A 256,821-nucleotide genomic window follows, 5' to 3' on the forward strand; every position below is an offset into this window, starting at 1 on the left:
CACCGCAACCCCCCACTGGCACTGCATCCCCCGCTGGCACTGCATCCCCCGCTGGCACTGCATCCCCCACTGGCACTGCATCCCCCCACTGGCACTGCATCCCCCACTGGCACTGCATCCACCATTGGCATCTCATCCCCCGCTGGCACCGCCGCGGCTCGGACCTTGCCCCCAGGGCCTCCGTGAGTGAGCAGAGAGCAGCCCCTGTGGCACAGCCCACGGTCTGCCAGGCTGGGAGCAGCTCAGGGACACCGGGACAGCTCCTGGGCTGGCTGGGACCGGTGTCTCTGGTTCGGGGTCTCTTGGGCACCGTGCCCCGTGGGGTGAGGGGATGTGCTGCAGGGAATGGCTGCTGGGTCTGTGACCCCTCGGGGCAGCTTCCCCCGCTTCCAGCCGGGGCCGGGCCCAGCAGAGGGCTGGGATCACTCCTGCCAAGAGACCCTGGAGTTTGCAGAGGGTCCCCCTCACTTGCAGGGGGTCCCCTTTGCTCACAGGGAGTCGCCTCCACCTCTCCCACACGACCAGGGAAGGAACAAGTGGCAGCAGCGTGGCAGTGTCCCCAGGGAAGCCCCTCAGGGAGCTAAACGGTGTCTGGGGGCTTTCGGTGAGCGGAGACCCCCCCAAATACCCCACGTGTCACCATTCCGCGGGTGCACAGGGAGCGGGTGGGAGGAGGACGTGACCGGAGCCCAAACCAACCTGGAATTTCTCAATCCCGCACTCTGGGCTTGGCCCCGGCGTGTCCGTACAGGGATCGCTGCCGGGGCACCCCCGCGGCCCCGCCGGGAGCCACCGCCCCGCGGCCCGGGGGGTTCTGGGGAGCCGAGCCGCCTCAAAGCTCCGGGAAAAGCAGCCCCCATCCCCGGCCGGCCTGCCCGGCTCTCTCACGTCTCCCAAATCCCTCACATATGGTTTCTATATCACTTGGCTCCGCCGGCGCTTGCTCGGCTGTAAGCGAGCTTACTTTCCCTTGTCTTTCCATGCAGCTCTTGGCAAGGGATGCTCGTCCTGCTCCCCGGCCCCGGTCCTCCCCCGCGCTGCCCGTTCGGACACGTCTCTCCCGGCCCCGGGGAGGGTGTGGGGAGGCCGGGGCCGGCTCCTGCCTCCGCTCTGCCCTCAAATTGCAGCCTGGCCGTGCCAGCCGCAGGTCGCTGCCAGGGGAGGTGCCGGCCCCGGCTTGTTTGCTCTTCCCTCGGCGCTGCCGCAGGTCTGCTCTCCACCCCGGAGCTTCCCCCGATGGGATTCACCCGCCGGTCAGTGCCGGGGACAGCCCCAAGACGCGGCTCCTTCGCCCCGAAGCGCTCCACACCGCGCTGCAGCGAGCTTTGGGCTCGGGGCCGCGGAAAGGGACGGGATCCAGTCTGCTCCTCTGATCCCGTGGCTGCTCCTCTCACCCCGTGCCGGCTTTCTGGACCTCTCAGGGTTATCCTAATTGTCCCGCCTTGCCTTCATAATTAGTGGCTCTTCTGGGATCCATTTGCTAAACTGCTCGGAGCGCGACCTTGGCTCCGCTCGCCCTCATCCCCTGAGCTGCTCCTTCCCCAGCACTGCCCTTCCCAAGGGACGGCGAGCCCAGGGGGTTCCAGGCACCCTCTGCTCTCCCCAGGTACCCCCAAAACCGCTGAGGAACCCCCACCCCAGTGCGGCCACCTCCGGAGCCGCGGCCTGACCTCAGCCTGCCGCCGGAGCCGCCGCGTCCCCGGGGCCCGGGGCCGGCCAAGCGCCGGGAGCCGCGCGTGTCCCGCGGCCCCGAGCCACGGAGGGAGGAGGAAGGGCTGTGAGCAGGGCTATGTCCTCCAGCCCCGTGCTGCTGAAGCATCCCCTGGTGTTGGAGGGGGCTCCCGGCAGACGGCCGGCCCCGCTCCTGCGGGCGCTGCGCGCAGCCGGAGCTTCCCGGCCCATATGGCTCCGCTCCGCCCTGGCAGATCAGATGGCTCACAGGTCGCTGCTTGGAGCATCCTGGGGCTGTCGGAGCTCGCCCCGGGCTGGGGGGCAAGAGCCGGGCAGGAAGGGGGTCCTCAAGCCAGCAAAAGTCGGGGGCGGGGGGGGGAAAGGCAGTTTTGCAACACAAATAATAATAGAAAGCCTAAAAAGTGATGGATGGGTTTTATGCGATCCAGATGTGAGAGCGGGGCTGGCTCCAGCTGCTGGGGAGTGGGGGGAGCCCGGCCAGCACCACGCTCAGCTGAAGGAGAGAGGAGGAGGAGGAGGGGGAGGAACGGTTTGCCTTCGTCTTCGGGGCTTGCCAGGTGTGGAGGGGCCGGGGACAGGCACCCGAAGGGATTTGGGATCCACAAAGGAGGGTTCACACCTCCTCTTCCCCTCCCAGCCGCCTTCCTGGGTGACATCGCCCTGGACGAGGAGGACCTGCAGCTCTTCCAGGTGGACCGGGTGGTGGACCTGGCCCGTCACACCATCACCCGCCTGCCCTCCAACTCCTCAGGTACCCCGTGCCCCCGGCGCCCCCTGCCCGCCTCCATCCCCGGGGGCCGCCCCTGCTGATCCCCCCTCCCCGCAGGCAGCAACGCCACCAGCGCCCGTTCGGGGCACCCTCGGCGCCGCCGGGGCCGGCAGCGGGCACGGAGCCGCCGCGCCGCCACGTCCCGGCCGGAGCGGGTGTGGCCGGACGGGGTCATCCCCTACGTCATCAGCGGCAACTTCAGCGGTGAGTGACAGCCGCCCGAGGGGTGTCCGGCCCCGCCGTGCCTCAGTTTCCCCGCCGGGCTGACCCCCCCGCCGCCCCTCCGCAGGCAGCCAGCGAGCCATCTTCCGGCAGGCCATGCGCCACTGGGAGAAGCACACTTGTGTCACCTTCCTGGAGCGCAACGACGAGGACAGCTACATCGTGTTCACCTACCGCCCCTGCGGGTACGTCCAGGGCTGCTCCGGGACCTGGCCCGGCGGCCTGGGGCTTGGCTTTGGGGGGATCCATCTGCTTGGGGTCCAGGAGGAGCCGGAGCTCGGCGCTCGCCGCCGGGGGATGAGGTCGGTGGCGCGGCACCAGCCCGGGCTTGCAGCGGGGCCGGCGCCAAAGGAAACAGGGGTTTGGACGAGCTCAGCATCTTCACACGTCGGGGCACGGCCCTGGCCAAGCAGATGGTGGTTAGGAGGAGGATTTCCCCTGGAACGGGAGCCCCTGCGTGGGCGCAGACCCTGAGCCCGGGTCCGGGGCGCGGGGCTGGAGCAGCTCGGCTGCGGGGCAGGGGCAAGGGTGTCTCCAGGGAGCTGGGTGGGCACCCCTGGGAGCAGGACCGCGGGATGTGGCGCTGGCGCAGCTGTGCCGTGCCGTGCTGGGCCGTCCCACGCCGGCAGCTGAGCTCTCCCGGTTTCCAGGCAGAGCTGAGGCTCGACTTGCTCACATGGGCAGGATGCCTGAGGTTCTGTATCAGGGATGATTCCCGCATGCTCAGCATTTCTGGTACCTGATGCTCCCGGCTGGGGAACAGCGGGATGTCCACACCAGAGAGGCAGGAATCACCCGGTTCCTCCCCTGCAGGTGCTGCTCCTACGTGGGCCGCCGAGGAGGGGGACCCCAGGCCATCTCCATCGGCAAAAACTGCGACAAGTTCGGCATCGTGGTGCACGAGCTGGGCCACGTCATCGGCTTCTGGCACGAGCACACGCGCCCCGACCGGGATGACCACGTCTCCATCATCCGGGAGAACATCCAGCCAGGTGGGGATGAGCTTCCCTCCTCCTCCTCCTCCTCTTCTTCTTCATCCCTGCAGCGGGGTGCTGCCGAAGTTGGGGTCCCCCCGGCAGTGCCCCCACCCTGTCCTCCTCAGGGCAGGAATACAACTTCCTCAAGATGGAGCCTGAGGAGGTGGAGTCGCTGGGAGAGACCTACGACTTCGACAGCATCATGCACTACGCCAGGAACACCTTCTCCAGGTACGGCCCGAGGTGTCCCCCGGTGTCACCTCACATCCAGGGGACAATGGCACGGTGTCCCCAACCCCTGGGGATGGTTACCAGCCGTGGACAGAGCTCATTCCCTCCAATAAATATTTCCATCGGCATTCTGGGTGGTGTGAAACCCCTCGGGTCCCTTCCCGGAGCAGGGAATTGCTGTCCCCGCGGTCACCTCCACTGGGGACACGTCCCCGCTGACTCACCGGCCCGCAGGCTTTAATTAGCCAGGCTGCTTTAATTAGCCAGGCTGTTTTTAGCATCCTTCCCCGGTGGTGAGGCCGCAGGGCCGGCCGTTCCCACCCGGCTCATCCCTTTCCTGCCCCAGGGGCATCTTCCTGGACACCATCCTGCCCAAGTACGACGTGAACGGCGTGCGGCCCGCCATCGGCCAGAGGACACGGCTCAGCAAAGGGGACATTGCCCAGGCCCGCAAGCTCTACCGCTGCCCAGGTGAGTGCCACCGCCCCGAGGGCACTGAGAGCCCGGGGGAGCACCCCCGGGTTGTATTTCCTGGGAAACGCTCGGCGTCACCCCAAATCTCGGCAAAAGCGGCGCCATCCTGGATGGATTCCCTGCTTGCAGCAGTTTGGGGTCCTCGCTGCCGTGGGATTCCCTAAAGAGCACTCAAGGTGCCTTCCTCCAGCCACTCCGGGGGCTGCGAGCACAATCTGCCAGTGTGAGGGTGTCCTCAGCTGCCCTCTCTTCCCACTCCTGCAAGAAAAGAGCATCTCCCACCCAGAGCGCTGTCCCAAAAAATCCTCTCTAGAGCATCTTGTTGGAGCAGCCCTCAAAAGAGCATCCTCCAAAAGCATCCCCAAAAAATAACCTCCCAAAGAAATGCCCCGAAGAGCATCAGCCACGAAAATCCCCCAAGAGCATCCCCCAAAGAGCACTCCCTGCCAGAGCATTCCCCGAAGAGCATCCTCCAAGAGCATCTCCCAAAAAACACCTCCCAAAGAAATCCCCTGAAGAGCATCTCCCAAAGAGCATCCCCCAAAAAACATCCCCCGAAGAGCATCTTCCAAGAGCATCTCCCAAAAAACATCCCCCAAAAAACATCCTCCAAGAGCATCTCCCAAAAAACATCCCCCAAAAAACATCCCCCAAAAAGCATCCTCCAAGAACATCTCCCGAAAACATCTCCCAAAGAAATGCCCCGAAGAGCATCCTCCAAGGAGCATCCTCCAAAAACATCTCCTGAAAACATCTCCCAAAGAAATGCCCCGAAGAGCATCCTCCAAGGAGCATCCTCTAAAGAGCATCTCCCAAAAAAAATCCCCTAAAAAATCCTTCAAAGAGCATCTCCCCCCAGAGCCTCCTGCAAAAAAAAAAAATCCAACAAAAATCCTCCTGTCCCAAAAAATCCTACAAAGAGCATCTCCCCAGAGAATTCCTACAAAAGAATCCTTCAAGGCAAGAGCGTCCCCCCAGGGGATCTTCCGAGAGCATCCCCCTGAAAAATCCTCCAAAGACCATTCTCCAAGAGCAGAACATCTCCTGAGAGCATCCTCTGACCCCACGAGCCCCCTCGGGGCCTCCCGCATCCCAGCCCTGCACCCAGAGGGGTTTGGACGAGGTGGGAGGGACACCCCGATCCCGCCAGAGCGCACAGATCCCGCCGGGGCTGGAGCAGATCATCCCCAGAGCTCTGCTGTCACCTCGAAGGGCTCTGGGGCTGTGACCGTGCGCGGTGGCATTGTCCCAGGCGCGGGGACAGGGTGGCTGGCACGAGTCCCCCGGCAGCGGGCACGCGCTCCGGGGCTGTGCTGGCAACATCTGCAAGGAGTTTGGCTCCCGCACGCTCCCGCTTAATTCCAGCCGCTAATTAGCAGCCTGCAAGAGGGAAGCCTTTGTGAGGGGCCCCACGGCCCCGCCGCCTTCAGGGGAGCAGGAAAAGTGATTAGTTTGGAGCAAGGAAAAGCAAAAAAAAAAAAGAGGAGGAGCCCCCCCGAAAAATGTGGATCGCGAGTGTCCCCTGCTTTTGTTTCCACTGCAAAGCGAGGAGGGGAAAAAGGCAGCGAGCCCGGGTTTCGAGCGGCCCTTTCGCACCGTTCCGCCTTTCATCTCGTGCCCCCCGCTCCGAGCGGGAGCGTGGGGAGGGGGCGGCCGCCTTGGCCCCCCGGCAGCCGCGGCGGAGCGCCGTGTGCCGCCTCATGTGGCTTCCAGATGGCAGCGCTGGGCCGGCTCCAGCCGCGGCCGCGGAACCCTGCCCGGAGCGCGGGCGGCGAGCCGGGCCCCGCGGCGTGGCACGGCACGGGGGGGCCGGCAGCGCTCCTGCCCCCCGGCCGCGGCCTTGGAGGGGTGCCACGGAGCCGGGAGCCGCTCCAGGGAGGGTTGGGGGTGGCGGTGATGCGGTTTTTTTGGGTCCTCGGGGCTGGGAATTCGGGTGGGAGAAGGGCGCTGGGGCTGGGGGTGAAGGCGGTGATGCCCTTCCTGCTGCTGGGGGGTTCTTTGAGGGGGCTGAACCCCGCTTTTCTCCCTCTGCAGCCTGTGGGGAGACGCTCCAGGACAGCCAGGGCAACTTCTCCTCCCCGGAATTCCCCAATGGATACTCTGCCCACATGCACTGCGTCTGGAGGATCTCGGTCACCCCCGGAGAGAAGGTACTGACGGCTCCCGCCCTCTCCCAGCCCTCCTGTCCCTCCTCCCAGCCTTGTTTTGGGGTGTCCCGAGTCCCAGCATCCCCCTGTGGGGTGGGCAGAGCGGGTCCGGGTTCCCCCAGGTTCCCCTGGCTCCCGGCAGATGGGGTGTGGGGGGAGCTCACCCCACGCTCCTCCTGCTCCTTCCCACCCTCAGATCATCCTGAATTTCACCACCCTGGACCTGTACCGAAGCCGGCTGTGCTGGTACGACTACGTGGAGGTGAGAGACGGGTTCTGGAGAAAGGCCACGCTGCGAGGTAACAACCCGGGGCCTCCTGCCCGCTCCTCCTGCCCGCCGGGACCGCTCCGGGCCGGCAGCGGGGCCAGGGGACTCCCTCTGCCCCTCTCCCTGCCGGCCTGCTGTTCCCAAGTCCTGGGGGGGGGGAATTACCCCCAGAGGGGTCACTGAGGTGAACGCAGCTCCCAGTTCAGCCCACGCCCGTGAGACCAGTCTGGATGATCCAGCTGGCTGGCACATCTGTCACCAGGGAGTGCCGGTGTCCCAGTGCCACCCCGAGGAGCTGGATGTTCCCCAGGGAGATTCCAGTCCCTGTGATGTTCCCCAGGGAGATTCCACTGTCCCGGTCCCATCCCTGTGATGTTCCGTGAGAGATGCCAGTGTCCTCATCCCACCCCTGTGGTGTTCCCCCCTGTGTGATGTTCCCCAGGGAGATTCCAGGATCCCGATCCCATCCCTGTGATGTTCCCCAGGGAGATTCCAGGATCCCGATCCCATGTTCCCCAGGGAGATTCCAGGATGTGATGTTCCCCAGGGAGATTCCAGGATCCCGGTCCCATCCCATCCCCAGGGAGATTCCAGGGATGAGGTTCCCCAGGGAGATTCCAGGATCCCGATCCCATCCCTGTGAGGTTCCCCAGGGAGGTTCCAGGATCTCAGTCCCATCCCTGTGATGTTCCCCAGGGAGATTCCAGGATCCTGGTCCCATCCCTGGGATGTTCCCCAGGGAGATTCCAGGATCCCGGTCCCATCCCTGGGATGTTCCCCAGGGAGATTCCAGGATCCCATCCCATCCCTGTGAGGTTCCCCAAGTGTCCCAGTCCCACCTCGAGGAGCTGGATGCTCCCCAGGGAGATTCCAGGATCCCAGCCCCATCCCATGAACTGGATGCTCCTCAGGGAGGTTCCAGGATCCCAGCCCCATCCCATGAACTGGGTGTTCCCCAAATCCCAGGATTCCCAAGTGCCCTGGAGTCAGCAGCTGAAGTGAAACAGCCAGAGGGGCCTGGGGGAGGAGTGGAGGGAGAAGCAGCCTTTGGCTTTGGGCTGGAAAGGGGCAGCAGGAGGAGGTGGAGGTGAGGAAGAGGAAGAGGAGAGATGGTGAGGAAGAAGAGGAGGTGGCGGTGATGAAGTGAAGGTGATGAGGAGGAAGAGGAAGTCATGGTGAGGTAGACAAGGTGGCAGAAAGGAAGAGGTGATGATGAGAAAGAGAAGGAGAGGGCAAGGAAGAGAAGATGGCAGTGAGGAAGAGAAGAGATGGCGCAGTGAGGAAGAGGAGGTGGCGGTGAGGAAGAGGAGATGATGGTGAAGAAAAGGAGGTGGCGGTGAGGAAGAGGAGATGATGGTGAGGAAGAGGAGGTGGTGGTGAGGAACAGGAGATGGAAGTGAGGAAGAGGAGATGGCAGTGAGGAAGAAGAGATGGCAGTGAGGAAGAGGAGATAGGGGTGAGGAAGAGGAGGTGGCGGTGAGGAAGAGGAGATGATGGTGAGGAAGAGGAGGTGGCGGTGAGGAATGGTGAGAAGATGGCAGTGAGGAGGAGGAAGTGGCGGTGAGGAAGAGGAGATAGGGGTGAGGAAGAGGAGGTGGCAGTGAGGAAGAGGAGATGATGGTGAGGAAGAGGAGATGGCGGTGAGGAAGAGGAGATGATGGTGAGGAGGTGGCAGTGAGGAAGGGGAGATGATGGTGAGGAGGGATGGCGGTGAGGAAGAGGAGATAGGGGTGAGGAAGAGGAGGTGGCGGTGAGGAAGAGGAGGGTTCCAGCACGGCAGCCCAGCACGCCTTCCTCCCCAGGCAGGTTCTGCGGGAACAAGCTGCCCGAGCCCATCATCTCCACCGACAGCCGCCTCTGGGTGGAGTTCCGGAGCAGCAGCAACTGGGTGGGCAAAGGTTTCTTCGCCGTCTACGAAGGTAGGGGGGAGCAGGGGGGCCCAGGGGGCGGCGTGGGGCCCGGGGGGGCTCAGGCTGCTGCTCCTCCCTTCCAGCCATCTGCGGGGGGGACGTGAAGAAGGACAACGGCCACATCCAGTCCCCCAACTACCCCGATGACTACCGGCCCAGCAAGGTGTGCGTCTGGAAAATCACCGTGTCCGAGGGCTACCACGTGGGACTGACCTTCCAGTCCTTCGAGGTGGGTCAGCCTCCCTCCGTGAAATCGGGGTCTCCTGGAGCCAGGTCTCAGCTCTTGGGGATCTATTCCACCCCCAGGATAGCTCAGCTGCCTCAGAAGGCAGCAAATCAGCAGGATGGCTGCTGTGGGAGCGCTGGGAACAAAAAGGTTTGAATAAAAGGCAAAATAACAAAACTCTTCACAGAGAAAAACCGATTTAGGTGCAAGAGGTTCCTGCCCCTGGTGAAACTCCTCACAAAGCCATTGGTTCCTTTGTTCTCTTCTTTTTCCAGTGAATTGCTCAGGTGGGACTTTTTGGCTCCGTCCCAATTGTCTGTCCTAAAGTTTGAGGTGAAGCCCCCCAGGCCCTGTGAGGGGTCTTTTCAGCTGATTGAGGAGAGAAACTTCTGGGCTCTTTTCCTTAAGGGGACACGGGACAGCTCTGTCACTCCATCAACAGGGGGCACATTCCTGTATCCCGAGGCTGGGGAGGGGTCATCTCCTCATCCCAGTGCTCCCTCAGGATGGGCTTGGGGCTGCTGGGTCCATCAGCAATGCCTCCGTGCCTCAGTTTCCCCTCAGGACAGGGATGGGAAGGGTTTGGGGGTGCTGGGACAAAACCACCCCTGTCCTGTGGCAGCAGCTCTCTGACCAGGGTGAGAAACACGACTTTCCCAGGCATCGTTCTGGGAGAAGGCTGTGAGGGGATCAGGGAAAAGAATGAGGAACAGTTCTGATCTGAACTTGCTGCACCTGCCATTGTGAACTTGTGGAACGTGCTGTGGAGATTTATTTACCAAATTAATTAACCAATAGTGGTGGTGTTTTAATTAAAGGACCAATCAGGTCAATCTGTAGCGAACTAAGATATAGAAGAGCAGTGGGTTTGTTAATGAGGATGATTGATCGGCCCTCTGCGAATGCACGGAGTCTGTGTAACTACTGCCCTGCCAGGGGCTGGCTCACGGTGACACCTCACTGGGACACCTCACTGGGACACCTCACTGGGACACCTTTCTGTGACATCTGACTGTGACACCTCACTGGGACACCTCACTGTGACACCTCATTGGGACATCTTTCTGTGACATCTCACTGTGACACCTCACTGTGACACCTCGCTGGGACATCTTTCTTACTGTGACACCTCACTGTGACACTTCATTGTGACACCTCACTGTGACATCTTTCTGTGACATCTTCTTGTGGCATTTTACTGTGACATCTTCCTTACTGTGACATCTTTCAGAGACATCATACTGTGACATCTTCCTGGCCCTCTTACTGTGACATCTTTCTTACTGTCACATCATATCGTGACATCATACTGTGACATCTTCCTGGCCATCTTACTGTGACACCTTTCTCACTGTGACATCTTTCTTACTGTGACACCTTACTGTGACATCTTTCTCACTGTGACATCTTTCTTTCTGTGACATCATACTGTGACATCTTCCTGGCCAGCTTACTGTGACACCTTTCTCACTGTGACACCTTTCTCACTGTGACACCTTACTGTGACATCTTTCTTACTGTGACACCTCACTGTGACACCTCATTGTGACATCTTTCTTACTGGGACACCTCACTGTGACATCTTTCCTACTGTGACATCTTACTGTGACATCATACTGTGACATCATATCGTGACATCTTACTGTGACATCTTCCTGGTCATCTTACTGTGACACCTTTCTTACTATGACATCTTTCTCACTGTGACATCTTTCTTACTGTGACACCTTACTGTGACATCTTACTGTGACATCATACTGTGACACCTTACTTGTGGACATCTTTCTGTGACATCTTACTGTGACATCTTTTACTGTGACATCTTTCTTACTGTGACATCATACTGTGACATCTTACTGTGACATCATATCGTGACATCATACTGTGACATCTTCCTGGCCATCTTACTGTGACATCTTTCTTACTATGACACCTTTCTGTGACACCTTACTGTGACATCTTACTGTGACACCTTACTGTGACATTTTACTGTGACATCTTACTGTGACACCTTTCTTACTGTGACATCATACTTTGACATCTTTCTGTGACATCTTTCTCACTGTGACATCTTTCTTTCTGTGACACCTTACTGTGACATCTTACTGTGACATCATACTGTGACACCTTACTGTGACATCTTTCTGTGACACCTTACTGTGACACCTTTCTCACTGTGACATCTTTCTTTCTGTGACACCTTACTGTGACATCTTCCTGGCCATCTACTGTGACATCTTTCTCACTGTGACACCTTTCTTTCTGTGACACCTTACTGTGACACCTTACTGTGACACCTCACTGTGACACCTCACTGTGACATTTTACTGTGACATCTTACTGTGACACCTTACTGTGGCATCTTACTGTGACATCTTCTTACTGTGACACCTTTCTCACTGTGACATCTTTCTGTGACACCATACTGTGACACCTTTCTTAATGTGACACCTTTCTACTGTGACACCTTTCTGTGACACCATACTGTGACACCTTTCTCACTGTGACACCTTTCTCGCTGTGACCCCTTCCTGGCCATCTGAGCGTGCCCCTGTCCCCCCCCCCCAGATCGAGCGTCACGACAGCTGCGCCTACGACTACCTGGAGATCCGGGACGGGAGCAGCGACTCGAGCAGCCTCATCGGCCGCTACTGCGGCTACGACAAGCCCGACGACATCAAGAGCACCTCCAACAAGCTCTGGATGAAGTTTGTCTCCGACGGCTCCATCAACAAGGCCGGCTTCGCCGTCAACTTCTTCAAAGGTTTGGGGGGTGCTCCGGGGGGCGCTGGGGGGGCTCGCAGCCCCCCGGCCGCTGACGCCCCGTGCCCTGCCCAGAGATGGACGAGTGCTCCCGGCCCAACAACGGCGGCTGCGAGCAGCGCTGCGTCAACACCCTGGGCAGCTACAAGTGCGCCTGCGACCCCGGCTACGAGCTGGCCTCCGACAAGCGCCGCTGCGAGGGTGAGTGTCCCCCGAGACCCCCCAAAACCCCCCCCGTGCCCCTCGCCGCGCCCCCAGCCCCGTGGGGGTGACGGGCGCTGGGTGGTCCCGCCCTGCAGCCGCCTGCGGAGGTTTCCTCACCAAGCTCAACGGCTCCATCACCAGCCCGGGGTGGCCCAAGGAGTATCCCCCCAACAAGAACTGCATCTGGCAGCTGGTGGCCCCCACCCAGTACCGCATCTCCCTCCAGTTCGACTTCTTCGAGACCGAGGGCAACGATGTGAGTGGGGGGAGCGGCCCCTCTCTGCGCCACGTGCCGCCCCTCGCCCACGCCGGGGGTGCAGCCCCCGGTCCCGAAACCCTCCAGCCACGGGCAGCCTGGCTGGCAGCGCATTTTGGGAGGTTTTCTCCTCTTTTCGGGGACAATTGGCTCCTATTTCAGAGCTGGGGGTGCTCTCGGGGGCTGCTGGTGGCCCCCAGGGTGGCACCACCGTGTCCCCAGCCCCGTGTCACCCCCCAGGTGTGCAAATATGACTTCGTGGAGGTGCGCAGCGGGCTCACGGCCGACTCCAAGCTGCACGGGAAGTTCTGCGGCGCCGAGAAGCCCGAGGTCATCACCTCCCAGTACAACAACATGAGGATCGAGTTCAAGTCTGACAACACCGTCTCCAAAAAGGGCTTCAAAGCCCATTTCTTCTCAGGTAGAGCTGCCTGGCCCCAGCACGGGCACCCCCTGCCCTCCCTCACCCAGCCGGCCCCCCCGCGCCCCCAAACCGCCGCTAACGCTTCCCTCGCCACGCCGGGGGTGCAGCCCCCGGTCCTGAAACCCTCCAGCCACAGGCAGCCGGGCTGGCAGCACATTTTGGGAGGTTTTCTCCTCTTTTGGGGGACAATTGGCTCCTACTTCAGAGCTGGGGATGCTCTCGGGGGCTCCCCAAAGAGCCGGGGGATGCTGGGGTCCAGCTGGGGACAGGGATGTGCTCGGCCCCGGGTGCTGCACCCCTCGGGTGGCATTACCAGGGTGGGGGGATGGTGGCACCCCGCTCTGCTGCTGCTGCTCCCCGCTCTGCTGCACGGCGCCGGCTCCCTCCGCTTCCCGGGCAGGGCGCTCCGCATCCCGGCGTCAGCATCCGGCCCCGGCTGAGCTCCCCGGAGCGACCCCTCCTCCCAAAAACCATCACCTGCCCCTCCCTGTCTGCCCCACGGGCCGCTCTCCTCTCCCGGGCCGCCCCGCCAGGAGACGGTGTCACCTTCGGAGGGGTTTTGTGGGCAGGGATGGGGACACGAAACGCTGGATGCAGCCGGGGCTGCCACGGGACCCTCGGGCACCAGACGGTCCCCTGGGTGTGGCACGGTGCCTCGGACACCATCCCAGCTGTGAGGGACCCGCGGCACCCACCGTGAGCCTCCCGCCGGCCGTTTTTGAGGGGCAGCGCGGCCGCCCGGCCCCGGAGCCGCCGGGGCTTTCCCGGAGCGGCAGAGCCCCGCGGGCCGGGGATGGAGTGTCTTTGCTTTATCTGTTTAATTAAAACCAAGGCGAGTAGGGCGGCCCAGGGGGCCCAGCCGTCGGGAGCCGGCACCCTCCACAAAGCGATTCCTCGGGGAAGCCCGGCGGCCGAGCGGGACCACGGGGCAGCCGGGTGAGTCTCCCCCCGGAGCACTTCGGGCTCCTTCCCTGTCCCCTTCTCCCTCTTTTTCCTCACCCCGCGGGATGTGCGGTGACCATAGACCTCCAAACCTCTCCTCCGCCTTCCCCCGCTCAGGTCTCGGGCTTTCCCGGCAGCAGGACCACCCTGGAGGACTCGGCCACGGCGGGGTCCCTCCTCTGGTCCCTCCGGGGTTGCTCCCTGGGCAAAACCTCTCCCGTGCGGCCCCTTTTTGGCCGCGGAGGGTCCCCGTGCTCCGGACGAGCCCCGTCCCTCGGTGCCGCGGGCAGCCTGGCCGTCTGGGCGCCCGTTTTTCCCCGCTGAAGACGTGACCCCTTCCTCCTCCTCCTCCTCCTCCTCCTCCTCTCCTCCTCCTCCTCCTCCTCCTCGCGGCCCGGGGCTCCGTCGGCTCGCGCGTAAGGATGCGCATTCCGCCCGGGAATCCGCCACGGTGTCGGCATCCAGGTACGTCCCCCCGGCTCTCGGCCGAGCCCCGCCGGCGCTGGGGGGTCCGCAGCGGGGGGAGAGGCGCTGCCGGGGGCTGCGGGGCGGTGAGCAGCCCGGAGCCGTCGGATGCCCGCGGGGGAGAACGGTGAGCGCACGGCGATGCCGGGTGGCGGCGAGCAAGCTGGTTGGAATAAAGGATTGCTAAAGACGCCGAGCCGGTGGGCTTCTTTCCGCTGCCAACTCTCTCCTGCTCTTGTCTCGCCCGCCCAGGCTCCCTCCGTCCCGCCAGCTCCCCCTCCAGCGGTGCTGGAGCTGCTCTGAGCCCAGAAGCCCCTTCCCAAGCCCTAAGGGGCCTTTCGGCCTCGCTTCCTCCTCCCTCACACCGAGGAGACGCCAGGTTACAGCCTCCGCTTGAGAGGCGGCCGCGGGGCCGGGGGGCCGGGGCAGGACCCCCCTCGCCGCTGGCTCCAGGAGGGATCCCGGCTCCTCCCCGGCACCGCTGTGAGCTCGGAGGGGACGCTGGGGGCTCTGGTGCCCGCTTGCTGCTGGCTTCCCTCCCCAAAACACCGCCCCGCGGGCAGGGGGAGCGAGGGGGGGCGATGGGACCTGGAGAGGTCTTTGGGGGGGTCGGGGAGGGGCCGGCGAGCCCCGACACCGGCGGTAGGGAGCTCGGGCAGTGGTGGGAGGGAAGCCCGGCCAGCTCGGCGCGATCCCAAACCCTCCACTGCCATTCCTAGACCCGACAGCCCTGGGAACCCACCCAAAGCCCAGCCTCATCCTCCCGGAGCCAGCCTCGTGCCCCCTCCTCCTCCTCCTCCTCCTCCTTCTCCTCCTCCTCCTCTTCCTCCCCGCAGAGCCGCTCGCCCCGGCCGCAGAGGGGCTCCCGGGGGTCCCCTCGCTGCTGCTTGCCCCCGGCTGCCGCTCCGCATGCCCCCGCCGCCCCCGCCGCCCCCGCCCCCCCATCGCTCCCCCCCTTGTCTCCCTCTCTCTTTGCAGAGAAGAAGCAGCAGCTGCAGCCCCCGAAATCTCGCCCGCCCGGCCTGAAGTTCCGCATGCAGAAGCGGCCGCGGGGCCCCTCCTGAGCCTCTCCATCCTCTCCGTCTTTCTCAGGAACGCCGCGGCCCCGGAGCCGTGCGGGAGCACGGTGGGACCGAGCCGAGCCGTGCTGCCGGCCCCGGCAGCAGTCTTTTGCTTGACAGAACTGGTTGTTGACCTTATTTTTATTTTTTTTTAACTTTTTTAAACTTTTTTTTTTTTTTTTTTTTTTTTTGTTCTAAGCCCCCCACCCTCTTGGTTTTGTCATTGTCCAGCTGACCTTGTTTGTTTTATTTTTTTCCCCCCCCTCCCCAATTTTTACCGTGTCTGTGACATTTCCTATCGATGAGTAAAGAGGGACTCCCGCGTCCTGGTCTTTCTTGTGCATCTTTGGTTGTCACTGTGTGTTTTTCTGCCTCCCCCGTCCGTCCCGGCAGCAGGTAATGGTGGCACCCATGGGTGAGCCCACGGCAGAGGAGGAGCCGTGCCCCGGGGGCCGGAGCTGGAAGCGGGATGCTGGAGCTGCTTGCTGCTGCCCGGGGGCGCTTGCTTGGCTGGAGGGCAGCGGGGCCGGGGGGCCGGGGGGCCGTGCTGGGATGGAATTGCACCGTTCCAGGCTTTCCCGTCCCGCTCAGGGATCGCTCTGCTCTCTCCCAGACAAGGACGAGTGCTCCAAGAACAACGGGGGCTGCCAGCACGAGTGCCTCAACTCCTTCGGCAGCTACGAGTGCCAGTGCCGCAGCGGCTTCGTGCTGCACGACAACAAGCACGACTGCAAGGAAGGTGGGTCCAGCCCGCCCCCCATTCCCTTGGGAATCCCCCAGCCACGCCTAGGTGACCCTCCTCGCTGTCCCGGCAGCCGGCTGTGACCACAAGGTGACATCTGTCTCGGGGACCATCACCAGCCCCAACTGGCCCGATAAATACCCCAGCAAGAAGGAGTGCACCTGGGCCATCAGCACCACGCCGGGGCACCGCATCAAGCTGGTAGGGCTTGGGGGGTGGGGGGCGCTGGGGTCCCCTCTGCAGAGCTTCGACCTCACCCAGAACCTCCACAGAGCTTCTCGGAGCTGGACGTGGAGGCGCAGCAGGAATGTACCTACGACCACCTGGAGATCTTCGACGGGAAGGACGCCAAGGCCCCGGCGCTCGGCCGCTTCTGCGGGGCCAAGGAGCCCGAGCCCATCGTCTCCTCGGGCAACAAGATGTTCCTCAAGTTTGTGTCTGACAACTCCATCCAGAAGAAGGGATTCGAGGCCACCCACACCACAGGTACCTCGGTGGGGCTGGGAAACGGGGTTATGGGGTGGGGGCACAGCCCGGGTGCCCCTAAAGCCCGGCGTCTCCCGCAGTGTGCGGGGGCCAGGTGCGCGCCGAGGTGAAGACCAAGGACTTGTATTCCCACGCACAATTTGGGGACAACAACTACCCGGGGGGCTCGGACTGCGAGTGGGTGATCATGGCCGAGGAGGGCTTCGGCGTGGAGCTCATCTTCCAGACCTTCGAGATCGAGGAGGAGGCCGACTGCGGATACGACTACATGGAGCTCTTCGACGGCTACGACGGGACGGCCCCGCGCCTCGGCCGCTTCTGCGGGTCCGGGGTGAGCCCGGCACGGAGGGGACGTGGGATGGGTTGGGGTGGGGGGCGAGGAGCGAGGGTTCAGGGTGATGGATGAGGCCGAGCCAGAGCAGCGCAGAGAAATCCAAATCGGAATTTGGTCTGGTGTGATGATTCCCACCCTCCGCAGTGCAGATATTCCCACCCGCAATGGGCGCTCACCCCGGGGGCGCTCGTGGATCTGAGCACCCCCTCCCTCACCCCCGCAGCCCCCCGAGGAGGTCTACTCGGCCGGAGACTCGGTGATGATCCGCTTCCACTCCGACGACACCATCAACAAGAAGGGTTTCCACCTTCGCTACACCAGCACCAAGTTCCAGGACACGCTGCACACGAGGAAATGAGGGCCGGGGGTCCCGGCCCCGCCGCGGGCAGGGGAGGAGGAGGAGGAAGAGAAAGAGGAGGAGGAAGAGGGCAGGGAGGACGGCGGGGAGCGCTGCCCCGCACAGACTGCACGGAGGAGGAGCACACAGCCAACCTCAGCACTCAAGACACGCTCGCACGGGGCCCCGGGGCTCGGGCGCCCACGGCACGGGGGGCACAGGGGGGGTCCCCGCCGGCAGCCGCCCACCCCGGTGCTGGGGGGGCCGAGCAGGACCCGCTGCCCTCCCCTGCCCCGGCCAAAGCTCTGAATGTACAAACCAGTAACCGGGAAGAGCCCAACACACACAAGGTGCTGTCTCTCTCTTGTACCCATGAAATAAATACCCTTGTACTTGGAGCGGGGGCAGCCCCGGCCTCTTTGCTTCCAGCCCAGCAGAACAGCACCCAAAACGGGGCTGGACTGGGGGGGAAAGCAGCCAGGACCCCAATCCTAAGGGAGGAGCCCCATCCTTGGGGTTCTGATGGAGCAGAGCCAAGAATTCCAAGGAAGGAGCAGCCAGACCTCGTCCTGGCCACAGCGGGTCCTGCGGAGGGTGGTGGGCTCGGAGCCCTGTGCCCCCCAGGGCTCTGCAGGGGGGTTCTCTCCCCCACACCTCTGCTTCGAGGTGTCTGAGGCAGGAGAGCACCCGCTGCGGGCTGCGTGGGTGGGTGGGTGCCACGTGCTGCGCCCACCGCCTGCTCCAGCAGCGCGTGCCCGCGCTGGCAGATGGCGGGTGGGCTGTGCCACGGCCCCCGCGCCCACCGCGGGCCTCGACCCCTCCTGCAGCCCCTGCTCGCTGCTGCTGCCGCGGGGAGGCTTCTCCTCCCTCCGCGTGCCAGGGCCGGGATGCTCCGTGGGGGCTGTGCCCAGACAGAAGCGGGACGAGCTCCGGGGGTTTCATCCTGGGGGGTTTTCGGTCTCTGTGGCGAAAAGGGGCTGCAGAGCTCGGGGGACTTCTCAGTGACAGGATGATAAACAAAACGTGAGCTCCACGTGAGGAAGAGCTTCTTTCCACGGAGGGTGGCAGAGCACTGGGACAGCCCCAGGGAAGGGTGGAGTCCCCCTCTCTGGCGACATTCCAAACCCGCTTGGACGTGCTCCTAAGTTCCTAAGTCACCTGATCCAGGTGACCCTGCCTGGGCAGGTGGGATGGACCTGGCGATCTGCAGGAAGCCCCTTCCAACCTGAACTTTTCTCAGAGCTGGCCAGGGCCACCTTGTCCCCTCCCAGTCCCATTCCCCCTTCCCCGGATCGGTGCGGAAGGGGGGGGGGGGGGGGTCTGAGCCACTTCTTGGGGTCCCGTGGGGGACAGAGGCGCGTGACACGGCCGGTGGCGACCGCACAGAGTTTATTGAAACACCTCCAGCACAGCACAGGGATGCTCGGGGAGGGGGAGCCGGTGTTGTACAGCGTGCAGGGGGGACACAGAGACGGGGGGCGGGCACCCCGGGGGGGCCGCACGCAAGCGCCATGCTGCCGACGGCTCATGCGGGGGGCGGCGGGTTGGGGGACACGGGGAGGGGGGTTCAGCTCCGTTCTCCCCTTCCCCGGCTCCTCCGGCTGCCTCCGGGGCCGCGGGGCCGGGGTCTCGGGCGGTGCGGGACGGCAGAGCAGAGGGGGTCAGGACACGGGGGCACGCCCAGGGTCCCCCACGCCACTGCAGCCCCGCGCCGGCGGGGGCGAGGGTCCCAGTCTGAGCACCCCCCGTCCCCCGGAGCAGTTCGAAACCGGGGGGTGCTTCCAATATCTCCCTGAACCCCCCGGGGTGGCCGGGGAGCCCCAGTCCCGGCTGGCAGGGCCGGGGCTCCCTGGGCGCTGCGTGAACCTGGGGCGGGGGGACGCGGGCGGAGGGGAAGGGGGTCCCGCAGCGGCTGCGCGGAGCGGGGCAGAGCGCGGGGCTCACGCCGGCGAGGGCGCTGCCGCTCGGCCAGTCCAGGAGATGAAGGCTTCCTCCCTCGGGGCGCGCAGCGGCGCGGGCTCTGCCTCCTTGCCGAACCGGCGTCCCGCCGGCTCCTTCCTCGGGGCACCGCCCGGACCCCCCGAGCCCACCCGTGTCCTCCACCCACCGGCGTCCGTGGGAGAAGCCCCCGCGGCCAGCAGCGCCCGTCGCCCTGCCCGGCCCTGCCCGCCTCGGCCCCTTAGCGCCCCACGCTGATGTTGCACGTCTTGCAGCTGGGGTCCTTTTTGGCGTTGGCGGTGGAGAGGCTCATGAGCTGGTGGCCGCTGATCTCCCCCAGCACGCCGAGGCTCAGGTCCACCGGCTCCGTGTAAATGACCTCCAGGATGCTGTCCTGGGCGTGGCGGTACACCAGCTCGCCCTCCTCCACGCAGCACGTCAGGAACTTGTTGGAGGAAATGTCCAGCTGGGGAAGGCGCTCCCGGCAGAAGAGATCCCCGGAGGAGCCCTTGGGCGCCAGGACCAGCACGACGTAGTGGTAGGCGGTGTACATGCAGTAGAAGTCCGCGAAGTAGAGGTTGGTGTTGGGGTTGAAGAGGCGCTGCGCCGGGATTTGGAAGCGGTACCGGCCGTAGGGCGAGTCCTGCGGGGGCTGCCCGGTGTTGAACTCGGTGTTGCAGCTGAAGAAGATGCCGTGCAGCATCCCGCTGGTGGGCGAGCCGTGGCTCCCGCTGTTGTCCTTCAGCGACGGCTTCATCACGTTCCCGCAGTGCATCCTGCCACGAGGCGGAGGAGGAGGAGGAGGGACACACAGACAGGCACAGGCAGGGTCAGGGAATGCGCTCTGGGAGCGGGGAGCGTGGGGAACGGGGCTGGGGGTACCTGACGTGCTGGAAATACTCCTTGTGCTGGTTGCGGTAGAAGACGGAGAAGCGCAGCATGCGGCCGGCGATCAGCTCCGCTTTCTCCTGCAGCTGGGCTAGGTGCTCCTTGGCGTAGTCTGGGGACAGGCACGGGGACATCAGGGCGTCTCCATCCCCCTCCAGCAGCCCATCCCTGCCCGCAGCTCCCCGCACCTCCTGCCTCCCACTCATCAGCTGCCGCTCCAACCGGCCCGGCTTGTGCCAGCTCCCGGCATCGCCCCCGTCCTCCTCCGGGTTCCCAGCTCCCAGCATTTCCCCCATCCTCTCTCGCTGCTCGTGGCTGCCGACATCACCCCCGATTTCCCCCTGCTCCCAGCACTGACCCCTGCTCGCTCCCAGCTCCTGGGATCGCCCCTGCTCTCCCTCCCCGCTCCCAGCACTGACCCCTGCTTGCTCCCAGCTCCTGGGATCGCCCCTGCTCTCCCTCCCCGCTCCCAGCTCCAGGCATCATCCCCGTCCTCCCTCTCAGCTCTAGGCATTGCCCTCTTCCCCCTTCCATCTCCCAGCTTCCCTCCTCCCTCCTGGTTCCCAGCCCTGGCCTTTGCCCGTGTCCTCCTCATCCTCCCGGTTCCCAGCATGGCCTCCATCCTCCTCCCGGCTCCCGGCGCAGTCCCCAGCCCCGGCCCGGCTCCTGACTCCAGGAGCATCAATCGCGTCCTCCCTCCTGGCTCCCAGCATCGCCCCCATCCTCCCTCCGGGCTCCCGGGCGCATGGTCCCTGCCGGCCCCGGGCCGCGGCGGTCCCGCTCACCCCCGGTGCAGAACTCCACGGTCTCGCTCCAGCCGGACACCAGGTACTCGCCGTCGCTCTGCTTGACCGCGGTCTGCACGGCCACGCTGTACTCGGTGCGGGGGCTCAGGAACCAGTGGCCCCGCACCGTCATGGGCAGCGGCACCGCCTTGGCCACCAGCTTGGTGGGGACATCCTGCGCCGAGCGGGGAGGGTCAGGCGGGACAGCGTCCTCCCGCACCCCGCCCCGCGCCGCGGGGATGCTGCCGGGTACCGCGCACCCCAAAATATCCACGGGGACCCCCCCAAAACACCGCGGTGACACGTCTCGGGCCGCCCCCCCACCCCGCTCTGTCCCCACAGCGCTCCCCCGCCCCTGTCCCCAAACACGTCCCTGCTGCCATGGGGACACAGGGTCCCCGGGGCGGGGGTGGTCGCGGGGTCCCCCCGCTCCCGGTGGCATCTCGCGGTGTCAAGAGGCCACGGAGCAGCTCCGCAGTGCAGAGCCGTTTCTGTGGCAACGGCGGATGCTGAAGTCGGGAGATAGAAGGGGAAAAAATATCCCACCCCCCACCCCCCCACCCCTTATTATTGGGGAGGAGAGAAAAAAAATAATATTAAACATTAAATAGCATCACCGTGGCAACGGCGCTGCTAAAAACGGCCCGAATTAGTGACTCGCAGCACGGGGAGGGGGAGCAGGAGCAGCTCGGCTCCCCCGCGGGGGCTCAGCGGGGTCCGTCACCCACGATCCCCGTCCCAGTCCCCTCCGCCAGCGCGTCCCGTGAGGGGAATGACCCAAATTCAGCGCTAGAGAGGGCTAAGAACCGGTTCCTCCCTGCCAACCCCGTCTCCTCTCCCCGGGCAGGGGGTCCCGCGTCCTCCCCCGGCTCACCCGGTGCTTGAACTTGTTGGAATTCTTGTTCTCCTTCTTGTTGAGGTCGATGAAGTAGTGGGTGACCCTCTCCAGGTCCCCCTTCTCCATAGCCCAGGAGATGCGGAAGGAGTCGCAGGTGATGTTGTTGATCTCGATGTTTTTGGGGGTGGAGAGCAGCTCCATGGCCGGAGGGGCTGAGCTCCTGCGGGCACAGCGCGGGCTTTGGGGGGTGCCGAGCCCCCTCTCGCTGCCCACGCCGGCGCTGCCAAGGCCGCCCGCGGCGGAGCAGATGGCAGCGGGGTGGAAAAGCGGCCGGGAGCCAGGAATAGGCAGCGCAGGCAGCAGCAGGCAGCGGGACGCCGGGAACAAGCCCGGTCGGGTGCGGGGGCCCCGGCCGCTCCCCCGGGTGCCGCGGGGCCCCGGCGCGACGCCAGCGGGCGTTTCGGGGTTTGCTCAACACCGGGTGGGGAAAGAAAAACAAGGGGAGAGCCGAGGGAGTTGCTGGGAGAGGGGAGGGTTGGACGCGGGCACTGGAAAAGCTGGATCCGCCTTTGCCCCGGCCCGTGCCTCAGTTTCCCTGCGCCCCCAGGAAGGCGCGCTGGGGGTGGGCGATGCCCGCGGAGGGGGGACGCGGAGTCACGTCCCCGGCACGGGAACGGGGGGCTGGGGGTGAGGCGCCCCCCGCCCTTCAGGCCGGCTTGGTGCGGGGGCAGCCGTGGCACCGCGGGGCTGCCAGCGTGCCACCGCCCCCCCCGTGTGCCCGCGGCCACCCACGCCGGGCTCAGCCGCGCGTGTCCCCGTCACTCGGCACCCACGGCCACCCACGGCCACCCACGGCCACGTGTGCCCCCCATCTGCGCAGACCCCCTGCGCCCCAAAGCCGCTGCCACCCCCCGCCAAAGCCCTTGGGCACGGCGGAAGGTCACCGCTCTGGGGACAAGGTGCCACCTCGCTGCCCCGTGCCCGTGCCCGGCGGTGGCGCAGGAATTCTGCGCCGGGATTGTGCCAGCCGGATCGTGTCACCGTGTCCCCAGCGCCTCGTGTCCCCTAAGAGCCCTCAGCGCCGCCGTGCCCGCCGCGTCCCCTGCCCTCCGAGCATCCCCCGGCCGTGCCACCGGCGCGTCGCCCCAGCTCCGCCGGGGTTCGGCGGCCGCTCCGGGGTCGCCGTGCCGGTGAGGCCCTTACCTGGCCGTGCCGGGGGGCTGCCGGGAGGCGCGGGGATGCCGGTGGAGCGGCAGGGCAGGACAGAGAGCCCCGGGGGGGCTGATCCAAGCGGGAAGGACGGAGGATGCCGGAGGGATCGAGGTGGTACCCGGCGATGCCGCGTCGCTGCCTGCGGCTGATGCGACTGGGATCCTCCCAGCCAGCTCGGAAATAGCAAACACCCTCCAGAGGAGGGAGAGGAGAGGAAAAAAAAAAAAAAAAAAAAGGGAAAAATAGATATCCAGGGAGCTGGGAGAGAAGGGGGAGGAAGGAAAAACCTCCCGGTTCTGCCAATGGCATGGAGGGATGCGTGCGGCGTCAGGTGATGGAGGCAGAGTGGGATGTGGGTGCAGATTGGGGGTGGGTGGTGGGCAGGTTCTGCCTGTTCCCCCCATTTTTGGGGCTGGGGGGGGCTGTCCCGGTTGTGCCGCTTGCGGGACAATGGGGACACCCCCTCCCGGCCCCAAAAATGGGATGGAGGAGGTGCGTGGGAATGCTGGTACCCACACAGGACCCCCGCGGGAATGGGGGTGCAGAGCCCAAGGGGGGCAGACGGACGGACGGACTTTTTATTTTGCACGTAATAAACACCCTTCTTGGAGGGACAAGGCTTTATTCGGGTGGGCGGGTGGGAGAGCACCCCAAAAACCTCATTGCTCCCCACATTTCTGCGAGAGAATGCCCACGCATGAACCCCCTCTGAGGGGGTGCCGGCTGGCTGTGGGGCTGCAGAGCACCCTGAGGGGGTGCTCGCACTGCAGGAATCCCGTGAGGGCGTTAAATGAAGGCCTGAGTGACCCCCCAAAAATGTCCCCCCCAGCTCTGCCCACGGTGCCCGGTCCGGAGAGCCGGGCACTGCCCGTCACAAAGATGGCGCCACCGCCCTCACGCAGGGTTGGGCAATGCCAACCACAAAGATGGCGGCTCGTTGCCAAGCCCGCCGTGCCCTCAGCAAAGATGGCGGCGGCAGCGTCGCCTCAGGAAGGGCGCGCCGTGCGTGACGCGTGCGCAGTGGGGGCGGCGAGCCCGTGGCTGCCCGGGCAGGGTGAGGGGCGGCGTGGCGGGGAGGGGGATTCGGGGGGATTCGGGGGGTCCGGGGGGTCCGGGGGGCCCCGAGGGGAGCGGGGAGGGGGGTGAGAGCCCTGGGGAGCGGGGGGCCCTGTTTGGGGGTGTATGAGGGGGTGGGAATGCTGGGGAGAGGGGTGAGGGGGGGTAAAGGGGGGCAAGGAGGGGCTGAGATCGCTGGGGAGGGGGCGCAGGGGGGCCCGGGGGGGTGAGGCCCGTGAGGAGGGGGCTGCGAGGGGTCAGGGGGGTCTGAACCCCTGGGGAGTGGGGACGAGGGGGTGCTGGGGAGAAAGGGGGGGACTGAGAGCCTTTGGGAGGGGGGAGCGGGGCGGTGGTGGGGGCTGAGAGCCCTGGGGAGGGGCACAGGGGGTCCTGTTTGGGGTGCATGGGGGCTGGGAGCCCTGGGGAGGGGCGTAGGGGGTCCTGTTTGGGGTGTATGGGGGGCTGAGAGCCCTGGGGAGGGGCACAGGGGGTCCTGTTTGGGGTGTATGGGGGGCTGGGAGCCCTGGGGAGGGGCACAGGGGGTCCTGTTTGGGGTGTATGGGGGGCTGAGAGCCCTGGGGAGGGGCACAGGGGGTCCTGTTTGGGGTGTAGGGGGGGCTGAGAGCCCTGGGGAGGGGCACAGGGGGTCCTGTTTGGGGTGTAGGGGGGGGCTGAGAGCCCTGGGGAGGGGCACAGGGGGTCCTGTTTGGGGTGTTTGGGGGGCTGGGAGCCCTGGGGAGGGGCACAGGGGGTCCTCTTTGGGGTGCATGGGGGGGCTGGGAAGCTGGGAAGAGGGGGTTCAAGGGGGTTCTGTTTGGGGTGCAGGGGGAACACGACGCCCCTGGGTCATGGGGATCTTGTTTGGGGGTGCAGGGGTTCATTATTGAGGGGGGGGTGTAGGTTTGAGCCCTGTTTGGGGGTGCAGGGGTTCGTTATTGGGGGGTGCAGTCCTGAGCCCTGTTTGGGGGTTCATTATTGGGGGGTGCAGTTCCCAGCCCTGTTTGGGGGTTCGTTATTGGGGGCTGCAGCTCCCAGCCCTGTTTGGGGGTGCAGGGGTTCATTATTGGGGGGTGCAGTTCTGATCCCTGTTTGGGGGTGCAGGGGTTCATTATTGGGGGGTGCAGTTCTGATCCCTGTTTGGGGGTGCAGGGGTTCGTTATTGGGGGGTGCAGTCCTGAGCCCTGTTTGGGGGTGCAGGGGTTCGTTATTGGGGGGTGCAGTCCTGAGCCCTGTTTGGGGGTGCAGGGGTTCATTATTGGGGGGTGCAGTCCTGAGCTCTGTTTGGGGGTTCATTATTGGGGGGTGCAGTTCCCAGCGCTGTTTGGGGGTGCAGGGGTTCATTATTGGGGGGTGCAGTTCTGATCTCTGTTTGGGGGTGCAGGGGTTCATTGTTGGGGGGTTGCAGTTCTGAGCTGTGTTTGGGGGTTCATTATTGGGGGGTGCAGTCCTCTGTTTGGGGGTGCAGGGGTTCGTTATTGGGGGGTGCAGTTCTGATCTCTGTTTGGGGGTGCAGGGGTTCATTATTGGGGGGTGCAGTTCCCAGCCCTGTTTGGGGGTTCGTTATTGGGGGGTGCAGCTCCCAGCCCTGTTTGGGGGTGCAGGGGTTCGTTATTGGGGGGTGCAGTCCTGAGCCCTGTTTGGGGGTGCAGGGGTACATTGTTGGGGGGTGCAGTTCCCAGCCCTGTTTGGGGGTGCAGGGGTTCATTATTGGGGGGTGCAGTTCCCAGCCCTGTTTGGGGGTGCAGGGGTACATTGTTGGGGGGTGCAGTTCTGATCTCTGTATGGGGGTTCGTTATTGGGGGGTGCAGTTCTGATCTCTGTTTGGGGGTTCGTTATTGGGGGGTGCAGTTCTGATCTCTGTTTGGGGGTTCGTTATTGGGGGGTGCAGTTCTGATCTCTGTTTGGGGGTGCGGGCCCCCCGCGCCCCCTGAGCGTGCCCCTCCCCGCAGGATGGCCGAGGGGGGCTCTGGCAGCTCCGGCTCCCCGGGCAGCCTGCGGCCGGGGGGGCTCCCGGGGCCCCGGGGGGTGCTGGGCCGGCGCCCCCCCGCGCCCCCCCTGAGCCCGGGCCGCCTGCCCTCCATCCGCTCCCGAGACCTCACCCTGGGGGGCGTCAAAAAGGTGAGACCCCCCCTTCCCCTCAGTGGGGTCACCCGATATCCAACCGGGGGACCCCCGTGGCTGGGGGGGTGAGGAGGATTTCATTGATATTAGAAGGCGGATTAAATATTGTAGTATGTTATATTATATTATGTTACATTATATATAACATATATGTCATAATATATATTATATGTCATAATATAGATAAATGTAATATATCATATCATATTATGTTATATCATATTATATAATGTTATATATTCTCTTTTACTAGATTCTGTCGTATAATATGATATGTAATATGTATTATAATATATATTATAATTCAAATAAATATAACATGTATTATATTATGTTATATAATATAATATAATATAATAATATAATATAATATAGTATAGTATAAAATAATATAATGTAACATAATATTATGTTATATTATGTTATGGTATAGCATATTATGTTATATAATATAATACTATATAATATAATATAATGTAATAGTATATAATATAATATAATATAATATAATATAATATAATATAATATTATATTATATTATATTATATTATATTATATTATATTATATTATATATTATAGTACATTATAGTACATTACATTATACTATATTATATTATATTATATTATATTTATTATATATTATATTATATTAATATATATTGTATATTACATCATATTATATTATATATATTATATTATATTATGCCATATTATGTCGTATTATATCATATTATGTATAATATGTATATTATATTATATTATATTATATTATATTATATTATATTATATTATATTATATTATATTATATTATATTATATTTCACTCCATTTCTCTCCCCTACACTCTGTATTACGCCCAGGCCGTGTGTGTCTGTGTGTGTGTGTGTGTCTGTGTGTGTCTGTGTCTGTGTGTCTGTGTGTGTGTCTGTGTCTGTCTGTGTCTGTGTGTCTGTGTGTGTGTCTGTGTCTGTCTGTGTCTGTGTGTCTGTGTGTGTCTGTGTGTGTGTCTGTCTGTGTGTGTGTCTGTGTGTGTGTGTGTCTGTGTGTGTCTGTGTCTGTGTGTCTGTGTGTGTGTCTGTGTCTGTCTGTGTCTGTGTGTGTGTCTGTGTGTCTGTGTGTGTCTGTGTGTGTGTCTGTGTGTCTGTCTGTGTGTGTGTGTGTCTGTGTGTGTCTGTGTGTGTCTGTGTCTGTGTGTCTGTGTGTGTGTGTGTGTCTGTGTGTCTGTGTGTGTGTGTGTGTGTGTCTGTGTGTGTGTGTCTGTGTCTGTGTGTCTGTGTGTGTGTGTGTGTCTGTGTGTCTGTGTGTGTCTGTGTGTGTGTCTGTGTGTCTGTCTGTGTGTGTGTGTGTCTGTGTGTCTGTGTGTGTCTGTGTGTGTGTCTGTGTGTCTGTCTGTGTGTGTGTGTGTCTGTGTGTGTCTGTGTGTGTGTGTGTGTGTCTGTGTGTCTGTGTGTGTCTGTGTGTGTGTCTGTGTGTGTGTGTGTGTCTGTGTGTGTGTGTGTGTCTGTGTGTCTGTGTGTGTCTGTGTGTGTGTCTGTGTGTCTGTCTGTGTGTGTGTGTGTCTGTGTGTGTGTGTGTGTCTGTGTGTCTCTGTGTGTCTGTGTGTGTGTCTGTGTGTGTGTGTGTGTCTGTGTCTGTGTGTCTGTGTGTGTGTGTGTGTCTGTGTGTGTCTCTGTGTGTGTCTCTGTGTGTGTGTGTCTGTGTGTCTGTGTGTCTGTCTGTGTCTCTGTCTGTGTGTGTGTCCCTGCCCGCCCTGCCGCTGTCCCTGGCTGTCGCTGCAGTCCCCAGTCACGCGCTCAGGCCTGGCCCCGGTGGTTTAGGGGCGCTCCCCGTGCTCGGGTGAACGGTTTCACTCCGTGTTTCCCCTGAGCACAAACGGGAACACCCAGCGGGATGAGAACTGCTCTCCCTTTCCCTGGGCTCAGAGGATGTGGCAGCCAGCAGTGTTCCGGGAAGGATTGTGCCCGGCTGGTCCCCGCCAGGGGAAGCGGGGTGACACCGGGCCCCAGAGAGGCTTTGGGGTGCGGCCGAGAGCCCGGGGGGGCGGGGATGATTTCTCCTCTCTGTTCTGCCCGCAGAAAACCTTCACCCCCAACATCATCAGCAGGAAGATCAAGGAGGAGTGAGTGGGGACTGGCACGGGGGGGCTGGGCTGAAACGGGGGGCACGGGGGGGTTTGGGGTCTGGAGCCTCTGTGCGGGGGAGGGACTGCGGGAGGGGATCCCGGTGATCCGTGGAAACAGCCCAGACACCCATGGGAATTCCCAGATATCCGTGGAAATACCCCAGATATCCGTGGGAATATCCCAGATATCCGTGGGAATAGCCCAAATATCCATGGGAATTCTCAGATATCCATGGGAATAGCCCAAATATCCATGGGAATTCTCAGATATCCGTGGAAATACCCCAGATATCCATGGGAATATCCCAAATATCCGTGGTAATATCCCAAATATCCATGGAAACAGCCCAAACACCCATGGGAATCCTCAGACATCCATGGAAATACCCCAGATATCCATGGGTATATCCCAAATATCCATGGGAATAGCCCAAATATCCATGGGAATTCTCAGATATCCATGGGAATAGCCCAAATATCCATGGAAATAGCCCCGATATCCATGGGAATAGCCCAAATATCCATGGGAATAGCCCAAATATCCATGGGAATTCTCAGATATCCATGGAAATATCCCAAATATCCATGGAAATAGCCCAAATAGCCATGGGAATTCTCAGATATCCATGGAAATAGCCCAAATATTCATATAAATATCTCGGATATCCGTGGAAATGTCCCAGTTATCCATGGGAATGTCTGAAATATCCATGGAAATATCCCAAATATCCATGGAAATGTCTGAAATATCCATGGAAATTCTCAGATATCCATATAAATATCCCAAATATCCACACCAATATCCCAAATACCCACACCAACATCTTCGGGTGGTGTGCACAGGTCCCTTCCCCAAGCCCCAAGCAGGGGCAGGGCTGGGGCCGGGGCATTGCCAGGGGCAGGGGCAGGGCTGGGGGGGATGTGGGGTGATGTGGGGTGATGCGGAGGGGGTGTGAGGGTGATGTGGGGTGGTGTGGGGTGATGTGGGGTGGTGTAGGGTGGTGGAGGGTGGTGTGGGGTGATGTGGGGGTTGATATGGGGTGGTGTGGGGTGTTCTGGGGTGATGTTGGGGTGATGTGGGGTGGTGTGGGGTGATGTTGGGGTGATGTGGGGTGGTGTGGGGTGTTCTGGGGTGATGTTGGGGGGTGGTGTGGGGTGATGTGGGGGTTGATATGGGGTGGTGTGGGGTGGTGTGGGGATGATGTGGGGTGATTTGGAGGGGGTGTGAGGGTGTTGTGGGGTGGTGTGGGGTGATGCACAGGGGGTGTGAGGGTGCTGTGCCCGCTCTGCCCCAGGCCCCGCGAGGACGTGGCGGTGAAGAAGGAGAAGAAGGAGCGGGAGCGGCAGCGGGACGGGCACGGCCGGGGCCGGAACCGGCCCGAGGTCATCCAGTCCCACTCCATCTTCGAGCAGGGCCCCGCTGAAATGATGAAGAAGAAAGGTGAGGGGAGCTCCTCTCTGGGTGGTTTGGGGTGTCCCGCCTCGGGGTGACCCTGGGCTGCTCCCGTGTCCCCAGCAGGCTCCTGGGACAGGAGCGTGGACGTGTCCGACTTCGGCCCTTCCCACATCATCAACATCAAGAAGGAGAAGAGGGAGACGGACGAGGAGACCAAGCAGATCCTGAGGATGCTGCAGAAGGACGATGTCAGTGGGCATGGAAGGGGTGGCTTTGGTGCCACCGGGGGGTGCTGAGTGTCCCTTTTGTCACCCGGGCAGTGCTGCGTGTCCCCTGTGCCACCATGGCAGGGCTGAGTGTGCCCTGTGCCACCGGGCAGTGCTGAGTGTCCCCTGTGCCACCATGGCAGTGCTGCATGTCCCCTGTGCCACCATGGCAGGGCTGAGTGTCCCTCTTATCACCCAGGCAGTGCTGAGTGTCCCTTGTGTCTCTGCAGTGGTGCTGAGTGTCCCTTATGTCACCCGAGCAGTGCTGAGTGTCCCCTGTGCCACTGGGGCAGTGCTGAGTGTCCCCTGTGCCTCCAGGGCAGTGCTGAGTGTCCCCTGTGCCACTGGGGGGTGCTGAGTGTCCCCTGTGCCCCCAGGGCAGTGCTGAGTGTCCCCTGTGCCCCCAGGGCAGTGCTGAATGTTCCCAGTGCCCTAGGGCAGTGCTGAGTGTCCCCTGTGCCCCCAGGGCAGTGCTGAATGTCCCCAGTGCCCCGGGTGGTGCTGAGTGTCCCCTGTGCCCCCAGGGCAGTGCTGAGTGTCACCTGTGCCCTAGGGCAGTGCTGAGTGTCCCCTGTGCCCCCAGGGCAGTGCTGAATGTCCCCAGTGCCCCGGGTGGTGCTGAGTGTCCCCTGTGCCCCCAGGGTGAGGCTGAGTGTCCCCTGCCTGTCCCCGCAGTTCCTGGATGACCCGGGGCTGAAGAACGACATCCGGAACAAGCCGGTGCAGCTGCCCCTGGCGCACTCGGGGTGGCTCTTCAAGGAGGAGGCGGCGGAGCAGGAGGACGCGCAGCCATGGCTCCCCGCATCCAAGGAGGAGAAGATGGAGCTGGACCCGCCAGCGGTGAAAGGTGGGCTGGGCTGGGGACACAGCAGGGACAAGCTGGGGGTGTCCCCCTCTGCCCCGTGCCCACGCACCCCCTCTGCAGTGAAGGAAGAGCCGTGCGAGGAGGATCCCAAGCCGGCCCAGCCCAAGGGCCCCCCCGGCTTCCCGCGGGACGTGTCGGCGGCAGAGCTGCTGCAGAGGCTGAGCCTGGCTCAGGAGGAGGAGCTGCTGTTCCTGCAGCTCCCGGACACCCTGCCCGGGCAGCCCCCCAGCCACGACTCCAAACCCAGCAAGGCCGAGCTGCACAGCGAGGACGGGCAGGTGCTGCTGGTGAAGCAGGAGAAGAGCCAGGTAGGGCCACGGTGGGGGTGCCCCCTCGTCCCCTCCCCTTCTGTGGTGTCTCCCCCAAGCCCATGAGGGTGTTCCCCCATCCCATGGTGTCCTTTCCACCCCATCCTGTGGTGTCCCTCCATTCCATGGTGTCACTGTCCCTCCATCCCATGGCAGCCTTTCCAGCCCATCCTGTGGTGTCCCTCCATTCCATGGTGTCACTGTCCCTCCATCCCATGGCAGCCTTTCCAGCCCATCCTGTGGTGTCCTTCCCATCACATCCCACGATGTCCCTCCATCCCATGGTGTCCTTTCCAATCCATCCCATGATGTCCCTCCATCCCATGGTGTCACTGTCCCCACATCCCATGGTGGCCTTTCCCCCACATCCCATGGTGTCTCCCCCTCATCCCGTGGTGTCATATTCCCCAGTCCCATGGTGACCTCCCTGCTATCCCATGATGTCCCCCCCATTCCATGGTGTCCTCCCCCTATCTCGTGGTGGTTTTTCTCCTCCAATCCTGTGCTGTCCCCTCATCCCATGGTGCTGTCCCCCACAATCCTGTAGGGTGATCCCAGTCCCATGGAGTGATCCAGTCCCAGGGCTGATCCCAATCCCAGGGCTGATCCCAGTCTCAGGAGGCTGATCCCGGTCCCAGGGGGCTGATCCCAGTCCCAGGGCTGATCCCAATCCCAGGGCTGATCCCAGTCCCAGGGGGCTGATCCCGGTCCCAGGGGGCTGATCCCAATCCCAGGGGGCTGATCCCGGTCCCAGGGGGCTGATCCCGGTCCCAGGGCTGATCTCGGTCCCAGGGGGCTGATCCCAGTCCCAGGGCTGATCCCAATCCCAGGGGGCTGATCCCGGTCCCAGGGGCTGATCCCAATCCCAGGGCTGATCCCGGTCCCAGGGCTGATCCCAGTCCCAGGGCTGATCCCGGTCCCAGGGGGCTGATCCCGGTCCCAGGGGTCTGATCCCAGTCCCAGGGCTGATCCCGGTCCCAGGGCTGATCCCAGTCCCAGGGCTGATCCCGGTCCCAGGGCTGATCCCGGTCCCAGGGGGCTGATCCCGGTCCCAGGGCTGATCTCGGTCCCAGGGGGCTGATCCCAGTCCCAGGGGGCTGATCCCGGTCCCAGGGGGCTGATCCCAGTCCCAGGGGGCTGATCCCGGTCCCAGGGGGCTGATCCCAATCCCAGGGCTGATCCCGGTCCCAGGGCCTGATCCTGGTCCCAGGGGCTGATCCCGGTCCCAGGGGGCTGATCCCGGTCCCAGGGCCTGATCCCAGTCCCAGGGGCTGATCCCGGTCCCAGGGGGCTGATCCCGGTCCCCAGGGCTGATCCCAATCCCAGGGCTGATCCCAGTCTCAGGAGGCTGATCCCGGTCCCAGGGGATTGATTCCAGTCCCAGGGCTGATCCCGGTCCCAGGGCTGATCCCGGTCCCAGGGCTGATCCCGGTCCCAGGGCTGATCCCGGACCCAGGGGCTGATCCCGTTCCCAGGGGGCTGATCCCGTTCCCAGGGGGCTGATCCCAGTCCCAGGGGGCTGATCCCGTTCCCAGGGGGCTGATCCCGTTCCCAGGGGGCTGATCCCGTTCCCAGGGGGCTGATCCCGGTCCCAGGGCTGATCCCAGTCGCAGGGCTGATCCCAGTCGCAGGGCTGATCCCGTTCCCAGGGGGCTGATCCCGGTCCCAGGGCTGATCCCGGTCCCAGGGCTGATCCCAATCCCAGGGGCTGATCCCGGTCCCAGGGCTGATCCCGGTCCCAGGGCTGATCCCGGTCCCAGGGGCTGATCCCGGTCCCAGGGCTGATCCCGGTCCCAGGGCTGATCCCAATCCCAGGGGCTGATCCCGGTCCCAGGGCTGATCCCGTTCCCAGGGGGCTGATCCCGGTCCCCAGGGCTGATCCCGGTCCCAGGGCTGATCCCGGTCCCAGGGCTGATCCCGGTCCCAGGGGCTGATCCCGGTCCCAGGGCTGATCCCGGTCCCAGGGGGCTGATCCCGGTCCCAGGGCTGATCCCGGTCCCAGGGGCTGATCCCGGTCCCAGGGCTGATCCCAATCCCAGGGCTGATCTCGGTCCCAGGGGGCTGATCCCAGTCCCGGGGCTGATCCCAATCCCAGGGGGCTGATCCCAATCCCAGGGGGCTGATATCCCGGTCCCAGGGGCTGATCCCGGTCCCAGGGCTGATCCCAGTCCCAGGGCTGATCCCGTTCCCAGGGGGCTGATCCCGGTCCCAGGGGGCTGATCCCGGTCCCAGGGCTGATCCCAGTCCCAGGGCTGATCCCGGTCCCAGGGGATTGATTCCAGTCCCAGGGCTGATCCTGGTCCCAGGGCTGATCCCGGTCCCAGGGCTGATCCCAGTCCCAGGGCTGATCCCAGTCGCAGGGCTGATCCCGGTCCCAGGGGGCTGATCCCGGTCCCAGGGCTGATCCCGGTCCCAGGGCTGATCCTAGTCCCAGGGCTGATCCCGGTCCCGCTGTGCCGTGGCAGGAGGCGAAGCAGGCAGAGAACATCTGCACCCTGGCCGACCTCCCCGAGGGCCAGGTGGGGAAGCTGCTCATCCGGAAGTCAGGAAAAGTGCAGCTGGTGCTGGGCAAGGTCACCCTGGACGTGACCATGGGCACGCCCTGCTCCTTCCTGCAGGTATGGAAGGGCCGCTGGCACCCGATTTGGGGCGTTTCACCCCAAAATAACCCCCCAGGGGGCCGTGGTGGCTCTTGGTGACCGTGGGGAAGGGTCCTGCTGGTCCCCTCTGGGAGCAGTGGCATCTCGCAGGGGTTCCTGTGGCGCAGGGCTGCTCAGGGCTGTTTCTGCCCCGGGAACAGGAGCTGGTGTCCGTCGGCATCGGGGACAACCGCACGGGGGAGATGATCGTGCTGGGCCACGTGCGCCACAAGCTCGTCTGCTCCCCGGATTTCGAGGCTCTCCTGGAGCACAGGCACCGGTAGCCCGGGGGCTCGCGGCCCCCCAGCCTCGGGACGGACCCTCAGCCCCTCCAGATGTGCCTTTGGGACGTGGGGAGGGGGCTCGGGCAGCGATCCCGATCCCGTGCTGTGATCCCGGTCCCGAGGGATCCCGAGGGATCCAGAGCCGGCTCCCAGCTCCTGCCAGCCCCGCAGGTGTCCGGCCGTGTCCCCACACCAGCGGCTGCCCCCAGTGCCAAACGGGGATCTCGGGGTGTGTGGGGGGCTGGGGTGCGTCCCCCAGCTCTGTGGACACGCTGGTGGGAGCAGGACACGTGTCCTGGGGGAAAAAACCTGGAATAAAGCCTCTTTTCCCCCGTGTCAGTCTGGCTCTGCCACCTCTGCTGGGCCCTGCAAGGCCTTGGGGTCCCTGGGCGTGGCTGCAGCGCGTGGGGGGCACTGGGTGAGCCCCACCCTGTCCTGGGGGGTGACAGGGCTGTCATCGTGGAGCCAAAGCTCCCTGGATGCCACCAGCCCCGGGGCAGGGAGCGGGGATGGGGGGCACTGACCCCCTGGGCAGGGAGCGGGGATGGGGGCACTGATCACCTGGGCAGCGATGGGGGGCACTGACCCCCTGGGCAGGGAGCGGGGATGGGGGCACTGACCCCCTGGGCACAGCTGGGCCTGCACTTGCCCCTCTCACGTTGATCTCCCACCTCATCCCATCCTAAACCCCCCCCCGTGACCTTACCCTCCCAATTCCATATGAACCCCCACTCCTGCCCCATCACACCCCATCCTCCCCACCCCATATTACCCCTGCTTCCCATCCCATCCCATCCCATCCCATCCCACCCCCACCTTCCCGTCCCATTTTACCCCTCCAATTCCATCTCCTCCCCCCTCCTGCCCCGCTCCATCCTTCCCATCCCACCCCATCCCATTTTACCCCCCTGAATTCCATTTTAACCCTTTCCCACCCATCCCATATCACCCCGTTCCCACCCCATTCCATTTTACCCCTGAATCCCACCTTAACCCTCTCAATCCCATATTATCCCCCCAATCCCATTTTGGTCCCCAATCCCATATTATCCCCTCAATCCCATTTTGCCCCCAATCCCATATTATCCCCCCGTCCTATTTTGCCCCCTAATCCCATATTATCCCCCGGTCCCATTTTGCCCCCCAATCCCATATTATCCCCTCAATCCCATTTTGCCCCCAATCCCATATTATCCCCCCAATCCCATATTATCCCCCAATCCCATTTTGCCCCCCAATCCCATATTATCCCCCCAATCCCATTTTGGCCCCCAATCCCATATTATCCCCCGTCCCATTTTGCCCCCAATCCCATATTATCCCCCCAATCCCCTTTTGCCCCCAATCCCATATTATCCCCCGAATCCCATATTATCCCCCCAATCCCATTTTGCCCCCCAATCCCATATTATCCCCCCAATCCCATATTATCCCCCAGTCCCATTTTGCCCCCCCAATCCCATATTATCCCCCGGTCCCATTTTGCCCCCCAATCCCATATTATCCCCCCACCCCACCCCTCTCTCCCCATCTCGCCTTCCTTTCCTCCCGTCATGCCCACGCCCTATTTTGCATAACCACGCCCCCTTCCCACCCCCGCCCTTTCCTCGCGCGCCGCCCTCAGCCCGGGCGCGCCGCCGCGTGGGCGTGTCCTGGGCGCCGCCCAATCAGCGCCGCGTCCGCGCGTGGGCGGGGCCGCGCGTGCGCTCGGGGCGGCGGCGGCGGCGTGGCCGCGGCTCCGGGCGCGCCTCGACGGGGCGGCCATGGACGCGCCGCGGCCCTTCCGCCCGCCCAGGCCCGGGCCCGGGCCCGCCGCCGCCGTGCCCGTGGCGCGGGGGCTCCGCGGCCTCGCCGCCTTCTCCCCTCGCGTGCGCTCGCCCGGCCCCGCCCAGCCCCGAGCCGCGTCCTCGCCGTTGCCCGCGCTGTTCCGCGGGCTGGGCCTGGATGAGCGGCCTCTGGAGAGGCCCCTCGGTAGGTGCCGCTGGGGAGGGGGTGCGGGGGCCCGGGCGAGCCCCGCTCCGCCGCTCACGGTGGCCCCGCTCCCGCAGGCCGGGGCGGCGCTGGCGATGCGAAGGCTGCGGCTCCGCCCGGGCCCGTGCGGCTGCAGAAGGAGGAGGAGAAGGACAAGGGGGCAGCGCTGGCGGCGCTCCCCACGCGTGGGCAGTGAGTCCCCCACACCCCTGAACCCCCCAACCCTCAGTGCCCACCCTCCTCTGGGTCCTCCTGTCGCCCTCCATCTTTCCTGTCCCTCCCGTCCCCTTCTCTGTGCTGCCCCCGTTCCTTCTCCCCCTCCATCTCCTCTGTCTCCCCATGTCCGCCCTATTCCCTTATTCCCTCCGTCTTCCCCATCTCCCGTGTCCCTGCGATCCCTTTATCCCAAGGCTCGGCTGTTTCGGGCCCCCAGGCTGCTGTGGGGCAGGAGGGGTAGGGGCATCGCTGGGGGTTGGCAGCCAGGCCACCCCAGCGTGTCCCCGGCGTGTGCCAGGGCTCAGCGCAGCCCCCCCGGGTTCGCAGGATCCTGTGGAAAGGCAGAGGGGACGCGCTGCCCCCCCAGCCCGGACGAGCCATCGCCGCCGTGCCTGCGCCGTGCCCGCCCGGCCCCCAGCCCTGCCCTTCGCCCGTGCCCAGCCCGGAGACCCCCCCAGCTGCTGCCAGGCCGTAAGTGGCGTCCCCAGCGCCGCGTTCTGGGGTGCAGGTGCTGCCGGGTCGCTGCTGACCCCCTGTCCCTCGCAGGGCCCCGGGGACGAAGGCGGTGGCCAAGGGAGGCACCGTCCCCATGGGGCTGAACTTTGTCAAGATCCACTGCCAGAACGAAGCTGTCTACCAGTACCACGTGACCTTCAGGTGATAATGGGGGGCCGGGGTCCCCCACAGCCCCTCGAGGGTCTCCCACAGCCCCTCGGGGTTGGGGCGTCCCCAGGCAGAGCCCTCTGTGTCCCTCCCGCTGTCGGGCTGCCGTGAGGTGGAGCGGCCCTGGCACAACAAAGAGCTCTGGGTTTTCGCCTTCAGGGGGGATTTTGGGGGGGCTGAGGGAGGTCGGGGGGGGCAGAGGAGGGAAAAAAGGCCCTGTGTGTGCCCAGCCCTGAGGTGGAGTGCAAGGCTGCCCGCTTTGCCATGCTGAAGGAGCAGCGCGCCGTCACCGGGGACGTGATGGCCTTCGACGGCTCCATCCTCTTCCTGCCCATCCAGATCCCCAAGGTAAGGGGTAGGGGGGTCTGCCCCAGTTTGGGGGTATGGGGGTGCCCCCGTTTTGGGTGGGAGAACCCCCTCTGGCCCTGCCAAAGGTCAGCCTGAAGGCTCAGAGGAACAGCGACGGGGAGGAGATCTTCGTCAACATCCAGATGACCAAAATCCTGGAGCCCAGCTCGGATCTCTGCATCCCCTTTTACAACGTGGTGTTCCGCAGGTGAGGGACCGGAGAGACCCCCCCGAGCTCCAGGGAGGAGGGCCCTTTCCTGCTCCTTCCTGCCAGTCCTCATCCAGCCCTGCTTTTCCTTCCTTAGGGTGATGAGGATCCTGAACATGAGCCTGGTTGGGAGACATTTCTTTGAGCCTGCCCAGGCCACCACCCTGCAGAAATACAGGTGGGTGCTGGCACCTTCCTTCCCACGGGATCGTCCCCGTTTCCCTGGAAACCGGGACATGTTCCCAGGTCAGCCTGACTTTGGAGCGGCTGTTCCGAGAAAGTTGGGAGCTGGGAAATGAATGCCTGAGTTTTGGGGGGTTCCTTGGCCGCTCTGGGCTAACCCAGGCCTCTTTCCCTCTGGGCACAGCCTCCACATCTGGCCGGGATACGCCGTCAGCATCCGGAGGAAGGACGGGGGGCTCTTCCTCATGGTGGACGCCATCCACAAGATCATCCGCAGCGAGTCCGTGCTCGGCGTGATGTGAGCGCAGCAGCAGAGCCCCGGGCTCTGGGGCCGGGGGTGCTGCGGGAGGGGCTTTGTTTTCGGGGTAGCAGGGGGGGAGCATCCCGTGCCTCTCCTCTTCTCCCAGGCAGACCATCCACTCGCAGAGCCAGAGGACGTTCCAGGACGAGTGCACCAAGCAGCTGGTGGGGAGCGTGGTCATGACACGCTACAACAACCGCACCTACCGCGTGGACGACATCGACTGGGACAAGACCCCCAAGGACACCTTCACCCTGGCCAGCGGGCAGGAGATCACCTTCGTGGAGTACTACAGGTGAGGAGCAGCCGCTGGATCGTCCCCTGGGAACGGGTGGGGCGCTGAGCCGAGGTGGGCGAGTGGGAGCGGGGAGGTTCAGCTGCAGGGTGACCTCGGCCATCCTGGTTTTTGGGCAGTGATGAGTGACCGGGATGACCCCTGACCACCACGGGTGTCCAGCCCATCCTGGTCCACCAGTCCTGCTGTCCTGACCCTTGGTCATCAAACCGCGGGTCACTCCGGCCATCTCAGCCACCTCCATCAGTCCTTGGTCACGGGGGTTTGGGGCTGGGTGCTCTGCAAGATCCGTTCCAAAGCGAAATTCCAGGGTTGTGTGATGATGCTGTTTTTCCAGCAAGACCCACGGGATCACCATCAGGGAACTGGACCAGCCCCTGCTCGTCCACAAGCCCAAGGAGAAGCAGACACCAGAGGGGAGGGTGAGCCGGGCACAGAGATCCACGGGCTGCTCTGGCCTCCTCTAGGCCCTGGGGAGAGCAGGAATTCCCAGCCCCTGGAATGCTGATGGTTCCCGTCCTTCCCTGCAGCGCCAGCTGAAGATGGTGCTGCTCGTGCCAGAGCTCACCTTCCTCACCGGCCTCTCCGACCTCCGCAAGAACAGTCGGATGCTGAAGGTCAGAGCCTCTCACGCCCTGCTCCCAGCCTGGCCCGGGGTTTGGGGGAGCCCTCCCTCACCGCCGGCTGTTCCTGGTGCAGGAGGTGATGTGGGAGATGATCCAGAGCCCCCAGCAGCACTACCAGCGCCTCACCGGCCTCCTGCGCCGCATCCGCGACACCCCGGACGCCTCGCGGGAGCTGGAGCGCTGGGGGCTGGTCCTGGACACGGACATCTACAGGGTAAGGGCTGCGGGGCTCCCGGCTCCCCCTGCCAGCCGGGCAGCGGGGGCAGCTCTGGAGATTGCCGCTCTGCCCAGACCCAGGGTCACATCCTGCCCGTGGAGCGCATCAACCTCCGGCACCGCTCCTTCCTTCCCGCCGAGGAGCTGGGCTGGCACCGCGAGGTGACCAAGGAGGTGCCCATCGCCGTGGTGAGCAGCAGCCTGCCCTGCTGGGGACAGCTGGGCTGGGTTTTCCTGAGCGCTGGCACTCTGGCCGAGCCCCTTCCAGCACAAACCCTTCCCTTGTTTGTGTTGGAGTTGCGCTCCAGCCCGTTTTTCCCAAGGAGTCGGAGGTACGTGGTTGTGGTGGCTGCTTTCCCACCTCGTCCCAGGGTGGAGGGAGCCTTTCACATGCAGGAATTGGCTGGAATTCAGTCCAAATTTCTCTTGGGCCACTTTCCCTCTCCCAAATTCCCCTCTGTGCTCCAGGTTCCTCTTGGGCCACTTTCCCTCTCCCAAATTCCCCTCTGTGCTCCAGGTTCCTCTTGGGCCACTTTCCCTCTCCCAAATTCCCCTCTGTGCTCCAGGTTCCTCTTGGGCCAAATTCCCTCTCCCAAATTCCCCTCTGTGCTCCAGGTTCCTCTTGGGCCGAATTCCCTCTCCCAAATTCCCTCTCCCAAGCTCCCTGCTGTGCTCCAGGTTCCTCTTGGGCCAAATTCCCTCTCCTAAATTCCCTCTCCCAAGCTCCCCGCTGTGCTCCAGGTTCCTCTAGGCCCAGTATTCCTCTCCCAAATTCCCCTCTGTGCTCCAGGTTGCTCTTGGGCCGAATCCCCTCTCCCAAATTCCCTCTCCCAAATTCCCCTCTGTGCTCCAGGTTCCTCTTGGGCCGAATTCCCTCTCCCAAATCCCCTCTCCCAAGCTCCCCTCTGTGCTCCAGGTTTCTTTTGGGCCAAATCCCCTCTCCCAAGCTCCCTGCTGTGCTCCAGGTTTCTCTTGGGCCAAATTCCCTCTCCCAAATTCCCCTCTCCCAAATTCCCCTCTCCCAAATTCCCCTCTGTGTTCCAGGTTCCTCTTGGGCCGAATTCCCTCTCCCAAATCCCCTCTCCCAAGCTCCCTGCTGTGCTCCAGGTTCCTCTAGGCCCACTTTCCCTCTCCCAAATTCCCCTCTGTGCTCCAGGTTCCTCTAGGCCCAGTTTCCCTCTCCCAGATTCCCCTCTGTGCTCGGTGGGTTTCTCCTCTCCCCGACAGGAGCGTGCAGCGTGGATTGCATTGCAGAACCACCCCCAAACCAGGCCTGTGCTGGCTTTTCTCCCAGATCTCCGTCAATTCCTGGCTCCTGATCTATCCCAAGCGGCTGCAGCACCTGGCCAAGGACCTGCTGGCAGCCATGAGGAGCAGCTGTGGGGCCATGGGGATGCAGGTGGGACAGCCCACGGTGCAGGAGCTGCGGGATGACCGCATCGAGACCTACGTCAGGGCTATCCAGGGCTCCTTGGGCAGCCAGGTGAGGAGCGGGGACATCCCTGGGGATCTGGATCTTTGGGAGGTAGGATGGAGCCTGGACCGTCCAGAGCTCCTTGGGCAGCCAGGTGAGGAGCAGGGACATCCCTGGGGATCTTTGGGGGATGGGAGCCCAGACCATCCAGAGCTCCTTGGGCAGCCAGGTGAGGAGCGGGGACACCCTTGGGGGATCTTTGGGAGGTGGGATGGAGCCCAGACCATCCAGAGCTCCTTGGGAAGCCAGGTGAGGAGCAGGGACATCCCTGGGGATCTTTGGGAGGGTGGGATGGAGCCCAGACCATGCAGAGCTCCTTGGGCAGCCAGGTGAGGAGCAGGGACATCCCTGGGGATCTGGATCTTTGGGAGGTGGGATGGATCCCAGACCATCCAGAGCTCCTTGGGCAGCCAGGTGAGGAGCAGGGACACCCTTGGGGGATCTTTGGGAAGCACTGGAGGGGCTCAGCCTGCAGAAGAAGAGGCTCAGGGGGACTTTATTTTTTCCCCAAAAACCCATGACAGGAGCGTGAAGTCGGGTGGGGTTGGGAACAAAGGGCAGGACGAGAGGGAACAGCCCCAGGCTGTGCCAGGGGAGGCTCAGGCTGGACATCAGCTGGAATTTTTTCATGGAAGGGGTGGTTAAACACAGGAAAGGGGTTAAATTCCCCTTCATGGAAGGGGTGTTAAACACAGGAAAGGGGTTAAATTCCCCTTCATGGAAGGGGTGTTAAACACAGGAAAGGGGTTAAATTCCCCTTCATGGAAGGGGTGTTAAGCACAGGAATGGCTGCCTGGGGAGGCGGTGGAGTCCCCCTCCCTGGAGGTGTGGATGTGGCACTTGGGGACGTGGGTTACTGGTGGCCTTGGGTTTGGGTCAGTGATCCAGGAGGGCTTTTCCGACCTGAACAATTCCGCGATTGCCCTCAGGACAAGGTGCAGCTGCTCCTGTGCATCATCCCTGGCGGCCGGGACGACGTCTACGGGGCCATCAAGAAGCTTTGCTGTGTGCAGAGCCCGGTGCCCTCCCAGGTGGGCCGGGCCCCCCATCCCGGGGAATCCCTGGCTGTCTCCAGCCTCACCTCTCCCTGAGTTTTCCCTCTCCACAGGTCATCAATGCCCAGTCCCTCATGGGCCATCCTGGCAAGATCAGGAGCGTGGTGCAGAAAGTTCTGCTGCAGATCAACTGCAAGCTGGGCGGGCAGCTCTGGGGGGTTGATATCCCACTGGTAAGGCAGGAACACCCTGGGATGAGCCTGGAAGCTCTGGGGGGGTTGGATTGTTGTTGGATTATTTGGATTATTGTTGGATTATTGTGGGCACGGGCTGGATGAACCTGCTGGAGAATCAGGGTTGGCTTCTCTTGGGTGCTCATGAGTCCCTTGGAGCTGGAGGGATCCAAGCTTGGAGGTGCCTGATTTATCCCTAAATCCCACCTGGCTGGTTTTCCCTCTTCTAGAAGCAGCTGAGGGTTGTTGGCATGGCCGTTATCCCTAAATCCCACCTGCCTTTTGTTGGCATGGACATTGCCCCTGAATCCCACCTGCCCCTCTACTCTCCATGATCCCTAAATCCCACCTGCCTTGCCCCTTTTCCAGACGGAGCTGAGTGTTGTGAGCATGGACATTCTCCCTAAATCCCACCTCCTTTCCCCTTGCCATAAACAGCTCAGAGTTTTGGGCAGGGCCATTATCCCTGAATGCCACCGGCCTTTCCCCACTCCATTGTCCCTAAATCCCACCTCTGTTCCCCCTTCCAGAAGCAGCTGATGGTCGTGGGCATGGCCATTATCCCTAATTCCCATCGTTTCCCCCTCCAGAAGCAGCTGAGGGTTGTGGGCATGGCCATTATCCCTGAATCCCACCTGCCTTTCCCTGCTTCACTGTCCCTAAATCATATCTTTTTCCCCCTCCAGAAGCAGTTCACAGTCGTGGGCATGGCCATTTTCCCTAAATCCCATCTTTTCCCCCCTCCAGAAGCAGCTGAGGGTTGTGAGCATGGCCATTTTCCCTAAATCCCACCTGCCTTTCCCTGCTTCATTGTCCCTAAATCCCATCTTTTCCCCCCTCCAGAAGCAGTTCACAGTTATGGGCATGGCCATTGTCCCTAATTCCCATGGTTTCCCCCTCCAGAAGCAGCTGAGGGTTGTGGGCATGGCCGTTGTCCCTAATTCCCATGGTTTCCCCCTCCAGAAGCAGCTGATGGTCGTGGCCACGGACATTTTCCCTAATTCCCATCGTTTCCCCCCCTCCAGAAGCAGCTGATGGTCGTGGGCATGGCCGTTGTCCCTAATTCCCATGGTTTCCCCCTCCAGAAGCAGTTGAGGGTCGTGGCCATGGCCATTTTCCCTAATTCCCATGGTTTCCCCCTCCAGAAGCAGCTGATGGTCGTGGGCATGGACATTTTCCCTAATTCCCATGGTTTCCCCCTCCAGAAGCAGCTGATGGTCGTGGGCATGGACATCCACCACAGCAAGAGCCAGGGCATGCGCTCCGTCATCGGCTTCGTGGCCAGCATGAACCAGTACGTGGCTCCCTGGGAAAGGGGGAAGTTTTCCTGCTCTGCGCCGGCACTTTTGGGGTGTCCCAGCCCAAAACCCCTTTCCCTGGCCGGGAAGGGGTGAGGCTGCTGCGCTCAGCCAGGGAAGGGGCTGGAATTGGGGTTGCACGAGAGCTCGGTGCACTTTGCCCGGTGCTGGGGGCTCCTCCGGGCTGCTCAATCCCCTTCCATCCCCAGCATCCTCACCAAGTGGTACTCCAGGGTGGTTTTCCAGATGCCCCACCAGGAGATCGCCGACAGCCTCCGCCTCTGCCTCTCCCAGGCCCTCAAGCGCTTCTACGAGGTGAGGCCGCCCAAACCCACCCTGCTGGGGCTCCACATTCCCCCCAAAACCTCCCGAACGCCCGGCCTGGGTGCGTGCAGGGGAGCAAACCTCCCTGGCAGCCTTTGGACTGGATGTGGAGCCGGGACAGCTCATCCTTATCTGGGGCCGTGCTCGGGATCGGTTTGCTCAGAGGGAAGTGCCACGTTACAGCTCCCCGAGGGCTGTCCCTTGTCCCCAGCGTGAGAAAAGCAGCCTGTGACAGGGCAGGGGCCAGGAAAATCCCTGCTCTTGGGATTTTCCCAGAGGAGCCTCATCCCTAGAGGTGTCCAAGGCCTCCTTGGAGCAACCTGGGATGGTGGAAGGGCACCCCGTGGCAGGGGTGGGGTGGGATGGGCTTTAAGGCCCCTTCCAGCCCAAACCATTCCAGGATTCTTGGATTTTGTATCCCCATCCCTCTGTGGATGCTGCAGGAACAGCCCCGGGCACTGGGAATTTGCTGGGCAGGAGGGCCTGGAGGGACAGGACCCAGGGAACGGCTCCCCCCAGGCAGAGGGCAGGGATGGGTGGGAGATGGGGAAGGGATTCCTGCCTGGGATGGAATTCCCAGAGCAGCTGCGGCTGCCCCTGGATCCCTGGCAGTGCCCACGGCCAGGCTGGAGCCCCCTGGGACAGGGGAAGGTGTCCTGCCCGTGGCAGGGGGCGGAATGAGATGATTTTAAGGCTCCCTCTCCCCCACATCAGTCGGGAATGCTGTGATGAATTCAAACCCAGCCTGAGCTGCGTTTCTGTGGGTGTTAATCTCTGTGGGTTAAATTCCCAGCTCCGTCCCAACACCCAGCCTTCTCCTGGCCAGGGAACCTTGCCTCGCCTCCCTCAGCTAGCCCCGTGCCTGCAGGGAGGTAAAAAGGAGCCGATTTTGCCCATTTTCCCCCCAGCTGAACCACTCCCTGCCCATGAAGATCGTGGTGTACCGCGACGGGGTGTCCGACCCCCAGCTGGACACGGTGCTCAAGTACGAGGTGCCCCAGCTCCAGAAGAGCTTCCACACCTTCCAGAACTACCAGCCCAGCCTCGTGGTCGTGGTGGTGCAGAAGCAGCTGAGCACAAACTTCTACTGCGTGACGGGAGAGGAGTTTGTGTCCCCTCCCCTGGGCACCGTCATCGACCACGGCGTCACCAGCTCGGGCCGGTGAGAGGCACAGCTGGGGCTGGGGGAGCTGGCTCGGGGTAAAAAACACCCTGGGGAGGGATAAAAAACAACCCCGGGGGAAAAAGTGAACCTGGGTGTAAAAAAAAAAGGAGATGAAGATGCCCCAGGGTGGAAAAAAATCCACCCTCGGTGTGAAAAAATGGCTGTAAAAGCACCCCAAGGTGCAAAAAAATGGCTGTAAAAATAGCCCAGGGTGCAAAAAGAACCTCAGAGTGCAAAACAATTCCCAGGGTGGCAAAGAAATCGTAAAAATAGCCCAGGGTGTTGGAAAAATCCAGCCCAAGGTGTAAAAAACGGTGTGTGAAAGCCCCCCCAGTTTGCAAGAAAATGGTTGGAAAAAAACCATAAGGTATTTTATCATTTTTTGTTTTTACAAAATAAGGCACTCTGGGGTATAAAAACATCTTGAGTGCAAAAAAATTGTTATAAATGGGGTTTTTTTTGTTTGTTTGTTTGTTTTTTTTGCACCCCAGTGTACAAAAAAAATACCCAAGTGAAAGAAAATGGTGGCAAAAACTCCCCAGGGTGCAAAAAAATCCCTTGTGGTTCAAAGCCACCATTCTGAGGTGTAAAAAGCAGCTCAGTCGGGGCACCCTGAGGTGCAGAAATGCTGATTTTGGGTGGAATAAGAGGAGAATTGGGGTTGTTTTGCCCTTGCAGGCAGGATTTCTTCCTGCTGGCCCATCACTCCCGGCAGGGCTGCAGCGTCCCCACGCGCTACATCTGCATGTGGAACACGGCCAACCTCAGCTCCGAGCACCTCCAGAGGTAAGGGGCACCCCAAAATCCTCCCTGGGCAGTGGGGGAGACCCTCAGAATCATCCGGGAGAAAGGGCAGGAATCCTGGAGTTCCTGAGATCCTGCAGCACCCCAAATTCCTCTCCGGGGAGTGGGGGAGACCCTCAAAATCCTCCAGGGGAAATGCAGGAATCCCTGAGATCCTGCAGCACCCCAAAATCCTCTCCGGAGAGTGGGGGAGACCCTCAAAATCATCCTGGGGAAATGCAGGAATCCCTGAGATCCTGCAGCACCCCAAAATCCTCTCCGGAGAGTGGGGGAGACCCTCAAAATCATCCTGGGGAAATGCAGGAATCCCGGAGTTCCTGAGATCCTGCAGCACCCCAAAATCCTGCAGAGGGAAGGGGAGGGACCCTCAAAAGATCCAGGAGAAAGGGCAGGAGTCCCAGAGACCCCCAGTATCCTGCAGCCCCCAAAATCATCCAGGGGAAAGGGCAGGAGTCGTGGAGTTCCTGAGATCCTGCAGCACCCCAAAATCCTGCAGAGGGAAGGGGAGAGACCCTCAAAATCCTCCAGGGGAAATGCGGGAATCCTGGAGTTCCTGAGATTCTGCAGCCCCCCAAAATCCTCTCTGGGCAATGGGGGAGACCCTTAAAAGCATCCGGGAGAAAGGGCAGGAGTCCCAGAGTTCCTGAGATCCTGCAGCACCCCAAAATCCTGCAGAGGGAAGGGGAGGGACCCTCAAAATATCCAGGAGAAAGGGCAGGAGTCCCAGAGCCCCCCAGTATCCTGCAGCCCCCAAAATCCTCCAGGGGAAAGGGCAGGAGTCGTGGAGTTACTGAGATCCTGCAGCCCCCCAAAATATTCCAGAGGGAAGGGGAAGGACCCTCAAAATCATCCAGGGGGAGATGCAGGAGTCAGGGAGTTCTTGAGATCCTGCAGCGCCCCAAAATCCTCTCCGGAGAGTGGGGGAGACCCTTAAAATCATCCTGGGGAAAGGGCAGGAGTCCCAGAGTTCCTGAGATCCTGCAGCCCCCCAAAATCCTGCAGAGGGAAGGGGAGGGACCCTCAAAATATCCAGGAGAAAGGGCAGGAGTCCCAGAGCCCCCCAGTATCCTGCAGCCCCCAAAATCATCCAGGGGAAAGGGCAGGAGTCGTGGAGTTACTGAGATCCTGCAGCCCCCCAAAGTATTCCAGAGGGAAGGGGAGAGACCCTCAAAATATCCAGGGGAAAGGGCAGGAGTTCTACAGCCCCCCAAAATCCCACAGTCCCCCAAAATCATCCAGGGAAAAGTGCAGGAGTCCCAGAGTTCCTGAGATCCTGCAGCCCCCCAAAATCCTGCAGAGGGAAGGGAGGGATTTCTGCAGCTGCCCGAGATTCCAGAGCCCCCCAATTCCCTGGGCAGGGTTCTTGCAGCCCCCCCAAATCCTCCCTTGGGAGTGGGAGAGACCCTGCAAATCCCATTTCTCCCCATCCCAAGGACAGGGACAGCTGGGAGCGGGTTCCAGGAGGGATCTGAACCTGAATCCATCTGCATTCCCAGGAATCCCAAATCCCATTTCTCCCAAGGACAGGGACAGCTGGGAGCGGGTTCCAGGAGGGATCCATCCCCTTTTCCAAGAATCCCAAATCCCATTTCTCCCTGTTCCAGGAGGGATCTGAGCCTGAATCCATCCCCTTTTCCAGGAATCCCAAATCCCATTTCTCCCCATGTCCCAAGGACAGCTGGGAGCAGGTTCCAGGATGGATCTGGACCTGGCTCCATCCATTTTCCCAGGAATCCCAAATCCCCTTTCTCCCTGTTCCAGGAGGGATCTGGACCTGGCTCCATCCCCTTTTCCAGGAATCCCAAATCCCATTTCTCCCTGTTCCAGGATGGATCTGAGCCTGAATCCATCCCTTTTCCCAGGAATCCCAAATCCCATTTCTCCCTGTTCCAGGAGGGATCTGAACTTGGAATCCCAAATCCCCTTTCTCCCTGTTCCAGGAGGGATCTGCGCCTGGCTCCATCCCCTTTTCCAGGAATCCCAAATCCTGTTTCTCCCTCTTCCAAGAGGGATCTGAGCCTGGCTCCATCCATTTTCCCAGGAATCCCAAATCCCCTTTCTCCCTGTTCCAGGAGGGATCTGGACCTGGCTCCATCCCCTTTTCCAGGAATCCCAAATCCCATTTCTCCCTGTTCCAGGAGGGATCTGAACTTGGAATCCCAAATCCCCTTTCTCCCTCTTCCAAGAGGGATCTGAGCCTGGCTCCATCCCCTTTTCCAGGAATCCCAAATCCCATTTCTCCCTGTTCCGGGAGGGATCTGCGCCTGGCTCCATTCCCAGGAATCCCAAATCCCAATTCCCCCCCTGTCCCCAGGTTGACCTTCAAGCTGTGTCACCTGTACTGGAACTGGCCGGGCACGGTCCGTGTCCCTGCCCCCTGCAAGTACGCCCACAAGCTGGCATTCCTGGTGGGCCAGGTCCTGCACCACGAGCCCAGCGCCCACCTCTGCGAGCAGCTCTTCTTCCTTTAACCTGCCAGGACCCAGATTGCGCCGGGAAAGCCGGGATTGCGCCGGGAATTCTGCTGCCCGCCCGCTGCTGTTGGCCCCGCTGCCGAGGGGGATCTTCCCCCGTTCCGGTGTTGGTTTTAATTTATTCTTCCTCTGTTGCTTCAGGGGGTGCTGGGCTGGCAGCAGCAGCGGCCCTGTGGGGTTTCCATTTGGGAATTCTCCCCGTGGGGATGAACCCAAAGGAATACCCTGCTGCTTCCCAGCCCTCCCAGTAAAGGGCCTTGAGCTGATGAGCCCCAGAAGTGCTGCTGCTCCCCCAGCTCACCCCTGTGCAGGTGCAGGGTGTAAACCCAAAGATTTCGGGGTTTTTCCTCCCCGGGTTTCTTGCATTTCCATGCAGGTTTAAAGTGTTTTTGTTTATTTTTCCTGGGCTTTTCCGAGCTGCTGTTGAACAAAGCAGCTCCAGTTTGGCCGGTTCTCCCGTCCTTGAGGAGCCACTGGTTTTCCAAGGAGAATTCCGGGGATTCGGGTCGTTACCCCAGGGAAAGGTTGCAGTTTTCACCTATTTTAGGTGCTTTTCTTGCCTTACCCAAGTTGGAGCCCCCTCGTTTTTCTCTTCCCTCTAACCAGTTTTTTGGTTCTTCCCAATAAAATCGTTGCTGGCAGCTGCTCCCTCGTGGGTTTTGGGGGGGGCTGGTGGCCCTCATTCCTGGGGGATCCCAGGATGGAGCAGGGACGCTCGGGGGGGTCACGGCGGCGGTGCCACCGGGGCTGTCACCTTGTGCCCCGGGTTAATCATTTATCCCTGTTTATTTGCCAATCCCGGCGGACTTTGGCAGCGTGGCCCAGCCTGGGGTGGGATTTAGGAGCAAATCTTGGCCCTGGGGGTGCCGGGCTGGGGTTTTGGGGGTCCCCCAGCTCTGCCTGACCCCGTCCAGCAGCAGTTTCTATCCCAGCTCTGCCTTTTCCTTGGCACGGGGACAGGACAGGATGGCTCCGGCTGCCAGGATTTGTCCCCCCTGGGCTTGTCCTGGGGGTCCCGGGGGTCCCCCAGCCCCAGCCCGGGGCGTGTTTGGTGCTGTCACCCCGTGGGAAGGGGTTCAGGGGTGGGCAGTGGTCGCAGGGGGTGTTTGGAGGGGCCTTGGGGTGCCCTGTGCCCCTAAAGGGTGCTTGGGGAGGTGCCCCGGGGGGGTTGGGGGATCTGTGGGGTCCCTTGGAGGGGTCCTCGGGCTCTTGGTGCCCCAGGGTGGCTGTTCAGTGGGGTCCATGGGCTCCCAATATCCACGGGGGGGTTTTGGGGGGTCCCAGTGCTCCTGGGGTGTGTTTTGGGGTCCTGGTGCCCCAGGGTGGCTGTTCAGTGGGTTCCCCACGGGGGGAGGGGGGGATTTTGGGGGGTCCCAGTGCTCCTGGGGTGTGTTTGGGGGTGCTGGTGCCCCAGGGTGGGTGTTCAGTGGGTTCCATGGGCTCCCAATACCCATGGGGGGATTTTGGGGGGGTCCTAGTGCTCCTGGGATGTGTTTTGGGGTTCTGGTACCCCAGGGTGGGTGTTCAGTGGGGTCCATGGGGTGCCAATACCCACGGTGGAGGGGTTTTGGGGGGTCCCAGTGCTCCTGGGGTGTGTTTGGGGGTCCTGGTGCCCCAGGGTGGGTGTTTGGGGTGATCCCAGGGGATGTTTTGGGGTGATCTGGGGGGTCCCAGGTGGGATTTTTGGGGGGTCTCGGTGCTCCTGGGGTGTCTGGGGCTCTTTGGGGGTCCCAGTGCCCCGCAGAGGGGGGTTGGAGCAGCTTGGGCATCGCGGGTGGGACTTTTTAGGGGGTCCCAGAGGAGGCTCTGGGGTTCGCGATTTTTTAGGGGGTCCCAGTTGGGATTTTCGGATTTTTGGGGAATCCTGGATGGGGTTTTGGGGGTTCCCAGATGGGATTTTTGGGGTTCCCGGGTGGGATTTTTTAAGGAGTCGTGGATGGGGTTTTGGAGTTCCTGAGTGGGAATTTTTTAGGGGTCCTGGGTGGGATTTTTAGGGGGTTTGGGGTGAAAATTTTGGGGGTCCTGGGTAGGATTTTTTAGGGGGTCGTGGGTGAGATTTTTGGGAATTCCCGGGTGAGATTTTTGGGGTTCTGGGTGGGATTTTTGGGGTTGTGGGTGAGAATATTGGGGGCCCTGGGTAAGATTTTTTAGGAGGTCCTGGGTGAGATTTCTGGGAGTTCCCAGGTGGAATTTTTGGGGTCCCGGGTGGCATTTTTGTGAGTTCCCGGGTAAGATTTTTGGGGTCCCGGGTGGGATTTTTGGGATCCCAGGTGAAGTTTTTGGGGTCCCGGGTGGGATTTTTGGGAGTTCCCAGGTGGATTTTTGGGGTCCCAGGTGAGATTTTTGGGGTCCTGGATGGGATTTTGGGGGGTCCCGGGTGGGATTTTTGGGGTCCGGGATGGGATTTTTGGGAGTTCCCAGGTGGGATGTTTGGGGGGTCCTGGGTGAGATTTTTGGGGTCCCGGGTGCGATTTTTGGGGGGTCCCAGGTGGATTGTTGGGGGGTCCCGGGTGGGATTTTTGGGGGGGTCCCGGGTGGATTTTTGGGGGTCCTGGATGGGATTTTTTTGGGGTCCCGGGTGGATTTTTGGGGGGTCCCGGGTGGATTTTTGGGGTCCCGGATGGGATTCTTGGGGTCCCGGATGCGATTTTTTTGGGGTCCCGGGTGGATTTTTGGGGGTCCCGACGCTGCGCCGCTGAGGGGGCGGGGCCTGAGGCGGAGGGGGCGTGGCGGGGCGGAGGCAGCCAATGGGAGCGCTCCCCGTGCCGGCGGCCGCGCGTGCGCCCTGCGCGGCCCCGAGCGGCGGCGGCGGGAGCGGGAGCGGAGGTAGGACCGGGATGGACCGGGATGGACCGGGACGGACCGGGACGGACCGGGACGGGCACGGCAGCCCTGCCATGCGACGGGGAACCGGCTGCGGGGACGGGCCCCGCGGGGAGGGAGGCAGCGGAGCGCGGGGAGCGGGCTGGGGCCGGCCCCGAGCCCCGGATGGGGATGGGGGATGCAGGGAGGGATGAAGGATGCACGGAGCGGCTGTTTAGGGTTTGGGGCCGCTCCTGGGGCCGGGGAGCAGCCATGGGAGCTCGGTTTGGGACAGCCCGTGGGGGCTGGGGCAGGGGAGGGTGCAGGTGGAGGTGGGGTCGGAGGTGTAGGACCCTGTTATGGGGTGCAGGACTCAGTTTTGGGGTGCTGGGGGCCCAGTGATGGGGTCTGGCACCACCACGGGAAGCTCTGGGACCGGGCAGCGCCGGTGGGATGGAGAGAGGGGTGCGATGGGGCAGGGACCGGGCGGCAGCAGCAGCTCCGGCCCGGGGGGCACGGGGCAGGACTGGGGGGTCCCTGTGGGGTGCGATGCCCGGGGGATTCCCGGTTCCGCTGCCCTCTGCCCGCCCCGGGCTGGGATCACGGGGTTGGAAAGGACCGGGCTCCGTGCGGAGGCTCCAGGGGAGCCCAGGGTGTCGGTGACCCGGGAACGGCTCCGCTGCCAGCCCCGGGACAGCCGCAGGGCACGGAAAACCGGCGGCTCCGGGGAGCCCTGCTTGCCGCAGGACACGTGGAGCGCCGCTCGCTCCGCCAGGCCCCGCTGGCTCCGAGCGCCCCCAGCAGCGGGATGGCTCCGGGGCTGGAATTCGGGGTCCCGCCGGCCCTGGCCCTCCCGGTCTGCGGCAATCCCTGCGCGGGATTTCGGGAAGCTGACGTCGCCGGGGTCATGCTCGGCTGTGCCAGCGGTTCTCATTCCCCCGTCACCTTCCCGCTCCGAGCGGCGGGGTGATGTGCGGATCGCGGCCGGGACCGGCGATCTCCGGGAAGCGGAGCCCAGGGAGATGGGCAGGGTTTGCCCGGCCTCGGGAGCTGCGTGCTGCTGTCGTGGCATCGCTCCCGGGCACATCCCTCCCGGGCAGCCGTCCCTTCGCGTGGCAGCGCTTTGTCCCCGTGCCCCAGCCCGATAAAGTAGGTCAGGCGCTGGCTCCGGGCTCCGGGAGCGCATCCCGGTGGGAGGACGCCCTTGAAGGTAGCGGGCAGGAGGCCGGGGGGCTCCGGGAGGGTCGCGGCTGGCGGTGGGGATGGCGAGGCTCGGTGTTCTGTGCTTCGTCCCGGGATGCTGGGCTGGGTGTGCTCGGCGCCCTCCTGCCCCGCCCCGGGGTTCCAGCAGGTCGGAGCCCCCCGGGATGAGCCTCTTTGGGACCTTCTCTTCCGCAGGGGCGGCTCCTCCGCCTCGCTTTGCCCTAAAACGGAGCGAGCCCGTGCTGCCCGGCTCTGCCCTTCCTGCCTGCCTTCGGCGGCGGGGGGAAAGCCGAGGTCCGGTTTTCCAGCCCGGGTGTATCCGGCTCAGCCCGGCTTTGGGAGAAACCCCCGGGAGGGCTTTTGGCAGCGGGAGAGCTGCGTGCCTTGGCACGGGCCGGGCCGTCGGTGTGCCGGGAGCAGCAGGGCTCCCGGTGGCACCGGGGATTTGGGGAGCGCCCGGCTGGAAAGGGCAGCCAGCGGGACGTGCGGCCAGCCGGGACAAACCTTCGGCACGCTGGGCAGCGTGCCAGCGCCTGCGGGAGTCACCGGCAGCCTGGATGTCCCCCGGAGCCCAGGGGGACCCACCTGGAAGGGTGGGTTGGGATAGGGAGGCAGAGGAAGGGTCTGGGCTCGCTGGGGGATGCTGAAGAGGCAGAGGTGCCTCGGGTCCCCGCACCCAACAGGGTGTTCCCAGCAGCAGCGCTGCTCGGGATGGGCTCCCTCCCTCGTTTTGGGAGGAGAGGGGTTAAGTCAAAGCATCCGAGCTAAGCCCTGGCAGGAGAAGGCTAAAAGCTCCCGGAGAACAAAGCTCACAAAGTGGTGGTAAGCTGGTAAAACCTGTGGGAATGCGGGAGCCTTCGGGGCAGTGGGGTCCTGCATGGGGAGCGGGGTCCTGCGGGTTCCCTGCAGCCCCTTGGCGTGGAAATCCTGGCCCCGGGTTATTTTTGGAACAATTGCTTGGCCGGGCTACAAAAATGTCCTGGTTTTTGGAAGAGACTGGAGCCTGTGAGCCGTCAGCTCAGGCCAGGCGCTGTGGGGTGTCCAGGGCTGGGTTGGGAGCACCAGGATTCCCTCCAGGGGGATCAGGAGGTGCATCTGGAGCCCCACGCTGGGATTGGGATGGCTGCTGCATGGATGAAGGCAGCAGACTTTTATTTTCTCCTTGCCAATCCCAAATTTGCCGTCCACCTTTCAGGGAAGCTTTCCCAGGGAGGCAGCCTGAGCTCCAGGCTCCCGGGAGCCTCCCAGGGTGGACGTGCAGGTCGTGCCTGGCGTCCCCTCCTCTCCCTGCGCCCCTTCCTTTGCACCCCGGGGCTGTGCCACCCCTCTTTTATCAATTCCCGGCACATATGAAAGGGACAGAGAGGGCAAGGATTGATTCTGGGCAAACACTATAAAGGCACCTACAGTTGGAGCGGGGAAGCACTCGGTTCATGGTAATTATCCTGGTTAAATTATAACCTAATGAACAGGCCACCTCTGTCCCCGGGGCTGCCGTGTTCCTCCGAGCGCCGGCGCTGCGCTGCTCGTGTCCCAGCCCTGGTGGCACCGAGGGGACCCACGCATGGCCAGGGCTGCAGCGTGACTCCTCACCCCCCGCAGAGCTGATTTGGGGCTGGCACAGCTGGGTGTTGGCGCAGCCCGTGCCTGCTTCCCGACCATCCTGCTCTTCCCAGGGTCCCCGAGGTGCTGCAGAGCTGGAGAACCCCCAGGAGCCGTGTCCTGGCAGCCCCCCACGGTGAGCGAGGGGCTCGGGGTGGCTCAGGGTGGAGGAGGAGGGGGTGGCTTTGCATGGAAAGATTGTGGAAAAATGCCGAGTCCTCCTCAGGCTCCGCAGCGCTGTTCCCCCTTTCCCTGAGGATAACTCCATCGCTGGGGCGGAGGAGCCGTGGTTGGAGCGCCGGGAACGCCAAAGCCAACAGCAGTGTGGTTTCTCTCCCAGCATCCCAGAGGCACCATGATCCCCAGCGTGGGCCCCCGGCGCTGCTGCCTGCTCCTGCTGCTCTGCCTCCTCCCCTGCCCGCAGGTCCGGGCGGGCAGGGACGGCCCCGGCGTCTCGGCAGCCTCCTTCCTGCAGGATCTGCTCCAGCGCTACGGGGAGAGCCAGACCCTGAGCCTGAAGCAGCTCAAGGCCCTGCTGAACCGCCTGGATGTGGGAGTGGGACACGCCAATGTCTCCCAAACACCTCAGCAGCGCCTGAACCTCTCCCGCGTAAGGAGGGGACCCCCAAAGCCTCCCTGTGGGCCCCCAAAACTTCCGTGCAGATTCCCGAAACCTCCCTGCGGAGCTCAAGGCACATTTCTGTCCCTTCCCTCCCCCAGTGCTTCAGCTCTGTGGAGCTTTTCGCCATCCACAACCTGAGCGAGGGCTCCCCTGTGGGGCACAGCGAGTTCAAGGAGTTCTGCCCCACCATCCTGCAGCAGCTGGAGTCGGGGGCGTGCGCCTCCGAAAACCTGGAGAACGAGGAGAATGAGCAGACGGAGGAGAGCAGGCCCAGCTCAGCTGAAGGTAATCGGGGTGCTGGGGGGGGCTACAGGCACTGCCTGGGGCTGGCACGGAGCTTGGGGACATGAGGAACAGCCAGTTCCCACTCCTGGGAGCTCCCTGCCTCCAGCAGCTGGCAGCCCTGACCGAGTTTTCCTCGCTGTGGATGGTGCCGTGGTGTGGTTTTGCCGGGATAACCTCTGAGCCTCCGGGACAGCTGGATGAGGAGGGGACTCTGCTGTGGGTTCCCCTGGGTGGGAGGGGGTGACCTGGAGGGACCCGCGGGCCTCCGGCCACCGCGGATGCTCAGCCAGCTCCCGGCCATCCCGGTCCCAGCGATGCCCAAATCTTGGATCAGCGGCCCCGAGCACAGCTCGGCTTCTCCCACGCTGGGGCTGGCTCGGGAAAACCTTTTCCAAGGAACCCCGTGGCTTCGTTCCCACCTTCCCTGCACCGAACACGACGGTTTTGTCACAGCTGGAGCGTCCGGAGCGCGGGGAGCAGCCCCGGAGCCTTTCCCACCCGCCCGGGTCCGGGCTCTCCGAGAGCCTCGGTAATGTCTGGCCCTCGTTTCTTCTCGTTCCGCAGTGTGGGGCTTTGGTTTTCTCAGTGTGTCCATGATTAACGTGGCCTCCCTGCTCGGAGTCCTCATCGTCCCGTGTTCCCAGAAGGCCTTTTTCAGCCGGGTGCTGCTGTTTTTCATCGCGCTCTCCATCGGCACGCTGCTCTCTAACGCGCTCTTCCAGCTCATCCCAGAGGTGCGGTAGAACGTCCCTGCCTCTCTCCCGTCTCCGGGGCAGCTCCGTGGGCGCCCTCTCTGCCTCCACCCCGCCGAATCGATCCGACCCCTCGTCACCCGAGGCTCAGGGCTTGGCTCAAGGGGCTGCGCAGGGCTTTTCTCACCCCTCTGAGCACCAGGAAACCCTCAGTGTCCTCCATGCCTGCCACGTCTGAGGAGTGGGAATGTGCTGGGAGAAGCTGTTTGCTCCTGCTCTGGGTGTCCAGGAGTTCGTCTTTGGGAGGGATGTGCTCAGCCACATTCGTGGCAGCAGTACTGGCACGAGCCAGAGGGAAAAAAATGTGAAATATGCATGAAAATATGATCACATATCCATATAAAAGCACGGAGAACAGCCCGGAGAAGCGCTGGCTTCCTCTGGAATTGGCCAACTTTTACAAGTTGCCTTTAATTGCTTTTTTTTTCCCCCTTACCTGATTTCCAGCCCGATGTTCCCACAAGGGTTCTGGCTTCCATGAGGTATCCTGGTGCTCTGATGGGACCGACAGAAATATCGCAAATTAATTGTGTTGTAATTGCGCAGTTCTGGAGCTGAATAAATCCACCCGGATTGGAAACCTTTGGAACGAGGTCCAGGTGCCTCCTCAGAGGATGAGCCGGATTTGGCACATCCAACCTTAAAAATTCCACTGGGTTTTTCCCCCTGGCGTTGCCTGTTTGCTGCCGGGCAGCGAATACCTCATCCGTGCTGGCAGTGGGATGTTTTTCCAAGCTTTTCAGCTCCAGAACTGCAACTTTTATTTGCTGGACATAGAAACCAAGCGCCTCTAATTCCTGATCTGCCAGGAATTGAAATGCCAGAGCTACGCTCCAGCCCTGCCGGCACCCGGAGCGCCCCGGCAGGGAGCAGCTGCAGTTCAGGGCTGGAGCGTACGAGGTGCTCGGGGGACCCGGGCGCTCTGTGGCTTGGGAACGGCCCGTGGAGCAGAGCTGGGGGCTGGCTGGGACGTGGCCTGGCTGCCAAAACCCAGCTGAGATTCCCAAAGCCGCTGAGCGCCGGGTTCGCCCTTTGGAGGTGGCGTCAGATGAACAACAATCACTAATGGATGTCCTCTTCTCTCCCTCCCTCCTCTCTCTGTCCTGTCGGTGTGGATTCCTCCCCTGCCCGTCCCCACGTTGATCTCGTCCCTTCCCGTCTCCCGTGTCCCGGGGTGGGTTTGGCTCTGCCAGTCTGGGGTTACGGTTTCCTCTGCGTCTCCGTCATCTCCCTGTGCTCGCTGGTGGGAGCCAGCGTGGTGCCCTTCATGAAGAAGACCTTTTACAAGCGGCTGCTCCTCTACTTCATAGCTCTGGCGATTGGAACTCTCTACTCCAACGCCCTCTTCCAGCTCATTCCCGAGGTAGGGAGAGGACTGGCGGGTCTGTGCTTCTCTCTCTCTCTCTCTCTGGGGCTGTTTCTCTCTCTCTGGGCGCTCGCTGGCTGGAGAAGGGGAAGGCGGCATCGGAGGGGAGCCCCGAGCGAGGTATGGAGCCCCTCGGAGCTGGAGTTTGGAAGGGAACGGCTCCAGGGAGATCCCCGGTCTGCTTCAAGCAGAGAATCGTTGGTTTATTGCCTTTTCTGGCCGGTTCTAGCCCTGGAGGTAGGTCCCCAAGCGGTTTTGGTCTCCCTGCCCCAGGGCAGGTGCTGGATCCGATGCCTCGGGGCACAGCCGGCTTGGAGGAGGGCGTGAGGGAGATTAAAGTGCACAAAGGCGTTTCCTGAGCTTGTCCCCAGAGCAGCTGCTCCTCAGAGAGAGCTCAGAGCTGTGTCACCCCTCCAGTGTCACCCCAGGGGCAAAGGCAGATGAAGGACACTGCCGGGGCCTGCTCCTCATCCTCTCCTGGGTCCCCTCCTGCCTGCAGGCGTTTGGATTCAACCCTCAGGAGGATTATTACGTTTCCAAGTCCGCTGTGGTGTTCGGGGGCTTCTACCTCTTCTTCTTCACAGAGAAGATCCTGAAGATGCTCCTGAAGCAGAAGGACCAGGTGAGGTGGAGCAGGGGATGGTGGGGTGGGAAACAGCAGGAATTTTGGGATGGAAGGGATGGGAAACAGCAGGAATTTTGGGATGGTGGGGTGGGAAACAGCAGGGATATTGGGATGGTGGGGTGGGAAACAGCAGGAATTTTGGGATGGAAGGGATGGGAAACAGCAGGAATTTTGGGATGGAAGGGATGGGAAACAGCAGGGATATTGGGATGGTGGGGTGGGAAACAGCAGGGATATTGGGATGGTGGGGTGGGAAACAGCAGGGATATTGGGATGGTGGGGTGGGAAACCACAGGGATAACAGGATGGCTGGGTTGGAAAGAGCAGGGATAATGGGATGGGGGAGTGGAAAACAGCAGGAATTTCAGGGAGGCTGGGATGGGAAACAGCAGGGATATTGGGATGGTGGGGTGGGAAACAGCAGGATATTCAGGGGCAGGAAAGAGCAGGAATATCAGCATGGCAGGGTGGGAAAGAGCAGGAATATCAGGATGGCTGACAGCCCTGAATCCCCTGATCCCACAGCACCACCACGGGCACAGCCACTACGGCCCCGAGGCTCTGCCCTCCAAGAAGGACCGGGAGGAGGGGGTCACGGAGAAGCTGCAGAACGGGGACCTGGACCACATGATCCCACACATCACCAGCGAGCTGGAGTGCAAGCCCCCCTCTGGGGATGAGAAGGCCGTGGTGGGCTCCCTCTCTGTCCAGGTGAGCGCCTCATCCCGTGGCATTGTGACAAAATCCCACCTGTCAGTTAAAACCAGTTCTGCAGCCAAATTCTCCGTGTGTGGTGGGACCAAACAGCTCCGCCGTGCCGGTTTAATGATTAGTGGGGTGGTTTTCCCATCTGGAGGAGGGATCACTGACCCCTTTTGGGTGCTGACTCCATTTTGCAGGACCTGCAGGCCTCCCAGAGCGCGTGCTACTGGCTGAAGGAGGTGAGGTACTCGGACATTGGGACGCTGGCCTGGATGATCACGCTCAGCGATGGCCTCCACAACTTCATCGACGGCCTGGCCATCGGGGCCTCCTTCACCGTGTCGGTTTTCCAAGGGATCAGCACCTCCGTGGCCATCCTGTGCGAGGAGTTCCCCCACGAGCTGGGTATGTGACTCCTTGGGGCTGCCCCTGCTCCTGCTCGCTCTGGAGTGCGTCCTTTGTCCACCCAGAAAGGCAGATTTGGGGTGGAATGAACAGTGATGCTGCCGAGAGGGGGGAGAGGGAGGGCTGTAAACTGCTCTGAGTAATCGCCGCTCTAAAAATAACGAGGTAATATGATGTCTGAGATTTAAATTTAGATGGAGGCATCTGAAGACCAAAAAAAAACCCCTCAACACCTCGTTGGTTTGGGAGGGGGGGAGGCGGGTTTGGGTGGGAATGTCTGGATTTGGAGCGGTCAGTGGAGGGGAGGCGGGTTTGGGTGGGAATGTCTGGATTTGGAGCAGTCAGTGGAGGGTGGGAATGTCTGGATTTGGAGTGGTCAGTTGTGGGGAGGTGGGTTTGGGTGTGAGTGTGTGGGTTTAGGGACAGTGCTGTGGTCAGTGAGTGGGAGGCAAGTTTGGGTGTGAATGTCCAAATTGAGGGGTAGATGAGGAGGGAGGTGGGTTTGGCTGTGAATGTCTGAGTTCAGGAGCAGTGTAGAGATCAGTGAAGGAGGGGCAGGTTTGGGTGTGAATTTAGGAGCAGTGGAATGGTCAGTGAAGGAGAGGCAGGTTTGGGTGTGAATTTAGGAGCAGCGGAATGGTCAGTGAAGGAGAGGCAGGTTTGGGTGTGAATTTAGGAATTGTGGAATGGTCAGTGAAGGACAGGCAGGTTTGGGTGTGAATTTAGGAGTAATGGAATGGTCAGTGAAGGACAGGGAGGTTTGGGTGTCAGTTTAGGAGTAGTGGAATGGTCAGTGAGGGAGAGGCAGGTTTGGGTGTGAATTTAGGGGCAGTGTGATGGTCAGTGCCCAGTGCCAGCAGCCACAGGGAGCCCACACTTGAGCTGGCACGTGCTGTGATGTTTGGGTGTTCTGTGCACTCCAGGGGTTGGACTCTGATCCTTTGTGTCCCTTCCAACTCGGGATATTCCGCGATTCCATGAGTTCAAGTCGGTGCTGTCCCAGTGCTGCTGACAGCCCTTCCCTCCTCATCCTCCCGTCTTCCTCTCCCTCAGGGGACTTTGTGATCCTGCTGAATGCTGGGATGACCATTCGCCAGGCGCTCTTCTTCAACTTCATCTCTGCCTGCTGCTGCTACGTGGGCCTGGCCTTTGGCATCGTGGCTGGCAGCCACTTCTCTGCCAACTGGATCTTTGCTCTGGCTGGAGGGATGTTCCTGTACATAGCGCTGGCTGACATGGTAAATCCTGAGCCCCAAATCCTGAGCCCTGAGCCCTGGGATTTTTTCCTAGGAAAAGCTCTGCTTGCCCTCAGCCCGCAGGCACGGCGGGGTTTGCTCCGTCCTCTTGGCACATGCAGATGTCTCTGCTTTGCTTTGCCTGGCTGAAATCCCCGGGATGGGAGGCTGGTGGGCGTTTGCTGAGGAAGGACGGGGCTGTCACTGAGCCCTGCCATCCCAATGCTTCCCCCTGCAGTTTCCTGAGATGAACGAGGTGAGCCGGGAGGATGAGCAGAACGGCAGCGCCCTGATCACCTTCGCCATCCAGAACGCGGGGCTGCTCACGGGCTTCACCATCATGGTGCTGCTCACCATGTACTCGGGGCAGATCCAGATAGGGTAGGACCAGCCCGAGCTGCAGCCCTGATCCAATTTTTCCATGGTTTTATTTTGGGGGGGGAAGGGTTTTTTCTTTTTTTTTTTTTCTTTCCTTTTCCTGCTGCAAACGTACGACGGTACCTGTGCGGGCACTGACGTCACACTACAGGAGAGACACTGCTTTGAAAGCTATTCCATGGATCTTTTTCTGGTTTAAGGCTGAGGGGAGTGGAATTCCCCTTCCCATAGGACTGACCTGACTTTGTCCAGTGTCATATCCCTTCTCTCCTCGCCTCTCCCAGAAAGGATGGAACGGGGAGACGGGAGCTGCTCCAGCTGTGCTGCTCCTCTCGTTGTGCTTGGAGCATTCCCATGGGACATGAGGCTGTCCTGACCCCTCTGGGCTGTGTGATGGGGACAGACAGGGACAGACCCTTCTCAGAGCGTTCCCCACAGCCAGCCCTCAGAGCTGTGCTCTCTGAGGATGAGGAGGTTCATGATGTCACCATCATCCAACTGCTTTTGCTGGGTTTCAGCCCGGACAATGCCCTGCCAAGAGCGGGGTGAAGAGGGCAGGGGTTTTAAAGCACATTTTGGGTGTCAGTGCTCAGAGCAGAGCACACCAGCCTGGGTTGGAGTGACACTTGGGCTGCTGGGAGAAGCCTGCCAGGATGCCCTGACCCTCCCTTCAGTCCATGCTGCTGGAACGAGGGACAAACCCCAGCTCCTCCTCTGTGAGGGCTGCTCAGAAGGGGATGAGAGCAGAGCCCTGCCCGGCCACAGGCTCCACCCAGGGATTTCTCCTCCGGCTGTGTCTGAGCTCACGGTGACACCCAGGAACAGCCACCAGTTTTTAAACAGTGCTAAGGTTCAGGGTGGGGTGGGGGGTGTTTGTAAAAGCAAAACTCAGACTGTGAACCTCTTTAGGTTGCGTGTTCCCAGCCTTAGGGAGTAGCCAGAGAAGGGTGTTCCAGGCACTTCCCAGCTCTGCCTCCGGGCTGGCGTTCCCCAGATTCACTAGGTGAATTACTTATTATCATATTGATAAGGTTGTCCACCCCACCTGTGTTGCCTGAGGTTCCCTCACACCTCTTTTGCCCCCAGACCCCTTGTCCTGTACCTGGTGTAAGCTTGTGGCCGTGTGGATTCAGGGGAATCCCTCGTGGTTTGGCGCTGGATTGGGATGGAGGAGAGGTGCAGGTGCTCTGGAAGTGTTTGTGAAGTGTCTTCCTTCACTGCCCACCTGTGCAGGTGTGTGGGGTGTGACAGGGTGGTGGCACTGTGCTGGAGCAGAGGCTCCCACACCTTCCCTTCGCCCTCTGAGGAAAGCAAACCTGAGGCTGTGCCAGGTGTTATTCCTGCCCATCTCAGACAGAGGGCCCTGGCACAGGCTCAGCACCCCTGGCAGCGTTGTACCCTGGCTGGGTCTCTGTAATCCCTGAATTCCCGTAGTTCCCAGCTGGGTGATGTTCTTCCTAAGCTCCCAACAGCTGTCACCGAGCCCGTGCCCTCTGGCACTGCCAGGATCCTCATGGATCATCACCTGCACTCTCGGTGGCTTTTCTAGTCTGGGCATTTGTCCCCTCAGCACCCCCGGCTCTTGGCTTTGTCCTGCACCCCAAAACCTAAATATCAATTCCGGAGGGAGCCTTTTTGGGATCACCCTTCACCCGAAGGTGCCGCGCTGTCCTCGGGTGACTCCCTCAAGGAGAGACGGGCTCCGCTTTGTCCCGTGTGGTGTCCCTTGTGGGTTGTCACCGAAAGTCACTTTTCCCACTGGAACCGAGCAGCGTGGCCTGGCTGGGGCAGTCATTCATCTCCTGGCAGGCGCTCCCTGTGCTGCAGGTTCCAGGACCAAAGGGGCATTGGAAACACTTTTTCCTTGCTTGAGAGAGCCGCAGCCCCAGCTGACTGACCCGATGTGGAAAATCTGAGTCCTTCCACTGGCACAGCTGCCCTCTCCTCCCTCTCAAGGAGCACTTGGAAAACACCTGTGGCTGGCAGGGCACCGGAGCTGCATCCCGGCTGGAAAAGCCTCCGTGGGGGAGGACAGGGGGCAATGGGGGGTTTGTCCCCTCTGGACTGTGCCTGGGAGGTCCCCAGGAGGTGGGAGGTGGCAGAGAGCAGGGCTCGGCGTCCTCAGAGCCGGCAGCATTCACTGTGAGGATCGCAACTCCGCCGTCTTCTCCTTCCGAGTTTATCCCTGAGAAGTCTGCAACCCGGGGATTTGGGATTGGGGGTGAGAATCGAGGCTGCCCTGCCACCAAGGAGAGCTGCTGTTCCCCCTGGGCAGGCTGGCACCTGCCAGTGGGAAAGGGGTGGCAACCCACCCAAACCGAGCCCCTCGGGGATTGTCATCCGTGTCTCCTTCCCCTCAAGTTCCATCTCAGTATTTCAATTAAAACTCAGGTGTTGTAGGAGAGAAACAAAGAGCGTTAACTTAAATGTCACGTGAATTGTACAGATATTTGTAAAATTCCATAAATAAACTATATTCTGTAATGACGGAGGGTCCCAGGCGTGCTCGGCAGTGAAATCTCCCTGCTGCGGGGGGATGGAGGGGTGGGATTGCTGCTGGCTCAGGATTTTTCCGAGGGGAAGGGCTGGAGCCGGGCTGGGTGATGCAATCCCGGTTTCCAGCTGGATTTCCCTGGCTGTGCAGTGCGGCGCGGCTGACGGAAGGTGGCACTGACAACCCCCAGCCTGCCCGCATGGCACGGCCTTTGCGGCTCCAAAAACCCTTCCTTAATTATTTATATATATTTTTTTTAATTATTATTTTTCTGAAATATATTTCCAAGCCCTGGTTTTCCTGGGAGGTATGGGATGCTGGATTTGTCCCCAGCTCACACTAGCCAGGCTCCTGGCAGTGCTTGTGTCCTTGTTTTCCTACCCTCCATTAGGGGGAAAAAAAATGAAAAAAGCAAACTTTTCTACTTCCCTTTTTTGCCTTTTTCTACACACCCCCCCCCCTCAATCTGCCAGCTCTGAGCAGCAAACTCAATTTTTAGAAAGCCTGTTGTAGCTAAAGAAACCAAATCTTGATATTCTGAGGTGTTTTATTTAAAAAAAAAATGTTTTATTAAGCAAGGAAGGTCACAGTGAGCATCGGACTTGCTCCTGCTCATCAGCACTTCCAGGGGTTCTTGGCTGGGCTCTTTTCTGCTGCAAAATCCTTGTGCTTTGCTGAATGCCTGGAAGCTGAGTTACCTCAGAAGATGCTGCTGGAGGAGGTCATGGAATTCCTGGAATGGTTTGGGTTGGTTAAAGCCCGTCCAGTGCCACCCCCTGCCCTGGCAGGGACACCTTTTACTGTCCAGAGTTGCTCCAACCTGGCCTTGGGCACCGCCAGGGATCCAGGGGCAGCCACAGCTTCCCTGGGAATTCCATCCCAGCCAGGAATTCCTTCCCAATATCCCATCTAAACATGTCCCCCTTCATCTTCAAGTGGTAGGCACAGACCATTGTCTGTTTTGCCTTTCCCTCAGAAATTTTCTGTCTAAGGAATGAATATCAGCTCTGGAGGCAGTCTGGCAGAGCTGGAGCTGCTCACCTGGAGAAGGGAAGGCTCCAGGGAGAGCTCAGAGCCTCTTGCAGGGCCTGGAGGGGCTCCAGGAGAGCTGGAGAGGGGCTGGGGACAAGGGATGGAGGGACAGGACACAGGGAATGGCTCCCAGTGCCAGAGGACAGGGATGGGTGGGATTTTGGGAAGGAAACTCCTTTCTTAAGGACTTTCAGGCACCTTTCTCCATGTCCAGTCTGGTTTTTGGGTTTTTTTTCCCCAAATGGAAGACATTGAAAAAGTGTGTGGGAATTTTAAAACCCCGGTGTGACGCTCCCTGCAGTGTCAGTGTCCGCTTCGTGTGGGAACCTCCCGGATGCGTTTCAGCAGGAAACTTGGGACAAGGGACGGACTCCCACTGCCAGAGGGCAGGGATGGATGGGATACTGGGGAGGAATTCCTGGCTGGGAGGGTGGCGAGGGGCTGGAATGGAATTCCCAGAGAAGCTTGGTCTGCCCCTGGATCCCTGAAGCGCCCGAGGCCAGCTTGGAGCACGCTGGGACAGTGGAAGGTGTCCCTGCCCACAGCAGGGGTGGCACTGGCTGGTCCTTACAGTCCCTCCCACGGCGGTGCGGGAGGACAGCGGGGGAATCCCGCACCAGCGGGGCTGTGCCCGGGGGCTGTGCCCGAGGCCGCCCAGGCAGCCCCGGCGCCATGCCCGCGCTCCCCCCTCAGCGCCGCCGCCATGTTGCCCCCCCGTTGCTTAGCAACGCCCCCTTCCCCTCCAAGATGGCGGGCGGGGCGGGGCGGGCGTGGCGCAGGCGCGGGCGGGGGGGGGGCAGAGGGCGGAGGGCGGTGTGGCGGCGGCGGCGGGGGCGGGACGGGGGGAGCGCAGCGCCGCGGAGCCGCCGCCGGGGCAGCCCAGCGGGTCCGCCGCGAGCACCCGCGCGGCCCCCGCTCCGGGGGAGGGGAGCGGAGCGGGGCACGGCGGGGAGCGGTGCCGGTGCCGCCGCCGCCGCCGCCACCATGTCCGGGCGCGGCCACAACAAGCTGCCGACCACCGAGCGCATCGTCAAGGGTGAGGGGGCGGCGAGGGCGCCCCCTGCCTGCGCGGGGGGCGCGGGGGGGGGCTCGGCGGAGGGGGGCCACGAGAAATGGGGGGCGAGCGAGGTTTGGGGGGGTGCCCAAGCTGGGGGAGCCCCGAGAAAGAGAAGGGGAATGTGCCCGCTTTGTGGGGGGGCGCCTGGTTTGGGGGAGGCCGGAGGAAAGGGGGGGGGGGGTGAAGCGTTATTTTAGGGGGGCATCCCAGGCCGGGGGAGCCCCCAGAAAGGAGGGGGGAGCGTGGTTAAAGGGGGGCGTCTCCAAAGTGGGGGAGCCCGAAGAAAGGGAGAGAGGTTCATCTGGGGGGGTCCCCAGGTTGGAGGAGCTCGGAGAAAGGAGAGGGAGGGATGTGGGAGGAGGGGGAGCCTGGTTTAGGGGGATATTCCCGAGAAATATGGGGGTGTGCCTGGATTGGGGGGGTCCCCAGGTTAGCGGGGGCCCCCCCGGCTGGGGAAACCCGGAGAAAGGGAGGGGGATGCCTGCTTTGGGTGAGGGGAACCTGGAGGGGGAGCCTGCTTTGAGGGGGGTCCCCAGGGTGGGGGAGAGCCAAGAAAGGGCGGGGGCAGCGTGATTTTGGGGGGGTGTTCCGGCGGGGCACCCCCGGCAAAGGAGGGCCCTGGGGGCAGGGATGCCTGGAGCAGTGAGGAGGGGGTGTTCTGGTGGGTGACCCCCGTTAGGGAGGACTCTGGTTTGGGGAGGGTCATCCCCTGAGTGCGAGGAGATTGGGGGGCACCCCCAGGCTGGGAGGAGGCTGGAAAATCAGGGGGAGAGCGTGGTTTGGGGGGTCATCCCCAAGAGAGAGCAGAGGGGGAGGCCTGGAGCAGCTGGAGGGGGGGTCCAGTGGGACAGCCCCCATAAGGGACAGCCCTAATGGGGGGGTCGGGCTGGGGGGCACCCTCGGTTCAGTCAGAAACCTCTGCAGAGGAGCTGAGGGGCCTTTGGCTCGGGGGGCATCTCTGCTTGGTGGGGGGCATCTGTGCTGAGGGGTGAGGGGGGCATTTTCAGCCCCCCTGGTCCAAGAGGATGCAGCCCCCTCCCTCCGTGCTGTGGGATGGGGGCCGTGGGCACAGCGGTGCTGCTGGCTGGGGGTGACAAGGAGGGGTGACAGCAGGGGACATCCCTTTTGGGGGGGGGGGGGGGAGGAATCCCCATCCTGGCCTGGGCCTCATCACACCCCCAAGATCCTCACCCCCAGATCGGGGCGCTGAACCCCTGCTTTGGGTGGAACTGGGGTTCCCCTGGGGATTTGGGGGAAGGGGGGGATGAGAGCCCTCCCTGCCCTCGTGCAGCCAGGCCCCCGTGTCTTTCCTCCCCCAAATCCCTGCTCCGTGTCTGGATGCCCTGCGGCGGGTGCCAGCTGGCCCCCTCTGCGTCCCCGTTATAGTAGGTACTATTTTGGAAAGAGCAGAAGACACCGAAGCAGTTAATGAGGAGAGAAATACGTTAGCGGAGAAACTCCTGGATCGGGAGGAGGAGGAGGAGGAGGAGGCTGGGGGGATGCACATTTCGCTGCCCTAATTGATCCGGTGCCATCCTCGTCCCCATGCACCAGGAACATCCACTGGGTGCCTCAACTTTCGCCGGGAGGCTCCAAGTTACACAATCACCCCGTTATTAAACCTCCTCCCGCCATGGCTTCCATCATTCCGGGCCGCTGGAAAGCAGCGATTTCCCGGGAATGGTTGTAATCCACGGCCATGGAGGTGTACCCACCACGCTGCCATCTCTCCCCTCCCCTCTGGATGTGTCCAAGCGATTTTTTTCTATTTATTTCTTTATTTATATATTTTTTTTTTTCCTTTTTAGCCTTTAGCCTGTCATGTGGCCGATCACATGTTTGATGTTAATAACCTCAAACCCAGGGAAAGGGGATCCGGGTGGCAGCCGGAGCGTGGAGGCCCCTCGGGCTCGGGGAAGCTCCGCGGTGGGAGGGTTTTTTTTTTTATGGGAATAATCCCAAAGTGCTCACAGATTTGGGGGGATCCGGGGTGTTCCCGGGGCCGTGCGTGTGGCGTGGTGATTTGTAGGTCTCCAGGCAGCCCGAGCGGCCGGTGCTGTCTGTAAATCTCCTGCTAAATCCCAGGCAGCTGCCTGTGTTTAGGTTGGCCTTGTTCGGGAAAGGTAATGGCAATGCAGCCATTATGATTCAGCTGAGTCGGCCGGATCCAGGCGCTCTCCCTGTTCCTGGGGCTTCCAGATCCCGGGAATCCCTCTCAGGGATCCGGCAGGTCCCTCTCGGGGGTTTGGCAACCCCACAAAAATCCTAATTGCTGTCATCACTCCCTGTCCGGCTGGGCTGGAGGCTCAGGGCCTGCTCACTCCAAAATCGCCCCCAAATCCTCCCAGAGGTTGCTTCTTGTTGCCCCAGGTGCGCTCAGTGCCTGTGGAAATTTGGGGAGAAACCTCTCCTTCTCAGGCCGGGGTTATTGTTTAAAGGTGCTGACATTGTTCGTGGTTATTAATAATTAAAAGGTGAAGATAAAAGCTCATTTTGTTCCGTGGAAAATGCCTGCAATTAAGTAGGATGTGGAATTTTAACTATGTTTAACCTATATATTTACATCTCCTGGGCCCTGCAGAAGGCCTCAGCTGTAATTACGTTTAGTCAGAGGAAATACAGTTTTGGGCTCAAACTTGTACTGGGGGAGCTTCGTTATTAAAATCACAAATTTTGGGGTGTGTCAGGAATGGATTTTTATTAAAATCTTGAATTTTGGGGTAGGCCATGAATTGCTTTTTATAAAATCTCCCATTTTTGGGTGCATCAGGAAGGTTTTTTCATTAAAATCTTGGCTTTTGGGGTAGGTCAGGAACGGCTTCTTTTTAAATCTCTCATTTGGGGATTTGTCAGGAGTTCCTTTTTATTAATATCTCAAATTTTGAGGCAAGAATTGCTCTTTGTAGCACAGTTTTAGCAGGGAGCTGATGGTGATGGAGACTATTAATGTCCAAATTTTGGTCTCCAAAGAGCACTTGGGAAGGTTCTGCTGGAAATCTGAGGGATTAGGGAGTCTGGTTGTCTGCATGAGCCCAAAACTGGGCTTGAATTACCTGGTGGATCCATGGGATTGATGGATCCACATCCTACAAAATGCACATTTTTCAGGCAGGTGGGGATGGCGCTGCTGCAGTGGATGGATCCTGGAGCTCGGGGTGTTTAAAAGAAACCTGCAGAGCTTTTTTGGTCATGTTTAGTTGGATTTTGTGCTCATTTTTTGGTTGAATTTTGTGCTCCTGCTCCGTTGTTCCTGCCAGAAGGTGTAAAATGCTCTGGGAGGCAGAGCTGTGTCCAGTTGCATCCATGACAAATCCTTTAGGAAGCTGGGATGTTGGTATTTAGGCACCAGAGCAAATAACGCGCTGGGATTTTTCTCCATCTGTGTGCTGTTGTTATTTTGTGTGTCACGGACACAAGGTTGGGAAGCTGCTGGGCCGGAGCAGCCGGGATCCTGTGCCCCGTTTTCAGAGCTGATGTTGGAAGTCAGAGGCATCCCTAATTCCCACCCTGCCCCAGAGTGCCTGGCTGGGATTCCTGGAGTGGCTTCCCGTGTCAGAGAGGGGGTGAATCCCAGGAGTTGTGGTGTAAAGCTGGGGCTGGTGCTGTAGCCAGAGGTGTCCTGGAAACGGGTGGCTTTTCCCAATTTGTGCTTTGCTGTCCTTTCTGAAGGACTTTCAGTCTGGTTTTTTTTTCCCAAATGGAAGACTTTGAAAGTGTGTGTGGGAATTTTAAACCCCTGACATTTCAGTGTCCGCTCTGTGTGGGAACCTCCCAGATGTGTTTCATTCAGCAGGGAGAGGGACTTGGGACAAGGAGTGGATAAATGGGATCTTGAGAAGGAATTCCTGCCTGGGAGGTGGCGAGGGGCTGGGATGGAATTCCCAGAGGAGCTGGGGCTGCCCCTGGATCCCTGGCAGTGGCCAAGGCCAGGCTGGAGCCCCCTGGGGCAGTGGGAGGTGTGGAATGCTGGTGGGGTAGGGGATGGAATGAGGCGATTTCAAGGCCCCTGTTCCATAATCCACGATTCCGTGCTGTCAGTGATCTATTTCACACCCAGCCAGGGCTTTTTGGGAACATCCCATAGCCTCAGTGGCACCTCCATCCTCAGCCCAGGTGGAATCACCCCCGAGGAGCCTCTCCCTCCTCTCCCTGTGCCTCTGGAGCTGCAGGAGGCACGGAGGGAATCCCATGGGATTTGTCCCACGAGGCTCCCACAGCCTCTGGGGAGCCCAAACCCAGCCTCAGCTCAATCCCTGCCTCCTCGGAGAGTTCAGAGGCTCTTCCAGTTCATCTCGCTGCCTGAAGATGCTTTTTGGGGGATGAGAAATGTGCAGCTTTCTTCCCACCTTGTTTTTAATATCATCTACAACTCTGGGAGCTCGTGTGTTGGATATTCTCCAGGTTGGGAGGTGGTGGGAATTTTCATCACGGAGCAAGCGCCGATACGAAAGCCAAAGTAGCTTTTTAATTGAGGAAAATCTTAAATTTAAAGGAGATTGTGGGGTTTTAAACTCACTGGTTGGTTTGGCTTGTTTAGTGTTGATGTCTTGTGGGAATTAAGGGATGTCTAGGGGGAAAAGGAGCTCTGAAAATGGCTAAAAATGGAATAAAGGCCAAGGTCCATGTGCTCGGACCTTGGGATGCCAAGGGAAAAGTGCGAATGCCACCAGGGTCAAGACGTGGAGGGGGATCCCTAAAAAGCAAGTTGTGTCATAATACAGCAACTTGGCTGGACAGAGCTCAAGGAGGTGTGGGGTGAGGCAGTCCTTAAAGCAGGAACCCCGTGGGATCCCATGGAATTACTGGGGAATGTGGTATTTTGGGGGGGTTTCCAGAAAAAAAACCCCAAAACTTCTCCAAATAATTCCAGTATTCTTATTATTGTTAGGTATAAACAGGAAAGATGCTTCATTATCCATAAATGGGATGTGCTGGGAAAAGGGGCTGGTTTGTAGCTGTGCCAAGCTTGGGGCTGATTTTGCTGGATCTTGTGGCATTTCATCCCAAAAACGAATCCAGAGGCAAATATCTTGGGATGACACAAACTGTTCCTCCCCAGAGCGTTCCTGGGATGCCCCAAACAGAGCCAGAGCTGCCTCCTTTCGGGCTCACACTGCCAGATCTCTGGGTGCTGGGATACAGGGATGCTCTGCTGGCTCATAAACGTGCTAATGAACGTGCTAATTAACAGCAATGCCGATGGCAAACCCCAACCCCAGCCTTGGGCTCAAAGCACCATTGGGGAACAGTGCTAAAGCATCAGGGCCCGTGGGCTGGGCTGGGATTTACCCCTTCCCTCTGGGAGCAGCAGCAGGTGGGTGCTGCAGGGGGGCAGGGCAGCAGGGAAGGCGCTGCCCCTCAGGATTCCCCCGTTTAATGTTATTTTTCTGCCTATCAGCCTGCGAAAGGTTAATCCCATTTGCCCTGCTCCAGGCCGTGAAGGGCCTTGTGGCAATAAATGAGCCCGGATTAATTTGGTACCGTGCCAAAAGGGTATTTTTTTGTTTAATGAAAGGTGTCAGAGTGGAGAGAGCAGTGGCTTTGGGGCCGCTCTGGCTGCACAGGCAGGAGAAGGGAAGGCTGTTCCTTAGGAAGTAGGGCAGGGTGCTGGCTTAAAATAGCTCTGAGCGCTGGGCTGTGCTGAAGGAGCTATTTAGGTAAATCCTGGGGTCTCAGTGGGGGCAGAGCTGCCTGCTAATCTAAAGATACTCCTTGGGGATCTATATTTGTCCGGGATCCTTCCCAGCTTGGCCGGTTTTCCAGGTATTCCCTGCCCGGTCCCGCCGGGGCCGTGTTTACGGGACGGGGATGGCTCGGGTCCTAATGGAACCCGACAGCATCGAGCGGCAGGAGCGAGGGAACGGGCCACGTAAAGGCATCAGGGTTATCCCATAATGCAGGGCTCGGCTCTCAGAGGCTCCCAGGGACTCCTGGAGGTCAGGATTGCCGTGCCAAAGGGGCACATTCCGGTGGCACCGGACAGCCGGGTCAGGTGTGGAATCCTGGAACGGTTTGGGTTGGAAAAGGATCTTAAAGCTCACCTCGTTCCACCTTCCACTATCCCACGTTGCTCTAACCCCATCCAGCCTGGCTTTGGACAATTCCAGGGCTGGGGAATCTGCAGATGTCCTGGGAAAGCCCCCCAGGACAGCAGGCACGGGGCAGAGGGCTGATGGGTCGGGGCAGAGTGAGCTGGAGGATGGAGGGTGGGTGCTCTAAAGAAAAGGAAATCTCAGTGCAGGTTTTAAGGATTTTCCTGGCAGGAGGAGGAATGTTGGGCTGTTCTGATTTTCCAGCCTCTGAAACAAAGCCTCGCTGCTGCCTGGTGGGAGCATCAGGGCAGGGGTGGGACCAGGTAATCCTTGAGGCCCCTTCCAGCCCAAACCTTTCTGGGGTTCTGGGATCTCCGACTGGGAGCCTGAGGAGCTCAGGGGGGTTGTTTCTCCAAAATTCTCCACCAGTCTTCCACCTGGGGGTTCCTTTTGGCGTGGTCGGCCTGTAAAATAAGAGTTTAAAGCACTTCCCCTGCTCCAGGGAGGATCTGGGGAGAATTTCCCGGGATGAATTTCCCAAGTGGTTCAGGGTGAATTTCAGGAGAACAGGAGGAAGTGGTGTCAACCTAGATTGCTCCAGAAAATACTCCCTCTTATCAGCTGCTGAGCATAGCAAGACGTGGTAAAATGGCTTCTCAAACAGAATATTATCCCAAAGGCGATGTCTTGGAAAAATACCACGAGGGTTTCCTGGAGGAAGAGTGACCAGGGCACAGAGGCTGGAATTGCTGCTTCAGCAGTAGCTGGAGGCTCCTCTCATCCTGCTCCATCCCTGCCACGTGCAGCTCTGGGAAGCTGCTCTGGAAGCAGCACTGGGACTGATTTATCCCAGTTTTTTTCGGGGACTGCGTTTTGTTTTGCAAGAGAACTGCTCTGGCTGATGTCCAGGGTGGTCACCAGGAAGATCTGAATTCTTTGCAGCTCCCTTTGGACCATCAGCCCCGCGGTGTGGTCTGAGGTGATGTGTGGGTACAGACATTCCCAAACCTGGGAGTAAGGACCTTACAAGGAATATTTTATCCAGAGCAGCCGGATCCAGTGAGGATCCCACTCAGGGTGAGGGTTTGAGGCCTGAGATGGGAAAAGAAGAGAAAGCAAGGCCCTGATTGTGTCAAAATTCATCATTTTGTGCTCACATTTCCCATTTGTCCGTGCTGTGATCACTTTTTGTGCACACTGGCTGCTCCAGCAGGAATATTTCTGGGGGTTGCTTTGTCCAGGATTCCCACGTGGATCAGCCTGTTCCCTGGAGCGAGATCTTGGAAGGACACAAAGTTGTGTTTGCTTAGAGCAGGTTTGAAATGGGATCCAGAAGCCCCTTGGGAGCGGTGGCAGGGTCGGGTTCACATTCCCGGGATTTGCCTTTTCCACAAAACCCCCGCTGTGCCTCCATTAATGAGCTATTAGTGGCCAGGCTGGAACCTTGGCAAACAGGTGGAGAATTTCCCTGCCTGCTGACATCTAGGAATCCCCTCCCTGCTCCTTTGGGGAGCTCACTTGTTTTTTTAAGTAGCGGCAGCTGTTTGCTCTAAACTTCCTCCTTTTCCTCCTCCTCTTTTTCCTCCTTTTTTTCCTCCTCCTCCTTTTTTCCTCCTCTTTTTCCCTCCTCCTCCTTTTTCTTCCTCTCCTTTTTTCCTCCTCCTTTTTTCCTCCTCCTTTTTTCCTCCTCCTCCTTTTCCCTCCTCCTCCTTTCTTCCTCCTCCTTTTTCCTCCTCCTTTCTTCCTCCTCCTTTCTTCCTCCTCCTTTTTCCTCTTCCTCTTTTTTCCTCTTCCTCTTTTTTCCTCTTCCTCTTTTTTCCTCTTCCTCCTTTCTTCCTCCTCCTTTCTTCCTCCTCCTTTCTTCCTCCTCATTTTTTCCTCCTCCTTTTTTCCTCCTTTTTTCCTCCTCCTTTTTTCCTCCTCCTTTTTTCCTCCTCCTGTTTTTCCTCAGGCTTTGCAGCGACTCCCTGGAGTCCCACCAAGGAGAGGGAGACACCGGGTTTATTGAGTGATGAATTTCTGGGATTACATTGATTTTAACCTCTGGAAAGTTTGTAGAGCTGGAGGGTCTTGAAGAGAGAGGTTTTCCAGGCTGGAATTGCAGGTTTTTGTGGTCTGCTTGGTGAGCTGGCTCTCGGGGATGTCCAGAGCCCACATCCCTGGCAGAGGACTCTGCTCTGGACTCATTGGCTCAGTGACAATCCCAGGAAAATCTGCATCAGGGCCGGTCATGAGGAGCCAAATCTGAGCTGGAAACTTGATGTGCCTTGCAAGCAGTTGTGGATTTTATCACTTCAGGGAGGCTGAGGGTGCCCACTGAGAATATTTTTGAGGTTTCTGATCCGTGGGGAGCTTTGGCAGGAGCAGGAGCCAGACCAACACCGCGGATCCAGGGTTCAGCTTCGTTCCGGAGTCGGGCAGGGTGTGGGGCGTGAGGAGCCCTGGCTGCCATGCCAGGAGGGCTTTGTGAGCAGCTCTGCTGCCTGGGAGCTGGTGCCTGCTGTGGCTTAAGTCGCCTCTGTTCTAATTAAGCCCTCCTGGGTTTAATCCTGCCCGTCTCCAGCGGGAGCAGAGTTCCAGCTCCACCTGGTGGGACCGGCGCCGCCGCCTCTGGGATCGGCAGCCATGGCGAGACCTTGGCCCTCAGCTCTGCTGGGGAATCCTCCTCAGCAAAGGCACCTGCGTCGGTCCTGGCCTCACTGTCTACTGGCCAAATTCCCAGCAGAACCAGGATAATCAGCTGCTATCCCAGAGATTCTGGGGAGCTGTGAGGTTGCAGTGTCTGTCTCTTCCCTCTGAGGCTGCTGAGGCGCTGGGATGGTTTTCCCAGAAAATCTGTCCCTGGCCAAGTCCAGGTTGGAGCAACCTGACCTAGTGGAAGGTGTGGTGGAAGGAGATCGCCTTGAACGTCCCTTCCCACTCAAACCATTCTGGAATTCTGTGATATTTCCTTGGAAGTTCATGGCTGGCCTTGGGTGGATTTGGAGCCTCTTGGCCGCGTTTCCGTGGGAGCCGCGAGCGCGGCCGGGCCGTGCTCTGTTTGTGTTTGCATTTCCATACACAGAGCTGTCACCTGCTTTTTTTAGCCTTAAATGCACCTGGCTCCTGCTCAGCCCCGGGGCCTGCCAGCTTCTCCCAGCGTGGCCTCAAATTTTGGGTGTTACTCCGGGGAGCTGATGAGGCAGGGACAGATTTGCTGCTGGGAACGGCTCGGCTGCTTCGTCGCAGCTCTGCTTTGGGCTGACTGTGATGTCCCCTTCGAAGAAACCATTCATTCAGCTGTACAATGCGGGTATTTTTAGGGTTATTGTGAGGAGATAATTCTGGTTGTCCTACAAAAAGGGATCCGTGCCTCCAGGTGAGGATCAGAGCCAGCTCTCCAAACCAGAAGCGCGCTGGGAGGTCGGATTGAGCTCCGAGGAGTTCTGGATAAAACTGGGACGTTATAAACTCATCCATTCAAAGGAGCTGCTGCTCCAGAGGAATTCAGATAACCCCAAATCTCGTGGTCTTCCTGCAGCTCTTCCAGGGCTGAGAAGCAGAACTCTGGAAGTTTTTATCTCCCCTCTATCTGGGAGTCTCTAGAGCTTCTGAAATCTGCAGGTTCCTTACCCAGAGCAAAAAAAGAAGGATTGGAACATGGAAAATTTGGGGGAAAACAGATGGAAATGGCAGTATAATAATAATAATAATAATAATAATAATAATAATAATAATAATAATAATAATAATAATAATAATTATTATTATTATTATTATTATTATTATTATTATTATTATTATTATTATTCCTGGCTCTTGCTACTTTTATACAAGAAGGTGTTTACTTTATTTGGAGATTTTTCTTTGACGTTAATGTTTATTTCAATAAGGGAGAAGTTAATTATTTCCTCAGGTGGGAGGTGATGAAGCTCCTTTTTTTTTTTTTTCCACAGAGTTCCTGCCGCTGGAACGAACAGTTCTGTGCCATGGCAGGGTCAGGCTGCCTGTGCCAGCCCTGGAAAATGACACAGATGATTTGTCAGGGCTTGATCCAAGCTTGGAAAAATCAGGATATCATGCACACACACACCTGGTTCTGCAGGTTCTCACATCAGGGCACCTCAGGGGAGAAGAAACCTCCCAGAAACCAGGGTGGGGATTCTTAAAGCAAAGACAATTTCGTGTTTAACGACCAGAAATTCGTGTGGTTTAGTCATTTTGGGAAGAAGAAAGATTATTCCAAGGAAAATAGGGTGGTTGCTGATAAATAGGATGGTCATGCATTGGGAGGTGGTGGAATTCCCATCCCTGGAGGTTTCCAAGGAATGCCTGGGGCTGGCACTCAGTGCTCTGAGCTGGGGGTTGGTCACAGAATGGAACTGATGACCTCGGAGGGCTTTTCCAAGCTGGATAATTCTGGGATTCCAGCATCACCCAGCTGCTGAGATCCAGCCTGCCCTTGCTTTTGGCCTGGATCTGGGATGGAGCAGCAGGAAAAGCAGGGTGGCTGGAGTCACTGGAGTGGCAGTGACATCCATCCCTTGCCTCCAAGGGTCTGTTCCCCGTTGATAACTCTGAAAGCTGAAAATCCACCTTTTTCCCAGCAAAAAATGCCATTTCTGTGGCCTTTCTGTGCTGGATTTCTGCACATTATTCCCTCTGAGCCAGCTCCGTGTGAGCCCCGGACTCAGCTTTGAATAGAGGAATGTAGGTTAGGTGTGAATGGGAATAAAATCTGGGATAAAAATAACGTTGGGCTGTTTGGAAATTGGGAAAGAGGAGAAAAAACCCCGCCCTGCTGCTCGTGCCGTGCCCAGCTCAGCCCGGGAGCTGCTTCTCCCTTTCTCAGGGGGTTTGGGTGGCTCCTGGTGAACTTTTCCTGGGAATGTTTCTACCTTTGCCAGCCCATCGGCTTCCTCAGTGTCCAGATCCTTGGTTTTGCCCCAAAATGTGCTTTTTTTGCTTCAAAGTGCATCTCTCACCACCTGCTCTGTGCTGAGGAGCAAGCAGGAAAGGGGCTTTGCTTGGATTCCCTCCCAGATGTGCATCAGCAGCTGCAGGGAAACCTCTCTCGAGTTTGTTTGTGGGAATTTTGAATCCTGTGGGGTTATTTTGGGGGGATTGAGGGGATCCCTTTTCCCTGCAGCCCCCGGGAACAGCGTTTGGCCGGCGCTGCCACTCCAGGCACGGAGCTCCTGCTCCTTTTTCAGTAATGAATCCGCCTCAGCTGCTGCCTCCAGCCGTCCAAGGGACTCTGGGATATATAAACAATCATTTGTGATCACTCTGTTTCTCTGTCTGGAGGTGGGGATGGGGCAGCCCTGATGAAGCTGAATTTTAAGTGCATTTTAAGGACAGAGATAGAGAGGAATGGGATTTTTTTTTTCCTGTGGGATTTTCATCTGGCACTGAGGGATGAGCACTGCTGGTGGTGGAAAAGCAGCTTTTTCCCAGATTCTCCCATCCTTAACTTTCCGTGTCCTCTCAGAGTGTTGCAGTCCCCCCTTGCTCGTGGCCTGGCAAATAAAATCCCGGGTTGGTCATTTGGCAGGAAATAGAATCTTGCCCTGGAGTCCAGCAAAGGGATCCCTTTGATTTTCCTTTTAATTTCCTTTTCGTTTTCCCTGGAGCACACCTGACCTTTTAATCCATCTCACACCTCAGACTTTGCTTGCTTTTGTGTCCTTCTGGTGTGGACTGGCCCCCAGCACGTGTCCTGCGGGTGGAGCAGGAATTGCCTTTTCCTGCCCGTGGGTTTGGGTGCCCTTGGTGGATTTACAAACCCCGGAGGTGCAGATTTCACTGTTCAAACAAGGCTGGGTGCAGCACCTGGGTTTGTGTGCGGAGGGAAGGTGGCACAGAGGTCGCAGGGTTTCATTCTTGGAGTGCTGGGAGTGGTTTATCCATAGTTTTCATGAATTATTTGGGAGCTGGCTCTGAGGATGAGCCTAACCCGCTGCCTGGCCGTTCCAGAACCAGCCATGGAATCGCAGTGACAGCAGCAATGGATTTCAGCTCAAAGAGGGGAAATTTAGGGTGGATGTAGAGAAGGAATTCTCCCCTAGGAGGGTGGGGAGGGGTTGGGGTGGAATTCCCAGAGGAGCTGTGGCTGCTCTGGATCCCTGGAAGTGTCCCTGGAAGGGGCTTGGAGCAACCTGGGGTAGCGGAAGCTCCTTCCATCCCAAGCCATTCCACAACTCTGATTTCTTCTTTGTGAGATAAGGACTGATCTCCTCATTTTTCAGATAGGAGCAGGAACTGGGTGAGTCTCTGCACCCTTCTCAAGGCCCTGGAGGTACAAAATTCCAGGTCAGTTTGCTCTGAGGGCTGCTCCCGCTGTCGGAGGGCCCAGCCTGGCTGCAGGAGCATCCTCTTCCTCCTGTCCAAGAGGATGGAGCGTGGATAAGGATCAAATTGAGATACTGAATTAAAGTGGGGTGGCTGAAACCCCGGCAGAGCCAAGGAGGAGCCGGTTCCTGGTCGTGCCCAGCTCCTTGTGGGAGTGGAGCTGTGCAAAGCCAAGGAGGAACTTACATAAAAGTTCTTGGCTGAAGCCTCAGATTTGATCTTGCATAACTTTGCTCGCTGGGGCTACCAGGGAAAGGCAAAGCCGGGAGCTTCCTGTGGATCTCTGGGTGGGCAGTGCTGTCCTGGGGACACATCCCATCTTTGCTGAGCCCTCCAGCCCCACTTCTGGGGCTTCTCACTGCCTGGTGTGGCTCCAGAGGTGTTGGCCATGCTTGAGGGCCTGGAGTGCTGGGGAATATGGAGGTGAATGGTTTGTTTCTCTTCCTTGTGAATCGTTTGCCCTCCAAGTGCTCCCTGGCTCCCTTTGCAGTCAGATGGCAGATGCCAGAAGCACCACAATGTTCGTAGCACTTACAAATCATTTTCCAGCCTCGCAGTGTCCCAAAAAAATCCCTCATTCCAAGTCCTGGACTTGCATTTCCACCTTTTTCCTTCCTTTTGCCCTCCCTCATCCCAGCCGATCCTGTTGGTGCCAGCCCCACATCTTCCCTCATTTCCTCCTCCCTCCTTCCCTCATCTTCCTCCCCATTTCCTCCTTCCTCATTTCCACGTTCCCTCACGCCACCCCTGCAGTGACACAGAAGGGAAGAATCCTGCAAAATTATTTTTTCATCCATCTCCAGAGGGCTCTTTTTTTTCTTTCTTTTGGAGCAGAGCTGAGCAGTGGATGCAGTAAAGGCCCTGCTCCAGCCCGTGTTGGTTTAAGCAGGTCTGGTTTAATTGTCAGCTTGGTGGGGAAGGCTCTGGAGCGTTCCAGGCACGTGGGACACGGAGCACAACTTCCAAAGGCATCGATGAAAGCGGGGCCACCTCGTTGCAGGCACCAGCTCCCCTTTCATTAGAGCCACTCCTGCGGTTCCTGTGATTTGGAAATTGATGTTCAGCTGTAAAGAATCTCTTGTGCCGCCTCTCTGCGTTTCCTCTGGGGGGTTTTCAGGGTAAATTGCTGCTGGATTTGCATTTAAAAGGGAGCCGTGGCACTGCTCTTCTCCCTGTGTTATTTGGCCAGCTCTATCCTGGAAAATTCAAAATTCAATATTTTACTGCATCGCCGGATCGTTCAGCTTGGAAGAGAGCTCCAGGATCAGCAGGTCCAAGCTGCGCCCAGTCCCCACCTTGTCACCAGCCCAGAGCACTGAGTGCCACTTGCAGGTGTTCCTCGGACACCCCCAGGGATGGGCACTCCAAACCTCCCTGGGCAATCCCTTCCTATATTTAACAGCCCTTTCCAGGAAGAAATTCCTGCGGATGTCCAGCCTGGCACGGCCTGAGGCCGTCCCCTCTCCTCCTGTCCCTGCTCCCTGGATAAGATCCCAAATCCCCCCGGCTGTCCCCTCCTGGCAGGAGCTGTGCAGAGCCACAGGGCCCCCCTGAGCTCCTTTTCTCCAGGCTGAGCCCCTTCCCAGCTCCCTCAGCCTCTCCTGGGGCTCCAGCCCCTTCCCCAGCTCCGTTCCCTTCCCTGATTGCCTCCAGCCCTCCCTGAGGCTCCCAGAGCTGTCCGCAGCCCTCGAGGTGTGGCCTCGCCAGCCTTTGGTGGCTGCTGGCTGAGGACAGGGCTTTGATTTGCATCCCAGGTGTTTTCCTGGGGGTGAGAAATAGCTACTCACTTTTCCTGGTTTAGGAAGGTTTATTAAACCTTGGCAAAAATACAACACAAGATTGAATAAAGAAAAAAGGTTACGGTGCTGGGAGCCGAGTGCTCAGCCCCCTCACAATGGAGGTTCTCCCTTTTTAACCCTTTAACCCTCCCCAAAGTTCTGTTCATCAACCCCTTCTTCGCTGTCCAGTGGTGGAGATCTCTTCCTCAGATCCTGGCTGGAGTTCAGTGTCACCAGTGTCACCAGCCAGCCCTCCCAGCTGTCCCCTGATAACCACGCCAGGGGTACAACACAGCTGTGAATCTGTAAACCTTTTCTTAACCTGTGTGAGAAAATGGACACGAGAATGGACGTGGTGTTTGTCATTAATTGTGAGGGTCAGTCTCTCACTCATCTCTGGCCCTGGGGGTGACAATCTGCCTTCCACCCTCCCGGGAGAAGCAGAGTGGTGGAAAGGTGGTTCACTGCCAGGGCCTGGGCTCCTTGCTCACAGGGGCTGTTGAGGTGCTTGCTCAGACACAGCCTGGCACCACCATCTTTAAATCCCTGTGAAAGCCCCCCTGCCTTCCAGGTTTTGGGATATTTTTGGGGATGCCTGGCAAGGTGAGATGCTGTGTCCGGCTGCCCCCATCCCTGCAGACTGCGGAGCTTGCAGCACTTTTTGGGGGAGGTTTGTGCCTTGTCCCTGGCTGGGAGGGTGATGCCAGCTCCCTGTGGATAAGAGGCTTTTCCTGGAGCTCTGGGTGGAGCATCCCAAAGCAAACCCCATCCCGGCATCTCCTCCTCATCCCAGCTGGGGCTGGACTCGTTCTGGTCCTGCCGTGGCCAGGGGATGCTGAGCCCAGAGGGTGAGGAATTCCTGCTTTGCTGATTTGGGGAGGAAATGGAGGATCTGAGAGGATCCCTGGGATAAGATTCCCATCTTCCATGGATGGCAGGAGCTGCTGGCAGCCAGGCCACACACTCGGGGTTCTATTCCCAGTTCTTCCCAAACATCCAGGCCTCCTTCCTGGAATTAATTTTAATTCAAGACACTCTACAGCCATTAAATATTACCCCAGGGTCATGTGTGCTCCCATCTTTTTCAAATTAGCCCAGCCTGGGAGAAGGGAGATGAGGAATTCAGATTTTTACTGAAAACTCTGGGGTTTTTTGTTCTGGTTTTTTTTTTACCTAATTTCTGCTAGAGGTCACCTTCTCCCACACCTATTCCCTACCACGAAATAATGATGATGATGATGATGATAATAGCAATAATAATAACAATATAGCAGGTCTTGATGGGTATTTTCCGTCCAGAATTAAAAACTGAGGAACGTGCTGCAAACAGCTGAGGCCTTAACTTACCTTAAATACTGGAATCCATCAAGATTTCCAGTTTCTAAGCTCGAGGTGAAACTTTTTGAGGTGTTGGGGCAGAGAGGAGCAAATTCTGCTTTTTGGGGGCGAAGAGGAACAAATTCTGCTTTTTGGGGGTGAAGCTTTTTGAGGTATTGACATGAAGATGAGCAAATTCTGCTTTTTGGGGATGAAGAGGAGCAAATTCTGCATTTTGGGGATGAAAAGGAGCAAATTCTGCATTTTGGGGGTGAAGCTTTTTGAGGTATTGAGGTGCAGATGAGCAAATTCTGCTTTTTGGGGTGAAGCTTTATGAGATATTGGGGGAAGAGGAGCAAATTCAGCATTTTGGGGGCGAAGAGGAGCAAATTCTGCTTTTTGGGGGTGAAGCTTTATGAGATATTGGGGGAAGAGGAGCAAATTCTGCTTTTTGGGGGTGAAGAGGAGCAAATTCTGCTTTTTGGGGGTGAAGCTTTTTGAGGTATTGAGGTGCAGATGAGCAAATTCTGCTTTTTGGGGTGAAGCTTTATGAGTTATTGGGGGAAGAGGAGCAAATTCTGCTTTTTGGGGGCAAAGAGGAGCAAATTCAGCATTTTGGGGTGAAGAGGAGCAAATTCAGCATTTTGGGGGTGAAGCTTTTTGAGGTATTGAGGTCAAGAGGAGCAAATTCTGCTTTTTGGGGCCCTGTGCTTTCCTGATAAGGAAGGATTTTACCTGTTGGTCCTCCTGCCCGGCTTGCTGGCTCCTGCTTTTCCTGGTTTTGCTGGTATTTCCATGGAATCTGTTCCAGCTTCCAACGCCAGCTGTCCCTTTGGGATTGCAGCTCTGGGACGGGTCCAGGTGGCATTTAGGCTGCACCAAGAGGGATTTGAACCAAGCTGAGGGGTGAATCCAGCAGCTCTGGCAGCTCAGCTCTTCTCTCACTCTTTGGGAGCATCATTTCAGTGGGAATTCCATTTCTGGGTGAGGGGAATGGTGGATTTGTGTTTCCAAACCAGCTGTGGGTCTGCTGGTAGAGAAAACCAGCGCTGGGAGATGAAAGAAACCATGGGAAGGATTCCACTGGCTGATGGATGGAAAAAGAGATTTGCCTTTACAAATAAACTCTGCGTTTGCTGATAAATGAAATTAGACATTGAAAGATGCAATGGGAAAGAAAACCCCTAAATTCCATAAGAATTAAAAATTAAAAGTCGGGGGGGTTATATATTAGAGGGGAATCTTTAGGATCAGGTGTTCCAGGAAGTCTGAACCTCTCAAGGACCTCAGAAATGGGGAAAAAACCCCTAAATTCCATAAGAATTCAAAATTAAAAGTGGGGGGGGGGGTTATATATTAGAGGGGAATCTTTAGGATCAGGTGTTCTGAGAAGTCTGAACCTCTCAAGGACCTCAGAAATGGGGAAAAAAACCCTAAATTCCATAAGAATTAAATATTAAAAGGGAGAGTTATACATCAGAGGGGAATCTTCAGGATCAGGTGTTCCGGGAAGTCTGAACCTCTCAAGGACCTCCGAAATGGGGAAAAAACCCCTCAATTCCATAAGAATGAAAAATGAAAAGGGAGGGTTGTACATTAGAGGGAAATCTCTGGTATCAGGTGTTCTGGGAAGTCTGAACCTCTCGAGTACCTCAGAAATGGGGAAAAAGACCCTAAATTCCATAAGAATTAAAAATGAAAAGTGGGGGGGGGGGTTTATACATCAGAGGGGAATCTTTAGGATCAGGTGTTCTGGGAAGTCTGAACCTCTCAAGGACCTCAGAAATGGGAAAAAAACCCCTAAATTCCATAAGAATTAAATATTAAAAGGGTGAGTTATACATCAGAGGGGAATCTTTAGGATCAGGTGTTCCGGGAAGTCTGAACCTCTCAAGTACCTCCGAAATGGGGAAAAACCCCTAAATTCCATAAGAATGAAAAATGAAAAGGGAGGGTTGTACATTAGAGGGGAATCTTTAGGATCAGGTGTTCTGGGAAGTCTGAACCTCTCGAGTACCTCAGAAATGGGGAAAAAAACCCTAAATTCCATAAGAATGAAAAATTAAAAGGGAGAGTTATACATCAGAGGAGAGTCTTCAGGATCAGGTGTTCTGGGAAGTCTGAACCTCTCAAGGACCTCAGAAATGGGGAAAAAACCCTAAATTCCATAAGAATGAAAAATGAAAAGGGAGGGTTGTACATTAGAGGGGAATCTATAGGATCAGGTGTTCTGAGAAGTCTGAACCTCTCAAGGACCTCAGAAATGGGGAAAAAACCCTAAATTCCATAAGAATGAAAAATTAAAAGGGAGAGTTATACATCAGAGGAGAGTCTTCAGGATCAGGTGTTCTGGGAAGTCTGAACCTCTCAAGGACCTCCGAAATGGGGAAAAACCCCTAAATTCCATAAGAATTAAAAATGAAAAGGGAGGGTTGTACATTAGAGGGGAATCTCTGGTATCAGGTGTTCCGGGAAGTCTGAACCTCTCGAGTACCTCAGAAATGGGGAAAGAGGGAAGGGAAATGTGGCTGGGAAATTGGGATTAAAAGGGAGGCTGCACCTCCAAAACTTGGAAAGACCCCAGGGGAATGCCCCACGGCCTCTGCCTTTATTGGAAGGAAGCCAAAGGGCTCCTCTGTCTCCTTGCTGGCCGTCAGCCCCTGGTGCTGGTGCTGGTTTCCTGCCGTGGGTGTCCTGTCCTGTCCTGTCCCCAGGAGCTGACTCTGCCCGGCCTTGCCTCCGCAGCTGTGCCGTTCCCCCCCACGCAGCGGCTGACTCTGAAGGAGGTGTTTGAGGATGGCAAGCCCAGGCTCGACGTCCTCAAGAGCCACTTGGTGAAGGAAGGGCGGCTGGAGGAGGACGCGGCGCTGAAAATCATCAACGACGGCGCCGCCATCCTGAGGCACGAGAAGACCATGATCGAGGTGGAGGCGCCCATCACAGGTCAGAGCTGCCGGGGGTTCTCCGTTCAGGAGGGGCAAAAGTTCTTCTGTCCTCCTGAAAGAGCTCCCAAGTTTCCCTCCTTGTCAAAAACACCAATCGCTTGTTGATGTTTTCAAAGTTTGATAGTAATAAAATGGTTAAAAAATAGATTAAAATGGTTATAAAAATATATCATATATATTATTAGATATATATATAATATATATACATTTTTATAAATAGATTTATTTTAATTATATGTATAATATATAACATACAATATAATATATACTATATAATATATACTATATAATATATATTATATATATATATTATATATTATATATAATATATAATATATTATATATTATATATTATATATTATATATTATATATTATATATTATATAACATATATTTTAAGTGTTATATACTATATTTTATGTTGTATTTTATATGTTATATGTTATATTTTATATAGAATAATAATTATATGTAATATAATAATATATAATATATTTTTATAAATATATAAATATACATTATATATAGATAGATATAGATAGATAGATAGATAGATAGATAAAATAAAAATTTGGACAATTTGGATTTAGGACAATATGGGACAATAAAAACGAAGAGTTACTGACAGTCCAGGTACCTTTTCTGGGCAAAATAAGCCCGAAAAAGGACCCAGGTTAGCAGAGGATTAACCCTTAACAGCCTCACAGGTCAGAGCTTCAGGGATGTGCTCCCCGTTCAGGAGTGACAAAACTGTCTTTTGTTCTCTTAAAAAAGCTCAGAAGTTTCTCTCCTTGTCCAAAACACCAATCACTTGCTTTTAAAATGTTCAGAGTTTGGTAGTAATAAAATGGTTATAAAAATAGCAATATAATTAGATAGATATATCTAATATATATACATTTTAATATATAGATTTATTTTTATTATATGTATAATATATAAAATATAATATAATAATGTATATAATCTATAATCTATAATATAATATATATTATATAATATAATATATTTTAAATGTTTTATATTATATTATATATTATATAGAGTAATAATTATATATAATATAATAATAAATATATATATATATATATATATATAAGATAAAAATTTGGACAATTTGGATTTAGGACAATAAGAGACAATAAGAACAAAGAGTTACTGACAGTCCAGGTACCTTTTCTGGGCAAAATAAACCCCAAAAAGGACCCACGTTCACAGAGGATTAACCCTTAACAGCAACAGCCTGTTGCACATTCACACACCTCACCCACGATGCAGAAATTCCATCCAAACCAAGGATTCTGCCTGGGCAGTGTCAGCTGCTTCCTCTGAATCCTGACGGCGTCTGCAGGGCTGAGCAGGCGGGAAGAAGTTCATTTCTCCTGATAATGGAGCAATAAATTCTCTTTCTCTGAAAGACTGAGCTGTCCTGTGGCTGCTGTCTCGGTGTGAGTCCTTTCTTTAAAAAGGTATCTTACGTAGCACAGTTTCTGTTTGAACACTGTGTTATAACCTAGAACTATATTCAACACACTACTGAAGGAAATCAACACAGCGTAACTTTCTAACGTCACACAGAAGATATTCATTTGAATATTTGCCAAAAGCCAGTCATAAAATAGGCATTTTTCACACTGCTCAATCAGCTGAAAAGACCCCTCACAGGGCCTGGGGGGCTTCACCTCAAACTTTAGGGCAGACAATTGGGCAGGAGCCAAAAAGTCCCACCTGAGCAATTCACTGGAAAAAGAAGAGAACAAAGGAACCAATGGCTTTGTGAGGAGTTTCACCAGGGGCAGGAACCTCTTGCACCTAAATCGGTTTTTCTCTGTGAAGAGTTTTGTTATTTTGCCTTTCATTCAAACCTTTTTGTTCCCAGCGCTCCCACAGCAGCCATCCTGCTGATTTGATGCCTTCTGAGGCAGCTGAGCTATCCTGGGGGTGGAATAGACCTCCAAGAGCTGAGACCTGGCTCCAGGAGAGCCCGATTTCCCTAGAGCTCATGCCTCAGTGCCTGGATAACAACCTGGATAACCCCAGCAGGTTTTCTTGCCCTGTTCCTTCCACCCCCAAGGTTTTTCACTCTGCTGAGCTCTCAGAGGATTCTGCCGGTGCTCGCTCTGCTCCTCGCTGCTGTCGTGACCTTGCTTTTCTTAGCGTGGTAATTGTGTCCCTCTTTTGTGCTGTTCTTCCTCCCCAGTGTGTGGTGACATCCACGGGCAGTTCTTTGACCTGATGAAGCTCTTTGAAGTGGGAGGATCACCCAATAACACCCGCTACCTCTTCCTGGGGGACTACGTGGACAGAGGCTACTTCAGTATAGAGGTGACCAGGGAGGTGGAGCTGGGGGGTGCTGGGGCTGAAGGAACCCAAAGTGTTGAACCTTGCTTAAAATCCAGCTCAGTCAGTTAAAACCAGCTCCAAATCACTTCAGAATCAGCTCAGAATCACTAAAATGCAGCTCAAAATCAGTAAAATTCAACACAGAATCAGTTCAAATGCATTTCAGTAAAATGCAGCTCAGAATCAGTTAAAACCTGCTCAAAATCAGTTCAGATTCAGCTCAGAATCACTAAAATGCAGATCAGAATCAGTTAAAACCTGCTCCAAATCAGTTCAGATTCAGCTCAGAATCACTAAAATGCAGCTCAGAATCAGTTAAAACCTGCTCAAAATCAGTTCAGATTCAGCTCAGAATCACTAAAATCCAGCTCAGTCAGTTAAAACCAGCTCCAAATCACTTCAGAATCAGCTCAGAATCACTAAAATGCAGCTGAAAATCAGTAAAATTCAACACAGAATCAGTTCAAATGCATTTCAGTTAAAACCAGCTCAGAATCAGTTAAAACCTGCTCAAAATCAGTTCAGATTCAGCTCAGAATCACTAAAATCCAGCTCAGTCAGTTAAAACCAGCTCAAAATCAGTTCAGATTCAGCTCAGAATCACTAAAATCCAGCTCAGTCAGTTAAAACCAGCTCAAAATCACTTCAGAATCAGCTCAGAATCACTAAAATGCAACTGAAAATCAGTAAAATTCAACACAGAATCAGTTCAAATGCATTTCAGGAAAATGCAGCTCAGAATCAGTTAAAACCAGCTCAGAATCAGCTCAGAATCACTAAAACACAGCTCAGAATCAGTTCAAATTCAGCTCAGAATCAGTAAAATGCAGCTCAAAATCAGTAAAATTCAACTCAGAATCAGTTCAAACACAGTTCAGTAAAATGCAGCTCAGAATCAGTTAAAACCAGCTCAAAATCAGTTCAAATTCAGCTCAGAATCAATTAGATGCAGCTCAAAATCTGTAAAATTCAGCTCAGAATCAGTAAAATGCAGCTTAGAATCAGTAAAATACAGCTCAAAATCAGTAAAATAGAACTCCAGATCAGTAAAATTCAACTCAGAATCAGTAAAATGCAGCTCAGAATCAATTAAATGCAGCTCAGAATCAGTAAAATGCAGCTGCAAATCAGTAAAATTCGATTCAGAATAATAAGTTCAAGTGCAGCTCAATAAAATACAGTTCAGAAGCAGTTAAATACAGCCCCAAATCAGTTTAATAACCTCTCAGAATAGCTAAAATGCAGCTCAAAATCAATTCCATGCAGCTCAGAATCAGTAAAATGCAGCTCCAAATCAGTAAAATACAGCTCAGAATCAGTAAAATGCAGCTCCAAATCAGTAAAATGCAGCTCAGAATCAATTAAATACAGCTCCAAATCAGTAAAATGCAACTCCAAATCTGTAAAATTCAATTCAGAATAAGTTCAAATGTTGCTCAATAAAATACTGCTCAGAATCAATTAAATGCAGTTTAAAATCAGTAAAATTCAGCTCAGAATGAGTTCAAATCCAGCTCAGAATCACTGAAATGCAGCACAATAAAAAACAGCTCAGAATCAATTCAATACAGCTCAGAATCAGTAAAATTCAGCCCAGAATGAGTTCAAATCCAGCTCAGAATCAGTAAAATTCAGCTCAATAAAAACCAGCTCAGAATCGATTAAATGCAGCTCAAAATCAGTAAAATTCAGCTCAGAATCAATTAAATGCAGCTTGGAATCAGTTCAAATGCAGCACAATAAAACACAGCTCAGAATCAGTAAAATACAGCTCAGAATCAGTAAAATTCAGCCCAGAATGAGTTCAAATCCAGCTCAGAATCAGTAAAATGCAGCACAATAATACAGCTCAGAATCAGTAAAATGCAGCACAATTAAATACAGCTCAAAATCAGTAAAATTCAGCCCAGAATGAGTTCAGATCCAGCTCAGAATCACTTAAATGCAGCACAATAAAAAACAGCTCACAATCAATTCAATACAGCTCAGAATCAGTAAAATTCAGCCCAGAATGAGTTCAGATCCAGCTGAGAATCAGTAAAATGCAGCACAATAAAAACCAGCTCAGAATCGATTAAATGCAGCTCAAAATCAGTAAAATTCAGCTCAGAATCAATTAAATGCAGCTTGGAATCAGTTCAAATGCAGCACAATAAAACACAGCTCAGAATCAGTAAAATACAGCTCAGAATCAGTAAAATGCAGCACAATAAAACAGCTCAGAATCAGTAAAATGCAGCACAATTAAATACAGCTCAAAATCAGTAAAATTCAGCTCAGAATGAGTTCAGATCCAGCTCAGAATCACTTAAATGCAGCACAATAAAAAACAGCTCACAATCAATTAAATACAGGTCAAAAATCAGTAAAATTCAGCCCAGAATGAGTTCAAATCCAGCCCAGAATCAGTAAAATGCAGCACAATAAAACAGCTCAGAATCAGTAAAATGCAGCACAATTAAATACAGCTCAAAATTAGTGAAATTCAGCTCAGAATTAGTTCAAATCCAGCTCAGAATCAGTAAAATGCAGCACAATAAAAAACAGCTCAGAATCAATTCAATACAGCTCAGAATCAGTAAAATTCAGCTCAGAATGAGTTCAAATCCAGCTCAGAATCAGTAAAATGCAGCACAATAAAGTACAGCTCAGAATCAGTAAAATTCAGCCCAGAATGAGTTCAAATCTAGCTCAGAATCACTTAAATGCAGCACAATAAAAACCAGCTCAGAATCAATACAATACAGCTCAAAATTAGTGAAATTCAGCTCAGAATCAATTAAATACAGCTCAGAATCAGTAAAATTCAGCCCAGAATGAGTTCAGATCCAGCTCAGAATCAGTAAAATACAGCACAATAAAAAACAGCTCAGAATCAGTAAAACACAGCTCAAAATCAGTAAAATTCAGCCCAGAATGAGTTCCAATCCAGCTCAGAACCAGCCCAAACACCAATCCCAGGTCTCACACGCTGGGTTTCCCCTCCAGTGGAGTTCTGCACGGGATGGAGGCAATGCTGATGGCTCACAGTGGGATTTTGGGCAGGGGAATGATGTCCCCACCTTTGGATCCTCACCCAGTGGCAGTGATGGGGTTAATGCCTCACCTCTGCCTTCTGGGGGGGGTTTAGTGTCACTTGGAGCTGTCACTCAGGGACAGAAGAGGGACAGTTGATGGTGCTGTTGCAGGCAGCAGGATCCTGTGGGTCCTGGAGCTGGGGTTTGGAGGCACTTGAGATGGTAGTGCATGTTTTAGGTGTTTATTATTTCTTATCAGTTCATGTTTTAGGTGTTTATTATTTCTTATCAGTTCATGTTTTAGGTGTTTATTATTTCTTATCAGTGAAATAGTCTTACAGCCATGACTTTTGTAGCTTTTTATTAGTTAGGCACTAAATGGCAAACTATTTCCTGTTACAAGGTCTTTTAAGGCTAAACTATCTAATTAAGAGGTGACACTTAAAATATTTTCCTTTTTGACTTAATAACTGATCTTTCAAAGCTCGTAGTGTGGGTTTTTCTGTCTAATTACAAAATACCACCCAAACCCGTGAAGAAGAAGGAAGAAGAAGGTAAAGAAGAACAAGCTGTCTCTGCCTAAAACTTCTGTCTTGCTTTATATTTATTTCTATATTCTAAAACTCTAAACTCTGAGTTTTCTACTCTGTGGTATCACAGGCTTCTAGCTAACTGCACACCCGTAATCTCAGTGTTATCAATTAATTCTGGAAGTCTTTTCGACAGCCTCAGGTCAAGTGTGCTGCTCTCTTGTGAGTCTGTGCCTTTCAGCACTGAAAGTTTGGAATTCTCAGCCTCCAGGGTTCCAGCAGGATCCCGGCAGGCAGTGGGAAGCAAATGCTGGAAGAGCTGCAGGATTCAGGATGGAGCAGGAGGAGAAAGCCACGAGCCTGAGTCACTGCTTCCCTCTGGAAACCCTGCAGCGGGGTCAGGAGAGAGGAGCAGAAGTCACCTGGGCTGTGACAGGCCCGTGCAGCTCCCTGGGGTTCCGTGCCCGAGGAATTGGGAGCACAAAGGATTGAGTGGAGCCCCGAGGCTGCTGCTGGCTCAGTGCAGAGCTGGGATGGGACAGGAAGGGACAGCTCGTAGCAAATGCCACAAATCCCGAGGGATTGCAGCCATCTGGATTCACAGAGGCAGGGCTGAGTGGAAGTGGAGCACTCATCCCAGTTGGAAGCAACGTAAGGAAAGGCTTTTGGGGGAACAGGGCCCTGAAATGTGGCAGAAATCAGCTGGAATGACAGAGGGAGTGATTTCTCTTGGAAAAAAGAGGCTGCAGGAGCAGCTGAGCCTCTGGCTCCGCAGAGGAATCTTCCCCAGTGAAAATTGTTGGGAAGGAGCTGTCAGGGATGAGTGCAAGGGGTTCTTTGAAGGATTCTGCAGAGGATTTAGGGAGAGCAGGGCTGACAGCCTGAGCTCCAGCAGCCCCTGGCTCCCTTCCAGCCCCAGGCTCTGGAATGCTGACAGGGAGCCAAGGTGTGACGAGGAGCAGCTTCCGGGGGAGGCAGAGCTGGGGCTGGGGCTGCTGGGATCTGGGATTTGGGGTGCTGCTGCTAGGAGGAGTCCCCCAGGGAGGAAGGGGAAGGACACATCCCGCTGCTCCTCTGGGTTTGCAGTGTTCACCTGGAAAAGGGATTAAATTCCAGAGCAGCAGCTCCTTCTGAGTGGAAAGGTGGATTTGTTTTGGATTTTTTTTGAGCCTTCAGATGAGAGGTGTTGGGCTCTGTGTCTGTGTATGGTTTGTGCAGAGCCAGGGTGGAAAAGTCCTGCTCCCACTCTCTGCTCTTAGCCCAGGACTGATCTGACATGGAAGTTTTACTCTCAGATCTTCAGAAGTGCTGGGGATCAGCACCCTGATCTCTCCATGCTGGGATCATCACAGAATCATGGAATGGTTTGGGTTGGAAAGAACCTTAAATCCCATCCTGTTCCACCCCTGGGCAGGTGGGTGGAACACCTTCCACTATCCCAGGTTGCTCTAAGCCGTGTCCAGCTTGGCCTTGGACACTTCCAGGGATGAGGAAGTCTCTCCCAGCTCCTCTGGGCAGCCTGTGCCAGGGCCTCCCCACGCTCACAGGGCAGGAATTCTTCCCAATATCCCACCTAAATCCCCTTTTAGTTCAAATCCCCCTTGTCCTCTCTGCCTGTGATAATATGGAAGAATTCTAAGACGATGTATGGCCTTGGAGAACTGAGGTGGTGGGACAAAAAAAAGATGCTTTATCTTTTATTTCCTGCTGCTTTTTCCTCTCCTCCTTCCCTTTCCCCCGTGTTGCAGCAGGAGCGCCACAGATTCCCCCTGGAGAATCCCTCTGATCCCACAGCTCAGGGTGGGCTTTGATGGGCACAGCAAACACACTCCAGACATCAGGCCCAGGCAGAATCTGGACGTTTTCATTCCCATGTGCCTTTCCCTTCCGCCCGGGTGGGAAGAGATTCCCATCTGAACGCGCGAAATCTGCTTTCCCTAGTGAAACAGCAGCAGGTTTGGAGTATCCCAGATGGACAAACAGCCAGGTTTTCCCTGTGCTGTGACCTCTGGGAAGGTGAGGAGCAGCAGCAGCAGCCTCGTGAGTCACCACACCAGGCTGGGCATCCGTGGGGAGATGATCTGAGCAGCTGGGGCTGTCCCGGGCAGAGGCAGGCCTTGGAATCCCTGTGGATTCCTTCCAGCTCAGGATATTCCACGATTCCATAACCGTGACCTTCTAACAGGATGAAACAGGAGGGGATGGTTTAATTGCAGGAAACGATGCCAGACTGGGGGCCAAGGAGGTGTAAGGGCCAAATTTCCCTTCCAGCTGTTCCCTGTGGCTCCAGGTGTTTGGTTGTCCAGGTACAAGGAGGAATTTGTGCCTCAGACCAAACCTTTCAAAGCCCAACCCCCCCAAGCCTCTCAGTTCATCGCTCAGCTGGATGTTGGCAGCAAATCATTCAACAAATTCTTGCTGGGCCTCTGGCTTAGGGAAATTCTCATTTAAAAACATGAATTCCCAGCATAATGAGGCCACGGAGAGTGGATTGGTTGATGGGGTTTTTTGGGGGTTTTTTTGTTTTTTTTTTAAGAAAAGAATTGAGAGGGGAGGGGGAGAAGCATGTGAAAGCTGGAATGCTGCTGGAAGGGGGCTCTGGGAAGGGTTTGCTGTCCCCAAGCCACTGTGACAGCGAGACTGATCCCACAGATCCCAGCTCCGGGGTGCGGGGCTGACAGGCAGCACGGAAATCAGGATGAGCTCCCCTTTTGGAAATGCTGATGAGGCAGGGCCCTGCTGAAGGATTCCCAGTGGGGAAAATGCTCCTTTCATTCAGCTTTCAGTCCCAAATCCCAGAGTGGCACGGGAGAGGTCTGTGCTCGTGGTGGGGAAGGACCATCCCGGTCCACGAAGCTGGAATACAATGAGCAGAATGATTTTGTTAAATCAGGGAGTGAATTGTTATGACCAGGAACAGAATCCATGGAAAGAGGAAATTTATCAGGAAAAGGGGTGTGATAATGGCTTGCACCTTTCCCAGGCCAGTTCTACCAATCCAATTACGATGGGACACGTGATTGCTGTCTAATTATGGAATTATATCTTAATCTTGATTTAATGCACTTTTTATCCAGAACAATATTAAAGAGATCCAGAGCAATATAAACGAGATCCAGTCAGCCCTGTAAAGTGGGAGTGAAGGGGGATTTGTGGGCTGGAGTTGGGAGTTTTGCCTCTGTTCCCACTCTGGCAAGCTCCTTACAAATGCCAGGTTTTGGGAATGGTGAGAGAGGTCATGGTGGGGGCAGGTTTGGCACCAGCCCCTCTTGCATTTTTGGGATCAAGAGTCCCAATTCCTCTTGGAATTCCCTCCCTGTGTCCTGCTGAGCTTTCACTTTCCGAGTGGATCAAACCCTTGGCTTTGGGCTTCACACTGAGAGGCAGAACAAGGGGAGAAGGGGATTATTTGAGATTATTTAAACCCTAAAAGCTGTGACTGCCTGGATTTGCTCCTTGGCTGTTGCAAACAGGCAGGAATCAATTCCTGGGAAAGGCTGGGAAAGGGATCTGTGCAAAACACCAGGAAGCATCCGAGGCATGCAAGTGTAGGAACTCCTTCAGTCCTCATTCCAGCCCCTCTGGAGCCCTCGAGGGCTCTTCAGTGTCCTTTACTCCGAGTCCTCCTGGTACCTGGCAGTCCCCACATCCTTGGGAAGTGCCTCCAGCCACAGGGAATGGTCGCTCTCCACCTCCCTGCTGTGTCCAGGAAGAATCGTGGTGCCAAATTCAACCCCATTTCACTTTAAACCCCTTGAAATGTGTTTTAAAATCTCTCTTCTGCAGGCTGCCAACCCCCCATGCATCCCGAACCCCCCCCTATTGATGCATCTCTGCCTTGCTTTGATGCCAGGGCTGCTTCTTCCTCCAAGTCATTTGGTTCATTTATAGCAACCTCAAAGTTCTCCTGCCAGCCCAGAAAAGTGACATTTCTCTTGCAAACCCAGGGAGGTTAAAGCTTTAAATCCCAGAATAATTATAAATGGTTGTGTTGGGAGCATTCCTCCTGGTAACAGATGCAATAAAACATGATTCTGCTACTGGCCTTGGCCCCGTTCTCTTTCGGAATTCCCAGTTAATCAAGTTGTTAATGTGGGCTTGGATTCCAAGTGAGACACGGGCAGTGCTTTACAGCTCCTCGGGGTTTTTGGGATCAGCTGGGATGATTCATGCAGAGCTTACCTTGCGGGTTCAGTGCTTCAGCACCACCAGACCTAAGCTGGCTGTGCTGGGAACCAGCTGGGAACTGCTTCGTTCGGGTTCTGGTGGTTGTTTCCAGCTGCTTCCCGGGGGTCTGTGCACCACGTTGGGAATTTTGGAGGGTGTAAAACAGACTTGGAGGTGGTTCTTGTTTCCCAGGCGTGTCCTGCAGCCTGTCACCCTCCAGGGTAAGCTCCTGTTAGAGCCTTTAATCCAGCTCCTGGAGCCTGCTGTCCTTATGGATTGTCCTTCCAGCCCTCCACAGCAAGGAGGGAAATGTGATAACGTTTCCCCGTGTGAGATAACGGCTCTGCCGGGCTGAGCGAGCCCTCCCTGCCTCCCAGCCCTTCCCTCAGGCTTTTTTTGGGAAGCCAGCATGAAACATTTCTGCTACAAACCCCGTTCCAGCCTGCCTCTGCTCTGTGCCTCATCAAAGGCGCTGGTTTGCAGGTGCTGCCTCTCGCAGAGGGGATGTGGAAAGCCCTTTTCAAAGCCAGAGAGCTTTGCTCAGCTAAGCTTGTTTTTTGGGCTCAGCTTTTCCTGTTTCGAGCTTGAACTTCACGTGACTGTAGCGTAAGCAGAAAAACCGGGGAGGGGGGAAATCAGTGGGGAAGGCAAAGTTGAATTTTCCGGGTGTTTTGTGGACAAATGTCTGCCTGCTGCTCTTGCTGGGCTCCATCCCAGTGGAACATCTGGAGCAAACAGCTGGTTCTGCTTTGCTGCTCTACAAAAGGTTTTTTTTTTTTTCCTTTGGTTTGTGCTGGAAGCAAAGCTGCCCCCACCCAGCCCCGAGCTGCTTTCTGTTGGCCACGACCTCATTTGTCACTTCTCCAAGTCAGCCCTAATATAGAGAAATCCCGGTGGCTTTTCCCCGCTTGGCCAGGAGAAGATCCACTGCCCATTATGGAGCTGGGTTCCACTTTGGGTGTCTTCCCAGAAGCTCTTAGTGCAGTCTCAGGCTGATGAGTGCCCTGGGAAAGGATTTTATGACATCCCCCGTTTGCCTCTCTTGCAGTGCGTGCTGTATTTATGGAGTTTGAAGATAAATCATCCCAAAACGTTGTTCCTCCTTCGAGGGAACCACGAGTGCAGGCACCTCACAGAATACTTCACCTTCAAGCAGGAATGTAAGTATCAGCAGTGGGAGAAGGATTTGAATCCATTTAAATAATACATTTTAAAAGATTAAAAAAAAAAAAGGTGGTGTGAGAAGGCGTGGGCTTCAATTTTTGTGCCTCTGAGTGGCATCAGAGCTGTAAAAACCTGTTGTCTTGTTTTCCTGCTCTTCTGCTATAAAAAATACCCCAAACCCCAAATCTTTTAAGTTCTGCTGAGCACCAAATGTGGCCTTATGGTTTCAAAGCCTGAGCGTGGATGGAAGAAATGGGAACAGTTCTCCCTTGATGAGCCAGGCACACACATCCTCCCCTCCCTGACTTCCAGCCCCAGCACCGTGTAATCAGTGCCAAAAGCCTTCCAGCTCCAGATTGTGCAGCTGGGATCGGGACTGGAGCTGCAATGGGGGAAGGATTTGCTCCTCCCTCTTTGCACTGGGGAGGATCATTTACCTTTCAGATGTTTTTTTTCAGTGAAAGGATGGGTTTGTGCACAGCATTCGGATGTTTTTAAAGCAGTGCTGAGGAAGGGTCAGGGAATGAGGGGTGTCTGTCATTCTGAGGAATAAAAGAGGTGGAGAACTCAATGCAAAGCTCCTTTAGGGAATTCTTGCTCAAGGACCCGACCAGAGATAATTCTGGGCAAGGCACAAATCCAGCTCTGGGTGGTGTTGGATGGGGGAAGGCTCAGAGGGGATGAGTCCCTGTCCTGTTAGCTCAGGAATGAGCTGGAAAACACCTCCCAGCTCTGTGCTGGGTGCTGTGCCCATCACCTGCACTCGGGTGAGCTCCTGGTGGGCTGGGCCCAGTCTGAACCGGGTGCTGGGGTTGGGTTTGTCCCTTTGGCAAGCAGGAGGTGCTGCTTTCCCCTTCCTGGGAACCCCTGCTGGTGTCTCTGGAGAAAGGATATTTCTGAGCAGATTTGAGCCTTGGCCTAAGAGCCAAACTGCTCAGAGAGGCTGTGATTTATGTGTGGGAACATCCTCGTCCCCTCTGCTGGGGTGAGGCGTCCCTGGAATTGTCATCCCTGGAAGATCCATTCCTGTGGGCAAATCCTGCCTCCCGGGACCTGTGGAAAAGCAGTTCCTGCTCCCATGGCTGTGTGATGCTGCTGTGCCAAATTCAGCAGTCAGGATGAGTCCGGAGGTGCAGCGGGGCTGTGGGAAGTGATGGGGTGGCTTCAGCAGCATCCCAAATTTATTACATGATCCCAATTTCCATTATGTGGGAGCACCTCATCTCCTTTGTGCTGATCTCAGTGCTCTGGAACACAAATTGAAGGGACATGAATATTGTCCAATTCCAGATTTAAAAAGAACTTTTCTTTTGCACACCCAACAATTATTTTCCAAATCAGCATTTTCAGGAATACACAGCTGCAGAGTTTGATTCTAAATCAGTATTTTCCCAAATGCACAGGTGATTTTAAATCAGTATTTTCAGGAATACACAGGTGCAAAGTTGATTTTAAATCAGTATTTTCCCAAATACACAGGTGCAAAGTTTGACTCTAAATCAGTATTTTCCCAAATGCACAGGTGATTCTAAATCAGTATTTTCAGGAATACACAGGTGCAGAGTTCATTCTAAATCAGCATTTTCAGGAATACACAGGTGCAAAGTTGATTTTAAATCAATATTTTCCCAAATACACTGCTGATTTTAAATCAGTATTTTCCCAAATACACAGGTGCAGAGTTTGATTCTAAATCAGTATTTTCCCATATACACAGGTGATTTTCAATCAGCATTTTCAGGAATACACAGGTGCAGAGTTGATTTTAAATCAGCATTTTCAGGAATACACAGGTGATTTTAAATCAGTATTTTCTCAAATACACTGCTGATTTTAAATCAGTATTTTCACCAATACACAGGTGCAAAGTTGATTTTAAATCAGTATTTTCAGGAATACACAGGTGCAGAGTTTGATTCTAAATCAGTATTTTCCCAAATGCACAGGTGATTTTAAATCAGTATTTTCAGGAATGCACAGGTGCAGAGTTTATTTCAGGTGCAGAGTTGATTCTAAATTAGTATCTTCATGCATACACTGCTGATTTTAAATCAGTATTTTCAGGAATACACAGACGCAGAGTTGATTCTAAATCAATGTTTTCACAAATACACAGGTGCAGAGTTGATTTTAAATCAGTATTTTCACAAATGCACAGGTGCAGAGTTGATTCTAAATCAGTATTTTCACAAATACACTGCTGATTTTATATCAGTATTTTCACCAATACACAGGTGCAGAGTTTGATTCCAAATCAGTATTTTCCCAAATGCACAGGTGCAGAGTTGATTTCAGGTGCAGAGTTGATTCTAAATTAGTATCTTCATGCATACACTGCTGATTTTAAATCAGTATTTTCAGGAATACACAGACGCAGAGTTGATTCTAAATCAATGTTTTCACAAATACACAGGTGCAGAGTTGATTTTAAATCAGCATTTTCAGGAATACACAGGTGCAGAGTTGATTCTAGATCAGTATTTTCACAAGTACACTGCTGATTTTAAATCAGTATTTTCAGGAATACACAGGTGCAGAGTTTGATTCCAAATCAGTATTTTCACAAATACACAGGTGCAAAGTTTTAATCTAAATCAGCATTTTCAGGAATACACAGGTGATTTTAGATCAGTATTTTCCCAAATACACAGGTGCAAAGTTTGATTCTAAATCAGTATTTTCAGGAATACACAGCTGCAGAGTTTGATTCTAAATCAGTATTTTCCCAAATACACAGATGATTTTAAATCTGTATTTTCAGCAATACACAGGTGCAAAGTTTGACTCTAAATCAGTATTTTCCCAAATACACAGGTGTAGAGTTCATTCTAAATCAGCATTTTCTCAAATACACTGCTGATTTTAAATCAGTATTTTCCCAAATACACAGGTGATTTTAGATCAGTATTTTCAGGAATACACAGGTGATTTTCAATCAGCATTTTCAGGAATACACAGGTGATTTTAGATCAGTATTTTCACAAATACACAGATGATTTTCAGTCAGCATTTTCAGGAATACACAAGTGATTTTAAATAAGCATTTTCAGGAGTACACAGGTGCAGAGTTGATTTTCAATCAGCATTTTCAGGAATACACAGGTGATTTTTAATCAGTATTTTCACCAATACACAGGTGCAGAGTTCATTTTAAATCAGCATTTTCAGGAATACACTGCTGATTTTAAATCAGTATTTTCACCAATACACAAGTGCCAAGTTTGATCCCAAATCAGTATTTTCACTACCAGGTGCAACGTTTGATTTGTGAGCCGTTTTGATTTTGGAGCTGGGTTCCTGGAGGTTCTTGATCAGCCCTTGAGCTGATCAGAGCTTGACTGGATTGCTCCTTCCAGGTCGAATCAAGTACTCGGAGCGAGTGTACGACGCGTGCATGGACACCTTCGACTGTCTTCCTCTTGCTGCCCTCCTCAACCAGCAGTTCCTGTGTGTGCACGGGGGCCTGTCTCCAGAAATCACGTGTCTAGATGACATTAGGAAAGTAAGTCAGCTCCAGGAGCTTTTCCCTTCCCTGCCAGTTCCCCGTGGGGTTGGCCTCTGTGTGGATTTGGGGCTGGGAGGGTGGGAATCTGTGGGAATCCATAAAAGCAGAGGGTTTTGGGAAAGCTGCAAAAGACAGGCCTCAGAAACAGAACTGTGATTAGAGCCAAGCAGTAGCCGTAAGATTTGTCAGCAGAAAAATGATGTAAAAAGTAGAAAAGTGAAAACAGATAGAACAATAGTCTGTATATTAATGCTTGTCTAAAATAAATCCATAAGCTACAGAAAAGTACATCTAGCAAGATATTAGGAAGTTCTAAGCTTAATAATGGAGCTGTGTACGCTGTGTTTCAGGACTACAAGCAGGTATTTATTTGAAATAAGCAAACATTGTTTTAACCAGGTGTGCTTAGAGTGGTTGGATGGACCCACTGTCAATATGCTTTTGCTTTGTGTGGTTGGTCAAAACACTTTTAAAGTGAGTTGTAACATTAAGTTCTTTGTCTGCTGCCTGAAATGTGAGCTGATAACATCTTCCCATTGTCATAACCATGTAACGAAGCTGATGCTGGAAAATTAAACAGCTCAGGACGCGTTGCTAGCTGCCCTGTCCTGTTGGGGATTTGTACTGCCTTGGTTTGCAAAGCCAGGTGTCTGCTAAGGAGGCAGGAGCCTCCCCTGAAATGGAAAATGTAACCCCCACATCCAAATTGCAATAAATTTGAAATTAAGGGGCTCAGGCCAAAAATATGGGAGCAGGAAATAACAGTTCTTTACTAGGGAAGAAAATAAAAGGATGAAATAAACAATGCAGTGACCCAAAGCAGCAGTGCCAGAGTCAGAGCCTGACACCCTGTGGGTCAGGGGCTGGCAGCAGAGCCATTGGAATGGTGGCTCAGCCCTCCTGCAGTGCCAGGGGGGTTCTGCTGGAGCCGGGATCCTGGAGAAGGGTGGAGTCTCCCTCTGAAGCTCCAGGGGCAGAGGCGGCTGCTGTTCCTCTGGGAACCCAGTGCAGAGGCCGTGCTGGTGCTCCAGAATCCCAGATTATATCCAGGTGGGAATGCTCGGCTCCTCCCTCTGGGCAGAGCCTCTCCCAGGGGGATGCTGCAGTTCTTATCAGCCCCGCAGTGACACTCAATGGCCTCTTATCAGCAGATGTCCCCCGCAGGGAGGAGTGGCTGTGGAGGAGATAAGGGAAAGGGGAAGGGGAAGGGGAAGGGAAAGGGAAAGGGAAAGGGAAAGGGAAAGGGAAAGGGAAAGGGAAAGGGAAAGGGAAAGGGAAAGGGAAAGGGAAAGGAAAGGAAAGGAAAGGAAAGGAAAGGAAAGGAAAGGAAAGGAAAGGAAAGGAAAGGAAAGGAAAGGAAAGGAAAGGAAACTGCCCACTGAACAGAAGACAGCTGCCGTGCAGATGGCAAGTAGAACACAATTTGCTTGGCAATGCAGGACATGTACACAGCCCCCAGCTGACAGGAATCCTGCCACAGCTCCTGCTGATGTTGTGTCCCCTCTCCAGTTAGACAGGTTCAAGGAGCCTCCAGCCTTTGGTCCGATGTGTGACCTGCTGTGGTCGGATCCCTCGGAGGATTACGGCAACGAGAAAACCCTGGAGCACTTTGCCCACAACACTGTCCGAGGCTGCTCCTATTTCTACAGGTGAGGGCTGGTTCAGGGGGCATTTCTCTCACACTAGAGTCACTGTTCAGGCCACTCTGTGGGGCTTTGCATCTGTGTGAAATTCTCCTCACTTGGCTCCAATGCACAAATTCATGTTTGTTTTTTGCTTCTTTGGATATTGAGCTGTCTTTGGATAAGTTTGAATATTGAGCTGTTTTTGGATAAGTTACTTTGCAGAACTGGGATCTCAAGCAGCAGAGATGCTTCTTAGGACTGGCCCTGTGAGTGGTTTGCAGCACCTGGATCTCTAGGAAATATTCTTTCCTTGCTAAAAAAAAGAAGGATTTGTGCTGACATTCCACTTATAGGAAGGGTTTAACAGAACCCTTTGCAATTAATTTTTGAATAAAAAGATATCATTTGAATAATTTTGGAGTAAAACATCTTTTGGGGTGAATCTGGATGTTTTCTGCAAGTGGCTGCTCCCAGAAGCCAAGACCACCCGAGCTCTGGGCTCCCTTTGCTCACAGCTGAGTCCTCCTCCCTTTTTGTTTTGCAGTTATCCTGCAGTGTGTGAATTTTTGCAGAACAATAGTTTGTTATCCGTAATCCGAGCTCACGAAGCCCAGGATGCTGGGTGAGTGCTGCAGCCCAGGGGCTGGGCGGGGTTTGGGCCGGGCCGGGCGGGGTTTGGGCTGGGCTAAGCCAGGCTTAACTCGGGCCCTGTTTTGCAGGTACCGAATGTACAGGAAGAGCCAGACCACGGGCTTTCCCTCGTTAATCACAATCTTCTCTGCACCAAATTACTTAGATGTCTATAACAACAAGGGTAAGGCTAAGGCTCTGCTGCTCTTGGGGGGGTCAGGAAATCCCTCTCCCACTCTGCCCTCCCAAAATCACAGGATAATTTAATTGGAAAAGAGCTCCAAGCCATTGAGTCCAACCTGGGCCAAATCCCCACCCTGTCACTGAGAGTCACTTCCAGCTGTTCCTGGGACCCCTCCAGGGATGGGCACTCCAAACCTCCCTGGGCAGTTCCAGGGCCTGAGCCCCCTTTCCATGGGGACATTGCTGCTGTGCCCACCCTGAGCCCCCTTTCCATGGGGACATTGCTGCTGTGCCCACCCTGAGCCCCCTTTCCATGGGGACATTGCTGCTGTGCCCACCCTGAGCCCCCTTTCCATGGGGACATTGCTGCTGGGCCCACCCTGAGCCCCCTTTCCATGGGGACATTCCTGCTGTGCCCACCCTGAGCCCCCTTTCCATGGGGACATTGCTGCTGTGCCCACCCTGAGCCCCCTTTCCATGGGGACATTCCTGCTGTGCCCACCCTGAGCCCCCTTTCCATGGGGACATTCCTGCTGTGCCCACCCTGAGCCCCCTTTCCATGGGGACATTGCTGCTGTGCCCACCCTGAGCCCCCTTTCCATGGGGACATTCCTGCTGTGCCCACCCTGAGCTGCCCTGGCCCAGCCTGAGGCCGTTCCCTCTGCTCCTGTCCCTGTTCCTGGAGCACAGCCCGACCCCCCCGGCTGTCCCCTCCTGGCAGGAGCTGTGCAGAGCCACAAGGGCCCCCCTGAGCCTCCTTTGCTCCAGGCTGAGCCCCTTCCCAGCTCCCTCAGCCTCTCCTGGGGCTCCAGCCCTTCCCCAGCTCCGTCCCTTTCCCTGGATTCACTCCAGCCCCTCCATGTCTCAGTGAGGGGACCAGAACTGGACACAGCCCTCGAGGCACCTCCCCAGTGCCCAGCACAGAGGGACAATCCCTGCCCTTCTCCAGCTGCCACCACACTGGTTTTGATACAAAAACCACACTATTTTTGATACAAAACCCTCTCCTCCAGTCTCATTCTTGTGCCTGGAATGAAAGAGAGCTTTGTGTGCTGAGCTGAAGTGCTTGACTTAATGAGTTACTGTGGCAATTAACTCCGGAGTCATAAGGCCTGGAATAAAGCTCTCATTCCCAGCCACAGGAGAATGGAGCCCTTTTGATGGATGCTGCCATCCCACAGGAGCTGACAGTCTAGGACAGTTTTCCACTTCCCCCTGCCCCTAAACCGTGGGGACCATGGTGGGATTTTCTCCAGCTGTGGGGTTTTTCACCCCTCACTTGGGATCTTGGCTCTGTTTGAGCTTCACTGTTCGAAGCTGAGAGCCAACCTGAGTAAATCAAAATGTTATGGCTTAAACCTGCTCGTTTTGGAGAGTTGGTAGCTTGATGCTACACGAGTGTAACGGGGTGTTGATAATGAAGGTTTTATAACACTGGTAAAACTTCCAGAGGGAGCCAGGCTGGGAGAGCTGGGGCTGAAAGAGGAAGAGGCTCCAGGGAGAGCTCAGAGCCCCTGCCAGAGCCTAGAGGGGCTCCAGGAGAGCTGGACAGGGACTTGGGACAAGGCATGGAGTGCCAGGACACAGGGAATGGCTTCCACTGCCAGAGGGCAGGGATGGATGGGAGATTGGGAGGGAATTTCTTCCTGTGAGGGTGAGGAGGAGCTGGGATGGAATTCCCAGGGGAGCTGTGGCTGCCCCTGGATCCCTGGAAGTGTCCAAGGCCAGGCTGGGGGGCTTGGAGCAGCCTGGAGCAGTGGAAGGTGTCCCTGCCCATGGCAGGGGTGGTACTGGCTGCTCCTTAAGATCCTTCAAATCCAGCCCACCCAGGATTCTGTAGGTGGAAATGCCCATGGACATTTATTCTCTTTCCCTTTCCTCCCCCAGCTGCTGTCCTGAAATATGAGAACAACGTCATGAACATCAGGCAGTTCAACTGTTCCCCTCACCCCTACTGGCTTCCAAACTTCATGGATGTCTTCACATGGTCTTTGCCTTTTGTAGGGGAAAAGGGTAAGAGAGATTTGGGTTTCTGTTCCAGATTGCCACTCATATCCTGAGTGTCACAAACCTGTCCCATGGTGCTGGGAGAGTGTTGCAGCTCCAGGTAGCACAGGAGAGCAGTTCAGGCTCAAGGAGATCTTCATTCCTGGGTTAAATTCATGCAAAACCAGCTGTGGATAGCTGTTTGAAAAAGCTTCTAGCAATAAAGAGTCCTTTCTTGCTCTTTCTGCATTGCTGGTGGGGCTGCTCTTGGGTGCTGTAGCCCCACCTCAGAATTTGGAGATGTTTCTCTCGGTTTGCAGCAGAGGAGTTTTAAATTCCTGTTGGCTCCTGGCCCACCAAAAAGGAAGCATTCACTTCAATCCAAGGCTTATTTCGTTCTGAAGAGGGCGAGGCAGCTTAAAATATGACCAAGACTTTGCCTCAGCTTTTCACCAAGGGATTTTTACCTCTCCTGATGAGATTAAATTCCACCCCAGTCTCAGATGTTCAGAGTGCAGCTTCAGCCTCACCTTTTCCAAAGGGTTTTTTGACTTTGAGGCACCAAAGGTTGAATCCCCCCCTCCCCAGATTCGGCCCTTCTCGGAGCCAGGTGGCTCTGGCGTGGGTGAGGATGGGGAGGGGGGACCTTGAGGGAGCTCAGGCTGTTCTGCAGGAATGTTGGCACCTCCTTCCCCACGTCTGGTTCCTCTGTGATGTGCTTGGCCTGCATCCACCTCCTTGGCAGAAGATGCAGCGTGTGTCGTCTGCTCCGGCGCCGCTGCGGGTACCGGCAGGCTGCGCCTCAAAGTGTCTTTAGGCTCCCACTTACAGGGGACAGACGACCTTGAAATCCTTCCCTCGTCCTCCAAACCCCTCTGCATGCCCAGGCCTCTCTGACCTCGCTGTCTGTGCCTCTTGCAGTCACCGAGATGCTCGTGAACATCCTCAACATCTGCTCCGACGACGAGCTGATTTCGGATGGCGACGAGACGTTGGAAGGTAAAATATCCCTGCTGGCACCAGAGAGCAGCGGGGGGAACGGCTGGGCAAGGTCTTTCGTGCCTGAGCAGCGCTTGATTTATAGCTGGATGCCCAGCCAGGGTCTCCAGTTCCTTTTTGCCCAATCTTTGCAGTTTGGGTAGGGAATGTTTGGGGGTTTTTCTCCATTGCTGTTCAGTCACAGAGAAATTAAATGACATTCACTGCGACAGACACTTCTTGCCAGCTACTCTGGGAATGGTTTCCTGCTCCTTACACAGGCTGCTGGTTATTTTTTCCCCCAATTCAAAATTTTCTGCACCAAAATATCCACCCAATCTTCTCATCTGTTGCAGTGAACTCCTCTGTAAAGTGGCTTCTCGTGTCACCCCCCTCCCCAAAAACGCTGGGTTTGGCCCTGGTTTTAAGCCATGCATGAAGGGGACAAATCAGTGGTCGAGCTGAGGAGCAGTTTGGATTTTGGAGGGACTCAGGAGTGAGGCGGTGACCTGAGGAAGCTGAGGGGGGCAGCGAGAAGTGGGGCCTGAGCTGCCTCGGCCCCAGGTGGAGACTCTAACCCGCTTATCCCATTGCATTTCCGTTTGGTTTTTTGGTTTTTTGGTTTTTTTCTTTCCTCCCTCCCATGAAAATTAAATTTGTTTCTTCTATCTCTGTCTTCATCTACTTGTTTCTTGGTGTCTCCTCTCCCTGAAGATCACTACATTTCAAGCTATCCGAAAGGTACCCAGCTAGAATTTGCTACGAGCTTAATTATCACTGCCTGTGCCACCAGATCCTTGAAGTGGATTTCCAGAGCTGACTAGTGGGGCAGTCTCTTCATCCCCTTTCAGTTTTAACATAAGCTCCATGTGTTTTTTAACCCTTCTGCGTTCCTCCAGGAACTTTGAGAAACGGGGGTCACGTTTCTTCCTGATTCTGAATGCAGCCACGTAGTGCATGGCTGAGCCATGGTGCATGTTAGCCCTGGGTTTGGCTTCCCTGTCCTGATGTGTACTGGGCCATGTGAGGAATCTCAGCTGAGAGGAGATGGATTTGTTCCCTCTTTCGACCTGAATTTTCCCTTTGGTTTCAGCTCCCTCCGTGCTTTTTTTGTTTCTCTCTCCCGTTGTGAAGGGGAGCCCCCCCCGTCCCGTTGTGTCCGTGTGGGGTCAGAGCAGAGCTGCCAGGCTCGGGCCAGCCCTTCCCTGTGCTCCCTGGATGCCAAAGCTGATGCTGGTGCCCATCAGCGTCAGACCCCTCCGTGCTCTGCCTTGCAAACCGTGTCCTCATGGCTGAGTCATTTGTGTCACATCCTGTGCAGTGTGGGCCCAGCTGGCGACCTGCCGGCCACACCTCCCCGAATCCTGTCCCGTGGTGGTTCTACTCTCTTTAGCCCTCTCGAGTTCCGTGTGCCATCTCGTTGGTGTTGCCCTCCTCACCGCCATCCTGGTGCCATCCTGATGCCATCCTGACGCCATCCTTCCAGCACCGTTCTCTCTCCGGTGTAGCTGTGAATCTGTAAAAACCATAATTTCTTTTCCTGGAGTCAGGCAGGTGCTTCATCCTGACCTTCCCTGGAGACAGGAAGCCTCCAACGTGCTGCTCTTTGCTCTTTTCTCTCCCCAAGGTGGGACAACGGTGCGCAAGGAGATCATCAGGAACAAGATCAGAGCCATTGGGAAGATGGCACGGGTCTTCTCAGTTCTTCGGTGAGGACGGGCTGGGGACTGGGCTTAAACTGGGGACTGGGCTTAATTCAGGGACTGAGCTTAATTCGGGGACTGGGCTTAGTTTGGGGACTGGGCTTAATTCGGGGACTGGGCTTAAATTGGGAACTGGGCTTTGTTTGGAGACTGGGCTTAATTTGGGGACTGGGCTTAATTTGGGGACTGGGCTTAATTCGGGGACTGAGCTTAAACTGGGGACTGGGCTTAATTTAGGGACTGAGCTTAATTCAGGGACTGGGCTTAGTTTGGGGACTGGGCTTAATTGGGGACTGGGCTTAATTCGGGGACTGAGCTTAATTCGGGGACTGGGCTTAGTTTGGGGACTGGGCTTAATTGGGGACTGGGCTTAATTCGGGGACTGAGCTTAATTCAGGGACTGGGCTTAATTCGGGGACTGGGCTTAGTTTGGGGACTGGGCTTAAACTGTGGACTGGGCTTAATTCGGGGACTGGGCTTAGTTCAGAGCCTAGGTTTAGTTTGGGGTCTGGGCTTAAACTGCGGACTGGGCTTAAACTGGGTACTGAGTTTAATTTGGGGACTGGGCTTAAATTGGGAACTGGGCTTCATTTGGGGACTAGGCTTAAATTGGTGACTGACTTTAATTTGGGCACTGGGCTTAATTTGGGTTCTGAGTTTAATTTGGGGGCTGGGTGATGGGCAACACTGGTTAGGAAAACAAGAAGGGAAAAGCTTCATAAACCAGGTGGTTTTTCCCGACTCTTTCAGGGCACATTTTCCTGAAAGAAAGCTGTAGCCAGGCAGGGGTTGGTCTTTTCTCCCACGTAGCAAGTGTCAGAGGGGAGGGAACGATCTCAGGCTGCAGCAGGGGAGATTCAGGTTGGATATTCGGGGAAATTTCCGCGTGGAAAGGGTTGCCAGGTACTGGAATGGGCTGTCCAGGGCTGTGGTGGAGCCCCCATCGCTGAGGGGTTTAGCAGATGTGTGGATGTGGCACTTGGGGACGTGGGTAGTGGTGGTGCTGGGTTGATGGTTGGGCTTGGTGGCCTTAGAAGTCTTTTCCAGCCTTAATGGTCCCATGGCTCCATGATTCTCATGATCCATGAGTCCCACAACACCCAGCACTGCCCTGCTCAGTGTGTAACTGCTGCTGTTCCCTGCAGGGAGGAGAGCGAGAGCGTGCTGACCCTCAAAGGCCTGACCCCCACAGGTACCCTGCCCCTGGGAGTGCTCTCGGGGGGGAGGCAGACCCTGCAGACCGGTGAGTATCCCTGAGCCCCTGCTCTCCCCTGCCCCAAACCCCCTGGAGCAGCTCCCACGGGCGGCCTGGAGGGTGCCAGGGGACCCCAGGCAGGGCTCAGGCCCGTGGGGAGGAAGGATTGCCAAGCAGGAGTAAGCAGAGGTGTAGGTGGGGGTGTGGAGAGAAGCCAAGATGTCCCTGTGTACCCTCGAGGAAGAAAACCCACAGCACCCTGCCTAAAGCATGTTTAGTGCTTAATTGTTTGTTTCTGCAACGAGTTTTTATCCTTCATTTCCCTTCTAATGCTGCATGGTGCACATCCTCTGCCTCAGCTCGCTGTGCTGCTGCTGTGTGACAGCCTCTGTGTGAATGTGACAGTGACACGGCCTCTGTGTGAATGTGACAGTGACACAGCTGCTTGTTTGTTCTTCGTTCAACCAGACCCCTCCCGATCTGCCCCTGTCAAGTCATGAATCCCAAACAGGTGGAAGGTCCAGCCAAAGGAACGAGGTTCCTGCAGGGCTGGATGGTTCAGAAAAGTCTCCTCTCGGGTTTTGAGGTCGTTGTGGAGGTTCCTCCCCAAATTTGCTGCCTCCCTCAGCAGCTCAGGGAGCAGCACGGAGCAAAGGATCCGATCCTTCCCACTCTGGGGCAAAGAGGTTGGCTGGTGCTCAGGGAATGAGCTGGCCCAGGGGGAATCCTGTAATCCAGTGTGTTAATCCTCCCCTGCCATCGGCCTTTGAAGCCTGGCACCTCCCCAGCTTCCCCCTTCCCATGGGCACCGGGGATTTCCTGCAGCTCTCCCCGGGCTGGGGCTGGGGTTTGCCTGGATTAAAGAGTTCACGAGTCAGAAACGTGGAAATATCACTGCCTGCTCCCAGGGAGGATGCAGCATCACTCCCAAGCTCACGGATTTCTCTGCCCACAGAGGAGGATGGATATTTTTTCCCTTTTTTTATAGAAATCGTCACAGCCCCGTCGCCCCAGTTCTGGGAACAGAGCCTGAGTGGGAAGGTGGCTGTTGCAGCAGCTCTGTCCCTGTATCCCGACAGCACAGGCTCATGCCGTGACGTTCTCCAGCACCTTCCCCTCTCAGAGGGTTCTCTCAGGGGTACCAGGGATCTCCCCTCCCCCAAAATAAGCCTCTCCCCAGGACAGAACAAACAAGCTGGGCCTTTGCTGCTGCCTTACCTGCCCCGCCCGCCGCCTGCAGGCTCCCCCCGCTGCCCCCGGCATCTCCCGGCTTCTCCTGCCCTCCTCACCCCCCTTTCCCTGTCCTTGCCCTTCTCCCACCCTCCTTTCCCTGTCCTTGCCCTTTTCCCACCCCCCTTTCCCTGTCCTTGCCCTTTTCCCACTCTCCTTTCCCTGTCCCTGTCCTTTTCCCACTCTCCTTTCCCTGTCCTTCCCCCTTTTCCCACTCTCCCTGTCCTTCCCCTTCTCCCACTCTCCTTTCCCTGTCCTTCTCCCACTCTCCTTTCCCTGTCCCTGTCCTTTTCCCACTCTCCTTTCCCTGTCCTTCCCCTTTTCCCACTCTCCTTTCCCTGTCCTTCCCCTTCTTCCACTCTCCTTTCCCTGTCCTTCCCCTTTTCCCACCTCCCTTTCCCTGTCCTTCCCCCTTTTCCCACTCTCCTTTCCCTGTCCTTCCTCTTTTCCCACTCTCCTTTCCCTGTCCCTGTCCTTTTCCCACTCTCCTTTCCCTGTCCCTGTCCTTTTCCCACTCTCCTTTCCCTGTCCTTCCCCTTCTCCCACTCTCCTTTCCCTGTCCTTGCCCTTCTCCCACCCCCCTTTCCCTGTCCTGGCCCCTTTCCCTCCCCCTTTTCCCCATCCTCCCACCCTTTCCCGTTTCGCACATCCCTTCACACTCCCGGTGAATTTATGGGAGCCCCGTCTGCTGGGTGAGGAGGAGGGGGGGCCGCCCCCCTTTTGGGGTGCCTGTGCACCTCAAGAAAGGGAAGCAGGGCTGCAGCGAGGGGGGCCCTGCCCTCCTGAGCCTCTCCCCAGCCTCTCACAGCAGGGCTTGGCAAAATCAGCTGAACGGAGTCACGGAATCTGGGGCAGAGCTGTGCAGCCGCAGCTCCATCCTTCCTCCGTGGCCTCCCGAGCACCACGTGGCCTCTGCATTGTGTCCAGAGCGAAAAAAGCTGCAGTTTTGAGGCTAAAATCCAGAGAATCTGCTCAAGGGAAGGGCGTCCTTCCAGATGCTGAGGCAGGGCCTACCAAACCTTGGATGTTGCTGCAGGTTTAGGAAGGGGGACATGGCTCGGCTCAGTGGTGCCTGTTGCTTGGTAACACTTCCAGGAGCTGGAGCTGAAGCCAAGCTGGGTTTGGAGCCTGATTTTCTGTTACAACTCCAGCAGCCCAGTACCTGCTGCTTGTGCTTCCCTGGAAAACAGGCTGCCCCTCTCCTTCCCACTGCTCCAGAACATCCCCTGGGATCCCTTCTGTGCGTGGAGGGTGAATCCCACACATCTGATCATCTGAAGGTGGCCTGGAGCCACCAGCTGGGAGCAGACCAGCTTATCCGAGCTTGTCCCCGTCCAGTGCGCGCAGCAGGAAGCCCCCACTCTCCGCTCCTCTGCCCTTGCCTCAGACCCATGCAGAGGAAAGGAGACTCCCCCTGAGCCCTCGGGGGTCCCCTTCCCCCCTTCCTCTCCACCTCCTGTCACCTTTTTCTCCCCTCTCGCCACTCGTTTGGCATCACCGGGGCTGGGGGGCCGCGGGCTCTGCGTCGCAGCCATGATGTCGGATCACTCACTGTCACTCTGTTTTTGTTTCTTTTTTTTTTCTGTTTTTTTTGTTTTGTTTTGGTTTTTTGTTTTGTTTTTTTTTTTCCCTGTCTTCATTTCTGCATGCCACTGTTCTTCTGTATTGCAGCCACAGTAGAAGCGGTAGAGGCACGGGAAGGTATGGCTAGAACCCGGCGAGAGACTCAAATCATCTCCGTGTGTGCGTGCGCTCATTTTAAAGAGCTTTACCAGCCCTTAACGGAAGCTTTTTACTCTTGCATCACCAGAAGTGGGGGAGGACGAGGCCCTGCTGGGAAGGAAAAAATACCCAGGGGTTTGGTTCAAGGCTGTTTCAGCTTGAACAGTTTATTCCTTAGTGGAACACATTTATTTGGAGTTGCCAAAGCGGTTCCTGCTGCGGCAGCTCGAGACCTTGGGGTTGAGGTCCTGCGATCTGCCAGCACCGTCAAAACCCGTAGAAAAGAGGATTTTGTGGTGCTGGTGTAATCCCTGCCTTCCCCACAGGTAGGCCAAGGTGGAGAGGCAATTCTCTGCCCGTAGGGTGTAGGAATGACAGATCCATGAGGATTTTTCCTTGATGCCGAGCGGGGCCACGCAGCTCTACAGAGGCTTTGCTTACCAAGGGAAGTTGTTTGTAAGCCAGCCAGGTCCTTGTAAAAGATTTGGCACAGGCTCCTTTTCCTTAAATTCTCCGTAGCACAAAGGAGTTTCACATTTGGTCCGTGTCATCAGGGCCAGGGTGACGTGCTCGTCCCCGCGGTGATGGAACAGGGACATGAAATTCCTCAGTGGGATTCATCCCTCCCAGATCTGCCCGTGTGTCTCCTGGTCATGCAAGAATTTTGCCTTTGTGATCCAAGGACTAGCTGTTCCCTCTCCTGGTGTTGCAGTGTGTGGTTTGTGTCGGAGTTCAGAGCCTTGTGGTGGTGTCTTTGTTCTGTCGTTCTGGGTTTTGCCTTTTTTTTTTTAATTTTTGTTTTCTTTTTAATTGTTATTTTTTAGTGTCGTGTTTTTCAGCTTTGAAATTTTCCTGAGATTTCACTCTCTGGGGACAGCAAGCACTTGTCTGGTTTATCAAATTCCTCCTATTCTATTAAAAGAGGGGGAGGTTTGGGATATTGGAAGGAAATTCTTTCCTGTAAAGGTGGTGGATTGGAATTTCCAGAAAAGCTGTGGCTGCCCCATCCCTGGAAGTGTCCAAGATTGAACCCAGGATAATGTAACTGGATGATTTTAATCTCCCAACCCAAACCATTCCATGCTTCCACGAAAAGCTCTTAGGGAGCAGAGCAAATCCTGAACCTCCCTAAAAAGCCGAACCTTCTTTTAGGGAGCAGAGCAAATCCTAAACCTCTCTAAAAAGCTGAACCTCTTCTTAGGGAGCAGAGCAAATATTAACCCTCCCTAAAAAGCAGAACCTCCTCTTAGGGAGCAGAGCAAATCCTGAACCTCCCTAAAAAGCAGAACCTCTTAGGGAGCAGAGCAAATCCTAAACCTCCTCTTAGGGAGCAGAGCAAATCCTGAACCTCCCTAAAAAGCCGAACCTTCTCTTAGGGAGCAGAGCAAATCCTAAACCTCCTCTTAGGGAGCAGAGCAAATCCTGAACCTCCCTAAAAAGCTGAACCTCCTCTTAGGGAGCAGAGCAAATCCTAAACCTCCCTGAAAAGCAGAACCTCCTCTTAGGGAGCAGAGCAAATCCTGAACTTTGCTGCCAGCTGCTCCCGAACACGAGCTGGCAGCTCCAAAACCTCCCCCAAAGAATCCCCAAATCCAGCCGGGTGCTTTCTGTCCCCTCCACTTGTCCCCGTTGGTGTCTGGCGTGTGCTGGAGGGCTCCTCGGGGGGAGATCCGCGCCTCCTGCTGACAGCTCCTCCCTGTGCTCCCTTCTCCCTGCAGCCATCCGCGGCTTCTCCCCGCAGCACAAGATCCGCAGCTTCGAGGAGGCGCGGGGGCTGGACCGCATCAACGAGCGGATGCCGCCGCGCAAGGATTCGCTGCACTCGGACGGCCCCGTGAACTTGGTAACCTCGAACTCTGCGGACAAGAAACCCCAGTAACGCTGCGAGCGCCCGGAGCCGCGGCGCCAGAGGATCCAAAACTTCATGAATTTTATTTATTTATTATCGGGGTGGGGTGGGGGCAGGGGGAGAAACCAACTTCACCCGGAGGCACGTCCATAAATCCAGTCCGCATCCGTTCTGTAAGAAAGCGACCATTTTGTAATTTTTTTTTATTTATGTTCAATATATATAAAAATGTCCTTTTTTTTTTTTTTTTTTTTTTTTTTTGAGTTAGAAACCAATCCAACTGCTAGAGCATCCCGGGAGTGTTGTGCTGTCCAGCTGTCCTCCCCGAGAGGCCAAACCTCTGCCAGGGCGGGGTTGGATTAAAAAACAAAAATCAGTCAAACCAGGCAACTTGGGTCGTTGGCTTTGGCACAATTTGGAGTTAGCCTGAGCTTTCCAAAGCAGGTCCTTCCCTTCAGGATACGGTTGGGTTGGTTTTCCTTTACACACCTGTTTTCTTCCCAGTTTTTTCCTGTTGTTTTCTTCCACCTCTTGCCTACCTGCAGCTGCTGCTTTAGCAACCAGTTCCCTGGAAGGCAGATTGCTGGGATCCATCCCTCTTTCCCAAGGTGACAGCCAGGGGTAGCTCCAGAGGGCTCCAGGGTTGTTGTTAACACCAATCACGGCACCTTTTCCTTCAGGATTTCAGCTTTATCCCAAAGGAAAACAGGGAGAAGGTGGGGGAAGTGCTGCCCCTTGTTGTGGCTCTTCCTCTTGGAGCAGCCGGTTTGTGCAGTAGAATTCCCTTGGGAATCCCTCTGCTTCAGAGCAGAGGAATGATCTCTGCTGTCCGATGATCCTTGGGAAAGCTGCAGGGCCTGAGTTTTAAAGGAAAAGGGGGTGATTTACACCCTGGAGGCTGCAGCTCCCCCGCTCCCCCACCGCCACAGCTGCCCAGCCCACGGCACATTCCCTGCTCCCAGCTCTGCAATCAGCCCTTGCTGCGCAGTTTGGGGGACAGAGTGGTCCCCCCCAGTGTCACCTCCCTGCCCCCCGCGGGTGTGTGGCTTTGGGCATCGCCCCCCTTGGCTGTTCAGAGGAGCCACGGGCAGCTCAGCCCTTCCCAGCAGCTGGAGCAGGGGTGCTGCTGGCAGTTTGGGGTAAGGTGGTGATGCTGCTGGTCTGGGGAGATGTGGCTGGGTGCTGCTGACGGGGCAGCCCCTGGACTGGGCAGCAGGGAGGGCTTGGAAGGCAGAACCGAGCAGGACTGGCAGGAATTTTGGCAGGGTGTTCTGGACAGGGATCCTGGGGGTTCCCAGGGGACACCCCCTGGGTGGTGTCAGAGATTTTGGAGTGGGAGCTGAGCATTCTGTCACTCTGAGCATTCCTTCACTTCCACTGGGAGTGCTGGGGAAGGGTTTTGTGGGATTCCCGTTGGTCACTTCCCTGTGAGCTGTGAAGGGTTTTTGTGGGATTCCCGTTGGTCACCTCCCTGTGAGCTCTGAAGGGTTTTTGTGGGATTCCCGTTGGTCACTTCCCTGTGAACTCTGAGGGGTTTTTGTGGGATTCCCGTTGGTCACCTCCCTGTGAGCTCTGAAGGGTTTTTGTGGGATTCCCTGTGAGCTGTGAAGGGTTTTTGTGGGATTCCCGTTGGTCACTTCCCTGTGAGCTCTGAAGGGTTTTTGTGGGATTCCGTGTGAGCTGTGAGGGTTTTTGTGGGATTCCCGTTGGTCACTTCCCTGTGAACTCTGAAGGGTTTTTGTGGGATTCCGTGTGAGCTGTGAGGGTTTTGTGGGATTCCCGTTGGTCACTTCCCTTCCCAGCCGTGGCCATTGCCTGGAGCCGAGGCAGCAGCTCCTGGAGCAGCCCCTGTCCAGCTTTCCCTTTCCCCGTGCTCTCTGCTGGCAGGGCTGAGCCTCTCCCAGGGGATCTTTGCCAGGGCTTTCCCTGGATCTTGCCGTAAACAGCAACTTCCCAGGAAGCTTTCAGATTGTCTTAGGATCAGACGTCACCTAATCCCGCGGGGCTGTTTAGGATTCTGCGAGCAGACCGCTGGGTTTCCACACTTTGCAGTCACATGCCTCCACTTTCCCCTCTTTTTTTTTTTCTTCTTTTTTTCTTCTTTTGTGGTTGGTTTTTTCTTTTTTTTTTTTTCCCTTTGATCCCTTTGTTTTTTCCACGCCCACCGCTTTGCGAAAAGTGCGAGATGTTTGGAGCGAGCTTCTCTCCCCCCAGTCCGAGGAGTGGGGCCAAATTGCCTTTTGTCTGTGAGTATTTCTTTGTCCTTTCAGGGCCTCCTGTGAGCGCGGTGAGCCCGTGTGTGGTACCCGGGCACACGGAGCGTGCCCGGGGCTGCCCGTGCATGTTCGGGCGTGTTGTGCTGACCCAGGCTGGGATCTCACCCAAGCAGCCAGGTTTTAGTCGGGATATTTGGGATGGGAATTGCGGGACCCCGAGCCTGGCACCCCCCTGTTCCCAGCGTGGGGGGCTCAGCAGGGCCCGGCCCATCACACAGGGGGATTTGCTTTGCTGGCAGTTTGTCCCCCCACCCTCCTCTCCTGCTCTGGCATCACCGATTCCCCCTCCTCGAAATCCTTTTGGACCTTGTGCTTCGTAGTTTGGGGGCTCAGATCCAACCCCCTGATCCTTGGGGCTGGTGGAACTGCAGCTTCCCGGTGTCCCAGCCCTGGAAAAGGGCTGGATGTTCGTTGTCCTGGCCCTGGGGAAGGTGGCTAAGGGGTGGGAATTTGTCCCCCCTTATCCCTAGGGCTGGTGGGGCCGCGCCGTCCCAGCCCTGGAGATGGTGGCCGAGGGCAGGGTGTTGGTAGCCCCAGCCCCAGAGGTGGTGGCCAAGGGCTGGAAGTCGCCGCCGTGTCCCTGTGGCACCCACACGTGTGGCTGTCACCCTGCCAGGTCCCCTCTTCCCTCTGAAGCAGTTCCCGAGGGGGCGAGGAGCAGCGATGGGGCTCTGGGTGCTAATTACCCCCTCAATTAACGCCCCCTCTCCCTGCCCGGCTTCCCCTGCCACAGCCCCCAGCCGAGATCCCCCCTCCCCTCTTTTGGGGACAGCTTCGGGGCAGAATTCCCTGCCCCGATCCCCACCGCGGCAAACCAAAAAACGATCCAGAAACGCCCCCAAAGTCCCCCTTTTCCTCCTTTTCCCCCCCAAATCCGGCGCCTCGGGGCTGGCTTGTCTCTGACCCCTCCTCTCCGAGCTCCCGCCCGTCCCTTCCCCTCCCCGGCTGCCACCTGGAGCTTGGACAACCGGGATTGAGGGGAGCCCGCGGGCCCCGGGGGAGCCCCCCCGACCCGAGGGAGCCCCCAAATCCAGGGAAAGCCCCCACCTCCCCGCAGCCTGGGTTTTTTTGCATGTTCTAGCAAGGTGCATGTCCAAGGAGGGGAGTCGGCAATGGGGCGGGTGGTGGCTTGAGTTCAAACTTAATTTTCTTTTTGGGATTGGGAGAACCCCTCTGGCTGCCTCTGGCACAGATCCCACCTGGCCAGGGGAGCTGGCAGGGATGCAGATCCCACCAAACCTCGGCCAGGGAGGACCTGAAGCCCTCCAGGGGTGCAGTGATGGTGATTTTAGGGTTCTCGATGCTGAAGAATCATACGCCCGTTGCCTGGAGACTGCCTCCTTTTTAATTTTTATTTTTATTTCTTGCTTTTATTTTTTTTTTAGTTCTGTTGAAAGGAGAAAAAAAATGGTGAAAATGTTATTTATTGGCAGAAATTATTTAATATAATTTCTTTTTTTTTTTTTTTTTGTGAAACAAGGAATGAATTTGTTAGAACTGTCTCGATGTAAATCGGAGTCATCTTTAAGGAGGAAAAAAAAAAGAAAAAAAAAGTTAAAAATTGACACAGTCACTGCGCTCCACTGTGATTTTTTTGGGTGGCTGAGGGGGGTTCCTGTGCTGCCGGAAGGGAGGGTTTGGGGGGTTTTAGAGCCTCCCCAGGGCCGGGGCGGTGCCCAGACAGCATCTCCCAGCCCCCAGCACGGCGCACGCGGAGCTCCCGGCCGCGTCTGGAGAGCTCCCGGCTCCTGCTCCTCGTCCTCCCCTGGGTAAATAACGCGGTGCCACGGGGACAGCACGGGATGTGCCCGCTCTCGTTCCACCCCGGCTCCTTCCTTGTCACTTCTGGGGGTGTTCCTTCCACAGAGAGGATTCGGGGAGCGGCCCTGGGGTCGGGATCCATCTGGGTGGATCCGAAGGGTCACAGTTCCACGGGCCCTGCCCAGGGATCCCGGTCCTGCATCATTCCTGGGAAGCTGCTGTGGCTCCCACCTCTGCCTTCCACACCTGGGACCCGTCCCCTCACCCCAGGAGGAGCTCTGGAGGACTCCAGGCCATCATCCCAATGGCAGCAGGAATTCCTTGGGGAATTCAGCGCCCGCCTCGAGCTCAGCCCACCACGTGCTCCCTGTTTCCCACCTTTCCCGCTCCCAGCCGCCGGATGCACCCAGGGCACGCCCGGGCCAGGACGCTCCGGCTCTCCCACCCTTTTCCTGGGTGTTCCCACCCCAACTGGGGAGCCCCCAAGCCCCGGCACCGCTCGCAGACCCCGCGCTCGGTACCGGGGGGCTCCCGGCACATCCCTGCCCAGGGGGGAGCATCCCCGGGAGCATCCCCGGGCCCGGCCGCCCGTTCCCGGCTGGCATCGCCGCTGAGCAAACAGGAAACACTCGGCCTTTGTTAATCCCGGCCCGGGCTGCGCGTTAAATATTTATCTGCGAGCGGAGGCTGGTGCTGCAGCCGCGGGGAGGGAGGGACCGAGGCAGGGCCGGCGCCGGAGGCTCCGGGCACGGGGACGGGGCGTGCGGACCAGGAGGTGAGCGGGGCTGTGGCCGGGGGGTGTCGGCACCCCGAGGGGGGCTGGGGTGAAGGGCACTGCTCCTCGCATCGCCAGCGGCTGCTGCGACCTCGAGAGGTGTCGCTCGGTGGGCTGGAGGGGACCTGGAGGGGACGGTCACCCCCGGGCAGCAGGGATGGGCTCGGGGGTCCCCCGGCGGGGTTTAACCCTCCCCGGCCCTGCTGCCATCCCTGCCCTCGGCACGCCGGGATTTTCCAGCAGGATCAGCTCCCGTCCCCAGCCTGTGTCCTCGCCACGGTGTCCCCAGCTGGCACCAAGGAGCTGCCTCCTTCCCACGGCATTGGGGCGGGGGGGAGGACACCCTGTGTCCCCTGTGTCCCCGGTGTCCCCTGTGTCCTCGGTGTCCCCCGTGCTCGCCCCCGGGCTCAGGATCGCAGCCAGCCAGGGCTCCTGCCATCGTCCCCCTCGTCCCCAGCAGCAGGGGGCGGTGGCTTGGTGGGGACCGAGGGGTGGCAGCGAAGCCACCATCCCCCCGGGACTCACGTGGGAGCTCACGGGATGAGGAAGGGCTGGGGCAGCCCCGCTTTGGGGGTGTCAGCAGTTCAGGGGAGCAGGAAGTGGCCGGCGGGTGAGTGCTGGCTGCGGGCACTGCCCGAGGGGATGAGGGGGGACACGGGGCACGGCAGAGCAGGGCACGGGGGTGTTCCGTGGGGGAGCCGTGCCCGGATTCCTTAGGGATGGGCGGATGGAGGGGATGGAGGGGTGCAGTGGGGATGGGGGCTCAGCTCTGACCGTGCCCCACACCAGGGCTTGGGCGGGCACAGGAGCACAGATCCCACTCCCAGGAGCACAGATCCCACTCCCCACCTCGGCCCTCACCTCTCAGCATTTCCCTCCTCACCCTCTCCCAAAAATCCCCCTAAATCCCCTTCTCCATCGGATGGGGAACCGGTGACGCTGGAGGGGGTGAGGTGGGACACAGGCAGGGCACGGGGGTCTTACATGGGGGTCCCCAGTGCCCAAATCCCTGGGGGATGGAGAGATTGAAGGGATGGAGGGGATGGAGGAATGCAGGACATGGAGGGATGGAGGAACGGAGGGGACGGAGGGTCACCCGTGGGAAAGCGGGCACAGCGGGGACGGGGGCTCTGCTCTCCCCGTGCCCCCATCCCGGCGCTCGGAGGTCCAGAGGAGCACAGACCCCACTCCTCCCCTCAGTCCCGACCTCCACCCGGAATTCCCTCCCCATCCTTTCCCGAAAATCCCCCCGAGTGCCCGTCTCCATCTCGCCAGGGGGCCGGCGACGCCGGGCTCGCCCCGTTTCGTAAGCGGGGGCCGGGTGCGCGGGAACGCGTGCGCGGGGCGTGGGATGAGTTCAGCCTCTTGGCTCCATTCCCTGGATCCCATCCCTGGAAATGTCACTGGAAACTCTGAATGGGCCGGCCCCGCTCCAGAGCGGGGAGCGCCGGGGGGGCAGCGCACCCCGGGGGGGCCGGGGCACACGGGGACCCAGCGCCGGGCAGGACGGTGCCTCCCGACCCTCCCGGGGGATGCTCTTGGGGGGCCCTCCCCGCCAGCCCCCCGCGATGCGCTGAGGCCCCCCCGCTCCTTCTCCCGGCAAAGTTCGTGCCGGGGAGTTTTCCTCCCTGCCGCTCGCAGCTCCGTCCCGCTCGCCCCGGGGCTCCCCAAAATCCCGGTGCTGCCCGGGGGGCGCCGCTGGCACCGCCCAGGAGGTAAGAGCTGGCTGGGGGGGCCGGCGAGGAGGGGGGGCCCGAGGAGACCCCCAGGCACTGGTTTTGGGGGACACTCCAAAGGAGGAGAAGGATGGGGCCGAGCCCCGTGGGGGGCTGCGCTGGGAATGGAGGTTTTTGGGGTGCCCTGGGGGGATGGGAGCTGCACCCCACTTTCTGTGCCCCGGGGCACATCCTTCCCTGGTCCTCAGTTTCCCCACGGGGTGATTAACATTAATTACAACCCTGGGGCTGCCGAGCCTCCAGCGGTGTGGGAAACGGGGAGCCGAGGGGTCGCCAGCCCGATGTGGGGGTCCCACACACGCAGAGGGCACCGTTTGGGGCTGGGACCCCCCGGCACCCCCCAGGACGCCCCGTTTGAGGCGGGGTCTGGCACCTGCGAGCGCCGGGGCCGGGGTGGGGACGGACACGGGAGGGACGAGCCGGGGCACGGGTGTCCCCCAAAGGCCCGGGCGCTGCGCTCGCCTCCGGAGCCATCCCGGTGTCGGGAAGGGCTCGGGGGGTCCCGTCCCCCCCAGGTGCCCCCCGGCCGCTCCGCGGTGAGTCACAGCATCGCCCTCCCGGCGGGCGGAGCCGGGCTCGGCCGCGCGTTCCCGGCTCCTCGTCCCTCCGTCCCCTCTCCCTCCCTGTTTGCGCTGCAGGGCGGGGAAATATTTCTGCCCTGTCGTGTTCCCGGCCCTGGCAGCGCTCCCGGGCGGGCGACGCTGCTGCCGCCACGTGCCCGGGCGGGAGGGCAGCGCGCCGGGATGCCGGGCCGGTGGGAACGCGGCTCAGCCACCGCCCCGAGAGCTCCGGGCGTGCCCTTCCCGGAGAGCCCGGCGGGCCGGACCCATCCCGGCAGAGCCGGGCAGGGCGGGGGGCGGGTGGTCTGGAGCCGCATGGAGAAGGAGGTGGGGACCCGTGCCAGGGCTGGTTCGGAACAGGAACAGCCGCTTCCCCTGGCACCGCGAGGCTCCCTGAGCTGGGGACGCTGCCACCGCGTTGTCACCCCACACGCGGTGTCCCCCGTGCCTCCGAATAACAGGGGACGCTCCCAGCGGTGGGGCTGGGGCCCCTCCGAGCCCTCATCTCTCTGGCAAAGCCTGGAAATGCCCGGAAAACAGGGACGCGGGACGTCCCACGAGCACAGCTGCTTTTCCCACAGGGCACGGGCAGCCCCCGGGCACCATCCCGCCCTCCCCGGCCATGGCGGGCCGGCTCCTGCCCCCCGACACCAGCCCGGCCCTGGCTGTGGAGGACGTTCCCCGCCTCCACCCAGCTCTGCAGGTGTCCCCGCAGCACACGGTGACACGGGTGAGTGGGGCTGGCACACTCTGGGGGATTCGGGGGCCTGCACTCCCCCCATCCCGATCCTTTGTGCCAGCCCTTCCCTGTGCCACAGGTGCCCGTCATCCGCCACCGCGGCTCCAACACCCTCAACTTCCACTTCCACGACCCGGAGAGCCGCGGCACCGCCGAGAACAGCCAGGGAGCTCCCAAGAGCTCAGGTACAGAAAGCCCCGAGCATCCTGGGGACGCCGGGGGGCTCCCCCGAGCTGTGCCCACCTGAGCCATGCCCGCCTTGCCTGCAGTGAATGAGTGGTACCAGACCTGGCCAGCCAAGGAGGCCAAAGCCCCCAGCACCCAGGTGCCCGCCCACCCCACGCCCAGCCCCAGGGCTGCCCCCACCTGCCCACGGCCCCCGGGCTGGTCGGCGACCTGGACCAAGGACAGCAAGCGGCGGGAGAGGCGCTGGGTGAAGTACGATGGCATCGGGCCCGTGGACGAGACGGGGATGCCCCTGGCCTCACGCTCGGTGAGTGGGGGCGCGGGGCGGGGGGTGTCACCCCGCTGTCACCCCCTCACCACCCCAGTGTGTCCCCCCAGAGCGTCGACAGCCCCCGGGACTGGTACCGCAGCATGTTCCGGCAGATCCACCGCAAGCTGCCAGGTGAGCCCAGGTGCGCGGGTGTGGCACGGAGCGGGCACGGCTCGGCACCCGCTCACCTCCCCCACCCTCAGAGCCCGACTGGGACACCCATTCCTGCCCCACCACGGCGCCTCCGTCGCCCCCCAAGCCGCGGAGGAGGGGCTCGGCCCCGGCTGAGCCCCCCGGAATGCCCAACGGGATGGACTGGTGAGCCGGGCACGGGGACGCGGGTGCCCCCGGGGTGGGGGCTGCGGTGGCTGAACCCCTCCCGTCCTCCTCAGGACCCGCTGGGGCGCCACCGGTGCCACCGCCGAGCCCGGCAGCATTTTTGACTACGAACCAGGGAAATTCTCTCCGCGGGAGCAGGTAGGCAGCTCCTGGTGCACGGGACGGGGCGGCACCGCGGTGGGCACACCCCTGACCGGCCCCGTGCCCCTTGCAGAGCCCGGCAGCAGCGCGGCCGAAGCGGGCCCAGTCCATCGAGGTGAGGTGGCGCTGGCGGGCGGCGGGCAGGGGGTGGCGGCGGGGTCCCGGTGCCCGCGGGCAGTGCCAGCCTGGCCCGTCCTGCCCGTGCAGGTGCTGCTGGAGCAGGAGCTGGAGCAGCTCAGCGAGGCGCTGGACAAGGACATGAGGGACATGGAGACGCGCCGGACCCCCCGCCAGGTACCCCCAGGCCCCTCCTGCTGCCCCTTGGTCCCCCAGGGCACCCAGCTGTGGCAACATCCAGCTGTGGCAACATCCTGCTGTGGGTTCAGCCTTTGTGCAAAGCTGGGACGTGCACGTGGTGGGATGCACATCTGGATCAATGCTCGGAGGGCTGCATGCACATCTGGGTGCATGCACGGCTGGATGTGTGAACAACTGGATGCGTGAACAACTGGATGGATGTGTGCACGGCTGCAGCCCTGCACATCTGGATGCGGGTGAATGAGTGCACAGCGAGCTGCGCGCACATCTGGATGCGTGCACAACCCGGTGCCTGCCTGGCTGGCTCCGCGCACATCTGGACCCACGCACGGCTGCTCAGCAGCCTGGAGCCGTGGCCGTGGGGCTTTAGGACCCAGCCCGCCCGTCCGTCCGTCCGTCCGGCGGTTTATTGGCGCAGCCGAGCTGGACTCCTTCGCTTCCCGCCGAGACTCGGCCTCCTGGATGATTAATTTTTCTCTCCCACCCCCTCCCGCTCCTCCCGGCAGAGCCCGGCGGCTGCTCCCACCGCTCGCTCCCCTGCTCCGGCCTCCCCGGCTGCTCGGTGAGTTCAGCGGCCGCTCCCACCCCGCGCACCCCCAAATCCCCCTGCCCAGACCCCACTCGAGGCGAGGGACGGGACCCCGCTCCGGGGGTGGCGGGCTGGCCCCGCAGCGTCCCGCGGGTGGGAGCTCCCCGGCATCTCCCGCGGGATCCCGACGGAGCCCCCGCGGCGGCGCTGGCCCCCCGGTCCCCCCACGGCCCGGCACGGGTGGGAGCCGGCGCCGGGCCGGCTGCCCGGTGGGTGGGACGGGCCGCAGCGGGGCTGACCCTTTCCCCCGTCCCCGGAGCAGGGACGCCGTGTCCCGGCGTTTGGCTCCGTCCCAGGGGAGGTGACGGCGCTCGGATTCCCACCGCCGTGTCCCCGCGTCCCCACGGGCACAGGGAGGGGACAGCTGTGCCGGCGGGTGCCGGAGCCCCCCGGGATGGGGTGGGCACGCCGGGATGGGGTGGGCACGCCGGGGTGTGCCCACAGACCCCTCTGTGCCCCGGCAGCGGGAGGAAAACAAACAAACAAGCGCCTCCTCTTCCAGGACCTCCCGTAACCCCCAGGGGTGCACGGGGGGGTGGCTCCCCCTTCCCCAGCCCCTCCTCCGGCTTGGGGGGCGCATTTGGGCTCTTTAAGCGCCCCCCGGAGCGGGGTTATTCATTAGCCCTCCCCGGCGCTTCCTGCTCGGCGGCAGCGGGGCCGTGCTGCCGGCGCTGCCGGAAAACTTTGGACCTGTCCCGCTTGGCTGCCTCCGGGAGGAGCCCCTGGAGGGGTGGAGAGAGCACACCCGGGGCTCCTGGTTCTGGGGGACCCCGGCGTCCTCACATTGGGGTACCCAGTGGCTCTGGGCCGTGGGATCCCGGGGCCCTGGTTCTGGGGGACCCCAATATCCTGGTTCATGGAACCCAGGGGTCCTGGTCCTGGAGGAGCCCGAATTCCTGGTCTGTGGAACCCAGGGGTGCAGGGGTCTTGGTCCATGGGATGAAGGATCCTGAGGGTCCCCGATGTCCTGGTCCATGAGACCCAGGGGTCCTGGTCCTTGCAATTCACGGGACCCCCATGTCCTGCTCTGGGGGACACAGGGGTCCTGCCCCCCCAAGGGCAGCAGGGTCAGAGCAGGGGGGGCTCATGGCAGCAGGGCTGGATACGAGGCTCAGCCCTGCCCTGAGCCACTGTCACCCCTCAGGAGCCCCCTGTCACCCCACCACCGGCTGTGGAGCCCCCCTGCCACCCACCACTCACCTGCCGCCCCCGGCATGGAGCGGGGTGGGCTGGGGCTGGCCAGTGACCGGAGCCCTGGCAGAGGTGAGCCCCCCTTCAGCCCCCCTGAGCCCCCCAAGCCCTGCCACGGGGCACCCCAAGCACCCCGGCTGGTGACACCCCGCTGTTCAGACACCCTCAGGCCAGGGACCCTCCCCAGCTTGTCGGACCTGGGGGACCCCGTGGAGGCCGTCAAGAGGGAGGAGAAGAAGGTGAGGCTGGGATGGTCCCATGTGGGGTTTGGGGTGGCTGGGCCTGGGGGTGGCTCCCTGTAACCTCTCCTCTCTCTCCCCAGATGAAAGCTGCTCGCCTCAAGTTCAACTTCCAAGCTGAGTCTCCCAAGTAAGCGCCGGGGTCCCTCCTGGGGTCCCACTGCATCCCTCGGGTGACAGATGGGGACTGGGGGAGCCCCGGCATGTGGGGTGGCCCTGCCAGCCGAGCCGGGCACGGGTCTGTGCCCCCGCACAGGCGTGACAGTGTCCCTTGCAGGGAGCTGACGCTGCAGAAGGGGGACATCGTCTACATCCATAAGGAGGTGGACAGGAACTGGCTGGAGGGGGAGCACCACGGCCGCGTGGGCATCTTCCCCTCCAACTACGTGGAGGTGAGCCCGGGCCGTGAGGGGCAGCGGGGCCGGGGGGTCCTGGCGCTGCCCCTCACCCGCGTGTCCCCCCCAGATCCTGCCGCCCACGGAGGTGCCCAAGCCCATCAAGGCTCCCACGCTCCAGGTGCTGGAATACGGCGAGGCGCTGGCGCTCTACAACTTCCGAGGGGATCTGCACGTGGAGCTCTCCTTCCGCAAGGTACCGCGGCTCCGTGCTGTGCCATGCCGGGCTGTTCCGGGCCATCCCGTGCCGTTCCGTGCCGCTCGGTGCTGTGCCATGCCGGGCTGTTCCGGGCCATCCCGTGCCGTTCCGTGCCGCTCGGTGCTGTGCCATGCCGGGCTGTTCCGGGCCATCCCGGGCCGTTCCGTGCCGCTCCGTGCTGACCCGCCCTCTGCTCCCGCGGCAGGGCGAGCGGATCTGCCTGGTGCGGCGGGTGAACGAGAACTGGTATGAGGGGCGGATCTCGGGCACCAGCCGCCAGGGCATCTTCCCCGCCACCTACGTCCAGGTGCTGAAGGAGCCGCGGGTCAAAACCACCGCCGAGGACATCTCCTCCTCTCCCGGCCCTGCCAGCCCCCGGCCCGCGGCCGGATCCCCGTCCCTGCAGCGCTCGCCCGGGCCCCGCATCCCCCAGGCTCCCACCGGCTCCCCCCGGGAAGCGAAGCGGGGTCCCGGGGTGGCGGGCGGGCGCCCGTCCTCTCCGCGCCACCTCGGTGCCACCTTCCCTCCCTCCCCAAAGCTGCCCCACGCTGGCACCCCCAGCCCCTTGGTGGCCTCTGCCAGCCCCCCACACCCTGCGGCCGCCCACCCCCAGGAGCCCCGGCGTCCTGCCTGGACCCCCGAGCAGGTGAGTGCCCCCCCGCCCTGGCATCGTGCCCGGCACCGCTGGGGCTGCGGGTGCCGCCCTGAACCCACCGTGTCTCCCCACAGCGCCCGACCCCGGCGGCACAAACCAGCGCCCGGCCCGAGCCCGCCCCGTCCTACAACGGCTCCGAAATCCGGTGGACTCCGTAAGCGGGGCCAGGAGCGTCCCCGGGGCGCGGTGTCCCCACGAGGGACCCGCGGGGAGGGGCTCTGCCCATGCTCTGTCTCGCAGGTACCGGGCGCTGTACCAGTACCGGCCCCAGAACGCCGACGAGCTGGAGCTGCTGGAAGGGGACCGCGTGGATGTCATGCAGCAGTGCGACGACGGCTGGTTCGTGGGTGCGTGGCCACCGCCTTGGGGACAGGGACGAGGACAAGGTGCCACCCTCACCCCTCACCGCCTCTCCGCGTCTTTATCCCCACAGGAGTGTCCAGGAGGACGCAGAAATTCGGCACTTTCCCCGGGAATTACGTGGCGCCGGTGTGACCCGCGGCCGTGGGGACCCCGGGGGGAGGAGCGGGGCCGGGGGCTTCCCCCTGTCCCGCCTCGGCCACGCCGTGTCCCCGCCGTGTCCCCGCACGGGGATGAAGCGCCTCCAGCTCCCTCCCGCCCCTATGGGGCTGCTTCTAACAGGGACGAATCCCCCCAGCGCGGGGTGTCTCCCCCGCCCCAGTGCCTTAACCCGCCCCCTCCTCACCGCTGCCCGGTGCCGGCGCCCCGGGGGTCGCCCCGGGGGTCTGCGCGGTGCCGGGCCTGACCATGACGGCCGTGCCCCGGGATGTGGGTGCGTGTCCGGGAGTCGCCTTCGCTTCTTTTCCGTCATTAAAGCTCAGCTCGGCCCGACTCTGAGAGTGCCGGGATTGGGGAGGAGCCGGTCCCGGGACACGTCCCTCCGGAGCCGTGGGCGGGGAGCGGCGGCAGGAGCTGCGTGGGGCCGCGGGGATCCCCCCACGCCCACGGGCGGGCCCGCTCCGCGCCGGGGCGGGTCCAGCCGCCGCCGTGCGCCCCGTCGGGGGGGTCCGTGCCCGCAGCCCGGCCCGGCCCGGCTCCTCCCGAGAGGCGGTGCCGTCCCGGGGCCGCGCTCGGCTCCGCAGCCCCGCGGGGCCGCCCGGCTCGGCCGCCCCGGTGAGTGCGCGGGGGCGCGGGGGGCGCGGGGGGCGCCGGCTGCGGCCGCGGGGGGGTTCCTCCATCGGGGTCCCGGGTGGAGAGGGATGTGCGGGCAGGTCCCGCCACCGCGTCCCCAAGTCCCCACGTCCCCGGATCGTCGCGAGTGCCAAGTCCCTGCGTGCCCAGGTCCCCGCGCCTCCTGGCATCGCCCGTCCCCGCCGCTCGCCCCGCGGGTGCCAGGCGGCGCCGCCACTCGCCGCGGGCACAAAGACATCGCTGTGCGGCGGGGACAGAGCCGGGAGGGAGCGGGGACACAGGTGGGTGCGGGGGGGCCGAGGAGGGGGCACGGACAGAGCTGGGGACGGGGATGGAGAAGGGGTGCAGGACCGAAGGGGAGGTGCAGGGACTGGAGAAGGGATGAGGGAGAGGTGAGGTGCAGCGTCTAAAGAAGGGGTGCAGGGTCCAGAGAAGAGGTGCAGGGCTGTCGGGGGGTCTGGGGTGGGTGTCCAGCTGGGTGTGAGGCTCCCCGGGCCGGCAGCCCTCGCTGGCCGGGGATGCTGAGCGGGGCTGGGCATGGGGAGGGGGTTTGGGGTTTCCTCCCGGCGCTGGAAGCCCAGCCCAGGAAATTCTTCCGGGCAGCCTCTCAAGCCCCTCTTTGTGCTCTTGGGATTTTTAACATTCCCGGCGGCTGCGGACGGGGTGCCCGGTGCCGGACGGGGTGCCCGGTTCCAGATGGGCTGCCCAGCTCCCCCAGGCTGTGGCGGGATGGGATCTGGTGTGGATTTAGGAGATGCGGCTGCCCATTCCCGCCCATCAAATCGGAGCCAAGGCTGCGCCGCTCACCGGGGTGGCGCGGGGGCCCTGTGCTACCCCCGGGGGATCCTCAGCGTCCTTTACCGGTGTGGATTTGCTGTGGGATGAAGGACCGGGGCTGCTGGTCCTCGCTGGGTGTCGGACGCTGCTGTGGTGAGCAGCAGAGCCCGTCCCTCGCTGCCACATCCTCCCCTCCAAACCCCACCGGCTCGGCTCTGCCAGGCCACAGCGCCGGCCTTGCTGCCAAGGCGTCACCGAGTTCTTGCCTCGCTCCAGCTCCTGGGAACGACCTTGGCTGTCTCAGCTGCACCACCGGGTGCCTGGGACCCCCTGGGCGCGGGGAGGAAGCTGCCAGCCCTGGGGGACAAGAGGAAGCGGTGGTGGCTGGTGACACCCTGCGAGGACCTGGGTCCCCTCCCCGGAAGGAAAGCGCTGCTGGCGCGGGGGACCCTCAGGGTGCAGCGGGGACAGGGAGGCCCTCGGTGTGTGGTCTGTGGGTAGGAGGAGGGGGGTCCCCTCTGCCTCATCCCCTCGGCGGCCGGGATCGCTGACACCTCGCTCCTGCCCGCCCAGAGCCGCCGCTGCCATGCCGGTGACGGTGACAGTGACACTGCCCGGCCCGGCCCCGTGGGGCTTCCGCATCTCCGGGGGAAGAGATTTCGGGAAGCCCATCACCGTCTCCAAGGTAGGAGCCCCCACGTCCCCCGGCCCCGGCAGGGCCGCCGGGCTCCGGGCGGGCCGGGCTGCTCCGGGGAGCGGATCCTGTTTGCCGTCCTTGGGGGATCCTGCTCCGTGGGAACGGCCCACGGCGGGTGACGGCGGCGGGGGGGCTCCCGTGGCCCCTGGGCTGGGCTGGGCCGTGCCAGATTTCCGGGTGGTGGTTCCAACGCCGCGGTCCCCTCCTGGCAGAGGGGCTGGCGCTGTTCTGGCAGGGCCCTGGCGGTTCCAGAGGGTGGGAGCATCCCGGCAGGGCGGGGGTCGGGGTTGGGGCTGCACGGGGGATGCTGCACCGCACGGGGGTCACCGGGGCGCACCCACGTCCCCTTCTCCGTGCAGGTGACGGAGCACGGGAAGGCGGCCGCGGGTGACCTCCGGCCGGGGGATGTCATTGTCACCATCAACGGCGAGAGCGCGGCCGAGATGCTCAACGTGGAGGCGCAGAACAAGATCAAGCAGAGCCCGGGGCAGCTCCGGCTGCAGGTGGAGAGGTGGGCGCTGGGGCCAGCGGTGTCTGCCCGCGGGCTGGGGTCCCCAACCACGTGTGTGTCACTTGTTCTCCCCCGCTCGGTGACTCCTGGGGCGGTGCCAGCCCCTCGGGAGCCTGTCCCGGCTCTCTAATTAAGGAGTCGGGTGCTAACGAGGCCAGGCGGCGCTGGCAGCCGTTACCCGGGCGGCTGGTCCCAGCTGGGGACACAGCTGCTGCCTCTGCGGCTCCCGGGGCTGCAGGGAAGGGTCACCGCGTGCTGTGCACAGCGGTTTGGGGCTCCCGGGGCAGATCCCAAACCCTGCTGCTCTCCCTTGGCCCTCAGGTCCCCGGTGCCATCTCCCAGCCACACCAACGGGGACACCTCACTGGAGAGGTTGGCCACGCATTTCCAGGTGAGCCCCGGGCAGCCCCCGCACACCCCGGCCCCCCAGCCAGGGCTGGTGGCAGCTGCTGGTGTCACCCTCCCCACCCCAGGACACGCTGTGGATGCCGAGTGAGAGTCAAAGTGCCCTGAGGACCCTCGACCCCAGCCTGGCATCCCTCACCCACCCAGCTGGCAGTGCCAGGTAAGGCTGCACCGGGCTGTGTGTGGGGCTGGGGGTGAGGAGGGGGCTGGCGAGGGCCAGGGACCCCCCTGATGGCTCCGTTCTCTCCCCCAGCTCACAGCCCTCGGAGCAGGAGTTCACCTGTCCCGGCCTCCGCCAGGTGAGCAGGGAGCTGGAGGGGCTGCAGGGGCCAGGCAGAGATGCTGGGGGAGCATCTGGGCACCAAAACCTTTTGAACCGAAAGCTATCCTGCCCTGATCCCCCATTTAAAGCCTCAAACCTCCCTGCCTTGAACCACCAAACCTTGCCCCTTTGCGATGCTAAACCTTCCCCCCTTGAGCCCCCAAATCACCTCAAACCACCCTCCTTTGAGCCCCAAAGCAACCCCACTCTGAGCCCCCAAACCACTCCCTCTGCACCCCCCACGGCCACGTCCCTGCCCGGCCCCGCGGTCCCTCGGGGTCCCCGTCTGCGGTGGCGGCCGCGGGTGTCCCCTCCCCGCCGCGCTGGCAGCACCCCCGGCCCCGCGGGCACCGCCGCACCTGCCCAGGGATGTTTTGCTCCTCTTGGCAGCGGCGCCAGCCCGGGGAGGCCAAACCAGTTTGGGAAGGCCCAGCCCCGCTCCCGCCAGCCCGGGGCACCGGGGTGTTGGCCGGGCAGGGACCCGCGGCCCGGCGCACCCCCGCGGCCGTGGGACACCCCGGGAGCGGGATCGGGATGCGCCGGGAGTGGGAGCGAGACGCCCGGGGGCTGGATGCCTCCTCCACCCCCAGCTCAGTCCCGGGATGCCCGCGGCCGCCCCATCCTCCCTGCGGGCAGCCGCTGGCTCCGGGCTTGGCGTCTCCCTCCTTTCCTCCTCCCCGCTTTCTCTTTTTCTTGTTTTTCAAGCCCAAATTGGGAAACGCCGCGGCCCCGAGCGCGGCCCTTCCCAGCTGCCTTTGGCCGCAGCCCCGGCCGCCCCTTGGCTCCTCCGGCCGCCCGCTCCCTCCTTCCTCCCCGGCTCCTTGTTTGCTTTGGTGCCGGCTCCGAAGGGTCCCTCCCCGTCCCGCAGGGTCCATCCCTGCCCCGGAGGGTCCCTCCCAGCTCCGCCACAGGGTTGGGGACATGAGGGTGCCGTGCCCGGAGCCCCCACCCCAGCCCCTGTGCCCCGGGGTGGCGGGGGATGGCTGCCCTGGGATCCATCCCGCTCTTCCTCGCATCCCGGGCCGGGCTGGCGCTGGATGCCGCCAGGGATGAGGCCAAGGCCCGGCTCCTCCCGTGTCTAATTTTAGCTCATCCCTCGTGACCCCGCAGAGCCTCGGCGCTGCCCCTCTCCCTCTCCAGGGGTCCGGGCAGGGGGTCCCCGTGCCCTGTGCCCACCCCGGGGTCCCGCGGGGATTCGTTCCCGTCTGCGTGGCAGCTGCTCCCGCCAACATCGGCTTCCACTTAGCCGGGGCTCCGCTTCCCGGCCTCGCCGGGGCCGCTAAGCAGGAGCAGATGAGGGGAGGGACGGGCGCAGGCGCTGGGTTACGGGCTGGGGGTGCTGCCCCGGCCCCTCCGGGGGGTCCCACTGGCCCCGGCCTGGGTGGGAAGGAGGAGCAGCAGCCCCACGGAGCATCCCTGCATCCCTCTGGAGACCTGGGCTTGGGGAAAGCCCCTGGGCCTGCTCCGGGTGTCCTTGGGGTGCCTGGGGGGAGAGGGGGGCTCTGTGGGCACCCTCAGGCCATTTTGGGGGCTGCTGCAGCGCCCCAGCCCAGCCCGGCCCCCCCCCAGGACATCCGTCACTTCTCCCCCTGCCAGGAGCGACGCCTGAGCCGCCAGAGCAGCTCCCCGGGAGCCGTCCTGCCTCCGCCCCCCCGCCCACCCTCACCGGAGCTCGGAGCCCCCCAAAACCCCCGGGCAACCCCCAGGGAGAGGCGCCTCTCCTCCCCCTCCGCCAGCACCTGCCACAGGTACGGAGCGGGCTGGGGGCTCTGTGGGGGGGACCCGCGGCAGGGCAGCCCCCGGCCCCGTGTCCCCACGCCGCTTTGTCACCCGTGGGTGCCGAGGGAGCCCGTGGAAAGGGTTAACTCACCTGCAGGCAGGTGGGGCCGTGGGAGGGCCGGGCAGGCTGGGGCAGCTCCCCGGGTGGAGGGAGCAGGTGGCGGACGCGCTGTGGGGTGCAGCCGGGTGGATCCCGGAATCCGGGCTCTGGGAACCCCCCCAAAATCTCCCCTCGGGCTGCGCCCCGCAGCCAGGGCTCGGAGCCGGCCATGAGGCGCTTGGAGGAGGACTCGGAGGTCTACAAGATGCTGCAGGAGAACCGGGAGCTGCGGGCGGCCCCGCGGCAATCCAGCACCTTCCGCCTGCTCCAGGAGGCGCTGGAGGATGAGGAAGGAGGTGAGGGGGGCACGGAGGGAGGCGGGAGGTCTGGCGCGGGGGTGGCAGGACTCTGACGGCCTCGTGTCCCCTCAGGAGGGCCCGCAGCCCCCTTCCCCAGCCGGCTCTCGGCCGGGGCCCGCAAGCCCGTGGCCGGGGTGCAGAAGCTGCACGTCTGTGAGAAGTGCGGGAGCAGCATCGCGTGAGTGGGGCTGGGGGCGCGGGGGGGTCCCGGGGCTGGGTCCATTTGGCTGGCAAAGCCAAAAGGGGCCGCTCGCAGGCGCGGGGCAAGATCTGTCCCTGACATTGCTCCCGGCAGGGATAAAATAATCCGGGGTGTGGGTGGGGCAGGTCCCGGGCCAGGATCCACCCCTGCTGTCACCGCCGGAGGGGTAAAAATGGGGCTGACTGGGGGTGGGAATGGGGCTGGGGGTCCGGGGGCCCCAGGGCAGGATCCATCCTTGCCATTGCTCCTTCAGGGAGAAAATGGGGGCGGTCCTGGGGTGTGAGTGGGGCCGGGGTGGTCCCAGGGCGGGATCCATCCCTTCCGTCGCTCCAGGGCCGCGATGGGGCTGAGCCCGGGTGGGAGGGGACCCTGGGGACACACGGAGTGGCTGGGCTGAGCGCCTGTCCCCACCCCCGCAGGACACAGGCGGTGCGGATCCAGGACGGCCGCTACCGCCACCCGTCCTGCTACACCTGCGCCGACTGCGGCCTGAGCCTGAAGATGCGCGGCCACTTCTGGGTGGGGGACGAGCTGTTCTGCGAGAAACACGCCCGCCTGCGCTACCAGGGACCCCCGGGGGGGCCCGTGCCCCGCCCCGTGTCCCCCCGCTCCTGAGCCCAGCATCCCCCGTGACCCCAGGGCTGTCCCACCCCGCCGCGGCAGGGCTGGGCTGGGGGCTGCGGGCGCTGCCAGCCTGGGGATGATGGGATCGGGGGGGACGCCATGCAGCCTCCCCCTCCGCGGGTGTGTGTGACGAGCTGGGTGAGTTCTCAGCCTGGGGGACACCGAGGGGACACTGGGGAGGGTTGGCTTGAGCACTTGGGTACCGGAGAGGGGCTGGCACCGCTTGTGCACTGACTGCAAAGGGCTTCTCCGAGGAATTAAACCAGATTCTTTTCAAATATAATATATATTTGCTGCACTGCCGCGTCTGCTCTGTGCCGCGACCCCAGGGCAGGGGGAAGGAGGGTTCTGCCCCAAACCCGGGATGCACACAGGGACCCCCCCCAGACCCCTCAGCCCTCCTGCCTGCTCCCGGGGTGGGGGTCCAGGTGCTCCGGTGCCGCTCCTTGTCCTGCTCCCGGGAAGGTCAGGGCTGCCCGCAGGGCTGGCTGGCCCCTCCCTGCGTCCCTGGGAGGTGTCCGGGTTTATTGGGGGCCATCGGTCGAGGCCTTTGTCCCGCTCCAGGTGCTCTTATCACCCCTCCCCGCCCTCCGTGCCCGCGTGCACGGAGATGGCTTTGCTGTTATCTGGGATTGGCTGTTATCTGGGATTCGCTGTTATCTTGGGATTCGCTCTTATCAGCGGCCTGGGAGTGACCTGTCCCTTCCCCTGTCCCTCTGCAGCAGGGACGGCCAGGACCACCCCTCCCCTCCAGCCTGGGGTCTCACGGGGGTCTGTTTGGGCTGTGCCACGGCCCCCCGTGCACCCCGGGCTCGGTCACGGAGCTCTCACCATCGAATTCCCAACTGATCATCCCAGAGCAGCTGGGGCTGCCCCGGATCCCTGGCAGTGCCCAAGGCCAGGGTGGAAGGAGCTGGCACAGTGGGAGGTGTCCCTGCCATGGCAGGGATGGCACTGGGTGGGCTTGAAGGTCCCAACCCAACCATTCCACGGCTCTATGACACCCAGGGAGGATGATGATGATGATGATGATGATGATGATGATGATGATGATGATGATGATGATGATGGTCCTGCCCTTCTCCCGCCCTCTCCACACAGCAAAAAGAGGAACAAACGCTTTGAGCCCTCCTGGGATAACACATTTGAGGCTGGGGGTGAAGGGGCTGCCCGGGCAGGGGGCGGCCCCCCACCCCCGCCCCGCCCCGGGGCTGTGCCGCCCCCGGCCCTGCCCCATAAAGCGGCGGAGGAGCAGCCCCCGTGCTCCCCGCCCGGCTCCCGGTGCTCCCGGCCCGTTCCCCGTTCCCGGTTCCACCCCTCGCTCCCGGCGCATCCCGAGGATGCTGCGCCGCCGCGGAGCCTTCGCGGTGCGGCCGCTCCGTGGTGACCTCGGTGAGTCGGTGTCCCCCGGGGCTGTGGAGGCCCCCCCGGGGCTGGCCTGGGCTGGGGGGTCCCTCGGGGTCTCCAGCCTGCGAGGATGACGCCGGAGGGGATCCTCGGGGATCTCTGCTTCGAGGTGTCTGTGCTGGAGAGGGAACCTGGGCTCCTTGGAACCCCAGTTTGTGTTTGTGCTTGAGAAGGAACCCGGGGGCTCCCCAGAACCCCCAATTTGTGCTAAAGGGGGTCCCTGGAGCCCTGGTTTCCATCCCACTCCCTGCCGGGAGGGGCCCGGGCTGCTGGCTGCGCTGGGAATTCAGGTTTTCCCTTCCCGTGTTTGGGCTGACGGGCCGGTGCCCGTCCCCAAATGCAGCGTGGGGGTCCCCAAAACCCAGGGCCCATCTCCTGAGCGCCTCAGCTGCGGCTGTGCCGGGACCCCTCCAGCAGCAGCGTCTGGGAGGTGCCGGGGGCTGAGCTGCCAACGCGGGGGGCACCCCCAGGAGGGGCTGGTGGGGACCCCCACGCCTCTTCTCGCCCTGCCAGTGCCCCCCACTCCCGTGGGGCCGCGGTGACACCCCCGTGGTGGCGGGGGAAGCGGCCCCTGGGCCCGCGGGGTCCTGGAGCCTGCGGAGCTGCGGTGTGTGGGAACCGGGATGCTGGCAGCGGCCACGGAGCCGCGGTGCAGGGGCTGCCCCCCGGAATTCCTGGGATTCAATCCTGCTGGGGCGGACGGGCTGTCCCCGGCATTGCTGGGATTCAATCCCGCTGAACGGCCGGATTGTCCCGGCGCTGGCTGCGACTTCCCGGCTCCCCTCGGCCTCCCCAGCCCCCGAGGGATGCACGGTGAGTGCTGTGGCTGCAGGAGGGGCAGGAATTTGGGAGCACTGGGACCCCCGAGCGGTGAATTCGGCCCACGCTGGAGCCCCGAGTGAGTTTTCTGGAATTCGGTGGGATGCAGGCGGCACCTGGCTGCCTGCCGGCGCCCAAACAACCCTCTCGCCTTCCCGGCCGGGTGGGAAGGGAGTCCTTAACCACTGGCCCAGCCAGTATCGCCGATCCCAAACCCTGCGAGGAACCAGTTGGGAACCGGTCCTGTAATGAGGTGCCTCTGGATGCAGGGCCCGTCGCCGGCTGGGGTGGCTATAAAAGGGAGCGCCGGGACGCGCGCCCGGCACTCGGCTCTGGCTCCCGGCGATGTGGGGTGGCTCCCGCGCCGTCTGGAAGAGGAGGTTCAGCTGCTGTGAGTGCGTTCGAGGGGGTGCCGAGCCCCCGAGCGGGGCTTTGGGGGGTGGGCAGCCTGCAGGAGGTGCCGAAGCTCCGCTGCCGCCGCCCTGAGCCCGCGGCCCGGCCGGGAAGGGAGCGAGTGCTGGGCAAGGAGCGCCGAGACCCTGCCGCGGGTGCGGCACAATCCCCCCTGGAGCTGCGGGGTGCTGGGGGGCACATCCCGGCTGGCGATGCCACCCATTCCGTGGGGACAAGTGCGAGGAGCTGGTGGCGCTGGAGCCATCCCGGACCCGGGATCCCTCGGCCGCGCTGTGTGCCGGGCTGCCGGCGCTGAGCTGGAGCGCGATACAGAAGAACCCGGCTCGAAAGCCCTACCCAGGTCAGGGTGGGGGCCGTGGGTGCCCCCCAGCAGCTCCGCTCGGGAGGAGGAGGAGGATGGTGGAGGCCAGGGCCGTGTTTTTGGGGAGTAGAGACAACACACTGGGGTTGTAGGAGCGTGTTCCCAGCTGCTGGCAGTGGGGAGAGCAGCCTTGGGCACGGTTGGAGCTGCTCCAGGGGGCTCGGAGGGTGGTGGGCACCCAGTTTTCTGCCCAGGGACCCCCCAGCTGAGCCCACCGCTCCTCCCTTCCCCCGCAGATGGTCCCTGGGAGTCGGCCGAGAGCTGCATCGTGCGCACCTCCGCCAGCGTCTACCGCCGGCTGCAGGAGAGCCCGCGGCAGCCCCCGCGGAGAATGAGCACCCGGGGACCCTCCCCGCCGCCACCGCAGCCCCCCAGCAGCCCCCCGGCCGGCGGGAGGCTCCTCAAGTCCGAGTCCGAGGATTCCGGCGTGGAGATGGCCAGCAACGAGCACTCGCCCTCCACCCCGCTGGGCTCCGAGAGCCGCTTCTCCCTGGATGGTTTCCCGGCAGAGAAGCCCCCCGGAGAGGAGCCCCCCCGGAGCCGCTCGGGCAGCAGGAGGCTGCTGCAGGCGGCGCAGCGGAGCAGGAGGCAGCGCTGCCCGCGGCAGCTCGGCCGGCGCAGCGCCAGCGCCGCCGACCTGGCCGAGCCCCCGCGGGACGCCGAGGAGACCGAGGGGGCGGCGGAGGCCGCGGCGGGGGCGGCTCGGCCGCCTCGGGACCCCCGGGCCGTGCCCGAGGCCGCGGTGTCGGGGCAGGGGCTGCGCTACCTGGAGCACGTGTGCCAGATGCTGGAGCGCCTGGCGCGGCTGCAGCAGGACAACCGCGCCCTCCGGCAGCAGGCGGCCGGAGCCCGCTGCGCCCGCCCGGCCACCCTGGTGAGGGCCGGGAGGAGGGGGATGCACGGGGAGGGCGTGTGGGGGTCCCAGCTCACAGCCTGCCTGTCCTCTCCTCGCCCGCAGCCCAGCCGGCAGCCCCCGAGGCAGGATTTGGGCACCTGGAGGGGTGAGGGGTTCCGGCCGCGCTCCTGCTCCGACAGCCAGGCGCCAGGTGAGCGCGGTGGGCTCGGGAATGACGGGAATGGGGCCAGGTGAGCGCGGTGGGCTCGGGAATGACGGGACTGGGGCCAGGTGAGCGCGGTAGGCTCGGGAATGGGGCCAGGTGAGTGGGGTGGGCTCGGGAATGACGGGACCTGGCGCCAGGTGAGCGCTGGGGGATGCAGGAGTGGCAGCGCCGGTGCCAGGTGAACGGGATGGGATGGCGGCACCTGGCAGCAGGTGAGGGGGGCTGCACGTGGGATGGCAGCACGATGCCAGCCCGGCCCCCGAGCTTGACCAGCTTTGTTTCCCCTTGCAGCAGCCGAGCCCGGGTCGTGCCGGAGGTTGTGGGGACACTCGGTCAGCTCCCCCAGCCTGCTGGACCCCGCCGAGGGCGGGGCGGGGGTCCCGGCACCGGACAAGGTACGGCCGGGGGGGTCGGGGAGCGGCAGGGGGGTCCCTCGGGTGTCCCCGCTGACCCCCCCTCTCCCGCAGGACGGGCGCTCGCACTGGGGCCGGGTGAAGGTGCTGCTCACCCGCCTGACCCGCCGCTCCCTGCGCGGCGGCCGGTGCAGGTAGGCCGGCGGGTCCCGCTCCCACCGCCACACCTGGACGGAGGAACTGCGTCACACCTCACCCTATGACGTCACGCCGGCGCGGGGCCGGTCCCCGGCCTGGCGCACCCCCTTCACCTTTTTTTCCCCCAATAAAGTCTTTTCACCGATAAAGAGGCGGCTCTCAGCGAGGTGCTTGCTGTCGCGCCGTGACGTCACGCCCCTAAACCCGGCGTGACGTCACGCAAGGGCGCGTCACTGCCGCATCACTTCCGAGGGCTTTCCCGCCCCTTTTGTCCCACCGGGCCCGGACCCAGGGACGGCCCAAGCGGCTCCCGAGCCCCCTCCCCGCTCAGCCCCGGCCGGCTCCGGAGGGGTCCCGCTGCCTGGGGCTGGGGGTGAAGCTCGTCCTTCCCCCGAACCCCGAAGCCTCCCCCCGGAACCCCCCGGCTGCTCCGCGGGGCTTGCTGAGGAAGGGGCGCCGGGGGTCCCCGCCGGGGCGGGATGATGCTCCCGGGAGCATCGCGGCTTTCTCGGGGGGCCTCCCCAGTTCGGGGGGTGGAGGAGGAGGGTGAGGAAGGGGATTCGAGGCTGTTTTGGCGCTGCTGGAGCCCCTCCTGGTGTCGCCAGCTCTGCGCGGGACGGGCCGGTGCCGCGGGAGAGGAAGATGCTGCCCCGAGGCGCGGCCAGGCGCTCTCCCATCAGGTACCCCGTCATCCCTCCCTTTCCCCCCTTCCTGCCGGTTTCCTACCGTCACTCGGGGTTTTCTCCTTCCCGGCGGTGAATCCTGGAGCGCCTCCCGGCACCGCTCCCGCCCGGCCGCCCCGGGGACATCCCTGGAGCCACAGCGTCCCGCGTCCCACCGCTCCTTCCCGGGAACCGTGAGTGCTCGTCCCCGCCGTGCCCATCCTCACGGCACGGCCTGGGGAGACAGGGGGTCCCTGGCAGTACCCCCGGCTGGGTCACAGCCTGATCGGGGGTGCTGAAGGGTTTTTGGAGGGTGTGTTTTATCCTTGTCCCTCCCTTTCCAGCGTCAAACCCCTTCCCATCGCTCCCCCTCTGCTCTCCTGAGCTCCCCGCGGCGAGGAGCGATGGGGAGGGGCTCGGGGAGGTGGGGGAGGGCACGGCTGGGTGCTCCCGGTGTGGGGTGGGGGTCTGGGCACCCCTCCCCTGCTGCCCCTCTGCCACCTCCATCTTCCCCCTCACCGGGACCCGGCTGACTCCCAGGGGCTGATCCCAAGGAAATGGCCGAGGCTGGTCCAGGTGATGCTGATTCTCCTTCCAGGGCCCAGGTGAGGAGGAGGAAGGAGGTCTGAGCCCCTCTGTCCCACCCCAGCCCCCCTGAATCACCTGGAACAAGGGGAAGCTCCCGAGCATCTGCCAAGGAAAATCCAGGTGTGGATCCAGATGTGTGCTGGTGTTGGCAGGCCTGGAGAGGGTTAATTCCTCCTATTTATGAGGAGAATCCTCGGGATTGGTGGTGGGCTGGCATCTGCTAAAGCTGTCCTGGGGGACTGGGGAGGAAGGGGGACAGCTGGGATTGCTGCAGCCACTGGGCTAACCCGGAACTCCTGATGGAGGGAAAAAGGAGGAAGATTTGCTCGGCAGCAGGGAACGCTCTCTGTGCTGGCACGGCCCCAGTGCCACTCACGGATCCTCCTGGGACGCTGCTGCCCTTCCCTCTGCTCCTGGAGCGCTGATGAACCTCACCCAGGGGTGCCTCAGCCACCGAGGCTGAGCACGTTCCTCATCATAGAGTGAGTTTTCCCTTCCTGCCAGCTCTCCCTATTAATGCCGGGATCTTGTGGGTGGTGCAAAACCCGGCAATTATCCACTTTTTACTATAAAAGATGGAATTCTCCTCCCCAACCGCTGCGGAGAGTAGGCAGAGTGAATCCCTGGGAACGCCTGGGTTTGAGTTTCCATGGGTGACATCCCTCTCCCGAGTGCTGGGAGGGCAGGAGCTGGTGGCACAGAGCAGGAGCTGGGATTTGTGGATGCTCGGAGTGCAGGACAGGAGGGATGCTGGGGAGGTCTGCCTGTGCCACACAGCGTGACAGTGATGTAGGCAAAGCCACCAGGTGGGTTCAGGTGAGCCCAGGTGGGCTTGAATCTGGCCAGGAATCAACACCTCCAGGCCACAGAGGGGTCTTGGCCCATTTGGGAGCCACACTGAGGTCTGCAGGGCTCAGATCCCGTGGGGGAGCGTGTCCCTTGCTCGGGCTCACGGGCTCCATGCGTGGCAGTTAAATATATATATAAATATCTGTATTCTGTATATTTAGCATCCCTGCTCTGGGTAACCGTGGCAACTGGGTTTATTTTGCTTAAACCTGGCCTGGCATGTGATGTGGTTGGGAAGGAACAGCCGAGGGGAGAGGGAGGGATGAAGTTCTCCATGCTGGGAGCTGGGGAGGAGCCTTGGCACGGGATGCTCTTGGGGGGACTCCACTGTGTCCCTGCACTGGGGACAGCCACCAGCATTCCCACGGCTCTGTTCCATCCCCTTTGCTCCAGCTGGGAAGGGAAGGTTTGGTTTTCAGGGGTTCCATCCCCGTTTTCTGCTGGCCTTCCCAGGACACCCCTGAGCTCCGTGCCCTGTCCCGTGCAGGTTTGCCAAACCCAGGTCCTGGCAGGAAGAGGAAGATGGTTTCCCTGGTGTCTGGAGCCATGTGCCCTCACCTGGAGCCTCTTGCCACCCCAAGGCAGAGAAGGGACCTTTGTCATGTCCACCAGAACCTCTCCAGGGTGGCTTCCAACCCCTATCCCATGAACATCTGCTCACCCCAGGGCACCGCAGCAGCCTGTCCTTATCCTTCACGGCTCCAGCTCAGGCCCGAATGTCCTCGGCTGTACTGGAAAACTCCGTTCCTCGTGCTCTGGGGCCTTTTCCTTCCCGCGCCGCCACGGGGGGAATGGATGCTCGATCCCAGCTCTCCCTCCCAGGGACACCCCGAGTCCCCCGCGTCCCCTGCAGTGGCGGCCGGGCGGCGGCAGAGGGCGACAGCGGCCCGGCGGTGACGGCGACAGCGACCCGGCCCCGGCGGTGACAGCGACACCGACCCGGCCCCGGCGGTGACAGCGACACCGACCCGGCCCCGGCGCTGGCACCGACCCGGCCCCGGCGGCGACAGCGACACCGACCCGGACCCGGCCCCGGTGGTGACAGCGACCCGGCCCCGGCCGCGCTGCGCTGCCAAAAACTTTATTGGGGACAAGCCACGGAGTCCCCGCGGCCCTTCCCACACACCGAGGAGGGGCTGAAGCCCCCAGTTTTCCATAGGTTTGCTCCTGGCTGGGATTCTCCCTTAGGGATGTCCCCATCTGTCCCTGCTCTGGCGCCCCCTGTCCCCACCCTGCACTCCCCAGCTCTGGGGTACAGGCTCTCTGTACCACTGCTGGGAAAAGGGGCACGGATGCTCGCCATGAGAAGCATCACCCTCTCCCCGTACCTCAAAAACGGGATTTGAGATTTCACCCTCCCCTGAGGGGACCACTGGGCTACTAAGGCACAAAATGAGGGGAAGGAGTCGGGGTCTCACCCTCTGGGCTCTGGGGGTGCTAAGAGAGGCTGGAACCTGGGAAAATCCAGCACCCCACATCCCACTCCCCATCTTCAGCCAGGCAGGATCGCTCCCTTTCCTGCTCCTCCACACCCCAAAATTGAAGGCAAAACTCATTCAGGGACTGACGAAGACGATGCAGACCCTGGCAGGAGCCCCGGGGTGGCGGGAGCAGCTCCAGCCCCACAAGACCATCCCTGGGAGGGGGGCTGGGGCGAAAGGGGGGGATCCCCATCCCCTCCCCCTGCCCGGCCTGGCCTCAGTCGTCGGCCACGATGGAGAGCGCGCGGAGCTCGCTGAGCTTGGCGTCGTTCTCCCGCTCGCGCTGCTCGTCGCTCAGCCCGGGCCGGTCGATCTGCGCCGTCAGGTCCCCAAAAATCTTGTGCATCTCCGTGTAGTAGACAACCTGTTGGATGAAGGGGGGTTGGGGAGGGAGGGGAATGGGGGTCTCCTCCCCGGCCCAGCCCCCGCGGGTGCCCTCGGCAGCCCCTCGCCGCGGCGTTGGTGTCTGAAATAGCTGCCTCCCACGCGGCCGCGCCGCCCCCTCGGATTATTACAACTCAACACATTTTAATAACGCGCTGCCCTTCTCCGCTCGCTTCCCATCTGCGAGCCGCGCGTGCGGGGCTGCCACCGGCACCGCCACCCTCCCGCAGCCGCCCCGTCCCCTCGTTTGTCACCGGTGCCACCCGCACGAGCCGCCCGCCCGCGCTGCCCGCGGCCCGCCGGGCACGGCGAGGGGCTGGGCGAGGGGGCACGCCCGGCAGCGCCGTGCCCCGCGCGAAGCACGGCGAGGAGGAGGAGGAGGGGTGTGTTAATAACGTGCTAATTAGCGCAGCCAATTATCTCCGGCAGCGAGCAGCGCTTGCCGGCGCGGGAGCCCGTGGGTCAGCGCAGGCAGATGGCAGCGGGGTGGCTGCTCGGGCGCGGGCTCCAGCGGGGACAGGGGGGCTCCCAGCCCTGCCTGGGACACCCTCGGGGCTGTGGGACCCCCCTGGTGTCGCGGGACCCTCGGTGCTGCGGGACCCCCAGCCCTGCCTGTGGGAGCCCCAGCTCGGGGGTGCCCAGCCCTGCCTGTGCGACCCCCAAGTACTGCTTGGGGCACTCCTGGGGCTGCGGGGAGCCCAGCGCTGCCTGTGAGACCCCCGGAACTGCAGAACCTCTGGGTACCACAGAACCCTTTGCATTGTAGGGCCCCCGGGTGCCACGGGATCCTCAGACCCTCCTGTGGGACCCCTGGCGCTGCAGGACCCCTGGCGCTGTGCCAGCTGTGGGATCCTGTCCTGGGTACTCCTCCACATCCCTCAGGGAGGGATTGGGGAGCGCAGCCCCCCAGGGTGGGCAATGCCAGCGTTGTCCCCATTTCCCAGAAGGGCCCCAGCAGCTCCAGCAGCACCGGTGCTGAGACATCCACGGTCTCCATGGAGACCAGCTCCCCTAATCCTGCTCCAAACGATGCCGATTTTGGGCAGGCCTGAGGGGGAATGGTGGGGATCCACACCGCAGGGCTGGCTGCCTGAACCCCCCTTCCCAGGCCTGCCCGTGCCGGGGGCCGGGGGCTGCTCCGTGGCCGGGGCTCCCCACGCAGCGGCGCTGGCTGAGTCACTGCTCATTTACACGGTGACTAACGAACCCCGCACAGGGCTGAGCTGGCAGGGGCCCCCCAAAATGCCTGCACGCCCCCTAAACCACAACCCCACAGCTGGGTCACCCCGAACATCCTCTGAACCCCCCTGCCAGCAAGAGATGCCAAAACCACCCGAAATCCCTCGGCAATGCCACAGGTGAGCAGGGATCTGGGGGGCAGGGGTGCCCAGCGGGGTGCCAGAGCCCTGGAGCAGCTCTCCATGTCCCTTGTCCCCAGCCTGGAGTCAGCTGGGCTCTGCTCAGTCACATACGGCCACGTGGCACTGCCAATTCCAGCACGGAAAAAGCTGAATCTTGTCGGGGTGGCAGGCTGGAGGCAGATGCTGCCCCCAGGATTGTCCCCAGGGTTGTCCTCCACGATTTGGGGACATCTGTCCCTCGGGATTGGTCTCAGGATTGTTCCCCAGGATTTGGGGACAATTGTCCCCCAGGACTGGCTCCAGAATTGCCCTTCCACCCCAATCCCTGAGGATTTCTCCAGGACCAGGACTGTGCCTTAGGATTGTCCCCAGGATTCTCCCCCAGGATTTTTCTCAGGATTGAGCCCAGGACTGTCCCCAATGGACTGACCCCAGGACTGCCCTCAACGATTGAGCCCAGGACTGTCCCCAATGGACTGACGCCAGTATTGTCCCCAGTGGATTGACCCCAGTATTGTTCCCAGGACTGTCCCCCAGGATTTTCCTCAGGATTGAGCCCAGGACTGTCCCCAATGGACTGACCCCCAGGACTGTCCCCAGGATTGTCCCCAGGATTGTTCCCCAGCATCCACACCGCACAGAACGGGCAGAGCAGAGCTAACTCCTTGGTGCTGCTCCCCCTCCACCCACATCCTGCAGCCCGCGATCCCTTCCCGAGGGACACCCTGTGTCCCCAGGGCCTGCTGGGTGTCCCTGGGGACGCTCCTCTCCCCCAGCAGGCCCAGAGCAGAACCAGCTGGCAGCACCCGGTCGCTGCCGTGCCTCGCCAGCCGAGTCTCCCCAGCTTCAGCAGCAAAATCCCCCTGGCATCGACCCCCCATGATTCCTCCTTTGAAACAGGAGTGAAAACCCTCCCAGGGAGGGGATGCACCCCAAACTGGTGACAGTGACAGGGGGCAGCCAGCTCACCCTGCCCTACCTGCTCTGCCAGCCCAGTACTTTTCCAGCTATGGATGCCATATGCTCCGTCCCCATCCCATCAAATCCCAGCTCCAACTCGCCTTTGAGCCTGAGCCAACGGCCCCAAGTCCACCTGTCTTGAACTAATTCTGTTTGGGGACGCTGTGTTCCGTGGATTTTCTATAGATCCTGGCCACAATGGCCCAGGGGCTGCTTGTCTGGGGCAGCCCTACCCAAAACAAACCCAGGGGTGCTGCCAGGGCCAGGCTCCCCCAGCCCACAGCACCATCCCTGCCTGCCAGCCCCATCTTTCCCCCCATTCCACTCAAATCCAAAGGAATCTGGTGTTTTCTAGCTGGAAAATAAAGCACAAAGCGGGAAGGAAGTGCTGCTCACGCCTCACACCAGCGACAGCTCCAAAATCTCCCCCTTTCATCTCCATGTGGCCACTTCAAAGCCCCCAGCCAGGGAAACATTTGCCTCCCTTGGCTTGGCCCGGGCCCGTGGGTGGAGAGAAGAATTCGGTGTTGAATGTTACAGCCCTGCGAGCTCGGGACATGTCCCGGCGTCAGGAGCCACCCAGCCCCGGGAGCGCAGCCAGCCTGTGCCATGGGAACTCGCCCGCCCGCCCGGGGAAGAGCCTTGGGAGGGTCTCCCTGGGTCAAAGCCATGGAGGTGCTGGGAAGCAGGGTCCTTCCCCTTCCCCGAGAGGCAGCTGGTCCCTTCCCAGCTCATGGTGGCACTGGACGGTGTCACTGTCACACAATTTGTCTTGCTTTAACTCCCGGCTGCCTCCAGGGCTGAACAATTGGCAAAATGACACGGTTTTGCCTTTGGATGGTGGGTTTGTCCCAGAGAGAAACAAGCCCAAAGTCACAGCACCCTGCACAGGGCCAGCTGATCCCAGTCCCACCCCATCCAGCCTTTCCTTGGGGGATTCATCTCCACTCCAGCCTCATCCCACTCCTAAAGAGGCACCTGCAGAAAAGGCTGAAAATAGAAATTATATCGAGGAACAGAACCCCCCCAGCTGTTGATCAGCTCGGGGAGGCACAGAGGGAGGGAAAGCTGGGCAGCATTCCCATGCCAGCTCTCAGCTGGGATGGGGATGCTCCTGCCTGCCCTTCCCAGCCAGGTGCCTGCAGGTGAGCAGTGCTGAGCTGACTCAGGGCTCCGGCTGCTATTCCTGGCTCGCCCCTGACTCACTACCTTGGGCAAATCACATCCCTTTTCCATTTCATTTCAGCCGCTTCAGTGGGAAAACGCTTCGCAGAGCTCCCGAGCCAGGGGGGCACAGGGAGCCCACACCCAGCCTCGGCACAAACATTCCAAGCTCTCCTCCCAGCATCACTCCCCGGGGGTGGAAGGATGCGGCCAGCGCCGGGAAGGAAGAGGGATGAGGCTCCCAGGGAGGCTGGCAGGGAGGGAGGGATGCGAGGAGCTGCATCCATCTGGGACCAGCTTGAAGTCCAGCCTACGGGGGATGCATCAGCTTTGTTGTGACGCTGCCTTTTTGGGTGTTCAAAACGGGATTTCACTCGGTTTTCCCAACAAATTCCTCACCTGAAGAGAGGCAGGGCAGATAGACGGGAAAGAAAGCAGAGGACTCCCACGGAAGAAGAGGGATATGGATGGAGAGTCTCACAAACAGCCCCAGCAGTGACACCCTGCTGCTCCCTGCCTGCAGCCCTGGGCGCTCCCAGCGCACCTATCCCAACGACCTTCTCGCCCCAAATTCTTTGGGAATCGGGACACAAACGGAGCGAGAAGCCAGAGGGACAAAGCTGAGGAAACCCACGGATCACAAACCCCGGAGGGGGCAGAGAACATTCAGGTTTCAAGGTCTCACCCATGGAGGGGGTCCACAGGGGGAAAGGGCCAGCAAGACTCTGCGGTGGTTCCGGGAATTGTGGTTATTCCGGGCTGGAACAGGGAGCCCCGCGCCCGATTGCTAAGGGAACAGCAGGAACAGCATCCCCAGCACCCACCCTGCGGCGCAGGGAGCATCGGCACCATCTGGTAGGTGAATCAGCCTGCAGACAACTCGCTGGCAGCTCCGCAGAGAGGCCCCCCCAAGTCGGAGGTGAGATGGAACACGTGCTCCCGGCACCTCCCGGCGGCCCCCCCGCAGCGCACCTGGGTCCCTGCGGCAGCTCCCGGCCCCGGAATGCCGCAGGAAAACGCCCACGGCGAGGGCAGCGCCCGGTCCCGCCCTGCTCCCGGCGCTGGACCGCCCCGGGAGCTGCGAAACGGGGGGCCAGAGGTTCTCAAAGCTCGGTGAGATCCCAACCCTGCCCCTGTGCAGCCCAAGGGAAAGGGCAAAGGGAGAAGGGAGGAGGAGGAGGAGGAGCAGCAGCACGTTCTGAAGGAAGCTGGAGGATGGAAATGAAAGCTGGTGGTTATTCAGGGCACCTCTTCCTGCAGATCTCTGGGGTGGAGATATCCCAGGAGCCTCTTCTCCACTCACCAGGAGCCACAAAATGAACCCAAACACCTCAAACCTAATCAAGCCCTGAGCTCAGGACTCCAAATTCAAGGAGAAGGCATTCCCAGGTGGATAAAGCCATGGAATTCCGTGGAATAAAGTACGGGCAGGGCTGGAACTGTGGGACAGGACAGGACACAGGTACCAGGAAGGGACAATGTCTCACCTGTGCCCGGACCAGCGACTCAAAGCTGGGTTTGAAGTAATCGATGCGGCTGCTGTAGAATTTGGGCATCTCCTCCAGGAGCTGCTTGTTCTTGGCTTCAAAGTCCTCCTTCACCGGGCGCAGCTCCTCCCGGGCCTGTGGGGGACACAGGGGGGTCAGACTCCTGGGACAAGGCTCCTGCTGGCAGGGAGGCCACCCCAGGACAATGGGCTGCTTTGCTTGGTTGTGGGGATGAGCAGTGAGCAGCCTGGTGGGACCCATGGGATCACCCAAAGGAATCTGGTGGGATCCATGTGACCATTCAATGGTGGAACTCAAGTGACCATCCAGTGGGACCTGGTGGGACCCAAGTGACCATTCAATGGAACCTGATGGGACCCAAGTGACCAGTTAATGGATCATGATGGGACCATCCAGTGGACCCTGGTAGGATCCAAGAGACCATTCAATGGACCCTGGTGAGATCCAAGAGACCATTCAACGGACCCTGGTGGGATCCAAGAGACCATTCAATGGACCCTGGTGGGATCCAAGAGACCATTCAATGGACAGTGGTGGGATCCAAGAGACCATTCAATGGACCCTGGTGGGATCCAAGAGCCCATTCAATGGACCCTGGTGGGATCCAACTGACCAGTTAATAGAACCTGGTGGGACTCAAGTGACCTCTCAACGGAACCTGGTGGGTCCCAAGTGAGCAGTTGATGGATCCGGACGGGACCATCCAATGGACCCATGCTCTGACCCTGGAAAGCCACAGGACACCCAGAGAGTTTGTGCCTTCTCTCCTTCAGAAAAACATGGACAGAACCCATTCCCAGAGCTCAGTCAGGCTGGAGAACGTCCCTGGCCACATCCTCGTCCCCTCAGCCTGCGATTCCCAGGAGCGTCGCTCCGGGATCCTGCCCCCACCATCACCGTGACCTTCAGCTCAGTGCATCCAACTGGCTCCTTTAAACAGAGCGTGGGGAGAACGGGAAATGTCTCTGGGATGGTGTGGAAAAGGGCAGGAGGGGGTGGGCTGTGAAACATTAGACCAGTTCAAGTCTGCCATTTAATCCCGGTGCCATTCCGACGGGAGGGGGGAGCGGGAGAGCCCGGCCCGGCCGCGGCGCCGGCCCCGGGGACAGGGACAGCGTGCCAGGGACACAGCATGGACTGGGCTCCAGGCTGGAAAAGCCTGGAATCATCCCAGCCAAGGAGCAAATTCATCATTTGTCATGAGGCTGGGAGCGTTGAAACTCCCAGGATGGAGTTCATGGGATGGAAGTCATGGGGAAAAGTCCTGGGATGGAGTTCATGGGGAAAACTCCTGGGATGGAGTTCATGGGATGGAGTTCATGGGGAAAACTCCTGGGATGGAGTTCATGGGGAAAACTCCTGGGATGGAGTTCATGGGATGGAGTTCATGGGGAAAACTCCTGGGATGGAGTTCATGGGATGGAGTTCATGGGGAAAACTCCTGGGATGGAGTTCATGGGATGGAGTTCATGGGGAAAACTCCTGGGATGGAGTTCATGGGGAAAACTCCTGGGATGGAGTTCATGGGATGGAGTTCATGGGGAAAACTCCTGGGATGGAGTTCATGGGATGGAGTTCATGGGGAAAACTCCTGGGATGGAGTTCATGGGGAAAACTCCTGGAATGGAGTTCATGGGGAAGAACTCCTGGGATGGAATTCATGGGGAAAAACTTCTGGGATGGGGCCAGGGGAAAACTCCTCGGATAGAGTTCATGGGGGAAACTCCTGGGATGGAGTTCATGGGATGGAAGTCATGGGGAAAACTCCTGGGATGGAGTTCATGGGGGAAAACTCCTGGGATGGAGTTCATGGGGAAAAACTCCTGGGATGGAGCCGGGGAAAACTCCTGGGATGGAGTTCATGGGATGAAACTCCTGGGATGGAGTTCATGGGATGGAACTCACAGGGAAAACTCCCGGGATGGAGTTCATGGGGAAAACTCCTGGGGGAAAACTTCCAGGATGGAGTTCATGGGAAAAACTTCCAGGATGGAGTTCATGGGGGAAAACTCCCCAGATGGTGCTCACAGGGGAAACTCCCGGGATAGAACTCACAGGGGAAGCTCCCAGGATGGATTTCACAGGGGGCAGAAGAGCAGAAAACCTGGAGCAAACAACGGATGTAAATTTGCAGCTCAATAATTAAAAATAACTGGATGAGATGAGGCCCTTTCCCATCAAATCCAGACTCTGGATACCCCAGGTTCAGGCTTGCTCAAGACTCCCTCTCACAGGTGCTTAAACTTGGTTAAGACTTTTTTTTTTGGGGGGGAGGGGGAATTAGATCAAAAGTTCATTAAGAGGAAAAAATATATGAAATAACTAAACCCTGCTTAATCACCAGGACAAAAGAATTCCCATTTTTCCAGCCCCAGCTTTAGTCGCTGAGGCTGAGCAAAATAAGCTGCTTACTGTTAAACCAGAGGTGCCTTTTGTTCAGGCTGTTATTTAACACAAAACTTTGGTTTTGGGGGGAAATTCATCAGAAAAACACATTTTCTTTGACTCTGAGAATCAATTGTTCCTGGGAGGATCAAGCCACGTGCTGCTGGAGCAACAGATTTTGGGGGAAAACGCTGGGGAAGATTTGATTAAAGAAAAACAACACAAAACCAACAAACTCATCACGATTTCGCTGAAATTCGGGAGAGAGCAAAAAGAATCTGGCAAAACTTCCTGTTAACCAATTACTGCAATTTTCCAAGACAAATTTTTTGGGAACAGGTGGCAAACATAAAGCTGGGAAACGCTCTGATCTGCTCCCTTCCCCATCCAGCTGCTCGCTCAGACGCGGAGGTCGGGGGGAACCCCCCTGTGCCTCGACCTCAGCGCTGGCTCCGAGCTCCCCCAGAGCTCCCAGGGCTCTGATTCCATTTTCTCTCGGAAAAAATTCCATTTTCTCTTAGCAAAGCAGCTCCTTCCCTTCACCGAGCGCTCGAAACCAGCATTGTGCTGTCAAAAATGTGATTTTTACACGGATAAAAGACGTCCTCCCGAAATGTTCCATTCGTGGCACGGATGCCAGAGAGGAGGGAAAAGCTCTTCCCGAGTTTTCCCAGGAACGCCGCTGGGATTGTGGCTCTGGGGACACCTCAGTACCTGGTGAAGCTTGGCCAGCACGGGGCCAGTTCTTTCCTTTTCCTCGTATTTTTCCACCTTGGACTGCAGGCGTTTGTAGTCCTGCAGCGTCTGCTCCCGGCGCTTCACGGCCATGTTCAGGCTCGGGAAGACGCTGCTGAACCTGGAAAAAAAAAGATGGAAAAGGCTCGGGATGGGATATTTTGAGTGGATGAAGCATCCAAGGAAATTGTGGCGCACCCTGGTCCAGCAGGAAGTTCCCTGCTGTGACACTGGGTGAGATTTTTCCAAGCCAAACCATCCCAGAATTCGGAATATTCTCAATTAATGTTGTGATTCCCCAGTTCCTGGGTTGGAGGGGGAAAGAAGAGGTAGAGAAGTTGAAATGAAAGTCCAGGAAAAATAAACAATGAGTGCAAAACAAATATTAACTGCAGATTAAATTTTAAATGAATACAGTTAATTTAGAGTTAATAATTAAATATTAGCTGTATTATTTTTTCACACAATTTTTTCCTTTTTGGATACCGTTTTTGGCTTTTTTTTTTTTAGTTTTTTGTGCTTTTTTAGTTAATTTTTTGCTTTTTCTGATTAATTTTTTTTGTTCTTTTTTCAGCAAATTTTTGCTCTTTTTGGGTCACAAACCCAGCTGAAGAGGAGCCCTGAGCCCTCCCCAGAAGGATTCACAGCATCCAACAATTTACCCAGGCGATGGGAAAGATTCCTATTATTAAAATGTGTTACAAATTGAGGAAACATGAACATCTGATGGAGAATATTTTTGAATGTGACAGAAAAGGGAAAAGCAGGAACTGGAACGTTGCTCCTGCCTCTTAATTCCAGGAAATCGAATTATCCCAGGGGATACCAGGGCTGTGGGTTGGGATCAAAAAGGTGATGCTCCCTCTGGAGATATAATTTAATATTCATAAATTCCAGGGTGATTTTGGGGGGGTTGAGGCCAGGGATTGGTGGTGAAAAATTTCTCTGAGCAGCCTGGCGACGGATTTGACTTCCACAAGGGAACAAACAGCTTTCCCACCTCTTAAAATGGAACAAACAAATTAGAAATAGAAATAGAAATCCGACTTGGGGGGCCATTAGCAAAGAGAAAAGACACAAAAGTCACTTGACAAGTGTCATTTGCTTTGGATGTGACCCAGATCCAGGGTTCAGGCGGAACCACGGGTGTTCCCAGCCACTCCAGCCCTATTAAAATCCCATTTTCTGCTTGCTCTGGAGGGTGCTGATGGGCTGGGCTGGTGGGTGCTGAGAGAAAACTTTCATCCCTGAGCCTCACTTTGCAAAGGGCGAACGCCAGGAGCAGGGAGAGGAGGGAATTTTTGTGTTCCAAGAGCTCGTGTGGAGCATCCCCGGGCGAGAGGCTGAGCTGGGGATGTGATCCTTCAATCCTGCCTGCTCCTGCACATCCCCCGAGGCTGGCACAGAACAAATCCACACAAATATAAATATAAACATATATCCCATGATATTCTCCCTCTGTTGCAACAGATCGGGGACGAGGAACAACCTGGAAAAGTCATCAGGGAGCTGCTCCAGCTGCCCGGAGAGGATCAGATGCTCTGCCCTGACATTGCTTTTTATGGCCACCATCCCACACGATCCCATTATATTTAAATGGGAGCCATGTCCTGGACGCAGCAGGCTCCAGGCACGGCCTCACCAGCTCCCGGGCTGCCAAAATCTCTCCTGCCTCTTTGTAAAGTCCAAAAATGTGCCCCAGGAGAACGGTCAGGGCAACGGGGATGGAGGGAGGGGTGGCCAGGTTGAGAGGTCTCATGGGACACTGGTTTGGGGTCACAGGATCAGGGAATGCTTTGGGCTGGAAAGGACCTTCAGGACACTCCAGCTGGGGCAGAGACTCTTCCACCGGCCCAGGAGGTTCCAAGCCCACTCCAGCCTGGCCTGGAGCACTTCCAGGGATGTTTTTGTGCCAGGGATGCCCTTTCCCAGCATGGCACACATGCAATGCCAGCAGCTTGAGGTCACAGCTCCCGCAGGAATTTCTCCCAATTATTAATGATGGGAAGGAGGATCCCATCAGCCCAGAGGCTTTCCTGGTTTATTTTATGTTCTGTCCCTGCTGGGGGAGGTTTGGGAAGGACACAAAACCTAAAGCAGGGAATAAAGACAATGGGGAAGAGCTGAGCTGCTCCTCCACAGTGGGGATCCAGGCATGGCAATGCCAGAAGAGATTCCAGGCTGGAGGCTGGGGAACCCTCCCTTCCCTGCTGTGACCAAGCCCTGAGCACGGCCACCACATCCAGCAAACCTTGGAAAACCCTTCCTGAGACGTCCCCAAACCACCGAGCCTCGTGCTGGCACCCAAAGCCAGCTGCCAGCGGGGCCTTCCTGCCCCTTCCCTGCCACTTGCCCGGGCTCCTGCCTGGCAGAGCCACGGGACTCCAGCGAAGTCACACGCAGCCACTTCCACCCCCAACCCTTCCCCTCGCAAAAAGCAGCCAGGGAGGGCTCACAAGACGATCAGCGACGCAGTTTCCAATCACTTTGAAGTTAAATCTGGGCTTTAAAAAGGGAGGAAAACATTATTTTTAATTTTTTCCCCCCTTTTTTATTCCCGGTATGGACTCGGTGCAATTTCGCAGCCCGTAATGGAAGGACACTGTGCTCAGGCAGAGCTTTAAAAAATATCTACAGGGCTGGATCTGAAGAGGCTGGAGCTGTGTAGGCACAGCAGCTCCTGTCTCACAAGGACTTTTAATGCATAGATTATACGCTGCATTTCCGAGAGCAGGGGGGGCCCAGCTCCCCGGAGCTGCAGCTCTGAGTGTCCTGAGCTCCAACCTGGCCACTGGGAACTGTGGAATCCCACACTGCCCTGGCTGGGAAGAGACCTTGGATCACCCTGTTCCACCCCCTGCCATGGGCAGGGCACTTTCCACTGTCCCAGGGTGCTCCAAGCCCCATCCAAGCCCTGTCCAAGCCCTGTCCAAGCTGGCCTTGGGCACTTGCAGAGATGAGGAAGTGTTTTCCAGCTTCTCTGGGCAACCTGTGCCCCCCCGTCCTCACAGGGAAGAATTCCTTCCCAATGTCCTGTTTAAATCTCCCCTTTTTTAGTTCAAAACCAACCCCATCACTATTGCAGGTTCCCTCAGTGTGGCTGTCCTCCACCAGCAAAGGGTTGGGTCATTTGTGGCTGAGCTCTCCCTTGCCAGCTGAGCTCTCCTTGGGCCAGCCAAGCTCACCCTGTGCCCACTGAGCCCTCCCTGTGCCCACTGAACTCTCCCTGTGCCCACTGAGCTCTCCTTGGGCCAGCCAAGCTCTCCCTGTGCCCACTGAGCCCTCCCTGTGCCCACTGAGCTCTCCTTGGGCCAGCCAAGCTCACCCTGTGCCCACTGAGCCCTCCCTGTGCCCACTGAGCTCTCCTTGGGCCAGCCAAGCTCTCCCTGTAGGAGTTAAGCTCTCCCTATGCCCATCAAGCTTTTCTTGTGCCACCTGCTCCAGCTGAGCCCTCCCTGTGCCCGCTGAGCTCTCCCTGTGCCCAAGGAGCTCTCCCTGTGTCCACTGAGCCCTCCCTGTGCCCACCGAGCTCTTCCTGTGCCCACCGAGCCCTCCCTGTGCCAGCTGAGCCCTCCCTGTGCCCACTGAGCCCTCCCTGTGCCCAAGGAGCTCTCCCTGTGCCCAAGGAGCTCTCCCTGCTCCAGCTGAGCTCTCCCTGTGCCCACTGAGCCCTCCCTGTGCCAGCCAAGCTCTCCCTGTGCCCACTGAGCTCTCCCTCTGCCCAAGGAGCCCTCCCTGTGCCCACTGAGCTCTCCCTGTGCCCACTGAGCCCTCCCTGTGCCCGCTGAGCTCTCCCTGTGCCCACCAAGCTCTCCCTGTGCCCGCCGAGCCCTCCCTGTGCCAGCTGAGCCCTCCCTGTGCCCAAGGAGCTCTCCCTGTGCCCACTGAGCCCTCCCTGTGCCAGCTGAGCCCTCCCTGTGCCCTCTGAGCCCTCCCCATGCCCACTGAGCCCTCCCTGTGCCCAAGGAGCTCTCCCTGTGCCCTCTGAGCCCTCCCCATGCCCACTGAGCCCTCCCTGTGCCCAAGGAGCTCTCCCTGTGCCCTCTGAGCCCTCCCTGTGCCCACCAAGCCCTCCCCATGCCCACTGAACTCTTCCCACAGCCCCCCAGGTTCCATTTCCAGGCAGGATCAGCCCAGCTCAGGCAGGGAAGGAGCTTCCCTGGGCTGCTCCGGACTGAGGCAGAGCTGCCTCTGCTCCTGAAGGAATCAGGGAATCCTGAACTACCCGCGAGCCCAGCGGCTCTGAGCTCCCCTGGGACTCAAGGAGAAGGGGTTTCGAGTCCTGCCCAGGATTTTCTCCCTGTGTGGACAGAAACACGATCCCAGGGTGAGTGCCAGGGGTGCCAAACACCCGTGCACGGGGAGAGGGAGAGCCGGGCTCCTGCCGAGTTATTGCGAGGAATTCCTGACTCCACACGTGGCCCCGGCGTCTCCACAACCATCGTTATTGACAAATGCTCCTGCTGCAGAGCCTCTGCCATCCAGACACGGCCAAGGCCTCCCAGAACACCCCTGCAAGGATCGGGAGTTTTCCAAAGCCTTTGGAGAAGCACCACCAACCCCTCCCGGCAGCAAAGGGACTGGGACCAACTGCGAGGGGAGCGGCCAAAGGGCCCTTTGGAAACGGAGCCTGAACAGTCCACGCAGAACTTCAGGAAGCAGGGACACGGGGAAAGAGCAGGGAAGCCTCCCAAAGAAATCCTGGATGTTTCACTCATCCGTTCCATGCACTTGGAGCAAGGGAACAATTCCTGTCCCTGTGAGATGCACAGAGGAAAACCCTGGAGCAGATGTGGGGTTTGGAACAGATCGTGGAATCAGCAAGGCTGGAAAAGGGCCCCAAAACCCAGTCCAACCAGCAACCCAGCACCACTAAGCCCAAAATGCCACATCCATGCATTTTCTGAGCAGCTGCAGGGATGGTGACTCCTGGGCAGACTGTGCCAGGGTTTGACAATTCTCACCATGAAAAAGAAATTCCTTATTTCTGATACTATCAACAACCCCAACACCATCCTCCTCCCTATGCTCCTCCACAGGGAATGAGGGGCTGTGACAGCCAAAACCACTCCCAAATCCCCCTCCCCACCCTCTGTAACCCAAGGCTTCCTTTTTTTAATGCAAAGCCAAGGAAATCAAAGCCGACTCAGAAGGAAATTTGGTGGGAACGGTGGCGAAGTGAAGGCAAAGCAGCACAGGGGCTGTTAGAGGCCTGCCACGAAAGCAGCTTGAGGAATAAGCTGCTGTTGTTCCCTGTCACTTTTCAGGGAAGGCTGCTGAGAGGGGATTACAGCCCAGGCAGCTTAAGAGGAGCAGGTGAGGGGAGATACGCAGGGATAACGAAAAGAAAATACAAATTACTCTGCTCGTGGCTGTGGGGGCAGAGGGGAAACCTGGGGGTGAACTCCTCGCAGGATGACAGGTTATCCTTGGAAAAAACATCTAAATCACCCTGTTCCCTGCATTCCAAATCGTGTTCCCACCTCGTCTCCACGCCAGGCTCCCTTCAGCTCCCCGTAATTAAAGGATGGGGCTGGAGAGACGCTGCCACAGGAGACAAAAGTGCCCCGGGATTCCTGGTGCTGCCAGATTTGTCTGCTACTCAGCCCAGCTGACAAATCTGGGGCTTGGAAATTGGAAATTCCCTCCAATCTCTCTGCTGGGAAGCCCTGGGGATGGTGGGGATGCTCGAGGAGTGGGAACATTCTGTCACCTCTCTGTCTTCTCACCCTCTCCATCCCAAATCCTCATTCCACTGCTTCCTCCAGTTGCCTTTTAGTGGGAAAGGGGTGCTGGAGCTTTGGCACCAGGAAAAATAATGGTAAAATCTTGAATTCACCTTGTTCCCAATCATCTCTAACGCCCTCACTGGCAGCCTGTGGGCTGGACCTGGCTGGCACACACGTGGCCCTTCCCTAGGGCATGCTTTTTGGGATGATATCTTGGATAAGAAACCAAAAGGAAGTGGACAAGATCTCCAGCTGGTTATGGACAGGTAAAAGAAAAAAAGGAATGACAGAGCTGGGAAGCATCAGATGCCAAAGGAAGGGAGGGTGGATGAGGTGAGGGGAAGTTTGGAGAGGCACCAGGAGCTCAGGAGAGGCTGGAGCATGGAAGGGGATTCCTGCCATTCCTGTGCTCATGCCCACACATCCGTGGGGGCCCATCCACCCACCAGGAAGGGGGAAATGAAACCCAGCCCTTCCTCCTGGAGGGAAAAGGGGCAGGAATGGAGAGGCCAGGATGAGGAAGCAGCGTGGGGGATTAGGTGGCCATGTGGCTGCTCCAAATCCTCATTAGGGGCTCGTTAAGGACATGAAAGCTGCTTTTCCTGCTTCCGGTCCGGCACCCCTGGAGCTGCTCCTGGGCAGCCTGGCTGCCTCTCCCGGCAGCTTGAGGCGCCGTGGGGACAGTGGGATGCTGCGAGGGAGATGGAGTGAGGGATCCTCCTCAGCTGTGCTGCTGGCAGATGTTGGTGACACGCAGCTCTGATGGAATTTATCCCTCACTGCTCTGAGCAGCTCCTGGATCGCACCTCTGGGTCTGACACGCAGCCCTGCGGGGTGGCACCTCGGTGGCAGCACCCTCAATGTCACCCCTGCCAAAGCCAGGGTGACCAGGACATCCCCGTGGCAAATGTTCCAATTTTGGGAGTGGGACAATGCCCCACATCAAAGGGATTGTACCATGCCAGGGTGACCAGGACATCCCAATGCCAAACCTCTCCAACTCTGGGACAAGGACAATGCTCCAGGGGGGTGATCCTGTGCCACGGTGACCATGACATTCCCATGGCCAAAAATTCTCCACTTTTGGGACAAGGACAATGCTCCAAGGGGATGGCACCAAGCCAAGGTGACCATGACATTCCCATGGCCAAAACCTCTCCAGTTTTGGAACAAGGACAATGCTCCAGGGGGGTGATCCTGTGCCAGGATGACCAGGACATCCCCATGGCCAAAAATTCTCCAATTTTGGGAACAAGAACATGCTCCAAGGGAGTGGCACCCATTCCAGGTGACCATGACATTCCCATGGAAAAAACCCCTCCAGTTTTGGGAGCAGGAACATGCTCCAAGTCAAAGGGTTGGTACCAGGACATTCCCAATGCCCAACCTCTCCAATTCTGGGACAAGGACAATGCTCCAGGGGGGTGATCCTGTGCCAGGGTGACCAGGACATCCCCATGGCCAAATCTCTCCAATTTTGGGAACAAGAACATGCTCCAAGGGAGTAGCACCCATTCCAGGTGACCATGACATTCCCATGGCCAAAAATTCTCCAATTTTGGGAACAGAACAATGCTCCAAGGGGATGGCACCAAGCTGAGGTGACCATGACATTCCCATGGCCAAAACCCCTCCAGTTTTGAGACAAGGACAATGCTCCAGGGGGGTGATCCTGTGCCAGGGTGACCAGGACATCCCAATGCCAAACCTCTCCAGTTTTGGGACAAGGACAATGCCCCAAGGGAGTGGCACCCATTCCAGGTGACATTCCCATGGCCAAATCTCTCCAATTTTGGGAGAAGGACAATGCTCCAAGGGGATGGCACCAAGCCAAGGTGACCATGACATTCCCATGGCCAAATCTCTCCAATTTTGGGAGAAGGACAATGCTCCAAGGGGATGGCACCAAGCCAAGGTGACCATGACATTCCCATGGCCAAAACCTCTCCAGTTTTGGGAGCAGGAACATGCTCCAAGTCAAAGGGTTGGTACCAGGACATTCCCAATGCCAAACCTCTCTAATTCTGGGACAAGGACAATGCTCCAGGGGGGTGATCCTGTGCCAGGGTGACCAGGACATCCCCATGGCCAAATCTCTCCAATTTTGGGAACAAGAACATGCTCCAAGGGAGTAGAACCCATTCCAGGTGACCATGACATTCCCATGGCCAAAACCTCTCCAGTTTTGAGACAAGGACAATGCTCCAGGGGGGTGATCCTGTGCCAGGGTGACCAGGACATTTCCGTGGCCAAAACCTCTCCAATTTTGGGAACAGAACAATGCTCCAAGGGGATGGCACCAAGCCGAGGTGACCATGACATTCCCATGGCCAAAACCTTTCTGGATTTGTGAGCAGGACAATGCCCTAAGGGGACAGCACCAAGCCAAGGTGACCAGGTCACCCCCTTGCTCTGAGAGAGTCAGACAGAGTCAGTTAAATTGAGACCTGTGGCCCTGGAAATCCTCTCCCAACGTGAAAGGTCCTAAATCCTGTGGATTTCCAAACCACCTGGCTCGTTTAAGCCGCTTCCTTCCTTAAATACGGACACAATATGGAACACTAAGACTCCATCCCCAATCCCTGACCCTGCCTTGACTGGGAAGAACTGGGAGTGAAGTCCAAACCAGCTGGCTTTGTCCCCTTCTGCCCCAAATCCGCTGCTCTGGTGTGAGATTCCACAGGCAGCTCCCAAAGAGGAGCCCATCCCTCCTGCCCAGCTCCTCGCCCAACCCATCCCCTGAAAAATGCAATATTCTCACTGGAGCTTTGCTCTTTCCCCGAAAATAAATGAGTCATTCCCAGCCAAAGGCTTCTTGGGGCTCAAAAAGCCAAATTGTGAATAACCCTGTGAGCCCAGAAGCAGAAGGACTGAAACAATACAAGCCTCCACCCCCCCAACTAAATCTACTACTGCTTTTTTTTCAACGTGGTTTAACAAATTCCCCAATATTTGCCTGGAAACTCCAATCCCTGGACAACTGAATGGAGATTTTACTGCCCATGTGCCTCTGATTACAATGTATTACCACTAATGATAATTGTCTGGATTATACTTATCTGTTTCTTTGGCTAATAAACTAGAAAGGACCACCAGTGAAGATGTAATAAAGTGCAGCTGTTGGAGCAAAAAAAAAAAATAAATTTAAAAAGCCTTTTTTTTTCTAGGTCAGAGCAAAGTTGGGAGAGGCTTGGGAGAGCTGCCTCGGCGAGGGGAAGGAAAACCTAACTGGAAATAAGAAGAGCTCCTCAAGGCAGCTTTCATTAATCTGGAACTTTTTCTGCCAGAAACTGGTGCTGGGGTTTATCTGCCAGCAGGACAAAGGGAGGGAGGTGCAAACTCTGCATTTCTCTCCTGCATCTCATTAGCCTCAAAATGGACCCTTGGGCTCCTCAGAAATGTTCCTGGGCAGGGATGCACCTACAAAGGGAAGGAGGAGGGAAGGGAAGGAGCAGTTTTGTTCTTGGAGTGGGGATGGAGCTTCCCCAGCATGGAACATAAGCTGGTTAAAGGCACACAGGGTGAAGCTTTGCAGGTGCCAAAGGGCAGGAAAAGAGGAATAAAATAAAAAAACCCCTCTCATCACGGAAATTCAGAAGGTTGGAGAGAATTGCTGAGATGGACAGCAGCCAGGAGGTCGGAGTAAACACCCTGGTGATGAACTGAGGACTGGGCAGATAACGGAGTGTCCCGAGGCAGGGAAACATGGAATGGGCTGGGTGGGGAGGGATCTGAAGGATCCCCCAGATCCACCCCCTTCCACACCTTCCACTGTCCCAGGGTGCTCCAAACTCGCCTCAGACACTTCCAGAAATGAGGCATCCTCAGGGAAATCCACCCCAGCCCCTCCTCACCCTCACAGGGAACAATTCCTTCCCAAAATCCCATCCATCCCTGCCCTCTGGCAGTGGGAGCCATTCCCTGTGTCCTGTCCCTCCATCCCTTGTCCAAAGCTCCTCTCCAGCTCTCCTGGAGCCCCTTTAGAACACTGAGGTCTCCCTGGAGCCTTTTCCTCTCTCACACAAAATTGGAGATTGGGAATGTCCTGGCCAGCCTGGCATGGTGACCAGGACATCCTTTTGACTTGGAGCAGGTTCCTGCTCCCAAAATTGGAGAGGTTTTGGCCATGGATGGTGACCAGGACATCCCTTTGCCTTGGAGCAGGTTCCTGCTCCCAAAACTGGAGAGGTTTGGCCATGGGAATGTCCTGGCCAGCCTGGCATGGTGACCAGGACATCCCTTTGCCTTGGAGCAGGTTCCTGTTCCAAAATTGGAGAGGTTTTGGCCATGGATGGTGACCAGGACATCTCTTTGCTTTGGAGCAGGTTCCTGTTCCAAAATTGGAGATGTTTTGGCCATGGATGGTGACCAGGACATCTCTTTGCTTTGGAGCAGGTTCCTGTTCCAAAATTGGAGAGGTTTTGGCCATGGATGGTGACCAGGACATCTCTTTGCCTTGGAGCAGGTTCCTGTTCCAAAATTGGAGAGGTTTTGGCCATGGATGGTGACCAGGACATCCCTTTGCTTTGGAGCAGGTTCCTGTTCCAAAATTGGAGAGGTTTTGGCCATGGATGGTGACCAGGACATCTCTTTGCTTTGGAGCAGGTTCCTGTTCCAAAATTGGAGAGGTTTTGGCCATGGATGGTGACCAGGACATCTCTTTGCCTTGGAGCAGGTTCCTGCTCCCAGAATTGGAGAGGTTTTGGCCATGGATGGTGACCAGGACATCTCTTTGCTTTGGAGCAGGTTCCTGTTCCAAAATTGGAGAGGTTTTGGCCACGGCTCCAGCCCTCAGAGCATCTCCCATGGGCACAAGGACATGGATTTATTGTCTTGAATTCACCAGCCCAGGATTTCATGGGTTTATTGTCCTGAATTCACCAGCCCAGGATTTCAAACCAGGGCAGGTTTGCAGGGAAAGGGATTGTCTTTCATTTCACCAACTAACACAAGCTGAGGGGAAAAAAAAAACCCCAGAATATCTCAGAAACACAAGTTCTTCCAATTTTAACAGAATGCTGGAAGAAAAAGTTAATGTATCTTTCATGAGGACAATCTAGATAATAAGCAACACAATTCCACAGCAAAAGGCTGGATTTTTTTTCCTTTTTCTTTCTTTCTTCTTATTTTTTTTTCCTTAAATAAGCAGGAATTTCTGGTTGTGCACACAGGACCAAGGTAAAACTTGAGTCACCAAACATCCCCCAGACAGGAACATGCTGTAACCTCAGGTGTTAAGTGATCCATGAGATTTTACTCTCAGATTTGGCCAGAAACAACAACTTCAGGGGGGAAAAAAAACCCAAACCAACTAAACCACCACAACCCCTCTGTGTGTCAAACCTAAACTGAAATTGTTATTCAGCAATTTGCAACACTTACTGTCATATTAAAGTAATTTCATTTTATTTTTGCTCGCTGGCTCTGCTCCTGTAACAAAGCAGCAAATCTTGGGATTTAAGGGGATATTTGGGAGAGAACTGAATTATCCTGAAAGGTTTGGGGGTACAGCCTGTGACCCTGGGAAAGGTGGAAATTTTGCAGGCTGGATGTGACAGAACTGTGGGATTTGGGCATTTTCCCCTCGTTTCCAACCTCTCTGGCTCTGAAGGCTCTGCAGCCTCTCCTCCTTCTTTGCACGGAAATATTATTTATAAATATTATTTATAAACATGCAGGAACTTCCACTTTCTCCTTTTTTATTTAGGAAAATTTCCAAATGAAAGGAACTTCTCTCAACCAGCCAATTTCTGACCCCCCTGGACGATCTCCAGGTGGTTTTGTTCCTTTGCTGGAGGTAAAAACCAACACATAAACAGAGAAAGTGGAATTATTCATCTTTTGGGGGTCCCTTCCAGCCCAGGATGCTCCATGATTTTATATCTCAGGAGCTCTTTAAGCTACAGCTGAAGGCAGCAGCGGATCCAAGTGGCAAAAAAAGGTTAAAATTATTATTAATCAAGTACCAAAAGCAGTGTGGCCAGCAGGACCAGGGCAGGATTGTCCCTCTGAGGCTGATTTCCAGCCTCTCTCCAGGACCCGCATCCCTAAAGCTCCAGATGAGGACAAACCCCACGAGATGATGGCTGGTACTCACTTTTTCAAAGGCTCTATGACTGTCTTTTGGATCTGATTCACCTGTGGAAAGCAAAGAAAGGGAGGATTGCATGTCAGGATTGCTGGGGAATCCCATTTGCTCAAGGCTGGGTTTGTAGGGATCCCACCGTGGGCTGGGGAGGGACTCTGAGCACAGCCACGATGTCCTTTAACCCAAAGAGAGGGAATTTCTCCCATGGGAGCTGAAATCCCAGCCTGAAGAGGGAGATTAGAGAAACTCCCGTGGGACAAATCCTGGGGATGATAAATAATGATAATGATGACAAAAAGGGAAAGAGGTGAGACACAAGGATTCTGGACAGGGCAGGGAGTGCCAGGACACAGGGAATGGCTTCCCACTGCCAGAGGGCAGGGATGGATGGGATTTTGGGAGGAAATCCTTCCCTGGGAGGGTGGCAAGAGGCTGGGATGGAATTCCCAGAGGAGCTGTGGCTGCCCCATCCCTGGAAATGTCCAAGGTCAGGCTGGAGCAACCCGGGACAGTGGGAGGCGACCCTGCCATGGCAGGGGGTGGAATGGGATGGGTTCAAATCCCCCCCAGCCCCAACCATCCCATGAGTCCATGACAGTCCCACCATCCCATGACTCCAGGACACTCTCAGCACTCCCATTTTCCAGCCAAAGCCAATCCACCTTCTCCTGGTTGAAGGAGTCCATCCTCTTCATGGCCGTGTCGAAGGCCGTGACCATCTCGAGGAACGAGGGCTCCTGCTCGCACAGGGGGTTGGACAGCAGGTCTGAGGAGATCTTCACTGCCGACTTGGACATGGCTGATGGAAAAGAAACCAGACAGGGTCACATTTCCCACTGCCAGGAGGGCAAAAATCAGGGAGCTGAGGCAGCCAGGAGAGGGTCAGCACAAGCCTGCAGGGAGATGCTCGGCGGAGGCTGAGAAAAGCAAGGAAAAGGCACCAATTCATTCATGTAAACACCCAGAGAAGTGTTTTTATATAAGTTAAGTCTGAACCACTCCAATGTGAGGCTTGTGATGCTGCCAGAAATAATCCCAGACTAACAAAAGCACTGTTCTCTTAAAAAAACCCAGAGATGGGGGTTTTTTATGCATCTTCTCTCGACAGACTATTAAGTGTCACTCTCAGCCTCACTACAGCTCTTCCACAACGAGCAAAATCACAGTCCATTAAGTCTTTCAAATGGCTTTACAAAAAAACCCCCATGTATTTGAAGTGGATTTGGTGGGAAAGGACCAGACTGACAGGACTGGGAGACGAGGTTTCTCTTTCCCTCTCCAAACACAAAGAGCAGCGACACAAGTTAAGTATTTTCCCCTCAATAAGCATAATTTTTTTTGCCTGTGGAGAAGGAGCCAGGGGGAATATGAAGTCTCTACAGGCCCTGGGAGTGCCACCAAGAAATCCAGAAGCAGCAGGTCATGCTCTGACTGAGCATTCCACTTGTTTTCCATCAGCCACATCCCTCTCTATCCAAACACTTGGGCTGCAAAGGGAAAATTCAATGACAGAACCACCACACAAACGAGCAAGAAAGGAGGGAAGGTACAGAACGGAAAAAAAGACTAACAAAAAGGAAAGCATAAATATAAACAGGGATAAAATAGACTAAAAAAAAAAAAAAGGCCAGAGGTACTAAAAAAAAAATGTTCTTTTTCCTCAGTGCTGGAAGCTATTCCAGTTGGAGATCACAAAGCCAGATGCTTGAGCTGCGCTTTGGAAAGACTCCCTCAGATATTAAAAGTTAAAATCATCCGAATAATGGGGCTTAAGATCATAAACCAAGGGGTTAAACATTCTGATGGAAAGGTTACACACAATTATAACCGAGAGAGCTCAGAAGCTGCAGAGCTGGGGAGCTCAGTGCAGAACGAGCCTCTCACTCCGGGATAACAAAGCCACCGTATCCATCTATTATCCAAACATGAAGGCTTTGGGCATTGAAACCTTGAAACAGATGGGATAGAATCCATATGTGTGACCACATCTGAGCGGGGATTTGTGCCAGAACAGGACGGAGTTAAGAACGGCAGAACTCCTTTGGCTGGGAGAAAAATGAAAGTCTTCCTTGACAGGAAAGGACTGGAAGGGAACTGGAGGGAGGGAGGGGCAGGGTCACGCTGGGAGGTTGGGAATTGGGGGGTTTGGGCATGTTCAGGGGCAATTTGGGTCAGGAATTTCCTTTGCACCAGGGGGATCACCTGTAGAGAGCTGAAAAAGTGGGGTCTGAGAGTGCCAGGGCAGAGAGGAGAGAGAAGGAGAAGGACAGGGAGGACAAGAAGGAGAAGGAGGAAGAAGAGGAGGAGAAAGGACCTCCTGTCCCTCAGGGTGGCCTTCAGGAGGGTCTGCACTGCTCTTTCGCTCATTAAACACGTGAGACGTAGCTCCAATTAATTATTCCAAAGCAGAGCTTTTACCTCCAGTTACAGAACATCCTCCTGCTCCTTAAGATCCGATTTTGTTTGGAAGGAGGGTGGGGAAGGGGGTGAGTGATGTCCAGCCATGGAACAGGGAGTGCTGCTAACAGCCCATTCCCCGTTTGCTGGTAGGGCAGGGAAGAGCCTGGCTGGGATATTTCAGGAATTCTCTTGTTCTGAGCTGAGCTTTTTGGGAAGAAGGTGGAGACTCGAGCCACCAGTCCCACTTTGCCAGGGAGTGTTTGCAGGCAGCGAAGAACCAACCCCCTGAGCCTGGAGGAACGAGACAGGAGGGCAAAACGCTGCCATCCTCACCAGGTTTGGGGGCTGGATGTTGGGAACGGGCACTGCCAGGTGAGGAGAGCCATCCTCGGGGACTGATCTGATGCACCTCCTTCTCCTCCAGCCCTCTCTCAGTGTGCAGCACCTCTCCCTCCACTCACCATTTCAAGCCTTGAAATGAGAAATCAGATCGTCCTGGCTCTGGCCAAGGCTCATTTGTGACTCTGCCATGTAACAGAACGGAAAAAGAAAGTCCTCCCACAGCTCCTCTGGGACTTGAAATGCTCCATATAAACAACGCCCACTGCAAGGGAGGGGAGGGGAATCCTTAACAAGGAAAAACTTACCAAGGATCCCTGACAATGACCAGAGTCCTCAGAAAGGGCAGATTTCACCCTGGAAAACAGTCCTGGGTGTCTGGTGCTTTTCCCACCCCTCTCCCCGTGCTGGGAAGGGTGGGAGAGCAGGGGGAGAGCCTGGATCTGTGTTTGTGTCAGGCAATATCCACACACACACACACACACACAGGTGAGAGGCTGGATCACGGAAAGCCCCAAATTTGCCTCCTTCCCACTGCCCTGCCCTGCTGTGACCCCGACCCCACGGGACGAGAGCTGGCCCAGTGCAGCCCACACCTGCTTGTGCTGGTGCCTCTGCCTTGGCTCTGCAGCTGTGGGGGCCAAGCAGGGACTGCTCCAAACCATGGGGCTTTGGAACAGCTCTTTGCTGCAGGTTCCTGCCCTGCTCCTCTCAGAAATCCAACAAATCCAGCTCCCAGCTCCCCTCCGCTGGATCCCTCTCTGGGCACAGCAGGTTCTGAACCAGAGGGATGTGAAGGGAGCTGGGACATGGGACAGGACACCTGCAAGGGCAGATGTCACCCCAAACGTGCAGGCTGAGCTGTTTATGGCTTCCTCCATCGCCCACTGCCACGAGGGGAAGCCAAAACAAGCGGCCACCGAGGGAATGAGCTGGGTTATTCCCAAAGGAGAGCTGCCAGCTCAGCATTTCCCACGGGAAACACGGCCAGCTGTGGCCAGCTGTGCCCCCCAGACCCATCCCACCTCCCTGGGCTCCAGAGGTGAAAGGAGGACTGAAGGAGGTGAAAAAGCACTGCTGGCACAATGGGCTCAGCTGGAGCTGCTCCTGCTGGATAATCTGAGACCTGGAACGACCACTCCTCGGTTTTCTCAGTGGCAGAAACTGAGGCAAACAAAAGAAATGGACTTGTCCAAGGCCACGGAGCTCAGGAGATGGGGACTGAGCCCGCAGCCCTCCCTGTGTTCCCTGGGCTGAGCTGCCTCTCGCAGATGGCCTTGTAACTAAGCAAACTGAGTGGGACTGAGCTCTGGATTTGTTTTCCAGACTTGTCACACATTACTCATGTGATCTCGAGAAAAGTCACTTCATCTCTCTGTGGCCAAGTTCACAGTCTATGTATCCTCCAGTCACTTACCCAAATCTGCATCTGTGCTTTTCTTCATATCCTTCTGAAGTTTTTTGGTCTGATCTTCCAATCTGAAAGATGGGAGAAAGAAGGCAAAGTCGGAATCTTGGAAAGAAAGAAACCCAAGTGTATCATACGTGCAACAAATCATTTACGGGCTGAATATGCTGGCTTCTGGTGGGAGTTAAAAATATCCAGGCAAGGCTTGATGAAGTTCAGTGCTGCTCAACCCTTTCGGGTTGTTTTCAGATGGTTTTTAACCTTTTCAAGTTGGTGATCTCTTATTCATAGTTCGCATATTTCCTGAAAGTTCTCACACTTAGCACAAATGGTAAAGCCAAATGCTTCCAGATGATCCCTGTGAGCTCCTGTGACACAGGCAGGATGGCAAAGCCACTCCTGGTCCTCTGAGGTGTTGGCCTCTTCAGGAACCCCCACAGTTTTCTGGCAATTTTACACTTTTTTTTTTTTTTTTAAGCTGCCAGAATCTGCAACCCCACTGCAAATACTTCTGAGGACACCTTTGAACACTCAGAGAAACCCTGAAGAATTGGAAATTACAGGGCAGCGAGGGATTTGCTCACTGGGAAGAGCATCCCTGGCTAAAATTCCCTGGGAAGATGCAAGGAGAGCAGGGAAGCACGCGGCCGGTCCTGTCCGACCAGTGTGGTTGATACTCACTGCTGCAGCTTCCCATATTCCCTTTCAAAGTCTCTCTCCACCTGTGGAAAGAAGAGATGGAAATCAGTCCAGGGGACTGCAGGGCAGCCTGGAGCGTGCAGGGAAAGCTGGCCCTGGGAAATGCTGAGCTGAGCCCAGCTTTAATGGGAGTCACACCTCAAAAGTCAAGGAAGTCTTGGGGATTTGGAGCTCTTGGAGCCAGCACCAAACATGTCAGCTGGAGCCAAGGACATGCTCCAGCACACGGATTGGGAGCTGACGGAATAAATGGGAATGCTAGAAAAGCAGGGAGGTCACAACCTAGCATGGCTCAGTGCTGGGGCACAAACCCACGTTCTCTCCAAAAAACTGAGGGGAGCTGCTGCTCCTGCAGCCCCGTTACGGATCCTGAGGTGGGTCTGGCTGTTTCCTCCTTGCTCATCCTCAACAGGATGGTGAAATTCCCCCCAAACCAGCAGTGAGCCTTCCCATCTCTGCATCATTCACCCCCTCCGTACACTCCTTACCCCTAAAACAGCTCCCTCCCATGAAATTCTTGGGCTGGAGCACAATCCCAGTGGACTGTGACACCTCCAAGAGGGAGGGGAACCCTGTGCTCCGAGCTCCAGCACAGCCTTCTCCCGATGCTACCTCAGTGCCTGCTCCCTCCTACTTGCTAGCTGGCAGCAAACCTCCAGCGATAGGAGATATTTTAAGGAACTTTCTTTCCATGCTGACTGTTTTAACACACTTAAAACATTCATTCCACACCTCGTCAACCAGAGAAGCAAATGGATTTCAATTGACCAGCCAAGAGTAAATCCGTGCGCGTTTGTTGTCATGGGATCGGCGCTGGGTTCAGTTGTGTTGTCAAGCTCCCGTGCTATTAAGGAAATGCAGAGTGCTGGGAGCAGCCAGGACTAGAAGGATCCAAAGGTTTGTTCCAATTCTTCCTGCTGGCCCTGGGATTTCAATCCCAGGCTTGATGCAGCACCACAATTTAACGGGGATGTTTGCTTTTCAAGCAGAACTGCTGTTAAAAGCTTGGGGGTTAAAGATGGAGATTTTCTTAAAATCTCCTTTTTTAAACATCTTTTTGGGCCGCGCTTGGACTCCACGAGCCTGATCTGAGGGCAGGCAGTGCCCAGCCACATTCCAGCCCCATCCCAGCGCCCAGCTGTCCGCACCATCCGCTCCCACCATCCGGGGGATGCGAGCTGGGCTCTCTCCCCCCATCCCTCTGCTCCAAAAAACCCTCCCAGGAGCTCCAGCTCCCTTTTCGTGCTGCTAAAATTGGGTGCTGGAGAGAACAGACACGGAGCAGTGTGGGGGCAGCTCACACGACTTGTGCCTGGCGTTCGGGGAGCGCAGAAATCCGCGGCAGCTGGCGCCCTGCAGGTCAGGTAACCAGCACATAGTAAAACTCACCCTCCGTCCCCGTGCCTGTTCCGGCTGCTAAAATATCCAGGGACTATTGCACTCTATTTATAGGCCTTAGGTGTGAACTGTTTTGGTTGCAAACCACACAGGGCCGGGCACGACTCAAAAATGTGCCCCTTTGGAAGGCTGGGGGTGTCGCTCCCTTATTGTTCCCTCCCTGTGTTTAGGAGGATCTGCTCAGCAACCAATTCCTCCAAAAGCCTTGGCTGTGGAATACCTGTGAAAATTCAGGGTTTCTGGCCCTTTTTCGCTGTCAGATTTGCCCGTTTCTGTGCAATAAGCAAAAGGCATCGTGCCTTAACAGATACGGAGCAGCTTCCAGGGCCTGCAGGGGCTCCAGGAGAGCTGGACAGGGACTGGGGACAAGGGATGGAGGGACAGGACACAGGGAATGGCTCCCACTGCCAGAGGGCAGGGATGGATGGGATTTTGGGAAGGAATTCCTGGCTGTGAGGGGCTGGGATGGAATTTCTAGGGAAGCTGTGGCTGCTCCATCCCTGGAAGTGTCCAAGGCCAGGCTGGAGCACCCTGGGATAGTGGAAGGTGCCCCTGCACACGGCAGGGGTGGAACAGGATGAGTTTAATACTTTCTTCCCACCCAAACCATTCTGGGACTTTAGGATTCATTTCAGAAGGACAAAGCCTCTCCACCCTGCGACCCTCTGGGTGCTGTGAACCCCCCAAACCTCCCGAGCTCCCCCAGGCCCCCACCCCAGTGCCAGAGCAGGATCCACACGGGATTGAGGTGACTCCACACAGACACACTTCAGCTGCCCAGCCTGACTCACATCCCCAGCCCCATCTCTCCGAGACAGCTGCCCAAGGATTGCTCTTATTTTTCACGCCCACAGGCAGCAACTGGCTCCCAGTCCCCACAGTCTGTGAGCTCACGGAGCCTCCCAGCCACGGCTGGAGCCCGGGTATCCCGCAAAAACAGCTCCTCTGGAGAGGGAAAAGCTGCTCTCACGTGCTCCCACCCAGCAGAGTCACAGGCAGAGCCCCGCAAGGAGGACAAGCTGGGAACGTTTTGCAGAGCACACAGTAATTCCCACTCCCGGTAGCTATCCACGGGCACACGCAGCCGGCAGAGGCTGTGGAGAGGATTATCACGTTAAGAGTAACGAGAACAAGAAGTACAGGCAAGAAAATTACAATATCCTGAAGGGAAGTTTCCGTATTATTAAAATAATCCCACTGCTCTGCAGCCTCTTTCTGAAAACTCCAAATCAAACCACACTTTCTGTATTGAACGGGTTTTTTTTCTTCCAGGCACAGGGGCTGGGTAATGCAAAAATCGCTCGTCTCGGGGTTTTTATTTAAATCTACATCAAGAGCGACGAGCTCTCGAAAGCTTTGAAATAAAACAACGTTGTCTCCTTCACCCAGTTCTTTTTTTGTTTGTAAACAGTGGGCCTCCCACCTGTGATCACATCCCTCCTGCTGAAGGGCAGGATCATCATCACCACCCCGGCTACGAGGCAATGGAGCAAGACTGAAGCCAACCCTACAAAGAGATGGAAATGAGGGACTGTGAGGAACCTTCCTATCCCCCTGGGGTTCATGTTTTTTCCTGGAGGAGGAAGATGAGCTGATTTCTGCATCTTCCAGTGGTCTCAGCATCTTTGTGGATCTTGGGAAAAAGAGGGAAGTGTTTCCTTCTTCCTCTTCTCCAAAAAAAAAATTAAAACCCACAGAAATTAGAACTAAGATTTTCTGCTGAGCTTCTGCCATCCCATCAAGAATTTCAAGGTGAGTCCCATGGGTGAATATTCTCAGCCAGAGCTGCAGAGTGCAGGTGGATCTGGGGTGTCACAGACTCCACCCAGCAAGATCTCCACATCCCCATCCTGCAAGAAAGCTTCCCGGGAAAGTGGCAAAGGGAAAAAGGAGGCACCTCCCAACTGCAGAGACCAGGTTGGCCAGAAAAGATTGAAGGAAGGGAGTGAAAATGAGCAAAACTATTTAACTGGCATCCCTTGGATTCACCCCACCGTTCCCATGACATTTACTCCTCTGGTTTGGGATTTCCAGCTCGCTGGTGGAGCCCAATGGAAAGGTGCTGCAGCGGAATCCTGCTGCTCACGGAGCTCCTCCGTCCGACATCCCTGGGGAAGGCAGAGCTGCTGGGATGAGTCAAGGAAGGGAGGTTTGGCAGCTCGGGTCTCCACTCCCTGCCAAGCTGACTCAGGCCAGCCAGGAGGAGGAGGAGGGCGAGCGGTCTGAGTCAGCCCAGGCCAGGGCAGGGCCGAGGGAAGCAGGGAGGGAGGCGGGATCAAGGCTCGCTCGGCTCGGGGATGCAGGGCCGGCTCTGCTCCTCGGCTCCTGCCTGCTTGGATCATCCCAGCCCCGGTGAAGGGCAGGGAACAACCTGGGGGGACACAGGTGAACTTCAGCTGCAGCTGCAGGAGAGCTGGGGAGGCCAGACAGCTCCGACGGCAGCGCAGCTCTGCTGGGAGCGGAGCTGTCCCGAGGGAGGGAAGAACATCTCTGCCATAAGAGGCTTCGTGGCTGAGCAATAAACATGGAGAGATATAATTCTAACAGGTTTAACTCCTATCACTGGGCATTAGTTTAATTGGGCTGTGGGCCCGTGGCCCTGCTGACAGCAGGTCCTCTCGGAGCATTAGATCCTCCCACCCGGCCCCAGAGCCCGGTGACAGCTGCTCTTTTCAGGGAAGAGGAGGGGAGAGATTATGCTGTCTGGAATTGGATTTGCCCAGGTTAAGGTGGAAACAAAGCACAGCCATGTCTGGGGAGGGGGAGATCACCTCAGTTCACCAGCTGATATTTTCTACCGGGGTTTCCTTCTCCCTCAAGAGCTAAACTGTGGCTGACACCGTGCCCTTCTCCAAAGGATCACAAGCGAGTGGGCACAGGGAGTCATGACTAATTCCTCGGCAGCCCAGGCAAATTGCTTTTCAGGACTACTCCCGGCCTAGATCTGACACCAGCCTCAGCACTGAGACAACAAAAAAGCCTCTCTGGCTCGCTGAGCCTCTCGGCAAAGCCACCCCCCTCTCCTGACTGCAGTCCCAGGCCTCATGGAGAGCCAAAGAAGTTACATCCTAACAAATGCTGCTTTTTTTTTCAATCCTTCCCCCTCGCCCCCTCTTTTGTGGTCCGGTCTCTGCGAGTGGGAGATCCTCTACCCACAACCACTTCCCTTCTGATGGGCTTGGGATGCAGCCCTGGAGATGCCACACCTTCCCACTTCCTGCAGCCCAACATCTGGAACATCCCAGCCCTTGGCTGCTGCTGCTGCTCCCCAACGCCTGCACAGATGGAGTGGCTCAGCCTGCAACTGGGAGGTAAATTTGGGGGCCTGCAGCTCAAAGCCCCATCCCTTGCACACCACTGCACATGGAATGCCTGATCCTGGGGGATATCTGTGGTTTCCTGCCGTTTGTTCTGCTTTGAAGAGCTGCACTCTACGCCGGGTGTGAAGTTCCAAGGTTTTGGGCTTCCTGTTTTCTGCTTTCCCTGTATCTGCTGCCTGGAGAGCAACACCACCACCACCACCATCATCATCATCATCATCATCATCATTCCAGGGCAAGTGGAAGCCTTTTAGAAATCAACTCTGTTGACACTAAATCTTGTTCCTAAGGAGCTGAGGAAGGAAGGAAGGAAGGAAGGAAAAGGAAAAGGCCTGGAAAGGCTCTGGGTGCTGAATGAACCTCTGCCTGCCGGATATTCTGAGCTGTTCTATTTAATACACACACATGTATATATAAGCAAAGGCTGCCAACTGCTTCAGAACAGCACATTCCAGCAGCTCCGGGGAAGGGAAGATCTCAGAGGTGCCACCACTCATCTGCAGGGAGCCCGAGCACAGAGATTGCTGATTTTAGGGGAGAAAAACCTCTACAAGGGGAGGGAAACGGCAAGGAAATCGAATGTATTGAACTGGGGTGTGAGAATGGGTGGGCTGGAGATGCTCAGCAGAGCCCAGACACCCAGAACTGCAGAGCAGTTGGTTCTTGCCCCAGCCTGGAAGGACATCAGCATTGGGAGCACTGGGAAATATAATAAAGTAAAAGTAAAAATACTGTGGAGCAAGGAATGCGGGGGTTCTGGACACAAGCTGGGAGAGGTGTGAAGGGCTGAGGCTGGGCTGCCTCACCTGAGGGATCACAGGCAGCAGCACCTTGCTGGTGGATCGCCAGCCCCTGAAAAGGGCAGCTGAAAACACAGGAAAACCACGGAGGAATTTTACCAGCCCTCGTCTTCATCGCCTGCCTGGCTTAGATTCTGTACTGACAGTTTGGAGCTGTTACAGAAAATTGCTGCTCCACGGCAGCAGACAAGCACCAAATCCTTTAAAATAAAACATGACAATCAAGCCTTGAAGGGAGTGGTGGGATTAGCCCTCTGCCTCCAGGGAAAATGTCATGTCCCAAGGAGAAACTGCCCCACAAACACGGGTGCCCACGCATCCTGCGGAATTAGCTGGGTGTCCCGGAGAGGAAGGATCAGGGATGTCAGTCTGCGCAGGGGATTAGGTCACCAACGCCATCAGAGGGACAAGCTCTGCCCCACGCTGCCTCTCAGGGCTCCCTTCTTAGAGCAGGTGTCCAGGTGAGTTTTCAGGGCCAGCTCCTGGGAGGTTCCACAGCTTTTTTTTGGCATGGGACAAATGCAAAGCCAAGCTGCTTAAGAAGGGAAAATACCACAGCCAGCTGCAAGCAGCAGCACTTGGGGTAGGAGCCTCAAATCCACGGGAATACAAAATGCTTTTTTAATTTGCTTTTAAAGCAAATGCTGTGCAGCACAAATTAATTCACGCCCGAGCACTAAGCATCTCAGCTTATAAGCCTTTCTTTGGAAACAGTTATATTCAGCGATCTGAACCACTCCTCCTCCTCCATCTGCTCCGAAAGGATGAACAAACAAGCCATTGCTGAAAGAAGGAAGGAAGGAAGGAAGGAAGCAAACCCGTTCAGCCATCTCCGAGGAAAACTGTGCCAGACCAAGAGAGCTCTTCTCCCCTACCCCGCACACACACACACACACCCCTCCCAAAAAAAAAAAATTTAAAAAATTATAATTTCAACAGATCCCAAACCAAAATATTCTGCCTGCATGGGGCTCCCCCTCGCTCCTCGCACGAGGAGCCGAGCGCTGGTCACACGCGGCAACAGGTTCTGCTGCTCCAGCTCCCTCCCACACGCTGCAAAATGGGACGAGTCAAAGTGCTGGCTTGACTCATCAGCCACATGATCCAAGGCTGGAGCTAAAAAGGGGGAACTGGTTTACTCACTGTCTTGGGTACAATCTGTTTCTTGGGCTGCCCGATCTTGAACGGGATCCTGGAAAAGAGAGAGGAGAAGGGAATGTGTGAGCAGCGCTGATGCTGGGCACGGTGCTGGGGGTGGGTTTGGGGGGCAGCGGGGGGTGTCCCGGGGTGGCAGCCCCTCATTCCAGGCACTGTGCACCCCCTGGAGAGGGGAAGGGTGGGAGAGACCGTGGGGAGACCTCTGAGCATTCCAGAGGGGCAGCTCTCTGATCTCCGCTCTGTGACAGAGACGGGACGCAGGGAACGGCTGGAGCCGCGCCAAGGGACAGTCAGGCTGGATTTTAGGGAAAGATTCTTCCCCCAAAGGCTGGAATAAGCACCGGGACAGCTCTCCAGGGAACGGGCACGGCCCCGAGGCTGCCAGAGCTCCAGGAGCGTTTGGACAACGCTCCCAGGGATGCACAGGGTGGGATTTTGGGGTGCCTGTGCAGGGCCAGGAGCTGGGCTGGATGGTCCCTGTGGATCCCTTTGACTCCCCCAGAGCCACTGCTGAGGTCAGCCCCACACAACCTCCCTCCACCCCAAAGCAAGGCAAGGATGCTCCACAAGCAGCTGAAGAACCCACTCTGCTTCAAACCAAACCTGCCGGGGAGGATAAAATAATACTAAAAAAAATCCCCAAAGAAAGCCTGTAAATATTTAGAAAGAGGATATTAAAAAAAGTAACAAGCCGGTGTCTGGAGCTGAGAGCTGCTTCAAAGGATTCCTCTGCTCCAACAGCTGGAGGAGAGGCTCACCTGCCAGCACAGCTTTCATTCTTAAAATCCCTAATTCCCAGGAAAATCTGGGTTACCTGAATGAGAAGAGTACTCTAAATAAATTACACAACATATGTAAGGGTGGCTGGGTCAGCTGGGAGCAGCCACGCAGGCAGCCTGAAAATAATTGGATTTCTGTCACCTATCAGTATAATGAAAATCCAGGAATTCAACTGCTGTTGTCAATGGATTTAATTAAGTTAAAGAGGTGCTGCTTGGTTAAAGCATCTCAGCCAAAATCTCCCAATGTTTTCTGGGTTGTGATGCTTTAAATAAATAGAAAAAATTGAGGTCATAATGACATTAAAGTGTTTTTTTTTTTTTTGCCAAAGACGTTTCACCTACAGCTCAGCTTCATCCCATTCCATTCCAATGGAATCTTCCAACTTCCCATCCCAAATCTGCACCAGGAGCTTCTGGGAAAGTGTCTGAGTCCCCTCCTGAGAATTTGGACTGGACCAGCCCAAATTCTCACACTGCTACACAAAACTTGAGATGAAACATGGCTTTTGGGACTGTGTTGCTGCCTCCCAGCCTGGCTGCTTTTCCACTTGCTGGTTTTCCATTTGCTTCCCACCAGCTCCCAGTCCCCAGTACTGCTCCACCCAACAGCTGGACCCCCAGGAAATATTTTTACCAGTGTAACCTGCTGTGAAACCCAACTGTGTGCAACAGGAGAGGGAATCTGCAATGGAAGAAGGGGCGGGACGAAGCAGAAAACCCCGATTATCCAAACTCCCAACCTTGCTGTTCCCACTTTTCCCGTTGTTTTCAAACCAAGGCTGTAATTACCCACCGGGAATAATCCAGGGCTGCACCCCCCGTGACCCTCCCTGAGCAGCTCTGGAGCCAACCTGAGTCACCAGGTTTAAATTTAAGTTTTTTTTTTCGGGAGAACTTCCTGTTTATGGTTCTGGTGTAATTTTGGGTTTAACCCTTTCCAGCTCCTGTGGCAGTGTGAATCACCCTTCTTTTATAAACAAACACCACTCTGCTGTATAATTTCCCTGTCAATGACCGGGGGTGTGGTGCTTTACAGGAAGAAAACAAAAATATATGGATTTTTTTTTTTCCCTTTGTGTTTTCCTCTGTGGGTCAAATATAAACCAAAATGAGGCACCTCCCGCCTGCCATCCACAGCCAGGTGCTGTCACTTGATGTTTTTGGAAGCAATGGCACCAACTTGGTGGTGAAAGGACAAAAAAAAAAAGAGGATTTTACTCAGGGGAGTGTTATCCCACTTCAAACCAGTTTGCCACTCTCTGGCAGGGCGGGAACAAGAAGGAGCTGGAGCCAGGTTGGTTCCTAGTGGGAAAGGACAATTAAAAAGGTGATTAAAGAATTAGCTGTGCACAACAGGGCACAGAGAGCATCCCAAAGTGGTGTTCACTGGAGAAATGGTTCTGGAAAAACGGTTCAATCCAGGGAATGTGGTACCAAGAGGGATGTGGGGTAGGAAAAGCCATGGGTTGGGGATCAGAGCTGGGAAGGGAAGGCAGAGGGAGCACAGGGAGTCCTGCTCCATCCCATTCCCCATCCTCCCCCCACCACGGAACCCCAAAAATCCCTTTCCTTCTCCCAGAAACAAAGGGAAGTCAGTGGAGCCCTGCAAACCTCCCGTGCAGCAGTAAATATCTCTATCAGCATCGTGATGCCACTTGGTAATTATGTCTGTCTCAGTAAAACCTCTAAAAAAATAACCCTGTGCAAGTCAGGTCTGTTCCTCAATTATTGGAGGGTTTTGTTCTCTTTTACAATTTTACATAATTTTCCTGGTTTTTAAATCACTGCCTTTTAATATGATTCTCTGGGAGGGTGGGGGGGAAGATGGATGAGCAGGAAAGAAAGAAGGAAGGAAAAAAAAAAGATGAAAGGTATGGATTTTATTGGAGCTTTTAAACCAAATGGATTCACCCCACGCCTCCAAACTGCTGCTGGCACCGAAGTTTTGTCCCTCTGGGAGTTGTGTCCCTGCCTGCAAAATTGTGGGGGGACAAAGTGCAGCTGAGACAGCAACATCACAACCATTTGCTTCAAAATTCAGAGGTTTTTTTTTTTTTTTTGCTGGTTAGAAAATGCATGATGGGGATAACTCAGATAAACTGGGGGGAGGTGGATCCATATCCATCACTGCCATGAATTCCACGGATCTCCCTGGTACCTTCAAACTGAGCCTGGCTCTATAAACACCAAAGAAAAACCAGAATCGGTGCTGCTTTTTTTTTTTTTGCTTTTTTTTTCCTGATGTCTCGTTTCTGCTGAGCGAGAGAAAGCTGGGGTTGTGTTTGGGGTGTGAAATCCCTTGAAATCCCGTTCCTGAAGAGCCGAGCGCGCTGAGTCACAGCCAGAGCGTTCCCAGCCCGCGGGGCTGGGGGAGCACCCGGCCCCTCGCAGCCCCCTCCCTGCCAGGGCACCTGGAGCTGGGGAGAGCAGCAGGGTTCAGCGGGGAGGGTGAAACACTGCAGGGAGAGAGGGTGGGAAGAGCTTAAAGTAAGGAAAAAAAAGTGTGGGTGGAGAGAATCCTGCGAGCTCTACTCGGGGATGCTCAGGAACCCCAGGGAGGGGAAGGTGGGAGAAGCTGTGGCTGATTTTCTCTGAAGTTTCCCCAGCAATCTCATCTATTTACTTGGCTTTTCCATGTGAAAAAGCAGGGCCACACACACCAAAGCAGTTAATTCTCCTCTGGATGCACAGGAGAGTTGGAAACAAACCTCCCGGGCAGGGGGGGGATACAGCTCCATGAGGTCTGTGGGGAGCTGCAGCTTAAAACATGGAGCTCCCCCTCCCCAGCAGCCCCCTGGAAGGCAGGAATTGCCAGCAGGAATCGCTCAATCCTCGCTGAATTAGGGAGGAACGGTCCTTTCCCAGGGTGGACATCAAACCTTGGCATCACCCCTGGCCGTGGGGAGCTGGCATGGAGCTCGGAGCGTGCCCAGGGGATGAATTCCCTGTGGGATGCGATGCTTTTTCCCAGCTCATTCCAGCTCAACGCGGCTTTGCCACCCCTAATCAGGCCCCAGAAGACCCTTGGCAGATAAGCAAGCGATAAACACCAAATATTTTCACCCACAGTTGATGAAATGCTCTCCCTGGGGATGCTGAGCTGCCGGGCAGGCATTGGGCAGGGAGAGAGGGATGGACAGACGGATGGACAGGCAGGGATGGGGACAGCAGAGGCTGGGGCGCTTTGGATGGTAATTAATTTGGGAAAAGTGACACTGAGCCTCTGAATTCAATATTCCTGCCCCAGGTGGGCACGAGTGGCATTTGCAGGGGACCCCCAGGTCCCGCTTTGGTACGAACTGGTGGCCAAAACTGGTTTTTACTGGTACCACTGCCAGAGCCCCGACTAAATCCATGTTTTGTGGGAAGTGCCCGCTTCCCGTGGAAAGTTTCAGGGTTTTTTTCCTTTCTCTCTCTCTCTCATTGAAACCCCAAGCGCCAGCATAGCCTGGATGCCCGCCAGAGCTTCTCACTCTTTGAATTTCCACCAAAAATCTCAATTCCTTCACCGGAAAGAAACCTCTCTGTGCCTGCAGGCGGGAGGATGACACCCAGCCTCCCGCGCTGCCAGGGTGACCCCGACCCTCCGAGCCTGGTTTTCCCAAGGATTTTGGCACGTGGGACGATGAGGGATTCTACAAAGCCATCCCTGTACACCTGATCCTCTGCGCGGACAAAAATCATCCCAAAGCTCTCACAGAAAGTGGGTCCCTCCCTGAGCCTTTCCCTTTGGAAGCCGCTGGGTTGGGAATGGATTTGGCTGCATGCAGAAAAGCTGCCTGGTCTGGGATCAGCTGCTATCCCAGAGGGATCAAAGTGTTCCTGCAAACACTTCCAACAGGAAGGTCGCGAGCGCTCCAGGAAGGATGAGAACCTTCACTTTCCCACTCTGCTACGGAGTGAACTTGGTTGAGCTTCTCCTCCCTCTCCACTTGGGCGAAGCTTCCCTGAGGGATGGAGGTGTTAGGGAAGGACTTTTCCATGACAGGGAAAAGCCAGGAAGTTCAAAGGAAGCCGAGAGACCTTTCCTGAGCAGCGTTGCCAAGCCTCACGCCAGCCTGCACAAGGAGAGGGAACACCGCACGCCAAAATCCTGGAAACCTGGATTTGGCTCCCTAAAAACACCCAAAGGTGCAACTCCCCGGCCAGGGGGGGATGCCAGCCGTGCCCAGGTGAGCCGGGAGGGCAGGCTCAGGTTAGGCGTGGATCTCCCGGGTGCCTCCTCGCTGTGCTCCCGGCGTGTCCATGGAAACCGCAGGCACCGTCCCACCCCGCTCCCCCCTCCCAGGAACTCATGGCAACCGCTCCAAACACAGCGCCGAGGCAAAAAAAAAAAAAAAAAAGATTAAAAAAAAAAAAAAGGAAAAAAATTATTCCAACGGATCACAAACAGCTTCTGTCGAGGGAGACTCTGCGCCAAATCCCCGTTTGGGTGCTCTCCTCGAGGAGATGAGAGGGGAGGTCACGGGGCGGGCACGGCAGGGATGTGGGGATGTGGGGATGTGGGGATGTGGGGATGGGATCCCTCGGGGTGAACGCGCCCGGGCCGCAGGTGAGCGCTCCCACCTGGATTTCAGCCCCATCCCCGGGAACTCGGAGGCTTGAAGCCACGCAGGGATGTCAGGGCGAGCCGCTGCAGCGGGGGAGAAGGGAAAGAGAGGTGTAAAAAGAGGCAAAAAAAAGAGGTGTAAACATCGATTTTCTGGATTTTAGGTCAGGACAGGGAAAACGAGGCACCTTCCTGAAGTTTGGCAGATGAGCTCCTGGGAGCGGGTCCCTCTGCATCCTGCACAGAGCCAGGCGCGGTGTCAGTGTTAAGCAAATCAAAAATAATGTCAGAATCCTCTCTCCCACCCATTCCAAGAGGAGCATGAAAAAAATAATGATATTTTACTCACCCATCAAAAGAAAATTACTCACGCAAGGCGCGTGGGCGAGCAGAATTTTGCAGGGCTGTTTTAGGCCCTGACTATGCTACAAAAATATCCATTTTAAGCACGGTTGTGAAACACGGTTGTGGCTCAACCAGAGCACTGGGTTGGAGCTACCTGGACAAAACAGGTGGAAAAATGAACAATTAAGGAATAACCACTGCGAGGCCCGTGATGGTGGCACGGGAGGCGGCAGGTGGCTCTTCCCGCTGCTCCACCCCGGGAAATGCCCGGCTGGCGCTCCAGTTTCACCACGATAAAAACTCTGGGATGTGCAAAGAACCTTGCACAGGTAACAGGGAGGTGTTTGGGAGCCTCGCTCACCGCTCTGGTATCCACTTGCTTCATCCCAGGTAATTTTATCCCATGCTCATCTCCCGATGCCAGTATCACTGAAACCTGCAGGGAAGGGGGAGCGCTGCCATCGGCCACGCCGGCTCCAAAAAACACAACATTGATTCAGGGGAAGAAAACAGCCCAGGGATGGGTTTGCATTGCACCCGCCCAGCGCGGACACGGCTCCCAAACATGGAAAACACTGGGAATAACCAACAACCTGGGCAAATCCATAACATGGAAAACATTGGGAATGACCAACAACCTGTGCAAATCCATAACATGGAAAACATTGGGAATAACCAACAACCTGTGCAAATCCATAACCCAGAAAACATTGGGAATAACCAACAACCTGTGCAAATCCATAACCCAGAAAACACCAGGAATGACCAACAACCTGTGCAAATCCATAACATGGAAAGCACCAGGAATAACCAACAACCTGGGCAAATCCAAAACATGGAAAACACCAGGAATGACCAACAACCTGGGCAAATCCAAAACATGGAAAACACTGGGAATAACCAACAACCTGTGCAAATCCATAACCCAGAAAACATTGGGAATAACCAACAACCTGTGCAAATCCATAACCCAGAAAACACCAGGAATGACCAACAACCTGTGCAAATCCATAACATGGAAAGCACCAGGAATAACCAACAACCTGTGCAAATCCAAAACATGGAAAACACCGGGAATAACCAACAACCTGTGCAAATCCATAACCCAGAAAACACCAGGAATGACCAACAACCTGTGCAAATCCATAACATGGAAAGCACCAGGAATAACCAACAACCTGGGCAAATCCAAAACATGGAAAACACCAGGAATGACCAACAACCTGTGCAAATCCAAAACATGGAAAACACCGGGAATAACCAACAACCTGTGCAAATCCATAACCCAGAAAACATTGGGAATAACCAACAACCTGTGCAAATCCATAACCCAGAAAACACCAGGAATGACCAACAATCTGTGCAAATCCATAACATGGAAAGCACCAGGAATAACCAACAACCTGGGCAAATCCAAAACATGGAAAACACCGGGAATAACCAACAACCTGGGCAAATCCAAAACATGGAAAACACCGGGAATAACCAACAACCTGTGCAAATCCATAACCCAGAAAACACCAGGAATGACCAACAACCTGTGCAAATCCATGACATGGAAAACACCAGGAATAACCAACAACCTGTGCAAATCCATAACCCAGAAAACACCAGGAATGACCAACAACCTGTGCAAATCCATAACCCAGAAAACACCAGGAATGACCAACAACCTGTGCAAATCCATAACCCAGAAAACATTGGGAATAACCAACAACCTGTGCAAATCCATAACCCAGAAAACACCAGGAATGACCAACAATCTGTGCAAATCCATAACATGGAAAACATTGGGAATGACCAACAACCTGTGCAAATCCATGACATGGAAAACACTGGGAATGACCAACAACCTGTGCAAATGCATAACATGGAAAACATTGGGAATAACCAACAGCCTGTGCAAATCCAGAACCCAGAAAACATTGGGAATAACCAACAACCTGTGCAAATCCAGAACCCAGAAAACACCAGGAATAACCAACAACCTGTGCAAATCCATAACATGGAAAACACCAGGAATAACCAACAACCCCGCTTTTGAGACTGTGCAAACCCACCCAGCCTCTCATCCTCCGGGGTGGAGGCCCCTTTTCCCTGTGGGAATTCACCTGAGGGGAGTGGGAAACCGGAGCAGGGGATGTTTGGGATCTGGTTATGAGGTTTGGTTTGATGCAGCCTCAGGAACCTTAAAAATCACTTTATAAAGTCAAGAATGGGGCACTCGGGGCAGTAAGGGGATGACACAGTAAAATCCAGCACTCCACTCCCTTTATTTTTCGAAGGAGTGATGGCCAAGGGAATCACTGGATTGCACACGAGGAGGGGGATGAGGCTGCTCCAAGAGATCCTAATGCCTAAAGGAAGCCATGGAGCTCAGCTGAGATTCCAAAAACATCTCAGCTGTCCATGCAAGGCTAGAAAGGCAGAGCTGCCTCACTGCCTGGGTGCAGGAATTGGGAATTTAGGGCTTAATCCAGGCTCTGTCACCAGCAGGAGCCCTCTGGAACAGCTTTCCTGGGTTGGTACAAGGGTCATCCCTGTGCTCTTGGGAGTGACCCCTGTGTTCCAGGGAGCAATCCCTGTGTTCCTGGGAGCGACCCCTGTGTTCCTGGGAGCGACCCCTGTGTTCCTGGGAGCATTCCCTGTGCTCTTGGGAGTGATCCCCATGTTCCAGGAGCATTCCCTGTGTTTCAGGAAGTGATCCCCATGTTCCTGGGAGTGATCCCTGTGTTCCTGGGAGCATTCCCTGTGTTCCAGGGAGCATTCCCCATGTTCCAAGAGTGTTCCCTGTGTTCCTGGGAGTGATCCCTGAGTGTTCCCCGTGTTCCTGGGAGCATTCCCAGCCCTCATGCAGCACAGAGAACTCACAAGGAACGAGGCATGGCCCAGGATTAACTCCACACAACAAAGCACCAACCTGCCAACAGTCCTTCAATCTCTGGGGATTTCCCTTACAAAAAAATTAAGGATATGAGTGCCCAGGAGCCCAAATGGTGGCAGCTTGTGCCACTTCCAGCTCTGCAAGACAAAGCTGAGGACAAAACTCCATCCCCTTCCTCAGCTGCAGCATCTAAACCCTGGAAAAAGTGGGATCAACCAGGACTAACGGTGCAAACGCCAGAGAGACGCACATGGAAGCTGAGCAAAGTCCCTGCTTCCCTGAGGGAAAGGAATTTGTAGAGCATTTTTAAAGCTTGATAGAAAGTTCACAAAGTGTATATATGCATAATCCAGCACTTCCCAAAGCAGCCAGGGCTGGAACAAAGCTCTCCCTCCCCAGAGCAATGCCAGGGCCGGACGTGCCTGGCTGTGACATTTCAGCAGTGGGGCACGACCCCACGTGTGTCAGCGCTGCCACGGACGTCACGCCCGGCCCTGCAGCCGTGAATGGCCCGATTGATGGCGGGAGGAGAGCCCCGGGAAGGGGCAGCTGGGAGGGCAACCCCGGGAAGGGGCAGCTGGGAGGGAGCAGCTGGACTGAGGACAGCCCCGGGAAGGAGGGGCTGGGCTGAGGGCACACGCAGGGCACACACTCCCGGGGATGGACTGAGGGCACACACACAGAGCACACACAGGGCTGGACTGAGGGCACACACTCCCAGGGATGGACTGAGGGCACACACAGGGATGGACTGAGGGCACACGCTCAGGGATGGACTGAGGGCACACGCTCAGGGATGGACTGAGGGCACACACTCCCAGGGATGGACTGAGGGCACACACACAGGGATGGACTGAGGGCACACACAGGGATGGACTGAGGGCACACACACAGGGATGGACTGAGGGCACACACACAGGGATGGACTGAGGGCACACACACAGGGATGGACTGAGGGCACACACACAGGGATGGACTGAGGGCACACACTCCCAGGGATGGACTGAGGGCACACACTCCCAGGGATGGACTGAGGGCACACACTCCCAGGGATGGACTGAGGGCACACACGCAGGGATGGACTGAGGGCACACACACAGGGATGGACTGAGGGCACACACAGGGATGGACTGAGGGCACACACACTCAGGGATGGACTGAGGGCACACACTCCCAGGGCTGGCTCCACAGGGATGGACTGAGGGCACACACACAGGGATGGACTGAGGGCACACCACAGGGATGGACTGAGGGCACACACACAGGGATGGACTGAGGGCACACACACAGGGATGGCTCAGGGATGGACTGAGGGCACACACAGGGATGGACTGAGGGAGGGCTGGACTGAGGGCACACGCTCAGGGATGGACTGAGGGCACACGCTCAGGGATGGACTGAGGGCACACGCTCAGGGATGGACTGAGGGCACACGCTCAGGGATGGACTGAGGGCACACACTCCCGGGGCTGGACTGAGGGCACACACGCAGGGATGGACTGAGGGCACACACTCCCAGGGATGGACTGAGGGCACACACTCCCAGGGATGGACTGAGGGCACACACTCCCGGGGCTGGACTGAGGGCACACACTCCCAGGGATGGACTGAGGGCACACACTCCCAGGGATGGACTGAGGGCACACACTCCCGGGGCTGGACTGAGGGCAATTGTGCGGCCGCCGCAGCCCTGGAACCCCGCGGGCTCTGAGCCCCTCGTGCGTCAGCCGTGCTCCGGAGGGTGACGCGGCCAGAGAAGAAAGAGACTCAGAATTCCCGGAGCTCCCCCCACCCGCCAGGCAATCACTGGAGTTCTGGATGCTGGGAATTTCAGACTTTCTGTACAGACAGACTGTGACTCCCAGGAGAGCTCTGCATTTGACCTGAGGCTGTGGAAAGGTTTCCAAAATGGATCGATAGCATTGGGATTGCGGGTGTGGGGTTGGTTAGAAGTGTGCGATATCACAGGGTGGAAAACTGAGAGTTTGGGGTTTTAGAATACAGTAATAAATATGGAGCTAGATGGAGGTTTTGGGGTGGAGGCAGCTTGTTCTTCTTTACCTTCTTCACCTTTTTCTTCACGGGTTTGGGGGTATTTTGTAACTGAACAGAAAAGTCCGCAGTGCGGACTTCAAGTGGTCAGTTATTGGGTTAAAATTAAAATAATTTAGGTGTAATTTCTTAATTGGATAATTTAGCCTTAAAAGACCTTGTACCAAGAGATAGTTAACCATTTTGTGCCTTGTTAATGAAAGACTACAAAACTCACTGCTGTGAGACTGTAACTGATAAGAAATAATAAACACCTGAGTCTAAACTATCATCTCAAGTACCTTCAATCCCCACCTCAACAGAGGTAGAAAAAGGAAGCTGAAAAGTGTCAGGTTCCTCCCCTAAAAGAGGCAAAACCACCAGATCTCCCAGAGAAAGGGCTCCCAGGAAAAGCCACGTGTTGTGGTGACACGGGACAGTCCCTGGGGATGGATGGGCACCAGGAAGTGCAAGTGGGAGTGTGGATACCCTGCACCCCAATTATTCCACATCCAACGCGTGAAGGGATTATTTATTCCTCACATTTCGGCTCTGAAGCTCCTCCTGGACCAGAGGGTCCCTTCCAGAGTCCCTTCCCTCAGATTCCCTGGGAAAAGTTGGCTCCAAAACCTCGTTAGCCAACGCTGTCCACAATTGCTGCTGTTCTGAGATGAGTCCAGAGCGATTCCAGTGGATAAATGTGGATTTTTAGCCCAAGTGCCCAGTTTTAATCAGCACCTGTGCGTGCCTCATTACATTCTCGCAGTACATTTCCAAACCACAACTTCCACAGCCCAAAAAACTTTCCACTGCCACCATGGAACTCAACCTGCCAGGCAAGGAAAAGCCCTTCCAGCTCTTGATCCATCCCATCCTCTGCCTGCCTCAACAGCGCTGGATGTCCAGAACCACCCGGGATGAGAAATCACACACAGCAGCCCAGGTTAAATCCTAGTGTTATTGATCCCTAATACAATTCGAATAAATAAGCACCAACGTGTCCAAACTGAGCCCTCACCAGCGGGATTCCAACACATGGGAATTCTTCTTTCCTCTTTATTAAAGGAAAAAGCTTCACTTTCATGGATTGAAGGGGTTTTTTCAGCATTTCAGAGCCAATGGGGACATTGGGAAACCCTCCATGTACGGGGGCAGGGGGAGCGGTGGGAAGGGATCGGGGGTGCTGAGGGGGGCACAGGTGAGGGGTGTGAGGGGAGCACACCTGTGGGGGGGACCACAGGGACAGCAGGGACAAGCCTGGCCAGGACTGGGGACCCCACCAGGGCCAGTGCCAGGACAAACCTGGCCAGGACTGAGACAAACCTGGTGAACACTGGGACAAACCTGGCCAGGACTGGGGCAAACTTGGCCAGGATTGAGGCAAACCTGGTCACCACCAGGACAAATCTGGCCAGGACTGGGACAAATCTGGCCAGGACTGGGGATCCCACCAGGACAAATCTGGCCAGGACTGGGGCAAACTTGGCCAGGATTGGGGCAAACCTGGTCAGCACTGAGGATCCCACCAGGGCCACTACTGATGAACAGGACAAACCTGGCCAGCACTGGGACAAACCTGATGAACACTGGGACAAACCTGGCCAGCACCGGGGACCCCTCCAGGGCCAGTACTAGGACAAACCCAGCCAGGACTGGGACAATCCTGGTGAACACTGGGACAAACCTGGCCAGGACTGGGGCAAACCTGGTGAACACCGGCACAAACCTGGCCAGCACCGGGGACCCCACCAGGGCCAGCACCGGCTCTGCTCCAGGGCCAGCACCGGCCCTGCTCCAGGGCCCCTCCAGGCCCAGCAGTGGGGCCAAGCGCGGCCAGCACCGCGGACCCACCGGCTCCGCTCCGGGGCCTGCACCGGGGCTCGCACCGGGCCGAGGCCGCTCAGCACCGGGGCCGCCCCGGGCCCGTCTCCCGCTCCGCCTCACCCCCAGCGCCCAAGGTGAGGAGCCGGGACCGGGCGGGCCGGTGCCAGCGGTTCTGCTTCCCCCGCCCTGCCCCGCTCCCGGTCCCGGTTCCCTGGCTCCCGGTTCCTCCGCTGTGTCCCAGTCCCGGTGCCGGCGCTCCCGTTCCCCCGCCCTGCCCCGCTGCCGGTCCCGCTGGTGCCGGTTCCCGTTCCTTGCCCCGCTCCCGGTGACCGGCGCTCCCGCTGCCGCGCCGTGCCAGCTCCCGGTGCCCCGGGGGGCTCCCGCTCCCTGCTCCCGGTGCCCGGGGATCCCGGCTCCCGCTCCCTGCCCCGCTCCCGGTGCCCGGGGATCCCGGCTCCCGCTCCCTGCCCCGCTCCCGGTGCCCGGGGATCCCGGCTCCCGCTCCCTGCCCCGCTCCCGGTGCCCTGTGGGGTTCCCGCTCCCTGCCCCGCTCCCGGTGCCCGGTGCTCCCTGCCCCGCTCCCGGTGCCCCGGGGTCCCCCCGCACTCACCAGCTCATGGCCCCCCTCCGCCCCGCGCCGCTCCCGGAAGTGCCGCCGCTTTTGGCCCCGCCCCTTCCGGCGGCGCTCGCTCCCGGGGCCGCGCGCCGCGGTGACGCCACGCGGCGGGGACGTGACGTCACATGGCGGGGGAGCGTGACGTCACGGGCAAGGCGCGCGGGGAGCAGACCCCGAAATTCGCCCGGTATCGGTGCAAGGGCTGGAAACGGGGCGGGAGAGGGTGGAGTTAAACCGCTGGGAGCTGGGGAGCGTCCCCGGGTGGGCCAGGAGAAGGAACGGCCTGGATCAGAACCGGGGTGGGTGACAAGGAATGGCCTGGATCAGCCCCGGGGTGGGTGACAAGGAATGGCCTGGATCAGCCCCGGGGTGGGTGACAAGGAATGGCCTGGATCAGCCCCGGGGTGGGAGAGAAGGAATGGCCTGGATCAGCCCAGGGTGGGTGACAAGGAATGGCCAGGATCAGCCCCGGGGAAAGGAGAAGGAATGGCCTGGATCAGCCCAGGGTGGGTGACAAGGAATGGCCAGGATCAGCCCCGGGGTGGGAGAGAAGGAATGGCCTGGATCAGCCCCGGGGAAAGGAGAAGGAATGGCCTGGATCAGAACCGGGGTGGGTGACAAGGAATGGCCTGGATCAGCCCCGGGGTGGGTGACAAGGAATGGCCTGGATCAGCCCCGGGGTGGGTGACAAGGAATGGCCTGGATCAGCCCTGGGGTGGGCAAGGGCACAGGGAGGGAATGCCCAGGAAGATCCCAAAAGTGGGCGAGGGCAGGAGCATGGAGTGCCCAGGAGCAGCCCGGAGGGGCAGTGGCACAGGGTGGGGATGCCCGGGAGCATTCCTGGGGCGGGCGAGGGTCAGGAATTGCCTGGGAGCATCCTGAGCTGGATGAGGGCACGGAGAGGGGTGCCAGGGTAATTCCCTGGGGTGGGCGAGGGCACCGGGAAGGGATTCCCGGGATGGGCAGGGGCAGGGGGTGCGCAGGGACAGCCCGGGCTGGGCGAGAGCAGGGGCAGGAGCAGGACTGCCCCGGGCAGGGGAATCCAAGGGACGTGTGTCACCTTTGCAAGAGCAGGAGCACCCAGTTTAGGGCAGAAACCCCCCAAAGCCATCTTGAGGAGGCTGGACAGGGGTGGGAGGGACAACAAAGTCCTTTCGGTGACCAAAACCCCGCCGAGTCCTCAGCACTGACCCATCAGCCGCCTCTATCCGTGGGCCCGGGATGCTGCAGAGCCCCCCGGGGTCGGGGTGCCCTTGGAGCCCCCCAGGACTGGGGTGCCCTTGGAGCCCCTGTCAGCGGCCCGGGGTGCCATCCCGGGGGTGGGAGCGGCCCGGGTGCCACCGCGCTGGTGACAGCAGCCACATGCCAGCGCACGGGGCGGCGGCCCGGGCCGGGCGCCAGGGGTGGCTTTATCAATTAGCAGGTGGAGGTAAACAGCGCGGTAATTACAGCCAGGGAGGATGATGCTAAACTGGGAAGGTGTTACCGACACCGCTGAGGACAGGGATTAGCCCAAAAGGAGCAGGGGGGGCAGAGCCGGGGGGGCCACCAGTGCCACGGTGGCAACCCCCAGCATTGTCCCATTTTGTGCCGGGATGGGGAGGAGGAGCCGGGGGGGGTGGAGAGGGGAGGTGGCCTGGGGGGAAGGGATGGGTTGTGGGGTGCTGGTGGGTGTCAGAGCAAACCCCGAGGGGAGGCAGCCAGGAGGGTCCCCACGTCCCCGTCCAGGTGTGCGCAGGATGAGGAGGAAGAGGAAGAGGAAGGCTGGGGCCAGGAAGGTTTTGCTGCCAGCTGGGCCAGGTTGTTGCTCCTGGGCCTGTCCCCAGCGTGGTGCCCCTCGCTGTCACCTCGGGGTGCAGGGGATGGGACAAGACAGCGCTGGGACGAGCCTGGGTCTGTCATCCTGCTGGCCACAGGACTCGGGGAGCATCTTCTGTGGAGCTCTGCTGTTTGTCCCTGTCCCATGAGGATGAGTCTTGCCCCTTCCTCCAGAGGGCATGGGGATGGATCCACACGGTCCCACGGCGTGGGAGATGAGGTCAGATGATCCAGAACCATCCCGGCCTTCTGCGGGTGATGTCTCCTGCCAGGCCGCGGCAGAAGCTGAGCCAGAGGTGAGAAGATCAGGGGAGGATCCCACCAACATCTGTACTCCAGCTGCAAACCAGGAGCTTCTGGCTGTGGGTCCTCGTCGCTCCTGGCCCCAGGGACGGGCTCTCAGCTCTTGGTGCTCCTCCTGAGCAGCAAATCCCATCCCGTGGAGAGCTCTTGGATCCAAGCGCATCCTGCAGAGCCCCTCAGCAGGGAGCAGCGAGGTGTTGGTGGCCTCCTTGGGACCCTGCCGCTCCCGTTGAGGAGGCAAAGGCAGCAAGTTCTGTGGAGCTGGTACGTGACTGGAAGCCCTTCCCTCCTCCCCAGAACACAGATAGCCCAGAACGGGGATGGAAAGTGCCGTGTTTCCGTAGCAACCAACATTTTTCGTGCAAGGTGCTGCACGCACTCCCCGTGCTTTGCCACCCAAGGGTGCTCCTCACCTTCCTGCTCTGCGCCAGGGGCGCCCTGCCCAGCGGGATGCCCAGGCCTGGCTGGCACAGAGGGTCCCCGGGGCCCGGTGGGCTCCTTCCCTCCTCCTCGCCCACAGAAGGAGCCCGAAGCGTTGGTGCAGTGTTGGGTGGCTCCTCACTGGGGCAGCTCCTCTGCTGTGCCCGTTCCCGGGATCTCCAGCGTTTTCCAGCGTGAGCCCCCGGTGGAGATGGGCACCTCCAGCAGCACCAGCACTGCACAGCAGCCTCAGGCCATGCTGGGGGCCGTGGTGGCTCTCCCTGTGTGTGGCAGCTCTGGTTCCTGCCCACTTGAGCCACTCATGGGGGACACCACGGGGACACCGGCGGCTCCCAAACCGTCCCGCAGCCCCTGACGGCCGCAGGACCTCCAGAGCACGCAGGGAAGGACAGTCCCAGCTCATCCCAGTCCAGCCTCACGTGGCCACCAAACACTCGACCACCGAGAATCCACACGGAGACCTGGTGCAGCACCAAAGCCGAGTCCTCAACACCACGAGATGCCATCCCTGTCTGAGCCAGCTGTGCCCTGAGTCACTGTCAGAGCCTGCATTTTCCCCAAAATTAAAGCCTTTCCAAGCCAGAGAGCTCAACAAACCCCCTGGGATGGGCAGAGCTGCCCTGGAATGGCCAGAGCAACAGCTTTTCCAGGCCGAGCTGCAGATCCAAATCAAAAAGCCGGAAACCTGACAAGATTGCCAGTGCTTTCATACCCTGGGAACACCAGGAAAGAGCACGGTGCCAGTGCCAGCCCCCAGCACTGCCAGCAAGGCCCTGGGAAGGAGGACGCTTGTGGGATACTCAAGCGGTCACGTCCAGCAGAGCTGGACCCACAGCACCACGGGACCCCCAGAGCCCGGTCTGGGATCCTCCAGCACGATCCCAACTCTGAGATTCCGGCTCCATCCCATCCCTGGGGAAGGATCCAGCCACCACACGCCACCACTCCAAACATCCAAGCGCCTCCAAACTCCTTCTCCCACTCGTTCCTCGTGCCCGTGCGAGCGCCAGCGCTGAAACCCAGCGATTTATTTTTATCCTGAGCGATCCAGGCTGGGAAAAAAAATCCCCTGCAGGCGCTGTCCCCGGGGCGATTTGGCGGGCGAAGGGCGCGGGGGCATTACCGGCTGAAGCGGCGCGATCCTCTTTGGTGGCCCAAAGTTATCCCGGCAGCCACGGAAGCCGCCGGCAAAATGGTGACGGGGTCAAGGCGGCGGCGGCACGAGCGGGGAAAAACAGGAGGGGAGGTCAAGGGCAAAGCAAGGACACGGCGGAGTTTTGGGGAGAGGGTGGGTGCCCCCATGCTGGTTGGGTTCCCCCCATCCCAGTGGGGTGCCCCCATCCTGGTTGGGTTCCCCCATCCCGGTGGGGTGCCCCCATCCCGGTGGGGTTCCACCATTCCTGGTTGGGTTCCCCCATCCTGGTGAGGTGCCTCCCATCCCGGTTGGGTGCCTCCATCCCAATTGGGTTCCCCCATTCCTGGTTGGGTTCCCCCATCCCGGTTGGGTTCCCCATCCTGGTGAGGTGCCCCCATCCCAGTTGGGTTCCCCCATCCTGGTTGGGTTCCTCCATCCCGGTTGGGTTCCACCATCCCGGTGGGGTGCCCCCATCCCAGTTGGGTTCCCCCATCCTGGTTGGGTTCCACCATCCCGGTTGGGTTCCCCCATCCCGGTGGGGTGCCCCCATTCCAGTTGGGTTCCACCATCCTGGTTGGGTTCCCCAATCCCGGTGAGGTGCCTCCCATCCCGGTTGGGTTCCCCCATTCCTGGTTGGGTTCCCCCATCCTGGTGAGGTGCCTCCCATCCCGGTTGGGTGCCTCCCATCCCGGTTGGGTTTCCCTCATCCCGGTTGGGTTCCCCCATCCCGGTGGGGTTCTGCCATCCCGGTGAGGTGCCTCCCATCCCAGTTGGGTTTCCCCATCCCAGTTGGCTGCCCCCCATCCCGGGCAAGATGGGACGCGAGGACAGAGCCGGTCACCTCCGGGGTCACCCAGCAGGGTCTCGCTGTGCCGTCCTGTGGATAGAACTGAAGCAGAGGGAGGGGGACTGAGAAAAAAAAGTGGGTTACGTTTTTTAAAAAATCATATAAAAAATAATATTTAAGGAAATACAGCACTAGGAAAAAAAATTCTGTACAGACAGGTTTCAAAGTCGCCCGTAAAGAGACACAGCACCCACTTCCCTGCACATTTCAACCATTTTACACTCCCCTTACACATTAAAACCTTGGGTTTTTTACTTTCCAAACCAATATAGATCAACTTAAGCAAATAAAGATATTTACTACAGATTTTGATTGTCAGCAAACACAATATATTTACTGCATTAGCATTTGCTCACAGTGCAAATGGTACAACAATACATCAGTTCAATATTTCTGATTTTTTCCCTTAAAAATGCTGTATGCATTAACTATCATATTTGCATTACAACATGACAAATGAGCAAATGAAATGTGTGTGAAAATTATCACCTTTTCACAATATCAAGCATAATTTTTTTTTTAACCTTAGTATAAGGTACTATAAATCCAAGAAATAAAAACATCCACAAAATATATTACATCTGGTATGATTTTTTTTTTTCTCTAAGTACTCAACTTTATACAAAAGTCTTTCAAAAAATATCATTCCCTTAGGTTTGTGTGGTTAAACCTGATTGTGGTTTTTTTTTTTTTTTTTGTTCCTTTCAGTTCACATAAATTAGACTGCATTCTTCCTCTCCTCTTTATTTTTTGTACGTTTTTAATGTGTTTTTTTGTGTTTTTTTTTCACATGCAGACATCAAACCTGGATAGCACGACCTTTTGGCAACAAAGATTTTTTTTTCTTTTTAAGTCATTATTATTTTTGCTTAGTTTAGCTTAAATGTCTGAGCACAGTTTTATTAAAACAAAAGAAGAAAAAAATCAGAGCAGTCATGCAATGACATGCACATACCAGAAGGAGAAAGAAAAAAAAATAATAAAATAGAGGACTAATTGATTTTTCTCCTCCATAGTTGGGTGGTTGTTTTAAAGTGACCAAATAAAATAAAATAAAAATATCTCACATTATAAAAAGTATTCAGCAAAATACTGGGGTGCTTGTTTTTTGTTTGTTTTTTTTCCCTGTATTTCTGTAAAGAATTTCCCTTCTGCTGAAAACAAAGAAAAAAATAATAAAAAGGAAAAGAAAACAAAAATAAGAAAACCCAAAAGCTGCTGCCGGGACTTTGCTCCCCGCCACCCCCCGGAGTTGGGGGGACCCGTAGAGCCGCCCCCCGCCCCCCCAGCCTGGCTCGGGGGGCTGAGCCCTCTTACCTCCAACACGGGGAGCCGGTGCTTGGGGACACGGGGGGGACACGGGGCCAGGGGGGGCAACGGGGGCTCCAGGCCCAGCGAGGAGAGGAGCCAGATCAGCTCCGTCCATCCATCCGTCCATCCATCTGTCTGTCCGTCCATCCATCCATCCATCCGTCCATCCATCCGTCCATCCGTCCGTCCGTCCATCCGTCCATCTGTTCGTCCGTCCATCCATCCATCCATTCATTCATCCGTCTGTCCGTCCATCCGTCCGTCCGTCCGTCCCCCCGCGGATCCTGGAGCGCCCAGCCCCGGGGGAGCCGGGCAGGACGGGCCCGGGGGGGCCGATCCTGGAGCAGCCAGCCCCGGCAGGGCGGGGGGTCGGACCGAGCCCCGGCATCCAGGTCAGCCGGGATTATTCCCGGGATCCGCCGCCCGGGCAGCCCGCAGCGGGGCCGGCTGGGCGCGGGCGGGACGGGGCCGGGAGGTGCCGGGTGAGGGCCGCGGGGTGCGGGAGAGTCGGAGCCGGGAGAGCCGGGATGGGGCGATCCAGCCGGGATCCGGGCGGTGCGAGTAATCCGGGCGCGGGAGCGGGGATCCGGCAGAGCCGGGCGAGGAGGGTGCGGGCGGCCCGGCCCCGGGCGGTGCGGGTGGGGGCGGCCGGGATCCGGGAGTTGCGGGAGCGGGCGGCCGGGATCCGCGCAGTGCGGGCGGCCCGGCCCCGGGCGGTGCGGGCGGAAGCAGCCGGGATGTGGAAGGTGCAGGAGCGGGCAGCCGGGATCCGGGGGCTGCGAGCAATCCCAGCGCGGGCAGCGCGAGTCCGGGCGATCCGGGTGCGGGCAGCGCGGGTCCCACCGATCCAAGTGCAGGCAGGATCCAGGTGCGGGCGGCCTGGACCCGGTCAATCCGGGCGCGGGCAGAGCGGACCCGTCGCAGCACAACCCCGGTATCCTGAACACCGTGGGGTTCTCCCCGGAGCGGTGCCGAGGGCAAGGGGAGGAGAAGGGGTGCCACCGCGCCGCCCCCCACAATCCCTCAAGCGCACGTGGTGACGGCGGGGGCGAGGGCGACGGGGGGCGAGGTGGTGGCGGTGGCGGCGGGGGGCGCGGCGGGGGGCTGCACGCCCGAGCCCTTCTCGGCCTTCTTCTCCTTCTGCTTGAGGTGGATCTTGGCGTGCCGCTTGCGCTCGTCGGAGCGGGCGAACTTGCGGCCGCAGAACTCGCAGGCGAAGGGCTTCTCGCCGGTGTGGGTGCGGATGTGGGTGGTGAGGTGGTCGCTGCGGCTGAAGCTCCGCATGCAGATGCGGCACTGGAAGGGCTTGTGGCCCGTGTGGATGCGGAGGTGACGGGTGAGCTCGTCGGAGCGGGAGAAGCGGCGGTCGCAGCCCTCGGCCGGGCAGGCGTGGGGCCGCTCGTGCAGCGGCGTCTTGCTGGGCCGGTTGGGGTACTTGCGGGGTCGGATGGGCTTGAGCGTGAGGGGCGGCTGCGGCAGCCCCCCGAAACCCGGGTGGATCTGCTTGTCCTTGAAGGCCTTGATGGTCTCCAGCGGGGTTATGGGGGGCGGGTTGACGCGGATGGGGTCCAAGCTCTGGAAGGGTTTGTGCTCCGTGATGGTGCCCATGTCGTTGGGGTGGTGGTAGAGGTTATAGTCTGGGATCATGGGGAAGAGGTTGCTGTCCAAGGCGGGCTTGGCCGCCTGGTAATCCTGGGGGGAGTAGGTGAGGCCGGGGTTGCTCTGGGGGTCGTGGAAAGAGACAGGCTCTGGGTAGAGGTCACTGCAGGAGGAGTAGGGCGGCAGCGCGGGGTACATCTGGTCCACCTCGCCCTGCGGCGGCCCCATGCTGCCCGCCGAGCTCTGCGTGCTGGTGAGCGCGCCCGAGGACGGCGGCACCCCCAGGATGCCGGCGCTCATCAGGCTGATGATGTTGTCCTGGCACCAGTTGGAGGGCGAGTCAAAAGCGAATTTCCCCAGATAGGTGACAGTCTTGTTGCCCGGGGCGGGTTGAAAAGTGCCCGAGTAGGAGGACAATTCCTGACCGGCCTTTTCGTTCGCTAAGCCAATGTCCATAACATTATCTGCAAAGTGCGAGAGAAGCGGGGCAGGGTAAGCCGGGAGGGCCCGGGGATGCACCGGGAGATGCTCCGGGGAATGCTCCGGGGAGCGGGGATGCGCCAGTTCCCCCTCGCCTCGCTCCCCCCCTTCCCCTCGCTGCTTCCACCCCGCATATGCGGCGCTGCCTGCCGGGGGTCCCGACGATGCGGGGCCGCCCGCGCCGCCCCCGCGAGGAGCTGCCCGGGGTGGGTGGGTGGGTGGGGGGGACACCCCACCGCCGCGCCGCCGGAGGAAGGAGGTACCTGCGGCTACAGGTAGGCTTCCTCCCCGTCCAGCCCCGGCAGCGCTGGGCACTCCGCGGAGCCGGGGCTGCGGCCGCCGACGCCGTTAGCAACTCGCCGCCTTCCCTGCGCCGAGCCCCGGCGAGGAGAAACACGGGGATGGGGAGGGGGGGTTTAGCCCGGCGGGGCTCCGCGTGGGAGCGGGGACACGCGGGGAGCACCCGCCCCCGCCGCCCTCGGCGCTCACCTGTGCCCCCCAGATCCTCCCTCTCTCCTGTCCCCCCCTCCCCCCCCCCCCCGCTCCGTTTCCCCCAGCCCCGCGCTCGGGGAAAGTCGGCGCCGCGTCCCGGGGAGCCCACGCTGCCGCCGCCGCCGCTGCGGGGTGCGGGGGGGCGGCTGCCACGGCCACGCGCGTCCGCGGCGCCTCCGCACCCGCGCGGATCCCGGCGCGGGCGGGCGGCCCCTGCGCGGCACGAGGGTGCCCGGCCTTCCCCTCGTCCCTCCAGCTTTTCCACCCGGGTTCTCCTCCCCGCGGAGCCCGGCCGCCGTCCCCGTACCTGCGGCGGCGGCTCGGCGGCGGCAGCGCTCGGCGGAGCCCTGCAGCGATCGCGCGGAGACACGGCGAGGAAAGGGGTGGGTGGGTGCGGGGGGGGGACGCTCCCCAGCCCCAGCTCTTCCCTTCCCTCCGAGGCTCCATGACACCCTACCCACAGCATCCTCCTCCTCGCCCCACCGGCTCCCCCCCTGCTCCTGCCTTTTCCCCATTTTCCTTCCCTCCCGCTTTACCTGCAGCCATCTGGTTGTAGTGAGCCACCGAGTCGCTGGTGCTGGAGAAAATATTCAAAGAGTTGGGGATCTCCTCTGGGTACAGATTATCAGGCAATTGGTTCATCAAAGTGTTCATGGTCCCCGGCAGCTTCTCCAGTAGTTTGCCTGTCATAGCACTGGAGGAAAAGGCTGGCTCAACGTGGCTCCGAGCTCGGCTCCCGAGGAAACAACATCCGAGTGGCAAATCCGTGCGAGGGAAATCATGCAAGAAGAAAAGTTGGGGCGGGGGCGGCGGGGGGGAGGAGGAGGAGGCGGGGGGGGGGGGCTGGGGGTGGCCGCGGAGGAGGGGGCGCGGGGGGGGCGCGGTCCTCCGTGGGTCCCTTGGTGGTGTTTCCTCGAGGGGGAGGGGGCGATCTGGCTGGCAGATGTGGTTGTAGAAGCTGGGGGGGTGTGGGGGGGGGAGGATTTAACCCCTCCTCTCTCTCTCTCTCTCGCCGGCTCCCGGCCCCGGCCCCGCTTCCCCCGCGCTCGGCCCCGCTCCGCTCGCCGGTTCCTTCTCTGCCGCCCGACTGCTCCGCCGGGGACTCCGCGGGGCCTTTATGCGGGAGCGCTCCGTGACGTAGCTGCCCATATATGGACAGACAAAGCCGAGCCGAGGCCGAGACGTCACAATGGAAGCTCCGCACAATGGAACGTTGGGGAGAGCAGGAAGCGGGGCCGGCGCGCGCGGGGACGGGGACAGGGGACCGGGCCGGGGGAACCGGGGACCCTGCACCGGGCAAGGGGCACCGGGCACCGGATACCGGCCTAGGGGGACCGCCAACGGGGCGCCCTGCGTCGGGCAAGGGGAACGGGGCGCCGGACGCCGGGCAAAGGGGACCGGGCACCAGGCGTGCTGCATCGGGGAAGGGGTACCCGGTACCGGGCACCCTGCACTGGGCAGCGGGGACCGGGATCTGGGCATCCCGCGCCGGATAAGGGGTACCGGGCTTCCTGCACCGAGCACCGGGCATCCTGCTCGGGGTGCCGGGCTCCCTGCACCGGGCAGGGGGCTCCAGGAGCCCTGCGCAGGGCACCGGGCATCCTGCACTTGTCACCGAGTACGGGGTACCGGGCGCGCATCGGGCATGTGCACCGGGCACTCTGCACCGGGCCCTGGGCACAGGGCACCCTGCGCGGGACACCGACCATCTCGCCCCGGGCGCAGTGCACCGGACCGGGGGTCTCTCCCTCCGTGCTGCATCCCCCGCGCCGAGCGGGGCTATCCCCCTGCGCAGAGCGGGCGGCGGCGGCTCCGGCCCTTCCAGCCCGGATCATCCCCCCGGGAAGCAGCGGGGGCGCGGGGACACTCCGCCCCCGCCGTGCCTGACCCTGCGGCCGCCCCCGGGGCTGCTCAGAGCCAGGCTCTTACCGGGAGGTTTTTTTTCCTCCAGTGGAGGCCAGGACCGGCCACAAACCCCATCCCGCAGCCCGGGCTGGCGCAGGAGCGGGATGGGAGCTGTGCAGGGAAAGCCACAGCGCCAGGCAGTGGAGTTTGGTGGGAAGGAGAGGGTCAGAGTGGGGGGGCTGCAGAAGCCTCCAGCCCCTCGGTGTGGTGGCAGTGGTGACAGAGGGGATGGCTCTGCCCCGAGCCGCCCCCTCCCCATGTCCCGACTCCCGTGGAGAGCAGAGCTTGGAATACTTTAAAAACAGGTAACACTTGTTGGTCGCCTGTGATTTTAACCTCACCTCCCCCCTTTAAAAGTTTGGCACTTCCAAGGCGTCAGTAATTAGGTGGTTTCGTGCTAAGTGTGCCAACTGATGCTATCTTTAAAACCCTCCGAGTTATATAGCAAATGTATGGAAAAATGCTGTGTTGCAATAGCTCCACTTACCCAATTCCTGCAGGGCCGGCTTTGCCATGGGAGTGAAATCCGGGCTACGGGAGGGCTGCGGCGGGAGGGGACCGGGCAACGGCTGCGGGGACGCGGGCACGGGCGCACCGGGGCCGTGGAGGTGCACCGAGGCCCGGGCACCGTCGCTGCGCGGTGCCGGCAGCCGCTCGGGGCGGGGGGCGGGGTGGGCGGGGGGTGCTGCCGTGCGCAGGGCGGGGGGAGCGTTCCCGGGGCTGGGGGGCAGCGAGCCCCGACTTGGGCTGTTTGTGAGCGCGGGGGGAGGAGGGGCCTGTGTGTTCCATCAACTTCAGGGTCACCATTCACTTCAGAGCCCCCCACATTCACTTCAAGGCCCCCCCATATCCGCCTCAGGGCCCCCGCGCACTCCAGGGCCGCTCATTCACTGCAGCCCCCCAGGCACGGCAAGCCCACCCGCTGCAGTGCTGCCCCTCCATCGACCGACCCCCCTGCCACTGGAAGTTCCCCCATCTGTGCAGAGCCCCCCATCTGTGCAGAGCCCCCACCCTCCGTAGAGCCCCCACATCTTGCACAGGACCCCCGTGCCGTGCAGAGCCCCCCGTGCTGTGCAGAACCCCCCGCCCTTCTTAGAGCCCCCCCCCATCCTGCGCAGAGCCCCCCTCCCTCGCGCCCTTTTCACCCCCATCCTTTGCAGGACACTCTCCTTGTTTTTCCCCCTCTCTCCGTCTCTCAGCCCACCCCGCGCCCCTCCCGCCGCCCCCCCTCCCCAGCGCATCCCCCGCCCGCCCCGCCCGTGGCCCGGCGCGGCCCGGGGGGAGCGCGGCGGCGGCGGCGGCGGCAGCGGGGGGGGGAGCGCGGGGCGGCGGCGGGCGGGCGGCCGAGGGGAAGCGCCATACAAGGCCTGGATCCGGCCCCGCCTCCGCTCCCTTCTTTGGCCGCCGGTTCCGGCGCCCCCGGCGCTGCCGAGGTGCGGGGCGGGCGCGGGGCGCGGAGGGGGATCCGCAGCCCGCGCCCCCCGGGCAGCGCCGCCCCGGCCCGCGGGGGTGAGGAGGGGGTCCCGCTGACACCCCCGTCCCCCAGGGTCCTCCCCCGTCACCGCATCCCCGCGGTGGGAGCGCGCCCGCAGCCGCAGCGCCGGGGATGCTGCGGGGCCCCCGCTGCGCGTCCGGCTCCCACGGCCCCGCAGGTCGGAGCAGGGACCCCCCAAAATGAAACCACCCCTCCTCAACCCTTAACTGTGTCCGGTAACGACAACACCCCCCGGTTCCTCCCGATTCATAGCGGAGGGTGCGGGTTTGCTCAGCCTTATCGGCACCCGCGGGCGCGGGTCCCGCGGGGGATTCCTGCTCCGGAGCAAGCAGCTCTGGAAAACTCCACATCCCCACGAGTGCCAGCCCCACGCTCGGCTCACACCGACCCGGGTGGGTGTCTGCCCCCCGAGGGTGACAGTGACACGGGAGTGGCACCTGCTTCCCGCTGGGAATGCAGCTGACCCCGGTCCGGTCGGGGCGGCTGGGGCTGTGGGTGCACCCCGAACCCTCGCGGTGGGGTTTAGGCTGGGTTTGAAGCTCCTGAGGCATGAGGACCTGCCGCTAAACCCGGCTGGTGAGAGCGGGACAGCTCAGGCGCTGACAGCGGTTTGATTGGGAACGGCCTTCAGCCAAAATAAACCGAGGCAGACTTAGACTGGCACGGAAACGGCCGCATGGGGGTTGGACTGGCTTAGTTACAGCTCAGCTTAATGGGGCAGAGCATCCCGAGCGGAGCCCTTCACCCAGCGGGAGCGGGGCAAAGCGGAGAGTCTCACCTGGGATGGCTCCGGATGGTTTTAAATTACAGCCCAGGCTGGATGGAGTCTGCAGCTGAGAGGTTTCACTCTTTTTTTCGTCATCCCACACAGCTGCCTCGTGTGAACCCCGTCCTGATCCAGGTGTTTTGGTAACCTGGATCATCACTGCTGGCATTCCACGCACACGGAACTGCCCCTTGCCCCGCTCGGGTGAGACCCCACCGGCGGCGCTGGCTCCAGGTCGGGGAGCCTGGAAGGACACGGAGCTGCTGGAAGAGCTGCAGAGGAGGTCATGGAGCTGCTCGGGGCTGGAGCCCCTCTGCTCTGCAGCCAGGCTGGCAGACCCGGGAATGTTCCCCTGGAGAGGAGAAGGCTCCAGGGAGAGCTCAGAGCCCCTTCCAGGGCCTTAAAGGGAGCCAGGAGAGCTGGAGAGGGACTGGGGACAAGGGATGGAGGGACAGGAGCCAGGGAATGGCTCCCACTGCCCGAGGGCAGGGATGGATGGGATATTGGGAAGGAATTCCTGGCTGTGAGGGTAGTGAAGGGCTGGCTTGGAATTCCCAGAGAAGCTGGGGCTGCCCCTGGATCCCTGGCAGTGCCCAAGGCCAGGATGAACAGGGCTTGGAGCAGCGGGGGACAGTGGGAGGTGTCCCTGCCCATGGCAGGGGGTGGCACTGGGTGAGCTTTAAGGCCCCTCCCCAGCCAAGCCATTCCAGAACTCCATGAAATGCTGCCGTCCCTCCTCAATCCCAACTGTCCCACACCAGCGTTGCCCCTTCCCCCCTCACCTCACAGCATCCCGTGCAGGGGTTGTGACAAACGGTGACATTATTTAACCGTGTCCCACCCTGCCCGGTTCTCGCAACACCCACCCAAGCGCTGCCGGCAGCGTCCCCTCAGCGAGGAACCGAGAGCCCCCAGCTCCCACCCCGACCCTCCCTCGGGGGTGTGCGATGCTGAGAGCAGCCACACCCCATCCCCAAAACCCCGCTGGCCCCGTGGGACCGGGACCCTGTCCCCTGGGTGCTGTCACCTGACGGGCGACTTCTCCCCGCCCCTCTAGGTCTGGTGACGGACCGGGCCCTGATTCATGTGCCGGGAACCCTGCAGGTGCTCCGGGCTGCACGTCCCGGGGGACCCCCGGGCTTCGAAAAGGGGAACGCGTCAGGGTTTTTCACCTAATTAACGACAGCTTAATTGTACTCCCAGAGAAGGGAACGCGAGCCCGGTTCTCGTGCCCTGTGGCCAGGCCGATGGGCTGCTCGCTCCCTAAAATTCACCTGAGCTGAGCTGAGCACGCAGAGAGCTGAGCCTTGGAGGCTGGAGCTGCTCCTGCTCGGTGTCTCAGGAGCTCTGGAAAGCTCCGCACGGCGCACGGTTCTGCGCGTCGGGCTCTTAATTCCGCGGAGGGAGAGCGGGATCGTCTGTAACGATGGCGATGATGGCCAGCATTGTCACCTCATCCCGGATCACAAAGGATGCTCAGGCACGGAGCCTGAGGCGCGCACCAGAGCGCGGAGCCTTTCCTCCGCAGCCCTTGGATTCGCTGCAGAGGCAGATCTGGGGCTGCTCAGGTCACGGAGTCGTAAACAGAGTGTGGCTGGTGGGGACCTGAAAGGTCACCGGCCTCCTACCCCCGGGGGACGACTGCGCCGGGGCCACGTGTGTAGGCGGCTGCCTGGATGGCCGACAACACAAACTGTTCTCGAGCAGCTTGGAGAGGGAAAAAACACACCCCGAGCCACCCAAACCACGGGGTGGGCGTCGCGGGGGTATCTGATCAAGCCTCGGTGGTTACTCAGGGTGTGAGTTTTGTTTTGTTTGCGGGCGCTGAGCTGCTGTGGCACTTGAGAGCTGTCGGCTCTCTCAGGCAAGCAGCAGCTGCCCAGATGTGGCTGTACCAGCAGCAGTTTGTCCTCTGAGCGATCCACGGCCTGGCATGAAAGATGCTCAGCACCGGCAGGGATGGGATTCAGGGTAATCTGGAATTTCTGGGGGAGGAGAGACTTTCTGGTCGTGGGAAATCCTCATTTCAGGCCAAACTCTGACTGAGGGAACTTCAGCCAGGAGAAACCGCTGGGCAGCCTTCCTGAGCCCAGACCAACACCCTCCCGGCCCGTGTCCTTCCCAACGCTCCTGCCTCACCTTGGTTTTCCTGATTTGCCTGTGAAAACTCCACACCCTCCTCCTCCTCCTCCTCCGGAAACATTTGGAAACACTCGCACTGAAATATGCATGGAAAAGGAGATGGGCATCTCCCTCATGGAAAAGGAGACTGGCTTCTCCCTCATGGAAAAGGAGATGGGCATATTCCTCTTGGAAAGGGAGATGGGCACATTCCTCTTGGAAAGGGAGACTGGCATCTCCCTCCTCCTGCAGGGAGGAAGGGACCCACAGGCAGAACTTGCTGCCCTGGGGTGTCCCTGGGTAGATCCCAAAGAATGGATCCCCATAAGCCAAACCCCAAGGTGGCTGATGGGGGCAACTCTGGGAGCGTTGTGGGTGGCTGTGGGAAGCCGTTTCCTGCCTCAGTTTCCCCCGTGGCAAGGCAGGGATCAGCCCTGCCTCACCCTGTGCGGCAGCAGGATGAAAATCTTGGGATGGGGAGGAAAAGCCCTTTGGAGCAGATCTCCAAACGTCTTGCTGATCCTGGGAAATGGGTTCTGGGTGGCCAGGCTTGGTTCCTGAAGGGAACAGCCCTGGGAGATGGCTGGAGGCCAGGCATGCACCTGCGGGAACATTCGGGGTGCTACGGGGGGAGGCTCTTCCAAAGAGCATCCCACAACTTCCCGCTGCTCCTGGGGGTGGGTGACTCCAACCCCACAACCCTGGCTGCTCCCGGGGGTGGGGGACCCCAATCTCACAACTCTCACTGCTCCCAGGGGCTGGCGGGGGCCTCCAGGCTGTGCCAGCAAGGGGCTGCTGAGTGCTCTGGGGACGCTGGGAGCTCTGGGTTGCCTCAGTCCCACACAGGTCTGGTTTTCCAGGCCCTTCCTGTTATTATCCAGCTGGGGAACAATAGCGGCGGCAGCTGGCGCAGTGTGACCCGGAGATAAGGAGACAGCTGATTAACAGGGAAACTGCAGAGCGGGTCCAGAGTGAAAGTGGTCCCGAGGGAGCAGCAGCAGTGGGAAGGATGGGATTCCAGCCAGGGATCAGGCACGGAGCAGGCTGCAAACCCAAGGATGATTTTATGGGACCAGCAGCAACCTCAGCGTGGTGGCCCCAGGAAGGAGCCCTGGAGTGACCCCGCGGGAGGTTTGCAGAGGGAGACCACAAAGGCGTTTTTGAACGTGAAACCGAGAAACAGAAGAGGAACTGGACACTGGAATCGCATCTCCAGAGCTGTGCCATGACAGCGCTCCAGAGATGTGAGCAGGGAGAGGAGCAGAGGACGTCAGAGCCCCCCGAATCCAGCACATCCAGCGGAAAAAGGGCTCGGCGTTGTGTCAGCACAGAGGGGTGAGCCCAGCGCCGTGGCAGGGGCGGGATGTCCTCCCAGACAGAGAATTCCAAAGGCTGCGTGCCTGGGAAAAAGCGCTGCTCCCGAAGGCTGAGCGACAACCAGCCCAGGAGAAACTGGGGAGAGGCCAAAGGCGAGGGATCTGTGAGCCATTGAAACCAGCCCGGGGGGAATTTGCCATTTCCTAGCAATGAGGAAATGTCAGGTTGGCTGAGGACCCGCGGGGCTGCGGGCAGGGAATGGGAAGCGAGAGCAGCCGGCAAGTGAGGACAGGCCGGGCCGGGGCCGCGGGGCGAGTCCGTCCGTGCGGGCCGGGGAGCAGCAGGGGCGCTGGCACAGCCACCCGCCTCTTTCCACCACGCCTTGGGATGCAAAGCCCGGCGGGCATCCGCCTCATCCCGCAGCCAGCTGGGGTAAACAGGGCAGTGCCAGGCACCCGGGCACGGCAGCTCCTGGGCAGGGGCGAAGCTGCTGGGCTGGGACCACCGTATCAGAAACGCCTCGGCTGGTTTTGTTCTGCCGAGGAGCGTTTTGGGGCAAACCACATCTGAAGGTGCTCGTGGCTCCCGGAGGAGTGGGAGAGGCTGGGAGCTTCCCACTGCCGCGGACAAACCCAGCTCAGACCGACTCGGGGAGCAGCTGAAAGAGGAAACAAAACCTGGGCCGAGTTTCTGCCCGCTGAGCATCCCTTGAATGCTCATCCCAGGATGCCTGGCAGCGCCTCTGGGCACAGCTGAGCTGCTGCTTTCCCTCAGGAACAGCCGGAATTTGCATCCCAGGATGCTGCCAGAGCACGGCTGAATGGTCCAGCCCCAGTGAGCAGGATGGGGGTCCAGGACCCCAAAACCAAACCAGCTCTGGCTCTGGGCCCCCAGACAGCCCCACAAAGCTCCTCTGGTATTATACAGCATTTTGGAAACCAAATAATAATTAATTATTGCTAATTAATGAAACCATCCCTGCAGAACCAGCCTGCGTGCCCCTTGCTGCCCGCTGGCACGGACACAGAGCTGGGGACACGTCCCTGTCCTCGCCTTTCCTGCCTCACCTATTACTTCAGGAGCCCTAAATTCCTGCCCCGGCCCAGCTGCCTCTCCCAGGGCCCGCCCGGCTGCCGGCTCCTGGGGCAGCAGAGCCGAGCAGCAGCTCCCGGCGCAGGCTGCCGCCCCCATCCCCATCCCCGTGGCACGGGAGGACCCCCGGAGCGGGGCTGTGTGAGTGCCCCGCACGAGGATGAAGGCTGGGAGCTCCTCGCTGGATCGTGCCGGCGTCGCCCACCCCTGGCTGACGCGCGGAGCCGGGTGCCTCAGCATCCCGTGGGGCTGCTGATGTTCAGCTGGCCGGGGGATTCTCCCACGTCGGCTCCCAAATCGGGCAGCGCCGCTCGTCCCCAGCAGCACGTGGGGATTCGGGGATTATCCCTCCTGACCTATTTCCCGGGGGGTGCAGCCAGGCTTAGCTCAGGGAACGCTTGGGGAGTGCAGAGATCTGCAGATAGAGGAGCTCCGAGGTGTGAGATATCAGGAATTAATTCGCAGGTTGATATAGTTATGCGCTTAGATCATCATCAGCTGATCCTGCTAATCCCTTCTTGAGCAAGTCCCGGGCTGAGGGGGAGCTGCTGCCTGGCACTGCCGAGCTCCTGGCAGCTGGGCTGTCTCTGTGGCATCCCCAGGTGCCACCGAGGCTTTGGGGGTGCCGGGGATGTCCCCCAGTACCTGCTCCGGCCTTAAATCTGCATTTCCCCGGGGTGAGCCCTCTGCATCAGACCCAGGGCTGCCCCCCTTGGGCTGAGACTTTCTCCCATTAATTATTTCAGTGATTATTAAAAACAGGTAATTGTTATCCTCTTTTCTTAGGGCTCGTGTTTAGCACGAGCTTCTCCTGGCCTCCAGCCCAGTTTTGGCAAGGAACACCCCCCATGTGCTGCTGGCTGCTGCTGTTCCTCACCAGGAACACTCAGTTTTCACGAGTTCATTGTTAGTTTTTAAACTCCAAGTCCTCTTCTCCCTCAGTCATGCCATGGAGTGGGCGGGTTTGCTGCGGGAAGGGGCTGGAATTGCCCAAACCCAGCTCAGAGCCCATCCTGGGCGAGCAGAGGGGGGCTGTGTCCATCCCACAGCCACGCCTGGGCTCAGCTCAGCTCACAGCCCCCCAGAATCCCTGGAATTCCGTGTTTCCATGGGTTTGTGGCCTTGGAATGCAGGTGGGCTCTGCAGGGCTGGTGAATCCATGCTGGAATTCCTGGGATTTGCCCCTGGTGCTGTAGGTCCCAGCTTACACCCCACACCTGAACTCACCCAACTCTGTTTTCTCCCAGACCTTTGCACAAAAAAGTCACGAAGCCACGACAGTGGAAAGTCGAGGTAACAAATACAAATAAAACTTCCTCTGGAGGCTAAAAATGACACCCCTAGACAGTGAAAAAACTTCTCTGGGTGACAATAACAGAGCGTGGAGCTATTTCAGTGTTGGGCTGTTCCATTGCAGCACTCGGCGCTGGGGTTGTGGCTGCTCAAAACCAGCCACTTCCCCAGGGACGTGACGTGTTTCCTTTCCATCACAAACTGATTTAGAAGCAAAACTTTCTACATTTAGGCAGCTGAGAGGCTCAGCTTCTCTTTTCTCTCTCGCGCCGATGGTGAGCGAATGGAAGGAGAGATAAAGGGGGTGGGACCAGCACGAAGTGACTGTACCTGGCTTCCTCCTTGTGAGTTTTTTCCTTCACTCTTTCTAAATAATCGAAAAGCGAACCAGAAAACCACAATTAATATTTTCCACGCCGTGGAGGCCTCGTGTGCATCCCAGTGAGAGTTTGTGGTGCAGGGCTGGCCAGGGCTGCTGCGTTTGCAGCCCTGAGTGCCCCCACAAGGCCACGGGTGCCTGGTGCTGTGTCCTGGCAGGGATCATCCCACCACAGGGATACTGCAGCCAGCTGGGCAGATTCCTGGTCTGATCATTCCTGCCCCCATCTCCATCTCCACTTTCATCCCCATCCCTATTCCCATTCTCCATCTCATCCCCATTTCCTTTCTCCATCCTCCTCCGTGTTCCCACTCTCAATCCCTATCCCCATTCTCAATCCCCATCCCACCCCACTTTATTTCCACCCATTTTACCTCCATCTCCATCCTATCCCCATCCTCATCTCCATCCATGTTCCTTCATCCCCACCTCCATCTTCATCCCATCCCCAATCTCATCTCCACTCCCCCTCCTTCTCCATCTTCACCTCACTCCCATCCTTGTTCTCCATCCTATTTCCCATCCACATCCCCACCTCCATTTCCATCTCCACCCCCATCTGTGCCCTCATCCCCATTCTCCATCTTCGCCCCCATTCCCATTCCCATTTCCATTCTCCATCCCAGCCCATTCTCATTCCATTTCCATTCTCCATCCCATCCCATTCCCATCTCTATTCTCCATCCTATCCCATTTCCATTCTTCATCCCAGCCCATTCTCATTCCCTTTCCATTCTCCATCTCATTTCCATTCTCCATCCCACCCCATCCCATCCTCCATCTTATCCCATTCCCATTCTCATTCCATTTCCATTCTCCATCCCATGCCCATTCTCCATCTCTGTCCTCATTTCCATTCCTGGTCTCCATCCCATTTCCATTCCCATTCCTATCCCTCCCATTCCATTCTCCATCCCGTGGATCCCATCCCATCCCATTTCCATTCCCATTCCATCCCATTCTCCATCCCATTCCATTCTCCATTCTCCATCCCATCCCATTTCCATTCCCATTCCCATCCCATCTCCATTCTCCATTCCCATCCCATCTCCATTCTCCATCCCATCCCATCCGTGTCACACAGGCCCGTGGATCACTCTGGCTCCCAGCGATCCCAACCCCAGCTCAGCTCGACCCGTCCCGTCCCCATTTAAACCCAGGGCTGATCATTTCCTAGAAGGACAAACATCCCGTTGCCTTTTCTCCACCAAAAATAACCACGGCAGCCACGGGGAGCCGCGGCAGGGAGGGGAGGCTGCTGGCGTTGGGCTGCAGGATGTCAGCCCAGCCGTGACCTCTCATTTACACCCGAGCCTCGCTCCCGCCTGCCCGGCCAATTACACCCTGCTCTGAGGGCAGGCAGAGAAAAAGGAGAAATCCAACTTTAGCAGACTTCCATGACACCTCGGTGTCATTTCCTCTGCTGCTAATCTTAGCCCCTGTGGCAGCGGGGTTCATGGTTTTTTTCCCTGGCTTGTGGTGTTACCCAGCTTCCTTTTCTTGTTGCTTTGCTTCCCGCCAGCTCCTGCGGCTTCACCCGGCCTCGTGCGCCCAGGGCAAGGCTGGATCCTGCTCCTGCATCCCCCCTGGACACCCCGACCCTTCCTGAGGGGACAGAGCTCTGCAGGACCCCGCTGTGATTCAGCCCCTCCGAGGCGAACAGCCACTTCCTGGAGGGAAAGTCCCAGCCAAGTTTAATCCCCCGGTGCAGAAATTCACATTTCACCCCCCAGGCAGGACTGAAATCCACATTTAACCCCACAGTGCAGGACTAAAATCCATGTTGAACATCCCAGGACTGAAATCCACATGTAACCCCACAGTGCAGGACTGAAATCCAGGTTGAACATCCCAGGACTGAAATCCAAGTTTAACCCCACAGTGCAGGACTGAAATCCAGGTTTAATATCCCAGGACTGAAATCCATGTTTAACCCCACAGTGCAGGACTGAAATCCATGTTCAAGCCCCCAGGCAGGACTGAAATCTGCTGTCACAGCCAGGGGCCCAGGGAAGGTGACCAGCAGGATGGCACAGAGATGTTTTTTGGGATCAGGTTGCTCTGCTCCAGGCCCAGGCACTGATGCAGAGCTGAGAGGCAGCAACCAGAGCATCACAACCCCTCTGAAGGATCCCAGGCCTCCCTGCCCAGCCCTGAGCGAGTCATTCCCTCGTGCCTCAGTTTCCCCTGCCTGCGGAATGTCCTGGGCTCCTGCTCTCCATGGTTTGTTCCAAGGGGAAAATTATTCCTGGCCATGGGCAGGACAGAGGTGGCTTTGTCACGGCGCAGACACCGGGGTGTGCTCCAAGGAGGAGCTGCAGGCGGGTGAATCTGAGCCTCGGAGAAAACTGAGTCTTAGATGAAAGCCTAATTAAGGAGCTAATTAAAGGGGAGGTCCGGCTAAGTGGCCAGTAGGCAGAGCTCTGCTGATTTATGCCTTTAATTTTGGTTTTGCTTTCCAAGAGAAACGGGCTAAGGGCAAAGGCAGGGCAGGGCCGGGGCAGTGCCCGGTTCCCAGGCGGTGCCACCAAGGGACCCCCGGACAGGCATCACCGTCCCTGTCCCCTCCTGGGTGACGAGGGTCTGGCTGGCCACCCCCTGCTCCCATTGCCCACGGGGGTCTGCTCATCCCACGCGGATCCCAAAAGGCCAGACTCACCCGGCACTGCCCCTGCCCCGCGCTCGCTGCCACCACAGAGCCCCGCGTGCTCCATCCGAATTTTATTCAGGAAGCTGCAGGCATCAAAGTCCCCAAAGTGCCAGGGGGACATGCAGGGGGTCAAGTCAGAAATGGGGTGAAGGGGGAGAAGGGAAGGTGCCAGAATTCCGGGGATAGCCAGGCGAGCTGGGACGCCTCCTGGCATGTTCCCCGGAGGGAAAGAGAACTTGGCTTTGGGAGGGAAGGGGCTGGGGCTGGGAGCAGGGTGGGTTCATCCTCACTGGCTCCTGGGGTCCCCTCTGCTCCAGGCAGAGGTGGCTCTGTGGTGTGGGGATGAGCAGGGCAAGGAAGGGACGGTCGGGGTTAATCCTTGTAGTTTTTGGTGAGGAACTGGGTCGAGGCCACAGGGTGGCCCAGATGAAAATCCTCCACGAAGTCCTTCAAGTCCCAGGTGCCTGGGGAGAGAGGAAAAGGGGGTGAGCAGGGCTGGAGGAGGGCTGGAGAGGGGAGCAGCCCTGAGCAGCTGCTGCTCTGCCCCAAACCACATCCTGCACACCCCAGGAGGCCCCAGGGACAGCGAGGAGTCACAGGGACCCCAGCTCTGAGCGTCCTGGGGGTACCGAGGCTCCTCTCGTGCCCCCTGACCTTTGCAGCAGATCTTCCTACGGCTTCTTACGAGCCCACCCCGGGGTGGCCCGGCTGGAAATCCCCCTGGGCATGTCACACCCCCGTCCCCCTCGGTGGCATTCACTGAGCTGCTGCTCCACAGGCTGCTGCAGCCGAGGGGGTTCCTCATTCCTCACCGTCCTCCCCCGCTGCCTGCCCTGGCCCCGGGATCCCGGAGCTCTGGGGGCAGCTTCTGCCGGATCTTCTGTGGTTTTTCCCTCGTAGGCAGCAGGGAAACTCTCTCCAGGTCGACAGGCAGGAAGGATTCCCTCATACCCGGCCCCTGTGGGGCAGAAATCCCCCTGTGCCCTGCCAGGGTCGGGCACCGAGCCTGCGTCTGGCTGGCGGCTGTGGGAGCATCCTGTCCCGACCGGGGGGGGCTTTCCCTGGCGCCCAAACAGCTCACGCTGCCCCTCCTTGCGGGCCACCGGGGAAAGGAGCCCGTTGTTTATCTCAAACCTGTCCTCTCCTCTTCCTGGCTGCTCTTGAATGTCACGCGGCGGCCTGGCAGCCTTTATCTGCTGCCACATCTCAGCCCCGACCGGAGCACAGCGGCCCCTTTGCTCTTGCAAAAGTGCTGAGCAAAACCTGAGCTGCCGCATCACCTCGGTGGGGTGGCGAAGGCCGGGGGAGCTGCTGCAGCTCCCACCTGCTCCCCACCTCGGGCTCAGAGCTCCAAAAAAAGCTCTGGAGATTCTCGAGGTGACGGCACCGCGCCCCGGAGCTGCGGGAGGCCGCGGCTGGGGCGCTCCAGGGCCAGGGAAGGAGCTCACAGGCTGCTCAGGAAGCACCCGCATCCCACATTCCGGCTGGGATGAGATGCTGGAACGCACCAGGCTGCCGCTGCAGGCTCCCAGCTGTCCCCTGCCACCCTCCGAGGACACAAACCAAGCCGAGAGCGAGGACAGTCCCAGTGTCCCGCACTGGGGTCACCGCCAGCCGGGACACAGAGCCACGAGCCCCCAATTCCACCTCGGCAGCAGGAGCGGCTCCCCACTCGGGGGGCTCAGCCCAGCCCCCTCCGTGCCGGGGGTCCCGGTGAAGGCGGCACCAGGGGAAGGAGCCTCGGGGGGGCCGCTCCCGCTGTGCCGGGTGGGTGCCTTTCATCCGGAGCCTTTCAAAGCGCCGGGAAAAGCCCACGGGAGAGCCGCCGGTGCCGCGCGGGGCCGGGGTGAGAGCGAGCCGCGGCACCCCCGACTCCCAGGGGGGCCGGAGCTGCCACTGATGTTCGCGGAGCCTCCGGAGAGGCGCGGATGAAAGGAGCCGGGGGAGGCAGAGCCTCGGGGGGCTGCAGGCGCCGGCCCCGGCCCTCGCCCCGCTCGTGGGGCCGGGGTTTTTCCTGACCTACTTTCCTACCTGCCCTGGCACCGGCTGTGCCCGGCCCGTCGGGCCACGGAAAGCCCCGGGGCAGCCGCGGGTGTGGCCAGGGGGGGATGCACCGGGGGGTGCCAGATTTGGGGCACCGGGTCCCCCTACAGCAAATCCAACCCCTCGGGCGCATCCCCAAAGCGGGTGCCCCATCCCGGCGCGACCCACTCCCTGCGCCGGCCATCCCAAATCACCCCAGCTGGCTCCCGAGGCCGGGGACTGTGAGTCACCGGGACCACGGAGCCGGGAAAGGAGCAGGGGGCCGGCCGGGGAGCCGAGGTCGCGGCGTCACCGTCCCCTCTCCCCGCCACAACAATACGGCGTTTCATCCGCGGCTTGGTCCGTTTTCAAGCTCATTTCCCAAAGGATTAAATCATCCCACTTGGCTCTTATCTGCACACCCGCCGGAGGAAGAGGAGTGCCCGCTGACACCCACACGTGCGCGGCCGCCTGAGCCCGGAGCACCCGATGGGGAAACTGAGGCACGAGGCAACCGCTGGGCTCGGGGAGCTCGGCATCCCTCTGGTCCCACAGGTTTCCCAGCGCTGCCGTTGTGTCCTGCCCACCCCCCAAAGGCCGGTCCCCTCCTCCCCCGGCCCCCCGGCTGTAATTTATCAGCCTCATCAGCGGCAGCGCTCTCCTGATGGGAGCCCTGATGCTCCTCTGCCAAGATTAATGATGTCCCAGCGGAGGTGGGCGGGAGGCCGGCAGCTGCTTTGGTCACCATTAAGTGACACCCGGGGACTCGGGCCGGCACCGCGCTCTCCCCGCAGCCCTTTGCCGCCTCCCGTCCCGGCCGCAGCCTTTCCCTCCCCGCCGGGGCCCAGTCCAACCCGATTTTCCAGCTGGGTGGATCGGATCGGAGGCGCACGAGGTCGGCTCATGAGTCAACGCCGCGGCCCCGATCCGGAGCTGGAGCTGGAGAGGGATGGAGCCACGGGCTGGCCGGGCTCATCCCCATCCCTGCTCCCCAAAAGACTTGTTGCTTCCCGGAGGCAAAATTTCTGGGAGGTAAAAAATCCATTCCCGGTTGTAAAACATCTTTCCAGGGCAGGAGGGGCTTTGGGAATGCGGGAGCACCTCCCCAGCTCGCCACAGCTGATGGGAAAAGGTGGAAGCAGAGGGATGAACTCAGGTGCAATTAAGCCTCAAGATTTTGTGCTAATTAAAGATCCCCCTCGATGAAAGCTGCGGGGGAGCTGTAATTGCCCAGCCCCGCAGCCCGGGTCTGGTGGGTGCCTGAATTCCCCCAGCTGAGGGATTTTCCGTGGATCGAGAGCCTGTGGTGGGCGCCGCCGCCTCGGGATGCGACGGCGGCTGTGACATTTCGCAGACCACAAATTATTATCTTGCATCTCCCCAAAACACAGCCACGGCTTGTAACACTCCTGGCTGCGAGGGAAGTGGGGTGAGTGGCAGGAAGAGCCGTGGGGACACCCCAAACGTCCCCACCTTCGGTACCGAGCGGGGACGGAGCCGGTGCTCGGTGACAATTTAGTGGCAAGGCCAAAAAGTGAAGTGAATCAGACTCCAGAGGACAAACCGAGGCTCTGAGTTATTTGCCCGAGGTCACACGGAACGGCTGGTGCTGGGATTGATCAGAAACGCTCACGGGGAAGGACCAGGGTGGTTTTTTTCCCGGGTGAAACAAGATTTTTGCTCGAGAGCCGCCCTGGAGAAACACCTCGGCTGTAAAGAGCTGATTTCCACATTGTCACGAGTGACAGGAGGACGTGTCCAGGTCCTGCAGCCCCTCCAGCACCCGACCTGTGCCCCTCAGCGCCATCCCAACCGGGACAGCCCCACGGCAGGCTGGAAATGTCCCCGCTGCCTCTGAGCTGCTGGCGCTGCACAGCCAGGCAAGGAGGGAGAAGGAACAGGGATTTGTTTTCCACGCTCGCCGTTGCCCCTCGCGTTTTGAATTCCCAGGGATCTTTTCCAGGAGCAGGGACAGGCGACGCGGGCAGGTCCTGCTTTAGTGCCCTCTTCTGGAGGCTCCGGCCGAGCTCCTGCCATCCCGCCTGGCACTGTCACCTCCCCGGGCTCGGCCGCGCTTGGCCTGGGACCTCGTCTGGCCTGGCCGCCTGAACAGATCCAACGCCAGGAGGGAATTTTTCTGGGAGCTGAACAGAAACGCTCTGGTGGGGTTCAGCTCTGCCGGGGGACGAGCTGCCAGAGGGAGCCATGCCCAGCACGGGGATGCAGCACCGGAGGCTGGACACATCCCGAGGCTGGGATGGGCCAGCGCCGCTCCCCGTGCCCGGCCAGGACACGTCCCTGTCCAGGGCTGGTGATGATGGGTGTCCCCAGCCTCGGTGAGACACAGATGTCGCTGTCACCAGACGCAGGACGGAGTGAAAACAGCAAGAAGGGGTTCATTTGAGGCCAAATAGGATGGGAAATTCTGAGCAAGGATGCAAACTGTGCCTGCGGCATCGCCGGGAGAACCTGCATCGCTTCTGCTGCAGGAGAGGAGCAAGGCAGAGCCCGGGCTGGCTCCTCATTCGTGATCCTTTGGGATTGGGGTCACCCCCTCCTTGTTCCCACCTTCTGCCAAAGGTGTCTGCTCCTCCTCCCCGTGCGCTGCCTGTGCCCCACCGAGCTGGAGGCACCAGCAGATCCATCGGCGCTCGTCCCACTGCCTCGGGGATGGATTCATTTAGAACCTTTGAGACGCCAAAATCTCATCCTTTGGCTGCTTTTAGGGCTCATTCCCTGGGAATAAAGATGATGGGCTGTCGGCGTCTGAATCCAGCAGCACCCCCCAGCCGGGCCCAGGATGTGATGCAGCAGTGAAATGGTTAAAAATAACCTTCAACCGACTCGTTAAACACGAGCCCCCGCCAGACCCCCACAGCTGCCTGACAAACGATGCTGAGGCACCGGATCCTGCGGAAAAATATCCAAAATATCCGCTGGGTCTTTCCCAGGAAGTGCGGGAAGGGCTGGGAAACGCAGATGGGGTGGGGACAGCGGCAGCTGGGGAATGCCCGGCCACCCCCGCCTGGGGGACAGCGAGTGCTGGGGGACCTCCCGCGGGGGTGACATCTGGGGGGCTGGAGCCGCACATCCTGCTAAAAAGAGGATTTATCTGGGAAAAGCTCCATGGTGGGTGTCTCTGCTTCCCTTCCCGGCTCCGGGATGCTGCGGTGGGAGTGTGGGGACAACACGGAGCCCCCTCCTCCCGGCAGGAACGAGGGGCTGGCAGGGGGGTGACATCGGCGGTGTCGTTAAGAAGCGGAGCTAATGAGCCAGAAAACAAAGCCAAGGGCAGGGACGACCCGCAGCGAGACTCGCGGCCACGGGATAGCAGCAGGGCTCGGTGCCGGGGAAGGGCCAGGGGCTGTCCGAGAGCCCCCCGGGGCCAGCCCCCGCGCCGGGCCGGGGCTGTGGGTGCCCAGGCGCGGGGTGAGTCAGGCAGCGCAGCCCAGACACACCGACCTGACCTGCCCGTCGAGCCCTGCTCATGTGGTCCCAGCTGGGAAAGTTTTGAAATTTCCCTTGTGGAGGCCACGTGAGGCACAGAGCCCCGAGCTCCGGGCAGGGCAGGGGGGAGCCCACGCCTGGCACCGGGCAGGACGGATCCCTGCCCATCCCCGGCTCCCGGGATGGAGCAGCACGAACGGTTCCCTCGGCATTTTGGGGGGCTCGGCCGCTCCATCCCTTCCGTGAAAGGTTTTGGGAGGAGCTGGGAGTTGGCGGGCGTTGTGTCAGCCCGGTTTGAGCAATCCTTGCTAAACCTTCTCCGCGGCTGATCCTTATCCGCCCGCTCCGAGGTGCCGCTGATGCAACTCCCGCGGCTGGGGCTGGGGGGGATGTGCCAGCAAGGGCTGCATTTCACAGCCCACATCTCTCCCTGCTTCCGATCCCGCTAGCCAGGCCGTTACCAGACGTTTTCCAAGGGTTTCCGCTGCCTGGCAAGGATTTAACACCTCACCCACGTCCCCTGTGAGGATCCCTCTGCACCGAGCGGGCATCCCCAGCCTGCGGCATTGCCCGCAGCCCTGGAACAGTCCCTCGGGGCGGGGAGCGAGGGCACGGCGGGTCCTTACCCAGCGATTGCTGCTCCTCGGAGCTCAGGGAGATGGTCTGGTGCTGCGGCTGCCGGTACAGGCGGAACTGGTAGCGGTGGTAGCCGCTGTAGCGCGAGGGTTTGGGCCGGCTGTAATCTGGGACGCAGGAGAGAAGGGTGAGCGTCCCTCTGAGCTGAGACTCCCACCAGAACCAGCTATCCACCACCCTCCTCCCGGCTGGGAGCAGCTCTTCCACGCAGCTCCCTGCGCTGGGACCCCTCAGACGGATCAGCTCAGGTGTTCCACCCCGACCCCTCCTCACCACATCCATCCCCCTTCCCATGCCTGCACCCTCCCTGCCGGCTGCAGCCTCCCCTGGGCAGGGGGACAAAGCTGAGACCCCCCCAGCCCCCACCAGGGCACGGCCTGCACCCCTTGGGCTGCCCCGGGGGGTTTTGGGGTCCACGCTGTGCTCCGGGCTGGGGGCGAGCAGGGCACAGCTGCCCAGATGTGTGGCTGCAGCTGGCTCAGGGCATGTCCGGCTGCTGAGGACAGAGGTTGTCCCTGGCAAAGGGACACCCGTGGGATGCACAGCACAGCCACCCCACCAGGGACAGGAGGAGGTGACGCCAAGGGACAAGGGGCTGAAGCTCCACCAGGACTCAGTCACCTGCAGCCAGGTGAGCCCCCAGCCCCTCTCCCCTGGGGTGTGACCTCCCCGAGCCACGTCTGGCCCCATTTGGAACCGAAAGTCTTTGTTCCTGCAACATCACAGGAGTTGTTGGGATTCACCCACTTTTATCTTGTGTTTTTCTTTTGGGTTTTATCCCTCCCCCCTCTTTTTACACTGGTTTGGAGCCTTTCCAGCTGCTGGGGAGTTTTTAAACCACTTTTGACTCTAGAAAAAATAAGAGAAAAAAGTGGCTCCTATTTCAGACCGTGCCCAGCTGTGCCCTAGGGAGCTCCTTGTGTCCCCCCTTGTGTCCCTCGCTCGTGTCCTGGTGTGCCCACCCCGGCAGCACTGCCACCCCCTTGTCCCAGCTGGCTGAGACCCCATCCCCTCACTTGGGGTCTGCACTCACCTGTCAGGACCTTCCCTTTGATCTTCCCAACCCTCAGATCCGAGCCCTGGAAGGACAAAAAGAGGGAGTTTGGTGAAACTGGCATCCTCGGGAGAATCACACGGGGGCAGGGACCCCTCCTGTCCCCACAGCTGTGCCCACCTCCCCGGGGATCCATTTCCCAGCATTTTGTGTGTTGGCCTGGTGAAGATCATTCATCATTTCCTTGTAAAGAGAATTCTCTTCAGGTGGGTGGGAGGGAGCGTGCCAGGGCTTTTCTTTGGCTCGTTGGGATTTAGGGGCTCGAGCCACGATGCCCTGACACAGGTGACACTTCTGTCCCCTGCACACAGAGACTGTTCACAGTCTGGAGATCCAGGCCGGGGATCCAGGCTGTGGCACCCGGGAAAGCCACAGTAATTCTGTGAAAAGCCTGGGTGCTGCTCGGCACCCCGGCATCTGGGAGAGCTGGCCCATTCCAGGTGGGATTGGGATGATTTCCAGCAGCATTCCCACGGCAAAGCTTTGGCTTTGCTCTCAACGACCTCCTGCTCACAGAGCTTGTCCCACTGGAGGCTCGGCTCTCCATCCCCATCCTGGGATGCTTCCCGGGAGCAGGGAGCCTTTCCTGGGACACCGAGCGTCCTGTGGGGACTGTGTGGGAGACAAAGGGACAACACCGGGAGCTGCATCCACATCCTGGCCCTGCACATCCCACCTCACCCCTGACCTGCTGTGCTATTCCCGGCCATTCCCAACCTCCCAGCGCTCGTAAATCCTCTCCTACAGCACCCGTTATTCCAGTCCTGCCCACACACGCTCCTCTGCCAGGCCTCCTCCGTCCTAACCTGCCCTGGGAGTTATTATCCCAAAAAAAAGATGCCTCAGATAACTCCCAGCAAAAGTGCACGTGGGGAGCGGGGTTCGGTGCCTCGGCTCCCCGCCCTCAAAGCTTCCCTCTCCCTCCGCAGGAAACTGCTGTGCACTGACTCACGGCCGGTGACAGCCTCCTGCCAGCCGCCCCTGGCACACCAAAGGTCACCGCGGAGCCAGGAGCTCCCTCAGAGCCTCGGATTTCGGCTCCCCGACCCCGGCTCGCCACCTTGGCAGCTGTAGCTGCAATGTCCCGGTGACAGGGAGGCGACGAGGGAGGGCCCGGGCAGGGCCGGGGGCCTGGGATCGCAGCGGGAGGGGGAGGCGCAGCGCAGGATGTGAGGAGGGAACACCAGGGGGGTGTGGAGGGGACACACGGGGCCGTGGGGCTGCTGTGGCCCTGCCCAGATGTGCAAACCCGCGCTATCCAGATGTGCAAACCCGCACTATCCAGATGTGCAAACCCGCGCCATCCAGATGTGCAAACCCGCGCTATCCAGATGTGCAAACCCGCGCTATCCAGATGTGCAAACCGGCACTATCCAGATGTGCAAACCCGCGCCATCCAGATGTGCAAACCCGCGCTATCCAGCTGCGCACACCGGCTCCGCGCAGATGCTCGGCAGCGCCCATCCAGATGTGCCCCGCCAGCCCACCCACACGGGCTCGCCCCTCCTCCGCCCAGATGTGCACACGTGCCCGAGCCCTCCAGCTGTGCCTGCTCGCCCAGATGTGTCTCTGCCCGGCGGGGGGAAGCTGCCGGCGCATCCCGAGCCCGTCCCGAGCCCGTCCCGAGCTCGCCGTGGCCGGGCCGGCTGCCAGCCGCAGCTCTTCAAAGGCACGGGCTGCGGGTTTCTCTCCGCTCCCGGCAGGAACGCTCCCGTGCGGGGACCGCGCTGCTATTCCTGGCTTTGCCAGGGGCTTATCGGGCCGGGCCGGGCCTCCTCCCCGCCTCCCTGCCCGCTGATGTGGGCTGCCTGCTCGGCCCGAGGTGCTGCGGGTTCCTCGCTAGCCCCGGGCATGGGAGAGTCAAAGAATAAAACTCCTTTTTAAGAGGCAAGAACAGGAAGAGGGCGGGAGGGAGAAAGTCGGGATGAGCGCTCCAAACCCTGCCTGCCTATTTTTTTTTCTTTTTTTTTCTTTAATAGTAAACAGCCATCCCGAGAGCAAGGAGCAAGCTCTGGGCACGGCTGCGGAGATACGGGGGGGATTGGAGAGGTGGGGTGTGACGCCCTGTGACAGTTTCTCCTCGTTTTTTGCTCAGGGAATGGTTTGTCGGAGGAACAACCCCCCCTCCAGCCCTTTCCCCCTCCGCTGACACGCCGGTGAGGGCGAGGGGTGCATCACACTCCGGCAGCTCCCAAAGATCCCTGCCACGAGCCGAGCTAATGGACACTGATGAGCCGCCGCGTTTATTAATGCCCTTTTATGAGAGCATTAATAGTTCCTAATGACACCATTTGAGCTTCCCAGCCTTTTATCTCCTCTTTCTCTCTTTCCCCTGCCGAGGACACGGTGTAGGAGGTGGAATTAGATATTCCCACCCTCCGGTCTGTGGCGGGCGGTGTCGAGAGCTGGCGGGGCACGGGATGCTCGTGCGGAGACCGGGGAAGGCTGAAAAATCTGTGCCACACAGCTCGAGCGCCGGGAGCTGCTCTCCGCGGTCTTTTCCTCGGCCAAAGGAGTGGGGAATTTTATCCCTGTCATTTCTGGTGCCCCGGGCACCGAGCGACGCTCCCTGGGAGCTCACGGGCAGCCCTCGCTGCTGCCTGCACGTCGCAGCCGAGGGAGGGGGGAATAAATAAATAAACACAAATAAATTAAAGGCAGTGAGTCACCTTGTGTTTTCCTCTTGATCTTTTTGTTTTCCTTTCACCCCCTTCCCTTTCTTCCCCCTCTCCAGAACGTGTCTGATCCCATCGGAGAGGAGGGGAAAGGGATGGGTGGCGAGCTCTCGCCAGCGATTCGCCCGGGCGAGGACGGAGGGTTTATGGAAAGTGGGTGTGGGAATCGGCACAATCGCTGGCAGGGGACCAGGACAAACAGATGACGGATGGGACCCGGGGAAGTGCAGCCGAGCAGGGCTGGGCTGCTCCTGCCTCGCCGGGAGCGCGTCCCGAGCCGGCCCCGGGGACCTGGGGACACCGGGGGGCTCAGCCAGGTGCGGGGGCTGCATCCCATGGGATGGGATGAACCGACAATTATCCCAGGGGGAAGCTGATCCCAAACACCCGGGGTTCCTCCCGCACTGCTCCTCACGAGCAGGAGTTCGACGGGGCTGAGCGGCTTCAAAGCCGGCCCAGCGGGAGCCCAGATTTGTTCTCCTCAGTTCCTGTGATCTTTGGAATGAGGTCAGGATGGAGGAATTGGCTCAGCGAGCGCAGAGGAGCATCCCGGGAAAGGTAGAGCCGCTGGGATGGCAACCCAGCTTCCCTGCGAGGCTAGAACGGGGAATAAAAGGATGAGATGCTAATTGCAGGTGGATCTGGAGCTGTTCCACCGTGTCCTTGCAGAGGAAGGTGAAGGTTTTGGGGTTTCCTCCTCCCCACCAAAGCCAGCAGATGAGGGGAGGACCACTCCTCCCCCAGCTCCCAGAAACATCCAGGCTCGTCCTGCTTTCCAACACAAAGCATGTGAGCGAGGAGCCGATCCAAGAGGAACTCTCCTCCCATTATCCCCGCACTCAGGGAGGCCAGGAGAGAGCAGGGCAGGGCCCGGCCAGCTCCCAGCGCTCCCAAACTCCGGCATTTCCCAGCTCAGCCGCCTGTGTGAGCAGCAGCTCGCTTCCAGGGGGACCCTGCTGCTGGATCTGGGGCATGGGATGCTCCCAAAGGGCTCCGGCTCACCCACGCCGCCCCGACCCTCTCGCTCCGAGCCCAGCCTTGCTTTTCCCGTCAGCGTCAAGCCGGGCTTTGGTGCCTGAAGGAGCCTGTCAGCCCCGACCCTGCGAGTCCTTTTGTGATGAGAAATGTCACATCCCATTATGCCAGCCCTGCCGTGCCGCTGGATTGTCGTGGGCTCTCCGTCGGGAGAGAAACTGGGAGAAAGAGGAAAAAAATACAGAGAAACACAGAAATGGTTTTCGTGCAAGAACCAGGGTGGGAGAGCCACCTTCCAGCCAGGATGGGAAAGGTTTCGTCGGGAATGGCCCCTCCTGGCTGCTCTGTTACTCCAAAAGTGTTTCGACAGCATTCCCGGGGCTGGGACGAGACCCCAGAGAGGTTGGATCCCATCACACCCCAGTTCCAGAGAAACCTCCCCTTCCTGCTGGAGCCAGCCCAGCTTTCCCAGCCCCAAACCCTCTCCCGAGCCTCCTGCTCTGGTGCTTCCCCGCAGCCCCAGTTCCTGGATCCTGGGATGACTCAGGGCCCTGGCTTTGTGCTCCGAGCCGGTCTCGCTCTCCAGGCACGGCTGCAGACGTGGCCAGGCCACCCTGGGCCTGAGGCAGGAATGATTCCCAGAATTTCCCTGCACCCCACAGCTCCATCCAAACTTCCCACCTGGATCCTCAGTGCCCAGCTGTTTGCTCTGTAAGGAACAGGAGTCAATCCTCTCTCCAGACCTCCTGCTCCTCTCACAGGCTCCAGGGATGTCCAGCCCAGCCCTGTGGTCCCCAAGGAGGGTGGGATGCATGGAATCACCCATCTCCAGCTGCCAAGCCCCTCACCCAGAGCCCATTGTTTTCATTCATTACATTTTATGTTCATGGAATTTCACCATTCCAAGTGATATTTGACTTGTTCCCTCTCAGTCTGCACCTGAAAAATTGACAAACCAACGTGGTCTGAGCCACATCCGGGCAGAAAAAGAGTGGAGAAGGCACTTCTCCTTCTGCAGGGAACTTCTTTGCAGGGCAGAATAAGAACCCCAGGAAAGCTAAACCTGGGCGGGTTGGATTTGTCTGAGGGCTGACACAACCACAAGCACCAGCACAGGGTGATCTTAACCCCAAAATCATGTCAGGACACCCCGTCCCAGCCGGCACTGACCGACACTCACTGCACACCCTCACCCCCAAAAATCCTCTGGGGCTCATCACAGCTCCTGAGAAAATTTGCTGAGGGTCCCCAGGGAGCAGGAGGGGTCCCACTGTCACCCTTGGGAGGCTCAGGCTGGAGCAGGCCCAGGAATGTCACCTCTCCAGCATGGATCTGAAGAGCCTCTCCCACTTTTCCAGGGTCTGAACTCCAAGGATTTACCCCTACAGCCCTTAGGATCCTTAGGCAGCTCTTGGCACGTTTTTCTAGCTCATGATACGTGGGGAAGGCGACCATAAAAATATATTAAAAAATAAATATCGGGCACGGTTGTAATTTAAATGCAGCTTTGTCTGATCCACCCTAACGCCGCAGGGGAGGACGTGCCACGGGTTATTAACTGAGCAAAATAAACATAAATCACCTCTGTGCCTGGCTTCTGCAAGGTTTTCTTCATCTAGAAATAAAACCCTGCGCTCCAGAACCCGAACCATCCCTGTCAGGGGCCTTCCCAGGCTCCTGCCTCCCTGCTGGCAGCCCCAGGATGGCATTCCCAGCGCCAGCATCTCCCTGTGCACCGAGGGAGGCTCTGCCGGGTGCATTTCCAGCCGCAGACAGATCCTGCCCGGCTCAGGCGCAGCTGGCACGGCTGCTGGGCCCATCTGCACCTCTCCTGCAGGCTCTAGGTGAGGGGTCTGAGCGGGGCGGAGGCTGTGATGACACCGGGAGGGTTTTGAAACCTCAGACAAAACATTTGTGTTGGAAAAGGAGAGGGATGTCGTTGTTTTGTTATTTTTTATAAAACACCTGCAGGATTGTGGAGGCAGCCGGGGGTGAGAATGGGATGCAGGATGCTGGGCTGCCTTCCCAAAGTGCAGCAGAGCTGCTGTGGGAGGGCACGGGAGACGTGCCTGTGCCAGGACACTCCTGGCGTGGTTGGAACGCTGGATCTGGGAGTCGAGGCCGCTGGCTTTGCCAAGAAACCTCATGCAGGAGTTTCCCTGCTGCCCCCTCCTCTGCACCCCTGCAGGGAAGAACCAGGGGCTTCTGAAGAGAGAAAGTTGAGGGAGATGGAGGCTGAACAAAATCAAAGTTGAATAAAATGAAGGCTGAACAAACGACGGCCGAATAAAATGATGGTGGAATAGAGGGGAAGTTGAATGAAATGATGGTTGAACAAATGATGGTGGAATAGAAGGGAAGTTGAGTAAAATGATGGTTGAACAAATGATGGTGGAATAGAAGGGAAGTTGAACGAAATGATGGTTGAACAAATGATGGTGGCACCAGGTTGTGGAGAGGGTTGTGCACTCCCTGCTTGCCAGGCTCTGGACCCCGGGGGATTGGGGGGTGGCTGCACCCCAAAGCCCCTGCTGGCGTCCCGCACGGTCACACCCCGGCTCCCGCTGCTGTAAATCCGGGATGATAAACGAGGGATGCGATTGCTAAGAACAACAGGGCTGTTGATAGCAACCCCAGGGGTGTGTTAGGAAGCTGCCTGCATGCCGGGCTCGGCGCTGGCTGCCTTTAACAGCCCCACGGTGTCGCAATTCCGGGCGAGCTCCCGGCGGAGCTGGCTGCTGGATGAATCACCCTGACCCGCTGGCCCGGGGCTGGCCCGGCCAGGGGAGGGCTGGGGTGGGATTTGTCCGGCTCAGGATCCGGCCAGGAGCCCCCTGGAGCATCCTCCACCTCCTCAGTGGCACGCTGCTCTGCTGGCATGGGAATTGGTGCTGGATTTGGAGGAGGAGGAGGAGGAGGGGATGAGGATGGCTCAGGCACAAAGAGAAGGGCACTTTGTGCCCCTCGCTGTGATGGTGGCACTGCTCAAAGGCCACTTGTGACACCCGGGTGTGACCACGCCTGCACTTGGTGCCCTGGGCTTTGTCACCAGCCCCGTCCTTCCCAGGAGCTCCACCAGGACCTCCCTTCATCCACCCCGTGGATTTGGGCTCCCTCGGTGCTCCCCCGTCACCCCCAGCTCTGATGGGACACCCCCAAAATGCCACAAGAGCTCCCGAGAAAGGCGAGCTGCGCGAGGTCTCCACAAAGCCCCTGAGACTGCAGCAGGAGGAACAAGCCTGACCTGGCCAGAAAGAAGGGCAGGGTAGGACTGGGAAGGTCTTTTCCACCCCATTCCTTGAGAGTGGAAAACTCGCTCGCCCTGCGTGCGTGTGGCTTTAAGATGAGTTTGCTTTTCCAGCAGCAGATTTCCGGAGGATTCTTGGAGAAACACCAAATTTTGCCTAATTCAGTCATTTAAAGGCCCGTAGCCCGAATTCTGTGCGGATGAGAGCGGAGCCTGCACCGGAACCTTCCCTTGGGATGCAGCCCCGGGGAGGCTCTGCTGCTGTGTCACCTTTGGGGACCGGGATGGTTTCCTGGGGTGGCTGGAAACATTCCCGGTGCTGCCACCAGCCAGGCTGTGGTCACCAGCAATAACCACGGCCGTGGGGCACGAGGGCCTCACCTCTGAGCCACACATCCCTCTGCCAGGCACAGCCAGGCTGGAATCCCAGAATGGTTTGGTGGGAAGGGATTTAAACCCACCCAGTGGCACCCCTGCCATGCCTAGAGACACCTCCCAGTGTCCCAGGGGGCTCCAGCCTGGCCTCGGACACTTCAGGGATCCAGGGGCAGCCCCAGCTGCTCTGGGAATTCCAACGCAGCCCCTCCCCACCCTCCCAGCCAGGAATTCCCAATTCCCAGTCTCCCATCCATCCCTGCCCTCGGGCAGTGGAAGCCATTCCCTGGGTCCTGTCCCTCCATGCCTTGTCCCCAGTCCCTCTCCAGCTCTCCTGGAGCCCCTTCAGGCCCTGGAAGGGGCTCTGAGCTCTCCCTGGAGCCGTCTCCTCTCCAGGGGAACATTCCCGGGCCTGGCTGCAGAGCAGAGGGGCTCCAGCCCCGAGCAGCTCCGTGTTCTCCTCTGGGCCCATCCCAGCTGCTCTGTGTCCTTGTGATGTTGGGGACCCTGAGGTGCAGGTGGGGGGTCCCAGAGCGGGGCAGAGGGGGAAGAATCCCCTCCCTGCACTTTCTGGCCGTGCTGGGGCGATTCTGGGGCTTGCACCCAGCCGTGACCACCAACAGATCTCGCTGGGGTTCAGCGTCTGACCCCATCCCTCCCCAGATCCCACACAGACACCAAATCCCACCCCACAGCCGGCCGGGGGGGCTGCCGGGGGTCCGGGGGTGCTCTCACACACCGCAAAGCCCTCCCCTGCACATTCCTCCTCCCTGGGGTGTCTGATCCCCGTCCCGGGCACCTTCCCGGGCGCGGGGGTGGATCAAAGCCCGCGCGTGCCAGTCCTGCTCCCGCTCTGGGCCAATTTGGCTATTTCTGCTCCCCTAATCTGATGGGAGCGGGAGCTTGGGCTTGGGGGGGGGCTAATTTATTCCTCTGACGGTTTTTTGGGGTGTTTTTGTGTTGTTTTCTTTTTTTTTTTTGCTTTTCACTTCCGCTGGCCAAAAAATTCAAATTTCTCCCTTTCGCCCCCGGTGACGACAGCCCCGGCCGGGAGGGGACGGCGCTGCCCGGGCCCCGCCAGCGCATCCGGGCGGGCTCGGCCTCGCCGCTCCCCCCAAAACCCCCCCACGCCGCTTCCTGACGGCTGGAATTGGCAGCGCTCGGAGGGAGAGTCCAGAGCTGCCCTTGGGACGGGAGGAACGCCAGGCGGAAACTCTCCGGGCAGCACAAGCTCTCCTGGCTTTTCCCTCCCGCCTGGGATGCGCTCGGGGAGCGGCCGCTCGGGCAGGATGGGATGCTCGGGAGCGCTTTGCGCGCATTTGGATAACGAAGATGAGCCAAACGCGCCTTCATTCGCAGCTTTTCGGCTGCTGAGCATCCCACGGCCCGCAGGTTCTTGGCAGAGCCGCAGAGGAGCTGCTGATCCCCCCCAGAAATACAACGGCAGCAGCAGGAGGAGGACGAGGGGTTAACGGCAGCGCGGCTGCCGCTCTCGCCTGCCAAGAGCCGCTCCGGCGGTGCCACGGACTTCCCTTTCTTCCATAAAAGTCCTCCGGATCCGGGCTCCCGTGGGATGCTCGGGGAGGGGGCTGAGCCGCCCTACCTGGGGCGCGTGCAAGCGCCGGGGGCTGTTTGTGCAGCGCCTCCCAAAAAACCCAAAAACCCAAACCACCTCGGGAGCCGGGAGCCAGCGCTCGCCCCGCTCCCTGCCCCGGCTCGGGCTCCGCCGAGGGGAAAACTTTTTTCTTTCTTTTTTTTTTTTTTTTTTTTTTTTCCCCTTTTTTAAACGTATTTTGGGGGCGGGAAAGCGCGAGGCGGCCCCGCTCCAGCCGAGCTGGGAAGGGATGTGGGGAAAAAAACCGGGAAGGGATGGCCGGGCTGGGGCAGCACGTGCTGCTCCTCACGGAGTTCCAGCAGCGCTCCAGCAGCCCTGCTCCCCCCCAGGAGACCCGGAGCTCCTTCCCCGCGGGGGTGGAAAGGCGCTGGAGAGGCTGGGGGGAAGCAGGGAGAGGACAAACACGAGGGGTGTCCCCCCGTGGAGCCTCCTCCTGCTCCATCCCCTTCCCAAACCGAGCTTGGCCCTCCCAGCACCCCATAACAGCCCCCCCGCTCCAGCCCTGATTATTTTGGGATGCCTGAGGATGGTGGTGCAAATATAAAGACCAAGAGGTCTTTTCCCAGCCCTGACCCCCAGCCAAGGGGTGTCCCAGAGAAGCTGTGGCTGCCCCATCCTGGGAAGTGTCCCAGGCCAGGTCGGACGGGGTTTGGAGCGCCCTGGGCTGGGAGGAATGGGACCAGATGAGTTTTAAGCTCCCTTCCAACCCAAACCGCTCCGCGATCCCATGGAACTGCTTTTTCCCAGGAATTTGGATGGGGCAGAAACGTAAAAGCAGAAACATGAACAGAGGCTGCTCTTCCCCACAGAGATGCTCCAACTCCCCCCACACTGCTCGGGGCTCAAACCCCACAGATTCAGGATTTACACCCCAATTCCCCCCGGGGCCGGGGCCGGGGACGCCGCAGCAGGTCCCAGTGCTCGGGTGGGTGTCCCCAAGGCAGGACGAGTGGGGGTCCTCCCTTGACCCCCCTCCCTCGCAGGCAGCTCGCCCGAGCCCCGGCTCAGTTACAGCAGCAGACGAGATGTCATCACACCGAGAGCCCGGGGCTTGCATCACAAGTGTCTTGCAACGAAGAAAGCCAAATTTTTTACAGGAGCAGCACACACGCTCTCTCTCTCTCTCACACACAGCCTCGGTAATTAACTTAATAGGTTTCTTACAGAATGCCCCGTGAGTGATGCTCAACATATTCAAGTGTTGACAAGACGGCGCTGAACCCGACGCCTACACAACGGGCAAACGAGGCTCGGAGCGCAGACACACCTTCATTGTCTGAAACTTGTAGTAAAACTCCGAACCCGCCCTTGTGAAATGGGGAGCTGAGCAGATGGGGCTGAGTAACCCTTCAGCTGCCAGGACCGGCTGCAGGACCTGGCAGGACCCAGGTGAGGTGGGGCAGGTGGCGCCCAAGACCCCCAGATTAATTTATAAGTGCGTTGGGCAAGGTGGAGATCACAACAGATGTTCCGGATATATTTGGGATGTGTAATTAAGAGTTTTTAGCCCACTACGGACCCCACAAGGGATCATCGTCCTTTGTCCTTGTGGGTCCCTTCCAGCTCAGGCTATTCCACATTTCTGTGCTTTGCTGGGCATTTCAGCAACTTCTCACTCCTCTACAAAAATATTCACCCCCCAGAGATCAGCTGTAGATCCACGGGCATGAACACGGCGCTGTCCTCTGGGTTTGTTCCAGATCAATATTTGGGACACCAATCTTAACAAAAAGGCTGCTGGACTGTCCCTCCATTGTGTCACCTGCCCAGCTCCAAGAGGAATCATTCCCTTCCCTCCTGGGTCCTAAAAGACACGATTTTGGCTCATCTGTGCTGGGTGGGCTCAGACCCCCACGCCAGGAAAAGCAGCATCAAACACCCTCCTAAAGAGCAACAGCACCCATGGTCACCCGAGGAAAAAAGGGGGAAAAAACCACTGGAGAAAGGATTAATGGGAAAACCAGTTTGGATGGAGCTGTGTTGCAAGAGGCAGCAGAGATCCATCTGCTGCTGGTTTGGGATGGGATCTTGAGTCAGGAAAATTGCCTAAGAAAGGGTGGTCGTCCGTACAGGTTTCTCCAGGTTGGGAAATGTCCTGCCAGCGGCTGGGACCCGCGTGGAGCAATCCCGATCCCAGCCCGGCTGTCATCACGGGGCTGACGAGCTCCCAAACCCGTCGGGCTCCTCGGCGTCCCCTCCACCTGCACGGGGCCCCGCAGCTGCGCCCCGTCCCTCTCGCCCGGGATGGGATCCGGTTGGATCAGGGGGAAATCTGTCAGCAGCTGCTGGTGACAGCGCAGCAGCAATGGGATCGTTCCCACGCGTCACAGCCAATGTCCTTCAGAAGGCTGAACCCCAAATTGGTGGCTTTTCCTCGTCCTCCTGCACGTTGTGACCTCAGGGCAGGCACTGGCTGCTGCAGGGATGCAGGATCCATCATCATTCCCAATTTGAGAGTTGCAAGAGCATTTCAGAGGCTTTGATTAACAGAGCAAAAATCCTAGCACCTTGGGCACACTTTTGGGGGATTTTTCCAGCATCAGAACCTTGGGCGCAGCAATTTTGGGGGATTTTTCCAGAACCAGAACCTCAGGCACAACAATTTTAGGGGGGATTTTTCCAACACCAGAACCTTGGGCACAGCAATTTTGGGGGGATTTTTGCAGCACCAGAACCTCGGGCACAGCTGGAGGATTTTTGCAGCACCAGAACCTTGGGCACAGCAATTTTGGGGGAATTTTTCCAGCACCAGAACCTTGGGCACAGCAATTTTGGGGGAATTTTTGCAGCACCAGAACCTCGGGCACAGTAATGTTGGGAATTTTGGGGGGATTTTCCAGCACCAGAACCTTGAGCACAGTGATTTTGGGGGACTTTTCCAGCACCAGAACCTTGGGCACAGCAATTTTGGGGGGATTTTTCCAGCACCAGAACCTCGGGCACAGTTGGGGGATTTTTGCAGCACCAGAACCTTGGACACAACTATTTTGGGGGAATTTTTGCAGCACCAGAACCTTGGGCACAGCGATTTTGGGGGATTTTTCCACACCCAAAGGTGGATGCTGCAGACAAGACCTGGGCTGCAGACAGGCAGAAGAATCCACAGGGCTAAGGTGCACGGGAATTAAGGATTTAGCCGGGAGTTAGCTCGGTATTGTCAGGGAATTAAAGGTTTACCTGCGCGTTGCAGACGGAGGCTTAAAGATTTTACAAACACACGAGATTTACAGCTCTCCCAAATTTCGACACCCTCGGGTTTACCCCGCCAGGGAGGATTTTGACCGGGTCTGGATGGTTTCCCTGATGAAACCTGGTGGCAACGGCGGTGGGAATTGGGGCTAAGGCTTAACCCACGGCCACGTGGCACCCAAAATCAGCCCAAAACCCTGAACCTGTCTGGGCTCTTGCAGAGATGGAGCCAAGTGGGATCAAACCCTAAAGCTGCACGAGGTAAAGCCGTCGCCTCAGCGTTCATTGGAGCAGGAATCTTTGCACTAAAGTCTCTTTTCTCTCCTCAAAAATCTCAGTGACATTCCAGATTTTTGGGAGTTGGAGCATCCCTTCCACCAGCACCTCCAGCAGCGATGGCTGGACCTTAAACCACACAACCACGGTGAGGCTGCGGGGCAGCGAATCCTGCACATCCATCAACCCCTTCCGAGCATTCCCAAAGATAAATCCCGACAGAATGTGAGGGAAGCACACCCCAAACACCCAACAAACCCAGGGCTGGCAGCCCGGCCTGCTATCATCTGCCCATCGGGAATTGCAGCCGCTTGCATGCGTGGAGCAAGGCAGAGCTGCGGGAGCTGTGCAATTCCCAGCCCGGGGCGAGTGGCTCACCCACACACTGGGAACGGGAGCTGCAGGCCGGGCCCCGATGCAGGGAGGATAAAGCTGCCCTTACGTAAGGCCCGGGGTTGCGTGGAGGATCCGTGGCGGGAGCAGACTTGCTCTGGGCTCAGCCCGGACCGTGCCGGCAGCCCCGGGATGGATCCGGGCTGGAATATCCTGGGATGTGCGGCACGGGAGAAAACCTCGCCCTCCTGCCCTCCATGCTGGAGGTTCTCTCCTCATCCCAACCCCTTCCCAAAAAATAGGTGTGAAATAGGTTGTTGTTCACCAGGGTGATTATTAATAATAACTCGGCTCCGTGGTGCTCCAGTTTTCCCGAGCTCCCTGGCAGCGTTCCGCCGGGCCTGGTGATTTAGTGCAACTTAATTATTCCCGGCGTTTCATCACCTCTTGTTTTTGATGTCTGTGTCTCTGTCAGGGCCTCACCTTCGTGACTAAGAGAGCCAGGGAAACAAACTGCAGGAAAAGGGAGTGAAAGGGGGAAAAACCCTGAGCTGGAGGGTGCTTGGAGGCTGGGAAGGCTCCGGAAGGTGTCCCACGGGGATGGCCCGCGCATTCCCGCTGCAGGATGGGATGTGCGTGGGGATGGAGCCCCTCATGGGCTGTGGGGGGCTCTCACCCAAACCCACCCCAGGTTCCAAGCCTTGGCCGTCGTTCCCAGGAGCAGAGGGAGCAGCATTCTGTGGCTGCTCCTTCCCAGAGGGAAAGGAAGGTGCTGGGGCTTGTGTGCCCCTTAAACCCCTCAGCGAGGAGCTCGCGGCTCCCTCGGCCCCGGGAAGCGTTGGCTTTGCTGGATTTGGCTCCCAAAAACCCGGGAGCTGCCAGGTGGGGGCTGGCAATGGAATTCCTGTGGCTCCAAACCTTCCATCCCAAGCAGGGAGCCCAAAGGAGCCACGAGCAGAGCCAGGAGCAGCTCCTGGGACCCTCGAGGGGACACCGGGAACGCACGGGGGACACGGGGAGGACGCAGGGATGCGCACAGGGAAGGAGCTGCTCCAGGGAAGGAGGAATTCCAGCTTCAGGGCTGCAAGGGGGAGCATCCTGCAGGGATGGGGCTGGATGGGGATGAGCGACGCACGGCAGGGCGAGCACTGCCCCAGACCTGCTGGGTTTTCCTGGGAAATGGAAACCAGGAGCAGGTGGGACCAGGTGAGCGCATTATCCAACATTTCACACACAACGGAAATGGGAAGAGTCCCTTGGAATGGCTAAAGAGCCACTCTGGGCTGCAGCAAGGGCATGGGATGCAGGGCTGGGGTACAGGTTTGGGACTGGGATGCAGCATTGGGGTGCACGGCTGGGATGCAGGGCTGGGATGAGGGGCCAGGATTTAGCACTGGGATGCAGGGTTGGGATGAAATATTGGGATGCAGGGCTGGGATGCATTATTGGGATGAGGGGCCAGGATTTAGCACTGGGATGCAGGATGGAGATGAAATATTGGGATGCAGGGCTGGGATGCAAGGCTGGGATGCATTATTGGGATGAGGGGCCAGGATGCAGGGCTGGGTGGGACATAGCACAGGGACACAGGGTGAGATGTAGGGCTGGGATCCAGGATTGGGGTGTAGCATTGGGATGCAGGGCTGGGATGAAGGATTGGGATGCATTATTGGGATGAGGGGCCAGGATGCAGGGTTGGGTGGGATATAGCACAGGGACGCAGGACGGGATGCAGGGCTGGGATGCAGGGTTGGATGCAGGGTTGGGTGGGATACAGCACAGGGACACAGGGCTGGGATGCAGGGCTGGGACTGAGGATTGGGATGCAGGGCTGGGACTGAGGATTGGGATGCAGGGCTGGGGTGTTGTCCTGGAGCACAGCTCTGGGAGCAGGGCTGCAATGTGGTACTGGGATATGACCCAGGGATAGAGCAGAGGGTATGGAACTGGGGATTGGCACTGGGAGATTGCACTGGGGTAAAGCACTGGGATGTGGCACTGGGATACAGCTCTGGGATGTGGCACTGGGACATGGCACTGGGATACAGCTCTGGAATGTTGCCTGGGACGTGGCACTGGGATGTGGCTCTGGGACATGGCACTGGGACATGGCACTGGGATGCGGCACTGGGATGTGGCGCTGGGATGTGGCACTGGGATACAGCTCTGGGATGTGGCACTGGGATGCGGCACTGGGATGTGGCGCTGGGATGCGGCACTGGGATGCTGCCTGGGATGTTCCCACTGTGGGGCACAGCAGGGCAGCTCAGCAGGTGTCCCACCAGGGCACAGGATGCTCCTGGATCCCTTTGGGATCTGCCAGCTCCTCTCTGGCAGTGCCAGCCTGGCTCAGCATCCCAAGGATTTCACCCAACCCTGGGAAAACCCAGGCTCCACTCCAGGCCGTGCCAAACTCTGCGAAGCCGGGGGAGAAAGCCAGGAATTTTCACAAAAAAGGAGGAGAGAGAGAGAGAGAGAGGGGATGAAAAAGAAAAAAAAAATCCCACAGCATTCCCAGTATTTCCCTGTGTGTCTGTGGCCTGGCGCAGCCCTTCTGCTCACTGCTCTGTTTATCCATGACAGACAACTAATTAACATCGGAGCCTCTTGAAAGGTCTTTTCAGAGGTAATGTTCTGACAGAGGATGTCAGTGAGGAGCAGTGATTTGTCTAAGCAGTGATCACATTGTTTCAGACTGAATGAGGTGAATATTAAACTGCTTTAAATGCACTCTTCATAAAGCACTAATTACATACTCCCGGGGGAGTACGGGCAAGGAATACTAAACAGCCGAAAAGTCAACAGAGTGCTTTTTATAGTATGTTGCTGGGTTCTGTGTTTTTCTGTCTTTCTTTCTCTCTCTCTCTCTCTCTTACAGTAAAATCACAGCACGCTGAAGAATACACATTTATAGCACAATGCTTCACATCTAATTATATGGCAATCATTAGTTTTAACCTGGGTGTATTATATTTTCTTTGATATATCGTGCCCCCCGGCATCTCTTTGCATAGAACACTTCCAAAAGCATTTTCTCCCCTCCCTGGAAAAAAATGTGCTTTTTTTTTTTCTCCTTTCCAGCGTTAACATTTGCTTATAATTTTGTTTCTTCCCCCTAAACAATTTTTTTTTTTTTTAAATTGGCAGGAATAAAAAGGGGTAAAAAGAGGGGAGGAGGAGAAATCCGTTTAATCCAAATAAGAACCTGTTCCCTCCCTCCTGGAATCATGCACTTTATTATTACCAAGGTAACTCCACTGGGGTTTTAAAGGGAAAAGGAAACACAGAATGGGCCATTAATGAATTCCTGCAGATCCTGCTGCACTCCTGGTCTGGCTCGGCCAGAATTCCTGATGGGGGGAACAACTACTCCATGAATTATTTATTTTTTTAATAGCACAACTTGGGCGGAGGGGGGAGATTGAAGTCGCCGCAAATAAATCCTCCCTGCGCTGAAAACCTTGCGATCTTCTCATCCAAGAAGTGGAAAAATAAAAGAGCAGCATGTGACAGGCCCGGGTGTCCTCAAGGAACCTGCTGCTTCCTCCTGGGAAACCATGGGAAAGCTGGGAAGAGGTGCTGGGGACACAGATGAGGGGCACGAGGGCTGTTGGACCATAAATGTTCCCCTAAATGCTCAAGGTCCGGCTCAATAGCACGAGGTGTGGCTGAAATTTGTCAGAAAAGGCTCCAACACAGAGGATCTCCTTCAAATTGCAACTTTCCTGCCTCGCAGCACCTTCCAGGGGTCTGAGGGGGCTCCAAGGAAGAGGGAGACAGGCTGGAGCAAGCTGGGATGGTGGGAGGTGTTCCTGCCCATGGCAGGGGTGGGATGGGATGGGATTTAAGGTCCCTTCCAACCCAAACCATTCTGGGATTGAAGGATCCTAAAGGCCCAGGGCTGGCTTCGTAAATGTGGGGCCTGGCCCAAAAGCGCGGGGCAGGCTTCATGAACAGGAGTTATGGCTCAAGTAAACTGAGCTGGATTCACATGCACAGGTCACAGCTCAAAAGGAGAGGCCATAGAGTTGCAGAATCATGGAATTGTTCAGCTTGGAAAAGCCCTCCAAGGTCACCGAGTCCAACCAGTGCCCGATGCCCACCCTGTCACTGAGTGCCACGTCCAGCCCTTCCTGGGACACTCCAGGGATGGGCACTCCAAACCCCTCTGGGCAGTTCCAGGGCCTGAGCCCCCTTTCCATGGGGACATTGCTGCTGTGCCCACCCTGAGCCCCCTTTCCATGGGGACATTCCTGCTGTGCCCACCCTGAGCCCCCTTTCCATGGGGACATTCCTGCTGTGCCCACCCTGAGCCCCCTTTCCATGGGGACATTCCTGCTGTGCCCACCCTGAGCCCCCTTTCCATGGGGACATTCCTGCTGTGCCCACCCTGAGCCCCCTTTCCATGGGGACATTGCTGCTGTGCCCACCCTGAGCCCCCTTTCCATGGGGACATTGCTGCTGTGCCCACCCTGAGCCCCCTTTCCATGGGGACATTGCTGCTGTGCCCACCCTGAGCTGCCCTGGCCCAGCCTGAGGCCGTTCCCTCTGCTCCTGTCCCTGTTCCTGGAGCACAGCCCGACCCCCCGGCTGTCCCCTCCTGGCAGGAGCTGTGCAGAGCCACAAGGGCCCCCCTGAGCCTCCTTTTCTCCAGGCTGAGCCCCTTCCCAGCTCCCTCAGCCTCTCCTGGGGCTCCAGCCCTTCCCCAGCTCCGTTTCTCCCTGCCCTGGGTCACTCCAGCCCCAGGACCGTCCCTCCGGCCGTCCCAAGGGCGCAGCTCCTCCTGCCACGGACACTTTGTCACTGCCGGGTCACTCCAAGGCCACCCCCTGCCCCGCCAAAGCGCCACACGAGGCCGTGGATGTTCTGTCCATGCCCACACACCCCGTTCCCAGGATCAATCCCGCTCCGCGTGGCACCGGGTCCCACGGATCCGGGCGGGAGCGTCGGGAACGCCGCGCGGAGCCGGCGCTGGCTGGGCCCTTCCTTCGAGGTGCAAACTTCCTCGGAAAGGAAGAGTCATGCAGCCTTTAGAGTTTTTTTTGTTGGGTTTTTTTTTTCCCCTTCCTTTAAAGAACATGAAAGAATCTGATAATTACTTCTATCTACCACCCAACTGTACTAATTACCAACCTATTTCTTCACAGTATGACAGACACAGGCTCTCCAAAACACATAGAGATAAATTAGCACTAATTGGTTTTCCTCTGGCTGTTTGAATTAGTATTTAAAGCTCCAATTACAAAGCAGAATAATTACTATTAATGTCCTGTCGCAGTACAAAAGGCAGATATCTCGCGAGCGAGTCCAGGTGTATTATTACACCGATTACAGAATATTTAACCTGGCTCGTTAAGACAAAGGCACGGGAAACTTTAAAAAGAGGGGGGGAAATAAAAGGGAAAAGAAAAACCGCAGATGGTGGCAGGTCCCTGCAGGGGATGCATGGGGGGGGTCTTTGAAACCTGGGATGAGAGAGGTACAAGAAGGAGAGAGGGAAGAAGAGCAGAAAAGGAGAAGAGGGGGATGAGAAAAGAGCAGCTCTTTGGGAAAGCAAAGGAAATCTGGGGGGGTGGGGGGGATGCAAGTGCTGCTCTCCCAGGCAGAGTCCACAGCTTAAAAGGCAGAGTGCGGTGCTGGAGTGTCCCAGGGGTCATGACCCAATGCCTTCCTCCTCCTCCTCCTCCTCCAGGAGGTTCCACATCCCTCAGAAGAGGAGCAAACCCAGCTCCTGCCCAGGGGCGCTCTGGAGCCAGAACTGCCCCACGGGATGGAGGTGGGAAGGGGCAGGGGCAGGACAGGCAGGACCATTCCAGCAGCTCCTCCATCCTGGTGATCCCAAGGGTCAGGGAGGATCAGGATGGAACATCCCTGTCCCCAGCGGCTCCTCCATCCTGGTGATCCCAAGGGTCAGGGAGGATCAGGATGGAACATCCCTGTCCCTGCACTGCCATATCCCACCCCAAATCCTGTAGGCCTGGGCTGTGCATCCAGCTGGGAACACACAGCCCCATCCCTGACCTTCCCAGGGATAAGGGGAGGGTCTGCCTGTGCCGTGCCACCGCGGGACCGTGTCACCACAGGGACAGTGCCACCACAGGGACAGGGCCACCACAGGACCGTGTCACCACAGGGACAGGGCCACCACAGGGACAGGGCCACCACGGGACCATGTCACCACAGGGATGGCGCCGTGCTCTGCCTGGCACTGGGCGGTCCCTCCTGGTGCAGGGGGGGACACGGGGTGACTCCTTCCTCCTCCCACTTCATCCATCCCTGGGAAATCTGAGCTGGGGGATTCCTCTGGGCTGGGTCACCCGCACCTGCAGCCCCAAGGGACACTCCAGAACCTGCCCCAAGAGGGGAGCCTTGAGGTACCGCATTCCATGGCGGTGCTCCCACACGGATCACGTCCCACAGCAGCCGGGACAGCATGGGGACAGGAAGGAAAGTCATTCCGGGGAGTGAAAGCCGTGGTTTTACCACCCCCGGGGCTGGCACATGGGACTCCACACGCCCCTGCCAGCCACCATCCTCTCCATGCTCCCCAGGGCCGGGATAGGCTTCTCCCAACGTTCCATCGCTCCGGGCTGGCGGGGATGGCACGGAGGGACAGCCCGGCAGTGCCCTCTGGTGCTCCCCGTCCCCCGCCACCAGCCTGGCCCTGCCCTGGGGTCCCCACTTTCCGCGGGGGGCTCTTTGGGCCATCCCCGTGGGGCTGCTCTGGCCAGGGCAGCGCCCGAGCCTCCGGAATCTCCTCCTGGCGGGACCTGTCGGTTCGGGTGCTGCCCGGCAGCCCCAGCCCGGGGAGGGCACCCCGGGAGCGGGGGGCAGCCCCTGCCGCGGCCGGGGGGTGCTGTGGGTGTGCGGAAAAGAGGGGAGGACGGGGAGGGATCTCTTTTTCCGAGCGAAGGTGGGTGGCGTGCGGGGATGCCAGCTGGCGATGGGCTCTATTTCTACTGACAAGGCTTTACCCTGTAGGTGTGAGGAATTCCAATTAAATATTCAGCCTATTTGTCTGTGTGTGGGAGAGGGTTTGCTGTGCAGGAGGAAAGCCTCACATTCAGCTCCGGAGCTAACCATTAAGAGAGAAATTAGCTCAGTTCATCAAGGGAAGCCAGCGGAGGGTTTTCCCTCGCTCTCCTACCTTGTTCCATCCCTCTCGTTGAGGAGCAGCGGGGAGCGAGCCCAGCGCGCTCGGCAGGGGAGCGCCGAGAGCCAGCAGCCCTTCCCAGGCCCCGGAAAGTCATTTCCCCCGTGCCTGGGGGATCCGATCCCGGCTCAGCCCACCCCAGAGGCTGCCCGGGGAGATCGATGTGGCGGGCGAGGGGTCGGAGGCGTTCGGATTTAATTGCTCTCGCATTTACCGGCCACCTCCTCGGCGAGCCGCTCACAAGACACTAATTAATCACTGCGAAGCGAAAGCTCTCGCTTCTAGATGATCTTTTTAAGGTGGGAATGCCCCGTGAGAGTCGATGCCTTATCGATGAGGGGCCCTTTAGCTGGATCGATGGGGCTGCAACGATCGTCCCTCGCCGCCCCCGCGGGTTTGGGGTCGGGTTCAAGGCAACTGAGAGGCTCCGGAGGGAGGAAAATCCCTCAGGAATACATCCAGCCCATCAGCTGGGTGACAGTTTGGGGTGGAAAATGGCATTTTGGTACCGGGATGCTCCTTGAGCAGCGCTGTGGCAAAAGCAGGATCCTGCACTGGGGGAGTTTGGGGGAGAACTGTGCTTCCAAAAAAAAGAAAAAAAAATTAAAAAAAGAAAGCCACCATGGAGCTGATTTCACCGTTTTCTGGAGCTTGACGTGTTTTTGCCCTTTTGAAATAACTTTCCTTCTCAGAATACCCAAATTTTAAATAGAACCTAAAGTGACGAGAATAAAAAAAAAAAAAAGAAGAAGAAGAAGAAGAAGATGACTTTTTCATGAAACCACAAACGATATCCTGTTTTCCTGCTCTGTTTTGAGGAAAAGAAGTCGTTCCTGACGGGAATGAAGCCGTAATTTCCTTCTCCTGAGGGAAGGCAAACGTCCAGGCTCCCCCAGGTGAGGAGCACTGGGGGGGACTCAGGTCCTGGGACCCCACTCTCCACATTTAAATTTAAAAAAAGAAACACCAGGGAATTTAAGCCAAGCATATTTTGGAGGAAGATGAAGGTGATGGGCTGCTCTGAGAGGGGGATGGGACATTAAGGGAGGTCCCAGCGCTGCTCTGTCCCCTTGGCTGGTCAAACCAGACCGTGATGCTTGGCCCTGCTAGGAGGAGGAACTGGTTTAAAGGGTTTAAAATCCTCACTGGGAATTTCAGGCAGGAAAATGAATCCTTTGGTCCAACTCCAGCGCAGATGCCTCCGGACCCAGGCCGTGCGGAGACTGTGCTGCCATGCCTGGGACAGATATCCCACCCCTGGGACAGACATCCCACCCCTGGGACAGATATCCCACCCCGGGGACAGACATCCCACCCTGGGACAGATATCCCACCCCGGGACAGACATCCCACCCTGGGACATGGTCACCAGGGACTTCCCTGGTGCATCTGAGAGTTCCAAAGTTCATCTGGAAGGAAAAGCCTCGCCTGGATCCCGTGGGATGCTCCCAGTCATGCTGAGCTTCCCAACCTCCTCCCCCTCACAGGATGCAGGGATCCCTACCCCCTTCCCAGGCTGCAGCGTGAAGGAAGGAGTTTCCCTACCCCTTCCCATGCACAGGATGCAGGGATGCGCTTCCCTCCCCCCTTCCCCTCCTTCAGCACGAAGGAATGAGTTTTCCTACTCCTTCCCAAGCATGGGGTGCAGGGATCAGCTTTCCTCCCCTTTTCTTCATGCATGGAAGGCAGAGAGGAGCTTTTCTACCCTTTCCATCCCCAGGATTCAGGGATGAGCTTCCCTGACCCATTCCCATACCGCAGAATGAAGGAACGAGTTTTCTCACCCCTTCCCACGCACGAGATTCAGGGATCTGATTTCTTACCCTCTTCCCCCTCCCCAGGATTCAGGGATGAGCTTCCCTGCCCCTTTCCATACCCAAGAATTAAGGGATGAGCTTCCCTGCCCCTTTCCATCCCCAGGATTCAGGGATGAGCTCCCCTGCCCTACACAGGATTCAGGGATGAGCTTTCCTACTCCATTCCATCCCCAGGATTCAAGGATGAGTTTCCCTGCCCCATTCCATCCCCAGGATTCAGGGATGAGTTTCCCTGCCCCTTTCCATCCCCAGGATTCAGGGATGAGCTCCCCTGCCCTACACAGGATTCAGGGATGAGCTTTCCTACTCCATTCCATCCCCAGGATTCAAGGATGAGTTTCCCTGCCCCATTCCATCCCCAGGATTCAGGGATGAGCTTCCCTGCCCCTTTCCATCCCCAGGATTCAGAAGCCTTACAGCGTTTCTCATCAATCCCAAATCCTGACCCTTTTATGGGGCACAAAACGCCTTTTTGGGGCCGAGCGTCCCACCGAGGAGCAGAATCCCTCAGGGACGAGCCCCGCACCTTCCCCATCCCACGGGATCACCGCGGCAGCACCCCGCCCTCGGGACCCCCACCCGCACCCATCCACCCGACTCCTTCCCTTTGCTCCTGAACTGCGAACCCGGGGGCTCCAGAGCCGCCCGCAGCTCGGGGTCTGACTCCGGCACTTGGCTCGGCGCTGTCGCTTCGTTCCAGGCTACCCCCGGGTAGGTGTGAGGAACTCCAATTAAGCATTCCGCTGGCTCCCTGTGTGGGGGGACAGGCTCTGCTGTGGAGGAGGGAAGCCTCGGCGGTGACTAATCGCTCAGACACCGGGTGTCTGTGGCACCAGGGGAGGGCAGGCAGAGGGTTTTCCTTCGCCGCGCAGCTGCCTCTGCATTCCCTTTTCGGGAGCGATCGCGGCTCCCCGCCGGGCTCGGGGGCTCCCGGGCGGAAGTTGGAAAGATCCCAAGCATCTTTCCGGCGGTGCCGCCGCCGCTGCTGCGGATGGCTGTGCTGCCGCAGCCTCTGCTGCTCTGCCTTGCACAGCCCCAGGGGAATTTTCCCCGGGAAAAGCACATTCCCGCGGTCTGAAGGTGCCCCGCGCATCCCCTGCCGCGGAGGGGCCGTCGGGGCTTTGGTGCCCTTTGGATGAGCATCCTCAAATGTGGGTGAGCGCCGTTAAATTTGGGTGCTGAGCCCCAAAATGGGTATTTGGCCCTGGCCCGGGGAGCGGAGCAGAGGATGCCACCCTCGGCCGCCACTCCAGTCCTGACTGAGGCGTGACAAAGTGGCCACCGCAAGGTCATCACCGCGAGCCCCGTGCAGACATCGCCTCCCACACCCTCCCGTTCCCCATGGCAAATCCCAGCTCCACGCACCCAGCTGGATGAGGGCCCCCAAGCACCCCAAAACCGCCCCCCTTGCCCGGAGCCCGGACACCTCCCTGGGGGACAGCGACAGGGGGTGGCACCGAGGGCTGGGACACGCGCGGCGGTCCCAGCCTGGCGACACTGCCCCACTCCACGGCGACACCGAGGCTCTTCCCCAGCCTTCGCAAGCCCTGCCTGGGCCGGGGCAAGAGGCGGGAGCGGGCCCGGCCCAGCCGGCGGCTTCGCCCCCGCTCCCCGGGGAGGCGAGAAGGGGGCCGGCGGCCGCCCCCCGCCACCGCCGTGGGCAGCGGCAGGATGTGCTGTCCCTCCCCTGCACTTCCCAGCGAGCACTTTACATAACTTCTGCTGCTTAGTCACAGCTTCGACTCTTTTTTTTTTTTTTTTTTCCCTTTCCCTTTTTTTTTTTTTTTTTTTTTGGAGCGATTTTCTCAGCCGCATCAGAGCGCGAGTCATTTCGGCAAGGGAAGTCCCTTCCTTTCTTCCGTTCCCTTGGTAACTGCACAAATTTGCTCTTCAAATGATTCATGACCGGGGTGCTGTAGGAGTTCCCTCCTCCAACACAAATCGCTCCCACACAACCACACACATGCCCGATTAATCATTGATCAGTGTCTCTCCCGCAAGGCACGCCCGGCTCCAGCGCTCTCCTCCGGCCACCGGGATGCTCCCGAGGTCCCTGGATGCTCACAAATGTCCCCAAGTAGGGAACACAGGCAGGAGTTTGTAAGAAATCCCATCCCCGGACAGGTTTTGCAGGCTGTAAATGGAATTTTCCCGTGGTGGTGGGACGGGTTGGTGACAGGAGCCAGCGGTGGGGTCGGAGCTCGGCGCTGCTGATGGTGCTGGATAAACCTTCCCCGAACTCCCAACTGCACCAGCTTTATTCAGGATCTGAGCTTTGATTCCATCCCAAACTTCCTCAGATTAAACAGAGGGAAAACTGAAACGGCAGAGGGTCACCCCCCACCGTGATCAGGCTGGGGGATAGAACCCAACAGCAGAAAAGAGCCAGAAAAGAGCCAGAAAGGAGCCAGAAAAGAGCCAGAAAGGAGCCAGAAAAGAGCCAGAAAGGAGCCAGAAAAGAGCCAGAAAGGAGCCAGAAAGGAGCCAGAAAAGAGCCAGAAAAGAGCCAGAAAGGAGCCAGAAAGGAGCCAGAAAGGAGCCAGAAAGGAGCCAGAAAAGCCCTTTTTGTACCCCTGGTAAGCAAGGCCAAGAATCATCCCAGGGCCTCACACACCTGCACCTGCACAGGGAAGCAGCTTGGGATGGAAGTGGCAGCTTGGCTGCCAGGAATACCTCAGCTGGAAAATAAAATTAATCTGTGAAATCTCTCCCTGCCGTTTTTTTGGTAGGATTTATCTGATTTATTCTCTCCTCGTTATGAGGAGCTAATTAACAAACCAGCGTTTAAATAAACAGCAGCCGGAGTGTTTGTAACCTTGGCTTTATTGAATTGTGACAAATTAGTAGCCTCTGCGTGTTAAATGAAACAGAAGCATCGAGGGAAAAAAACCCTGAATTCCTATTTGGATAACGATCCTTGCTGTGGACACGGAGCAGAGAGAGCAACTCCTGGCCAGTGTGGAAAAATCCCAAATAACCCCAAAACCTGGCAGGTCTCTGGGTGCTGAACACTTCAGCGCTGTGGCTCCACCCTGAACTCATCCCTAGGGAACGGCAGGGTCAGGATGAGGCTGGGGTGTGGGTAAATCCAGCAGCCCCGGGAGCCTCTGTTAACGCCCCGTTCATCAGGGATCCACGATAATAACCCTAAAATAATCCTAAAAGGCACCTCTGTGCCCAGCCTGGCATCCCGCGGCTCCAGGGAGGAGGGAGCAGCATTCAGCAGCATTCCCAAGGGATGAGCCAGGGAGCGCAGCCACGGCTGCGTGTCCCAGGCCAGCCCTACCCTCCCTCCCAGAGGGAAGGGAGATTTTGGGGTGCTTTCCCCCTGTTTCCAACACTCTCTCTCCATCCCTGCGGGATGGCCATCCCCAAAATCCAGCAGAGCCGTCGCTGGTCCCACGGGCGCTCCCAGCTCCTGTCCCGCTGGGAAAGGCTCGGTGACGGCTCTCTCGGGGCTTTGGGAGCGCAATTACCCGGCAGTGTTAATTACTCTCCAGGTGAGCACAAGGCCGAGCAGGGAGCGTGCCAGCGGCTCCTGTGGGGTGGGAGTGCTGGGATTGCATCAACCCGCAGCGCCCCGGGACAGAATTTCCCTCTGGACAGAGCACTCCGACGCTGGTGGGATCGCAGAATCATGGAATTGTTTGGGAAAAGCCCTCTAGGATTATCGAGGCCAGGCAATCCCCCAACACTGCCAGGGTCAGCACCAAACCGTGTTCCCAGGTGCCACATCCGCACTGGATCCCTGCTGGAACGGTGACCCCACCACTGCCCTGGGCTGGACAACCTTCACAGGGAAAAAATCTTCCCAAAATCCAACCTGAACCCTTCCTGGCACAACTTCTGTCCTGTCATTGGATGCCTGGGAGAAGAAACTGCTCCCTGCCAGTCCACAGCCTCCTTCTAGGCACAGAATCTCCTTTCAAACATTTCTCAGGATGAGAAATTCGTGAAATCAAGAGTGGTTTGGGTGGGAAGGGATCTGAAATCTCCTCCAGTTCCATGGGCAGGGACACCTTCACTGTCCTGGGGTGCTCCAAATCCTGTCCGACCTGGCCTTGGACACTTCCAGGGATCCAGAGGCAGCCACAGCTTCTCTGGGAAGTCCATCCCAGGGCCTCACTACCCTCACAGGGAAGAATTCCTTCCACAGGAGCTTGGAGAGCCAAGAAAACTTCCCCCTGAGCTGCAGCCTCTTTACTTACTTTGTGTTGTTTTTTTTTTTTTAATTTCTTTTATTAATAAAGGCTTCATTAACGAGCAGCGACAGAAACTCACACCAGGGAACTGAGTATTCCGAGGAGCCAAGTCATCAATTAAACCAACATTTCCCTCTGTTCTTTCCCTTTCAAACCCTCGGTTTCATCACCGAAAAGCAGAGTCGAGAGGGCTCCAGCGAGGAGGAACAATAGCAGGGCACCAACTCCTACATCTGCCCCTGCTCCCCCCCGGCGAGGCGGGGATCGGCGATCCCACAATTCCACGGATCCGTGGGAACCACGGATGCTGCATGGCACGGGCAAGGAAAGCTGCCCCAGCACCTTCAACAGCTCCCAAAACGTGGAGCCCTCCTGTCTGCAGGGAACCCAAAAGCTGATATTCCCCCTCCTCAGCATCGATTAATTATTAAAATCATTCCTCGCCCTGACTTTTTTCTCCTGCTGGGATGGTGAGTGCACCTGCATCACGAGTGCTCGGCAAAAGTGTCCCCAAGGTGTCCCTACGACTCTTCACCCAGCAGCCGAGGAGCCGGGGAGGCAGCAGCCAGCAATTACCCGCCGGATTCTCTGATTTTTGATCAATCCAGCATTCTGGAGGAGCTGGAGCTGAGTCCTGTGTGCTACAGAGGAAAAGTTCCCCGCAGAGCACACGTCCCTTTGGGATGGGGACCGAGCCAGGGAACAGGGCCAGGGGCACAGGCGAGCAGCCCTGCAGCTCCATTTCCATCCCTCCCTTGTGCAAAAACCCCATAATTTTTAAGGTTAATAAACCCTTGTTTGCTTAAGACAGCACCTGTTTCTATGGTGACACTTGCAACCCAGAGCCTGTTTATCAACGGCGACGCCGCGCGCGGTGACAGCGCAGCCACCGCCGGGAAGGACACCGTGGGGAAGGCCAGCGGTGCCGCCAGCACCTCTGGGGACAGCGGTGCCACCGTCCCTCAGCACCCGAACGCGCCAATGCCCATCCCTGGGGTCCCCGCTCTGCCCTACAAAGCCACGGGAGGGGCTGGAGCAGCGGGAGCTGCGCCCACAGTGGGGGGAAGGCCGGGGTGAGCGACGGGTGCCAACGGCTCTCCTTCAAAAACACCGGATCACCTCCCCTGTGCGACCCCAGAGTTGCCTGTGGCAGCTCCGTGCCTCAGTTTCCCCAGGGCCCTGCCCTGGGAAGGGGATCAGGGCGGATCCAGGCGGTGCTGGTGGCAGCAGAGCCCGGCGGGTCCCGCTCGGTTCCATCCTGGCGCAGGATTTCTCCCGGCTGGCAGAACCCGTTTCCATAACGACTTTCTGTTACAAACATATTTTGATAAAAATAAAGTTAAAGCGGCGAGGCTTTAGTGGAGTACAAATTCGCTGCTCTCGCCCTCCCCCTTCCTCCTCCCCGAGGAGGGGGAATAAAGACGGAAAGCTTTCCATTTGAAGGGCAGTATTTTCTCCCTTCTTCTTCTTCTTTCCCCACTGAATACAAAATGGAAAACCTTGTTTACCGGGGATTGGCTGTAAACCGGTTCCGACTCTGCCTGGTTACCTGATGCTCTACAGTATGTACAGGATAATGTGATAAATTCATTTCCAATTCACTGCATTATCCTTTGAATATTTTAATGACTCATTGAATGGAGTAAAAAAAAAAAAAAAAGAGAGAGAAAAAAAAAGCTATTTCAAATGAACAATTATGCTGCATTAGAGTAAAGGCTGATTATATTTAAACACTGCTTCCATGGATAACGGGACATATCGACCTCCGCCTATAAGAGCTAATTTGGCTCTTATCTCTAAATAATTTTACACTGCAAATTACCATGAAAACCTAAAGGGCTTTAAAAACATTCATCAAAAGATATTATTCCACTTTGTAGCAACATTTTTATTTAAATTATTTTGAATAGGAGTGAAAGCATCTCTCGTGTTTGACAATCGGAGCGGCGACGGAGCAGCGGCTGATAAGGAACGGCGAGCGGCGCCGAGGGGACGGGATGGTTCCATCCCAAAAACCCACCTGGGAGAGCAAATCCCGAGCCAAACCCCAAAGCTGGTGGCGTGCCAAAGTACTGCAGCACCCAGGAGTGGCATTTTGTGCTGCTGGAGCGGCTTGCCTCCAAACTGCGGGATGGCAAAGCCTGGGTGACGCCGAGGGATGCCAGGGCAATACGCAAGCGATGCTGGGGGGAGGCTGGGGTGACACCCGAGGGATGCTGGGGTGACACACGAGGGATGCAGGGCTGATGCCCGAGGGATGCTGGGGTGACACCCGAGGAATGCTGGCGTGATGCCTGAGGGATGCTGGGCTGATGCCCGAGGGATGCTGGGGTGACACCCGAGGGATGCTGGGATGATACCCAAGGGATGCAGGGCTGATACCCAAGGGATGCTGGGCTGATACCGAGGGGTGCTGGGGTGATGCCCAAGGGATGCTGGGGTGGCACCCAAGGGATGCTGGGCTGACGCCCAAGGGATGCTGGGCTGATGTCCGAGGGATGCGGGGCTAATGCCCAAAGGATGCCAGGGTGGTACCCGAGGGATGCTGGGGTGACACCCGAGGGATGCTGGGCTGATGCCCAAGGGATGCTGGGGTGGTGCCCAGGGGATGCTGGGGTGGTACCCAAGGGATGCTGGGCTGATGCCTGAGGGATGCTGGGGTGGTACCCAAGGGATGCGGGACTAATGCCCAAGGGATGCTGGGTTAATGCCCGAGGGATGCCAGGGTGGTACCCAAGAGATGCTGGGGTGATGCCCAGGGGATGCTGGGGTGGTACCCAAGGGATGCTGGGGGATGCTGGGGTGATGCCCACATGATTCCTGGGGGATGCTGGGGCAAAGGCAGGGCAATACCCAGGTGATGCTGGGTGATGCTGGGATGATACCCAAGGGATGCTGGGCAATGCTGGGATGATGCTGGGTGATGCTGACTACCCTTGTGGTGCTGGGCAACACTGGGGTGACACTGGGGTAGTACCAAGCACTGCTGGGCAACACTGGGGTGACACTGGATGATACTGGAATGGCACTGGGTGATACTGGGGTGACACTGGGTGATACTGGGGTGGCGCTGGGTGATACTGAAGTGGTACCCAAGCACTGCTGGGCACACTGAAGTGACACTGGACGGTACTGGGGTGACGCTGTCTCGGTGCTGGGGTGACACTGGATGATACTGGGGTGACGCTGTCTCGGTGCTGGGGTGACAGTGGGTGATACTGGGGTGACACTGGGTGATACTGGGGTGACACTGGATGATACTGGAGTGACACTGGGTGATACTGGGGTGCTACCAAGGACTGCTGGGTGATACTGGGGTGGCGCTGGGTGATACTGGGGTGGTACCAAGCACTGCTGGGTGATACTGGGGTGGCGCTGGGTGATACTGGGGTGGTACCCAAGCACTGCTGGGCACACTGGAGTGACACTGGGCGATACTGGGGTGACGCTGTCTCGGTGCCGGGGTGACACTGGGTGACGCTGGGGTGACACCGGGGCGCGGGTGGGCTCAGGGGCTCCGCCAGCCCCCCGGCACGGCACCGGCCGCCCCATCCCTCCCGGAGAAAGGCACTTGCAAGCCCCTCTCTGCACCAAAGCAACAGAAGGTGTCATGTAAAGCCTACACGGTTATTTTAGAGCCAGTGTGCAAATAAGGCTGTCAGCTGAAGCTCCTCGGAGCCAAGACTTCCATATCCCCCCAAGGATCTGCATCTCAACGAGACACCATGTGGCTGAGCCCGCCGGCTCCGCACCCGGGTTCGGGGCTGGGGGATCGGGAAAACTCCTCCCAGAGACGGCAGCACCCCCCCCTGCACCCCCAGCCACGGGCACCGAGCTGAGTGGGTTTGGTCCTCATGGGATGGGGAGGATTTTTTGGAGGTTTATTGGGCATTTGTGGGATTTGGGGGATTTATACGCGTTTCTGTGCGTGTAGAGGAGAGATACATATACACACACCCACGGGAGACAGAGGGGATATATTTATCCCATCATTATAGGGATCATATCAATATATAGGTTTTATATAGAATATTGCATGGAATCAGTGAATATCTCACGTTGGAAGGGACCATCAAGAGCACCGAGGCCAAATCCCTGCTTGGAAATGTGTGTTTATATTTATAAATGAATTGATCTCGTGATAAGAAAGCTTAAGGAATTGTTGGGGTTGGGATCCACCCCGTCCCTGGCAGATAGGGAAAAACCCTTTTCCCTCCCCAAAATCTCCTCTTTCCTGCCCTCTTTCATGGCCTAACACAGAATTTTTGACCGTCGAGATCACAAATGGCATCACCCAAACGCCAGGGGAAAAATATCCCGCTTTCCATTTGTGCTGGAGGTTTGAATCCCACATTTCCCTATTTCCCTCCTTTGCTTAAAAGATTTCACACTCAAAAAAAAAAAAAGGAAAAAAAAGGAAAACCACAATAATTAGCAAGAGGGAACGGCTCCGAAGGATCTGTGTACAGAAGGAAACACAGGAGCTTGGGCTCCTTTGCGTTTGGTAAATATTAAAATTAATGAGAGACTTTCAGGACCCTGTTGTTAGAAATGCAGAAGGGTTTCTGTGAAGGATAAAAACACAAAACAACATGAAAAAAAAAAACCCCAAGCCCTGTACACAAATTCCTGCAATTATTCCCGATGCTTCCTATTTTTCAGCTAATTATGGAATTCATGGAAAGTATTAATATCCTGTTTTAATTTGCTTAATATGCCCATTAACAATAAAAAGTCTAATTAAGGTATCTGTACAAAGAGCCCTCAGCAGTAATTTCAGAGAATAATAGAGGAGAACGACGCGATATTTCTTGTTAAATGCACGCTGCAAATTAATTGATATCTTAATTAGGCTTTAGTACCCAGATTATCAGTTAGATTGATTTAGGGCTGCAACATCTCATTTTTTGAAGGCATAAAACAAGCAGGAAAGGAAAAAAAATGCTTTTCCAAAATATTTCTGTGAGCAAAGCCATGACACGCTGGGACAGGGAGAAGGACTCATCCCGTGGACACAGCGCTGGGAAGCGCCACAATTCATCCCAAACTCATTTCCCCCCTTGTTTTCTCACTGAATTCAAATCATTTTTAATCCAAAAAAACATTCAACAACTAGAGAATTAATTGAGATTTTCACCAAACCCACTTTTTTAAGCCCAAAACCCAACCAGCAACAGGAGCTGTTTGGAAGGACGCGTTGTCTCCGCAGAGAAAACCGACGGTGGGGAGCTGGCAAAGTGTTTTTTGGGTTTTTTTTCCCAGCATTTCCTCAGGAGAAGGAGGGGAAAGAAAAAACCAAAAACCCAAGCAGCAATATTTTTGGACCAGCCTGGCTCTTTATAGCCTGAGGAAGCACTTCCCTACCTACACGCCCAGCACCATTTACATTTCCCTGGCAAGTGCTCGTCCTCCCCTCCGGGGTTTCTCCAGGAGGAGTTTGCATCCCATGGGATTCCAGCCCTCCCCGGATGCTCGGGAATGATCTCAGGAGGAGTTTGCATCCCATGGGATTCCAGCCCTCCCCGGATGCTCGGGAATGATCTCAGGAGGAGTTTGCATCCCATGGGATTCCAGCCCTCCCCAGATGCTCGGGAATGATCTCAGGAGGAGTTTGCATCCCATGGGATTCCAGCCCTCCCCGGATGCTTGGCAGTGATCCCCGTGCACTCACCAGGATGTCGGTGACCAGCCAGTGCCTCCAGAAGCGGTGCCGGGGGTTTTCCCTGTTGGGACAGTCGGGGTCCACCATCACCAGGACATATTTCTTGTTCTGCAAGAGAAGAGAGGGGGATGCTGTGGCCATGGGGTGACAGCAAAAAGGCCCCAAATTCCCATTTTTCCACTCTTTCCCAGCAGGAGCGCTCTGGTGGTATCACCCCAGAGGTGAGCGAGGAACGGGCGCCAGGGAAGGCCACAAACCCCCTGGGGACGATTTAATCCCAAATCTTTCCAGAGGAAAAATGTAGGTTCTGCCTCCTCCAAAGAAAAGGCACCAAGGAGAATTCCCTCTGCTTCTCAGCACATCCCACTGAGGCGCAGGATTGCAGCCACTCTGGTATTTTCGGGATCCTGAGTTGGTTGGGGACAAGCTGGGTACCCCACCCTCCATGGGGGTGGCTGTGGGGAGCCAAACTCTACCCCAAACTTCCCAAAATAACCAAAAGATGTTCCCGGGATGCTGCAACAAGCAGCACCTGGGGGTCAGGTACCACTCCTGGGTGAGGGAATTGGGCAAAGAGAGCTGGGATTGATGGATAACACCGGTTTAGCCCCCAGGAAACCCTCACAGCCCGGCCCCGGTCCCCACTGAGGGTACCGGGCACCCAAAGGTGCCACCAGCACGGAGCCCACGTGGATAGTTTGGTCCGCTGAGGATGGAACTGAGTTGGAAGTGACCTCTGGAGGGAAAACCTGCTGATCTCCAGGGATTTAGCAGGACCTCAGGCACCAGATTATCCCACAAGCACGCAGATTAAGGGATCTATATCCGAGTAAAAGCTCCAGGTGCGTCTGTCAGGGCGCCAGCGGTGCCACGCTCCGCTCCAGCCGCCCCGGGGCTGGGCTGTCACAAACAGCCCTGGGATTTAGCCCTGCAATTCCCACTGGAATTAGCTGGAGCTCCGTGGCTGCGTCCCCTCCCCGGTGAAACCGGGCAGGGATTTGCACCATGAGGTTCCTGGGGCTGACACAATATTTTTGCTCCGTTTCCCAACCTCTGGCTGGGGTAAAGAGGCAAAAACCCCCCCGGGGTGTTGCCATAACCTGCGCCCCTCTCCCTTGGCATCCCACATGTCTCTTGAAGACCCCACCTCCACAGGGAGCACCACTTTTAACCAGAAGATGCAGATTTCAACCCATTTCGCTCGCAACAGTCGCAGAGAAAATCCCAAACTCCCTCAAACCGCCCTGCCCGGGAGCGCCGCCGCCCCGCTCCACAAATCCCAGCCTGGCATCACCCAGGGTGGGGGAATGCCATCGAGCCTGCAGATGTGAGCGTGGGAAAGGGGCCGTGCTGGCGGCACCGCGTGAGGCTGAAGGTCAGGACCTCGAGGCTGAGCCGCCACCATCATCCCCACCGCGCTCCCAGCTGCAGCCGGCTGAGGGAAAAAAAAAAAGGGAAGAAGCAGCAAAATTCCTTAACAGCGCCGAAATCAGCGTTTAATAGGAAGGAGGAGGAGGGGAGGGGGAGAAGAAGCCCGACAACCCAAAAACCCCAGGCTGGAAGTGTGAAGGAATTTGAGCTCTAACTTTGGGGAGGGTGCGGAGCCGAGCTCGGCGTTTCTGAATCTCTCGGCTCCGCTCGGAGCCCAGCTGGTGGGAACAGAACGTGTAGTCATGGGACTGTCATCGTGTGCTGTCCAGGTTAACATGTAGCATTTCTATTACTATTAACAGACTTTCTGCTCCTCACTCCATCTGTTCTTCGAAATAATTGCAGTTGTACAGACCATGCCTTCGCTCCAGGCAGGCTCTGGGGAGAGGATAGTGTTTTTATGCAAAAAAAAAATTATTAAAAAAAATAAAAAAAATAAAAAGGAAAAAAAAATGGGGAGGAGAAAAAAAAAAGTGTTAAAAAATAACAGCAAACACGAGAATAGAGTGCAAGTGAAGCTAACAGCAGGCTTGGAATTGGGGACAGATTGTGGCCTAGAAAGGTGACAGCGCACGCGGCCGGGGGCCGGCAGGGCCAGACCCCGCTGGGGACAGGAGCTGGGGTCAGCGCCCTGAGCCGGGCTGGCCCCGGGGGATTTTTCTCTCTCCTCACCTGCCGGCCACCCTAAGAGCCACAATCCCTCACCTTCCACCTAAAGATAGCAAAGCCCTCCCCGAGCCGAGTTAATCCAGGCTGCTCATCCTGCGCCGCTCCCGAGGCTGCAGCGGCCCCCAAAGCCACCCCAAAGCCACCCCAAAACCCCCTGTGCGGCGTCCCTGGGCCGTGCCAGGCACCCCAAACACGGGGGGGATGTTTTTGAACTGCTTGCAAGCAGCAGAGCAGCCCGAGTGTGGTGATTTTGGGGGTTTTTGATGCTGAAATCCCTCCTCGACACAGGCTAACAGCATTAGCTGCTGTCAGGGCTGCAGACGGGAGCCAGCCCCGAGTGACACGGGAGCTGCTCAGCTCTGCAAGCGTGAGCCAGCCCCAGGGATTTTGGGAGAGGAGGAAAGTGGCTTTAGATCAGAAAATTCCTCCAGTGCACAAGAGCAGGAGGCATCTTGCTGTGCAAAGGGAAGGGAGGAAGGGGGAGAGGGAAGAAAAAGCCACTTTGGGACACTGTGAATGAAAATTTGGGGGAGAAAAACACCCCCAGAGCTTTGTCGCTCATTCCTGCTTGGCCCAAGGCGTGGAGGAGCTGCTGGAGTGCAGCACCCAGAGCGTCCTGTCAGAGTCATGGGATCATGGAATGGCTTGGCTGGGAAGACACCTTGAATTCCATCCAGCTCCATCCCCTGGGCAGGGACCCCTTCCAGTGTCCCAGGTTGCTCCAACCTGGCCTTGGGTGCTTCCAGGGATCCAGGGGCAGCCACTGCTGCTCTGGGAATTCCATCCCCTTTCCCATCCTCCTAGCCAGGAATTCCTTCCCGATATCCCATCTCTCTGGCAGTGGGAGCCATTCCCTGTGTCCTGTCCCTCCATCCCTTGTCCCCAGTCCCTCTGCAGCTCTTCTGGAGCCCCTCCAGGCCCTGGAAAGGGCTCCGAGCTCTCCCTGGATCCTTCCCTTCTCCAGGCTCACGTGTGACACCAGCTGGGTCACTCCTCCATGGCCGCCCTTCCCTGCTTTCCTCACCCCAGGACACTTCAAAATCAGCATTTAACCACTGACAGGGGCTGCTGCCTTGCCAAGGACTCAAACCCATGTCTGCACCGCCCAGCTTTGCCCCCCACGGCCCTGGGAAGGGGCGTCCCTGCCCTGCTCCTGCACCTGACACAAAGCTGGAGCAGCAGAGCAGGTGGCAGGTGACGAGAGCCCCGCATTCCGTGTTTTCCCTGCTAATTGTTTCTAGAGGGGAGGCAGCAGCGAAATCTCCAGTTATTCCTGCAGAAAGCATTAGCTGCTCCAATTAGGCACAGGTTTAGGAAACTCGCTCCGAGCAGGCAGCGACTATTCCAAGAGGCAGGCAGGCAGGAGAGGGATTTTGTGCGCTGAGGATACACATGGAGCTCAACAGATCCCGCCGAGCCGGGGCTGCACAGGAATTAAAGACTTATCCAAATGAAAGCAAATAGGGTGTTAAGCGACACACATGTAGAGCGAGCGGTTTCCTTGGAAACCGGCGCACATGGAAGCAGCACACATGCAGCGCTCCGGCATTTTCGGCGGCGCCGGGGCGGCCCCGGAGCTCTGCCCTGCCAGGGATATCCGGCTCGGGCTGGGCACGGAGCTGGAGGAGCCCAGGGGTGGCCGTGTTGGTGTGCCCATCCCGTTGGCATCCGTTTATCCGGGGCACGGAGGAAAAACGGATTAAAATGTGCTTTATTCTGTGGAGGGGAGATGGACGGTGCCCAAGCTTTGCCGTAGGAGTTCCATCCCAAAACTGGGCCAAGCCCCAGCCCGGCGCCCGCTTCCCAACATGGGAATGAACAGGTTTGCATGGATCCAGCCTGGATCCTCCCAGCTCACCCACCCCTCAGAGCTGGGCACACCCACGGCACAGCGTGTTCCCTGCACCAGCCCCTCACCACCCAAGGCATGAGGTGAAATTTCCAGCTGCCCCATTGCCACCACATCCTTGACAGCTGCTGAGGAATTTCCCTGGCTGCTGGAGGAAATCGTGGCAGTCACGGACAGGTTGTGATGGTATCTGAGCCAAAAAACCTTTCACCTCCCCGGGAGCTGCAGCCTGGCATTGCCCCAGCCTGGATCATCCTGCTGGGGAGGATTTTGATGGCATGAGATGGTCCAGGCTGGTCCCCCTGGTGTGGAGATGGGACGGCGGATGGAGGCGGGGAAGAGCTGGGTTTATGAAATTACAAACAAAAACCCCTCAGTCTATCCCAAAACCGCTTTCCAGAACAGGCCAGGAGCTCCTGGCTGGGCAGGGAGCTGGGAAGAGTACCCAGAACGCTGGGAAACATCCCAGCTCTCCTCAGGGATGCGTGGAGGGTCCAGCTCGCGTCCCACCAGTGCAGGAGTCGGAGGTGGAAGCGCCGCCAGCACCAGCTGAGATTTGAGATCAATCTGGGCTCTTTTCTTGGCTTGTCCCCAGTACTAAAAAGTTTCTATAACAGGCACCGGCTTCGCAATTCTGCTGCTGCTGCCTCGCCAGGGAGAAATTCCAGCTCCTTCCTCGGCGGCAAGGAAATTGTTTGTGACCGAGTTGTGCTGCGGCCTGGGGAAGGAGCTGCCGAGCGCGGCAGGATTTCACCTCCTCCCTTCCCACCTGCACCTCGCCACTTCCACGGGCAAAAAAATAGGTCAGCAAAATTAACCCTGCTCCGCAGGACTTGCCCAAGGGGACAAGTGGCACCGGCTGAAGGCTTGACCCAACTCTCCCAGGCCTGGCTCCCGCTGCCGAAGGGAACTTCATTGAATTTCCAACTGCAACTCTCCCCATCCACCTGCTCTCCCTTGGGGCTCCCTCACCGGCCAAATATTTATGCAGCCTGATGTCCTAATGAGGATTGATTCATCCGGGATGGTTAAGGAGTGTGTGTGAAAGGTCTGTTCCCAGATTAAGGGCTTGGGATGCTTTAAGGAATGGATTATTTGCTCTGAAAGAACAGTTTGTTTTCCCTGGTAGCAGCAATAAAGCAGCAGTGGGGGTGTTACACACAATACACAACCAGCCACAAAGTGGGATAAATATTCCAAAGGGTCCATGGTGCTGGAAATGCAGGTGTCGGTGCCTCTGGAGCGCTTTTGGGGAGCAACAGGCCGTGATTCCTCAGTCAGAGACCCCACTGTGGCTCTGCTTTGGGTTCCCCAAATGGAGGGGATTCCTCCAAAATCCTCAAGGAGAAAACACCAGGGAATGAGGCCACACGTCCCAAATCCAGGAGGGAACCAACACCCCGAGAGCCGCCCGCTCCAGCTGCCGCCCCGTGCCCCCCTTTTCCCCCGGAGCTGTTTGTCACCGCTGCAGCCTAATGAGCACCGCGCGCTCGTCCCCGGGCTGGGGACACCGCGGCCGGCCCCGCTCCGCGGGCGGGGCAGCCCGGACGGACTCGGGAGGCGACACATCTCCCGAGCCGAGTGTGAGGAGGAGGAGGAGGAGGCGGCCAGCGGCCGCGGTGGCAGAGCGCAGCCTTCCAGCCCAATTACTGTCACGCGGGGGGACACATGGATTGGTGACATTTGACATTTTCTACACAATATTTTGATGCAGAATGGCACCTCCGTCACAAATTATTTTGCAAAACTTGGCTTGGGTTCTGATGGGGTTTTAATTATTTTTTTTTAATTTTTTTTTTTCTTTTACTGGGGGAGAAAACAATAAAAGCGTTGCACAGGGGTGGCATTCACAGGCGAGCAAAGGGAAGGGTCGCGGTGTCCCCTCCGTGAGCAAAGGTGGCTGTGCCACCAAGTGGGAAAACAAAGGAGAAACTGCACCCAGAAATTCCAGGCTTTGCTCCCCTGCACCCACAAGGCCCTTGGAGACCCTCAAGAGCTTTTTCCCTGCTCCCTCCCAGGATTCCTGAGATGTCTCAGCTCGGAGTATCGGGGGGGCCAGACCCCTCCTGGCAAGGCAGGGGTTCTCAGCGCTGGGAATTGCTGAACTCGGTGCTACCAGACACCTCGGCGAAGCTGAAATGACTTTAAATGCCTAAACATTTTAAAACAAACCCTGGAACAATTCAGCTCCGAACTCCTCGCCTGCTTTCTCTCCCTCCTCGCTCTCTCTCTCCCATTTTTACGGTTTCCAGAGCTGTTTTACGCCTCATTACCTGCACACTGTGAGTGATGTCTGTCGGTCCTAGAGCTGTAAATACCTTAAATCATGCTTCATTAAGAATATCTCTGGTGCTATTAAAGAGCTATAATAGACAACGAGTTAACAGATGATTAAATATGAACTCCATTTGTGTCACTCACCGCGGGCAGGAAGAGGCTTTAAGTTTTTTAAACTCGCTCTCATTATCTGGGGAAGTGGCGGGGATGGAGGGGGATGGAGGGAGGCTCCATGGGATGAAGGGAGGCTGGCTTGGAAATGTGAGGATGGCGGTGGAGGGAGGCTGGGATTTGATGGACAAGGCTGGAATGGGATGGAGGAGGCTGGGATGGGATGGAGGAGGCTGGGATGGGATGGAGGAGGCTGGGATGGGATGGGATGGGATGGAGGAGGCTGGGATGGGATGGAGGAGGCTGGGATGGGATGGAGGAGGCTGGGATGGGATGGGATGGAGGAGGCTGGGATGGGATGGGATGGAGGGAGGCTGGGATGGGATGGAGGAGGCTGGGATGGGATGGAGGAGGCTGGGATGGGATGGAGGAGGCTGGGATGGGATGGGATGGAGGGAGGCTGGGATGGGATGGAGGAGGCTGGGATGGGATGGAGGGGATGGAGAAGGCTGGGATGGGATGGAGGGGATGGAGGAGGCTGGGATGGGATGGGATGGGATGGGATGGGATGGGATGGGATGGGATGGGATGGGATGGAGGGAGGCTCGATGGGATGAAGGGAGGCTGGCTTGGAAATGTGAGGATGGGGGTGCAGGGAGGCTGGGATGGGATGGAGGAGGCTGGGATGGGATGGACAAGGCTGGAATGGGATGGAGGAGGCTGGAATGGGATGGAGGGAGGCTGGGATGGGATGGAGGAGGCTGGGATGGGATGGAGGAGGCTGGAATGGAGGGAGGCTGGGATGGGATGGAGGAGGCTGGGGTGGGATGGAGGGGATGAAGGGGGATGGAGGGAGGCTGGGATGGGATGGAGGAGGCTGGAATGGAGGGAGGCTGGAATGGGATGGAAGGAGGCTGGAATGGAGGGAGGCTGGGATGGGATGGAGGAGGCTGGGATGGGATGGAGGGATGGATACACGGAAATGGAGAGATGGGGATGGAGAGGTTTTCACATGGGATCAGAGGATGCTCACACAGAAATGGGGGGATTGCAGGTGGAGGGATGCTCCTGTGGAGCTGGAAGGATGGGAATAGAGGGGAATGGAGGGGAATGGAGAGGAATGGAGGGGAGTGGAGGGCAATGGAGGGGAGTGGAGGGGAGTGGAGGGAGCCTCGCCCAGAATGAATCGATGTGCACATGGAAATGGAGAAGATGAAAGGATGTTCATATGGATAAGGAGAGATGCTCACATGGAGATGAAGGGATGGTCCTGTGGAGCTGGAGGGATTGGAATGGAGGAATCTCTCATGGAGATGGAGGGATGGGAATGGAGGAATGTTCACAAGAAGATGGAGGGATAGGAATGGAGGAAGCTCACATGGAGCTGGAGGGTTGGGAATGGAGGAATCTCTCATGGAGATGGAGGGACAGGAATGGAGGAATGCTCAATGGAGATGGAGGAATTCTTCTGTGGACATGGAATGATGCTCGTGAGGAGCTGGAGGGTTGGGAATGGAGGAAGCTCACATGGAGCTGGAGGGTTGGGAATGGAGGAATGCTCAATGGAGATGGAGGGTTGGGAATGGAGGAATCTCTCTGGAGCTGGAGGGATGGGAATGGAGGAATGCTCAATGGAGATGGAGGGATGGGAATGGAGGAATGCTCAATGGAGATGGAGGAATTCTTCTGTGGACATGGAAAGATGCTCGTGAGGAGCTGGAGGGACAGGAATGGAGGATGCTTTGTGTGGAGATGGAAGGATTCTCTCATGGGGATGGAGGGCTGGAGGGACGCTGTCAGTGGAAGAACGGAATGGAAGAATGTTGAGGAATGTGGATGGAAGAATGCTGGAATGTGTGGAGATGGAGAGAGGGGAATTGAGAGATGAATGGTCATGGAGATGGAGGAATGGGGATTTAGGGATGCTTGAGAGGGATTAGAGGGATGTTTCCATGGAGACAGCGGGATGTTGGCCCCACGGATGGGGGTTCTGCACCAGCAACACCCAGGAGGCACCAGCTCCTCCATGCTGCGACTCCAGGCTGATGGTCCTTGCTCGGATTTTCCCAGCTGGGGTCTGGTAGCTGGAGATTATAAAGAAAATCCAGTAAAGGGGGAGGTGGACGTGAGGAGATGCTTTGGATGGGACAGGATATGTACTTGGAAGAAAGGTGGATGGGACTGAGGGATGCGTGGACCCCTGGGAAGAAGGGCTGCAGAGCAGCAGCGTGAATGGAGATGCTAAAGGGATTGAGCATCATGGCTCTCAAATGCCAGAACAGCTCAGCACGAATGAATTGCCAAAGTGCAAATTAAATAATAATTAATACCATTAAAATCCCATGAGCACACAAAAATACTGGGGAAAATTAAATAATGAATGTTTTCTTCTCTTCTGGATTAGATTCTGCGCTGTGAAAAGAAAGAGCATTTTCACAGGCTCCAGCACAGGCGGAATTATCCCAGGGTCACAATCCTGGCTGGGATCGAGGCTGTGCCAAACCCCCAGCACACGTCCCAGACTGTCCCAAACTGTCCCAAACAGAGAAACGGAGCTGGGGAAGGGGCTGGAGCCCCTGGAGAGGCTGAGGGAGCTGGGAAGGGGCTCAGCCTGGAGAAAAGGAGGCTCAGGGGGGCCCTTGTGGCTCTGCACAGCTCCTGCCAGGAGGGGACAGCCGGGGGGTCGGGCTGTGCTCCAGGAACAGGGACAGGAGCAGAGGGAACGGCCTCAGGCTGGGCCAGGGCAGCTCAGGGTGGGCACAGCAGGAATGTCCCCATGGAAAGGGGCTCAGGGTGGGCACAGCAGCAATGTCCCCATGGAAAGGGGGCTCAGGGTGGGCCCAGCAGGAATGTCCCCATGGAAAGGGGACTCAGGGTGGGCCCAGCAGGAATGTCCCCATGGAAAGGGGGCTCAGGGTGGGCCCAGCAGCAATGTCCCCATGGAAAGGGGACTCAGGGTGGGCCCAGCAGGAATGTCCCCATGGAAAGGGGGCTCAGGCCCTGGAACTGCCCAGGGAGTTTGGAGTGCCCATGCCTGGAGTGTCCCAGAAGGGCTGGACGGGGCACTCAGTGGTGAGGTGGGGATGGGGCACTGGTTGGACTCGGCGATCCCGGAGGCCTTTTCCACCCCCAACCATTCCGTGATTCTGAGGGAGGAGGATCTGGGGATAAGGATGGACCCTGGTTGTGGGAAATCCAGGTGACCTGAGCGTGGCCCGCGTCAGGAACGTGGCCACTGTCCCAGGAGATGTCCCTGTGGTCTTTGTGAGGAATCTCACAGTGGCACTGAGAGGAGCCTCCCCGGCTTCTCCCCAGCCTCTCTCCCATCCCCTCCTCCACTGGCATCAGCCTTAAAATCATCCAGACATGGACAGGGCCCAGTGGGAGCTGCCTGGCTCTGCCCCATGCCCTGTGTGGAGAGAGGGACACGGGACGATCCTCAGGGCACCACGGCCACCAAACCCCAGCTCTGCTCCGAGACAAAAATCCACCGCCTGACTCCTCACAGGGATGAATTCCCATTCCTACACTCCCCCAGCTCGTTGATCATTCCCCAGCACACCCCGACCCCTCTGCAGGGAGCCGAGGCCGCCCCCGAGGCCACCGGGGGTCCCGGGGAGGCCGCGGGCCGGCGGGGGCACGGTGACACTGCTGTCCCCAGGGACGGCGCTGCCGGGGCCGGTAATTGAATCTCGGCTCTCGGGGCCGCTCCGGGATTGAGCGAGGTGGAAATGCCATTTCCGAGCTGCGCAAAGCGGGAGCGCCCCGAGCTCCTTATCAGCGGCCGCGGGTCCCCTCCGGCGCCGGGGTCAGGCGGCCGCGGCCCCCAGGGTCACCCGAGGAAATTAATCCCGGGGCCCCTCGGGAGCCTCCGCCGGAGCCATCGCACGGCCACGGAGGGGAAAAACATCTCTCGGTTCCATCTGGGGGGAAATTAAAGCGTTTGAGCAGCGGCGGGAGCTGCTCGGCCCGGCTCCGTCCCTGGGGATGCGGCACCGACCCACCCACGGCATCGCCCGCCCGCTGCAGCCCCCTGCCAGCCGCGGGACTCGCTGCGGCTGAGTCGAGAGTACCCAAAAGAACAGACAGGGCCTTTCTCCCGGCCCTGAGCACCAAGGAAAATAACTATAAAACAGATACAATATATACTATATACTGTAATATGTAATATGTAATATATAATATAGTATATTGTATCTATTACATAATATACACTATGCACTATATAATATATACTATATAGTATTACTATATAGTATATAATTAATATATTATAAAATATAAAATAAAAAATTAAAAAATATACTATATACTATATAGTATATATACTATATACTATATACTATATACTATATACTATATAATATATAATATACAATGTATTATATATAATATACAATGTATAATGTATAATAGATATTTGGAATAAATATTCTATATATATTTCCATATATAATGGATGTATTTGTATATTTTAGTATATATTTCTGGAATGTTTTAACATATTCTACACGGAAATACAGACTACATTCTCTACGCATTCCCTGTGTATTCTCTGTGTGTACTCTGTGTATTATCTATATAATGTTTACATATTCTAGGTAGGCGCTGTATGGAAATACGATATTCCAGATAGATAGAGACACATGGGAAGATATCTTCCCAATATCACTGAGGAATAGTTTAAATCTAGGGATAATGGGAGAAATCTACACCCAGCTACCCCCAGAAAGAGCTTCGGGAAAACAACCAAGAGCTCACCCTCCCTCCACACAAACTGCTCTTGCCAGGAACAGGAGGGAAAAGATGCTCAGCTCAGAACTTCCCTCCCTGGTAAAATATTTAATAATAAACTCAGAGGAGAAGCCAACTGTCTCCCTTGGATGTGGTTTTCATTTGGAAGTTAATGGGAGTTTTATTTCCAATCCAATTTTTTTTTTTTTTTTTTTTTTTTTTTTTTAATTCCTGATGTATGTTTTGTTCTGATAAATCCATCCTGTCATGGCGAATAAATTCCAGCTGGGATGGAGAGAGGGATGACACCCGTGTCACACTCCATTCCCCTCCAGCCACCCTTTCCCGCGGCTCCTGATCCCCGGCGCTTTGTTAATGGATCCCGCATTTGGAAATACCCCGAGCCCCACGACAGCCGCATTAACGCGTTAATTCCCACCGTGCCTCGGCGCTTTGAAATCCCGGCGGAAAAAAAACCCCAAAAAACAAAAACCCAACAAAACAAAACCCCACAAAAACCAAAAGGGAACCGGGGGAAAGCTGCAATGAGTCCTGTGAAAAGGAGCAGGGCATCATTAACGCAGCCGGATCCGTATCACAGGCTGCAGCAATTATTCCCGGGTGGAACACGGCAAGCTGTGAAGAGCTTTCATTACCAGGGGTGTTCCAGGTCCCTCACCTCTGGCCAATCTCCCGCTAAAACGGGCATTTTCTGCACCACGGATTCCAGCTCCATTTAAATCCATAATTGCTCTGATTGGGGGGCATCTGGAGCACGGGGAATTCATGACTGAGAAATCTATTAGGCAATAAGTTGATTACTTTTAGGCACCATACCCTTGAAGTCAGCTGGCCTCAATTGCTGCCCGGCCCAGGGGGGTGCCTGGAGGTGCTGATTTCCAGGCAGTGCGATCTGCCCCGGCTCCCCTGCGCCTCAATTACCTTCCCGGGTCACCGAGGGGGAACTCAATCAGGGGAGCAGCCCATGGGATGCTGCTCCTGCCTTGGAAATGCAATTTCCCTCTCCAACCCACCCACGATGGAAATCGGATGGGCTTTCATCGTTCCCCAGGCCAAGCAGGAGGCGTTTCTCCAGGGATGCTCAGGTGTGCATCAGGAATGATCCTTCCACAATAATTTTCCTTCTTGTGTCTCTCATTCTGTACAGGGATGCTCAGAGGTGGATCAGACCCGACCCCTCCATCCCTATTTCCCCTCTCCTGTATCCGTGTTTGGTCTAGAGATGCTCAGGTGTAGATCAGGTGCGTTCCCTCCATCCCTATTTCCCCCTTTCCTGTGTTAGCTGTTTTCTCCAGGGATGCTCAGGTGTGGATCAAACATGATCCCTCCATCCCTATTTCCCTTCTCCTGTATCCATGTTTGCTCCAGGGATGCTCAGACATGGATCAGGCATGATCCCACCATCCTTCTTTCCTCCTCTCCTGTATCACTGTTTGCTCCAGGGATGATCAGGTGTGGGCCAGGTGAAATCCCTCCATCCCGATTTCCCCTCTCCTGTATTCCCTGTGCACCCAGGGATGTTCAGGTGTGGATCAGCTGTGATCCTTATTTTCCCTTCTCCCGTACTCCCAGTGTTACTCCAGGGATGCTCAGGTGTGGATCAGGTGAGATCCCTCCATCATTATTTTTCCCTCTCCTGTATTCCCTGTTTGCTTCAGGGAGGTTCAGGTGTGGTTCAGGAATGATCCCACCATCCCTCTTTCCTCCTCTCCTGCATTCCCTGTTTGTGGGTCAGGTAAGATCACTCCATCATTATTTTTCCCTCTCCTGTACCCATGTTTGGACCAGACTGTGGATCAGGTGTGATCGCTCCATCCCTATTCCCCCTCTCCTGCATTCCCTGCTTGCTCCAGGGACGCCCAGGCTGTGGATCAGGTGTGATCCCTCCATCCCTATTCCCCCTCTCCTGCATTTCCTGCTTGCTCCAGGGATGCTCAGGTGTGGATCAGGTGTGATCCCTCCATCCCTATTCCCCCTCTCCTGCATTCCCTGCTTGCTCCAGGGACGCCCAGGCTGTGGATCAGATGTGATCCCTCCATCCCTATTTCCCCTCTCCTGCATTCCCTGCTTGCTCCAGGGATGCTCAGGTGTGGATCAGATGTGATCCCTCCATCCCTATTTCCCCTCTCCTGCATTCCCTGCTTGCTCCAGGGACACCCAGGCTGTGGATCAGATGTGATCCCTCCATCCCTATTTCCCCTCTCCTGCATTCCCTGCTTGCTCCAGGCATGCTCAGGTGTGGATCAGAAGTGATCCCTCCATCCCTATTATCCCTCTCCTGCATTCCCTGTTTTCTCCAGGGATGCTCAGGTGTGGATCAGATGTGATCCCTCCATCCCTATTCCCCCTCTCCTGCATTCCCTGCTTGCTCCAGGAATGCTCCCCATGGATGTGGGCCAGCCACGATCCCTGAATCCCCATTTTTCCCTCTCCTTTATCCATGTTTGGTCCAGGCTGTGGATCAGAAGTGATCCCTCCATCCCTACTCACCCTCTCCACTTTCCCCCCAAACAGCCCTTTGGAAACCAAACAAACCCGATTCCTCTGCCTTTTTTCATCGCTCCCTTGCACCAAAACGGGCACAGGCACCCGAAAACTCCCCAATTTCCTCGCTGCCATTCCCACCTCCCTCGGTCCCTGGGTGAGCTGCGCATCCTGGGGTTCTCCATTCCCAGGGGACGCTGCAGGAAACGGGAGACAATGCTCCATTCTCCTGCTCCTCCCCATCCCTGTATCCAAGTGCCTTCCAGGAGTGCATTAAATGATGCGATTAACATCTGTCACATGCGCTTCAGTCTCTCTTTCAGCCTCTCCCGGGGGAAGCAGCCACACGTGCAGGGAAAGGGTTTGTTTTGGTGGATTCAGCTCCTTTCTCCCAGCTCCTGGAGCACGGGGGGAGTTGAATCTCCGTGGGTGGAGTGTCCCGTGGTTGGAGCAGGATGGGGGGGATGGCAGCTTCCGGGCAATTCCCACTTTTTGGGATGATGGGTTCAGCCAAAAGCTGCTCCTGGGGTGAGAGGGGGGTTTGGGGAAGATGC

The 256,821-nt window shown here is 58.2% G+C and overlaps 14 protein-coding genes across 33 annotated transcripts in view; 10 read left to right on the top strand and 4 right to left on the bottom strand.

The window, feature by feature from the left end:
* BMP1 (bone morphogenetic protein 1) overlaps nt 1–17,345 on the top strand; it is a 23,347-nt gene extending 6,002 nt beyond the window's left edge. The window contains exons 2-20 of the mRNA XM_038160447.1: nt 2,330–2,443; nt 2,519–2,665; nt 2,751–2,868; nt 3,497–3,675; nt 3,786–3,891; nt 4,238–4,362; nt 6,400–6,515; nt 6,709–6,811; nt 8,583–8,699; nt 8,774–8,919; nt 11,485–11,680; nt 11,755–11,880; nt 11,979–12,139; nt 12,380–12,560; nt 15,645–15,770; nt 15,847–15,974; nt 16,046–16,259; nt 16,340–16,590; nt 16,817–17,345. Coding sequence (XP_038016375.1) covers nt 2,330–2,443; nt 2,519–2,665; nt 2,751–2,868; nt 3,497–3,675; nt 3,786–3,891; nt 4,238–4,362; nt 6,400–6,515; nt 6,709–6,811; nt 8,583–8,699; nt 8,774–8,919; nt 11,485–11,680; nt 11,755–11,880; nt 11,979–12,139; nt 12,380–12,560; nt 15,645–15,770; nt 15,847–15,974; nt 16,046–16,259; nt 16,340–16,590; nt 16,817–16,951 — 2,789 coding nt within the window. The 3' untranslated portion in view covers nt 16,952–17,345. The remainder of the gene's footprint in view (nt 1–2,329; nt 2,444–2,518; nt 2,666–2,750; nt 2,869–3,496; nt 3,676–3,785; nt 3,892–4,237; nt 4,363–6,399; nt 6,516–6,708; nt 6,812–8,582; nt 8,700–8,773; nt 8,920–11,484; nt 11,681–11,754; nt 11,881–11,978; nt 12,140–12,379; nt 12,561–15,644; nt 15,771–15,846; nt 15,975–16,045; nt 16,260–16,339; nt 16,591–16,816) is intronic.
* LOC119710915 (predicted GPI-anchored protein 58) lies at nt 12,571–15,374 on the top strand. Its single transcript, XM_038160449.1, has 3 exons — nt 12,571–13,499; nt 13,623–13,970; nt 14,949–15,374. Exons 1-3 carry the CDS (start codon nt 13,357–13,359, stop codon nt 15,184–15,186), a joined length of 729 nt encoding a protein of 242 aa, XP_038016377.1. The 5' UTR covers nt 12,571–13,356; the 3' UTR covers nt 15,187–15,374.
* A 957-nt stretch (nt 17,346–18,302) lies between the features above and the next one.
* LOC119710914 (phytanoyl-CoA 2-hydroxylase interacting protein) lies at nt 18,303–22,815 on the bottom strand. The gene is made up of 5 exons (XM_038160448.1): nt 22,583–22,815; nt 21,416–21,599; nt 20,542–20,716; nt 19,751–19,868; nt 18,303–19,644 (listed from the first exon to the last, which is right to left on the bottom strand). Exons 2-5 carry the CDS (start codon nt 21,578–21,580, stop codon nt 19,110–19,112), a joined length of 993 nt encoding a protein of 330 aa, XP_038016376.1. The 5' UTR covers nt 21,581–21,599; nt 22,583–22,815; the 3' UTR covers nt 18,303–19,109.
* On the top strand, nt 21,623–22,573 carry LOC119710754 (collagen alpha-1(I) chain-like; the record flags this gene model as incomplete). The annotated part of the gene is made up of 1 exon (XM_038160155.1): nt 21,623–22,573. A coding segment is annotated over one exon (951 nt), but the record flags the coding sequence as incomplete, so codon positions are not given.
* A 674-nt stretch (nt 22,816–23,489) lies between the features above and the next one.
* POLR3D (RNA polymerase III subunit D) lies at nt 23,490–33,988 on the top strand. Of its 2 annotated transcripts, none has more exons than XM_038160295.1 (9): nt 23,490–23,645; nt 25,597–25,765; nt 27,845–27,888; nt 29,187–29,332; nt 29,408–29,535; nt 30,229–30,400; nt 30,479–30,726; nt 33,192–33,344; nt 33,527–33,988. In XM_038160295.1, the coding sequence occupies exons 2-9, from the start codon at nt 25,598–25,600 to the stop codon at nt 33,647–33,649; spliced, it is 1,182 nt and encodes a 393-aa protein (XP_038016223.1). In that variant the 5' UTR covers nt 23,490–23,645; nt 25,597; the 3' UTR covers nt 33,650–33,988. The 2 variants fall into 2 exon arrangements, with proteins under 2 accessions (XP_038016223.1, XP_038016224.1); XM_038160296.1 differs by having other exon boundaries at nt 29,411–29,535.
* Nucleotides 33,989–35,412: 1,424 nt separating this feature from the next.
* Nucleotides 35,413–47,440, top strand: PIWIL2 (piwi like RNA-mediated gene silencing 2). Its single transcript, XM_038160156.1, has 21 exons — nt 35,413–35,620; nt 35,698–35,812; nt 36,164–36,307; nt 36,383–36,493; nt 36,730–36,847; nt 36,934–37,055; nt 37,153–37,233; nt 37,423–37,536; nt 37,646–37,834; nt 38,172–38,256; nt 38,365–38,451; nt 38,534–38,674; nt 38,752–38,865; nt 39,971–40,159; nt 41,080–41,181; nt 41,259–41,378; nt 42,584–42,672; nt 42,886–42,991; nt 43,909–44,162; nt 44,844–44,951; nt 47,284–47,440. Exons 1-21 carry the CDS (start codon nt 35,413–35,415, stop codon nt 47,438–47,440), a joined length of 2,754 nt encoding a protein of 917 aa, XP_038016084.1.
* Nucleotides 47,441–50,233: 2,793 nt separating this feature from the next.
* On the top strand, nt 50,234–61,907 carry SLC39A14 (solute carrier family 39 member 14). 5 transcript variants are annotated; one of them, XM_038160405.1, is made up of 10 exons: nt 50,234–50,269; nt 53,125–53,186; nt 53,391–53,660; nt 53,771–53,957; nt 55,903–56,072; nt 56,575–56,697; nt 57,226–57,411; nt 57,600–57,807; nt 58,861–59,045; nt 59,281–61,907. In XM_038160405.1, exons 3-10 carry the CDS (start codon nt 53,406–53,408, stop codon nt 59,425–59,427), a joined length of 1,461 nt encoding a protein of 486 aa, XP_038016333.1. In that variant the 5' UTR covers nt 50,234–50,269; nt 53,125–53,186; nt 53,391–53,405; the 3' UTR covers nt 59,428–61,907. The 5 variants fall into 5 exon arrangements, with proteins under 5 accessions (XP_038016333.1, XP_038016332.1, XP_038016331.1 ...); XM_038160404.1 differs by lacking the exon at nt 50,234–50,269 and adding an exon at nt 51,072–51,455; XM_038160403.1 differs by lacking the exons at nt 50,234–50,269; nt 55,903–56,072 and adding exons at nt 51,465–52,041; nt 54,522–54,691.
* Nucleotides 61,908–63,800: 1,893 nt separating this feature from the next.
* On the top strand, nt 63,801–110,619 carry PPP3CC (protein phosphatase 3 catalytic subunit gamma). 6 transcript variants are annotated; one of them, XM_038160289.1, is made up of 15 exons: nt 63,801–63,982; nt 82,206–82,403; nt 84,606–84,730; nt 93,511–93,622; nt 96,983–97,128; nt 98,641–98,780; nt 99,301–99,378; nt 99,476–99,570; nt 101,457–101,582; nt 102,477–102,554; nt 103,248–103,274; nt 104,161–104,242; nt 105,382–105,479; nt 108,333–108,404; nt 110,102–110,619. In XM_038160289.1, the coding sequence occupies exons 1-15, from the start codon at nt 63,931–63,933 to the stop codon at nt 110,260–110,262; spliced, it is 1,590 nt and encodes a 529-aa protein (XP_038016217.1). In that variant the 5' UTR covers nt 63,801–63,930; the 3' UTR covers nt 110,263–110,619. The 6 variants fall into 6 exon arrangements, with proteins under 6 accessions (XP_038016217.1, XP_038016219.1, XP_038016221.1 ...); XM_038160291.1 differs by having other exon boundaries at nt 108,333–108,362; XM_038160293.1 differs by lacking the exon at nt 108,333–108,404.
* Nucleotides 110,620–114,719: 4,100 nt separating this feature from the next.
* On the top strand, nt 114,720–123,493 carry SORBS3 (sorbin and SH3 domain containing 3). 3 transcript variants are annotated; one of them, XM_038160278.1, is made up of 19 exons: nt 114,720–115,044; nt 117,922–118,070; nt 118,159–118,264; nt 118,349–118,572; nt 118,644–118,707; nt 118,779–118,893; nt 118,968–119,052; nt 119,129–119,170; nt 119,263–119,349; nt 119,880–119,935; nt 121,107–121,225; nt 121,313–121,392; nt 121,476–121,522; nt 121,670–121,784; nt 121,858–121,983; nt 122,192–122,632; nt 122,716–122,795; nt 122,882–122,988; nt 123,075–123,493. In XM_038160278.1, exons 2-19 carry the CDS (start codon nt 117,963–117,965, stop codon nt 123,134–123,136), a joined length of 2,064 nt encoding a protein of 687 aa, XP_038016206.1. In that variant the 5' UTR covers nt 114,720–115,044; nt 117,922–117,962; the 3' UTR covers nt 123,137–123,493. The 3 variants fall into 3 exon arrangements, with proteins under 3 accessions (XP_038016206.1, XP_038016205.1, XP_038016204.1); XM_038160277.1 differs by lacking the exon at nt 114,720–115,044 and adding an exon at nt 115,080–115,654; XM_038160276.1 differs by lacking the exon at nt 114,720–115,044 and adding an exon at nt 115,774–116,759.
* Nucleotides 123,494–123,643: 150 nt separating this feature from the next.
* On the top strand, nt 123,644–129,807 carry PDLIM2 (PDZ and LIM domain 2). Of its 5 annotated transcripts, none has more exons than XM_038160283.1 (10): nt 123,644–123,775; nt 125,144–125,255; nt 125,627–125,778; nt 126,100–126,169; nt 126,252–126,343; nt 126,437–126,482; nt 128,102–128,253; nt 128,535–128,680; nt 128,756–128,861; nt 129,305–129,807. In XM_038160283.1, exons 2-10 carry the CDS (start codon nt 125,157–125,159, stop codon nt 129,498–129,500), a joined length of 1,059 nt encoding a protein of 352 aa, XP_038016211.1. In that variant the 5' UTR covers nt 123,644–123,775; nt 125,144–125,156; the 3' UTR covers nt 129,501–129,807. The 5 variants fall into 5 exon arrangements, with proteins under 5 accessions (XP_038016211.1, XP_038016212.1, XP_038016208.1 ...); XM_038160284.1 differs by lacking the exon at nt 123,644–123,775 and adding an exon at nt 123,850–124,074; XM_038160280.1 differs by lacking the exon at nt 123,644–123,775 and adding an exon at nt 124,147–124,185.
* Nucleotides 129,808–130,556: 749 nt separating this feature from the next.
* Nucleotides 130,557–138,237, top strand: C22H8orf58 (chromosome 22 C8orf58 homolog). The gene is given in 8 exon segments (XM_038160287.1): nt 130,557–130,724; nt 130,727–130,794; nt 130,796–130,901; nt 132,747–133,384; nt 133,469–133,556; nt 133,863–134,034; nt 134,036–134,802; nt 135,383–138,237. Coding segments are annotated over 7 exon segments (1,269 nt in total). The 5' UTR covers nt 130,557–130,558; the 3' UTR covers nt 134,067–134,802; nt 135,383–138,237.
* BIN3 (bridging integrator 3) lies at nt 136,392–182,616 on the bottom strand. 2 transcript variants are annotated; one of them, XM_038160285.1, is made up of 10 exons: nt 182,564–182,616; nt 169,524–169,572; nt 162,845–162,885; nt 162,173–162,234; nt 158,679–158,815; nt 158,026–158,066; nt 146,179–146,320; nt 143,059–143,193; nt 136,883–138,066; nt 136,392–136,726 (listed from the first exon to the last, which is right to left on the bottom strand). In XM_038160285.1, exons 1-9 carry the CDS (start codon nt 182,569–182,571, stop codon nt 137,920–137,922), a joined length of 762 nt encoding a protein of 253 aa, XP_038016213.1. In that variant the 5' UTR covers nt 182,572–182,616; the 3' UTR covers nt 136,392–136,726; nt 136,883–137,919. The 2 variants fall into 2 exon arrangements, with proteins under 2 accessions (XP_038016213.1, XP_038016214.1); XM_038160286.1 differs by lacking the exons at nt 136,392–136,726; nt 182,564–182,616 and adding an exon at nt 175,219–175,239 and having other exon boundaries at nt 137,287–138,066.
* A 4,573-nt stretch (nt 182,617–187,189) lies between these two features.
* Nucleotides 187,190–193,683, bottom strand: EGR3 (early growth response 3). Of its 3 annotated transcripts, XM_038160512.1 has the most exons (3): nt 193,388–193,683; nt 191,532–191,689; nt 187,190–190,487 (listed from the first exon to the last, which is right to left on the bottom strand). In XM_038160512.1, exons 2-3 carry the CDS (start codon nt 191,683–191,685, stop codon nt 189,448–189,450), a joined length of 1,194 nt encoding a protein of 397 aa, XP_038016440.1. In that variant the 5' UTR covers nt 191,686–191,689; nt 193,388–193,683; the 3' UTR covers nt 187,190–189,447. The 3 variants fall into 3 exon arrangements, with proteins under 3 accessions (XP_038016440.1, XP_038016439.1, XP_038016441.1); XM_038160511.1 differs by lacking the exons at nt 191,532–191,689; nt 193,388–193,683 and adding an exon at nt 191,303–191,487; XM_038160513.1 differs by lacking the exons at nt 191,532–191,689; nt 193,388–193,683 and adding an exon at nt 190,767–191,001.
* Nucleotides 193,684–204,049: 10,366 nt separating this feature from the next.
* Nucleotides 204,050–243,138, bottom strand: PEBP4 (phosphatidylethanolamine binding protein 4). Its single transcript, XM_038160157.1, has 5 exons — nt 243,127–243,138; nt 242,701–242,799; nt 211,152–211,197; nt 210,109–210,225; nt 204,050–204,477 (listed from the first exon to the last, which is right to left on the bottom strand). Exons 1-5 carry the CDS (start codon nt 243,136–243,138, stop codon nt 204,386–204,388), a joined length of 366 nt encoding a protein of 121 aa, XP_038016085.1. The 3' UTR covers nt 204,050–204,385.
* Between the last annotated feature and the right edge of the window lie 13,683 nt (nt 243,139–256,821).

The sequence above is a fragment of the Motacilla alba genome, chromosome 22 (genome assembly GCF_015832195.1).
Source record: "Motacilla alba alba isolate MOTALB_02 chromosome 22, Motacilla_alba_V1.0_pri, whole genome shotgun sequence".
NCBI classification, from domain to species: Eukaryota; Metazoa; Chordata; class Aves; order Passeriformes; family Motacillidae; genus Motacilla; species Motacilla alba.

Excerpts from the sequence above, each read along its gene's own strand:
- LOC119710915 (XM_038160449.1), top strand. The coding sequence starts at position 13,357 with ATGGAGTGTCTTTGCTTTATCTGTTTAATTAAAACCAAGGCGAGTAGG. Across the intron at positions 13,500-13,622 it reads CGGGACCACGGGGCAGCCGG|GTCTCGGGCTTTCCCGGCAG; the intron begins GTGAGTCTCCCC and ends TCCCCCGCTCAG. Across the intron at positions 13,971-14,948 it reads GCCACGGTGTCGGCATCCAG|AGAAGAAGCAGCAGCTGCAG; the intron begins GTACGTCCCCCC and ends CTCTCTTTGCAG.
- LOC119710914 (XM_038160448.1), bottom strand. The coding sequence starts at position 21,580 with ATGGAGCTGCTCTCCACCCCCAAAAACATCGAGATCAACAACATCACC. Across the intron at positions 19,869-20,541 it reads CGTGGAGTTCTGCACCGGGG|ACTACGCCAAGGAGCACCTA; the intron begins GTGAGCGGGACC and ends GCCTGTCCCCAG. Across the intron at positions 19,645-19,750 it reads GAGTATTTCCAGCACGTCAG|GATGCACTGCGGGAACGTGA; the intron begins GTACCCCCAGCC and ends GCCTCGTGGCAG.
- POLR3D (XM_038160295.1), top strand. The coding sequence starts at position 25,598 with ATGGCCGAGGGGGGCTCTGGCAGCTCCGGCTCCCCGGGCAGCCTGCGG. Across the intron at positions 30,401-30,478 it reads GGACCCGCCAGCGGTGAAAG|TGAAGGAAGAGCCGTGCGAG; the intron begins GTGGGCTGGGCT and ends CCCCCTCTGCAG. Across the intron at positions 30,727-33,191 it reads TGAAGCAGGAGAAGAGCCAG|GAGGCGAAGCAGGCAGAGAA; the intron begins GTAGGGCCACGG and ends GTGCCGTGGCAG.
- PIWIL2 (XM_038160156.1), top strand. The coding sequence starts at position 35,413 with ATGGACGCGCCGCGGCCCTTCCGCCCGCCCAGGCCCGGGCCCGGGCCC. Across the intron at positions 41,182-41,258 it reads AGAGCCCGGTGCCCTCCCAG|GTCATCAATGCCCAGTCCCT; the intron begins GTGGGCCGGGCC and ends CCCTCTCCACAG. Across the intron at positions 44,952-47,283 it reads AGCTCCGAGCACCTCCAGAG|GTTGACCTTCAAGCTGTGTC; the intron begins GTAAGGGGCACC and ends CCCTGTCCCCAG.
- SLC39A14 (XM_038160403.1), top strand. The coding sequence starts at position 51,543 with ATGCTGGGCTGGGTGTGCTCGGCGCCCTCCTGCCCCGCCCCGGGGTTC. Across the intron at positions 54,692-56,574 it reads TCTTCCAGCTCATCCCAGAG|GCGTTTGGATTCAACCCTCA; the intron begins GTGCGGTAGAAC and ends TCCTGCCTGCAG. Across the intron at positions 57,412-57,599 it reads TGGGCTCCCTCTCTGTCCAG|GACCTGCAGGCCTCCCAGAG; the intron begins GTGAGCGCCTCA and ends TCCATTTTGCAG.
- PPP3CC (XM_038160289.1), top strand. The coding sequence starts at position 63,931 with ATGTCCGGGCGCGGCCACAACAAGCTGCCGACCACCGAGCGCATCGTC. Across the intron at positions 101,583-102,476 it reads GCCTTTTGTAGGGGAAAAGG|TCACCGAGATGCTCGTGAAC; the intron begins GTAAGAGAGATT and ends TGCCTCTTGCAG. Across the intron at positions 102,555-103,247 it reads TGGCGACGAGACGTTGGAAG|ATCACTACATTTCAAGCTAT; the intron begins GTAAAATATCCC and ends CTCTCCCTGAAG.
- SORBS3 (XM_038160276.1), top strand. The coding sequence starts at position 116,078 with ATGGAGGGGATGGAGGAATGCAGGACATGGAGGGATGGAGGAACGGAG. Across the intron at positions 118,894-118,967 it reads ATGCCCAACGGGATGGACTG|GACCCGCTGGGGCGCCACCG; the intron begins GTGAGCCGGGCA and ends CGTCCTCCTCAG. Across the intron at positions 119,936-121,106 it reads CCGGCCTCCCCGGCTGCTCG|GAGCCCCCTGTCACCCCACC; the intron begins GTGAGTTCAGCG and ends GTCACCCCTCAG.
- PDLIM2 (XM_038160280.1), top strand. Across the intron at positions 126,170-126,251 it reads GGTTGGCCACGCATTTCCAG|GACACGCTGTGGATGCCGAG; the intron begins GTGAGCCCCGGG and ends TCCCCACCCCAG. Across the intron at positions 128,254-128,534 it reads TCCGCCAGCACCTGCCACAG|CCAGGGCTCGGAGCCGGCCA; the intron begins GTACGGAGCGGG and ends TGCGCCCCGCAG.
- BIN3 (XM_038160285.1), bottom strand. Across the intron at positions 158,067-158,678 it reads ACTCCTTCAACCAGGAGAAG|GTGAATCAGATCCAAAAGAC; the intron begins GTGGATTGGCTT and ends TGCTTTCCACAG. Across the intron at positions 143,194-146,178 it reads TGCTGGCCAAGCTTCACCAG|GCCCGGGAGGAGCTGCGCCC; the intron begins GTACTGAGGTGT and ends TGTCCCCCACAG.
- EGR3 (XM_038160512.1), bottom strand. The coding sequence starts at position 191,685 with ATGACAGGCAAACTACTGGAGAAGCTGCCGGGGACCATGAACACTTTG. Across the intron at positions 190,488-191,531 it reads CTACAACCAGATGGCTGCAG|ATAATGTTATGGACATTGGC; the intron begins GTAAAGCGGGAG and ends CGCACTTTGCAG.
- PEBP4 (XM_038160157.1), bottom strand. Across the intron at positions 210,226-211,151 it reads CAAAGGGAAGGTCCTGACAG|ATTACAGCCGGCCCAAACCC; the intron begins GTGAGTGCAGAC and ends CCTGCGTCCCAG. Across the intron at positions 204,478-210,108 it reads CGAGGAGCAGCAATCGCTGG|GCACCTGGGACTTGAAGGAC; the intron begins GTAAGGACCCGC and ends CTCTCTCCCCAG.